We start from the raw sequence: 254,629 nt of genomic DNA, 5'->3' as shown, positions 1-254,629 counted from the left end.
ATTGTATAAAACTGAAATGTTTATTGATTGGTTAAATAAGTCTTTTCATGTGTAACCTTGGGCCATCACCCTTGAAATAAAGGTTCCTTAATTGTTTTTAGCTTGGACATACAGTTCTAGGGGGACAAACCTTTACTACAGGGTTGTCCAGTCTAAGGGCCAGTGTGGCTGCAGGTTTCCATTCCGACAAAGCTGGAGCTCACATGATCAGTCATTTCAAGACTGACCAGTTGATTAAACAAATATGCGGATCTCCTGCTTGTTTGGAATGAAAACCTGTAGCCACACTGACCCTTTGTGGATTGGATTGGACCCCCCTGCTTTAATAGATATCAGATACCTTTACATTCTCTAGTGTTTTATGTTTGTATGGATTCTTGTACCAAAACCAGCCTTAATAACTTTCTACGTAACCATTTTCCTGTTTGTTTTTATCCCTCAGAGTCCAGCAGACTGTTTTTGTTACTGTGTAAATTAATGTATGTGAATGAGCTCTGTTCTGATTGGCTTTCCTGTATTGTGCTTCATTTAAAAAGCAATCCAGGCTGAAACACTCCTTGTGACTTCAGTGTTAGTGGGTGGGGCTAAACTGCTATAGGCTGAATACATGGATATTTGTATATGTGTTGGTTTGTGTGACATCACAACATAAGTAATCTTAAATTGGGCTATTTTCAGCAGATTACATGACATGTATGGACTGTGGAGTGAACAGTGTATTATGAAACTTTTAACCGTGTTTACCTGCATCATCTTTTATTTAACAAAAACTGAAGAATGATGTGACTCCTTTGAATGACCGTCCATTGAAAGGTTCTTTAGGGAACCTGAAGTGATTCTTTTATGGCCTCACTACAGAAACCCCTTTTTGTACCTTTATTTTTAAGAGTGTTTAAAGACTCAGGCCTGGATTTACATGTTTGTCTTTTTTCACTCTCAGAGCTTTGGGGAAAAATGCGTTTAGGCAGCATGCCTATCTTCCACTTAAGACCGGTGCTGTTGCGTGCAGAGAACATTTAGAGTACATAGAACAGCTCTGGTGGTGTAGTATGAAGACTTTAATCTACAAAGCAAAAATGTTTGATAAAGCCTGACACGTTTGTGTGATAACTGCAAACGGTGTATTGCACTGCAATTAACATGCTCTGTCATTAGCATACTGGATGTTTGCTAATGTTGGGGAAATTAGTCAAATGAAGCTAGCAAGAAGGCTTACTATCATGATCATACACTGTTTTTTCTTTTTAAACGAACAGTATTTGGATATCCCAAAGGGGACACACCATTACATACATAGAACTAGGGCTGAAAGATTAATCGTTTTTATATTGAAATCGCAATTTGAAAGAGTGCAATTCTCAAATCGCAAGAGCTGCAATTCTTATTATAGTCTTACAGTCTATCATCAATGTTGATACGATATAAGTTTTAAGTGAGGAAATTTTACCTAATGCCATGGAGCTTGTGAACTGCTGTGACATCACAACCACATATAACTGGCAGGCTGGTGCGCTGTGTTAACAGTTCAAGGCTCAAGCTAGAAAAAAATATACGCTGGTCTTCTTAGCCAAAAAAAGTCCTAAACCTCAATTTATACCTCCATTATAAACAATTGCAATTTAAATTGTAATCACACTATTGGTCAGAAAAATCGCAATTAGATATTTTGCCAAAATCGTTCAGCCTTACATAGAACATACTATTATATTATGTTATTTCTGTAAAGCATCACTCTCACTAGGATCCTGAGCTTTTTTGTCTGTAATAATTTCAAATTAGCAACAAAAGCTTGCATTTTCCTTGTGTGAACTCCCATGTGTTTCTGATGCACTCTGTTATTTTGTTTTGGACCTGGCCCTGTACAGATGGTCTGAGTAAAGGTCAGTAATGGTATCTGTGCTTAGTATTGGCTGATGAGGTGATTCTCAGTATTCAGAACCGATATAAGCTGTGAAAGCTTTTCCCCCCCCGCTCACACTCCGAATGCATGGGAGGTTTTAGAGATGAGTGCAGCTGGAAGGATGTCAGTCTTTGGAGAATGATTCAGCACTGCAGCAGGCTGTAGGTGTATGTGTGTCAGTCTCTCTCTCACTCAGCTGGGTGTACTGCACTTCTGTCATGCGATTTGTTTTCTCTGTTTGGTGGAATGTACCTGCAACCCAGGAGAACAATAACCCCTCTGTTGTTCCCGCTGAGTGCCTTCCACACGCCGCTTTTCAAACAGACCTAAACTTTCCTTCCCTTTGTTTTCGTTCTGCATATCTCTGCTGTGACGCACTGGCAGCAGCTCATCCCACTGTGGACTACCAGGATCCAGGGCTGGAGCCTCTACCCAAAAAAAAACGGCAACATATTGTAGATAAACTCATGGTAATACACACATCAATACAGTGATGCCTGTGTCCATATTTATAAATTGACTTTCACACGTGGCACTGATGTAAAACCGATACCACATTCAAATCTGAAACTGTGATGTTTATAACCCTCAGTAGGGGCAAAGTAGTCAAGGTTTTTCTCTTTATTTATTATTATTTGTTTAAAGCCTGCATTGGAGATGATGTTGCATTCTGGTCCCTTCAGTCCATTTCAGAGAAGCTGAGAAGACAGAGTGAATTAATTTATTATGTACTTTTAAGTGCTTAAATGAAGTGAGTATCCCTTATTAACTGTTAAGGCGTATATATCTTAGTTTGTGCACTCAGGCTAATGTCACTTAAACAGATGTTTTTTGTTAGCGGTGGTAGTAGTAGTGAGTTATTTGCTTGTAGCCGGCTGCGCTTAGTGCTTAGCCTTTAGTGCTTCAGTAATGTGTTTGTCACTGCTTTGGGTTGCAGTGCTGTTAAATGCTAAGCAGATGATATTATGATGATGTATTTAATCTTGACCCTGTGCTCTGAGTAGCATCTCAGAGAGACCCATGCCTATAACATAGCCCTTAGAATTGCTCTCTACATTGTTTACGTATTTATAAATATTTGAAATATATTTTTTAAATATATTTTAAAACATTAAGATAAACATAATTTTAAAAATTATTAGTCCTAACCTTGTTTGTTTATTTAAAACATTTTGAGGCAAAAATTGACCAAATTGTTTGGACAGTTGATGTTGAGTCATATTGTATCATGTCATGACACTTGTATTTTAATAGATAGTGTATTGTGAAATTGCTGCCAGTCTGACTCTTCAGTCTGTTTGACTTCAAGGCTGAGATGGACTTGCATAACATTAGCATGCTATCAACAATGCAGTGAGCCATATCAGCATAATAAAGGCTGCCCAGTTGGTTACCGCAGCCTATAGTGTAAAAGCTGCTCAAATAAAACAAGCTACTTGGCTCCTGAAGCCAGTTAATTGCCCAACATTAGCCTCAATGTTGTGGTTTAAGCACTCAAAGATGATCAATCCATAATTTCACACCACAGGCACTAATCTGATTTTCAGTATCGCTTTTTGGCTGATACCAGTAGTAAACGTTTTAGATACTGGAAGAAAAAAGAACAAATCTGATCCAGTTATGTAACAAGTCTAGCCTGAAATGTTATAGAATCGCTTGTAGTGCAACAGAAAACAAAGCATGTAATAGACTGCATTATGTGGCGTGCCATAAAAATGTAACAGTCATTTTGCACATTGTTGCACTGCAAGTTAGACGAGTTTGCCTGAAGAAAAAAGCTAGGAATTTTTATAAATCATGTTTTTATATATATATATATATATATATATATATATATATATATATATTATATATATATATATGTGTGTATGTGTGTATGTACTGATTGATATCAGTACCAGCCAGTTCTCAAGGTTTCATTGCCGCCATCTCTACGTCACAGCAGAGGCATTTATCGCCTCCTTGTTCTTCACAGAGCACACATTCATATTCTGGAAGTAATTCATACAGCTGTTAATTGCTTTCTAAATTATTAATCAATTCCAATCAGTTGAAAAGGACTGAGAGCGCTGTATAATAGTCCTGTGTGGTTTATGAGTCACCCAAACCCATATGCCTCCGTTTCAGAAAATGTTTGATAGCATCAGCCTGCGTTATCGCGCACACACACTGAGATGTAAACAGTGAGTCACAAACAGCAGACTTAAAATTGCCCCTTTGGAAGTCGTGTTCTGAAAAGTCAGGGAATTATAGATGTGGTTTTATATCCAATGTCTTTGTTCTTCAGTGTCTGATTACACTCATGTATTTTTCAGCATGTGTTTGATATTGCCTGGAGTGGTGTTGTAGTGTGCTTTCCTCTCAGCGTCCATAAGGGGGCAGCGTGAGAGGATACGTCCTGCTGAACAGGATTGCTCTCACATGGCAAGCACTCGCTCTGTGATCTAATGGATTTGGACAGCAAAGCTGTAAGCAGTGGCCTCCGTTCTCGCTGTCTTTCCACTGCCCACAAGAATCTGTGGCATCTCTGGGAAAGTTAGGCCTGCTGAAAATATTTAAGTGCTGTATGTATGGTCACTTAATGGTTTCGCTAACCATTTTCTGGGCTGTTTTTGTTTTCCTTCACTTTACACTATTTGTTCATTGTTCAGATTGTGCGCAAATGTTTGGTGTTTTTGTGCTGTGTGCTGTTATCAGATGTTTTCATTTTGCTTATTGACAAAGGCATTGGACTGGAACAGAGATGTTTTCATTTCAGACACGTTGATGATTGTTTGAAGAATAGCCCCAATCCCTCTGTCAGACATTAGTGTTTTACTCAGACTGACTTGGGCTTTTTTTTAACATTGAAATGAGTGCTGTGCATTGTTTGCTTAGATAGAGAACCTGTCCGAATGAGTGCTGTGACTATATGGAGAATGTGTGACTGAGCAAAGTAGCACCTGAGGAAGTACAGTACTGTGCAAAAGTCTAAGACCACCTTTCAATCGAAAGTGATATTTTTACACACCTTCAAAATTCAGTCTATGAAGTTGCATCTTCTGCTTATCACGATCCGAGTAATCCCGCACACATTAAGGGATGTTGAGGTCTGGACTATGGGGTGGTCAGTCAGTTGTTCTGGAAACAGAAGCAGCTTCTTTGTTTGTTTTCTGTCTCATTTTCTCAGTAGCGGCTTCTTGACAGCTACACATCCTTTTTGAGTTGAGTGTAGCTTGATTTTCTCCCATTTGTAAAAGAATAAAGCTTTAAGTATCATTTATCTGGTGGTGACAGTTTTGGTGGTCTACCAGCACAGTTGTTAAGTTTTTTGGAAATTCCTGTTTTTATTTTTCTTTGACTTTCCCCTTCCGTGCGCAAGTGAGTTATCTTAAATCAAATCTCCGGAAAAATCAAATGTACTTAATAGCAGTGTTGACTGGAACTGCTATAAATAAAGGGTGTTCCCTGACTTTCACAGCACTTTGTGTGTGCGCATGTGTCTAACTGTCTGTCTTTAGGGAGCGAGGGAGGAAGGGCTGCTTGCCCTGATGGGCCATTTACAGCTAGCAAACAAAGAGAAAATTCAAGACGGTCCACACAGGAGCTTCACAGCTTCTTTTAATGACCCGCAGTGAGCTCATGCGTGTGTGAATTCGGGCGGGCGCTGCTGTTTATTTTTCACCAGTAACCACTCATTTGGGTCCGTGCACGAGTTTGTGTATGAGGGCTGAAAAATAGTGGCCGTTTACCACTTGTCTCTCAACAAGCTCTCTGCTGTGTTATTACACGAAAGAAAGGCACAGTCTTCCCCTTCACTTGCTGTGATCTAATTTGTTTGCCAGGTGACAGCCACACATCTGGAATGGCCGGTGCTTACGCTGCTTTTTCCTGATGCCGTGGTTTTAGCATTTAACTGCCGCTTGAGAGATGAATTCTCCTGAGGTTGTATAGCTTGGCGATGCAATAAATAAAGCCAACACATGAGTGTTGCAGGGTTTTGGGGTTTCCTGGGCTTGCCAACTGTGGCTGAATGGCAAAGTAAACAAGCCTAGCTATGCAGGGCCCTGCCTCAGAGTGATCTCTCAATGAAATTGAGCGTTTTGTGTGTTGCATCAAAGAGCGCTTTTTCTCTCCCTCTCTTTCTCTCTGCTGTGTTTATGATGTTAAATAACAGGTTGGTCAGGCAGTTATCTCACAAATGACTGTTTGAAATGGGAGAATTGTAATGTTTGGGTTAGCGCTTGTCTGTTGGGATTGTCTAAGAACACGGCTTATTTTGGAGTCACTGTAATGAGGCTGTGTAGGAAAATGTCTCTTTATTTGAGCCGAGCCAGACCTCGACTTAACAATATGTTTAATTCCGCAGAGGGTGAAGCCAATTAAACTTCCTTTATTTGTCATTGTTCAAGAGGATGAAGCCTGTGCTGTTTATTTTAAGTACTTCTTTCCTTTTTTCCCCCCTTTTTTTGGTCATTTATGCCACAGAACGCCATTTCAGGTGCTTTTACACAGCTGTGCTGTTCTCTCAGTGTCTGGTCATAACCTAGACGTTTCTTTTGACTTGTGTACCCCCTTGACACCCTCTTTTCACTTTGCCCCTTCCTCAATCTCAAAACTTGTACAAGAGGCTCCTGCTAAAAGTGCCAGAATGCTAAAATGGCAGTGGGTAAATTGAAGTCAAGTTTTTCTCGTCAGCTTGTGGAGAGAGCCTGTCAGCAAATGCTGCGCATGTTTGAAGGCAGAGTAAATGTGAGTGGAAGTTGCTTGTGTCTCTTGAAGGGAAACATGAGTGCTGGTTCCTGACGGCAGCATCAGAGTGTGAATATGACCCCTGGCGAAGAGAGGGAGCGAGGAATGAAGCGCTGTGATCATCACCCACCTTTTCTTCTTCCTTTCCGCCAATCCGGACTCCCATTGTTTAGTCTTGCCTTGGAAACGTCTGCTGTGGGCTCTGCACTTTCCTTAAGGCTACACAGAACAAAGTAGGGCTTTTATTTTTTTATATGCAAAGCACACCTTTTCAATAGCCATCTGAGAAGCAGGTTTGAAGCCATTTTTTTCCTTTATACTGTCTTTACTGCTGTATTGTAAGTCTTTAAATAAGGAATAGAGTGCCTTGAATCTTTTTCCACTCTCCTTTTCCTGTGTTTTTTTCCCTCTTTCAGTCAGAATCTCTCTCCTTTCCACTTGTCTGCAGATCCCTGCTGAATGTATTAAATGAAGTTACTAGATATGAGTGCTTAAGGGGCCAGGGCCTCTAAGGCTTGCCAAGGCGCTCACAAGCTTGGCTCACTCATCCATGTCACCTTTTTTCTGTTGTTGTTTCAGCTACTGGCTGACTTATTTGTATTTCAGAGCCTTTTTTTTCATCTGTTGGATGCAATGGGCGCAAACGCAGGGTCTCTATTTAGAGGTAATCGGGCAAAAATAAGCATGACTGCTCACTCTGCTCATTTTAAGTGTTTAATGAGACAAACACAAAACTGATGAGGAGGAATTGATAGCAGAATTAATTGTTCCTTTGCACAAGACGTGAATTCTGGCTCTAGTGCTGCTCCTCTGTTGAGCCTTTGTTTTCACCAGCAGAAATGTTCAATGAAGAAAACAGAAGCACCCCCCTCCCCCCATTTTAATTCTCTCTTTTTGATGTAGCTTGATATCTACCATCTGCTGACAGAATAACTAATCTGTTAGGAGTTATTCTCTCTGTCAGTCATCGTTTTAGTCCACGGCTGCTTCTTTTTACAATGTTAAATGAGACGGCGCTATGATAAACTAGCATAAGCAGAGACTGCGCACCACTTGAGGCATTGTGATGGGGCGCTGAATACATAGCAGAAACTGAATAGAAACAGTCAGCTTCCCAGATACATGCTTAGGCCTGTAGAATGTGGAGTGCTTTGCTTGTAACTGCACCGGTTGTCTCCTTTCATTATCGGTTAATGGTGCCCAACTTGACAGGGCCATGTGATAAATAGAGGAGCTGTGAAATCCTGGAGGTGGAGTTTTCGTCTGCCTGATAATGGGATCTCCTCTGCTTGTGGAAGAGCCATCTGAGCGCAGGAAATGCAAAGTATTCGCCCTTAAAACAATCCCATAAAGAGCTGGGCCTTTTTCCTCCAAACTCCCTACTGGGGTTTTTTTGCCAGGCTGTTCTGAGAACGGCGCTAGTCTCCTCTGAAACACTGCACACTTTTACAGCGTGTTCCAGCCGAAGATTTACAACAGTCATCAGCATAGAACGGGTTTGTTACCCCATGTATTTTGTGGCGTGTCAGTTTGTGGCTGAATTGCGGCCATGTGATGGGTTTTCAGTTCCATTAATGGATGTCACTCACCCCTGAGAAATGTGCCTGTGTGCACATGACATTAAAATGATTTAATATTCATCAGCTCAGTCCTAGTCTTCTTCGCATTGTTTGTGTTTTTTAATTTTTTTTCCTCCCTTCTCTGCTGCGGTTTTGTGCCCACGCCTTCTGCAACTATTCACTTCAGTGCAGTAATTGACCGTCTGCAGCCGTGTCAAACGCGCCGTTGTGTGTTTTCCTCCTGAGCCAGGAGCTAATCTGCTATTGGCAGCCCGGGAGCCATGATTGGTATCTCTTTGAAAAGTGCATTCTCTAAATATCTTCCTCTAGCACAGTGAGAATTTGAACTCCAGTTTGGGCTCAGTGCAAGTACTGCCGGGGAGGCTGAAAAAGGATAGGAATAAATAAGGATGTACTTGAGTAAATGTAATAAATATGCTTGAATGTGCAGCCCAAATGCTTGCTGGGAGGGAGGAGGTTGCCTGCTGTGTGTGTGAGTGGTGCGCATGCACACATGTGAGTGTGTGTTGGGGTGGGGGTTCTGGGCTGAGCTGAGGATTGTCAGGAGAACAGGAGTCACACTGTCTCTGGCTTCCCTGGAGCTGGAGAGCGTTTGCCAGCACTGGGATCGCTAGGGACACCTCCTGCTTTTGAAAACCTGACAGGCTACATGCTTTGCAGCACAATAAAGGGCCCACACCACACCGAACTTGATTCCTATTGATCTCAGCTGCCGCTCCATATATGTGCTTTACGTTGGCCGGTGAGGAGGACAGCCTTTATGCTGCGGGGTTTTGATTTGCATGTTTACTTTTGCCCAGACGAGACAATAGGGCTGTGCGATGTGACTATGTAATTACATTTCTGCCATAAATAATGTCATGATAAGCTCTTATAAGTGTGAATAGAAAATCATGATGCATTTTCTTTACTTCCAAGTGAAGGGAGGATTTCTTAGCTGGCTGAGTGCTTTCGCTCTATGATAGGTGGGGGTGGTGAGAGGAGGAGGTGAGACATATTATTGGTTCATTTTATGTATCCCTGCCTGCTGGAGCATGATGATGTAATCAGAAATCAGAAGACATTTTGAATTACATCTTGATAGATTATGTTAACATTTTATTGTTGGCATATGATTCTTTGTGCTTAATATGCCCAGGGACATGAACTAGCAGGCTAAAAATGGTCAATTTAGATTTCATGTTGACTTTAAAGAACATAGATTAAGTGCATGTTTTGAGAAAGTAGTTTAGACTGGGCTCCTAGTCAGTGTAGCTGTACAAGGTTTCACCCTGTTGTCGAGACATCGGTTGTTCAAATCCCAAAGATACCGGGAGTCCAAGAGACCATGACTGGCTTTGTATATTTGGTAATGCTGCCCAACGTTGAAACACTGGTGGGAAAATGTCTTTATCCCTTTTTTTTCCAACTTACTAAATCTCAGAAAAAAAATATTGATATGTATAAATATCTTCAAATATTGTGATGCTATATTTTTGCCGTGTCCCTACGAGGCACAATACTTCATCCTGATTAATCCTAATTAATTTTGTGGATAATGTGAGTATAAAGACCGTGCAAAAGTATGTACATTAGAAAAAAGACATTTACTGACTTTACAAGACTTACAGTAGACTTAAATAACACCGTTTGTGCGCTTGAATGCCAGTGAATATATAACCCGATGTGATTTAAAATACACACATGTATATTGCACACATGTAATATCAGAAATTAAACCACCCTACATTATTACAGTAGACTGTAAATGCATTAACTTATTTGAAAACGTTTCTGTGCTTAATTGACACTCCGTAGTAAATACCCTCAACAGTGTTATGTCTCTGAAGTATCAGAAGCCGTCCTGTGGCTGAGAGACAAATGTAGTTAACTTGGAGTGGCTCTCACTGAAATGATCCTAATGGGACTGTGTATGTTTAGAAAGTTTTATTATATTAAAATGAACAGAGTTTGGGAAAAACGGAAGCAAGTAGACAGTGTTTCAGTAGTAAAGGCTTAACGATTCAATACAGTATTGAAAATTTGAAAAAAAATTAACATTTGAAGCATTTATGGGAATTTGAAACCGTCACCGATCTTGCTCAGTCTTTTATCAAAACCGGTGTAAGTGATCGAAACTATACATCTACATGCATTCTGTCTAGTTTATGGCTCAGCTACACTGATTAAGATCACTGTTTTGCCCAAAGACGCACTAATTTGAATTGAAATGTATGTATTTTTCTGAACCAAACTAATCTCTATAGTATATAATCAGGGTTCTCTAGAATCAAGACGTTTAAAAACACTTGAAATATCACAAATTGATTTGAATCTTGAAATCAAGAACCACGTCGAACCTTAAACTGTATCGTTTCACCTCCATTTAGCAGCACTCGGTCCGCTCTGAAAGATGACTTAATAGCTGTGTATGAAACGATGAGCGATTAATTAATAAATGTGCCATCACTGGCATCTAAAACCTTCAGATGTAAAATGATCACCCCAAGCCACGTCGTGCTAAGTGAATTTGCAGCCTTTGTTTGGTCTCTCATCATCAGCCCGTTCATTACTGCAGGCTGGAGCACGAGCGCGCAGAATGGCTGGCTTTATTTGGCCGAATTAAACCATTTCCTCGATGGCATGCTTTAAAAAAAATATTCGCCACGTGTTCTGATCATGTGGGCCAGTTTTCTCTTTTTCTGCCTGGGTGATGAACAGGCGTACACACACACACGCACGTCCGCGGTTGCTTTCATATATCCCTTATGGGAGGAGTTGAGCTCGAGCTGCACCGTCTTTGCTTAGCGGTGCACTTTGGAGCTCCGACGGTTTTAACCGATCAATCACGATCCGTTTGGTGCTCCTTTTGTCCCCGCGGTCATTTGAATCCAGTCCATGTTTTGCTTTCAGTCGCTTTTTAGCAGCGTGTATGTGTAGAGGGGGGTGTAATTCTCCTTCACTAGTGTCTGGATAAAGAAAGACTAGGTCAGCCATGTGGATGCGTCTGTTGAACAGCTGAAGGGGGGTTACACACACACACACACACACACACACACACACAGAGAGAGAGAGAGAGAGAACGTGGTGTGTGTGTGCGTGCATATGAAAGAGGGAGTGCGCGAGGAGGGGGGTAAAGCGTGCGCGCGCGTGTGCGTGTGAGAAAAAGGAAGCGGAGAGTGTAAACGGCGAACTCCACTGATTTTTTTTTTTTCTCCTCCTCTCTCTCCTTTCCTACCCTCGAAGTACTGCACTGGCTCCACTTCTCAAACGTTTTCGGACTTACCACACGGCGAGAAGGACTTGAGTGAGCCGTTTGTTTCCACAGAGAACCCCCCCCCCTCTCTTTCCCCTCCTCTTCTCACTGGCGAGTTGAACGTGAATACATTAGCAGAGCGAGGGCGTCTTTTGTTGAAGCAAGTGCCCGTTTCCATCCGTGTGGACGGCGGGTACCGGATGAAGTGATACGGTTTACCGTGTCTTTTTTCTCTCTTGGTGGGATTTCTTTGTTTTGGCCCAGGCCGATAAGTTCGGCGGGGTCATCTGTTAGAAACAGACGAGGATTATACCTTTCCTTCGAGGCAGTGGAGTGGAAGTTAGCCGGGCAGACTGGAGACTGTAGCGGGTGAGTACTACTACTCAGCGACCGCGGATGAAACACAGCGAGTGGGAGGGAAGGTGGAGGGGGGGGGCGGCGGGGGGGCTGGAGACGGAATCCTGGCAGCATAGCTGGAAAGCACGGGGTCCACTTGGAGTGTGCGCTGCAAGCGTTTCACTTTTTTCTCTCTCTCGTTCTTTCTTTCTTTTTTTTTGTTGATCAAGCGAGGCGCGCGTGCTCTTTTAGGAACACTCGATGACTTCTAGCAAGTAGGCTAATGCTTGATGACTTCTAGTAAGTACACTGGAGGTGGGCACGGAGTTTACCCACCGTTAATGGCACATCTGCTCCGGTATCTCTTCTTTGGCTTTTTCTTTCGTCTGTATGAGCTTGTCTGAGCACAAATCGATCAAACAATGGCCCATATTTGTCAAACTTTTTAGAGTAATGATAGTGATCTGGGATCAGCTTATGCTTTTTTTCTATATAACACAATGAAATTCCATGGCCTGATGAGACCTGATCTTAGATCAGTGTTCTTGCTCTGAGATGTGTGATAAATGTGGGCCATTGTGGCTAAAAAGTGAGCCTAATTGATCGTATTGAATGTGGTTTTGTTCACAAGGCTGGTGATTTTTATGTAAACAAAACAGAAAACTCTTACATGATGAGAATAATAGTGATGTAATCAAACAACTTCAAATTAGCACTGTTAGATGTTCCTCCAAAGTATGACTAGACAATATTTCATCACTTCAGACCAATCAGAACAAGTTCTGTGGCTTTATCGTACTAAATTTAGTTACTGGATGTTGAATGGGTTAAGGCACTGTGTTTATAGGGGCAACTCTAAAGATTGAATGAAATTGTACTGGCTCTTCTCTTTCTGCCTTTTAAACTTTGTTTTTGTGAACTGAAAAGTGAATTATGTATGTGTGGAATTTGAAGTGGTGTGCTCTGACATCATCAGAATGTTCACTACAGCTTTTATCTTTGTCCAACCATATCAAATAACAGATTGGGATAAAAAAAACAACTTGCTAATCTCTTAGTCAGTCACAACAGCGTGCCTACAATGAGGATTCGCCCCCCCCCCTTCCCCCATGTGCTGCCCTCCAGAGATTGCAAGTGATGAGTTATAACCGTTTGTTTACTGCAAACCCTAAGAGCGGTGGAGAGAGAGCATTTTTTTTGGTAGACTTGCTTGACCAGTTGGAGGCTGCTGTGGGACAGCCAAGTAAGCTTAACTTCTCTCAGTTGAATAAAGCATGTGAACCATGGCCTGTGATGGCCGGTGTGTGATTAGTCAAGCCCAGAGCAACGTGGGAGTTGTAAAGAACACGAGTGACTGGCTATGAGGTGGGGGAGGGTGGGTGGTGGTTGAAAAGACTTGTCTTAAACAGTATTTATTTCACAGTTGGGCTTATCTGATTTCAGTCTACAAGTCCCATGTGTGAGGGGGAAGTATCTTGTTTTGTTTTTTTTTCTCTGTAATCGCTGTTTTATTGGCCATACTTGATTTTCGTGTGATCTGGACTGCAAAAGGCTACCTTTACACGCCCTAAAAGGGCCGCTCCGCTACTTTGTCCACATCATATGTATTTTGGTGGACTATGATTCAGCGTATGTTAAGGCTACTTATTATTTTTTTTGTTCATGGCACTAAGGTCATAACGTCTAGTCAGAAGGTCTTACAGTGATGTGATTCTGGGTGAGAAAAGGTTGTCTAAACTAAAACTATATCTTAGTAATTATCAGCTATATTGAACATCCCTTGATGTAACTGTTTATGTCTGACAATAGCAGACAGTGAAGGGAAGTCCATTATAGAGGAGCTTTGCAACAGACATTGCACAACAAATAAGCCACAAAATACATCATTGCTTTTATACATTTACATGACCTGCCCTCACCTGATGTGAATGCTAGGATATCATTTGTCACGTGGTTATAAGGTTATTCTTAACAGTCCTCAGCTTCACCTTATATATATTCTGTCTGTCTGTTGTTAACTGGGAAGTGACCTCTAGCTTAATGATTCCTATAGTATTAATTCAATGGAGTAGGAGACCGCTGGTTGGCTAATTCATAGGACAAACACTGCGCATAATGTGTCGGAAATCAAGGCCTTACTCATGCCCAAACGGCCCTCTTCGCCCCATATGGCTCAAAAGTGCATGTTCCTCTTAAATTTGATGACTAAAAGAGATGACGTCAATTGCATTGTCATGTTTCTTCATCTCATGTCGCTTATTTATTTATTTACTTTTTTTTAGATATGTAGATCAGAGACTTGATGGTAGTTGCCTACTTTTGAGGGTGGAAAATGTACAGAGGCGTTTAAAATACTGTAACGCTGGAAGGGCTTCTGTGTGAGCTGTTATCTCACGATCAAGCGCCGAGTTGTACAGAGAAGATTTTCAAACCATGAGTCAGAGAGATATGACTGAAAGATAAGGATTAAGCATTACTAAAAGATGGAATTTGCCATTTTACAGACATCTCGACTTTAGATCGCTAATCTGTAATCATAACAGGCATGTGCGGAGTATCTCTCCTTAATCCCTTAGTTTATAGAATAGAGAGGAAAAACCTTTTATGAACTCTGTTACTCATGCCATGGCTTTGAGGATAGCCTGAGGTAAAAAGTCAAACATTTAGAGAGCAGTCTCCCACAGAGGAACTAAAGGCAAGAGCGAGGAACAGCATGTTTTCATTGTCTTGTATTACCCTCAGAGAAACCTCATTGAGAGGCTGGATAACCTTAAACTCCATAAGCATCGTTTAAGTATTAAAAATACGGTCTACTCTTCTGTTTGATTGAACTCTCCATGTCCAAGCTTGTATCCCCTTTGACCTGCAAGTTGGGTTTAAGTAGAAAGATAAAATGTACCCTTGTTTGACGTGACTACATGAGCAGAACAGCAGCTGGTGCACCATAAATAAGGGGAAAGTGGAGTTCCCAAATGTCCTTCCCACTCACTGATTTTAAGAGGTGACTGTGTGTGAGCGTTTTGGATGTGTGGGTGAGTAGATAAATTGGATGTTTTGTAGGGTATTTCTCTTTTGGCTTTCGAAATGACAGTTCTTTTTGTTTTCTGGTTTCCCAGCTACTATTTTGTAGCTTGAATATGAAACCAAAGGCTGTTCTTTCACTGCTCTTGTTTTCCTTTCTCTTTTTTGAGAACTCTTTCAGTTTCCATGCTATTGCGTTTGAGAATCTCCCCAGAGGTCAACCAGCAGTTTACTCTAACTGAATAATTGAATTAGCAAGTTGCTCTGTTTCTGAAGGAAGTGCTCAATTCTGGTAATGTTGGATGTGTTTACCAAGTGCCTTTGACTGTGACGAGCAGAGAGAACTCTGTGTGAGCGCGTATAAGAATGGTAAATAGATGAATCTGTTGCTAATGATGGGAGTGCTGTATGTTTTTAAAGTTGCCTTTATGATTCGTCTGTGCACTGGAGCTTCAATTGCAGTGCGTGGGTGTATGATTAACTGTGTCATCTCTCTCCCTGAACAACTGTTTGACTGCTTGCCTGAGCGGCGGAGAAAGTCTATTAAATGTTTAATGCTTAAACGCACAGCAACACCCAGCCCAGTGTGTTTCATAGCAGCGGCAGTAAAGTAGGCTTGTTGGTAAGCTCGATTGTAATTACATTATGTATGAAAGGGTGTTTCTTAGAGCTAAATTGGAAATATGCGTTCAGGTGTACCTAGTGTACTCTAAAAGTACATGAGCGTGTATGCTCAAACTACTCAATCTAAAGAAGGACATACACAGCTGTACACTGTTAAAATAAAGGTACTGTGCAGATACATTTCTCATTCATCAAGGTACAAACAATGTAAATGTTTCCTCAAAGGTACAGCAGTGGTTTTAAGGTCCAATTGTGTACCTTAAATAAGTGTTTTTCTTAGAGGAAAAAGTACAAATTTGTATCTTTTCATAATCAGTGTTTTAAAACAACAATCGAATAAAAAGCCTAGAGACGAGACGGGATGTGTGGAGTCAGTATAACGTAGAAAATATCATTTCAATGGATTATGGTACAATTATGTTCCCTGACTAAAGGTACTGAGACGTACCCTTGTAGGTATCACCCCAGTGACAAGAGAGGTACTGCCCAAGTGACAGTTTCGTACCTTTTTTTCTGAGACCTTATGATGTGAGCATGTACTATTTCAGGCTAGATTTGTTACAGGATTTTCTGCTGATGTCAGCCCGATACAGTTTCCAATACCCACTGATACCGGTATGCCATCTGTAATAGGGCTAAACGATTTGGGGAAAATATCTTATTTTACTTAATTTTCTATAAACTATTTCCTATAAATTAAGCTCCAGTTTCCTCCTATTGCCATAAAAGCACACTATTTTATCGAATTTCAGGCTTGAGCAATAAATGCAGACTCTCAGTTCACAAGCTCTGCATTATTAGCTTGAATTTCTCCACTTTAAACATTGAGGAATGTAGGGCATAATCCATCAAATGGTTTTGATAATTGGTTTGCTAATCATTCAGCTTTCATCCATAGTATGTATAACTATTGCCTTTACTGAAGAACTCTTGAAAAGCTCTCTTTTTTGAGAGGGTAGCAGTAAGTCCTGGCCTCCCTCAGCTAACTCTAATTGTCAGAGAAACATATCTTAAGCATTCTGTACATAGGTATGCCTACGTGTGATCCTACCCTTAAGGGCATCAAACAGGCGGTGGCTGGATCAAAGGCAGCGAGCCGGGGCTGACGGAGGGGCTTCTTCATAAAGTGTGTTGTAACGGATCAGTTGGTGCACGGAGGCAGCTGAATGTTTGACAGGGCTTGGGGAGGCATGTTATTTAATCTGCTCGCATGATGGAACTGGCTGCTATCGCGCTCGCCGTCTCTCTCTCTCTCTCTCTCTCCCTCTCTCTCTCTCTCCCCCTGCCTGCCTGCCTGGCTGTGATGGCAGTACATTTCTGATAGAGCTGCTCTCAATGCCAGGGAGCCGGTGGCAGGGCTCAGCCCAGTAATGTTATGCTTAATGAATTAGAGAAAGGGCAGGGGTAATTAATGTCATGTTTGAGCTTCTTGCTCTGCTATTGTGCTGTTGTGGAATGTCTGTGCTCATCACAGTCACAGCTTGGAGTTCAAGTTGTGTTGCAATGTTCAGAGGATTTTAAATCGTTGGGAATATATATAGATAGAAATACTTGTATGGTTTATTTACTACATGCAGCACTCTTGTGAGAAAACCTACACCTTTTGAAAGGGCTGCTTCTGGCATTGTCATTTTCAAAATGGCAAACCACCAAACTTTGGTTTATCTTTGTCCCTGTATGGAGCCTCTCCTTTGTTTACAAGAATGTAGGCTACTTCTTGGCACCTTCCCCATGACAATAGATACAGTAACCACAGACGCATGCTCATTGCCTGGGCGACAGGCAGTCCTGACACAGGTCTGACCACAAAAGAGCCAGACAGGAGACACTTATAAATTCCTCCTGTAGCCCGTACGTCAGGTAGATTGATATTTTAGCTAACAGGGCTGCCTTATTTTCAGGATAATAGGCATGCAGTCTTGCTGGTGTCTCTCTTTTCTTTGTAGTTCAGAATGAGTGTGTTGTGATTGGCATTGAATGTGTGGCGTTAGCCTAAATTGTATTAAGATTTTAAAGCTTAAGCATCTGAAACTGCACTCCTGAATGATCAAGTAGCCTATGTAAATGTATAGATGAAGCAGAGCTCATTGGCAGTAAATGTGAGCCGGTAGGAAATTGGGGTGATTGAAACTGATATTTTTAATAATGCTTGACGCAGCTGAGCCCATGCTCTGGGTCTTTCACACATGGTGAGGAGGGGGCATCTGGACTTGTTAATTCAGGGCATGGTCATAAAGTGAGCTAAGCTTCCGCCTGGCCCTGCTGTTTTCCTGTTTTGTTAAGACCATCACAGGACACGTTTAGGTTAGTTTGGTTTAGTTAGCCAGTGACCTTTATCGACTTGATACAGAGATGAAAAAAAGGCTTTATATGGTTGTTACAAAGCCTTTTTAGAATTGGAGAGGGGAAAAAAACCTGTCTGCTTTTAAGTGCTTTCATGTTGAGTTGAAATATGGGCTCTCTTCACATCTCATAATTTCATTTTAGCTAGCATGTGCCATCCACAACTAGGCTGTGTTTGGAATAAAGTAATTGAGAGCCTGTGTTAGCACATTTGAATCCCTCCCTGGATTCTTAGAGGGTGAACAAAGGGTTCCCTGGCCTCTCCACCTGCAAACCATTTTCAGTTTTAGTGCAAGCCATTAAAAATGGAGGGGGAAAAAAAGTGACAGGTTTGAAACTTTCACAGGCGCTCTGCTGAAATGCGTGTACTTTCGAATCCTGTTTTGGAGAGTAAACATTTAATGTAAGTGTATCACAGCTTTATTTATGCATTAAATCTGCTGTTAGTACTGAATTAAACATAAGCCTGTAAATAATGCAGCGAGCATTCCTCAGTGATTACTGGCCAAGCTGTGAAGAGTGAGTTTGCTAATAATTTGCTCATTGATCTTCTATGTATGCTAACTAGTTGTGGGGGAAGCATTGTCTGCTTAACAGACCTTTCCTGGCAGATGTTAAGGATATTGTTTGATGCAGCTTTCGCTTGGATGCTTTTTGGGTTGTGGGATATCTACAGAACATGTTTTTATTTGTTGTGGTCGAGTGAGCTGCCAATTAGTAGAGGTAGATAACATTTTTTTTTCACCCCTCTGGAATGCTTTGGTGAACAGAGATGACAGCAATTATGATCAGCATCTCTGGAACGTTTTGTCGCTGTAAGAGGTCTCCCACGTAATTATTGCGATGCGGCATTAACTAGTTTTTCCTTTTGATTTCCCAGTTAGGTTGACCCTTGTTTTAACCCGTATGGCTGGGCAGGAATCATAAGGGCTTCTGGCACCTTGGGTTTGATCCACTTCATTTGTCATCTCATCCCTTGGAATAATTACAGGCACGGCAGGCTGCGCCCTGGGGAACATTAAAGCTTATGACCTTTCTGCTCCCTTAAAAGATGGGTTGGAGACAAAGCAGCCCAGAGAGGAAGTTGTTATTAAGAAAATAATGGCTTTGACAAGTTAGGGATTAAATTGTAAACAGGCAGTGAGATGTATCAATACTTGCTGAGATAATTGATTTTTACTGTCTTCTCTGGGCTGTAGTAGCTATCGCTGGCTTTAATTAATGAAATTTGAGGCTGAGGTTAATACCCCTTTGATTCCTCAGGCCTTTGCTGTTAGTTTACTTCTGTCCAATGAGACATGAATTTAACCTCATGCAGGTTCTTTGATTCTGTGCAGCACAAACTGATGCTTCAGATTTGCACAGTAACATTTGGAAATGACAACGTGCGTCTGAAAGGAGTGGAGAAAGATCCTTTTTGTGTCATTGAGAGTACAAAGGAGAGCGTTGGGGCTCGGGGTACCACATATGCAGTTTTAGAATTGGCTCTGTGTTCCTGTGCTTCATCAGAGTGAAGTGGCTTCATCACCACAGAAAAGAAAATCATGCTCTATTGTAGCAATACACTACTACCCCCACTCAAGCTGTCATTTAGCTCCGCAACCCAATTGAGCATTTGCATTTCCACTTGATACGGCACACCCTCGGGCCTAGTGGAGAGCTCCTGTAAGTTTTCTGGCTGTTGAAAGCCAACATTCTTTCTTATCACATTCCAGGCAGCAATGCTTGTGAGTAAAGGTTGCATACATATTACCACTGCGGTTGGGTAACGTTAACTTATGTGTGAGTGTAAGGTCAGGTCGTTTGCATGGTTCACAGTCAAGCTAGTCTTGGTAATCAGTGTGACACATGGCTCTAATCAGTTAAACACAGCTCTATATCTTCCTTTTGGCAGAGACTGAATTACTGTAGGAGGAATTTTTGCAGTGTATTACTGCACTTTATAGGAGTGTTTGGCAGTCTTTGTCAATAGATTGTGCTCAGTTTTGACCGCTGAAGGCCATTGTGTGCTGAACACTGGTGAATAAAACACCAGTTATAAAATGTGACAGTGGAAAAATTTCCAAATAAAAGTTCTCACTCGATTATGTTAGTATTTTTAAGCAAGGCCAGGCAATAAAAAGACTCATCAAATGATAAACCCTTGCACCCTTAGCAAAAAAAGGTTCTATATAGTACCAAAAATGGTTCTGTGGTGTTATATAGAACAGTTTTTCAAGAGATCATTCGCTTTAAAGAACTATATATCTGTCATAGGCAAGAACCAGTTACCCATACAAAGAACCAAGCATTCATGAGGGTTCTTTGAGTGATCTTTTCTATATGTGACCATTGCCTTATTAAAGAACCCTTGAAGAATCACTTAAGGGTGTAGCATGTCAAACAATCCATTTCTGGGATAGTTTATTATAAAATGAAAAAGTGGAAGTATTTAAAGACTTATATTTTGTATTTTTAACAGAATATGTTTAAAATATATATAAAAAACCTTTGTGAAGGTTTTATATATATATATTTTGTATCCATGTAAATGGAGAATCCTGATCTGTTTCTTACTGAAAGAGAGACCGGTAGGAGAATTTAAAATGTGCATTATCATGAGGCTAAACCGCCTCCTAATCATTGCTGATTCACTGAAAGAAATTTATCAGTTTTTTTAATCACATAATTTTGGCAGCCGTGTGATAAACCAGTGGACACGCTATGAAGAAGGTAGGTTTGTTTGAAAAACGTCCATTACTTGTGTATTTGCTGGCAATTTCCTCAAGTGCCCAAGCGAAACAGACTTTTCTCTTTCTTTCCTTACTTTGAATTGTGTACTTGTGGGAAGCCCATTGCTGAGGATCCTGGCTAGTCACTAGCTATTTATTAGATCCCTTTGCTTTGTCTTCTCTAGAGCTAGCAGCCCTTATGAAGGCTTGGTTTTGGTGCTGGAATTCAGCCGGTGCGCTTTGAGCTGCCATTCCACTGGCAGACCATTCCCCTGTTGAGCCCAACGATGTTTTTGTTCTCTGTCCAAGAATACCTGTGAAGTACTGTAGGTCAACCCTAGGAGCTTTTGAAGCACGCAGAGTTCACTGGAGTTGCATTCACACCCAACAGGAGCCACCCACAAGGCTGAGGCATGAAATCTTTTTATCATTCTCCACTTTAAGAAGGCAGATTTGCAGAGAGCCAGCTCGCTCACTCGCACAAGCAGCGGCAACAGCGGCGCTGCTCAAATTCTTGTTTGATTAAGGATCATTTCCTTATTTGCCAAATGCAAATCTGTTTTGCTTTCAGACTGAGCCATTCTAGGCTTGGGGGGTGGCGGGGGGTGGAATAGGCATTTTTCACAAATAAAGGAAGCATTGCTTTTGGAGATATGTATAACATCTCTGTCATGCCCCAACGCCCTATTTTTTTCTTAGATATATTCACTATACTTGGAGTCATCTCACATTAGAGCAACCACATCCTTCCTCATCCCCTTGGTATATAATAGAAGTGATTTCTCCTCTTGATAAGTCTTGAAATAGGCTTTCCTTTGGGAGTGTTGTGAGGGGAGCCAGCTCCAGTTCTGGCTTGCGCTGATTAAAGGAACACTTGTAGATAATCCGTTTGAAACGTGTGTCTGTTTCATGGGGGTGGGGGGGGTGGGGGGGGGACTGGGCAGGAGAGATTTGGATTGGTAAATGCTTATCACCTCGGTATGAGCCGCCACTCTGCAGGGATAAATATTTAATGACGGGGAAGCTGAAATAGAGCCGTAACAGACCACTGGTGAGAAATGGAGCTGCTATTTATATGCCGCTCTATTCCTTAAAGTAATGGAATGGTGATTGAGCCCAAGGTTATTAGTGCACATGAGATTAGCTGTTGACTCCTGCATGGCTTTAGTTTGCGTTGCGCTGCTCTTGTGCCTGCACATTTGGGAGTGAAATGCCTTCTCAATTCACACTTGTGTAACACGCAAACTGTATTGACAAACCCTTGCGAAATGGTGACGTTTACATTGTTGACAGTTTCCACTTGAACAAGCCAGATTGCATGCTAGTAATCTTTGTCTGAAACAGTCAGAACTGCTTATCGTGATGCAGCCTTTGTGTTGTATCCGAGAAGAGTGAACGTATAATCTGCATTTCTCACCGTTGGCTGGGCTAGTGTTGCCGACTATTGTTGTTAGCAACGCTAATGGTTGCTAATGCTCATGCTTGCTGGCATCTGTTCTTACTTAGCTTACATTGGAGTCAAGTCTCGTGTTTTTGTTTCAAACTCCTGCCATTGGCCCTCAGGGACCTATAGTAGCCATAGATAGCTGTTAAATGTTATGAACTAAAGTCATCGTAGTTTGCTCAGTGATTGAGTAATAATGTTTGCTGGAGTGCTGTAGAAGGCCACAGTGTCAGTATGTGCATTACTTCACCGAGTCAGTCCAATGTCATTGCGACTTGAGTGGCACCCTTTTACACAGTTCCTGGCTCAGGCTCATAGTATGAGACTACTCTAACTCTCCAGCCAAGTTGAAAATGGGGCCTTCTTGTGTTCCCTCATGCACTCAATTGCTGTTTAGACTCTCAACGATTTTGGCCATTTCGGTGTAAGCGGACAGGTTCCAAACGCCGTGCACTCTGTCTGCTGAATGAACACAATGGATTACATTGTGGACAGAATGTTTCCATTGTGGAGATGCAGCTCTTGCAGGCACTTCCGAACGGCCGGATTGGATTACCAGCTCTTTGTGGCCAATTCAGATGAGTGCTGAGATCAATGGAGCTCTTAGCTCAAATCTAATTTGTTTGCGACTAAGTTGGTAATGCAGATCAGAGATTATTTCTGCATAAAACAAAATGAATGACATCGCTGGTGTCCCATTTATTTTTGGCTGTCCGGATTCCCATAGACGTTAATTACTGTGATTTCATATTCATTATTGAATTTTTGATTGCTGTTGAAGCACAGTTGGGTGTGCGATGTGACTGATGAGGAATATGTGGACTGATAATCTTCTTGCTGCGTTTCTAATTATGTTATTCTACTGTGGTATATAGACAAGCATTCCGTGTTGGATCACCTGAGATGAGTTTGCTGCGTAGTGACAGGGGAGAGAGGGACTCTGCCATGTGGCCCAGCTGTGTCGTGCACTGTCCTTGCCTTTGGGTCCCTGATGATGGTAATGCGGTAGTGCAGAGGACTTGACATTCCTCTCTGAGCACATTCAGGCCCTTGGAAATGCTGTGTGGTCAGGACTTTGAAAAGATGGCAAGATATGCATGCATGACAGGAGATGTGGTTTAGGGCACTCATTATAGATTTATATAAGTAATCAAGTAATTTACTGATTATTTTGGCAATTAATCAGAGTTTTTAGAAAAAAAACACTTAAGTGAACAGTGATATATGCCGAAGTCTGCCAGAAGACTTTACTGGAAAAATAAGTCTAATATAAAGTACAATTTTTAGTATATGATTGATTTCACACTAGAAGTGATATGGCGCTTGTGGAAACCTTTCACTGCTCTGTGAAACTTGCTGTTTTACTCTGGAAACTCACTTGTGTCATGCTGACTTTTTTTCTGTCCACATTTATATTTTCCAATTATAGCTTAGTTAATATAACCAGCAGATGTCTTTATTCCATTTAGACATTAGATAGTAGGCAACATTATGATCATATGCTATTAGCTATTAATTTTTGAAAGGAGTTTTGATTGGCTAATTCCTCAGATATTTCCCTCACAGGTCTGACAGACTCGAGAACTTTCTTGACATTTGTACTATACAGCAGTGCTGCTGCTAAAACTCAAAATATAGCTGTCTGCTGTTTTCAGTTTGGACTTGCATTGCACAATATAGCATGAATACTGAATCTTGAGCTATTTCTAGTTCAAAACCGATTGCATGCTGTTTGTCGTAAGCATCGAAACAGTGTATTTTTCCATTGTCTCACACAGCTGTATGAAAGGCTACACTAACATAGGAGTATAGTACACACAGTTGTAGATGAAACACAGTTAAGTTAACCTCTTTTTATAATGTTGAAACATGGACATTGCTTGGGTCGCTAAAATAGTTTTACATTTTATTGTGACACTTTGATTTTGTCTTTTTCCACCTCATTAATGCTATAAGAGCTACAGCCTGAGCTGTGAGTTTGTTTTGACTTAAGCTATTTAAAACAAATCTAAGACTAATCTCTCTGTCGCCCCTTAGGAGATCTCTAGTGTAAGATTGCTGGTGCATTAAGTGAGGGCAGTGCTATCCCTGTAAATCTTCAGTACATTTTGTCTTGGGAAGGGCAATGATAACAGAGCACATGCAAACATGAATGATACATTAGGCTTCTAAGGAGGTTATTATTAGCTGGATGCAGGACATGTTATGAATGAGGAATTGTGCAGATATTTTAAAATGTTTCGTTTTAAACAGAGAGCCCTCAGTCATCCTGCTAGCTGTGGCAAGATGTCCTCTTTAAGTTTGTTCCAGAGGACACAGCTCTGGTGAATGGAAGACCCATTTTTTTCAGGGTGATGTATGAAGAGAACTAGAAATCTGTGTAAAGGAACTGCTGAAAGAAAGATGTGGAAAGGTCAGGCCACATTTCACTTCAGCCAGGCTTTTTATTAGCCTAGCCCAGTGTGCACTTTAGCGAAAATACAGTTGCTCAGCAGTCAATGGACTACTCATTTAGATTGACACAAGCGTATACAGTTGGATGAATGTGGCTCTGTGGCAAACATGCTCACGCTGGCTGTTTATAAGCTTAGCCATGCATTCGCAAGCTATTTTAACTTATACCCACACAGACCTGCCCCTGGAGGTTCGCTCCTTGCCACGCTAAGGAAATTCAAAAGCGTGCTCATGAGCATGAAGCCTGTAGATATGGTGCTGCTGAAACACAACTGGAGCAAGATAACATGTTGTCATGGAACACTGTTACAGCATTATGTGTAGAATCAAGTGTTTCCCATGACTGAATACGTTATGCTATCTGCTCTGACTCTTTTTTTTTTTTTTTTTTTGCCCAGTTGGGGCTCAGTTTGGAGATGGCAGATGCTGCCAAAGCTTTTTGCCAAATGGATGACCAAATAAAAAAAAACAACCCTGACTGGCTTTGGGAATTTCCTGTTCACTGATTTGGAAAAAATCCCAATTACATTGTAATAGTATTATTTGCATTTTGACTGTAATGAAGGCCATTTGTGCCTTCTTTTCGCTTAATGCTTAAGCCTTGCTTTAGCTATTTCACAGTGCTCTCTGTCGAAATGGCTTGGATTTAAGTGTAGTTCTCAGTTAGACAAAGCACAGACCTTGCCTGCCTTACCTCCTCCTGCCTGGCTTTGTTGGGAAATGTGTGCCGTTCTCAGAACCTGCTCTCTGCAAATGCGGTGAGGGATGCGAAAGGTAATCTAATATATTACAGTTGTTGTTGTGAAATGATGAAAAATATTCCGCCCTCTGTTTGCTGGAGGCAGGCTGCGCTATCAGTTAGGGATCAAGTCTCCATTTCACACATGAATGGGCCGAGTTAATCTCCTGATCGCTACTGTACAGCGTTTTAAAAACACGCCGTGAACTCGCTGGGCTGCGGCAGCCTTTTGTTCGGAGGCCTCACTCTACTAATGTTTTCTCTAAACAGCTGCTCTCTCACATGAAAATCAGCCTGATAAAAAGGAAAAAAAAAGAAGGAGCGCAGGGGCCGGTGCGGATATGGGTTTTGTAAGTGCGCTCTCTTTCCTGGGCGCGTGCAGGGTGCACTAAAACGCCAGGGCCGGTAATAGTCCCAGTCGATGCATGTTTTATGAGCTGTCCAGGGAGGATAGAGGAGCTTCTGATCCTGCCTTGTTCCAGCAGCAGCATTTTCATTACCCCCAGTCCCTTTCCTCTCCTGTCTGCCTGCTCCCAGGCAAGGAAACAATCTGAAATGATGTTTACAGCGCCGTCTGCTTGGACCCTGCGCCCAGACAGTATGCAGGCAATTCAACGCCATGATCTGATGTATTTTGTCCAGGGCCTTTCAGAGTGGTTTTCTTCGTTTCGGAAGATCATTGTTAAGTAACAGACATTGCAAAAGGCAAAGCAGTGACACAACTGAATTGTGTTGTCCCTGCAGGCTCTCCCCAGTCTATTCCAGGCATTCTTCTAACTCCACATACAGCTACTTGGGGCAGCTGACATCGGAAATAGGACTGTGGTTGGTTCGGGCTCCGAAATTTCATATTTATATTTGAAGCTGTGTGGGCCTTAAATGGCAGAGAAGAGGGAGCGACAAAGAGGGTGTTATCCACGGCAGACTGCGGCCTCCTAAAGCGAGGCAGCCTGTGGTTTGGAGGGAGCAGGAGAGAGGTGGCTTGATCCAGAAACAAAAGCCGCTCCTAATTAGAGGTAATACCATCCTGTGGTATCTAGGGTGGAGGTGCTCTTGGCAGAGCCGTTAGGCGTGTATTTGAATGCGCCGCTTGTTCTCTCGGACCATCTGCTGCCAGTTGCTGGGGTTAAAAAAAAGAGAGAGAGAAAGGAAGAAGCAGCAGCTACCAGATAGCTAAATAATTTAGTCTGAAAATGGTCTGACGCTCTGACCTAATGGCATTGCTTCTGGAAACTCATCATCCTGAAACTCACATCTCATGCTCAGTGTGGTTTTAGGCTAGAGTAAGGTTGTACACTATGACGATTGTGAAAATTACATCACAGTATACTTTGAGTATGTTGCGGGTGTCGTCTGTACTGCCAGGCCACCAAACAACTAAAGGCATAAAAATACAGATTTAGACCATTTAGTGAGCCTGTAAACAAGAACAGTGTGTTTAGTAGCTGCATATTCTACATAGTGACGCATAGCTGATTAGATATCAGCCCATAATGCAATTATCATTTATTTTTACCAGTTGCTTGATTTGTTTCCCCCTCTTGCTCTTGTTTATTTTCACAAACGTATTTCATTCATAGCCTTTTTAAACGTACCAAACATGCAGCTCATGTATTATGAAATTGAGAACGTCTTTGAGCGTTGCATTATTTTAAGGCTTCAGTATGGTAGGACAAATGTACATGCCCGTATGTAAACATTTTAGAAAATGCTGTAATTGGTACTGGATACAACTGGATTGGCAATACATTTAGACATTTTTTGCCAGATTGCCTGCCCCTAGTATGAGAAGAGAGCAACATAGACAGAGTGAAAATGAGGTTAGGGACACAATGTCAGGGCAGGGACTTGTGTCTCCCCTCATGGTGCTGTGGCTTCATGGGCTTAATCAGGGGCTGAGGGTGAGTATGGCAGCTCCTTACAGTCTTTCAGCCTTTCTCAGTGTGTGTCACTCAGTTCCAGCTGCTTATTCTGAACTCCCACCACCCCCACCAGCCTATACTGTCTATGTGGATTTTTTAAAATTATTATTATTTTTTTCTCCTCTAGCAAGTGTGACATTTCAGGCAACTGACAATATAATCTAGCTTATTTTTTATGGGGTCGGGGCAGTCTTCTGACTACTTGTTTTCATTGTGAATGCAAAATACAATGTAGCCGTTCAAGTAAGCTCAGATGTTCAATAGGCAACAAATGCTTGTATTTGAGTTGAACTGATTGTATTGAGAGTCTGGGGATGGGGGGTTGGGGGGAGGGGACGAGGCTTAGTGTGTAATGTTAATATCCCTATCTGTGTCTGGGATGTATTTGGACAGTGACATATGTGTTTATGTGCCATTGATTTAGTATTGATTGAGTGTGCTGGGGTTGAGGGTGAGCTGCACAGGATTCTGCTGCAGCCTCAATGAGCATTATCTAGCAGGAGGAGCCTAACAGCTAGCAGCTAACGACTCCATTTAGCCCCTAAATAGTTCCTCCGCTGGGTTGATACGCATATCACTGTTAAATGCACATCTTCTGTGTGCTTTTAAAATAATTTCCACTCCCAAATTACATTACTGGGAAGAAAAATAGCTCTGTTTGATGTTCCTACAGGCTTGATGAATATGGGGAAGCTTCTCGTTGGTGGGGGGAGGGGAGTTGTGGGGAGATGACTTCAGAAAAAAAAATAATAATCTGCTTCTTTGACAAACTCAATTAAATCACAGATTGATGATTAGCACTTCATACATCCCCCGTGGCCGGCGTTCTCCAGCTGCGCTCTTATTCGCGACGCAGAGGGAGAGGGGAGAGGTCCCCCAGCGTCCAGCCTGTGATAACGCTCTCCAGAACTGGCCGCATTACTAGAAACGAAGGGCATGCAGCTTTTCACCCTGTACCTCTCAGGGGCGCCGTCTCAAACACAGCTCTCTCCTCTACCATACAGACAAACAGGCTAGTCTGAGTGCTCAGTGCGTGTCCGCCACACAAACAGGCGAGTGTGTGCGTGTGTCTCCCTCTCTCAGGTATTACTGTGTGAAATGAAGTTGCTCTCAGCCACGCTGCTGATAATAGACACATGCACTGATGGGAAGCAGGCCCCTAGGGGTATTGTGCATCTTGCAGGGAGTACACACACACTCGCACAAGCACTTACACACTAGAACACTCACGACCTAGCCTTTAGCAACTGGTTTACTGCCTCAGCCGCCGCTGAGATTAGGTTGGTGCACAATTAATAAGACCTTGACTCTACCCTTGAGATTTTTTTTTCTTATAAATCTGAAGCCTTATTTAGTTACATGCTTGTGAGTGATGTGCATGAAATCGATTTTGTAGACATCACTGCAGATGTGCTTGTGATGGGGTCTGTGTTTGAGACTCTATCAGTTGATCTGTCAGTAAGGTCCCATTTCTAGTTTACAGACATAGTGAAAGCAGAGATCAGGCTGCTTCTTTCACATTCCGCTTGTTATGTTGCATAATGTAATGAAAGTTCAATGCTTTTTCAGATACATCAGCATGGCACACGATTCAGAACTCTGGCTTTCAATACGTTTTGTTGTTTATTTCAGTAGGCTAACACTAGGTTGACATTATATTCTGCCTGTAGGCGAATCAGATTGCTTGTGCTAATTTGACTCGCGTAGGCAGATACGTGCCCATTAGCACATCTCACACATACACATAAATACAGGTTTTGTTCAGTAGTATATGTGAAATTATGCTGATGAAACCAGTCAGCGTAAGGTGTCATCCATTTGTTTTAAGCACAATTTGATGTCTGTTTCAAGCACTACATGTGAGCTTTATTGTATGTCCTTGTGCCAATCTTACCTTTGGAACATGCTGAATAAGACGATGTTTTTAATTATATATGTAAATTTTAGTTTATCAAACATTTGCAAAGTTTTGTAATAATAGCGGTTTAGGTGAAAATTAGGATGCACAAGTGGATTTGTCCATTTCTGATCTTAACTGAATCCGACTGTTGCTTGCTCAAATTACACAACCAACACTTATTTATTACTTTATTTTAAGTGGAGTTGCACTTCTGTGATGTTAATAACATGAGCCAGTTCAGTGCAGTTGCACTATATTTGAATGCTACTGCTACGCCTGTATCATGTTCCTGCATAATTGTGTGTGCTTCATTGTACTAAGTAGCCAGTTGCCTCTTACTTTCGATGCACTTTATTTGATTTATTTATTTGATTTATAGGTAACTCATTTTCCATCTAAGCCCTTGTAATACCAGTTTGGACTATTAAAGAGCATAATGCTATATATGTTTCATATTTTCATTTAGCCCATATAGTCAGCTAAAAGGAGGCTACATCTGAATTGGTATTGGCCATGAGAATTCTTGATTGACGCCTCCCTAGAAATCAGTGATGCTGACTAAGCCGAATAATTATCTTTTGGATTTTTAAAACCATTTTTGTCATAGTATTGTTTTAGTATCCAAGTCATAACGATTTGCTGGTGTTGTAGTGTCTTTGCTTATGAATAAGACTTTAGATAAGCTTCAGCTGATCCAGTCATCCACTAAATGTATACTGTAAATAAGGAAAGGCGGTTTACATCCACATCATCGTAGTTTGTGTTATGCTGGTGTGTTTTTGTAGGGGGAGGGTCTGGTGAAGAAAAGCTCAGCACACAACAGTCCCACAGAAAAGCTCTGTGAAGAAGTTAACCCGGTCTTTTGATTCCCAACCTGAAGGCTGAATACATGCATAGAGTGCCTCACACCACAGAATAGGTCTTTTTTTCTGGAGTCATCATACTCTATGGAAATGGACCTTAGTGTTAATGTTTAAAATGCTCACTATGGAGTCCAGACTGTGTTAAAAGGGTTTCCTTTGTACAACGGGCCCTCAGTGGTCTACTACCAAGGCCATATCCAAGTCATTTATAAGTAGCAGTAGAGTAATTGTTGAGAACAGTCAATTGTGGCCATTTAAATGAGAAGGCTGTATTACATCCAGTAGAATTTTTCCTTTTCTCTTTGTCAGATAGGCTTTGTGATCAGATGAATAAGTGCAGTATGTATGTATGTACTAAAACTTGGAGACAGGCTTTCAACACCTGAGCCTTTGGTATGAAATATGGGTTGGGAAAGTGTTCCTTTAAGGAGTGAAGGGTCTCCTCCACCCCTTCTGCTGTATGAGCTGCTCTCTAGACATATGGAATAAGAAGCACAGTGAGTCATAGTGTTGCACAATGGAGGGGGGGGGGGTTAGATTGCCTGCTGGGTGGTAAGTAGTGAAGTGGTGCTATTGTGTTTCTTTTTCCATTGGATCTGAAGGATTGGTGGGGTTGTCTCTTTTTATTCCGGACCTTTTCTTTACTTGTGTAATTGTAGTTTTTCACCCGACGAGGAAAATCAAATTCATTACAGCTCTGTTTTCTGTGGCCATTGTCGTAGGCTATAGAAGGCAAATTGAATATAGACTTTTGTCTGATAAATTTGAGTTAACCATGTTGCAGATAATGCTGTGTTTTGAGGCTAATCTCGCTTTCATAAAATGTAGCCTAATCATATGAGAGTATTTTGCAGGCTTCAATCCTTTCGCAAAGCCTGTCTTAATCCTTGCCAGTCATACTTCTACCGTTTCATAATGCTCTGATTGAAAACTCATTTGTTGCATCTGGGATCACCAAATGATTTGCATACATTATACAGAGCTGTGAAGCCTGCCGATCACCGCCTTTTAACGTGACACAGAAGAGCTCGGCCCGTTCGGGGGAAAAAGGAACGGCTCCAGCCTGCTGCGTCCGTTTTGCTTTGCGGCACAATGGCGATGCGCTTGCTCTCCTCGCCGTGGGTTTGTAAATTTTGCCTCAAAATCACAGACGGAGGCTCCAGTCTGTGGGAGTAATGCGAGAGTGATTTGGGATGAATAAAACATGGTGCTATGAAAGAGTAATGTTGAAAAAGGAGTGTGTTTTGTAATAGAGCCCTGCTGCGTGCCTATTGTGAGGTGATGTGTTAATAGTGAGAGAGCAACTGGGTGGTTAGGAGGCCGAGGAGGTTTAATTTCTCTGCCGCTCTGAAGGAGAAACGTATTTTTATTTAAAACCTCCTGGCTCACACCCCTTGACTTCATTGCAGTAATGGAAATGGTAAAATAGGTGCTGTTGGCTGAGCCCCTGAAGCCTTTTCACTGGCTTTCACAAATGGCTGGTTTTGCTCCCTCCCTCGCTCTCTCTCCCTCTCTTTCTCTCTCTCTCACTCTCTCTCTCTCTCTCACTCTTTCTGTCTCTCTCTATATTCTCCCTCCCTCCCTTTTCCATTAAGACAGCTGGTATCTTTCAAAAGGTCCTGCACCGCTGATTGATGTGTAATGGCTTCAAGCCTCACCTGCCCCTCAGCATGTTATTCATCTGTGAGCTCCATGCAGGGGAGGACTGCTTACTGCGTAATTGGTCCTGGTCAAAATTCAGGCAGCAGATGAACCAGTGCGTGTATTGTCACTGCCATGTGTTAAAAGCAGCCTTGTAGCCATACATATGAACCCGTTTGAGTGACAGCATAAAACGTTTTGGTAGGAAAAAGTCCACGTTTAGCAGTGAATGAGTGCCAGACCCCTGACTTAAAGCGTACTTTAGGGGGGAATCTATTTATAATGAAACAAAGGAAACTGTATGCATGTATTGTTAGTGCTGTCTAGTTGTTCTGTGCACACATGCCGAAGAAGGGCCAGCTGCTCCTACTCAAATCTTTATCTTAACCATAAATAAAACTGCACATGGAAAAACTGGTCTCAGTTTGTGAATAAGAACACACAAAACACCACTGTAGCATTGATAAGATGAATAGAATTATAATAAAAAAAAATCCAAGATAAATTCAGAATAAAGACAACTTGTGTGCGCTGTTAATTATAATTATCTTTATTTACAGAGCACTTTTCATACTGGTGGCAGCTCAGAGTTCTTTACAGACAGGTAATCATGCTTACCAGTTATAGAAGGGATTATTCAGTTATTTAAATTATTAAATTATTATTTTATTAAAATCATATAAGGCATATTATAGGGCATATAAGGCCAACATGGAGTGGTTATTTATTTCTCTTTGCTGTGCTCCCGTTATGAATAGGACTGAAGTTCAACGCTATCATGATACTGACCAAATAACTTCAATACTACAGAGAATCAAAACGTTTATGCCATTCAACATCTAAATTTTAATGTCTAAGCAGTCAGTTTTATCAGTATCTTCAAGCCAATAGGCCTGCATGTTCCAAAATCTAGGTTGGTGATTGGCTGAATTACGTTGCACATGCATGTTATTAATGTTAGCGCTTCTTGATTGGTCTACAGTCTGTTGTGGTCAGTGAATATAACCAGTTCCAGTTCTGATTTAAGCCACATCCACTTTCAGTTTGCAAATTAAAAGAAGTTATTGAAATAATATAGTTCAGGAATCGGTATCGAAGTCACGGTATATGTATTGATATCGATTTCAACTATTTTTAAATGATTCTCATCCCTATGGATGACTGAAACTAATTCTGTTCTCTTTAACATTGTGTCTTCAACATGTGTTAAATGTGTCAAACATGATATGATTTGCAAAAGCCTCAAAGCTGTAATTGTGCTGTTTATACTCTTCTTGGTTGCTTAGTCTATGTCAACAATGAAATGTGGGTCAGCAGTGTATTTCATTTGTATCTCAACTCGAGTGCTTGTTCCTTTTATCTTAAGAAGGTTGTAGTCTCACTTTCAAACTGATGTGTGGGAGGGGGGTGTCTGTGGTTAGCTTTAAGGTGTTTGTGTGCGTGTAGTTGTGTGTTGGCAGCCCAGCGCCCAGCGGTCAGCATGGTAACTCATCATTAGGTGATTAATAGGGCCGTGACGCGGGCGCGCCATAATCAGCCGCTAGTGTTTGTATTGAGGCTGACGAGGAGAGCAGCTGCCCTGTCAGTTGGTGTCTACTCAGAAGATGACAGGCTGCCGTTGACGAGCCGAGTTGTCAACTACGCCACTGTGCCTGCCAAAAGCCATTTCTCTTTCCTTTTTTACCTCCTCTGTAACGCACATCTGATTCTGACAAACAGCCCAATTCTCCACTGCCTCTTCTCCTCTCCTTTCCTCTCCTCTCCGTCTGCCTCCTCGCATTTCTGAATTCACCCTGGCAACATTGTTGGTGGTTGTCAGGTTTTAGCCGCACCAAAGGCTACAATCATCATAGCTTCCAGTTTATCTAAAGAGAACGGAGGGAGAAGCAAAGCCGTTCGAGAGAGGACCTTACCACAGCCAGACCTTCACAGCCATTTCATGCGCTGGTTTATTTTTCTGTTTCAGTTACTTTATTTATTTTTGATGATTGATCTTTATTTTCATCAGGGCTGACTTAAAAGGGCGAAAAGAAGTGGTGAGCATTTCAGTAAGGGTTGTAAAAACAGGATTTGGTCTAAAGCTGTTTTCTGCCTGCAGTTTGCAGCCAGGTTCTCTTCTCCATGCCTGTCTGTTCTGGTTTGCAGTGCTGAGCGCTTCGCTGCACTAGCTCAAGCAACTGGTCTCTGGTTGGGCTGGGTTGGGCTTGGCCCAACCCACACACATCCAAACAAACACTAGCCCTGGATCACACTAAGGTCTCTATTCCAGCTGAGGCCCTGCCTCAAAGCGTTAGCCGGTTTAACGCAATATTGTTATACAGGGCAAAGCAATCCGCCGTTACTTGAATGAGGTGATATTGAGAAGGTCTTTGCGCCTAATATTCTGTAAGATGTTCCGCGGAGGCTGTTTGAAGATGGTGCTGTGGGGAGCTCTCTTTAGGTCACTGTGTGGAAAAACATTTGGCCGCCTCTCACCACTCGACGAAATGAACTGAGGAATGGAGCAGGCAGCTTGAAGTTTGTGTTCTTTTGATATAGCTTTGCTCTGAGCTCTCCTGAGGCCAGGCGCTGCTGCTGCGGAGGAGATTGCCCATTGATGTTCCTTTCTGTGCCGAGCAGCTGCGCTGCTTAGTGCCTCTGATTGATTCAGCTGATTGCATGTATATTAATAAGCCTTTTTTCTAGCAACTGTAGCTTATAAGAGAATTCCTAGTAACAGAGAGGGTGACATTCGTCAACAACGATTCAAAACATAGGATTTTTTTTTTAGTTCCTTCTAAGGCAGGGGTTTCGAGTCTTGAAGTGCAGGGAAGACACTGAAATCTGCATGGCAGGGATACTCCTGCCAATGTATGGTCAGATAACACTGGTCCAGAAACAGCACTCCTGAATGGGGACCTGCTTTCTAATTTCCGTGACTGGGGACTACTGATATAAGGTGATGTCATATCCAATGAAACACTCTCTTAATAGCTTTTGTTTTTTTCTCTTTTGCAGCTCTTCTGAAACACTGGGGTTGTTGGTGTGGCCAAATTTTCCCTGGATTAGCTTGGTAAATTCAGAAGACTGAAGCCCAGGCTCACAGTCTACCTTTCACGGAGGCCAAGCCGTGAGAGGACAGAGGAAGGCACGTGGCGAATCATGACTGCCGACAAAGAGAAGGACAAGGAGAGGGAGAGGGACCGCGACCGGGACAGAGAGCGCGACAAGCGGGAGAAGACTCGCGAGAGCGAGAGCTCGCGGCCCCGGCGCAGCTGCACACTGGAGGGCGGCGCCAAAAACTACGCTGAGAGCGAGCACAGCGAGGATGAGGAGAACGAGGCGGCTGGAGGCGCCACAGCCGAGGAGGCCACCAAGAAGAGCAAGAAGAAACTGCCCAAGAAGAAGTCGCGCTACGAGCGCACGGAGACCGGAGAGATCACCTCCTTCGTCACGGAAGATGACGTCGTTTACAGACCCGGCGGTAAGCACCTTTTAAACTCTGCCATCTTTGGCTGTGATTGGGCTGTTGAACTGTTCTTCTGTTTCACCTCATACATGTGTCTCTGTCCGTTTCCAACCTGAGCCTGACATTCAGCTCTGAGGGACCTTGATGCAGGAGAGAATGTAACAGTGCTCTCAACTTTATTAAGAATTTTCACACTTCATGCTAGACAGCACGTTTCCAGCTAATTACACGCCGGTCTGTTGTCAAGGTAACTTGTTGGCCTGGTAAATGTGTTGCCATTTTGATTTTGAAGGAGGCTGAGTAAATGGTTTGACTTGGCTCAGCGTAGGGCAGGAATGTATTCAATAATATTGTGCTAACATAACTAATATTGCTGCATTAGCATACCGCAAGTGGATCACCCTTGCGTCAGTAGATATCAGTCTTATGACTATCGTTTAGATGAAAAGAAATGTGCTTTTATTGGCTACCAGCGCTGACAGAGTGAATTTAGCAAAAGAGTTTTGATGAAGGCATGAAAGAAATTGCCAAGATAATATTTAGGATGGTTGTGAAAATGTGTTTTTTGTCTCCCCTCTTCCTCCTTTTCAAAGCTTCCTCTGTCTGATGCTTGCAGGAATAGACAGTCATCTCTTTCTAGTGTTTTTTTTCCCTTTGTTTTATTTCTGAAATGTGAAATGGGGTCTATTAGGTCTTTATTAGGCACTGCGATTGAGCCTAAAGCGCAGCGCTAACCTTTTCCCTGCCTGTAAACACGGCCTCTCTCTCACCTGCTGTTTGGAAATTGGTTGTACATGCGACGAAGGGGAAATGTCAACACTCCAGTGGAGGGCTGGGGGTCTGCAGAGCAGCCGCTGTGTCTTCTGCATGCGGGTGTGTGTATGTGTGCGTCCCTAGGCCTAAATCTTCTCTGCCATGTCTTTCATTTATCTAGCAGCAGCGAAAGGTCAAGTAGGAGCGCGCTGGCAGTGCATAGTTATTTAATGTGAAGACACTGAAAATTATAGCCAATGTGTAATTTCAGTCCTTCCCCCGCCTCCACCCTCTCCCCAGTGCTTAAGGGAGTTGTATTACCAGAGAGAAAGAGAGAGAGGTGCGTGCAGAGAACCCCTCCCCCTCCCCTCCAGCATAATATACTCTGAGGCATTATCTGTGCAAGGTCCTTGAAAGTGCTGTCTGCCCTAATGAAGCCTTGTTTCTGACAGTGACCCCACAGCCTGTCTCTTCTGTGTGTTGCTAGACTAAACCAGAGTGGCTGCTTCTCTTCTCTCAGACAGACAGGGCTTTTAAAAATCACTCTGTTCATCCTGCATATTCTTATTGCTAGTGGGTGAATGTAAGAGAGGACATGATGTCATATGTTTGGGAGCAGCGTGCCTGTAACGTTGCAGTGCTTAAAGGCTGCTATTGGTTTTGTCATTTGTAGGGAAACAAGGCAGACCTCGCGAAAATGAAATCCGTCTTGATTTTAATGCAATCTACGGTTAAAGAATTTGCATTAAATTAAATTGAATTGAGTATGCAGCGCAGTCCCCTGTGCACCAGTCTTCCATTTACACTCAATTTCCTGCCCAGGACGATCCTCTCATCTCCGGCAGGCGCCACTTTTAGGACATGATTTTGTGTGTGTGCGTGTTGCTGTAGTAGGTATTTTGCAGTGCAGTGCTGCTGATCTGTATGTGGTCATTTGCTGCAGTGTTATTGCAATCAGATTTGATTCGGGTGGCTTAAGTAGGCACAAAGCCTGTGCTGGATTAAGCTCTGCTAAATGTTAAATCCTTTTATATTCGTCTGGTGACACACAATATGTAAAACTGACCACCCTTGGAGAGGGTATTAAGCAGGCAGAGAGGGGTTTGGAGAAGGGGGGGTGCGGAAAGAGAGAGAGAGAGAAAGAGAGACTGGCAGAGAGACAGAGAGAGCTGAAACACAACATTAATTGCTTTTGTTGCTGGAGAGAGCCTAACAAGCATGCATGACTCTGTGTAGATAATAGGAAACAATATTGAAAGAGTTTCCTGTCTACCCACTCAGGCTTCTCTGTCTTTGCCTTCCAGCATTTTTATGGCAAGCTTAGTGTGCATTGATTAGGTCATCTGAAAACCACCCAGCAGCGTAAGATGCGTGGTGTAGGCCGTCTCAGAGGTTTAACCCTTTAATGCTGAGCCAAAAAAAGCAGCTGTTTCTGCTTTTTGATCTGCTCTTCTCCTTTTAATGATATGATTTCTCAATCAAGATCTTTTCACTGTGATCTGTGCAAAGTGAAAATGAGTAAATTCTTGTTCTCTTTGTGTCTAAACTAGGGATGCATCGATACCGATACTGGTATCAGGTATCGACTTGATACTGTGCACATTTACTCATACTTGTACTCATAAAAACATACCAATACCACCATCCTATACCAGCTGATAACATATGCAAGTTAAGTCTACACTGCTGTGCTAATGATCAAAATGGCTCAAGTTGGCAGTGCTATAGAGTCTGCTCACACAGGGAAGTGCTGCTGACATCGTGGCGTTCAGACACGAAGTCGCTAGTCACCTTATTCTCCCTTGTCAAATTGCCACCAGGAATGCATTGTGTGGTTTTAGCCCATTTATAAACACACAGACACATCACACCTGCTTCCCCCAGTATAGCTGGAGCCTCATAAGCTACCAAAATGGAGGCAGAAAAAAGTTAGGATTTACTACCAGAGTCCGTGTATGTGACTTTAGTCTGTTTGACTGAATTTCTTTTTAACTGTCTTTGTAAAATAGGCTGTAGACAGACTGTATTGTCCTCCCATGTACTTCACCACCTGGTTTTACTTTTGCTGCGCACTTTTTGTAAGTGTGTTTACTCAGTACTGTTGTTCTGATGAAACAGCTTTATTTGAAATTGACCATAGGCCAAATCACTCCTCTTAAGCATTTCCGAACGCATGTTGTTCTCCAAATTTTATTGTTAGTTTCTGGGTAAGTAGAAACCCAGAAGAATCATACATGCTCAGAAGAATGATAGTTGTTGTGGGGAAAAAGTGCACAGATCACAGGTAGGACGCTTCTTGCTAACTTTTGAAATGAGTTAAAGGGGACGAAGCCAAAGTCTGTAAATGAATTGTTCCTTCCACATTATATAAGATGGGGTTAATATCCTCCAGCAGGGAGAGAGAGGGACATGGCGTGAGGGAATATGTGCGAGAGGGAGATGTAGGGGTGCAGGAAACTGTAAGAGCATTTCTATTGTAGGCTGCCTGGGTGGACTTGAGCAGGGTGGGCAGTGGAATCGATCAGCTCTTTGAGTGCTGTTCTTGTGTCCAGGCCCCCTGTAGCTTTGCGGATATTCGCTCCACACAGGCAGCTTATGGATCCAGCCGGCAGATTATACACACATGAGATCAATAGCCTAGGCATATCTCGCCAGACTGTGGCCATCTGCAGTCCTCTTTACAAACCCAGAGCTGCACGAGTGTCCTTGCAGCATGCAAGCAAAAGTGTGTTTCCCCCTGGCCCTTTTCAAAATGGAGAGTTCATCTAGCAGGCTGGGTTCTTTCCATTACCGCTCCCACTCACTGTAATGGAGCTCTGCAGCTTAAAGTGGCGGCAGTTGCCACAGGCTTTGCTGCTGGTGCTGAATGGAGGTGGCTGGGTTCTGGGAGGTGTGTGAGAGCAGCAGGATCTGTGTGTGTGTCGTTTCCTTGTCTCTTGAGAGATGTGCATCCCTTAGAACACCCTCTCTAATATCTTCTGTCTGCTCCCCTGGTAGCCTGTGGGTGTCTGGACAGCTGTCACCTAATTACGCAGCCACCCAAAGCCTGCAGTCCTGTCAGCAGGGCAGGGCCAAACGCCTCAGAGAGCCTCTGGAGCCCAAACCCGTGCACCTCCTCATTGGCTTAATAACGCTGTTTCCTTTGTCCGCTCGCAGTTTTGGCTTTCGCTGGTTGGTTTCTGTTTCGCGTTTGTCAGTGAAAACAGTTGAGAGGGGTTACAGAAACTCTAGACGCAGCCTGCTTGGGGAAATGATGCTTCGGATGCTTCTCTGTGGAGAATGAACGTACTTTGGAGTAGGGATGCACAATACCTTGCTTGCCAGTTCATTGAAAACTGTATTTTCTAAAATTTTCTAAAAGAGTTTAACATTGTATTTAGGCATTATTTGTTTCTGAACCATTCACTCTCCCCCAAGTCGATCAATATTTAGAAACTAAGCAAAAAAAAACTCATTTACATACATCTGCCTATTTAGCCCACAGCAGTTTAGCCCCGCCCATTGTTGTTGAACTTGTGAGGCGTTTTTTAGCCTAGACTGCTTTTTGAATGAGGTTGAATACAGGGCAGCAAGTCAGAAATCAGCAAATATGCAGTCATTTACATATCAATCGTAAAGTCGCAGTGACAAAAGCAGCCTGTGTAATACTAAGGGACAAGGAAAGGGTGGGAAACGTCAATGTAAAAGTGAATTCTGACTTTTTTGGGTGCATAAAACACACAAACATCATAAGTGGACCTCAGGGACAAAATTTCCCTACATTGGGGTCTTTGGGGCACATTTTATACGATCAGAAAAAAGTCCTATTTCTCAAATGAGGTTCTGTTCCTTCTCTATTCACAGAAAGGTGTTTGAGAGAAGGAAGGGAGAAAAAAAGACTGAGTTTAGACTCATCTATTATTCACTGAGGCGAGACTGAGAGCTGTTGGCCACCTGTGTGAGTCATGGGGAGGTAGACGGTGCCTCCCTGCAGCTCTGCTGGAAGACTGCTCAGCAGTGTTAGCTCACATAGCTACACTGCCTTTTTCCATCCATATCTGCTGCCTTACACACCCACTGCTGTCGGTCCTGAGAACTGAGAAAACGAACATGAAATACATGACTACCATTGAGTAGACCTTGACACCTGTTTATGGCCAGGAATAGCTGTTTATGTTTGCAGCAGTGCTTTAGGCTTGTTTGAAAACCCAGATATCTTTTTTTTAGTTTCCCTAGTATTGGACATCAAGTCAAAACCCCTTTACATTAGTATTTGTTAGTATTCACATTGAATTAGGGATCATTGCTGCTGTTCATAGGTCTAGTATTGCTTTCCTAACATTCCTTTGGATGAAGTGTTTGTAATGTGACAAACTCGTTTTTTTTTACACTCTTTCTCATGAAATTCAAATACAGGCCACAGGAATCTGTACCAGGCTGATAGCTGAAAATAAAAAAGGCTGATCTATTTAGAAAAATCCCCCAGTGTGGCTTGGAATGACAGGGAGCTCGGAGAGGACTTTTGTGAAACTGAACCACCTGCCGATTACAAATTAGAAAGCCGCTTCGTGCTAAAGTCTACTCCACACGTCAAAAGGACTTCTATTCTTGCTCAGGAAGAGTCAGCTGTTCCAGGCTGCTATTAGGAGGGCAGATCTTGTGAATTTTCTAGAAAGTATCTAGAGGAATTTCTTTTCCCCAGCTGTGAGTAATATGCACGGTGGTGTGAGGGTGAAAATGTGGGCTCCAGTAGAGTATGAGTGTTACCGAGTGGTTATGCAGGGGCGAAGCCTGGTTGAATTGATGCGAAAGGGGCCGAACGAGTGTGAGAACACTTTACGGAGAGCAGTGAATTGGAGTGTGTGTGTGTGTGTGTGTGTGTGCACTTGTTGGAGTGGGTTTCCAAAGGCCATGGCTGCATGAGCAGCAGGCCAGAGGACACGAGCGGTGGTGTAAATTGGATGCACCAGGTTGGGCCAGGGCGCTCCTTTTTTCCTCCTTTTTCTGACACAGGGCTCTGGTGGCGGCCAGAGTGAGACACACTTCCCTGCAGGAAATGACACGAGCGGTGCAGGCCGGCAGTTTGCTGCTTGTCGGTCATGTGGGAGTTGAGGAGTGTGAAAACGACCCCCTCTGACACACACACGGTCCATTATTGCATCCCTCCCGCTCCTTTAATTTGAAGAGCAGCAGACTGCAGGTCCAACACCACTGCTGCCTGCCAAGCCAACACTGACAACACAGGTGCTTTATGTTACCGTACGCTCCAACAGAAGTACCGGGACAGTTTTAGCGCTTTTCCACTGTGCGGTATGAGAAGCACAAGCTAGCAAGTCTGACTCCACATTTTTGTGGATCACCAAGGATGTTTTTAGGGCAGAGCAATGAACCGTTTTTATATTGGAATCACAATTTTTAAAGAGTGCAGTTTTCATTAGATATTTTTAATTGTCCTGAATTATTCACGATAGTTTTAAAAATTAAGTGCGGAAATTTAACCTAATAACAGTAAGTTTGTTAACTGGCTGTGTGTTTACATTACAAGCCTTATTTAGCTTCCTCCAGTATCCAACATGGCTGCCTGTAGCTAACACTGTAAATGTCTATATATTCTGTACCTTTCAGTGGCTTCTCCTCATACAGAAATGTGATTTGAGCAGTTCTTTTTGTTGTTGCTGTAACTCCTGAAATTGATTGGAGAATTGATGATTAATGAGGTTCTGTCTGTCTATCAGTCAGTCTGTCTTACTCACTTCTGATTTTTTTGCTCTGAAAACAAACAACCCAAATGTCCCTTGTAGTATGGACACACCTCTGCCCCAAAAGAACTTACACACGCACATTTTCCAAATCAGTAACATCACATACATGCTTTACATGAGTCATGAGCAACTTTTCATAAACACCTGGTTCTTTCCAGCTTTGTATGGGTTGACCTAATACCCAGTAAATCAGCCAGTTTTCAGTCATTCCTCCACTGTATTCAGTCACTTTTGCTGTCCTCCAGCCTGAACTCAGGGAGTGGGCAGAATTACAGTATTTATTTTTATCTTGTTATTACGTCACGTTAATTGCTAGGTAGCCTAAGTTTGAACTTGGTGTGAGCTGTCCTGATAATCAGGCATAACCAATATATGTAAAGCTTATGGTTGTTGATATTTTCATCTGTAGGAAGATCACCACAGCCTTTTCACATCTTTTCATTTTGAATCTTTTTAGGTCATGTTTTTGTGAGTCATGTCGTGTTTTTTTGCACCAAATTTTGCAGAGTAGTATAAATAAGAGTATTGATAAGCAGCATTGGTATGACAAATGCGTATTTCATTGCAAATATTTCATAATTATATCTGGTTAATTGGGTTTAGACCAGCTCAGTGTGCGTACATTGAATTCAAATCAATGTGCTCCTAGTTCATAGTATTTTTTAAATGTGTCATTATTGGTTCTTCTTTGTTTGTTCCACCTCAAATGTCCGAGAAGCGAAATGTCCTGATTGTATATCATGACTGATCGTAAACTCTCCTGGACACACTGCTGATAGGTGATGAGTTATATGCATAAGCGCAATGATGTGTGGTTGGGGGGCAGGGAGAAGTCATGAATTGCGTCATAGTTTTGTCTTGAGCCCATTTGTCTTAGCTAAGGATACATTTTGTGAGTGGACACCAAAGCGCTTTTCTAAGTCGCTCTGTCTCTAAATTTTGTAAATATAATGTCAGTTAATTCCTGTCTGACCATTTATCACAATATGATCTTGGATATGCATGCAATGTAGGACTATATATCAAAGTGGATCAAATCTAATTCCAAAAGATTCTTTAAGATTCTCCTGATAAAATCAGATCTGTGTCACATTTGGGCAAAAAAAAAACTGGATTTGTGCCACTTCAAGCATGTAATACACACACAGCCTAAACATGAAGCTCATGCGTTACCATCCGCGCTCTCCCTGTTGATTAAACAGTGTACGTGAAACATGAATGTGCCACCCTGTGCTCTCATTTATGTACGCGTGTTGCTACTTTCCATCAGCAACGCCTCATAAAGGAGAGAGAGAGGTGATATTAGCCAAGCAAAGACCCCCCCCCTCCCCCCAAAACCATTCTGCACTGAATTAACACAGCAAGTCGTTTGATATGGAGAGCAAAGAAAGGGGTTTTGACACACACTCACTTTTTATTGGTAAAGGTGTGTTTTAAATTAGCCATGCTTCTCAGGCTGAGCAGAATGGCTTAGTGAACAGTGAGACATAGCAGAGGAGGAGCACCCCTTTCCCTTCCCTCATGCATATGCATGCCACTAAGTGAGGAGTGAAAAGGCATTAAGAAATAATAGCTGCAAACAGATCATGTTTAAGCTTTTTGTGTGTGTTTTTTTACGTTATTGCACATGCGTCCGTGTGTGGGTGAAGGGCTGTTTCTCCAGCTCAATAAATCTCAATCTAAGGATGAGGCCAGGCTGCTCCAGCAAAGTGGTCGATAATGGCTCTGTGGTGTTTGCAGAGCCCCCCCCCTTCTCGTCAGACCGCCTAGAGAGGCAGAGGTGGAACCTGTAGCCTGGGGGTGGCTTTGGGAAGTCTGCAAAAGCCTTGGAACAGCTCACATCCCCTCACTGCAGCCCCTCCCCCCTGCAGCCCCCTGCCTCCCTTTCCCTCCTCGCTCCTGCTCTGTAAAAGCACAAAATGGCTGGAACGCTGCTGAACAGATTGGAGTCTTGTAGGGCTGCTCTCGAAGAGCCCGGCGCAAATTAGAACCGCAGCTCCACGTTGAATGAGCTGCCGTCGCTATTGTAGCAGATTAAGAGAGAATGCATTTGATGAGGGCACTTTGAATTGACCAGTGACTATGTTTGTGAAAGCCTTAATGAAAAAAATCGTTTTATTCTTTTGATATTTCAGAAATTAGACATTGTCACGATTCGTTAATCAACATTGTTTTCTGTGTTTTGTTGCATCAAGTGGAAGCAGCAGCTGCCTTTTACAGTGTATGATCATTTCTTAATGAACAAACCTATTAAATGATCAAAAATATTTTTCTTTTTTCCATACGTTTCTGGCTTTGTAGAAAGCTGGATACTAGATTCATCTCACTGAGCCATTTCCTTGGCTTAATCTACTCCCTCTGTACATTAGTTTGTGTTTTTGCGCATGTCTGTCAGCATGCGCCTCTTGGCTTTTCAGTGGGTACAGAATCCATCCCCTCTAAATGAATCAACCGGCTGGGTTAAGGGTCCCTAAGCTGCAATTCTCTGAGGTAAATCCCCCTTGACGTGGCCTGGGACTTTCTAAGACATGTCATCTCATCTTCAGATTTGTCTCTTTTGTTCTCCAGTTCTCCCGCCTCTCTCTCCCCTCCCCCTCTTATCTCCCCCTTCCTGTGTGACGAAGGCTGTGTGGGCCCCCGCAGGTCAGCTGAAGCGGCGCTGAAGATTTTCATTTATGTTCTCTTGTAAATGAGAGGTTCAGTCCAGTTGCAGCAGGAGCGGAGAAGCCGCAGCTTAGATGTCAGTCATATCTCCCACCCTGCTGACAACCATTAAACCCCCAGAATGTAACGTTCAGCCTAGGAATGGTAACAGGCCCACCCTGCCACATACGCCACCCCCTCCGAATGGCCTGTGTGCATTCTTTGAAGCTAAAGCTGGACGATTATATCCTCTATACCATAATCGGTGTCAGATAATATTGCTTTTTAACTTCAGTGTCATTTGCTGGGTGCTCCAGATAGTTTCATCAGTTCAAAATACATACACAAGTAGATCAGTTGTAAGTTTCCTTTGTGGAAATAGCTTTGTCTGTTTACAGTATTGTAAAAGATTGTCTGTGGTGTAATTGTGCTGAGAAGCAGAACAGAATTCAGGAAGCATGGGTTTATTACTTTAGTAATGCAATTTTATGTTATTGGTATCCGATACCCTGATACTGATAAGTATTGTGATAAAGTAGGGTTGGACCATGTGACAAAAAATTTATCATCACAATACTTTAGTGTATTTTCATGATACATGACATGATGCAATACTTTGTTTTTCTAGGTTTGATAAGTTAGAGGAGGCAAAAGGAACCAGTACTGCTACATTAAAAAAAAATACTAACAAAAGCTATGGATGTGATAAATTTTATTCAACATTTCACATACTAAACTGCACTAAATCAAATTAAACAGGCCTAATTATGCTGTCTTTTTAACGAAGCATGGAATTAGTCAGTGTTCTGTAGATAATGACAGTATTCCCAATACGCTCAGAAAAGCACACAGTGTTGTAATTTAACAAAATAGCATTAAATATCGTCATTTTACCCACCTCTGTATTGAAGTTTATCTGTACCGAACAATATTTGCAAACCCCTATACAAATGTCATACTGTGTGCCAGGCCTGCTAAGTATATTCATTCTGTCTGCTGCATTGAACAGATAAATGCGCCAAGATCAATAACAGCACAGACAAAAACAAATAAATTAAAGATGATGTGCACACATAAGCGTAGAGAGCGGTGAAATGGAACCTCTGTCCTTTTGATAGCGATAGCTTTTAGCCTCCCTAGCCCATGCTATGCTACTTCACCTCTGGAATACTGAAGTGTTTGGGTAAACACCACCTCCATGCAGGCTTAGTGCTTCAGAGAGGTCTCCTGGTAGCTGTACTCGAACGAGTTGTTTTGGAGCTCTCGTTCACGGCTCTGTGTGTGTGTATATATGCCAGAGTGTGTATCTGCTACGCTCCAGGGGCTGTGCAGTCAGATGTGGCCATGGCTGCTGGGTAAAGGTTGATCTCAATCCCGCCACTGATACACACTCTGCCTGACCCCCTTCGCAAGCATTAGTTATAGATTGAAGGAGCTGTTGACAAGATAGTGGAGACACTCTCACCTTGATACCCGGTAATATATCACTCTTCTCATTATGCATGCTTTATGAATCAAGAGTTGTGCACGCAGTGTTTCCTGATTCAATAAAGATATGATCGCAGTGGGGCGGCGAACTGTGCTGCGACTCAGATGCAGAACAGCCCCTCCTCTTCATGTTTCATTAACTTGACATTGTTATCCATTAGGATTAGCGAGCCGCTGTTACTACTTGTCACAGTATGGTGATGGTGTGGTACTCAGTCAAGCTGTTACTGTAATGTAAATCTCAGCTGGAATTTACTTACATTCCTAATTTGGTTTTGGAAAGTGCTTCTTTAGCCTTATTGGAGATGAGTTTGTTTTACCTGGGGCGGTACTGTAGTAATAGCTCTGTTTAAACTGACCTAGAATAGTAAAACCTGCTACTACATAGCCTAGCTGTGTTATTGATATTGAGAATCTTTATACCATATAAATCGGTCACAGAGTATTTCTTACTAAAACTAGCTAAATCCACATCCAGTAGAGCGTTTTTCATAGTTCAGGATGTCATGATTACTTGAAACCATCTATAATTTTTTTTTTCTAGGTCATCATTTTTTCAGTAGTGTATTTTGGAACTGTTGAAATGCTATGGACAGTTAATTGCTTAGTTAAATGTGGATTTTGGTCTTTTTTGTTGAACAAAACTCTTTTTACTCATCAGTTAACCATCAAAACAAATACTACATTACTCGAAACTATACATTTTTGGGGCCCAGTTATCATGGTCCTAACATAACACCACAGCATAACAATTTAGTGTTAATATTATTCATTATTGGGCTGTATGGCGTCTCTACTTTGGCAGATTTTTATTGCTTTAGTCAGCTAGTTTTGAACGAGAGAAAGAGGAGGGGGAAAGAAGTCTTGCTGTGCCGTTGGCAGCGTTGCACCCATTCGCCCCTCATTCAGGGAGGTCTGGGTCCACTGACATGTTAGTCGACAAACACTGGAACAAGCAACCCCCTCCTCCCTTCCCCTTCTGAGATTAGACTACTGCACCCCCCCCCAAACACACACACACCAGAATCCCACTCCTCTTGCTAACACAATCCCCACACACCCTCGGCTTCAAGTGCCGCCGAAGGGGAACTAGTTAAAACACGCCTAGGTAACATAAATAGTGGAGTGTGGTGCCAGTCTGTAATAGATTTGCAGTGTGTGAAATAGCAGGGTAACGTAATGAGAGTGTTTTGAATGGAGCTGCGGAGGAGCCATAGCCTGGCTGGCACCTCATGGTCTCAGAGAGACAGAGAGAATGCAGCACCTCTTTTTCTTAGACTGCAGGCTGCTTTATGTCCTCAGCACATTTGAACTATCAAAGCTGTCTTGTCTTCAAGTCGTAGACTGGCTCTTCTGTGTAAATAAGATGTTTATCTACACTCCCTCTTTCAAACACAGTGCTCTTTTTTCCTCTTTTCCCTCCCCTAATAATTTTTATGACTGAGGTGTTGCTCAATTCGATTCTTTTTACGCGTTTACAGGGGAGAAAAAAAAGGGAGTCAACAATCATCTTATCCTCTACACTTCTACGAATGTTTGGCAGATTGACCGCAAAGGAAGGAAGTGTGTGTATGTGGGTGAGGATGTGTGTGTGTGTGCAAGAGAGCACTGTTGCTGTCTGTTTTCGGTGCTGTGGCGCGTGAATGTTTTTGTTAAGGAGATGAGGGTTCATGACCTCGCCATACCACCAGTCACATTCGATTTAAGCACACAGGCGCTGTGTGTTCTGCCCGGGCAGAGAGCAGCCGGCCTTGCCGTCGGACGATCAAGCTTATGTAATTTGGCAGCGTTGGAAAATTAGAGGGGTCGAGGGTGTAATGCTGGTCAACTGTTAAGCAGTTAAGGGACCCAGTGGACCAAGGTTGCATTGTCTTTTGTGTGCGTGTCTCTCTCTCTCTTTCTCTGTCTCTCTCTCTCTCTCTCTCTCTCTCTCTCTCTGTGTCTCTCTCTCTCTGTCCCCAGGCTGTGTCTGCATTATTACACAAGCGCCCCCCCATTGGTGCATAATTGTATTGGAACAATACTGGCCTTCTCTCTTGGACTCCCTTGATGTTTGTTCTGGAGAGGGCAGCCTTGTCCTGCTCCCGAAAGCCCTTTAATCCTATTACTCACATTCCACTTCAAATTTACAAAGTGAAACATATTTTAAGGAGTTTTTAACTTTTTGGAAAAATGAAGTAATGGAGACTATGGGCTGTTAGAATCGTGTCAGGTTGTTCTCACAGCTGGCACGATATTTACCCCAGTTGATTTTTTTTTTTCTCGTGATCTTTTTAATATTAGTTGTTGACTTTCTCGTAAATCTGGTCTTTGTTTGGTTTGAGTGCTTCTGTTTAATGTTTAGACTCATTTCTTTATTCAAAACTGTCATATCTCTCATTCTTGTCTTGTGCAGCCTAGAGGAGAGTGGGCTTCTCCTTGGTTCCTCCCGGTGTTCCTTCCTCTTGATCCTAGGGAGTTTTGTCTACCACTTCTTTTTTGTGATTAGGGCTCTGGACCAGATTTCTGTGAAGCTGATATGTGACTAATCCATTGTTAGAAGTACCATGCAGAGGGCTAGACCAACTAATTGCCTTTCACGTTTTGGTCACTGAAAATGCAGAGATTGAGGCCCAAGTGGCCGCTTCCTAATTTGCATTTTTTTTTCCATTCTTAAAAAATTTGGTCAGACACAGAATAAATTTCATCAAATCAGATTTTGTCAGAATTCATTAATTGTAGCCACCATGACAGCTAATGTGATGGTGTGGTGTCTGTGGTGGTTCCCCTCTGTCAAGCTGGTCTGCCTGGTGTCATAGATGCTGTTCCATTGGCTGAAGTTTGCTAATATTATTATATGAAATAAGGTCTTAAATAAAATAGTGTTAGACCAAAAGGTCATCACTGCAGACCCTAAAGACAACCTAGATCAGATGGCATCAGGGTGGACCAGCTCATTATGGGGGACCACCATCATCACACCTGGGCAAACAAATAAATTTGAATTGAATTTTGGAGATGATGTAGCTAACATCCTGCTCTCTCTCTCTCTCTCTCTCTCTCTCTCTCTCTCTCTCTCTCTCTCTCTCTCTCTCTCTCTCTCTCTCTCTGTGTCTTCTCTCTCTTCCCCACAGATTGTGTGTACATAGAGAGCCGGCGGCCCAACACGCCCTACTTCATCTGTAGCATTCAGGACTTTAAACTGGTGAGTGGAGGTGTCCTTTCCTTTCTTTTGGCTGGCTTGAGTGTCGTTCTTTCTCTCTTTACCCTCCTTATCTCTCTCTCTCTCTCTCTCTCTCTCTCTCTCTCTCTCTCTCTCTCTGCCATTGTTTTTACTCAAGTTGTACGAAAGCTACATCAAACGCCTTTTGATGTGGATTGTGAAGTGATTGCTTGCATCCGTATGTTTTGCAAGAGATGGCAAGTTGCTCTCTACAGTACTCAAGAGAAGCAATCAGTTTCGATGCCTCGGATTGGATTTAGAAACCTGATACGTATTTTCATGCCTGCTTTGGATTTTATCCTTGTAATAGGGCCAGAGGAAGGCTGATTTTTAACAACCAATTTCATAGTTTAATGTTATCCATTATTTGTAATTTATTTCAGATGAACTGCGTCATTATCTGTTTAGAAAGTTGGCTCTGCATTTTTAGGCCTCAGTTTTTTTTGTTTCGTGTTGTTGAAAGAAATCTAGACTGCAGTATGACCAGTAAACCAGATTTGTGAGCATAATTAGTCAGGGAGGAAAAAATGCACGTTTGGGATTTACGTCTAATTTCAGTCACTTAGTTACTTTTTTTGTGTGTGTGTGTTTTTTTTATTTTTTTAATTATTATTATAAAGGACTATCTGACAGCCTGTCTATATACACATTTAGAGCTCTGTAGCAATTATAAGTGGCAAAGCCTCCTTCAACTTCCAGAGAATGTTTACACTGCAGCTCCAGTGTAGGTTTCCCCAGCCTTAATTGATCAATTAAAGAAAAAAAACTGCATGCAGAAGCAAATCTTGTGCTGCACTCGTTTCAGGTTGTAACCCATTCTCCTCAAATGGGCTTTGCTGACACGTTTTATGTAGATTGTTAATCAGCTGCTTTAAAAGCCTGAATCTTCAAAGGGCATGTTGAGTGGAAAGCAAAACCTCCTCAGATTCAATCTGGTTTATTAGGGCAATGAAATTCCTGATTTATTTTTCCCTGCTACCACAGTCAGGTTCCCTGTTCTTTTTTTTTTTTAAGCCCTCCCTCTTGGCTCTCGGCTCAAAGCTGCGTAAAACTCAGCGCTAGATTTGATTAGCACTTTTCTGAGATAACGCAGTGTCACAAGCAAATAAGCACATTAGGGCTGTTCTGATGGTTCGGTGTGCGCAGCAGGACTCCTTTTGCCTTGGGGTCCTGGCTGGCCTGCTGGTCCTGTAGAGTGGCGAGGGGGGCCCCGGGAGACGTTGTTAATGGCACACAACAACTAAGGTGATGATGGAGGGCAGGGTGGAGGAGCGTGAAGGAGCTGTGGTGGGGGCTGAGAGGCAGGCTGATGAGGGAGGAAGGGAGGGAGGGAGAGACAGAGAGAGAGCACGAGGGACTGGGCATCAACCTCTAATCGGATTGGCAGGAAGAGTTGCTGAGGCCGGCAGGAATCTGCTCTTGCCAGTAATAATGTATAGTGTGTTTTGTGGTATCTTCACCTTGATTAAGTGCAGATCAAGAGGTCTTTGTCCAATGGTGGTGAATGTCAGGACAGAAAACAGGAGATCTATTAAAGCCACTCTTTTTCTCTGTGTCTCTTTCTCCCTTTTCCCCCACCACCACCAGCTCTCCTCCTTCATATATCGGCGTGTAATTAATGGAGGCCCATCTGCATTGTTGTCTGAGAAGCGAATTGGAGCTGTGCCTGCACTGTGCAGTCTGGCCCATTAAATGCACTGCCAGCACTTTCCCAGCTTTATGGAAATCTTTATGAACATCAGACTCTTCTCTGGAGGTGATGTGCACTGCCATTAGGCCAGTGGTCTCCCATCTTATCTGCAGACGGCTGGAGTGATAGCAGGTTCTCATCCCAACCTAGCAGGACAGCAGCTGATCAGTTGAAGACTTTGATAGGTCCATGCTTCACCTAGAAATGTGTTCTTTCATAGCCAAGTTGGAAAAACTTTACAGGATATTGAAAAAAACAAAGAATTCAGGTCAGAGTTTAGCTTCTCTACATAATGTAACATGTCCAGTTTGAAATGCTGTGCTACTGAATGGAGCTAATTAAAACCAGGCAGGGTATAAACAGTACACTTGCCACCATGCTAGCTTTAGCTTGATCTCATGAGAAAACTACACCTGACAGATCCCAACAGCATGACTTTTTTTTTTTTTCCAAATCCAAGAGAATTTTATATTAATAACGCACTCTATATTTCCATAGTTTGAGGAAAACTGAATTGTGTGCCGCAGTTTCTCGTTAGGTTGAAAGGAGTTTTTGTCAGTGTTCAATAAAGCTTGTCAAATCTCTCAAGAGCTACTGTGAGAGACGCCTGTGTGGGTGGAGCATGGACTAAACAACTGAAATAAGCTGTGCTCCTTCTTTGTTTAAATTAATACCTTCAGCCACACCATTCCTCTGCAGATCAGATCGTACACCCTTGTATAAGGTCAAGCTGAAACCTGTGTAGTGGCGATGAAGCCACCGCTGCCATTGGTAGCGCTTCAGCAGCATAGCCACTGATCTTTGACCCCAAGCTGTCTCACTATCCACTTAATTGGGACGTGAGCCTATGTCCACAGAAAAAGCCAGAGAGTCGATCCTTTTCTTTTTCGCTCACTCTGTCCCTCTCAGTACGCTTTTAGCACTTAATTGATTCACGTCCAGGAGCATCTGAGCTCTTTTTAAGCTGGAGAAGGCTGTAACGGAGAACGAGGACATCGGCATGTTCCAGTGCTGCAGATTTACACAGCATTCTTTCCTCTCTACTATTAACATGGATTCATTATATGGGTAACGATTACAGCTCCCCAGGGCCTGCTTTCTTCTCCCATATTAGCCACCCATCACACTCTGCATCAGCAGTAATATTTATGCCTTTTTAAATGCAGAAGCTTCAGTTTTATGTTGTCAGAGTTATAGAGCATCATCTTTAATGGTCAGGCTTGGTGGCTTGCATTGAGGAAAGAGCACTGCTTTGCTTGTATCTAAACAGCAGTCAACATCAATATGGCTCTCTCGGCCAGTCAGTAGGTCCTAACATCACCTAACGGCGTTTATCTAATGACCTGGGAATCCTATTAGCGGTGTGGAAAAAAGCTAGACGCTGCCATCAATCTCCTTATATAGGGGGACGAGACCCATCTCGTGCTTTGTGTGTGGGCTTTACTGGTAGGGGTGTTACTGTGTACATTATTAATATTCATTTGTTTTATGATAGTTTGTGCTGAGATTCGAATGCAGTTCAAATTTATGCTGTAAAAATATTTGATACATTTGATCAGACATAATTATGTAAATTGGAATGATTTCCACTGTTGCAGTGTCAAAAAAGGCAACTGTGAAAGCTGAAAAACTCCCCAAAACATTTTAAACAACTTGTCTTCTGAGAACATTATTTGTATGTGTTATATTTTCAACTATGGTCTTGATTTGGAAATAAGCAGAATGGATGCTGAATTGTTTTTTATACTTCTGCATCAAAAATGCCATATATATATATATATATATAACTCCACAAGACTTACTGTGTCATGAAATTTGAATGTTGTCACTCCTCATGTATCAATAGAAAATGCTGGACTGGATATCAGAGGGCAAAAAAAGAGAGTGAATCAGATCTTATCCTGAAATAAATCTAGCTCAGTGTACAGTACTGGGCAAAAGTCTTCTGAGACCACCCTTCATTTACTTAATTTCCAGTTAAAATGACCATTTAGTACAAGTGATTTTTCTGGGACAAGGGGTAAAAAAACAGATTTTTTCAGTATTTAGTGTGTCCACTCTTCAACTTTTATTACAGGTTTCATTCTTACTGGAAGACCTTTCTCAGTTTTTCAAAGATTTTGGTAGTGACACCTCCAAATAGCAGGCTTGGAAGTTGGTTGCATTTTCTACTTGTCAAAATCCAAGTAATTCTAGTCACAAATTAGAATTAAAATCAGTCCATAAATCATACTCCACACCTCAAAAGTCCAGTTTCGCTGATCTAGTGCACACTTCTTCTGTTTTTTTTTTCCCATCCTTTCCAATTAAAAAAATTGCTAATTTTGAAGCTTGATTGTTTTAAAGGTTATATTGTGTATAGGTATTGGCTAATACTCAAGGTTTCAATATCTGTATTAGGAAAGAAAAGTACACCTATAGTTGTAGTTACACCTATATTTACTAGCGTCAATAGCTTGTTCCTATGTTAAACACTCACACTCCTTCCTGTCTTTCACTTAGTCTGAGGCTGGACATTAATTGGCACGCTTTTCACTCAGCAGCTTCTTGCCTTTGCAATTGTATTCATATTACGTATGAGCCACCGTGCAGTCTGATTATGCTGGGAGACAGATAGACAAAGACAGGTTTCTCCTCCCTCTGTACACAGCACACACTCCGTGTGTGTGTGTGTGTGTGTGTGTGTGTGCGCCACAGCGATTAAGGCACAGATGACAGAGCTGCACTCAGCTTGTGTAAACAGCTCTGTGGTACAGACAGAATAAAGGAGATTACAGAGGAAAAATGGGGTGGAAAAAATTTGAGGTGCTGTTATGTGCCCCTTTCTAGTGTGAGCTCACACACACACACACACACACACACACACTCACTGGTGCTCTCGGTGTAAGTAGATAACCTGAGGAGGGGCCAGTTTAGCTGTGAATCATTCGGCCCCTGCCCCTGCTGTGTTTGCACACTGTGGCTGGGTTATGTTAAATCTGGGCAATGTTAACAGATCTTTCCTTTTCACTCTCTCTCGCTCTCTCTCTCCTGCAATCTGTCTCTCTCTATATCACTCTCACTCTCCTCAGTGTCTCTTGCCTTCTCTTTCCCTTTCCTTTCTTGCTCTCTTCTTCTTTTTTCTCTCCATTACCTCTCTCTTTACTGTCTTACATTTCCCCCTTCTTTTTTCTCCTGCCTTTATTTTCCTCTTCTTTTTTTTCTTTCTTTCTCCCTTCATCTTCCATTCTACTCCTCTCATCCCCCTTTTTTAACTGTCTCTCTGCCCACTTATCCTCTCTCTCTCTCTCTCCCCCTCCATTGTACTGTCCTCCTCTCTCTTCCTTTATTCTCCATTCCTTTCTTTTTCTTTTTCTTTCTTTCTTTCTTTTTTCTGTCTTTCTCCATATACCATTTTACCCTCTCTTTCTCTTACTCTGTCTTCTCTGTCTTGTTTCTCTCTCTCTCTCCCTCCCTCCCCATCATTCTCTTTTCTGTCATTATACTCACTCTCTCTCTCTCTCTCTCTCTCTCTCTCTCTCTCTCTCTCTCTCTCTCTCTCTCTCTCTCTCTCTCTGACATAGTGGTCTGTTATGTTAAAGTCTGATATCCTCAGTCTCCTGTTTGGTGAACTCCTCTGAGAGGCTGCTGATGTGCTGATTCTGAGGGCAGTGACGCTCTGTATTTACTCCTCTGCCCTCACCTCATTAGTGCAGAGTCTTAGTGACATGCAGTATTAATGTGATGAGATCGGCGCGCTGTTTTAGCTGTTCACTCTTTGTGAGGCTCTGTGGTTACACAGCTGTTAGGTTCTGCATGCTGTGCAGCATTATCTTGAACTTTAGAGTCTCTATGTGACACTCTGACACTCGATAGGCTCCGAGCAGAACCCTCAGCTTCACCCTCATCACTGTCAGACCAGAGAGAGAGAGGCAGGCCGATCACTCAGCAGGGTTCAGGCACAAAGGCACTACAGCACCCAATCAATCATCAGCAGCACCTTCACACAGACACCTTCTCTTCTCCATCCACTGCATCCATCTCTTCTCTTTTCTCTCACCCCTTTTTTCTTTCCTCGTCCTCCATTTTTCTCTTTAATCCCTCTCTTCTTGCTCTGCTTTCTTTCTTTTTCTTTCTCCTCCCATCCCCAGTTTGAACTGTCTCTCACACATCTGTCTCTCTCCATTTCCTCTTTCTTTACTGTCTTACATTTTCCCCTTCTTTTTTCTCCTGCCTTTATTCTCCTCTTTTTTCTGTCTTTCTCGCTTTATCTTCCATTTTACTCCTCTCATCCCTCTTTTTTTAACTGTCTCTCTGCCCCCTCCTTACCCTCGCTCTCCCTCCTTCCATTGTGCTCATTGTGCTGTCTTTCTCTTTCTTTTCCTCCTTTATTCTCCACTTCTTTCTTTCTTTTTCTCTTTCTTTCTTTCTTTTTCTTTCTTTCTTTCTTTCTTCTTTCTCCATATACCATTTTACCCTCTCTTTCTCTTACTCTCTGTCTTCTCCGTCTTGTTTCTGTCTCTCTCTCCCTCCCCGTCATTCTCTTTTCTCTGTCTTCCATTTTAGCTTCTCTCTCTCTCTCACCCCCAATCTCTCTCTCCCTCTCACTCTCACCCCCCAGTCTCTCTCTCTCTCTCTCTCTCTCTCTCTCTCTCTCTCTCATCCCCCCAATCTCTCTCTCACACACACTCTCTCTCTCTCTCTCTCTCTCTCTCTCTCTCTCTCTCTCTCTCTCTCTCTCTCACACGTTCCTCTAATTTGGGCTGTCTGTATATGCCTGATGACTGACACTGTTGTTGTCGATGTGCGTGTGCGTATTTGTGTGCACCCCCTCCCCCAGCCCCGTGGCTAAACTAATTTGCCGATATTGGCCAGCTCAGCTGCTGCGTGGCACAGCCTCTAATGGAGTGATTGCTGCTTTTCCTCTGGGGGGGGTTGCTGCCGGGGGGAAAAAACACCCTGGTCTTCGTGGTATTTCTGTGCTTATGGGCATTTAATTAGATGCGATGTACAATACAATTATCTGCAAGGATTCACGATTTTTATTGAAGCGTGGCGCTAGAGGTGGGGGAGGGGTGTATGTTATTGTTGCAGATAAACTCTTAGTAAATCGTTTTTATTTAAATGTCTCTCAGTCTCACTGTTTACGTAACTGCAGCATTATGAGTGTTTTCTGCTGCTAAAGGTTAGTGGGGTTCATCTTGTCTTTCCTCTCTGTGTTTGGTAATGGAGCTAAGCCGAACGCAGTCAGCTTAATGATTCACTGGAAACAATAGCTCAGCGCAGTGGATGGCAAGGACACAAGAATCTGAGCTGGCCTCGTACTGACCCTAGCTCCAGCCAAACAGTAATTAACACAGCATATTGATTATTGTTAGTGAGGATATCGTAGGTGATTTAAAAAAAACATTCCGGGAGCTTTCCTAGAGGCACTAACGTACTGAGATCCTGCATGCATGAGATGCAAATGCACTCCAGTGCAATTCTCTCCTGATGGTTTTGGTGCTTATCTCAGAGCTCTGAAAAAAAGCTAATGATTCAAAGCCTTAATTAAAAAGCTTTCATAAAAATGCAAATATATGTGCATAAATGCGCCAATGAAACAAAAGTGATACATTGGTTTATGTCGAATGGTGTGTGTGTCACTCCCTAAAACACACACATGCACATTGTAATCATGCTTCACTCCAGCATGCTTTGCCTGTCGTCGTCGTTGTTGTTGATGGGCACACAGCTTTGTGTATCAGCGTTAATGATAATTCCCTCCATGCTGCAGAAAAACGATGCTAAAAGCATGCGCCTCCCCACTGTCATCTTTCCCAGTTTACATAAACAGGGAAAAAATAATCAAAGGCTCTATGATGTCTTCAGTCATGGCCGAGTGAAATAACGAGCATTAAAACGTTATTGAATAGCCAGTGTCTCTATTAAACCCCGTCTGTGGCTGTGATTCAATCCTCATTCACCCTGGCCTGACTGGCATGTGGGCTGAGTGGTCATCAATCCACTGGCCACTGTCTTGCTCTCTCTTGCTCTTGCTTTCTGTGTCTTTCTTGTTCCTTCTTTTTTTTTGCTCTCTTTCATTCTGCCTGTCTGTCTGTCTCGCCTCTTATCTCTTTCTTTTCCTTTCTCTGTCTTCCTTCTCTCTTTTACTTTTGTATGTGTGTGTATGTATGTGTGTCTGTGTGTGTGTGTGTCTGTGTGTGTCTGTGTCTGTGTGTGTCTGTGTGTGTCTGTGTGTGTCTGTGTCCAACTCCTCCAACCAAAACCAATTAAACACAACTTGTTGTTTTTTTTTGGCTGAATAAGCAGTTGGAAAGTGTTTGAAAGTACTGGCAATATTTTTGATATACTCAAAGCATATTGTGACATTGTGATGTAATTTATTTTCAGTGAGCAGCACCATCAGTCGCACTTCTTGTTAATATTTATTGAGCACAGCGCGAGCCTCTGCCACCTTTACAACAGGGCCCCAGCTTACAGTCATTAAGGACTGTGTGGACAGGAGAGGTTTCATATATTCTCTCTCTCTCTCTCTCTCTCTCTCTCTCTCTCTCTCTCTCTCTCCCCCTCTCCCTTCCACCCCCCCTCATCCCCTTCCCCTTATTCCTCTGGCCACTCAGCCTGTGGAAATGAGCCTGCAGATTTGCATGTATAAATATGTAAAGATGCATTGCTCACCAGCGGTTCCTAGGTGCGCTGTGCAGTTATTGTGTGCTGCTTTGGTCGTGCTGAAAGACTGCCTGCAGTGGCAAACTAGGCAGGCAGCTGGAGTGCTTGTGTTAGACCTGTGCGTGTGTGTGCGTGTGTGTGTGTGTGTGTGTGAGGGAGAGAGAGGCAGAGATTGAAGTACACCTGCTTGACCTCTGTCTGCAAGGTAGCCTGTTTGAAAACACAGCAGGAATACTAACTTTCCATAGAATAAACTTAGTGCTTACCCCTGAGAGGGATCACTGTAGGAGGAGACTGTGGTACTCAAGCAGTCTGAAATGACATGCAACGCTAAATTAAACAACCGAAGTACAAAAGCTCAGCCTTCTAAACTGCCGTCATGGGCATTCTGTGGGTTAGTTCTTAAATGATAATATAGGTAGCCAGTATTGACTCCTTAGAGGACGTTGTTTCGCTATGAATTAGGTTTTCATTGAATTAGCTTCTTAGGAAGGCTCTTTCTGGTTATTTATTGCTACAGTTTATTTGTTAAAATCTGACTCCAAAGCCCTTTAAGCGCTGGTTTCAGTGTTGAGAGTAAATCTGCTGTGAAATGCGGACTTAATGACCGCTTTTATTAATGTACACTTGAAATTCCACTGAAGGAAGCATTAATGCCGCTGGTGGTAATGACATTAGGTGCTTAGCAGTGTGCAGTCCGCCCAGCTCCTGCAGCAGCTGCTTCGGAGCGGGCATTTTTCCAAAGCCGAGAGGAGAGCGGGGATTGTATCAGTTTGCCTCTCGGTGCATTTTTAAAGACATACATTTCCCCCAGAGTGCTAGGCTGCGTCTCCGAAGGGGAGGCATTTAGATTTGATTGTACACATGGGTACGACAATGAATAAGTAAAGCAGGCCAAATCACAAGGCTGAAATAGCAGTGTAGTCTGATAAAAATCAGGTCTGTAATACAGCACAATCAAACATAAATCAAGAGTGCTTGTTTGTTTGTTTGCCTCGGATTACGCCTCCTCCTCCTTTCTTTTCCTCCCACAGCTCTGTTGTAGTCAGTTGGATAAATGCTGTTACATGAAGCCGCTGTATGGCTGGGGGACGGCACAAAACAAGGGGGATAGGGGGCCAGAAGTGGAGAAGAACAAGGAGCCGAATCAAAATGGAGGTGTGTGAGGTCAGCGGCAGGGTAGGGGAGTGCTGGCTGGTGATTACATTGCCAGATGGAACAGGGCTGGTGGCGCTGGGGGCTGTAAGGCTGGAGATAACATTTTCATAAGACTCCTGAAAGCACAATCAATAGCGGCTCCTTGACGGCGAGACTAAATTATTAAACAGAGCCGTTCTCGCTGCGTTTTCATTATCCTGGCTTTACCTTCCTGGCCCCTTTCGCTTGTGGCGACCCAGATATTTGTCAGGTGTGTTTTTTTTGTTGTTTTTTTTTTTTCTGTGCATTAACTAGGAAGTCATTTGGTGCTGTGTTAATTTCAGCCCCTTGTCTTGGGCCGCTGGATCGTGAAGCAGTGCCACGGTGGCAGTTTTTGGCACATCACAGGCAAATTGCCTCCTCTGATGTCTTCACTTGCATCTGAAGCAGAGAACAGTGAGCCGTGGCATTCAACTTGACTGTTTCATCTTTAAAAGGAAAGGCAGACTTCTCTCTTTTTGTCTGCTTTGATGTCGGCAGGCAAAAATACAGTCATGTAACAGATACACCCAGGAAGGTAATATTTACTCTTTTATTGCCAGACTGTAATAAAAAAAAAGCCATCAGCCTGCCATCATCTCCAGTATTTTAATTACAACCGCTAAGTTACCTCATCACAATAAAATGGCGGTGGGCTCTAACAAAGCCTCTAAATCAAATGGAAAGGGACGCCGATTTGAATTTGCAGCTGCTAGCGTTTGTGTTCTGTTTGTTCTCTCAACTCGTTTGTTCTTGTTAACTAAAAATGTTCCCCCATGCCATCACCCGCTCTTGTTTCCGAGTAATTCAGTACGCAGTCATTAGCAGGATTCCTCGTGTTATGTTGGCGCAGCCTGTACTATTTATTGAACCCGTCTGTCTTCTTCTTCTTCTTCTTCTTTTCAAAACGCATTGGCTTGGCCCAGCTTGTGTGTAATTGGATCCTCCTCTCCTGACACTGACTAGCAGTCCTTACTCCCCTCCCGGAGTCATGACACCTTACACAGCTTCTTTTTCATCTGTCTCTTTTTCTCCCTTTTGCCGGAGAGTCTCGCTGCTGCTTCTCACTCGGCCAGTGTAATTTCCAGCTTGTCCAAAGTGTGACATGCCAATAAAAAAAAGAGAGAGAGGGAGTTGTGGAAGTGGAGATTTACAGTTGTATAGCGTTCACACGCCTACGTTAGGCAGCTTTCTCCATTAAAGAACACATGTTGCAAATTAGCTCCCCTGGATCCCCCCAAAGCTGTGAGGGGGGCTGTCCGGTCACAAGAGAAGAGATGTAAAGCAGTTTAAAAATGTGAGAGTGAGTTCCACAGCTCTGTAGTGCTGGGTGATATACCAGTATTGGTATTGTTCAACAATGTGAAAATGAACATTAAAGCACTTCTAAGACTCCCTTTGGTGTGATTTTAACAGAACCAGAACAGAACATAACCAGCCAAGCAGAACAAACTGTCAGGTTTGTAAGACTTGTTTTTGCATTGTGTAGCAGTTCTCGTGGATTCATTAATCTTATTAGTTTACACTTAAATATCATCTGATATCAGCTTACCGAGTAGGGGTGTCGATGATTGTTTGATTAAAGCCAGACTGCCACAAACGCTCTGCTGTAAATACACTTAAACATATGCGTCTTAAAGCTCTGTGCAGTGACACAGACACCAGGTGGGTCAGTCACAGTCAGGGGCAGGTCTCAGAACAAGGTGCGCTGATTAGGAGTTCTGGTCAGCAAGCAGCAAACACCACACCATATAAACTCAAACCACCATGTTTCTTTAGCCAAAGATGTTTTACTTCAAAAGTCCTCTTCTAGCTTAGCAATTACGGACAAACTGTTCAACTGATGCTATTGGTAAAAAAAAACAATTCCAATTTGAAAAGGAATAAGCCTGCTAAAGGAACGAAGCGTGGCGCTAAAAACAGTGGTGTTCAGGGTCGTAGCATTTACGTTCGTTTTAATTTCGGCCGGTTTAAGATGTCTTTTACTTTTTGGTCATATAATCATGAACATGTAGTCTTAGCACTGCAGTTTAAATTTGGGTCCAACCGATTATCAGCCTGACCAATAATCAAAGCCGATAGTCAGCATTTTTCTAAATATTGGAATCTGTGTATGAGCTTGCTTCCTTGCCGATGAAAGCACTTTTTGTTGTGTATGCACATATCTGACGCAATAATGTTTTAAAAAAAACACACTGCTGTAGTCTGACCCAGTGTACATGTTAATTCAGTCTTGGTTTGTTTACTTTATGCACAGATATGTCTGTTCTACCTATCAGTACTGCCTTCCATGGTCCAAACAGGAAAAGCTTTTTAATCTCTCATTGCATTAATACAGAATTTAGTTATTGTGTGTCCTCTTAAGTGTGCTTACTAGAATTTTACAGTGACTTTTAATGTGACTTAGTCAGTCAGATTTGAGAACTGTAACTACCTGTTTTATAACTGACATTTTTATCAGCCGCATCCAGGATTTTAGGCTTGCATCTCAACGATTTGTTGCTGACTAATGACAGTTGGTTATCGGTCAAAAGAATTACTGAAAAATGTAGAAAATATTGTCATTTTCAGTTTTATCACCGTTGCCTAGCTCTTTGTGCTGCTCTTCAGTCACACTTTTTTTTTTTTATTTTTTTTTAACTCATTCCCCTCCTTTCTCTCTGCAGGCTATATTTCCTTTTGATAACCGAGATGGTTGCTTATGATTTATTAGTGGCCGTTGGGCGCGTTGGGACGAATGGCTGCGCTTGCACTCCACCTGACATTTTGTTTTATGGATGGTTGATTTAAGCATCTTTTTTATGCTGTTGTTTTACCTATAGGTCTGTAGTCGCAGATTTCAGGCGTATTCCGGCGTGACGTGGTGCTGGGCGTGCTGGGAGGGAGCGGGTAGGGTCTATGTGTGAGCGTGGCTGCTGCTGACTGGAGCGCGCTCTGTTTGGCTGCCTGTCAGAGCGGATGGATGGCAGTGCTGGGGGGAGCTGCAGTGGTGTCAGCCTCGAATCACAGTGGATTTAAAGAGGGCACAGTGCAGGGCTGCAGAGTTAAAGCAGTGAAGGCACCCCCACGCAGTCAGCTCTCATTATGCAGCAGTACTAAAGTGGAAGAGGCTGCGCTCCTGACCCCACTGTTCTCTTTACCCCAGTGATCATTCTGCTTTAACTCTCAACTTAAAGAAGATTTATTGGCCGGACCATATTAACTTTGTGCTGCCAAAGCGTTAAAGTCTGCTTATCATTCATCACTGAGTAATATATGTCCACACATACAAATATTCATGAATATTTAATTTTATACATTTCTGATGGTTGACAATGTTTACCTATACTATTGTTTTTTTTTTTGGTTAAAATGACTTCTTCCTGCTCATTTCAGCTCAAAGCTTTATTGCCATGTTAGTGTTGCCAAAAGGTTTAAATCTGTTTATCGTACATCAGACTCTTAATCACACATTCACACCCACACACTTACGTACGTGCATTCATTTTACATGTTTTATATACAAACAGTATCATTTTTGACTACATATTTATCTCTGTATTGGAACTTTGTTGAAATGACACTGCTGTTTATGCTCAATGTGTCTCAGAGAAACATTGAAATTGCTTGACCATATTAAGTTACTGTTGCCTTTAAATCTCTTTGTAATACGTTAGTTTAAGTGGTCAGTACGTACACATTTGCACCCATACAAAGGTAGTTAAATATTGTTTGTATATGTTTAAATGTGTGCATATGCATATATAGCTCAACTCAAAGCTTTATTAATTTATGTTTAAATCTTGTTTATTATACATTGGTCTATTATCAGTAAATGACCAGTCTTTCGTTTAATTTCTAGACAAAACAGCCACACGTCAAGCACACATCATTCATTTTTCAGCATTAGGAAAAATTATTCCGTATTTAGTTCGTCCACCCTTCGCCTTCTGCAGGGGTATTTTCTCCAAAGTTTGGTCTTAGAAGTTGTAGAAATAATCCTAATTACAAATGTAAACCCATCACCTTACTCCACATCTCAGCTGTCCACTTTTGGTGTTCTGGCGCAAATGTTCTGAAGTTTGTAACTTTATACATTATATTAGAAATCCGTGCTATAACTGGTCCTCTATTACTGATGTGCTTCATTTAAGCTGTGGCTTTGACAAATTTAGTGTTCCAGCCAAGGGAGCATCATGCCCATCTCTTAACAATATTTTCAGCTCTCTTTTCCATGCGAAACCGTAAATCAGCCAAGAAATGCTGTCCTTATGCCAGAGGGAGGAGCCCATTTCTTCCCAAAGATCACTGAGGTGACCCTACTGATTTTTGACATGCTGCTGAATTGATCCATTCATTGACTGTTAACTTTCGTAAACTGTGCCACGTTGCGCTGCAGATGTACCCACAGCGATTGAAAGACGCGTCCATCACATGAAGAGAGGCCATGGCAATTTTGATTTCTTACGTCCTGCTTGAACGCGGCCTTTGTCGGTGCTGTATGGGAGCATTCAGCTGGGTTTTTGTGCCGCGAGCCCCATTCTGCACTGAGACACCCTTTGTAAGGCCAGGCGTCGAGAAAGCGGTCCCACAGTATTACTGAGCACGCTAATCTTAATTGATTTCTCTAAACCTACTTTTTAGAGCACCGTTAGCCGTGTTTTCATGCAAATCCAGTTGTTTGAGGAAATTAATTCACAAATCAATTACGGGCTGGTTCCAGCAGAAGGGAGTGGAGGCGCAGTATAGGGATTCTTATCAAGGACAGAATGTTTTATTTATTTTCCACTTCTCCCTCCGCTCACGCACGCACTCTTTCTCTCTCTCTCTCTCTCTCTCTCTTTTTCTTTTTCTTTTTCTATCTCTCTCTCTCCCTCCACTCAGCTCAGAATTCATAAACACAGTTAGCCTGTGCAGCCGTGAGCCGTGGCTAGATTCATCAGCGCCCCATAAAGAACAATGTGAGGGGCGATGGAGTGCTCGAGTGCCAAGACGCTAACCTTGGGCTATTGAACATAACATCCCATTTATAGATTGCAGTAATGCCCCGGCCATTTGTGGGGGAATAACTCTTTATAGCTATAAGATAAAGTAATGAGAGGGTAGAACAGATCATTTTCTGCACTCACTATCATATAGAGTGTTTTCAATTTCTTCTTTTTTTCCTGTGTTTCTTTCTTTGAGAAGGCTCTGGAGCTGCCCGGTGCCTTTGATAAATCGGTAGCTGTAGGCACGCTCGGAGTGTAGGTGATGCGCTCCATTTATAATCTCCTTCATGCAGTGGACACACATGTCCAGGACTGACGAAAGGAGACACTTCTGCCTTCCACTGCAGGTCAAATAGACTGATTTAATGTGCGGCTCTGCCTGGAAGGTGAAATGGAGTCTGTCTTGCAACGTGTGTGTGTGTATGTGAGAGCATGTGTGTGTAGCTGAGACTGATTGAGACCCCAGTGTGTCTGTCAGCGTGACACGATTGCTCTCTGCCTTCTGCGGTGCCACTCAGAAATATTTGCACTACACACAGCCGTGGCACTCGCGACTGGTGTTGAATACAGAGTGGTAAGAGTACCGTGGGTGAAGGAGAGCCTTCAAGGCCTCTTTGGCCTGCTCCGATGCCTTCCAGTCACGTAGCAGGTGGTTGCATGTCAGGAAATGCCAGCCACAATATCAATTCTAGATGAGATTTGGATATGAGTAGGTTGAAGGGAACTGATGGAAAGTGCAGGTGAATAAGGTGCGTTTGAGAGATACAGGTACAAGATATTGGCGACAAAATATTATTTGCCAATAAATGGGAAAATGGAATTATCATCATTGGTCTGATCTTTGGATTACAGATGATAATTGTAACTGATAACTAATGCATGTGTGGTCACAAGTACTGGACATTCCTCTTCTTTCCAAGCTCAGTCAAATGGATAGCAAAGTGGCAACCACCAACAACACACATAGAGAATAGGGGGTTCAGTTCTCCAGCCATCCACTCCTTTAGCAGTCCTTTGATGACTGTTATGGCTGCATTGTAAGTTGCTTCAGAGAAAACTAACTGCCAAGTATGTGAATGTTTTTGTAAAACATTATAAATTTTTTGTCACTGTCATATCGTTTAGCTATGTCACAGTCTAACGGTGCCAAATGTAGCCTCTTAGCAAGAATACAAGTCTGGCTAGGGCTGAACAATTTGAAGAAAATATCTTTTTGCGATTTTTCTGATCATTGCTGTTATTCAGCCTTTTCCCCACCCTAAAAAGTCTACATTCCCACCCGTATTCGATCAGTAGTTTCTCATGGTTGTCCCCAGACGTTCTTTTTACGAGATCACGTCTGGCCCAACGAGGCTAGCTGTGTCATAGCTATGTATAATTAATCAGTGATCCACCTGTAGGCTTTTAACCTGGTTTATATACATAGCACTTCATATACTAAAAACAGTGTTAACTTGTATTAAAAAAGTAAAAACACCTCATTATGTTATCAGCCCAGAAATTCTATGTCAGGGGTGTGTGTGTGTGTGTGTGTGTGTGTGTGTGTGTGTGTGTGTGCGCTCTGAGAGATGCTGACTGAAGGAGACTCTCATTAATAGTGCATTGATGGGGATGAGTAGGCTGACTGCTGGAGATGGAGGCGCAGAGAGCCGGGCCTGACTGAGTGCCCTTCATCAGGTGACATCGCCATGGTGATTTATCCCTCCCTCTCTATGGAGATGAGCCGCAGCCTTACCGTACTCGGAGACACAGAGGTAGAGAGGGAGAGTGAGACAGCTGGGAAACCCACTGGAAGGAATTCTAATGAATTCCGACATGATTGATTTCTCTCAGAGCCTTAAGTGAGACAGGCAGAGTCTCCTTTATTTTTTTCCTTCGGTTATGAAGAGATGCAGTCATGCAGATAAGATAAATGTCGTGCTGTGTTATCTTTTGAGGGTGTGTGTGTGTGTGTGTGTGTGTGTGTGTGTGTGTGTGTGTGTGTGTTGATGCGTGTGGTTTGATAACACAGCCAGGTATTAGCTTATAATATGACATCACTGATTTTGATAGCACATCCCTTTAAACACTTTCCTCTATATTTGACTTTATATTTCCTCTGCATTTCAAATATAGAATGTAGGTATTCTAAAAAAAATGGCTTTGTAATATTCATATTAAGGCCAATTGATATAAACATTGTTAATGATTCCAGTACCGATGTTAAAGAACTAATTATTCTGATAACCAACAGATCGACCTATGTAATCTAAAATGATGAATAGTTTTAGTATCATTGTCAGTTGTCAGTTTTAAATGGTCAAGTATTATAGTCACTTATCACATACCACATTCTATAAGCTCAAATAACCAACAGAAAGTCTTATAGTTATTTTTGAGCTTTGTTTGCCAGCACTGATAAATCCGTAGGACTTCAATATTGACCAATTCTATTGGACCGCCAATGTCAGGCTCTAGTCCCCTGTAGACCACAGTATCTAAACTAGCTGACATTGGAAACCTGTGTGGGCTTGTGTATGTGTCTACCCCCACCAAAGCAAAGGTGAAGCACATGGCAGTGTATAAAGGCCAATTGATTATGACGAGCATGCGTAGCAGCAGGGCAGGCCGATGGCTGAGTGTTTGAAGAGCAGGGGCTCCGGCCGGCTGCTCAGAAGCCAGGGAACCCTCGCTGAGATGTTCTGAGCAGTGGGCCAATTTAGTATTTAAAAGGTGAGCTCTCTTTTTAGCGATGCGGGAAGTTGAAAGGGCGTGTGGCCGTGGCCCTTCTCTCCTGCGTGAGCACGGAGGGGCTGGCTGCTACAGCTGCTTGCCCACTGTAATTAGGTGTGAACTGTTTTGCTGCCGCAAATGGCATTTAAATGCCAAACGGTGGCCGGAGCAGGCGTAATATCGTTTTTTTATTATATTATTTTATTTATTTATTTATTTTTAAAAACATCTCCTAGCTCGCTTCCATGGGTGAATGGATGGAAGGGTTTCAGTGCAGTCTTAAAAATAAAGTTACCAGAATCTCTCTTTATAGCAATACCATAGAACAAGGGTGTCCGATCTTATCCACAAAGGGCTGGTGTGGCTGCATGTTTTCATTTAAAACAAGCTGGAGCACACCTGATTCCACTTGTTGAATTAGTTGATTTCAGTCTTCAAACTGCTGATCAGGTGGTGATCTGCTTTGCTGGAATGAAAACCTGCAGCCACACCAGCTCTTTGTGGGTAGGATTGGACACCCCTGCAATAAGAACCACCTTTGGTTCACTAAAGAACATTTTGATGGATTTTTTAGATTTTCAACCTATTCTCTACTTGCTGCATCTGTAGTGTATGGTCAGCTACTACAGACAGTTTTGATGAAAACTTGACTCAAAACGTGCCCACTGGCTTCTATTATGAGTATGTTGAAATTACCATGCACTGTAAATATGCCAGGTTGAAAAATGGTGGAGTATTCTTTTAAAGAACCTCCATTAAAAGGTTCTTTAGGGAACAAAGCTGATTCTTCTAGGGCATTGTTAAAAGAACCCTTTTAGTGTCTTTATTTTTGAGAACGTATGTATGAAGCTCTGTGGAAGGGAGAAGCTACGGAGTTGAGTGGAAATGCTAGGTGCTTCTGGCTCACTAATGATCAGGGCCCATGCACACTCCATAACAATCAGAGAATCCAGCAATCAACCCGCTCTTGCCGGCAAGCCATCAGTGGAGAGCAGCCCTCACAGCAGCCCATGTTGAGAGGCAGAGAAAACCCCCCAGCCACCCTCGAAATGAAGCACAGCACAGCTTTAATTAGTGAGCAGCAAGACGTTCATATGGGAACACGAGGAGTAATGGTGTTCCAGCCAGCGTATTGGCAGATCCGTGGGTTTGTTCAGTGTATAGAGGTAGAGGCAGGCTGGTACTGTAATGCCTGTTAGATTAAGCCTCGCTGCGGAGTGGCTGTGTGCAGGATTAGAAAGAGGCAAGAATAATAGAGAGATGACAAGTGACAGCAACTAGAGGTGGCGCTAGATCTCTTAGTTTATTAAATAGTTTAAAAAAAAAAGTCTCTATTGTCTCTGCTCCTCTGACACGTTCTGAGACGGATCTGGCTCTTCGCTGGTTTGTGAAGTGCGTTGCTGGCTGAATGAGAGTGCAGTTTAAAAACCGAGAGGGGGCAGACGGAGGGAGCGGATGTGCCTGTGGAGCATTAAAATGTGTCTGGAGCGAGACTGTGAAGTTTCCACTCTCTCGTTATCGGGGTAATGAGAGGGCCCTGTGAGAATGGCCTCGGGACGGACAGCTGCACGGCTGCCTGTGTGTGTGTTTCTGTGTGTGGGGTACAAGAAAGAAAGGAACACCATGAGTATGCAACCTCTTACCCATCAGTCTGTTTTTCTCGCTTTAAAGTTGAACAGTGTGGCAAAAAGAGTGATACCTGAAGGCACTGATTGCTTTTAACAGGCTTTTATTTTTACACCGAATTATTTTTTATGACACACACAGTTGTTCATTGTCCTAGAGGTATTGTAGTCTTGCGGGCCCAGACATGATACTGCAAAGAAAATACACTTCTGGGGAAAACTTGTTACACTTTAGGTGCCGAATTGCACCACGAACGGGGAAACGTGCCCTCTAAAGCCTGCCCCCAAATTCCTTTAGAAGTCTTTATTTTTACTGCAGGTCATGTGTTCTCTGCACAATCAACATACATTTACATGTTTAACTGAAGTTTTTTGTTGTGGGTGGGGAGTTGTAGACATCCACGGGCTGGTTGTCAATTTTGATGAGCGCACCATCGCACCCTACTTTGAGCTCCACCTTCACAAGGTGTTGGATTGGTTTAGAAATTTCACACTGTTTATCACTCTGATAAGGCTATGTTCCTACCCGCATTTAGCCCAGAATTTCTCATGGTTGTCCCCAAATGTCTGGCTCTGTGAAACTAAAAGCAATGAAAAGATGTGTATAGAGATGTTTGTGCCAGACAGGCTGGTTTGAGTGTTTCTGTAACTGCTGAGAGAGGTCGACAGAGAATGGCCAGACTTGTTCAAGCTGACAGCAAGGCTACAGTAACTCAGATATCCACTCTGCACAACTGTGGTGAGCAGAAAAGCATCTGATCTACAACTATGGGTGTAACAGTATGTGTGTTTGCCCTGAACCATCACAGTACGGACATTATAGTTTGGTTCGTGCTGTCGTACAGAGAATACACAGTATGTGCAAAGATTGTTTGACTACACAATCTCAGCTGAAGTTCAACTATCACAGCACATATTAGTTAACGTTAGTGACTTTCCCTGTCGAGAGGAAATTGCACACACTTTAGGCTGTACCAATTAAAGTTACCTCAGGGGAGACTATACGACGCTAGGTGGAACAAACTGTAACTTGCGCTACAAATTACAGATTATTGCGCTTATTCTTCACAATAAACTGAAAGAAACCTTCCCCTATGCATTTGGGTGTTTATGTTGATTTTGTCCCATTGTGCCAAACCACGGAGTGAACCGATTCGCGACTGTGTGTCGTTACACCTCTAGCTATAACAGCTTCTGTCAGCCAAGAACAGAAAGCTGAGGCTGCAGTGGACTCAGTGGGCTCACCGAAACTAAACAGTTAAAGACTAGAAAAACATAGTCCGGTCTGACCAATTTTGATTTCTGCAGAGGCACACAAATTGTAGGGTCGGAATTTGGCACCAACAGCATGAATCATTGAACCCAACCTGTCTTATGTCAGCCGTCCAGGCTGGTGGAGGTGGTGTAATGGTGTGGGGAATGTTTTCTTGGCACACTTTGGGCCAGTTAATACTTATCAATCATCACTTGAATGCCACAGTCTATTAGAGTATTGTTGCTGACCATGTGCATCCCTTCATGGCCATAGTTTTCCTACTTTCAGCATGATAATGCACCATGTCACAAAGCTAATGTTATCTCAGGCTGGCTTCATGAACACAATGAAGGCAATGAGTTCAGTGTTCTTTAGTGGTCTTCCCAGTTACCGGTTTGGAATCCAGTAGAACACCTTTGGGATGTGGTAGAACGGGAGATTCATAGCACGAAAGTGCACCTAAAAAATCTGCAGGAATTACATGATGCAGTCGTGTCAACATGGACCAGAACCTTTGTTTCCAACAATCAATCCCATGAACAGTTGAGGCTGTTTCGAGAACAAAGGGAGGTCCTACCCGGTATTATTAGTGTTCCATGTGTGTAATAAAATGCTTGGTGATATGTACACACACACACACACACACACACACTCCAGACAACATATCGTGATGTAGTTTATCACAATAAAGATTGAATAATGTCACTGCCTATTGCCCACCCCTGCTTCTCTCTTTCCTGCTTTGGCTGCAGCATTCTGTGTCTGGATACGCCCATTGGGGTGCATGCCCACCTAGAGGTGTGAGCAGCATGTAATTGTCCGTACAAGGGCTGCATGTGTGTGTGTGTCGTAGGCTGATCAGTGCTGTAGGGTTTCAGCCAGAAGAGGATCCGCGATCAATATTGCAGCAGTGGGCTGGAAAACGTCCTCCATGCATGTTCTGTGTGCGGAGGAGGAGGGGGGGGAGGGCAACGGTGGAGAGGAAGAAAAACAAATGCAGGGAGGAGCTGCAAATGGAGCTAAATCTCAGCTGGATTGCAAACAAACAGTGCGTGTCAATCAGGTGGAGGAATGCTCCTTGCATAGCATTTCGTCTCTTCCTTCGTGCCCTGGCTGCTCAGAGCTGTCCGTCAGCTAGATGCATGCCCATTGACTGTTGTGCTGGAAGTGGGCTGGGTTAGGTAAAAGAATGACAAGTGATTTACTGACTGCTATGCTAATGATGCTCAGCATTACAGAACAGAGTTCCATCAATAACCACACCCCACTCGCAGCCCACATGCTTGATTGCACACTTGCAAGCTTGCACACACACACACACACACTACATACAGTTAATAACGCACACTTAGCTGTCATTACCGCTTAGTATCCTCCTTCATCTCGATGTTCTCTTTTTTTCCATCACTCTTTTGCCTTCATCCTGTATAGAGAATAGTATTTTGGGCCTTTTTAACGTGATGTTAGCTTAGTCGCGGAGCCAAATGTGCTAGCTTGCCAATAGTGATATCAGTTTACCCTGCTTGTAGAAACACAATGAAGATATGAAAACGGCTGATGTCTCTGCTCCCCTCCCCAGCCATATGCTAACACTTTTGTAGGAAATTTGAAGTTGGAAAAAAATCTTTAATTCTTTGTATGATGTAGGGCCGATGTGGAAAATTTTCTGATCAATACTGTTTTTTTAAGAGATTAAAAATTCAGATAACTAATAATATTGGCTGACAGAATTTTTTTTCCCCTGATTTTAATTTTATACTAATTGGTTAACCAAAGCTTTACTGATTGTCAAAGTGAAGAGTGCTGAACAGAAAACAGAGCTAATATGATTCAGTTGAAAGCTGAAAAAGTATCAAGTCGAAATATTTCCATGTGTCGATTCATACGAGTTGAGTCTAAAGTAGTTAATAGAACATTTTAGTTTCGTCTCGTTATCAGTCACAGGCTTTACGCTGTACAAATGTAAATCCCTGCCAAGTTCGACACAGCTTCAGATAAGCCATTCATTACAGAAAAACCTTCAGTCTGAAGCACGACACGTTATTAATGCAGAACTTAAAAGAAAACGGCAAAACAACTTGAAATAGTTGGTTGGTATGGAGTCTATATAGCTTGTATCCTAGCTAGCGTAATAGCTGATCCAGCTGAAGTTTTAGCAGATTGTAAAGGAATATGGTCTTAAAACTAGATTAGCTGGCAAATTGCTATTCAAACTACATGTTAGCCAACGTTTTCAGGTTTTTGCTTTTTTCCTTTAAACACTGCTTCATTCATCACCGCTGTAATAAACCGCTTGCTATTTGAAGCCATATCAAACATGACGCTGCTGTGAGCTGCAGGAGGACACCAGTGTAGTAATGACTGTGCATGACTGTAGCAAAACTGACATGCAAAACCACATGTAGAGTTGAAAAAGAGAGGGTGTATTAATTTCCAGCATTAAGGTTGGCATCCTAATTTAATCAATTTTGTTCAGGTTTTTTCCCTTGTGCTGAAATTTGACTGATACTGATCTTGTATATCGATTCTTGTATGTCAGCCTGGCTTTTATGTGATTGTCAGGATCTTGCTTTTTGTGTACATGTACCCTGTAGCTCATTACATCTAATTAGATTGACCTCACTTTATTTGGCAGGCCTCTGAAGGCACTCTATAAAAAGGAGGTGGCTGGTGGAGAGTAGTGCGTGTCACCTTGGGGAGGATGGACGGCCTGTGCAGTGTTGGATAGTGTGTGTGTGTGGGGTGCGGTTGGTGTAATATGACTGAAAGATAGCTTGCTGGGAGTAAACCACATCTAGAGAGTCAGCCATGACCTCTGACACCTGACCAGTGTGTCTTCGTCACATCTCCTCCTTCTCTCCTTCACATGCTTTCCCCTCTCATCCCTGACACTTAGCTGAGACCGCTAAATCTACTGTTGGCAGCTGAAGCCTCAGATTCACCCCTCAGCTTCGCTCCCTGGCCTGTTAATGGCTCACAGCACCCTGTATGAATGTCTTTCATTAGTATATACTAGGGGTGGGCAATAATACGATGTTTTATCATTATCATGGTAAATTATATCACAATATGCTTTTCTGAGCATATCCTGGATATCGTCAGTACTTAGCACTGACTAACTACCTTTCATTACAAATTGAGCATGATTAGGCCAGTTTCATCGTATTTAGTGCAGTGCAGTTTGTAAAACATTGAATAAATATTATTTTAGTTGAAGGTTGTTATTATTATTATTATTATTATTATTATAGTATTTTTATATGTCACACTACAGGGTTCTATTTTGTCAGTTTTAACTTATTAAATTTCAGAAAAAAATATAACATGGTACATATCATGTGTCATGAAAATGTCTTAAAGTATCTTGATATAATACTTTTGCCGAATCGTCCACCCTCCTCTTTTTTCTTTTTTCTGCATTTTTCCTTTTTCATTTTTTCGTTCACTCTCTTTCTCTGTCTCTCCTTTCTGTCTTTTCTTTTTAATTCTCTTTCATCTACTTCATTCATCTCTTTTAATTTTGGTTTTCTTTTTCTGTTCTGTCTTTCATTATCTCGTTCGTTCTTGCTGTCTTATTCTTTCTCATTCTTTCATTGGGCTCTCTCTTCTTTTTCTTTCTCCTTTTTTCTTTACTCCCTGTGTTCTCTATTTGTTTTTTTTTCCTCTGTGATTTCCACACCATACACTCTTATTAAGTACTACACATACAGCATTGCTTTAGATTCTGCTTCTGTGGTTCTGTGACACATCTTGTCTGCAGCAGTGTGTGTGTGTGTGTGTTTGTCAGAGACTGTGTCTGTGAGAGTGAGTGTTATGTCAGTGATAAATCCTCTCAGCTCTGTGTACTGACTATGGATTCAGAGGGTGGGGCTTAGCTTGGCATAATGCTCACGGGTCAGTATGCTGTCACTGTCTGACTATACACACACACACACACAGTGAAAGATGTCAACCTTTTTTTTCCTTCTATTCTTTTCATTTCTTCTCATGCTGCTGTTGGCTGCCAGGTTGTGCATGGCACTGTCACACAGAGTTTCTTTCTTTCACTCTCTCCAGCGCTCCTTCCTCTCTCTCAGTTCACTTGTTGTATTTTTTGAGTGCTGGCGCTTCATAAATATTCCCATCAGCTGTGCTTCCAGGAGAGTAAGCTGAGGAGACAGCGCGACCACTAAACAAACAGACTCGCACGCAAGTTTGTTTTTACACAATGTCACAACATGCATATGTTTTGCATAGATCTCATATATAGTGTATACAATACTGTGCAAATGTCACACCGGTCTTCACTTATTTCATTTTCAGTCAATTGGCCATTAAGTACAGGTTATTGATTTTTCAGGAGATATTTCTGAGGAAACATATCCCACTTGCATAAGGAAAGATAAAGTCAAAGGAAAATAAATGGAGGGGGAAAAAAAGCCAGAAAGGGAGTTCCTAACAACTGCCAAAACTCTCAACGTCAGATAAACAGATTTAAGCTTTCATCTTTGAGAGAGAGAAGAAAATCAAGCTCCACTTTTGCTTCAGATCTGAAAAACATCCACAGGTGTTTTGGTCTATCCCTTCACGGTGAGAAGACGCCTCAGTGCTGTGGTTCTGAAAGGATGTGTATCTGTCAAAGAGCTGTTACTGAGAAAAATCATTGAATGTATTTAGGATTATTTGGATGGTGAGAAGCAGAAATGCAGCAAACTTCTAAGACTGAACTGAAGGTGTGAAAAATATCCCTGCCGATTCCTTTTTAGAAAACTGTAAACAAGTCTCTGTTCTGCACAGAAGTAGTGCAACTTCTTTTAGTAGTATGTAAGTGTAAGCAGTAAGAATTGTTAAGCCTAAACTTAAACTTGACCTTAACCTCAGTGACCAAACAGAACTGGTTTTGCCCTTTCAGTGTAAAAAGAAAACACAGCATCTTCTGTTCAAAAAATAATAAACTTCACAAAGTCAGGCTCATTTGATATGTTGGCCCTTTTTTCCTCTGGTTTTCTTACAAAATCCTAAAAATGTATGAAAACACACACACTTATATGCGCAAACACATTTGCACCCACATAAAGCCAAGAGCTGTTTCTCAATTACCTCCCTCTCTCAGCCTACTGTGAACTGGCCACACACTCAGCGTATACTCCCTCACTCGCTGCCTCCCTTTCGTGTGTTTCTCTCTTTCTGTTGCTCGCTCACACCCCCACACTCACCCCCCAGTGAAAGGTGAGCGCTGTAATCAGCCCAATCAAATAATCATGATGCGAGTGAGTCACCACAGCAATTAGAGCTTGAGCAGGAAAAAGCGCCAACAACAAAGCCCATTGTCCCGGGCCTGCCTCCCCCGAGCAGCTCAGGGAGGGGTGGGGGGCTATGGAAGGAAGGGCAGCTGGGGGGGGGTTAGTGAGGGGAGGGGGCTTGTTTTGGCAGCAGTAGCTGATACCTCCAAGCCGTTTTCATGCAACAGCTTAGTTCACACTTGACCGAATCCACTGATCGATTAGCTAAGGCTTAACCAAGAATTCTTATTTCCTACCTTCTGTTACCGCAGACACAACACCAGTGACACTGGGTCATTCAGAAAGGCTTGACTTGTAACCAACCTCTGTGCTTTCAGCCAGCAAATCTAGATTCTGCTATACATCTGTTTTGCTTGTACTTCATTTCTGTTTATCACCGACTATTTATCACAGACACCAACACAGAAGTCTTGATTTCTTACCAAACCTTCATGTTTTTGTTTTATTGTTGCTTCTCCATTTAGATTTCCCACAAGCCTACCCTGTACCCCTTACACCATATACAGCCCCCCCCCCTCCCTTGAGTTGTACATGCGTGTAGAGTTTTCTTTATTATTTATGTAAAATAAGTTTCAGTAAAAATTAAATTGTTAAGGCTTCCAAGTGACCCTATCAGCAGTAGATCACGAGTTTGATCCCTGGTGATGCTACAGCCACCCATGGCCTGGAGTCCAAGAGAGCACAGTTGGCCTTGCTCTCTCTGGGTAGGCAGGATGGCCTTTCCTCTCCCCCATCAGCGCAGGTGTCTGTTAGCTGATGTAACCGCACTGGCGGTTAGCATTCGCCCTCCAAGCGTGTTCAGCTGTCCAATGACGTAACCTTAGCAGCAGCTCAAAAAGGCGGCTGGCTTCACATTTTTAGTTCCTCTCTCTTTGCTGTAGCCATAATTAAAAGCCGTACTGCCTCTGTTGTTTCCTACAGCGTACTGCAGTCTGTCAGTATGGCTGCATGTATCAGATGAACACTGTGCAGTGTTATATGATGTCTTATTGTAAGGTTATGGCAGTACATATCTGTCAGCTTATTTATTTATTTGTTTATTTTTGATAAGCTTTGACTGATAACTAATATGGCAACCCTACTTAACCTGGCCATCACTTCATTGGCCATGAGTCTTAGCTAGGCTCCACTCCAGTCTATCAGGCTGGACTTTTAAGCAGACTCTCACTCTTACACTTACCAAATCTACATTCTGATTTATTGACCCTTAATTTCAGCTGTGTTTAGGTTTATCATTGGCTCCATCTCCATTTTCCTTTCCAAGTTCTTTGTGTTTGCGTGACTGTTTTACCTTCCTCCCCAGTCCCTGAGCTGACTCAGTCATCAGACATCAGCACTGATTCCCTCCGCTCCCATCCAGGAAGTGGTGAGAAACGAGCTGGGATTCGGAGCGTATCAGAGACGTCTCGTGACTGCTCTGCGCCCCCCAGCACTCCAGAAGTGATCCGGCTGGTCTGCTTCGCCTGTGTTTTGAGTTGTTTCACATTTTTGCTCGCCCATCCAGCGAGCCACATGCGTGTAGTCCCTGACCCCACCGGCTGTCTGAGGAGGCTGTGTGTTATGGAGTAACTGAACACCACTGAGTTGACCTCTAGGGTCACAAACATGGAATCGGTGCTTAAAAACGTCCCCTGAGCTGCTCTAAAGCCCAGCGCTCCAGTACAGAAAGCTGTGCCGTCAGCAGCTGTGAAAGGGTCCCAAAGAGTGAGTCTGAAGATGACGGAAATGTGAGTTGCGAAGAATGGGGCATAGAATTGACCTGTCCGTGCTTCACCCATCAATTTAAGTTTTTCGCTGCAGCTGCTGGAAACTCAATGCGATGTAGAGACTGCAAACAAGGGCTGCCCAAAGTGTGGCCTTTGAGAATGTTTGATTTGGTCCACCACAGAGACAACCTAACTCCCTCTTCTCACCCAGTGAGAGAATAAACGTTTTATACTATATACAAATTATTAAATTGTTATTTAAAAAAAAAAAGAAATCAAATATTTTAGTCACAAAGTATTTTGTAATAGTTTAAAGCTTGATTTTAAGCCTAGCTACCATCTCTATTTGCATACAGTTTTGTCTTTTTGGCCCCAAGCCCACCACAAACATTACACTTTGGCTCCCCAAGACAAAATGTTTGGGCAGCCCTGCTGCACACACACTCTTAGACTAATTTAAATTATTTAATAGATACTTTGAAAAGAACAGAGTTCAGGGCTACAGTTTCTAATTAGTTTTAATGGGATTTTTGACAACATTCTGTAAAGCTTGTCCAAAGCTTGCAACAGTTGCTTAGAATAAACACGTATGTGGGTGAAGCATGGATAAGTCAGTGGGTACTGCAGCAGCCGTTATGATCTACAGCTGAATTAGCATGCTGAATGCTTACTTACTGTAGTCTGTGGGTGTGTGTATCTGTGTCTATGTGTGCTTGCACGTTTTGGTAAGTGTAGAGGATGTGGAGCCCCTGCAGTGTGAGGCTCTCTGATGTCTGTGCTGTGTTGATGGTCTCATTGAGAAACAGATCTATTGCTGCTTCTCTTAGCATTACCCAACAGCAGAGGAAGTGCACACTGCCTCTGCTAGGAGAGCTGAGAGAGAGAGAAAGAGAGAATGCTGCTGGAGAGTGATAAGAAGTCCATTTTTAGCCTTCTCTAGAAACAATGTGGGTATCTCTTTATCAGCCTGTCCACCTTTTATCTCCGTTTTCGCTCCCACTTGTATATTTTCACAGCGCTGACATAATGACTTCTCATTTAGAAATCACTGAAATAATATTTATACATGATTATTGTTTGACTTATCAAGTATCTATAACGCAGAATCCACACAATAGCACTGTAGCCTAGCATCAGTGTCATTGTTAAGAAAAACATTGTTGCGTCTGCATTGCAACACAATAACAAGCCGCTTTAAATATTAACATTGTCCCTCAGCCCGTCGTTGCCTGGAGACTCCTGTCAATCATCTCTCCTCCGACACCCCCCCCCTTTTATTTTCCAGCCTTCAGCGTTTCAGTCATTAGCTGTTAAGTGTTTGAGCGCTCGGCGGGGGGGCTGCCTGAAAAGAGGAAGGAGGAGGAGAGAGGGAGAGGTGGGGAAAGAAAGAGAGATGGAGGGAGAAAGGAAGAGCTGGTTGAAAGGGGGAGGTGTGTAAGAGCCCACTCACACCTGCTGTTTGGAGCAACCAAACACACCACAGCAGGCATCAGAGCACCGTCTCCTCATCTCCAACATCACCCTGGCCATCCCGCTGGAGGAAACAGCAGAGGCAGAGAGAGAGTGATTATGTGAAGTGCGCCGGCTCTTAAACGTTTGAAGTGTTGCTGTGGCGTCGCATACGATTAGAGTGGCAGGTCTAATAGCCGCAGCCATAGCAGGCATGTCTTAATTAGTATTATTTTCACAGCACAAGGCAGTGCGCTCCGCTGCCAGAAGGACGGGAATGTGCGGTAACACCTAGGATTGCGAGTAATGATTATCTCTGTAATCGATTAATCCATCGACTTGTATTTGGTTAACTAATCAAACCGTTAAGCCTTCTGTGGTTTCCTCTGCTTTTGTCATTGTATAGTTCTGTCTTTGCTATAAGCGCTTTCTTCTTCAATGGTGCAGAAAGACAGTAGATGCCATATCACCCCTTGTGTTTTCTGTGGTGTATTGCAGTCTGTTGGAAAGACTATTTCATGAACATTGCTGAGCAAAGATCTGGAACTACAAGCCAGCTTTGTACGACCCACAAATCACTTTCTCTTTTTCTGCATTTTGATTTTATCTTTAATGCTGTTGCATATTTTTTAATGGTTCCTAGAACATGAATGTACATGAATGTTTTCACTTCACTGTAGGCCTGAGAAATAGGAAACATTAATATGGGAGCTGTGGCCACTGCTGATGCTGAATATTTTTCATGTGCATAACTGCTGATGCTGATACATTCATAAAATGTAGATAATGGTTCTACATCTGCCTGGATTAGCATTACAAAGAAATGTAACCTTTGTTTCTGTGGTGTTAGGGGTGTAGTCAAACGAATAAAATGCAAACATTTTAGAACAGTAACCCAGTGTCACCTAAACCTTAAGCTGTTCTGGAGTACTGTGTGTGTATGTGTGTGTATGCAGTCGTAATTGTCCAAAAAAAACTTTTTTCTGCAACGTTTGATGTGTAAAACTTTCATGATGAATGGACCAATTTTTTTCCAAGTGCTCCAGAGTTACTTGGAAGAAATCTCTTTACATTACCTCACTTGAAAAGTAAAGAATGTTTTTTACCTTCAGTAAAGTCACCGTTTTCTTTAGACTGCTACTATATATACATTTTATATATATATATATATATATATATATATATATATATATATATATATATATATATATATATATATATATATACACACACACACACACACACACACACACACACACACACACACACACACACACACACACAGCTGTTGTCGGAAGAAAACCTTGTGTCTCCAAAATGACAACTTTATAGGAAAAGGACAAAAAGTCTACTTTACTTTTAATGTAAGTCAATGAATCCAGACTTTTTTCGAAGTAATTTTGGGTCATTTCTGTTGGTCCATTCGTCATGACATTTACACAAAATATACAGGACCACGGGTACTTTCAAATTGTCAAAAACTGAAAAACGTCAAAAATGGAGATTATTTTTCTTCCGACAACAGTGATATATATCTCTTCATCTTCTAAAGACATTGTAACTGGGCAACAAGCCATTACAAACTGTTTGTCTCTAACAAACAAACCTGGTTGCAATACATATGCAATCTGGAAATGCACATGCGCTAGCTAGCCATTGACAGCAAATGATATGCCCGTCACAAAATATCGTTTTTGAGACCTTATAGAACAGTTGATGAAAATTAAATGACTAGTTAAATTTCACATTTCTTTCTGCAATTATTCTGCCAGCGTCATTTGGAGAAGACCATGTGCCGCTTAGGTAATTTGTGTCTGAGAGCTCTGTAGCGTAAAATGCTTTTGTCTTAAGTAAAAGATCTGTTGATTCTCCCTTCCCATAATCAGCGTCGTTGACGGCTAATCAAGTTTGAGGACTATTCATTGCAGATCCATTGACATCAGATCTGCATCTCTCGCTCGTACATGCCACAAGAGGTTGGAAGGTGCCAAGAGATTCAATTTGGCGCGTGTTTGTGGCATGGCCGGGCTCTGTGTTTGTGTGTGTGTTGTATCCTGGTTTTGTTACACTGCAAATCTCTCACTTTGAACTGCCTAATGCTCATCAAATCCAATATAGAGTGGGGCTGACAGATGGGCAGACTGTGTTCAAAGTGAGTGGAGATTTAATATCTAAATAGCAGAGGCACAGAGAGATCGAGAGAGAGAGAGAGAGAGGCGCCCTGTGTTGAGCAGCATAAAGGTCCTGACTGTGCCGCCATCACAGCTGTGACTCTCCCCCTCCTCCTCCTCTCTTTCTCCTCCCCTCCTCTCTCCATTTGTTCTTGTTGACGGGCGGAGGAGGAGTAATCTGTACACAGGCTCTTGCAGGGAGGAAACATGTCATCAACACTTGTTTACCATTATTAGTTTGAGCCTGCTAGAGGTAGGGCAGTGCGATTGCTCTCCTGCACAGAGCAGTCAGAGCTAAGTAAGGACAGAAAAGCATGCTGATAATTAAGTGTGCAAACAACATCCAGCTTTCGTTTCTAAGGTCAAGATTCAGCTTGATTTTTGAGATTCTTCTGTACTGTACAAAAGACAGACCACCCTTTCACTTATTTAATTTAGTCAAAACAGCTATTAATGCCACAAGAGGTTGGAATGAAGCAAGAGTGGAGCTTGATTTTCTCCTCTCTCTCAAAGATGAAAGCTTTAAGTTCTGTTTATCTGATTGGGACAGTTTTAATGGTCCCTCAGTTCCTGTGTGATTGTTAGGAGCTTTATTCTTATACCTCTTTTAAAAGCTTTTGAACTCCCAGTATTTTTTTTTACTTTATTTTCCTTTGACTTCCTGGTTCAGGGGTCGGCGATGTGGCTCCGGACCTGCATGCAGCTCTTTTACTGCTGTTGCAGCTCCACAGCAGAATTAGATTTTTAGGTAAAAATAAAAAAATTATCCTCCTTTGCAGTAAAATAAAGCTCTACTGATTTGTTCTAACACAGTTTTAATAATAAGCAGTCTTAAACACTGGAGTTAATGTAGCCCATATCTGCTAATTCACCCTTTAACCCGGAAGATCGGCGCGCAGACTGCTAGTCATCAACAACAGTCTCGCCTAGCTAGTAGCTAACAAAAAGGCAAAGAGAAAGATATAAGACGAACATCGATAATTTGGAAACAAATGGACTTACTTGCATTTATAAGAACTCAGCTGGTTTCCTGATACGTTTAATCTGCAATGAGAAACTGTCAAACACTAAAAAGTTGCGAAGCTGTAGTCAGTTTCTTGTTCCCCGGGTATTTGTTCTCCCGTTCCACCTTAAATGGTGCAGCAGTTGCATTCTGCCTCATAAAAAGTTAAACATTGACAGACATTTTACAGTTTTTTTTATTGAAAGGACTAAATGGCTCTTCTTAACATTTGAGTTGCCGACCCCTGTCCCAGTTCTTTATTCAAATGTATTATTGTATCTAATTTCTGCAGGAGTACGTATTACTTGTTCCTATTGGCTGTTTTGACTGGAAATTCCATAATTGTTGGTGGTCTCTGGCTTTTGCACGTTACTGTATGTATTAAATACATCTTGACTCTGTAGAGCGCAGATCATATGCTAAACAGATTGCATACAAATTTTATTCCAAGCCAAAAGATTGCAAAGTAGCATGTCCTTATGCAAAGTAGTGACCTTATAAAGCTGTACAAGTGATCTGTAAACAATGGACAGTTGGATAGGATGCACCCCTGGTTTTGATCATTGACTGCTTTCCATGACAAATATGGCAAATACGAGGGGCATATAAAGGTATTAACATTTCATACATAACACTGCAGCTCTGAGTGCTTCACTGTATATTCAAATAAAAGCATTAAAACAGTGTATGACAAATAAAATGAGTGTACTGTTTGGGTGCTGTAGTGTTGGACTCTTTTGCGTTTAGTGCTGACTTTTTATGGTGTTGCTTCACCGCGTTTGTTTATTTCAGACTTTCCCAGCACACTTGGTTGTAAACGCACCTGTATATGAATGTGTGTGTGTGTGTCTTTTTTTTTTTTTCACCCCGCTCCTTTGCAGAACAGAGCTGTTAGAAGAGAGTGTGGGAATGTTTTTCCTCTCTCACACGCACACCCACACTTACACACATGCAGCTGGGTGATGCATTGTGCACTAGGGCGCACATGGAAGAGCTTTATTCTGCTGTGTGTCACACAGTGTCTGGTGTATATCTGCGAGTCAGTCAGCGAGCGTTGGGAGGAAGCGGAGTCTAAGCCACATCCATCATGTGTAAGAGTCTTCCTGCCTGCTCACTCCTCACTAATCATATCATGTTTGGAGAGCAGATTAGCTCATAGATCTGTCCTCCTGATGCCACCAGTACAACGTGTTCTGTTCGGAGGCCGTTGGATTCACATTCACATGTTTGGTTTAATACCTTGTCAGGACATGTTGTCATACATTATGTCCCATTTGTATTGCATACATGCAAGTGCCAATACAGATTGTACAAGCCTAACTCGTAACTTTAACCTCAGTAATCATAAACAAATGGTCTCTTTAAAAAATAAAAAATCACAGTCAGAAGTATCCTGTTGATCCTGTCCTTGTAGGTTAGCCCTGTTTTTTTAATTTGCTTTTCCTACAGATTCAGGGGAAATGTACAAAATGTATGTTAAGTTGAACAATTGTATATTGAAAGTTCCAAAATTTTTACTACACACTTCTAAACCCTAAGAAAAACTAACGGTTTGCATTGTAGTACATGTAGGTACTGAATAATAAGCCTTAATATATTATAAGCTTGGTTTTTTTAAGGGATTAATGCTTTTTCAGTACTACGGTGGGGTAGGGATGTTTTTCATGCACACACCTGTCGATGCCGATATGTAAAGAGTTAGCTTTGTTATTTAATATAATAATATTTATTTCTGTAGGGTTACGAATGCAGTAAAATGCAGTAACTAGCCAAACATCTGCTTTTCTGCCTTTCTAGAGTACGCTAAATATATCAAATATCTTTTTGAAGCAGTTATCTGCTGATACCAGTAAGATTGTTATCATTGTGCATCCGTACAGTGTGGTAAACAGTTCAGTAGTCCAGCTTTCAGTACTTTAGATTCTTTCTTTAAATAGGTTAACACTATGCATTCTGCCTAAAAGTGTGTCAGATTGCACATACTAATGTGAAGTGAATGTGAAGTGTATCTAAAGCTTAGAGATTAATAGTTTAATTCAGAAACATCTTATGTTCCTAGAAACGTAACCAGTTTTCTGTTTGTTTGAAATACAGTGGTGTCTTGTCTTTGTCTCATCACTAAACTTTCTTTAGAACACGTTGAATGAGGCAGTGTTTAAATGAATTAGGTACTTATTTAATTCATGCAACGATTCAGGTAGGTTTGTGTTGATGAAGGAGGTTGATTTACAAAACCGGAGAATTTATGTATAACAAATTCCGGGCAGTGACAATTGTAAGTTTTTGCCGGGTGTCCTTTTGGTATCAAGTATTTTAATGCTACACTTGGTACTGTTATCACAGTCAAACTTCTAGTATCGTGACAACCTTCTCCACAAGAACAAGCTGCATTGTCTTCTCAGGTTCAGTTCACGACTGAGTGCCCGTGACCCTGTGTTTCAGCCTTTCAGATTCTTTGCATGCTTTCACTGCAACATGATGAGGGCCAAGCATGTGCTCTGCTTTACTGCTGGCCTTTACAAGCCTTTCCAGTCCTTCCCCAGCCGCCACCTCCTTCAGGAAGTGGGAGATCCTGGCTTGTTCCGGCAGCCGCACTCAGCCCCTCTCTGAAACCAGAGCCTCAGAGCGCTTTGGAGTTTGGATCCGGGCTGCGAAAGAGAACCAGAAATGTAAACGCTCTGAAAATAAACCCATATTTCCTGTTAATGCTCACTGGCAGGGTCTGGTTTTGCTTAGCCGAGGGCTGACAGTGTGTGTATATGGTGAGCGAGAGGGAGAGAGAGAGGGGCCCTCCTGTTAATGTGGGAGTCACGTGACCATGCCGAGTGGTCCACGCTAACAGATGAGACCTGCCAGAGGAGGTGCTGCTGCTGCGGCGGCGGCCATGTTTAATGATTACACTAAACAGACAGCAGCACTGGCTGTGTGAAATGTCAGCCAGCACTCAGCCAGCAGCCAGGCAGGGTCAGTGTCAGTCACAGCCAGGGCGAGACTGGGCTTTTACAAAGATGAATAGGGCAAGCAGTTTACATTTTGGTTCTTGATGCTAAGGACAGAAATGATTCCTGCCTGTTTCTCATTATCTTACATATAGTCAGTGTTCCTCTCATTACAGCCATGCCTGCGTTTTCTGCTGTCTGTTCTTGTCGGAGCAAGCTGCAAGCTGTTACTCAGCAGCACATTTAAACGTGATTTCCTTTAATTCACACATCACCAATTAATTGCCCTCGCACCTCTTTGCTCAAGAATGCGATGTGTGCCACAGTTGCGGTTGTTGTTGTTATTATTAGAGCGAGAGCTCCCTGGTGGAGCTCCAGCTGCTGACGTATTGTTTTCACTAGCTGGGAGGCTACAGTCTGCACAGTGTCCTCAAACCACTTACTTGGAGCATTCATGCCTTCACCTCATATTTTTGGGCTAGAACATATTAAAGCTGCAGTGGTAGGTTAACAAAGTTGGCAACATTGAATATGGGCTAAAAATGTCAATTTTTAATCGACAGTCATCTCCTTCCAAAAAAGCTCTCCTTTTCATGTGTAATGTTCATATAATACATGAGGTATTACAAATATTGCACTGCACTACATGAAATGTTGAGGCAGTAAAGTCTCACAAGCCAGGCTTCTACCTGTCGTCAAAGTGCCTGGTGCATTTTGTCACTCAACATGGCCAAGATCCACTTGGTTGTTTTACTGACGTGCAGAATAACTAATCACAGACCGCTGTTTTAGGGGCAGGTGATTCTTCAAAACGGGGCTGCAGCCATAAAATCCCACGCTCAACAAATGTGTCGGCAAACTCAAGTATCAGAAATCAGCGCAGTCCTGATAGCTGTGGGCAGCTTAACGTGCAATAGATATCAGACTCTCAGTGGGTGGAGCATCTGAACCTGAGACTAAGGGCAATATGTCTTCTCTTGTTTTACTGCATCATAGAAGAAATAGTCACTTGTCACACAGATGGAACTTTGAATGATGGTAGAAAAGACAGTCAAAATGACAGTTTCTGTCATGGACTGTATTGCAGCCCTTATAAATTGCACTGGAATGCACAAACCTTTCATTCTGTTTCTCATAGACTGGTATTTTGTTTAATGGGTGGAGAGCACATGGGTGTCGTTGTGTGTAGGCAGCTCTGCCCTGTAAAAGCACCCTCTGCTCGGCTGGCCCTGCAGCCCTGCGTTCCCAGCCTGGCCTGTAAAAGCCCGGCTTTGCAGCTGTGCCTGGCCCAGCCTCCAGAGAGCACTAACCTCTCCTGCACTCTCACTGGACTTAGCTTGGCTGTTCTGTAATTACTGCTCACTCTTCTTCCCCTGCTCCCTCTCCCTCCCTCTCTTCCTCCCCCATGTGCTCATACTGTCCTCCTCTTCACCCTTTCCTTTGCTACTGTGTTGCTCCCTTTCTCTCTTTCCTTCCTTCCTTACCATTAGGCTTTGTAGTATGGTGAGGTGACATGATGGTTATAGTAATACATTTTATAGTGGTATGTGCTTTCTGAGCTTATCACGGGTATCGTCAGCATTTCTAGAACACTGGCTATTTGCATTCTTCCCAAAAACAAAAGAGATTTAGAGCAGCTGAGAGGATAAACATCCCATGTCAACTTAAAAGTAGACTTAAAAACTGATATATTAGTTCCCCAAGTACCTTAAATATTTTTTAAAGGTACACTCTAGTAACGTTCCCAGGCAAAAAGGCTGTTAGTGCTTTCATATTGTACATTATTTAATATAAAATGCAATATGGTACATTTGTTTCCTAAGGAAATGTACTGAAGACATGCCCTCGAGAGTAGCACCCCAGTGATAGCAGTTATTTAGTGTCGGCTCATTTTTAACCACTATCACTATATAAATCAATCACTGCATTAAACATGGACAAGCCTTCTTTTATTGTTGGATGCCCTTTGGTTTTTCTTGTGCAAGTACTTAAACTCATTCAGAGTGCAGTATTGATCAGTAAACACTTATTATTGATATCTTTAGGCAGAGTAATGATAAAGCGTGACTGATTCCTATTCGTGTTTTCTTGCTCAAAATGGTATTTTGACAAACAGAATACAAATTTCAGATTTTGAATCGTGTGTTTTCATTTCAGCTGCAACGTTGAGAAATTGTTATTTAAGATGCAGAAGTAGACAAAACGGCAGAAGTAGCCACTTGTATATTGTAAAAGTGCCTTCAAGAATTGCAGCGGTTCATTTTTGCAATATCGCTCACCCCTGGTCGTGTGTGTGTGTGTGGGAGTAAAAAGAGAGGGGAGGGCAGATGGGATAAGTGTGTGAGATTGGGTTGAGGGGGATTATTCTTCTCTGGCACCACTGTGTGACTCCCAGGTTTGAAGCTCAATGCTCAGACAAAGAGGGCAGCACGGCCATTAGAGTGAGGGAGTGAATGTGCAGGAGGGTTGGAGGGGGTGCAACCTGTGTCCCTGTGCCCAAAACCCCTTCAACTCCTCTTAGGAATGCCTCCACTCTGTAACACCCCACCCTCCCAGCCCCCCCAGGCACCACCAGGGCTCAAACGCCTGCCATTGTGCCCTTGCCGAATGTATGAAGCTCAGATTTATTTCCTGCAGTGAATGGGGCTACTGAGGCAGATTTGGGCGCAGACTGGTCTGGCTGCGTCCTGTAAAAGTGGCTAAAAAGGCTCCTTTTTAGCGGAGGCCAAGACCAAACCTTGGGTTTGTAAGGTAGCCTTAAATCAGCTCTGCATGCTCGGCGGAGAGTGTGTTGACGAGGGTGCAGAGAGCCCACTGCGCCGGGAGAAAGAGCCGCAGCAGCTCGTGCAGTTTGGAATGTCACTAATCAATTCAGCTTTGTAATTGTAATGGGCTGCTCGCTGCTGCTTCCATTCTCCTTCCTGTCTGGCTGAGAGTGCTTATCTTGATAATTTGATTCTGCACAGTGATCTGCTCTGTGTGCAACATGAAAGCATAATTAGGGTTTAATAATGAAACAGTCATTTCCAGTGGAAGACGGGCTAAAAGAAAGGTCACAGGTTTCAGCTTCGTTTAGTTTCGTGTGGTGTGCGTGTGGTTTTTTTTTTTTGCTCTGCACATGTTTGCATATTGTTACTGTTGTATCAACTTATGACTCCTTTTTTTCCCTAAAATTCTTGGTCATAGCACACACTGGGCTGAAAATGTAAAAAAACAAAAAAAAAGGTGGCAGTAATTGAAGAGTTTCATTCTAAAATGCTGTTTATCCATTTGTGACATTTTTGCATCGAATGAGTTTTTGATAAACACATTTTTATTTCTCTAATAAACGTGGTATTAATCATAACGTAGCATTGATATTTCTTGTATGTGTAAAGCCCACCCTCAACAACAGATATCAATGAGGAAAATCTTCTTGATAGAGGTTTATAATGCATTTTGCAACAAAGCCCTTCAAATGAGAAGTTTACATGAAGAAACTTACTAAAATTAGTATGTAGACTACAGCATATACCCATGAAATCCAACATTCTTTACAACAGGGAACGATGCGTCATCCAAAGCAATGAAAGATATTTTTTTTGTTATGCTTTGCACTTTGGCTGTCATTTGTGTGTGTATGGTTTGGTTTTTTTTTAATCTTTTCGAAAGCTTGGTAGAGATGCTGTTAGCATGCTAGGGGGAAGCTTTCTTTTCTGCTTGTGTTCTTGTGTTTTCTGTGTATGAAGTCTTCTTTTGCTATCAAACCTATAGTGGAGAGGTTTTTGGGTGTTGTTCCTCCTGTTCATATTTCACACGAAAATTGATTACAAATCGCTGTGAAATTGTTCCACATGGCTAATATTTTTACTCTTTATCTGCTGCTGCTCAGACTGTTTGAATGCATTTGTGATGATCGGTGCAGCAGTTGTTAAGTGTTAGATTTTGACGCTTCACTGTAGGTCTGTTTTATCCTTATATTCAGTCAAAATAGCCTTTTTTGACCATTTTCAATAGATGAAATTTCAGTGCATCCTTTGGTTTCCGTTATTTATTTTACATGGATCATTTCCTCACAAATTCTAAATTACTTGGAATAAAATCTCCTACACAGTAATCCTATCTGCGATACAAGATTGTGTTACGACAGCATTCGTACCTGTATTAACCAGCACAATCGCGACTTTAGTTCCTCAGCTTGTTATGATACTCTGCCTGTAACTGAAAGAGGAAGAGCCTCCTTTTGCTATAAACCTGGGCTTTATCAGTGCTGAAATATCTCTGAACTGGGCTAGGCTGTTCACGAGAAAGCTCAACCCTAAGTTCCTGCGAGCACTGGGTGTCTCCATATCTGCAATGTAACAAGCCCTGGCAGCACCTTTGATCACACAAAGAAATGGCCCAGACTAATAGAGAGCAGGCTTTAATCTCGTCTGAATGGGCTGTTTCACCCTCACAAATAGGAATTAAAAACATGGCACTGTAGCTCTTTCCTGACTCTACTTCCTTTAAACAGTTTTTTTTTTCCACCAGTTTATTGCATTTTTTTCAGTAGTTTGAAAGCCGCTTTAGCTTCCACTAAAAAAGCCTAGCTGTGTCCGCTGTGTTATCTTGTATACATAGGTTATTTGAGCTAAATACAGTGTTGCACAGGACTTTGTAGCTTTTCTGCTCAGCGCAGGCCCAGGTGGTGGAAATATACTGTTACACACACGCAGTTTAACACTCCTTCCACTGAACCCCATGAAAGGTAGCAGAGGCCTTAGAATTTCTCAACAATGAGCTCACTCTGCTCTCTGCTGTGGCTACAGCGGACGCAAACCCGCCTGTGCTGAGTGAGGCGGCCTGAAAGAAAAAAGAAAACAGGCTTTTGGCTCTCTGATCCACCCAGGATGTTTTTTCCAGTAGGCTGGCACGATGGCACGCTCAGCTTTTTGCGGCCGATGTGGTAATCTATAGTCACGTTAAAGATGGCTGTGATTTCTGGCCGCTGCTCCGGAGGCCCCCGTCGCCCGCCTTCTGCTGAGCTGCGGCTTCTTTAATGTTCTATTAAACCGTTTGAATGGTCAGTTGGGTTTGTGTGAAGGGATAATAAATATTTCATGTCAGGGAATAAAAACAGTGTTTTTACCCTTTTCTTCCCTCATCCTGGCTCTTGCTTGGAAAGCATATCGCCTCTGGGAGGTCTCTGTGACTCAGTGCTGCCACTTGCTGGTGCGTTCGGGGAACTTCAGGGGGTGGCACTGCGTGCAGTCCCTCAAACGGACAGCGGGTGGCGGGGTTCAAAGTGCAGCAGAGAGAAAAGGAAGCTGTGTGTGACGTGCTTGGCCGGATAGAGCTGGATTTATTCTTTACAGATGTGTGTCTGGAGTTGTATTTAGGAGTTAATCTGTCATACACTTGGAATGGCGAGTGCATTTCAGCCTTAAAGCACCTCCCTTCTCAGTGCCCAGATTTCTTTCCTCCTCATCTCCTCGTCCAAAAACACAAATGTCTTTCTGTTTACTTTATTAAAGAATTAAATGCTTTCAATCCCTTTTTAATTGACTTGGTTCCATTCAGGGCTCTTGGCACAGAATAAGAGAATCATAAAGGCACATGCAGCACAGGCCTGCGTTTGCCAAGTGGCCAATTTGTGACGCTGTTAACAAACAAATTAACAAAAAAAACAAAAAAAAGATGCTTACTTTTTTCCCCTCCTCCTTTTCTTTTTTCTAGAGTAAACGGGACCATCTGTTAATGAGTGTGAAATGGTACTACCGCCAGTCCGAGGTACCTGACTCTGTCTACCAGCACCTAGTACAGGACCGCAACAATGAGAACGGTATGTATTCGTGTTTTTCTTTTTTCCTGTGCAGATAACCTAATGCATGTAAAACATGAACTAAGTGCCAGAGCAAATAACTCGTAAAATGTGAACTAAGTGCCACGCTCTACCGTTTTATTTCGCCATGCCAAGCGATGTGTAAGACATCCAGGTGAATGGCATCTCAAATAATAGAGGAGGCGTTCGCAAAAACGCTTCTCCGCCCTTGTTTCCCTGGTAACGCTCCTTCAAACAAGACAGCGGGACTGTGAAGTGCAAATAACTTTGAGCATCCTGTGCCTTGCGATCTCCTGGTCACCTGGCACATCAGCCGCGAATCTGGAGCTGGTGCCTACAACAAGCAGTAATAACAGACTCGGGGTTCTGCCTGGCTCTGCGTTGGGGCGGCTTTTGATTTGCAGCACGCTCTAATAAAACAGCCAGGCGTTCCGCGTTCCTGCCAGCCTGGCAGACACAGACTCTCCTCCCTCTGCGGTTTTCAGTCTGACGTGGCAGCCATTGCCACTTGAAGATATCACTGCAGGTTAACAAACACTCACCAAGTACAGTCATTATGGATTTGCGCCTGCAAACACTGTTTTTCGATGTAGCCTTTTCAGGAAGAAATTATAACATTTCCAGAGGAAATGTAATAAGCCTTTTGTCTGATGGCTGTTCAAGCCTTGTATTAGACTCAGGCATTGATCTCTTTATTGGAGTATATGTCACAGTGCAGCAGCTCCAGCTGCATTTCTGCTCCTATATCCACTGATGTTTATGGGAATCACAGGCGTCATTTAAAACCCCATTTTTCTTGTTATAATATGCTGTCTGTGCTTTACATAGTGTATGGAAGCTAACCAGCCTTTCTTTCATGCATAATCTAGTGCGATTAGTTCAGCCTCATGTTACCTGTGTGTTTTATGCTTATAGAAGAGTGTGTCTGCTTAGATCATTATTCTGTGTTAGTCCTGTACTCCTGACATGCACACTATTTTCTAGTTCCAGACTATGATTCTGTAAACGTTCTGTAGAATCAAGGCTTCATGTTCTTGTCAAAGTCATGCTGAATTATGTGAGGTGTTCATAGGTGACCTTACTGCTGTGTGGTCTGGGGATTGGCCTATATATTTTATCTTTTTTTTTTTTCAAGAATTGAAATCAACATTTTAAGATTTTATTCTTGCTTTTTGTTCTTGCTGATAAAAAGACATTTACATGATGAATGTGCATTTGTTTGCAACAAATAATATTGCAGACACAGGGAAACAGAGTGAAGACTTAAACCAATTATCATTGCAAAAGACATAATAGTAATAATAAAGAGAAACATTAGATATAAATGCTACAGGTGCTTATTGCACTTCATATCTTGAATCAGAGCCAGAGTCTTGTGATCTTAAATTTGTTTGTGTTTGATAATTGGGATTCTATGTGTGTAATTACAAATTTTCCATTTGGACTGTTTTTAAAGAGCTATGTACATGTTTATTTTTAGCTATTTAAAGTTAAAAAAAAGTTTTCCCAGTATTTCAGTTGTCTCGTTTAGCTTTAATTGTAAATTGTATATTTCAGTAAGATGTTTATTTAATTGCATTTTTCATTTTGTTATTTTAAGGAGAGCTGAATATTATTTTTATGTTTTAAGTTTCCTTTTAAATTTCTCCTGTATTCTTTCCTAACATTTCATGTGTTTTTAAGCTCTAAATTGAAATGTTTTTATTGTTAGCATTTCATTGAACACTTCCATTAATGTTTGTTTGTGTGTAAGATTTGTCTTTATGCAAATTGCCACACTTTAAACTTCAAATTTATGACAAATGAATATCAGCCCCATCTATTGATTATCAGCTTCGTTGTTTGGAGCAATCGTTATCTGTATCGGCCCTGAAAAACACATTGATCAACCATAAATATAATCAGCTTGAAACATCAAAGGCTTAATTTAATTAAATTTTTTATAAACATTTTTCAGAGTTAAATGCTGAGACAGTGTAATGGTTTTTGTTTGCTTTCAGACTAAAAAACCTTTTTGCAGCAATACATTTATTTGAGTGACTTTTCTGTTTGTCTTTCCTTTTCTTTCTGGTCTTGATTGCAGTATCTGAAAATATTAATGAGCACTGGTTTGACTCTCTCTGATGCGCTCTTTCTTTCTGTCTCTGTAGACTCTGGTCGGGAGCTAGTCATTACTGACCCTGTGGTAAAAAGCAGAGAGCTCTTCATCTCGGACTATGTGGACACCTACCATACTGCGGCCCTCAGGTAATGCACCTGCTGAATAATTACGCCCGGTGATGAGTCATGTCTGCTTTTGCCTGTAGCAGTGCAGTCATGCTTAGTAGTGCCTAGAGCATTTCAATTAATAAAATTGGATTGGAGTCTTTCAGTGTACTTTTTAAAAAAAAAAATGATTAAGCATGCAAACCATAGCTGAAAGCTATCACGCTTTCCTTCTCCATGGTGAAGAAAAGCAGAACAGGCATGCTTCTTTTTGGTATTTCAAACAAAAAATGCTCTTGATTTCCCATATTTGATTCATTTTTCCCCTGCTTTCTTTCCCCTACACTCTTCCTTTCCACTCCCTTAACTCGAACCATCTGGAGGCAGTATAGAGAAGCACACACAAAGCCACAGCTCTGAACCACTGATTTCAGGGCAAATTAGCTGCAACTTCTGCTGCACAGAGGGCCCTTTGATTTGACTTATTACAGGGCTTTCGATAAACTCCATGAATTCCGGGAGCATGGTGTAATGCCTGCTTTGAGCCCATCGTTCCTTTCATCTTCTGAGAAAGGTATTGTGTCTACACTGGGCGCCCAAAACCACAGCAATGCCTATTATTTTGATAGGCCCAGACTGGAAACATAAAGCACAGAATGTGAGCCGATGTCAAGATGCGGTTTGTAGGAGACGCTTGCTCTGGTTAGCTCTTCAAAGCACGCGTGTGTGGGTGGGCGGGTCCTGTGTGGTATCTGTTGCCACTTGTTCAACTGTCAGGATGAAAAGATTCAAAGGTACAGTGTCTATAACAATGGCTGTGAATGGGGAGCACTCTGTTCCTCAGTCGCTGCAGCTTAGCCTGCCACAAACACAGGGAAGGATGTTTGTTCAGCGCTGAGTGATCACTCATAGTTTGTCCGCCCAAATGTGATTGCTTCAAGGCATGCTTAATGTAGTAACAGTGATGTGTGTACGTTTAGATGACTAATTTGTGTTTGCCTGTTTTTGTTTTGCAGGGGGAAATGCAACATAGCCCACTTCTCTGACATTTTCGCTGCCAGGGAGTTCAAACCACGAATCGACTCCTTTTTCTACATTTTAGGATATAACCCAGAGACTAGGTAAGCCAGAGCTGTCCGATCATATGCCGTTATGAGCGCTGATGTGCCTCTATGACTGCGTGTACTGTTTTGTATTGGATTCATAATTAGGAATTAGTGATATCTAAGCAGGTTTCACACAGCCCACTCTGTCATAGTTATGCTCAAACTGCAAAATAAGCACTGTTAATTTTTCCACTTTGCTTTTGATAGCAAATGGTTGGATTTGCTCAGTTTTATATTGAATCCTAAAGCAGTTTGTGACGTTTGTGGTATGATGTGTTGAAAAGAGGCCTGTGTGGTGCTTTTATTCTTGTTATAATGATAATACACTTCTAAAGAGTACAAATAATAAAGCTATTCGCATTCTATAAATTAGTAGCATGGACGGTCTGTTTCATACCTTCTATTTGAACTACACTGGGTGCAATTAACATTGCCTGTCAATCCATTAAAAGCTCCCTGTTGTCTCACTTTCCTGCTGAAGATTAAATTGGCTTTCTGTAGAGTTTTTGGCCAATAAATTCTGTAACTGAAAAATGTATTGCAGCTTCCATGGAATCCAACACATTAAACTGTCACAGTTTAAATTATGGCTGGTTACTGTTTAAATATTAGCTAAACAAGGCAGGATAACTGGTTCACTTCACATGAAGGATGCAAAGGAAAGCTCTCTTTTCTGGCTTAACAGCATGTGTTTGTGACTGTTCAGTGTTGTAACACGCTAGAGAAACTGGTCTTTAAGCATTTTCATAATAAAACAGTAGTAGCGAACCTTCAGTAATGTAGAGCGTAATAAACTACCAGCTCTTGGATTAAGCTTCAATAAATGTTGCTTCACTCAGTGATAATACAGATGGTTTTTGTTTTATAGATTGGTTGTGGGCTGTCGTCATTGCAAATTTTAGCATATTTACTCTATTTTCCATAGTTCTTTTATTAAGTGAATGTTCTGTAATGGTGTGAACACTAACAGTGATGTTACAGGTTTACTTACATCTTTAGTTGTCAATGAATGATCAGTTTCTTTTTGAGTTTTGTGCCTAGCTTTGTGTTTAGCATTTGATTTATGGGCTTTCACTGATGGTTGGTGGTGGGGGGATGTCAAAACAAAGTCAAGTTAATCTTGTCAAGAGTGAAAGGGATTGTGATGGTTTGAGTTTTTAACAGAATGGCTTACAAACTATGTCTTTAAGAAGTGGACTGTGTAATCTTATCATTCTAAAATTAGTACGGTGCACCCGCGAAAACCTGACATTTTGTTGTTGTGCTTGAGGTTCATGCATTAATGCATCTGTTTAATCTCTGAGTACTTGAGAAGCAATAAGCTGTGCTTGTTGAGCTTAATTGCTTTGTAATGTCTTATTTGTGATAGAGGCTGTAATCTACTCATTGATTGTTGACTGTGATAAGGAGCAAAGACCTTCAGACTTGGAGGTTTCTTACCTTCTTTATTATTAAATCAATGTGACATAAGTATCCAAACACTGACATAATCCTGTTGGTATTGTGGTTTACAGTTGACTAAATTAAACATGCTTTTGACGGTCAATTGCATTCAGTATTAACTAGTTTAAATGTTTGTAAGACTTCGTTAAGGGGTTTTGATTGCTTAGCTTAGATCCTCAGACATGCCCCAGCATGAAAAAAAGTTGAAAATGCGCTGTTTAAATGCTGCTGCTGCAACACCTCTAGCAAAATCGTAAAATAAGTTAGAACGTAATAATGCATGACTCCTCCTCCTACATAGCAATTTGCCTCTTATTTCTAATATTGCACTTTGATTTCAGTAGGCGACTCAATTTTGTGAAATGCCAGTTATGTTAACCCTCAGTGCACAGTGTAAGCTTTAGGTATTTATCTCTCTCTCTCCCTCTCTCTCTCTCTCTCTCTCTCTCTCTCTCTCTCTCTCTCTCTCTCTCTCTCTCTCTCACACACTCACACACTCACTCACACACACTCACACACACACACTCAATGCGCTTCTAGTTCTATTACTCATGTTTCATTTCAAGTTTATTTAAATAGTTTTTGTTTATTTTAAAAGCAGCTTCTGTGTGAATTTTTAAGTTATGCTTTCATTTAACGATTAAAGTTTCAGAGACTATCAAACAATATATTATCACGTTTGGGTAGAATACTTCGAAAAGGTAGTAATGGCTGAGTACTGAATACACTCTCCTAAAGGCATTCAGTAATGTATTCTTTTACACGAGTAAAACAGTAACATTCAGAATACATTTAGAATTAATGTACAGTATATATTGGTGAGGCAGATGAGATTTTTTTTTAACTCAATACATATTGTTCCTCGCTATTACTGGTTGATAGTTTTCTTCATGTAATTATTCTGTTATGTTTTATGAAAAATTCCTTATCATTTAAAGAAACAAATCCTTTTTTTCCTCTCTCCCCACCTGCTTCAGTTTACTGCTGCTCCCACTATCCCTGAGCAGAAGTCCAGTACATCATCAATGCTAAACTTATCACTTGCACAATGTCCACTATTGGGAAGTTTATTAGTTTGATATTCCTTTAAAAGAGCTCAGTAACACTGAGGTTAATAACTAGCTTATCCCATTGATTTATCAGTCTACTCAGGCTTTAGCAGAAACGTCAGTGCTTGTAAAGAGGTTGTTAATTGAGGTCCTCTTTTGAATTCATCTAACAAGCATGTTTAATGCATGTTGTGCACTGATTCTAAAATTGTTAATAAACACGCATTGACCTTTTTTTGAATGTTCATTGTTTTTAAATTATTTAGTCGATAAGTATTTTAAGTGTTCTTCTAAAATGTAAAAAGTAGCTGTTCTGAATGCTGCCTTTATAAAATGTAACTTGTATTCCATCACATCCCTACGCTGTGTATTATGTATTGATTAAGCTTATAATTCATACTCTTGCGGTTATTTTTTTATTTTTTATTTTATTTGCTGAACTAATTGCACTAGCTGATAGTCAGTTATTTTCCAGGTAGGCCAAATAGTTGTGATCGTTACTGTTGAGCACTGATATTAATAATTATAATTATTGGTGAGAAAATGTTCAGGGACCCAGTAAAAATTGATTAAAAGTTTGCCAAATATGTTAAATAACTTGGTGACACAAAAAATGTGAAATTACTTTCAAGTATTATTTCCTAAAAACACTGAGTAAAAACATCGAGCAAACACTGCTTTATAAAGATATGGAGCATCAGCAATATATCAACAAACTTTCATTCACGCTTCTGAAATGCTGCTCTTGTAGTTCTGAAGCTTGAAGTGAGGATTAAAATTCCTTTGCCTGAGTTCTGCAAGGAAAGATTAGCTTTTGTTGTGTCTGTATTTTTTTTATGTGCAGTTGCAGCTGTGTGTCAGCATAAGTGTGTTCTTCTATTCTTTGTTTGTCAACTCTGGCTTAGTAGAGTGTCTTGTTGAACCTGTATGGTACCGTCATGATGTACATGTGTAATATATGCATGGCATTTGAGGGCACTGGAAGTGAAAACTCAAAGCATACTCATTTTAACAGATTTAGCTTACTTTCAGTGAGATAAAAAGCAGCATGGAGAGCTCTGCAGTTCTTGTGTTAATGTCCATGCTTATGCGTCTGAGGGTGTTTCCACATTCTTTTCCATTTTAGATTAAGGAATCTCAGTTCTGTCAAAATAAACATTAAAGGAAAAAGCTGCAAATGACCTCAGTGCCTTTAGTGCTCACCATGTAAGAGATGGTAAGGGGGACTAGGATCTCTTTCTGGTCCTCTTTAGCAGTGGTGAGATCTCAGATCACTTGTTGTTCACATAGATTTTTATACTCCAACAGGGTAAAGCTGAATTGTGCATAGTGTTGATTATGTTCACTGTACAGCAGATCTGATTGGCTGAGCCACTTTTGAGCACATGGTTAAATATTCCAGTAGCACAAAGCTGTTATAAACCATTAAATAGTTTATTTATGAAATCATTTTTAACCTTAACTTTTTTTCAACATTGTATTTAATATAATGTATAGAGCGTTTAACTCGCTTAGTTGTTGTAAACTCACCACAGATGGCACTGATCTGATAACCTGTACCTCTGTTGGGCTGATATGACTATAAATTGCTGGATCAGGTACTGGAGGGGAAAAAGAACAAACCTTGTCTGAAATATTACAGAATTGCTTGCAGTGCAACATAATGTAAAGCATTAGTCTGTGTTTTTTATATAAACAGGACTGCGCACCTGAGACATTTATATTACAAAAGCTGTGGTCAGTAAGCATTTATTTGCTCCAAAAAACAGTATTAGATTAAATACATAACATTAATACAACAAGTGTGTCAGTGTGTTCTTTGAACCATTTCCAACCTGTCCTCATGGACGGCCAGTATTATTTATAGCTATCGTTGAACACCTGGTTTGGCTTGATCGGTGTTCTGGCGATGACTGCAGGCATCAGAGTGAGATCTGGATCCAAACTTTGTTCAAGCAAAAAAAAAAAAAACACTTATTGTCTGGAAAAATGCTTTTAAACTGTTTGTTTAGGTGCCTCAGACTTCTTGCACAGTATATGTCTTCCTTTTTTTCTTTTTTTTTCCTATAAATTAGTTGAGATGTGGCATCATAATAGAACCATTTCATATGCATCTAATTTGAAGGAATCTGAAGAAAGGAAAAGCTTTGTGTCCAGAATGATGCACAGAGCTGTAGGTTAAGGATGAAATTCTAAAAAAAATTACATAATTAATATCCATAATGCCTCGTGTTTGAAACATGGTGGTCAAATCTCAGGTAGTGATGACTATAAACAAAAATTACAGTATTATTTACTGTAAGTAATGTCTTGGCTGTTAATGCTAGTGTGTGTATATATTTATATAGGAAAGAGTTGACCTGAATTATGGCCAGTTCACCCCAGATGCGTTTCTGGAGCATTTTTTATTAGTCGTATGTCTGAGACGACAGATACACTTCCATTGTAATTGTTTTTTTTTTTGTTGATGTGCAGAGCCTTTTTTATGGGCCTGTGAGTGAAGAGACCCAGTCAAATTACACACTTCCACTTCTTATAGTATTCCAAACTAGATTTATAGTAATAATTTACTAAAATTTCATGATCTTATTGGCCGAGTAGCCTAGTGATCAAGCAGCTCCTACGATGTCCTACCAGTGTGACTGATAGGCAGGTAATATGATGAGGCTTCTATCGAACAGTGACATGAACGTAAATAAAAACTTTATCACATAAATTGGACTAGCTTTTACGGCAAGTTTTGAAATTGCTATAAAACTATTCAAATTGGAAAAAAGAGCTGATATACCCACCTGAAGTGTTCACACAACAGAGTTCGAGACATTTGGACACACGGACGCTTGCACTTTACATTGGCTAAGCTTATGTGATGCTGACGTGCCATCTGGCGAGAATTCTGTGTCATATGTCATTTGTGTAGGGTTTGTTTATGTTGGCCAAGTATTCCTTCCTGAAAAATAGTAGTGTTTGAGCATTGTACTTTATTATAATATTTCAGTGAAGGGCTTCAGTTAAAAACAGTTAATTTTGAAGCTTAGTAGTTTTTAAAGGGAAAAGGTCTAATCTGTATCAGTATCAGTAGATGAAGCTAAAGGTTTCATTATTACAGTATTAAGTATAGAAAAGAAAACGTGGTATTGTGCCATCTCTGAAAGTCGGTGTGCTTTATTGTCTTGCTTGTGGGCAAAATACGTACATTTGCAAAAACTGTGGTGATGTATGTGTGGTTTGTTTGTGCATTGTGAAAAATGTTGAATGTGGAGGTGAAGCCTCGGGTTACCGAGCTGCCAGGGTTTGTGCATCACTGTAACTGGTCTGTGAATGTGGAAGATGTTCAGTGAGAGGCGGGTTCACAAAGCTGCCGTTGATGTTTGTGCATCACTCTGTCCGTGATGGTCTAATAATAAGGCTCGTGAGTAGCTTTAAACCCGTGAGGAGGGGGAAGGGGGGAGAGGGGCGACGGGCTGAAAGCGGGGTTGCTCAGTGCTCGCTGCCCGGTCGTGTGTGTGGATCCCCCCTTTACGGCGCCCCACCGACCCCCTCCCCTCCCCTCTTCCTCTCTCCCTCCCCCCTCTGTGTGGCTGAGCCGCGCGGAGCGGGGATGGAGCGCGGCTGCAGCGCGCGTGCCTGCCTCTGCCTGCGCGCGGGGTCGCGGCACATGCTCAGTGCTGCGCGGCGGAACGGGAACTCCGCGCGCCGTGCGCGAGCCTGAGGTCACGGCACAGGCTCAGTGCTCAGCCTCCATTTTGAGCTGCCTGCAAAAAAGAAAAAGAGGGGAAAAAAAAAACACACACATACACACACAGGTGGGAGAAGGAGGAGAGCTCCTCTGCTCCAGAAGCCAGAAGCCCCATGTCAGACATGGACGACCTGTTCAGCCCGCGGAGGTAATGTGAGCTTCACCTGTTAACACGGTAACCGGTAACGGAGACGTTAGCTCGTCGGTTTTGCACCGCAGTGTTGTAGTTGTGCGTTTTAGCTCTACCGTGAAGGGCTGAGGCGGGTTCGGTTGTTGTCGCTGTCCGGTTTCTCGGTGTGGTGCTGTCACGTCAAAACGGCTAAGCTAGCATTTGATGTGCTTTGTAACGCTAAGCTAACGCCTCGCAGCAGCCCGTTCACTGTTTGCGCTTATTCATCTGTCTGAATGACGTTTTATTCTTCAGTCAGGGCTGTTCTGTTATCCGACGCCTCGTCAAGTACCGCTACTTTTCCTCCTGATGCTGAGACCGAGGCTGCTAATCCGCCAGCTTCTTCCTCGAATTTTACGTTCCACCTTAAATGCTGCAGCAGTTACATTCTGGCGCCTGAAGCCGCTGGAACGCAACTGACTCACAGCTTAAGGTGGAACGGGGAATTCGAAGGAGACGCCAGCTCCAGCCTGGTCTTCCCCCCAGCCTGTAGTTGTTTTGGAAACTGTAGAAGCCAGAGCTGGTCGCGACTCCATTTTGCAGTGCCTGCGTGTTTACAGTGGAGCTGACATGGCGCAGGAGGCTGTGTCCACAGACATACTTAGGGAGTAAAGCGCCGGGTTTGCTCCTCTTTTGCTTTAGTAAATAAAGTTGGGACGTTCGCCGCGTTTCTCTGTGTTATGACAGTGTAACAGGCATGCGAGGATTGGACGGTATTGATGGAGGGGGCGGGGTCATCCTTGATTGCAGCGCTCGTGCTTGAGTTACATTATGTACAATGCATGGCTTGTTTTCGTCTGTTCATCATGGGCTGAGAACTGGGCTGTGTGAATGAATGTACAAGAAAAACAGAACTCCTGCTCTATTTTCATATGTTTTGGGTTTAATTAAAGAACATGCTGTAGTTTAGGAGGATTAATGTTTGTCTGTAGTGTGTGTGTGAGTAAATAGTGTCATTTTCCTTATTGTTTTAGCTGCCATTGTTTTTATAGGGATGCACCAACATGAGAATTATTAGCATATAAGCATTTATAGACTGTAGAAACCAGGACTACATGGACCTGGATTAACATTATGGTGAAATTACACTCATTTCTAGAGGATTACAAATGCAGTAAAATGCCCAGATTTTTTGCATAGTAGTCCAGCAACGTAAATGTTCTAGTACAGTAAATAAGTCATTAGATGTCTGATCCTGATTTATTTTTGTTATTTTCTGCTGATACTGATTTAATTCTTATCATCCTTAGTGTTTTTGCAGTTGAAATCGCTTATATTTGCTTATGCAGTGACGTGAGCCGTACTTGTGTAAATGTATTAATGCATAGTTGTTTTCTTATCGACTTTCTTATCTGAGAAATACCACTTGGGCAAGTTTTTGCACATGTTGCAGTTTCTGAGACGTTTGTCGAGACAGCACAGTAATGGACTGAATGATAATGACGTTAATTAACATAAGATGAGAGATCAGGGTTTGTCCTGAGTGTAGAGAGCTAGGCATGTTGTACATAATGTCATGATCTTAATACCTGACCTCAGACTAGGCCTGAATTTATAGTTGAACAGTGTATAGTTATGCTAATTTAACGATTAATAGTCTCTTATATTTTCTCTGTAAAATAGAATTGACACGCTGAAATATACAAGTTCTTAAGTGTTGTGGCAATTTGAGGACGATACATTGAAAAGAACATGAAGTAATTCAGACTTATGCATGTACAGTTGTGGTTGTTTGTCAGTAGACTCTGTGTAGCCCATGTTATAGCCCAAGTTTCTTTATAACAGGAAATAAGATGGTTCGGCAGGTTACACATTTGCCACATTGTCAAAACTGGGATAAGGTGACCTAATTTTAAGATTATTCTGCTGAAATACACAAAGTGCATCAATACAGTTTTCTCTGCTGAATGAATCATCAACTCTCAGTTTCCTTGTGTGCCTATTGGAGCATATCTGTTAAAAGTAATAGCCACGTCCCAGTTTTGTAATGTAATATGTCTACTTGCACAAAAAAAATATTTTTTTTTCCCCTTAATAATTGAAAATGGTCCCTTCCAAAGTACTCAGGGCACTTTTGGTGTAGGATTGTAAAGGTATGTTATCACAGCAGCCAACTGTGGTATACGGCTATTCATGGGGCTTGACTGTTTTACTGCTGTGATTATTTTCGTCCTGGCTGTTGAATTAAATGCAATCCTATAGCCTGTTAGCTAGTCTTATTTTTGTGCTAAGGTACTTGGAACAGTCGATTGCTATTTCAACTGAATGTTGTGAATTTATCTTCTACAGCCCAACATGGCTGCCTGTAGATCACTTTGCCCTGCTCCAGTGTTCAGTGCTACTTAACTTAGACTTGCCAACGGTGCCAAAGCAGCAGAACATTCGGGAACTTTGCTGTGTGCTCGCCTGTCTCAAAATCCTTCTTTACGGCTCAAATAAAAGCTTTCACTTTAACCTTACTGTGAAAATCTGGTTTTGAACGAGGAGTCAATCTCTCTTGCCTCGCTTTTTATTTTCATTGGAGCTGTGTCTCATTTTAAGAGCAGGGTGACTCCACAGAATAAGATTTAGACTCTCAAAACTTGGAACAACTAATCCTCTGACTAATCTTGCAGTTGAGAGCAGCGTTTGTGAGCACTGTGGGTTCTGTCTGTGCCGTGCATCTGCCTGCCATATTTGTTTCCGTGTGGAATTTCCTCTGTTGACAGTGCTTATGTTTTTTGTCAGAATTTAGTGACCAGGGCTGCAGGCAGAGGGAGTGTTTATTAAATGTACCCTGAAGGAGGGCTGCGATTTGAGGACCTGAACGGCTACCAGAGGCCCTAACCCCCCACCCCCCCCTTCACCGCTTTCCAGCCAGGTTCAGGCCGACAGCCCGGTGATGGAGCGCGTGCTGCTCTGGACGCAAATCATAGTGACAGTTTCTGGGCCCACTGCGCGCCCGGCTATATGAAAATCGGCGCCGTTGCCGTGGCAACGGAGAGGGAAAGGCTTTTCAAAGGGAACATCTTGTCATTTTCTTTAATCCACTGCAGCTGGAGATCGGAACACTATTATTAAATTGTAGTTGCCATGGTTACTGGGGGGTTTGTATCAGCAGCCATTTCAGGGTTTCTCTCCCCTCATATCATCAGGCCTTTTGGGGGCTGTTGTACTGTACCTCTGCATGAACAATGAGACACATCATCCCTGCTTCTCGCCGCCTTTGTCCCTTTGTTTAGCTCTGCTGGTTTTCGAATATATTGTCCCCACACTGTGCCCATTATATTTAACCATGTTAATGTGCACTTCTGGAACAGCTGTTCATTTAAATATGGCCATCATCTGATGGTCATTTTCCAGTATTTTTCTCTATTCATGAACATCAGGCTTTGCGCTGTAAGTAATAAGGCTTAGTTGGAAGCATCCTACATGTGATTATTCTCTTGTCCTGCTAGCATTATCACTTGCACTGCTGATATTAAGGATGACAGAAAAATGGAAATGTATCTGTTGATTTGTGTCTGCATACCTAAACTGAATTTTAAATGCACTGAGCATTTTGTTTTCATTGTTGCCTGAAAAATTATTTCTTTTTTTCTTTTCTAGGCGGTTAAACAGCACACAAGGGGAGATTCGAGTAGGACCCAGTCACCAGGTATGTTCCTTTGCACTGTTTGAATATTAAACATGCTACCTGAAACTCTGCTTACCCACTGGCGACATGATACATGCAGATAATACTAGCTGTGTACGGGTGCTGGGCTGGAATACTTAACATGAGCATTGCTAACTTAAAGCCTTACTTGACTGACAAGCATGGGCTTAACAAATGTTGCTGGTAATGCCATGTTATACATTACTATCCTCGGCATCCTTGCACTCAGAAATAAAGACTAAAATAAAGCTGTTTTTGCAGGGTTAATGGGGTTTCTTCTGCAGTGAAATGAAATTCATGTACTTTCTGTATGTGAGTAGGCCTGCAATTGAAAAGGGTTTGACAGCCGCACACGCTTGGCGATGTTTAGTGGAAATTAAATGTGGTTGCAGTGGTTTGAAATTGAAAGTGTGAGCAAAAATGGCAGACGATGAAAAAGACTGAATATCACCCGCAATTACTGTCATATCCTCCATAGTGCATTTCCTTCCAAACATACATCAGAGTGTTCTCATGTGGAATGATTACAGCGGCAGGTCCTCCGTTCAGGACAGCTTTAAAAGACTTCAAATGGACTATGTGATATTAAAGTACTAGAGAGAAGGCTGAGGCTGACTAGTGGTCCATGGAATCGGAGCAAGCCATTTAACAGCAGTAATTTAAGACATCCTTTAATCACTAAATGAGATCATGCAAGCAGTAATTGCAGTGTAAATTTTGTATTGAAAAATTATTTGTGTCGCTGTTCTGTTGAGATCACAGTTCCGTATTCAGATATTTTTAGGTCCCAGATATTTTGCCAAACGTCTCATGAAGACATATCTAATAGACAATGCTTTTTAAAAGAACAGGGCTGGATGTAGGAGCCATTTGAAGCTACAGCTTCCTTAGTAACACCATAATAAGCCTTGCAGGATTGCCATTATCACTTACATTCATCAGCATTGCTATTTGCTTACAAATATGACATTTTTGGACATTACAGAATTGTAAACATAAACAAATGTGAACATAAGTATGTGCTTCACAGTGCACAGTAGGAAAGGGTGCTTGTTATGAAATAACAGTGACTGTCTGCTTGCAATGCAGTGTCTTACTGGAAAGTCTACTATGGAATGGATAACAACTATAGCAATGACTGATCATGCCCTTACTGGATGTGCAGGAGTTTTATCTTCTAAAATTGTATTTTTGTCAATATGCGAAAAACAAGGATGCCTAAAAAAAGATCATGCCTGCCTTACATTATAATTACGCACAAATGTTAAATCACATGGGACATTTCAGTCAGTTCCTGTCTCTACAGACAGAGGAGGTTTGATAGGTTTGCTGTACTGTAAATTATTCTAGCTGGGGTTTTGTAAAATTAATCAGCACTGACTGTTTGCTGTTTCCAGTGGTTGTGCAGTTGGTCTGCCACATGCTGTATATGAAACAGATTTAGAAATGTGATATTTAGCAGTAGCTGCTTGCGCTGCTTGTCGTGTGACAGCCACTCTCTTTCTAAACAGGCCAAGCTCCCGGAGCTGCAGCCCTTTCCCTCTCCTGGAGGCCAGCCTGTGACTGAGAATGAAGAGCTGGTCTGGATGCCCGGGGTCAATGACTGTGACCTGCTTATGTACCTGCGGGCAGCCAGGTGAGCTGCTATGGTCCTGCTGTCACCAGAGACTTTGTTATATTAAACAAACCACCTAAAAATACTTTTACTAAACTTAACAACAGCTTTTTTACCTTTCTATACTAACTTGCTGCTGTGTAATCTGATCAACTGAAATGCATTAGTTTTGTGGTATACTTGTCATATGGAGCTGTTAGTGTATCTTTACTGACTCTTTGTATATCTGTGTAGGAGCATGGCAGCATTTGCAGGGATGTGTGATGGAGGGTCAACAGAGGATGGGTGCCTTGCTGCCTCACGTGACGACACTACACTCAATGCATTAAACACTGTAAGTTAACTGTTTCAGTTGCATTCAAAATCGTCTCAGCTTTATTGAATACTTACAAAATTGACTCGGAATTAGTAATTGGTGGTGTAGCATTTAACGAGTATTATCCCAGCATTCTGTGTAATTCACTTATGAAAATAATCAGCGTTCTGAGCAACACAAATAAATATTAAAATGACAAGCTCTCCTGCTGTATAAGCTCCACACATTAGCATTCCTCTTCCTCACTCCTGCAAAGCAGAGATGGATTTATTGCTAATTGCATTTAGCCCATTGGTTGCAATAAAAAATAGCTCAGAGCCCAGGATTTCTAATATAACAGCCCAAACACAACAGAGCATTGGCATTGCTATCACCATAAATTTAACCCAGTGTCAGCATTATTCTACAGTTTTATGAGGTATAAAAACATAACTCTATTAGTATGTCAGTGAAATGGCCAGGGTAGGTATTGCAGCTCAGTCTGAGCACGCTCTCTCAAGTGTTTTATGTAGATGACAAATGCATTCCAGTCTGCTCTGCTCAACAAGTTTCAGTCTCCAGTTCAAATGTTGCTCCTTAAAAAGTGCTGCTTATGCTGAACATTTCAGTGTCCTTATTTTCACTGTAATGTCTGGAAAGAGAAAACAGCACATTTGACTGTGTCAACAGTTATTTCGGCTGTATGTACAACAGCTATATAAAACAGCTGTTTCACTGATTAGGGTATGATGAGGTTTTCCTATGAAACGGTTAAAAAATAATGAACTTATTTGGCATATTACCATATATTGTACTACACATATTTGCTATTATTTTGGTCTGTTTTCAGTTTCTGATAATTTAATATTGATGGCTATGCACTGTGAACATTTTTAACAATCTGTTGAGCTTCTGAAGCACACATTTAACAAAAGTGCCAGAATTACGAAAAAAAAATCATTTTAATTTGCAATGTCAAAGTTTCCTATTACCATGGCAGTGTTAGCTGTGGTGGGGAAAAAATAACACATGCTCACTGTAGCAAATGTAGTTGGTAAAGGCCCCCTGTTTGCTGATTAGCACTTCAGTTCCCACAGTGACATTTGTTTTAGTGTAAAGCTACACTGAGTAATATGGTTTCTGAGCTCTGTTGGTCTATGAACCGTTCTCTGTCAGCAAGTTTAATTTCTCTGTTCCAGAATAAGTTCCAATAATTACTTCTAGGCTACAATCCCTGTCTCATCAGCAGTTTAATGTTGTACTAAATTAGTCATACCACATTTTTTAGCGTGATTCAGATGTTTGTCATAATTTGTCCATGGAAAATCTTTCCAGAAAGCCCAAAGGAAACAATTAAGTCAACCCAGTTAGCCCCACTTAGAAAAAGTGTAAAATGTACATGTGAATATTCAGATGGCTGGTTTTGTAAGGATGAGACCAAAGACATCAAAAGGATGTATTTTCTCTGATTTTTTTCATGTGAAAGAGTTTAAGGACATGAGGCTATGAGAACCGTGTGTCTGAGCAGAAGTCATTACTTATATTGATGCAAACAAAAAATAATAATCTTTATTTATATAACACTTTCCATGCCAGTGGCAGCTCAGAGTGTGTTACAGACAGGTGATAAAGCATAACAGTAATACAAGAAATTATGAGTACTAATTTAAAATCATATAGGAAAGTGACAAATACGTTTTTAGAAGTGTGGACTGAGCTTGACTTCTAATAAAAGGTAGAATTGAGTTCCACAGTTTCGAAGAAGATAACTGAAAGAGGCCTCTCCACATTTTCTGTATTTTACAGTAGGTGTTTGTAGAAGGCCAGTATCTGTAGATCTAAGATCATGTGCTGGAACATAAACAGACAAGACATTCAGTGATGTAAGTCAGAGCTTTAAGGTTATTTAGAGCCTTAAAAACTAGTAGCAGAACTTTAAAATCTATCCTGAAAGACACAGGTAGCCAGTGCAGCTCTTTCAAAACGGGAGTGATATGTGTTACTGACTCTTTTTTGTTTTTGTTAGGATCCGTGCTGCTGTGCTTTGCACGAGTTGTAGAGGAGGTATTGTTGTCTTAGGAAGCCCAGTAACAAGAACATTACTTATTAACTCTGCTTGTAATGAATGCATGAACAAGATTCTCTTTGTCACTCTGAGATAGACAAGGCCGAACTTTAGCAATATTTCTCAAATGCTAAAAAGCTATTTTGACTAGTGACTGCATTTACATTTGGGATAAAGCGGAGCTCAGAGTCTAAGATTACACCCAGGTTTTGTACTTCAGAAATTTGGTTTAGTATATAAAGCTAAATAACCAAGCTTCTCCTAAAGCAGCTTTCTCTGAGTTTTAGTACCAAGGTTCAGTATTTTAGTTTTTTCATGGTTTAGTTATAGAAAATTTTGTAAAACGTTTCCTAATGGCATCACGTAGAGGTAACGTGTACAAAGAGAAAAGCAAGGGTCCTAAAACCGAACCTTGTGAGACTCCACAAGAAATGTTATTTTTTTTGATGAATGATTTCAATTTTTTTTTTTGATGAATGATTTCCCAGTGAAACAAAGAACTGTGTACTAACTAAATATAATTTAAACCATTCTAAAACTGTGCCTGAGAGGCGACCCAGTATTCAGGAATGGGGGATTAGAATCTTGTGATCAACAGTATAAAAAGCTGAACTAAGATCCAATAAGACCAGAATAGAAGGATTTTGTGCATCAGCACTGAGCCTGAGGTCATTAACACAAACCAGTGCTGGCTCAGTACTGTGGTTAGAAGCAAAACCTTTCAACTTCTCAAATAACTTATTTAATATTATATACACATTTAATTGTTTGAAACTTATTCTAAGACTCTGCTTAAAAGGAAGGTTAGAAATTGGTATTAAAATATTTAATAAGGAAAGATCCATGATCCATCTGGAAAAGCACCTGTTGACAGAACAGTTTACAGTAGTTAAAATATCACTTTGAACATAATCAAAAACCGTCCTAAGGAGAGAGATATAAACAGGTTCAGGATCACATGTGGATAAACTTAATTTGTTTATAACAGTTGTAAGCTCCTGATAATTGATAACAGGGAAAGATGTCATGACTGATCATCAGTAAAAGGTGGCTTATCAGGACGGTTATAGGAGCTTGTTTTAGTCGGCTGAGCTATGATCTGTCTTATCAAGTCTATTTTAATTTTATAAAATGACTGCTAGGCACTCATTCAAGGCAAAGCTTACTGAGGGGGAAAAACTCTCACTCATGAACACTTTGACCAGTTCCTGCAAAACTTTTTTATATTTTAACATTATCATTTATGCGCCTGTGAGACCTCTCAATTTTTTTTAATAGGGGGGCTGATAACAGGGAAATGACTCACAACAATCAAGAGTACAGTCAAGTTCATATTTTACGTTTTGTATTTTTGTGCTGGCCATTAAAAAGGTTACTAAGGACAACTCAGCACTGGTATGCACGCCTACACTCTTCTAGCTATTTTAATCTCTAATGAGGTTGGCCACTGGGGGGCATTGCTTATGTTCTAGAGGAACATTTGTAAATTCTAGAAGAAATCACTTTGAACTAGTCAACCTGAGCTGTTAAATGTAATGTGGTGTGAAGGTTTTATGTAAGCCTGCAGATAGATATAGCTCATGGTCCAAACACTTTGACTGGGTGTTTGTGTTCAGGTTGTTCTGAAATTAAACCATAAAAAAATACCTTCTGACTGAGGAAACAGATTTGCCTATACACACATGCTCTGGAAACACCTGGTGTCAACTGATTAACGTGGGCACTCTTATGAAGCAAAAACATGTTGCTAAAGTAGCAATGTATTTAGACCAGAGCTGCTGTTCTGCTCTGTACCTCTGTCAACTTGTAGCCTTTGAGCCTGGATATCACAGCTCTTCATTGTATTTTTGTGGATATTCATATTGTAGTAAGTATTAAAATTGGCACATAATACAGTTCTAGTTGTAACACATTACAGTAAACTGTCTGTGCACACTAGTATGAAATGGGAAAAGCCTGGCAACAAGCATTAGTAGATAGAAATGGTGTTGACATAAGTTACTGAAGTAGTTTACCATATTTTGGCATATAAACATGACTGTATAGATAAAATAAATGAATCCAAATATTATGTAGCTTAATTACAACTCAGCCAATTCAAACTGTCCACTCTTGTCCAAAATAAAAATCAGACTTAAAAGTTTTAAACTTCCCGGTTTTAGTTATTCTGTCTGTTGTAGGCCTTATTAGGGTGGCCTGAAATAAACTAGTAAAGGCTGCCTTTTAGACATGGTAACCAGTCATTGCACTTTGACCATGAGATTTTTTTCTTTTTTTTTTTCAGAGCAACATTAAAGATCTTTTTGAATGTCTCTCCCTTTCTTTTTCTTTCTTTCTTTCTTTCTTTCTTTCTATCTATAATTTTTCTTTTTAAATAATTATGCTGACTTTCCATGGCTGAGCTGTGCTGATGGAAAAAGGGCAATTCGCCCTGGCCAATTAGGCATCCACTAGCAGAGAGGCACAGTGAAATGAAATGTCCCTGGTAGGCTTCATGCCTAATTGTAGATAAAGATGAATTGTAGAAAATCCCTCTCCTATTTCTCACATTTGCTCGTCTTCTCCAAAGTCCACCATAAACTGTTGGATGCTTGGAACATGGGTATGCCTTGGGAAAGACTCATGCGCTGAGGGCTATTGAAATAAGCTCACAAATCAACACCGAGGAGCAGCAATTGTGATGAGATGTAAGGTGTCGGAGAGACCGAGAGGGGTATAATTCATGGCTTCATTAAGCTACAGTGGACTGTAACAACCAAGCTTTTGCTGCAAGCTGAATTTATTGGGCTGCCCTGCTTTCCCAGCCAAAGAGCCCATTGGATGAGCTAAAGGAAAGTATGCTAGCAGCAGCCTGCCTTTATAGAACAGCTGAGTATATGCTAATACTACCCTCATGAGCCCCACAGTGCATGGTGGCGATTTCCTCCTAGCTTCCCAAACAAAAGCGAACACAGCGAGAAAGCATGAGCGAGCGAACTTGAAATGCAATAAACCTGGCATTTCCATTTGGACTGAGGAGAGGAGAATGGAGAATTAATGCTGTCGGCAGTTCACCGTTTCTTGACCTTTTCCCCCTCATTCGCAATTCCAATGTGTATTCGCAAAGCACGCTCGGCCTGATACCTGCTTGCCTTTGACAGGCTGCTTTGTTTCAGCTTTGCATGTAATGATCGTTGATATTGACTTTGTATTGCGTGTTTGCCAAAGCAATGATCTGATTCTGCCCTGAAGACAGCCTCTCATGTGAATTTACATGCTGTGGCAGGAAAAGCTAACTTATGAGTTTGTGTTACACTGATGGTAGGTGTAATGGATAATAATTCAAGAATATGTGTGTATAAAACTTTTTATAAATTGAAATTTATTTTGACTATTATTTTCCTAGAATATTTTGGGAATTAAAGATTTCTGTAATGTTTCTGTATTTTTTTGTGTGTAAATACTCCCAGTCTTGGTCATGAATACATGGTGTGGATGGTTTCCTAGTGGCAGTTTATTTCAGGTTGTTTGAGTTGAGTCTCTCTGCTGCCCCACTCTGCTCCTGCGTGGCAGTGGTCTGCTCAATACTTAATGGCTTTCACATTTTCAGTCCAGCTGTCCAAACTCCACAGCTCTGACACGATTATAGGAAGCCAATCATACAGACTTCCCACACTTTTAGCCTACAGTACAAAAGGTTCAGCGAGATAAACTCAACAAAGAAGATAAACGGAGCATATTTTAAAAAGCTTGTGTAGTTTATTGCTTCGAATAAAATGTGTTGACCTAGTCCCAACCCTCCTCTGTTTCCTGCAGCTACACGAGAGCAGCTACGATGCAGGGAAGGCCCTGCAGCGGTTGGTGAAGAAGCCTGTGCCCAAGCTGATTGAGAAGTGCTGGTCCGAGGACGAAGTGGTAAGAGAAGAGTTAACTTTGCTCTTTAAAAAGATAAGAGAGTGGGAGTTGTATTGCCTGCGGTTTGTAGTCCACTGAAAACACTCACTGGGTGAAGTCCTCCAGAGCAGGGCAGCTGCATCCTGTTTATGGCCTGTTGAATAAATCTTCACTGTGAAAGGGGGAGAAAAGAGTGAGGAGAGAGTGTTCAGAGCCTAAACACTGCGCCTGGGCCTGCTGTGTTCGCTCATGTTAGAGTTGAGCATTTGTGTCATCTGTTAAAAATACTCAACTTGTAATATTTGATTTAAAGTTGATTTACATTGTGCTTTAGGACTGCATTGCCTACTGTTGAACCTGAGTATGAACAATTGTGGCAGATTTACCTTAATGGTTGTTATCAGATGGGAGGTAAGCTGTTTTTACAAGGGTGTTAATGGTTTCTTAATTATTTGAGGCTTTATTTTTAAACAGCTTCCAGGCCTGTGTTTTTAAAAGTTCTCTAACATGTGGGGTTGAGTCCACACCCAGTGTTACTGACTCATTCCATTTATAAAGAAAGGCCTAAAATACCCTCACTCTTCCCTCACTCGTTCCTGCTGCTTCTGAAAGCACAAGTCAGCGCATCTCGTAAAAATGCTACTTTCCGTCTACAACCTGGAAAGTACCTAAAATGTCCATTGTCAAAAAGTGGAGAAAGTAGTTGCAAGCTGCCTGAGATCTGGAGCTTATTTATGACAAGTTCAGTATTTCATGCCATAATGAGTCTCAGCTAAAGGCTCAGAGAGTTGGGGAAAATATCTAATTACAGTTTTTCTGAAAAGCATTGTGACTGTGATTTAAATTGTGATTATTTTCTAAGCTCTGGTGGTCACTTGCATAAAATACCTTAAGAGAATTTTGACCTTTGTTTTGCTTTTACCGTAAGTGAGCTGTGGTAAGTAAAAAAAAAATTCATTATTGTAAATTAAGCTTTAGATTCCAAGTGTAAAGGGGAACATTCAGCCATTCAGAGTGGTTTGGTGTGAAAGGCTCTATTCTAGTGAAACTTGTCGAGTCAGAGTTGTCCACAGTGGTGGTGATAGGAAGCAGATGTTTGAATTTAATGCCTCTAAGAGCTACATTATATGGTGCCTGATGTCTGAGACATTGTTTTATGATAGTTTTGTGGTAAAGTTTTGGCTTAAAATGCATTTGAATCTATTTATTCTAATCCATTTATGGCAGAGAGATACATGCAGGGCGTTGTAAGGCAAAATAGTCCCCAAAGACAACTTCGTTTTTAAGATTTATGACTATTTCACCGTTATCAACATTACATGTAAAAACTCAGAAGACACAGATAGGTTCACAGGTGGTGTGGTTAGTAAATAAAATGGCTATATTTGTGTTGTAGACGTTGTGACCCGTGGTTCCTATCAGCACCACTGTAAAGAAATCAGTCAGCAAGTTTCTCTACAGTGAAGCATTTCACATCAAACCACTCTGAATGACTCTGTTTACATCTCAACCTCTGAAATGGTGGAATTCCCCTTTAAGTCTCAGCACTTCTATGTAAATTTACAGCTTTATGTTTATTCCATAAGCTTTTTACTTAAGACAGATACATATGATGTTTTATGTTAGTGGCCACAAACCTGATTGCCAGACTATTTGTTTTTCAGGCTTTTTGAATGTGAATGTAGTTTGCCAAATGGCCAGTTAGTTGTGGTTGTGTTGTCATGTGGATGTTACTTGGATGTTTGGTCTCTTCTGATTGGTCTACTTTGGTCTACATCTGCATGCAGTTTTGAGTTACTAGGTAAAATTATCCCCATTAAAAATGTTGACTCTTGCGAGTTGAAAATGGCACTCTTTCAGATTACGATGTCGATATAAAATGATTAATCTGGCAGCTCTAGCTGAAGGAGAACTTTTAAGCTTGGTGATTAACCATGATGGAGTCATTTGAATAAAGTCAAGGCCAGAGGCAGAACTGCTGTTAATTGAAACGGATTAAATCTTGCGTCGTTTCCCAAACTCATTATTTATGGGGTATACTTACGCATGCTAGCTAAGGGCAGACTCCAGTGCTGCCTGTGTATGCAAGCAGGTATCACCAGAAGAGCTTGCGATAAGTCTCTTTAGAAAAGTGCTATCTTAGATAATGGCTATCGACTTTGTCAATACTCTCAATAATTCTTCTATCCTCTCCAGAGGCAATGTGGAAAAATGTGTGTAATATTAATGATGCCAGCAAGCCCATTAAAAAGGATCAATTACTTTGCGTTGTTATTTATTGATTGAGAACTGGGTGTTGTGAGAGTGTGGTAAACAGTATTTTGAATGTATATAGTGTGGAGTTCGTGTGAAGTGAAGTGTGTAACAGTCTGTCTCAGATGAATAATAGAGGGGCCGGATAAATAGTGTATGAGAGGCGGCCTCGATTACATCTCTGTTGGTCCTTTTTTTTTTTTCATGCATGCGTATGTGCGTTCATACTGCTGGAGGGAGTTGGAGGCTGGAGCCATGTTCCCCCCTACCCGGTCTGTCTGTGAGGCAGCCAGGCCACTGCCGCAAAGCCAAGGACACCACTCCCACTGATCTGATTTCAAGTTGTGCCTTTGCAGCTTCGCAGCCTGGAGGGACAGGTGTAAATGTACCCCTGACCTTGGCGCTCATACCAGCTCTGCCTGCTGCTCCTCATTTATTTATCATCATCCCCTGCTTTCTCTTCTCTCTCTAGCTCTCTCTCATGCTTGCTCCCTGTCTCGCTTGCTCTCTCTCTCTCTGCTGGTTCAGCCCTCAGGAACAGGGCCTCATTATTCCTGCTCTTTTTCCACCGGTCCTTTTTGAAATGTGAATAAAAGTGACAGTGACTGCCTCTGAAATGACAGAATCATCCCCTCTTCAGGGTCACTTGTCACCCCTCTCTCCCTTCACCGCTCCACCCCCCTCAGTGCCTCTCTCCTGCTCCACTGCCTGCAGCTGTTAACATGGGGGGAGAGCGAGCTGTGGCCATTTCTTTAAGCTCTATATCTTTTCTGTGCAACCACTGAGCTGATTTGTATTCTGCTGCAAGTAGAGTATAGCATAATGCGTAATGATATCTATTAAAGGACCCATATCGCAGAAAACAAGTTGTCCTTACTTTTTTAAAATATAGATTTGATGTAGTTTGTAAACATTGTTAAAGCTTCCAAATGTGCCATTCACACCAACAAAAATAGCCTGTTTCGAATTCACTGGTTTTGTGATGTCACTCAAACAAATGCATCTACATATATTATTGGTGGGATAAAGAATTCAGTCTTAGATGCCAGAATTTAGACGTATCGAGATGCATCAAGAATTGCACCTCGGCACCCTGAATCCAAACTGTATCGAATTGAGGAGCCAAGAGATTCCTTGCCTTAACTTATAACAAAAAAATATTAGTTTTCTTCACCAGTCTCTTTACCTCCTTCTTCCATCACTTCAGTCCTCTAATGTCTGCACATGTCCTAGAGATGTTTAGCTTTGTTTGAGCCATTATTTACTCAAGCAAACACAGCGGAATTTTTTAGAGGAAGTGTTGGAGCTGGCATGGCGGAGCAGCAGGTCCGCCTTTTTTGTGCTTGGTCTGATATATAAGCAGGGCGAGGGCTGCTATCTGCTCCACAGCCCTGCTTTGTATTATCACAGGGCTTGTCACGCAGTGATGAATGATGGCGTGAAGCCTCAGATAGCGTAAGTGCCCTGCAAGGCGGCAGGCAGCCAGTGCAGCACCGGCAGCATTGCAGCCCCCCAGTGGCCAGAGCAAGGGCCTACACATCCTGCCCACCCAAACTCCACCCCCCAGTGTCAGAAAAATAATGTTTTATGAAAGTAGCGCAAGTAAGTGAGGGGGCCATAGAGCAGAGAGAGTTGGTGTGTTTAAATATATGCTAGCACAAAAGTAGGCTCAGAACGCTTTCCTCTGAACTGTGAAAGTGCCCACCCACTCAGCCTGAAGTTAATTTACTGTTTTATTAACATACATTTTCTCCCTCTCCCTTGGCTACCTTAAAGCAGGGCTTTGTGTACAGTGTGTAATCACCAGTCTCGATAGTCAGATTTAAAGGGTTTTTAATAGCAATCTGAGTGTAGCAGGCAGGAAAGGGCGTGCTACGGAGTTTCCTGTCACCTTTGCTTTTACGGAGCGCACAGAGGAAGCTGGTTTTGCTGAGTTGTTGCATATTTATAGCCTGAGCGCAAGTGTGTGCAGTATAGCTGAGCCTCCTTGTCAGTTTGAGTTAGAAGCATTCCCCTGCATATTCTCTCATTAATCTGAATATTTGAGTAGGCCCGGTGATTGCTTGTTTTTTCTGTTGTGGTTTTCTTATTATATAAGGTTCAAGTAGACAGGATGTGGGCTGTCTTACATTTGCTTCTGCGGTTGTTTTGTGTGTGAGAGTGTCATCGTTGCCTGTCACTGCTTTCGCGTCAGTTCATGTTTGTGTGATACTGTCAACTACTAAATTTATACTCCGGTCTTTCCTCCGCAGTGTAGTAGGTCAGCCTTAGCAAAAGGTCAAGTAGACTGATTTCACAAGCCTGCTGTGAATTTATGCCTGTGTTAGATGGAACTGAGTGTAGCGGCGCGCCTGATACTTACACAGCCGTTTCTTTGAAAGCTCCAGCTGTCGTGTGTTTGAAGTGCGCTGTTATGCATGACATCATCTTTTTGTAAACAATTGTATGATCTTAACCAGTTTTTCAGCCTCCAAAAATTATTGTTTAAGTAGGAAGTATGCTCGAATCACAATGGCCTCTTCAGTTCTTTCCATGGTCTCCTCTTCTTTTTTCTTTTTTCCTTTTTTTTTTCTTTTTTTTCTTTTTTTTCTTTTTTTTTTTTTACAATAGTGTACTGTTGAGTTGGGAGAGAAAGGGAAGGGAGTGTGAAGCAGAAAGCAGGGAAAAGAGCCAGCTCTCTGGAACAATTTCTGACAGAAAGAAGCCTGTTGTTTCAGCAGAGTGCGCGCCTGGCGATTTGGTAACCCTCTCCCCCTCTCCCCCTCCTCCCTTCCTCCCTCTAGCGCTCCCCCCTCTCAACCCCGCCTCCCCTCTGCCCGGTCGCCTAGCAACCCAGGACTGGAGCAATCGTGGCAGGGCCAGAGCGATTCAGAGAGCAGATTGGTGGATGATTTATTAGCTGGGCTCAGAGAGCAGCGAGCCCAGGCAGCTGAAATGGAGCCTTAAAGTGGAGCCGACATGCAGAGCGCAGAGCACGAGAGAGAGAGAGAGAGTGATAGAGCAAGTAGAGCACGTAGCCTCCCGCCTGTAGCGCAGACAGGCAAGCAGTGTAAATATTACAGTAGGGGAAACATAATTAGGGTGACACAGTCAGGGCAGCAACACACGCAGCTCTGGCAGGTGTAATTGATTTTTGGCCCACCGGTCGGGATCCTAGACCCTAGATAATGATGGCAGGCTCAGATCCCCCTCCCCGGTGCCGACGTGTGTTAATGTGTTAAACAACATTCTGAGGGACGGACCTGTGACCCTCCGCCGCTGCTTTAGGGCCTAATTACCAGACGGGAACATCAGATCCACAAACCTAGATAAGCAGTTTGTCCTGCTCTGAATGGTCAGGGCACAGGAGCAAGGTACCAGGGGGACCACCATAGTGACACACATACAGGACCGCCCCAGCAGTTTATTACTGCTGATTCGTCTTTATATCCGATACCTGTTTTGACTGCTTTGTAATTACAGGAACTACTATCCTATATGACATAGCAAAAAAGCTAAAAAAATGTTCGTGTAATTTATCAACACGTTACTCTTAGTTCTCATGCCTTTTATACAAACAAGGTGCTACATTTCAGATTTCAGAATATAAAATAAATCAAAATCACTGGTCGTGTTCACTGCTCCACCTACTGGTTAATCCGCCACACCTCCTGCCACATGAAAGTACATGAAATGTTAAGTTTCAGTAAGTCCTCTTTTTTGTAGTGGAGTCAGAGCTTGGTGATCTGTTTCTTCTCTTATAAAAGCCCAAGCAAGGAAAAAGCAGATTTGATAGAGCTTGTATTTTTAATTTGCTGGATTAGAGTTTTCATTATCTTGAAGAGATGCAATTTACTGTAAGTTTTAAGAGCACTTTCAAGAGAAAATCTTGTAAAGAGTGCCATTTGGAACAAAAAATGCCCCCTCCACTCTCTGCCACAGATTGTTCTTTTAAAAGCCATGTGTAAACACTTCCCTGGTTACATAACCAGCACAGACTGTACGCACTGAAGGGAAGAGAAACTCCATGTCTGGTTTTACTAGTAGCTTGTCTCCTTTTACCCATGGCCAAGACCTTTCTCCTCACACAGCTCTCAGCCTTTTTCCTCTCTCGGGCTGTCTGGTATGGAAGCTTGTGCCTTAAATGCTCTGAATACATTTAATGAAACTATGCGGTCACCTTCTGTAGAGGCTCCTCCAGAAGAGTTGGTGTACTAATGAGAAGGGCAGACTTGGAGGTGTTATATGTAACTGTGTGGTTAACACACACAGAGACACACACACAGAGGCAGCCCTAGCGGGCTGAATGCGTTCAGAGCATGCTTGAGTGACAGAGGTGCCACGAGCCACCATGCAGCGCAGAACTCCACTCCAGGTTTTCCACACTGCTGCGGACCAGAGGCTCTCTAGCAGAAAGATCACATGTAAAGCCTTCCCCTTTGTAGTGGAGGAGCAGAGAGTGACAAGCTATTTCTTGCTTGTAAAAAAGCGTCGCACCTTTGGAGACTTTGTGGATTTGCACCTCAAATTTTCCTCTACCTGCGAGTGGACCTAGTGTTTTGGACCGTGTTCGGAGTGGACTTCCCTGGGTTTTTGGTGGAGTTACTTGGTGGCAGCCGTTGGCTGAGATTACTGTGGAGCGGAGCTCGCCTCTGGAACAAGAAAGTAAATCTGCTGGTTGTCTGGTTCGTTGGTTATGAATGTTTTCTGCCTCCGCTTTTTATGGCTCATAGTCTGGGGCTCTTAAAGGAGTAGAAATGCATTTAAACCGCTGTGAATACTGTTTTGTTTTTCTCAAGTCTTTGTATATACAGTAACTGCAGTTCATTAGCTAGCTGTTTTAGTTCCACCAGTTAGTTATTTTCCATGAAGTCGACGTTTCATAAGCATGCTTGTTTGTGTGGTATTTTAAGATTTATGTGCTTGCCTGTATAAATGTACGCATGATGCTCTAGTTGGGTTCCCTGGTAGTTACTTTATGTAAGCGAACGTTTTGTAATTCTTGCACTTTTCACAGGAATTAAGCTCCTGTTTGAAGTGTAAGCATGAGAAATGCTCGATCAGGAGAGTCATGTTGTGATTCTCCGTAACTTATTGAAGTTCAGTTTCTGCTTTGAACTTCAGCTTCATATGGCTCCACTATGCAGTTTGTGCAGTTGAACTCGATTATAGATGAAACTGCGTTCAGGTTTGCACTTTATTGTGGATTAATCTCAGCTCTGGCTCCTGGTTTTGTGGTGATTTCTTCCTATTTTCTGACAGTAGCGTGGCCATGCTAACATTCAGCACTGAAACCAGAGACAGCAGAGGTATCTAGATGGCTATCAAAACATTTTCTTCCCCTTTTTTTCTGCAGCTTTAAAGCACCCAGGGTTTAAAAGAGCTTCGTGTTCTTGTGGTGAGATTTTGTAACTGATGAAAAATTGTGATTTAAATCTCTTTTTTGTGTGCTTTTTCAAAACAGAAGCGGTTCATAAAAGGGCTGAGGCAATATGGCAAGAACTTCTTCAGGATTCGGAAAGAGCTGCTACCAAACAAGGAAACGGTAAGTCATGTTCTCTCCATTGTAAGTGTTTTTCCTTCTCAGTCCTGGGCATAAAAGAAGCCCCCCCCCCTCCAATTCTTTTTTTTTCTATGCATATCTAGAGAACGAACACTTTGTGAAAGTACATCTTAACAGTGTGCATGCTCAACCTGGGGCAGTGTAAGAGATGATAGACACAAGTAGCTCACAGATGGACATGGTGCATGAATATTAGATTTAACAGTAAGCATATTAGGCTCTTGGATAGCTTCCCGAGGACACTGAGCACACTGTTTTAAACCAAAACAAAACGCAGATTGTTTATGCAGTGCTTTTGAAGGAAGCTCTCTCTATCCCTGTGCCTCGTAACTGACAGCATTAAATATGTAATACTGTACTTTTTTTTTATTAACTTCCTCTTTTTTGTTGTTGTCTCTATGAAGTTACCCTCACAGTTTCAGTGACATAGAGAAGAGTGACATATTAAGGAAATACTTAAAATTATTAAAATAATCCCAAGTTCACAAAAAAGGCTTTCTCATCATACTTCAGATTTTTATGTCAACTTTGTATTTTATGCCTGTCTCATAGACGTTTAGTATATTATTAGTGCACCACCATAATATGGCATTAAAATATTTTTATATTTTGCATGTTGCTAACAGCTGTCTGTAGTCATTGTTCCCTCACACTTATTTCCAGAAGAAGTCATATAGCGTTTGCTGATCTTTCCAACTCGCACTGTATTTTTTTCTTGCCGAAGTTGCACTGTTTAATGTTTTATCACCCACACCCCAGAAAAATATGGCACAAATGTAGAGAGCACAACACAATGCACAAAGCCTTTAATTTACCAGAGATTACAGTAGATCTAGACATAGCATTATTTAACCTGAGGAATGTGAGTGCAGTGTTTTGACTGACAGCATAATCAGCATTAACCCCACTGATCTATATCATAGCATACTGTTTTTTGCATGTTATTCTAACTGACGCACTAAGACAGACACACAATCCTATAATCTCAAGTTTGATATACTGCTTTGGTAAATTTAAGCTGTTGTGGTACAAGCAAAGATTTAATTTGAATTTCTTTTTAATTGTTGTGAATATAGTCAGTTCTTTGTTACAGTCATTCATTAAGATCACAGAAATAGTACATGTACAGTCTTGTAATCTGCTTTTTAGGTCACTTTCAGTAGCCACTGACATCATGTAGAGTTCAAAAGAAAAATACAGTTTTTATTAGCCCTGTGGCATAGTTTGAGAGAAATCCATATTGGCTGTGACTTAAACAGTGTTTGTCATTTAAAGGTCAGCTGTTAGCATTGTCGGTCTTAGTATCTTGTTGGATCTATTGTAACTCAAGCGACGACTAAAAGCTCACTTACAAAATGCCCCGTAGTCTATTGATTGAGCAGGAAGATTAGTCATTAAAGAAAATCCTGGGAAAAAAGGAGGCAGTGCTGAGGCTTGTCTCCTACATCATATTGTTACCTTGTTTAGTCTCCTGGTTGACATACAATTCCTCTGTGAAATAATAATACAAAAAAAGTTCTTATGTTAATCATCAGTGAACAGCTGTCTGACCTCTTGCATGAACTCGCTGGGTCAAATTCAGCGCAAATAAAGATTAACCAAGTGAATGTTTACACAACCAAATATGTGTTTGACTAGAGTAGCAGTTCACCTTCATGATCAGATTCATTACTCATTACTCCTGTGTTTACTCACTGTATGTGGCAGAAAGAAAGAGATTGTCCAATGAATAAAGACTCTGATAATCCTACATTTAGTTTTTATCAGAAAGTCATTAAGCAAATATGTGGCGTTGACATTAGTATTGTAAATGGCCAAAGTGTGTCTAAACGACATATTGTTAGTGCACTGACAAGGTGTACAAAAACAAAAATAATACCTATTAATAATGTCTGTCTAATCTATTTATTACAATACATTTAAAAAAAAATCATACTGCAGTTACCTCTTGTCATTGTTAATGTTGTTGTTGTTCAACTTGTTTCCCCCACAACTGAATAACTGAAAATGAATGAACTAGTCTGTAATAATATGTAGAAGAGAATAAGATGAGCGTAAGAATAATGGAGTGTGAGAGAGAGATGGTGTCACAGGAGTCTTATTGAAGTAGAGGGTCGCGAGGTTAGTTCAATACAGACACTAAGGAAAAAGGCTGTGTTCTCTTGAAGCTAAAAAGCCCTTCTTTGCTTAAGCTCGAACTTGCTTTGGTGCCGAAAGCCAGTCCTCTGTGTGAGTGCCAGTCAATACCCTGAGGAAAGCTCGATTTATTTTCTCAATAGTCTTTCTCTGTCTTCTTCACTTGCTTTTCTCTACTCTCCCTACTCTTGCCCATCTTTCCCAGCTGTTTCTATGCAGTGCCTTTGGTGAAACAGCTCGTCTCTGTCGGTCCCGGTTTCCTGGGCCACAGTCTCGTATGACTGTTGTGTTAACTTACTGAGGAGCTTGTTAAAGTCTTGGGCCTACAGCCAGGGCTATAGAGGGCGATGCGGTGCAGTTTGTCTGTGTCTGCCTCTCCCCTCAGCTCTTATTAGCTGAGTTTCTCATAAACAACCAGTGCCAAGGGTAAGCACCCACCGCTGTGCAAACACACCAGGCCTGACTAGCTCTCAGGAATGCTTTATATGAAGGCAAATAAAAGGGGAAGCTGGGGAAGTGGGTGTGTCGCCTGACCGTCTCTGCTCTTTTCACTGCCACCATTTCCTCCACTTGAAAGACAACGTCATGGAATAATTTGTGTACTGGCACTAGAAATGTTCCTAAACATCCCTAGCATGCTTAGTCTACAGATAGCAGATAATTTCTTTTGCCTTTTTTTCCTGTCCCTTGAGGTCTTGCAGGGAATAGACGCGCTCTCAGCCACTGCATTACTCAACTTTCACTCAGCTTGTATTGATTTAGCTCTGGACGATATTACCACACATCGGCTTTTGATTAGGGAATGACACCACAGTGTGTCTTATCACATTTGTTGAATTACTCTTTTAAAGTTGCTTATTAATAATAAGGCCAACTTTGAGTTTGAAGTTAATGCTGAATCACTAGCCTGTATTCCCTGCTGCATCAGACATTGAAGGTGGGTACATTGCTCCTGGTGAAAATCTATAGTAGACACATTTTTACGTTTTGGTGCTTTTTGCCTGAAGCTGTCTACTCAAACCTCCTCAAGCCATAGCCCCGCTTTTGATTGTGCTTAGATACCCGCTGTTAAGGAGAAAGAGTGCGGCATAATTGGTTCAGTCAAATCCGAGGTTGTTAAGGTACACCTGCAGGAAGAAAGAGAGAGAAAGGCTGAGATAGGAGTCAAAAGCAGGGTTTTTTGTTTGTTTTTTTGGGTCCTGGTCAGAAAACCAGACATGGCATAGAGCAGATCCAGCTATGTGTCAGTGTTGGATGCTGGTGTTTCAGGGAGCATCCAGCCGCATGAGCAGGCAGCTCTTGCCCTCAAGCTCTGTAATTTTCAAGATGGGCAAGATGATAGAAGTGTTTTTTGCTCAACCTTGTAGCAGATGTTTGCCCTGGTGCGATCTGTACACATGTCAGATTGAATTCATTGTTGCGTCGTCACCCCTGCAGCCAGGGCCCTGGAGAAGCGCGTGATTATGGGTACTAGGGGTTGGGCACTAATTAAAATGGCTAAAACTGGAGGCCTGCTCAGTTAGCAGCAGCTGTATGGTACTTGACAGAATAGCTTGCTTGTTTTGGTAGTTCATGTCGTTGTTTATGGAAACATTGAAAATGTGATTAGTCTGAGGATCTTTGGCCATTTTTATGGTTTTGAATTTTATTCGATGGGATGAAAACCCGTCCTTTCCTGTGAGGATTTTAAAGAACAAATACATGACATACAGTACTGAGGGTCCTATTACAGTTCTTCTTTTGTATCTTCCGTGTATATCTCTTGTTTTTTTAATGTGGTTTTGTGAACATAGCTGTGGTTGTTCAAGTTGATCTTTGGGATTAGAGTGATCAACCCCCACCGAAAAGTCGTGCTGTAGCCGTGTATTTGCCTCTATTGGCAAAACCGCTTACAGCAGGGAAACACAACTGCTGATTCTTGTGCTTGTGCATCTTTGACCTGTGAAAGCAGAGCTTATTCATTCTTTTCCAACAGAAACCGGCGGCACAGCAGGGATTCGCTGTCTATTTAACATCCTTTCACTCCCTGCTCCACCGGCCAAGGCCACTGTAGCGCTCATTTTTCTCTCGCCTTTGCTTGGTTTAACCACAAAGGTGGGTGTCCATATTTCAATGGAACCAGTTTTCACAGTGTAGTACCGAGTTTTGCTTTGTCGACCTTGGGGCAAGGTTAGAGTAATACATGCCCTGCCTGCAGATGTCTGCTCTCATTGTAAATTTTCATAGCTTTTTATAAACTGCTTAACACATCGATTCTATTTGCATCAATTCTCACCAGTATTTTTTTCCTTCTCCTGACTCTAAACGATTAAGACAAAAGCTTAGGCTTTTTAAATAAAGAGAGAGGATGAAATATGAAAGTAAGTTCAAATAAAGGGAGCAGCTGATGGGTTAATTTGCTCTCAAACTGCTCAATTTGAATAACAGTTTAAATTTACAGTATATACAGTAAGATGTTCCATAGAGGCTGTCTTGCGGCAGATGAAGGTACAGTCTAACTTTGAGCCAGAATCTGTAGTTCAGTATGCCGGTGTATCTGGCAGTGTAAGAGTGCAAGTCGGGATTTCTTTTTGGCTGATTCTGCCATTAAGGCTAGAATTACATTCCGGCCTCTGCCCCCTCCTCCCTCTCCTACCCTTCTTTTCCATGGGCACACTTTGCCCTGCATAGAAGGGACGGGATAGCACAGTTCAGACTCATGGATGTTTACAACTGCAGATCAACTGCTTGCACCCAGTGACCACATGTTCTTTTAGCCTCAAACACATTTGGCTTAACTGAGCGTACACTCCGGAGACATTTTCTCTGTGCAAGGTTGATTGTCCATTGTTATCTTCCATTTTCTCTTTCTCACTCCCTTTGGTGCTCTCCCCCTCACTGCCCTCCCCTTGCATTCTCTCTTGCTCTCCTTGCCTTGCGTTTGCCAGCTACAGCCTTAACCGTTTGGCGCCCTGTCAAAGCAGGGGCCTTTTGTGGCTTCATCACAAATCTGCCAGGAAAAACAGAAACCATCTGTTCAAGCCTGGGCCTGAGCACGGATGAGTGTATAAATACAGGAGTTTAGCCTTCACGCCCGTACTGCACACATACACACATACACACACATGACTAGAGGGTCCAGCAAATGGCCCAATTCCCCCTAACCCTCCACCAGAGCGGTTTCTAAATCACAATGAAAAAGGCATGATCTATTGGAAATTGCACTTCACACATACGCACACAACTGTGCACTCGCACACACCCACATGGCTGCACATCAACACTTTCTTGAGGCGAAAACAGGATGGGGAAAAAAAAAAATCTCTTAGAGCAGTGATAGGAGGTAAGCCCCTTCCTTGTCAGATAATCCACCCCCCAAGAAATATCCTGCAGATGGAAGCATTCTGAAAAGTCCTATAATTCCAAGCTTATGTTGTCAGTATCTCTTGCTCACCAGCATACACAGTTTTTTATTGCTGAACACTGCATGAGGAAATGGAAAAAATGCTACAGATACAATTGCCTTTGCATATTTACCAGTTTTCATGTTTTATTGGGGTTTGTGTTTACTGTGATTTTGTGTAAAGGAATTTTAAGCACTTGCTTAATAATAATGTTTATTATTGCTACTGTTTGCGTACATATTTTGACCAACTAGTCCATCAGTCCACGTTTATTTGATATAGATTAATTCATACTGAGGTTGCATTCCTTATCCCATCACAGAAGAGCAGCAAGTGTTTTAATAATTGATGTATCTGGCTACTGCTTTTTTCCTTTCTTTAAATTGTTATATATTGATTTAAACACATTTTTGACTCCATTGAGTTTTACTATCTCAATCAACCTTTACTTGAAAAAAGTTACATGTGCCAAAATATAAAGAATATTAAATATAAAAAGATCAGTGCCACAGAATACCAAGATAAAACTTTTAGATGTCACCAGAATGTTTAAATTAGATTTAAACAGTAGATTTTGAGTAATTATAAAATTATAAAGCTGTAAAGTCTTAAATTTTGCAGTGGTCATTTTTGCCACTGTTTTTTGACAGTTACACAAACGAATGGAACAAATAACTACAAACTGTTTCAGGTGGTCATGCACCACTGTTAAACAGTCTTCCTAGAAGACTTCTGTGGAAAGTGAAAGGTCGTACCGTGTGTCGCTTTCAGGGATGTAGCCTATACCATCTTTCAAATGTAATCAAATAACCCACTCATTAAATTATGTTGTTAGCTATGCAGGCAACATAACTAAAGAAATGACTTCCTAAGATTGTCATTGTTGTCGCAGCCCTGCTTACAAGTAAAACAAAGATAATAAATCAGATAAATAAGCATCCGTTTGACAGAGCAATCATAACTAAATAGGTATGCTGCCCTAATGTAGGTTAACAAAAATGTGTAAACATTCCATTAAAAAAGATGGACGCTCAGTTGGTTAAATATAAAAATAGGGTCACATTTTGCACATCAGAGCCAAAAGAGAGCAAAAAAAAATCAAAGACAGCAGGCATGATATCCTCAAGCATACTTCAAAATGTCTCCATGTACCATGAGAAAGTATGACATTTTGATGCTCATGAAAGTTGGAGGTGGGTTAGAAAAATCTGTTTCGCTCTCAACAAACCTTTTCTGGCACGCAGACAGGTTGGCTTTGTAATTCTTTCTGTCAATCTGTCTCTTTGACACTAACTCACAATGTGAACCCAGCTTCAGAGGGCTCACTGCAAACAGGAACTCGTGGGAGACATTTCCTCCCTCAGGTGTCATCTTTTATTTCACTTCACGGTAGGACATCTCCCTTTATAAAAGACTAATAACTTTCTCTTTTGCTCCTCCTACGTTTCGGTGCTGTGCCAGGAGAAATGTTTTATTTTTCTATCTATGCCGAACAAATCGGGATGGGGGCTTGTGGAAATGAATGGGCAACGGCAAAGAGGAAGAAAGATGAGAGGAGTAGAACTGGGGACTGCGGCTTAGCACAGCCTCTCCACGCTTCCACTCAAATCATATTTCCTCTCCCATCTCCACTCCCAGGCTTGAAAGGGGATTTTCTATAGGTCTCCATCGTGCAGTTATCACCAAAGGAAATTTGTCATCACCACAGATGATCCCCTCAAAACATTTCATCAGCCTGTTCAGTCTCATCCCCACTCCTCCATATATTGCCCGAGCAAGATCGTATTAAACACAGCGTTTTTAGTGTGCTTTTGAATGTCTGCTCTCTCCAGACTCTGTCACTTGTTTTGATAGCCTGCAAACTAAATTACTTTCAAATGACCACAGCGATTCCTTTCATACCAGAACATTCCTCATGTTATTGAACTGAACTTTGGAGAATTTTTCCAACATCTTTCAGAGTCAATGATTTAGGATCATAAAATGCTCGGTTAGTAAATGGCTAACATGATTTAGAGCTAAAATGACCTTTCTCCATCTTCTTTCATATTAAGTCTGGGCTTCAAGGCTCAAAGACCACAGCAGAAAGAGGCGGGGGGTAAGGAGAGGGAGAGCAGGGGTATGGTGCTGTGAACAGTCATTATGCTGTGAAGAAAGCCTGCTCTCTGTCCCGCCGAACAGTTTTGATCTGCACATTTCAATTAGATTTCACATCAGGACGCCTGCCATCTCTTGGCCCGCACCTGCGCCCTGTTTGGCCCGCCAAAGCCGACACACGCTCACGCCCCTCACCGTCACACAGCCCATTATTCTTCCCCATATCATATCAGACTGAAATTACCCAGAAGAGTGCCACTAATTGCATATTGTAAAGGTTTATCATGGAGTGTTAACATTAACCCGTTTTCATAGGCAGTGGAAACCGCACTGTCGCAGTAGCCACTTTGCACTGCGTTGTTTTTAAAGTGTGGTGAGAAGCTGAGGTGGGTGGAAATCTCAAAGTCAAAGAAGAGGATTTGTCGCACTTATGTTTCTCATTTGGCTAACGTCTAAACCACCCACAAGTAATTGATGTAATTGTGATAATTGATATTTCGCCTACTCGTGTCCTCCAGAGCGCTCAGGGAGGGGGTTGTGCGGACCGTTCCAGTGGTGGTGTGTCAATACAGAAGCATGAGGAAACATTTGCAGAAAACAGATGTGCTCCAAGGATATTCTCTAGCGACCAGCGGCAAAAAGCCCTAGAAGAGATTTTCTCTTGCGCCTCCGTTCTTACAACATAAGAACTTCACTTACTGTATGAGAACAATGTTTATCGGAGTCTAAGAAAGTCTGACCATTTCTATATTATTGTTAAACACAGCTAGACCTTGTAAATTCTTACATGCTGGTTCTTCTGTCATATTAAAAGATTAAAGATGATTTTATTTTAATGCACAAATGCCTTCACATTGAGTGCTACATAAAACCCTCCCATTTAGTCAGATACATTTTTGTAGCTGATTAAAAGCAGCCAAAGTCCTTAAGAAGCTGTTATATCCATGTGACTGAGCTCTGGTGTTTATTCATGACAGATATGGCAGCCTGTGTACTGTTTAAACTTCATCTGATAACAGTCCCTCCCTGTGTCAACCTGCTGCCGTTGTTGCTCATTTCTGTCTGAAATTGTTGTTGCAGTTTTTTACACTTCTGGTTTATCAGTCCATTTGCATCTTGTAATTCTTGCATACATCGCAGTTTGATTGTTTTACATTGTGTTACACTGATTAATCAAGTAATGCAGTGAAGTCGTTGCTGTAGCAGTTTAAAATATATGCAACAGATTTGTCTGGTTAAAGCATGAAATTAAATGAGGCTCTAGGATGATCCAGAGAAACTTGCATGTTTTTCCACTGCCTGCCAAAAGTAGTCTAAGTGTTAGCCGCAAAACTGCTAAAGTGTTGGTGAGAGCAGAATTTTAATGACCAATTTATGTCAAGAAGAACAGTCGAAGCTAAGAGTGAAAGCGATCAATACACATTAAAGACAAGCAAACCCAATTCAGGCTGACTTTAACAGACCCAGTCATACCCAATGGCTGACCTCCCCCATTAATCCTCTAAACATTAAAACATGTTAAAAGCTCCACAATTGGCATGCAACAGACTGCATGTCCTGAAATGAATAACCAGAAAGAGGATGAATGGTTATGGTTCTGTAGAATGTGTCTGTGGGAGATGAAGGAATTGCGAAAGGTAGAGAGGACCAATGCGAGGAACCGCCACAGGGAAACAATATAATTGCTCCTACTGCCAGATGACAGTTTTGGAGTATGTGTATTATTTTGAGTGTGGCCGGAAAGCACCAGTTAATTTGTGCAAGCTGCCTCAGCAAAGCATCTTCTGATCCATGATTGCATGTGTTAATGTTTCAGTAGGGTATTGATTTCCTGGCTGGCTTTTGTGTGCTGGATTTATACACCCTGCTCCCTGGCAAGCGCACCCTGAATGTTTGATTAAAGTTCAATTGACTCTTCCAGCGAAGGGGCTCGGAGCCGTTTCACTCCCTATTTGTAGCGCCAAAGCTCTCCCCGACATGTTCTTTTGTTCCCATTCAAGCGCCTGCCACCCAGGCAGCCACCAATGTACTGATCCTAATATCCCAGCATTCAGCAAGCTTCACTGCCTAATCCTGGGACAGACACGGCCGCAGCACAACAAGCTGGCTCGCTGCAAAACCCGGCATGGAGTGTCCCTCCCAGGCTCTGTGCTATTTCTTGCTTGCTAGCTGACCTCAGCACTGCACCTTTTTTGTCAGCCACCCTTTGAAAATAAGCTGCTGTTTGTGTGCTCTTATCAGTTTGACATTTGAGGGCTTAGTACAAACAATGGAGGAGCAAAAATGCAGCTAAGAGCCTTGTTTGTTTTGGACCAGTGGATCAGCACAAATCTGTTAACTCCTGATTTGTAACAGCAGTTCAGCAGCGGGTCATTGTTTGATAAGATAAAGAATGTAAAAACATTAACTGATTAAGAAATGTTAAATTATGTGTGGGAAAAAAAACTCCTTAGACTTACGACCATGTTTCTTGCTTCTCTGCCTTCAGGGAGAATTGATCACTTTTTACTATTACTGGAAGAAAACCCCAGAGGCTGCTAGCTCCCGAGCTCACCGCAGACACCGCAGGCAACCAGTCTTCCGCCGGATCAAGACCCGCACCGCCTCCACACCGGTCAACACTCCCTCCCGCCCTCCTTCCAGCGAGTTTTGTAAGTGCACTCGCCCTCTTTCGCCTACTGACAGAGCAAATTCTGCCATAGCCAAGCAGGATGTTTCTGTATCACCCTGGACTACTGCAGCTTTTTAGAACACAGATTGTATGAAGTAAACATGAAAAACCTCCCCTCTGATAATAAGCAGTAACAGGGGGAGAAGTCTGTTTGTATGCACTGTACACTTGTGTTTAAAGACCTGCTGATATTGTATTAATTAGTGCAGCGGTGATTGTGCCAAGGTGTTTAGCCGAGATGTCATTGTACAGTTGTTAACTCTGCCTCTCTCCTCCAGTGGACCTAAGCTCAGCCAGTGAGGATGACTTTGACAGTGAGGACAGCGAACAGGAGCTGAAGGGCTACGCCTGCCGCCACTGCTTCACCACCAGTAAGGCTACTGTGTTCACTGTGCTGTACTTCCATTTCCAGTCACTGCATTGCTGCATTCTGATCAGGCCAAGCCTGTAATCTTGCCCCATTTCTGTGTCGTCATTCTCTTCAGCCGTTATGAATGTGCTTTATTTACACAGTAAATAAACACTGTTTGCATTATAGTCACTTTTCCCCTCTTTGCTAAACAACTATTCAACTGACTTCAGTGAAATATGAGCTTTCCACTGTCAGCAGTTAGTCAGTCCCCAGGTGTAGTGATCACAGTATTAGGCTTTGGTACTAACACACAGAGACAGGTGGAGGCCGTACAACAGTGCTAGCATCATAGGCGCGTCAGGCCCATAATAATCCCCACAGCAGGCCTGTAATTACTCTCCGTTTGAGGGAGCCGTGCTACTCACCCACTCGCTCCACTGCCAGATGGACCTCAGAGGATGTCACTGCTAATTTCATCCAACCTGACAGTTACTCATTTGTTCTTTGCCTCATTAAACCCTCTGACTTGTTGGGTGCAGTTGGCACTTGCAGAGATCCCATATGGCGCAGTCTACGAGCGCCACCCGTTAATGTGGCACGGCAAGGCCAAGTGCACATGCACTGATGTCACAGTGTTTGATGTTGTGATGTGAGTCAGGGGCCAGGATAGTCTTCCCCTGTCACTGTCCTTGCACAGTCAGGGAAAGTAGAGCTCATCTTAAGCTGGAAATGTGTTTGCAGCCTCCAAGGACTGGCACCACGGGGGCCGTGAGAATATCCTGCTGTGCACCGACTGCCGCATCCATTTCAAGAAGTACGGTGAACTGCCCCCCATCGAGAAGCCTGTGGACCCGCCGCCGTTCATGTTCAAACCTGTCAAAGAGGAAGAGGATGGACTCGGCGGGAAGCATAGCATGAGGACTCGACGGAACCGTGGGCCGGTGAGTCTGCATCAAAAGGCTTTGATCTCAAGTTCACTACTGTAAATGCCCTTCCTTCCCTTTCTTTAATAATTCTAACACATGTTTTTCAGTCTGTGGATACTGAAATAGGAGGTGTTTTATTACTCCATTTTGTTTGGTGCAGATGTCGACGCTACGAAGTGGCCGGAAGAAGCAGACAGCCAGCCCAGATGGCAGAGCCTCACCAACCAATGAGGACCTGCGGTCAAGTGGCCGTACCTCCCCCAGTGCAGCCAGCACCTCCAGCACTGACAGCAAGACTGACTCAATGAAGAAACCCAGCAAGGTATGGCTGCGTTGCTCTTACCGTTTCAATTACAGCACACTGTACCACCCACACTGCATTAGCTCAATGTCTGCTTTAGCCTGTGTGTCACTGGAGCCTACGTTTGTCTTCTGTTACAACAGAAAATAAAAGAGGAGGCGCCATCGCCTATGAAGAGTGCCAAACGCCAGCGAGAGAAAGGATCCTCAGACACAGAGGAGCCAGAGAGGGCCAGCGCTAAGAAGTCAAAGACTCAAGTATGATTCCCTTACCTGTGTCCCTGTATCCCTAACCTTTACCAGTTGTAGACAAAGTGTATCAGTTACAGAGTCACTTGACTCTGCTAACCACACTTTAGGACACCTTTTACCAGTTTCATGAAGTCTCACTCTCATTTTGAATTAGCACCAGCTTATATAATTCGAAAGTCAACAACTTGCTATATTCAGCCTCTCTGGAGCTATGACATATGTCAAGCAGTAGCACTTTGTGCCACCCTGTGAGTGTGCACTGTTTTCTGACTAGAGGTTAATGCTGTGGAACAGACCATGGTGCTGTTTAACTGGTGCAGAGTAATCACTCGCTCAGAGGTCATCACCAGCAGTAGGGCTGTGGCTAAGTTTATTAACTCACTCTTCCCTTGTCTCTCAGGAACTGAGTCGACCTGACTCACCTTCGGAATGTGAGGGAGAGGGCGAGGGCGAGAGCTCAGATGGCCGCAGCGTAAACGATGAGGGCAGCAGCGACCCTAAGGACATTGACCAGGACAACCGCAGCTCCTCTCCCAGCATCCCCAGCCCGCGCGACAACGAGAGCGACTCAGACTCATCTGCGCAGCAGCAGGTCCTTCAGGGCCAGCATCCTCCTGTTATCCAGTGCCAGACGGGTGCACTGCCCCCAGCAGCCTCTTCTTCCACAGCCACAGCAACCACACCACCAACGTCAGGGGCCTCAGCGCTTCCCTCACAGGTGTCTCCGTCCATCCCCCCCACCTCCATGCCTCCTCAGCAGATACCTCCAGCAGGCCCGCTCTCTCATATCCAGTCTGGAGCGGCACTGCACCCTCAGAGGCTGCCCTCTCCTCACTCACCAATGCAGGGTATGCCTCAGCCCCCAGCGCCCCCCCAGACTGGCCCTCAGCCTCTGCAGCCTCCACTACATGGCCCAATGCCTCCCATGGGCCACCCTCTGCAGACGGGGCCCCATATGCCTCATCCTCATCCCTTACCTCCACAACCTTTCCCTCACGCTCAGTCTCAGGTCCCTCCGTCTCCCTTATCGGGCCAGGCACAAGCCTCATCCATGTCCCAGCAACAGCAGCCTCACACTCCTCCATCACAATCACAACAGTCCTCCTCACAGAGCAGTGGGCAGCCCCCTCGAGAGCAGCCCCTTCCCCCTGCACCCATGTCCATGCCCCACATCAAACCTCCACCCACAACCCCCATCCCACAGATGCAAAACCCTCAATCACACAAGCACCCCCCACACCTCTCTGCGCCTCCATTCCCACAGATGCCTTCCAACTTGCCCCCGCCTCCTGCCTTGAAACCCCTCAGCTCCCTGTCTACACACCACCCACCCTCAGCCCACCCACCTCCACTGCAGCCCATGCCGCAGCAGCTGCAGCCTCCGCCTGCACAGCCTCCAGTACTCACCCAGTCCCAAAACTTGCCTGCCGTAAGCAGCCATGCACCTCCTCCAGCTCCACCTCTGCCCCCCTCTGCCACCTCCTCGCACTCAGCTTCTTCTCAGCCAAACCTTCCCTCCTCATCCCTACATCCCAGGCAGCTCAGCCTCTATCCCGCCCTCCTCCGTTCCATCCTCTGCAGCGGGCCCCCTGGCTGGACTGCAGCAACCCCCCTCCTCCATCTCTATGCCCCTGCCTGCCTCAGTCAGCGCGCCCTGCCCAGGACCCTCCACTGTGCCGCCTGTGCAAATTAAAGAGGAACCTCTGGATGAAGCCGAGGAACCAGAGAGTCCCCCACCTCCACAGAGGAGTCCCTCACCAGAGCCCACCATCGTCAACACACCTAGCCACGCCAGCCAGTCCGCACGGTATGACATAGATTCTCACCTTCTACTCCCGAAGTTTAGACAAACAGAGAATCTGCAAGACTTTCTCTGAAGAGTTACTTTCCTGCAGAGTTTAATTCCAGCCTGCGTCCAATAAGCTGATACTTTAATACAGCTGGTCCAGCAGATGCGACAAATTGTGGTTGGAACAAGGCTTAGCAGGAAGGTAGCTCTCCAGGACCAGGGTTGGAGACACTGATGTAGCTGGTTATGCAGTACAATGTATTTCAATGCGTTTACATTAAAAAGCCACATTGAGAATGTCAGTTGCAGACTAAAATTTTAAGGTCCCATTTCTGAGCCTGTGTTAGCCTTGCTTTCAGCTCATAGCCACTCTGCAGTCATCAAGGCCAGGACAGGCCTGAGATTAATGACTGCATCATTAGAGTGAAAGGCTCCATCAGAACACGAATAGGTCTTGTTAGTTCTGTTGTGGAGCCGTCTCCTAAGTGCTGCAAACACACTGCCAGTGAATAGCAATGAGGCTACTAATGCACCCTGGGTGCAGCTCATTATGTTCCAGGCAGTGAAGAGACTGATTGAGTGGCTTTACCATAGAATAATGAGCTGATGTGCCAGAGGTTATTTATTTGTCATGAAGTAATTGCATCGCTTTTCAAATGGCCACAGAACCTCCACTGGGAAACATGACTTGCAGACTAGTTTACTTTTTCACTTAATGATCGTCATGCTAAATAAACCATAAGTATTTGCTCAGCGAAGTGATTTTTGATCATAGTTGTACTTGTTGACAGAATTTTTAGGTCAAGTCTAAGGTCTGCCCTCCTGCTGTTTCAGGTTCTACAAGTATTTGGACAGAGGCTACAACACGTGTGCAAGAACGGACTTCTACTTTACTCCACTGCCATCGTCCAAGCTGGCCAAGAAACGAGAGGAGGCGCTGGAGAAAGCGAAAAGAGAAGCTGAGCAGAGAGCACGGGAAGAGAAAGAGAAGGAGAGGGAACGTGAGAAGGAGAGGGAAAGGGAACGAGAACGGGAGAAGGAGGCAGAGAGAGCTGCTGTAGGTTTCGTTTTACAGATCTTTAGATATTTATGTACATTTGAACATGCCATTTTGCTTTGCAATTTACTTACATTGTGACGTAACTAACCAGAATCTCATCTGGATTTTACAGAAGGCTTCCAGTTCTTCTCATGAGAGTCGGATGGGAGACCCTCAGATGGCAGGACCGGCTCACATGCGGCCACCCTTCGACCCCCCTCCCACCACCATCGCTGCTGTGCCACCTTACATTGGGCCAGACACACCTGCCCTGCGCACACTCAGCGAGTATGCCCGGCCCCATGTTATGTCTCCCACCAACCGCAACCACCCGTTCTTCATGTCCCTCAACCCCACAGACCCCCTGCTGGCCTACCACATGCCTGGGCTGTACAACGCAGACCCTGGAATGCGCGAGCGTGAGCTGCGAGAACGAGAGATGCGTGAGAGGGAGATCCGTGAGAGGGAGCTGAGGGAGAGAATGAAGCCTGGCTTTGAGGTTAAACCCCCAGAGCTGGATAGCCTGCACCCCTCCACAAACCCCATGGAGCACTTTGCCCGACATGGGCCCATCGGTTTGCCGCCCATGGCTGGCCACCCTTTTGCTTCCTTCCATCCGGGCCTGAACCCACTGGAGAGGGAGCGTCTGGCGCTGGCTGGGCCCCAGCTGCGGCCAGAGATGACTTACCCAGAGCGCCTGGCAGCTGAGAGACTACATGCTGAAAGGATGGCCTCAGTGGCCAGCGACCCCATTGCCAGACTGCAAATGTTCAACGTGACACCACATCATCACCAGCACTCGCACATTCACTCTCACCTCCATCTACATCAGCAAGACCCACTGCACCAAGGTGAGGGAAAACCTCTGATTATACTACACCTCACCAGCCACTATATATAATATGTTGTATAATAAATTACGTAAAATATTACTTTTGATAGAATACATTTTGTGTAGTTATGTAGTTCACATGTGAGCTGAATAATATGCATGCTACAGCACGCATGGTGTATATTCTAATGTGATTAAGCTTGTGTTTAAATGTGAGTGGTAAGCATGCATTTGTATCTGTGTACTGTTATAATGCCTTTGTACCCTGACAAAAAGCTGCTGACATGGAGAAGGTGGTGGTGAATGTCTTGTGTGTCCCCCAGGTTCTGGGGCACACCCGCTAGTTGACCCACTGGCTGCAGGACCACACCTGGCCCGCTTTCCCTACCCACCTGGAGCCATCCCCAACCCTCTGCTCGGACAGCCTCCACACGAACACGAGATGCTCCGGCACCCTGTGTTTGGTACGTATCAAAGCATCCACTTAGTACAATTTCATTTACTCCTAATTTTTTCAGTTACAATGGCACAAATCCAGATAGTCTGTATTACGCAAACTTAACTAATAACGTATCTCTGCTTCTGTTGATATTGTAGGTACTCCATACCCTAGAGATTTGCCAGCAGGGTTGCCGCCTCCCATGTCAGCAGCACATCAGCTGCAGGCTATGCATGCACAGTCCGCAGAGCTGCAAAGACTGGCCATGGAGCAGCAGTGGCTTCACGGACACCACCACATGCACGGGGGCCCTCTGCCTGGACAGGAGGACTACTACAGGTCAGTCAGCCACACGTCATAACAGCTCTTACACAGCAAACTTTTGATGTACTATGATGAACAAAGTAGTTACATTTATAGATAAATGGTGTCATTATTATAATTTATTATTATTTTATTCATTATTATTAACCATAAACCTGTAATGGTTTTAGTGTAGCAGCAGTTTACGAAATGCGTATATCTGCTTATTGATCCTGACAACTGAGGACTGTAATGCATTTGTTTGACTCGTGCTGTTCTCTGTTCGTCCTACAGCCGGTTGAAGAAGGAGAGCGATAAGCAGCTGTGATCATTGGAGGGATGTGACATCGCAGAGGTCTGCAGGACACAGGAGGTCGCCCCAGAACAGTCACGGAAAGGAACTTGTGTGTCCTTGGAATATTTTTAGTTTGCAGAAGAACAGAAAAGTGACAAGGATTGTCTGAAGACCTTTTTTCTGTTGTCAGCTTTCTTTTCTATTATGGACATTTTTATTTTCTAAAGACATTGACTTCATTTTTGGTATATAGCGTTCAAGTAGTGACAACGTCCTCAAGACTGATTGTGACTTTCCTGCATGAACATCCTCTGAGAAGCTTCCCTGACGTTTTTGTAGGTGCTAGAATACCAGACACTTTGTCACTGTGCTTATTCAAAAAAGAGGAAGAGAACAGTTGGGCCATTATATCTGAAAAGTGCTATCTTAAATTCAATGTTTATTTTAATACATTGTAGGAGGTTTTCATAATTTTAAGAAAAGCTGCAGCATGGCGTTTTTTTGAGTCTGTAAATAGTATATATATATACATATTATTATTATTATTATTATTATAATTATTATTATTAGGTGTGGATTCCTAACCGAGTTGTTAGACCTCCGATATAATAGTTCTGAAGCATCATCCCTTGTTTCAGAGGGGACGAGATGGCATTATTTGAGCAGGTAGTCGTATCAGGTGGTTTGCGGTCCATAAAACAGGGTCGCTGGGAGAATGGTACCAGATTTTTATCCACACACACTTAAGGTTAATGCTCAAGTTGAGCTGCTTTTTGTCCTTTAGACTGTCAGCAACAAACAGACATACAAAAAAGTCCATTCATGATGTCATGACCATCTTCATTTCCTTTTACGGTTAGATTTAGAATGAGTTTTTGTTATGAGACACATGAAGGTAAGAGTAATGGCTCAAAGTTTGTGCGCGAGGGCTTACACCCAGATCCTTCTGAAAAGCCAAAATTGCACTGAATAACTTGGAAAAGATGAAATGTTGAACTCTAATTGGTTTTAAGTGAACTGACAGTGTGAATGAGAGCATTTTAACATATTTTTGTCTTGATTCTGTGTACCAAAGCAAAGAAGCTGAAGTTCATAATCTTTTATAAACGTGAATTGGGTTCAGATCTTTACGCGCAGCTTTGTGAAAGAATTTAAACAAAACTGATCCTGGTTGATAAAGGCTGGATATGGCCAGAGTTTTCCTCAGTCTCCAAGAATGCTTTTAAGGATTTTTTAAGTCACTAGGTGCTAATGGAAAAAGATGGCACTGCAGTCTAGCCCACCTCCACTACTCGAGTCACTTTTCCTCCAGTGTGCGAGGCTCCTTAGTCATTCTCACTGTGATAACTCGAAAGACATGGTTTTCAGCAGACAATGGATAAAGAGCTTTGAACAAGAGTTTGCGTATTCCTGTGTGCATGTTTGCAGTAGTGGAGATGAACATGTTACCACTGCAGCTTCTCTCTGCATTCCTGACACCCCATGATGCATGGCCTCCCTGGTCTCTCTGTCCCTGTCATGACGAGGCTGAGCGACAGCCATTGTGGACTGTTACGTGCAGTATTGGCTGTTTTTATGTCACACCAGTTTGAACCACCCACAATCCATCATGGCCATTTTTACATCTTTAAAGAATTCATTTTATGTCCATGAATACTGTCACTGCTGCAAGGTGGTTCGGTTTTCTGTTTTAATTTGAATAATACTTGATGAACAGTACTGTTTCAGATGATACCAGTTTTTCTTTTTTTATATAAAAAAGTAAATCCACATTCTTTTAAAGCTTGCACAAAAACCCATTTTGAAAGTACAAACCCAAACTCAATCATCAGCCCTTTTTTTTTAGTTGGACTCTACCATCTACCTGTCTCTGTCTGTATGATGTATACAATGTTCTGATTTTGTTTTCAGCATTTCCTCCTTTTTGTCCCCTTTTTTGTGTCTTAAACCTTTGATGTTGAGTGTTGTCAATGGTTTAGCTTCTTGTTTCAAAGCGGCAATAGCAGAATGTAAATTCTGACTGCTAAGATTTATATATACTGGTATCTTGAAGCTTATTGTATATATTAGTAGTCGCCATGGGATGACACAATGTAAACAAAAAGTAGAAATAATTAAAACGAAATTGTGAGTCCTGTGTTCTCCCCATTTGAGTATTTTGTAATTTTTTTGAAAAATTTGTGGAATTAAAATAAAACTAAGTTACACCACAAGGATACTTGATTTCTAGTTAATATCACTTTGTTATATGACATGGCAAAAGTAAATGTTCATGCTGACAAAATGTCTGTGTGTGTGTCTATAATTAGATTTGTTGTTTTCAATACTTTGAAATAATTGTTACTTTGTGCCAGCTAGTTTAAATCTCACTCTCCATTTGGTCAGAGTGGCTTTGGGTCAGAGAAATGGGTTCATCAGAAAATGCATCTTGTGTCTGGGCTCTTTATATTAAGATGATCCCTGTGCATCTTTGTCTTTTTTCCACTTCAGTAAGAGCTTCCTGGATATATCTAGGACTCGTTCTATGTGTAAAAATGCACCAACTCAAGATGGCATTGAAGGGAATTCCACTGACGTTTGCTACGTTTATATGCATAATTAAATCTTTAAGATGTGAACAAAGGTCTTCTGTGAAATGCTCCGAACGCCAGTGAAACGTTCGAAGTACCCAAGTCATAATCGGAACAGTGAACAGGAACTGCATATCCAAAGCCCCTCAATTCTCCCTCACTGAAAGTTATTTCACAAAATGGTTATGAATGTTATCTTGTCCCTGAGACATTTTCAGTGGTTTTGAAATAAAGTTTTAGCCTAAAATGTCTTTTTTTAAAAATCCATTAATGGTAAATGGGTACATGCAGGGCGTTGTGGACATTGTGAGGTACAGTAGTCCTCGAAGAATTTTTTATTTTTTTTCCCCCAGATTCACAACTCTGAATTTTCCATTTACTATTGTCAACATTACATATAAAAACTCAGAACTCTAATGCAGGTTCATTTGATTGTTTTGGATAGCAAACAAAATAAACTGGCTCCTGTCACCACCACTGTAAAGAAATCAATAAGTTTCTCCACAATGAAGCATTTCACATCAAACCTCTCTGAATGACTGTTGACATCTCAACCACTGAATAATGCAGACATTTTGGAAAAAATGGTGGAATTCCCCTTTAAGTCTCGGCACTTTTATTTAAACTTACAGCTTTGTTTATTCCATTAGCATTTTACTTAAGACAAATGTTTTATGTGAGTCGTCGCTAACCTGTTTTTGACCAAGAAGACCAGAATATTGCTTGAGTTGTTTCTCCTTTCACTGATATCTGCAGAAATGTTGAAAAAATGATGGAAATTCACTTTCAACGTCAATTTCAGTAGAAAGTAGAAATATTTTAACTCCACATTATTCTTGTAATCCTAAGAAGTAACTAATTTTTCTCATCAGAGTAGGTAGCCTATTTTTGCGGGGTGGTCAGATGGGTACTTATTGTATAAATACGTTCATAGGTTTAAATAAAGAAACAGCCAGTGGACAGCGGATGTTCAAATAGCTCTCAAATGGCTACAGAAATGACTCAGTAAACCTGAATAGCACACATTTATGCTGCTTCTGTGTGCACTGGAAGCGCACAGTCCTGAACAAAAAGAGTTTATCTCCATCTTTGACAGCTCCAGAAGAGAGAGTGATTCACAGGGTCGGAGAGCTCAGCCTGCCACTGAGTCACAACGTGGAAGGGCTTATCAGCGCTCATAGGGCCACACTCTGAGTGCCACTGCAGCGGGATGTGAGTGCAAGGCTGGTGGCTTCATTATCGTGTTTGGAGGCCGTCAGATGGCAGCGCCGTGGTGGCTCAGCTTGTTCGGGGCGACGGCTGTCAGTTTGAGAGGGGGACAGGAGGCTGTCGGGTTTATCAAGCCCTTGCCCTCCGCATGATCCTCTGAGGCACAGTTTGAAATGGGTTTTTAGGATGTAGAGCACCAGTCAGAGACAAAGACTGGAAACCAATGGGATACAGTCCCACTATAAGCTGTAACACACTGCTGCTAGTAGTTTGTTACATTTTTGAGGCCTATTACATTTTGAACTTCAGCTGAGTTTATCCTCAGTATAGCTGATGAAGGCACAGGCTGACCTACAAACTACACCTATTGTTCAACTGTATTCATGTAGTATACTATATATTGCGATTCTGTTTAAATAACATTTACCTTCTCAATGAAACAAAAATGAGTAGTTGGCCATTTGCATGATGATGATGCATTTTTTAAATTCTGCTCATCCAACTCTTATTAAATGGTTGCATATAGCACCAAAAAAGGTTCTGCTATTGTTACAAGCTCAAATCACAGCAATAGAAAAACGCTTTTTGGTTCTATATAGAACCATCTACAGCACATTCTCCATCCCTTTCACAATGCAAAGAACCCTTTAATCATGTAAAAGGTTCTTTGAGTGTTCATGGTTCTATAAAGAACCATTTTCCTTACCCTTGAAGAGCCATCTTCTTGAAGAGTGTATAGAAATTAATAAAAGCTCTTTCAGTTTGGTTTTTTATCCATTTAAGTATTTTAGAATCTTTAAAAGGCCATGTATAAATTCCGCATCAAAATAACATATAGATTACTTGATTAATATAATCGGCGGTGTCAGGTTTACTGTGCTGCAGGTTAGAATATTTAAACTACGCAACCATCGGCAGAAAACCAGGAACTGCTATCTTTAAAGATGGATTAATGGCGATGCATGCGGAGCAGATACCTTCGACCCCCCCCCTCAGATGACACTGCATTGTTTCTTTGATGGATATTATCACATAGGCTCAAGAATACTTTAAATTGTCAATAGTGTTTGTCGCTGCATCCACAAATAAAAGTTAAAAGTGCACTATACACAGTGGAAATCATATCAATATCATCCAGAAACACTGCCAACTTCTCTGGGCTTGAGCTCATCTGAACTGCAGCGGAACTCAACTTTACGGATTATTTATGGAAATAATGGCCAAAGTATGACATCTATGAAAACTAACTGAACAGTAGCTGTTTTTTTACTTTAACATCATATCTAATTTCTAGATTTAGGGACTCTGTAGTCCCTGAACCCCAGTGTGATTTGAATACCACTGGAAGCAAACCTCCAACAAGTTAAACCACAACATGAGGAGGAATTATAAAAAAACTGAAGTTTGAGAGGAGGACCATACCTGAAGCTCCTCCTACTTCCTATTTAACATCCCTGTAATTCTACCGTCTCTACCATCTGTTTCCTGTGATGATGTTTTTGCACCCCGTTGTTCTTTGAGAATCCAGCCCTCTACACTCTCAGCAAAAAGGGTTCCCAAAAGTGTTTCTTGGTCTTGTAACAATAGTGGAATTCTATATAGAACCATCTACAGCACATTCTCCACCAATCTGATGAAACCTATCATGGTGCAAAGAACCCTTTAATCATCTAAAATGTTCTTTGAGTCTTCATGGTTCTATATAGAACCATTTCCTTGACTAAAGAACCCTTGAAGAATCATCTTTTTTAAGAGTGTGCTCTAGAGCAGAAGCTGCCCAGAACTCCAGCCTAAGTTATCAGAGTTCTCTTCCCTCCTACAATCAGTCTCTTCTCGTACTACGATTGTCTGCTGAAGCTGTGGTCCAAATTCAGCCTTTCCTTAAAACATTAAACAGTGCAAACGTTTATGTGAGAAATATGTTATTCTAGCTTAGCAAGGTCGTAGCCATTACAGTGGTCAGCCCCTCTGGTGTAGATATTCTGTGTCTCTCTGAAGTGATCTAGGACCAAAAACACTTACAGGAGCTGGTCAGACACAGTTTGAGGACTCAGTCAGAGCTTATTGACCTGAGGCTCTGTATTGAGTGAAAAAACTATAGCCAGCTACAGTCACTATTGACCTGCAGAGGCCCTGGTCAGAATTATTTGTCTTGCTGTGTACTTTGCTAACAGGCATTTCACCCAAACAGTTTGCCAGATGACCAAGTCGTTCTTGTGACAGACTGTTCTGAGCATTAAACTGTGCTCAGTGATGGCAGTAAATATAAAATACAGCACAGCTTTTACTGGCCAAATGTATTTTATACGGTTCTGTTTTATGTACAGCATGTGTTCAGTGTCCAGCATGGCATTTGTTAGTCCACCTTTAGCTGACTAAATTAATGACTTAATATTTTTTTCATTGTTGTTTTAGGTTTTTAACATAATACCATGAAAAATGCCCCCTCTAAACTATTTCCTATTGCTTACCATTAGTGTGATAAAGGCAGCTGCGCTATTATGTCCTTTCCTCTTCGATGTGACATCTTCATTTTTTATGTCATACTGTTTTCATTGTGCTTTATGAGGTAGTGAATGTGCTGGCTGTACAAACACATCGGCTCAGTAGGGACAGGAGAAAAAATGTAACATCTAGATAGTTCTGGAGCAAAATGTACTTTGGGTCTAGAATATAAACGTTACCAATTTTGGGTCTTTTTTTCAGTCTGCTCTTTATTTATTACTCTTCGCATGAAAGGCTGCTCATATATGTGTGTATAAGCCGAGAGAGGGGGTGCGCAGCAGGAGGCTAAATGTTTGATGTATGGGACTGCAAAAAGGTTGAGAACCACTGGTGTACATCATACTATGATCAAAAGAAGCTCTCGAAAAGCTCCGAGGCTCCGCTGAACTGCTAGCAAAAACATTTAGTCCAAATGGAGAAATTCTGAGAGAGCAGTGAATCTATCCAGGAAGAGACATCTTGCCAAAGCCTTTAAGTGCAGGCTGTAAAACTGATGAAGATCCCTAAACACATGTAGGAATATGGAGGTCTTTGCAGGTGTTCTTAACCTCCATCATCTGAGAGGTACCGGGCAAATGTGGGATCTATGTCGCAGCTGCAAGTCCCGAAATCACCCATCACGAAGAAGAACATGAATATTTTAACCTCGCCCGAACGCACCTGCATGACCCTCAAGACTTCTGATAATGTTGCGCAGATAAATTAGTAAAGAGAATGGAGCTTTTTAAGCTGGTGAAAATGCTGCTGTCGCTGACGAATCCAAACACTGCATTCCACAGAGAGAACCTCAGAAACAAGGTGGTGGTAGAGATGGATAGCTTAGCATCATAGATTCTACTCTATAGGAGGCCACCTACCCTTTAGTTGAAGTGCAGCTGAAGTATATGATGACTCAACATGAGATGGCTGAAGAACATTCAGCCAGGAGAAGTGAATGAAAAATGTGTTTCTGATGATACACGCACTCAATAATCCGATAATAATTCCGCCGTTATCTGATTATTCAAATGGTCATGTAAACAGCATACTCTTATTTCTTAGATCAGAGTAAGGTCTAGAAATATGATTAAGAAATCTGATAAACAGAGATGGATTTCAGCTCAGTAATCAGATTTCTCAGTGCATATGAACTCTTACTCTGATTTCTTTCGTATTTCTTAGTCTGCGCATGTGCAAAACATGTGGCGGTACCGGAAATAAGCAGGCAGTGCTGCCATGAGACGCAGCAAAACACTTTTGAAGCGACGCTGAAACCAACTAAATGCTTGACAAAATGAAGATTTAAATATTCTTCATCTTCTGGATGATGTATTTTCATACATTCAGGTAAAGTCATCATAGAATCAACTATGAGTTCTCTTTCATACCAGAGAGTGCTTGAGGAAAATGTGAGACCATCTGTAAAAAAACTGAAGCTGAAGAAGTGGACCTTCCAACAGGATAATGATCCCAAACATACAAGTAAATCCACCAAGGAATGGCAGAAAAGGAAGAAATAGAGGGTTGTGGAACAACCTAGTCAAAACCCAGATCTGAATCCCACTGAAATGCTGTGGGGGGATTTAAAACAGGTAGTACATGCAAGAAGCCTCTCAAACATTGCTCACCTGAAAGAATTTCAGTACTTACTTTTACAACAGAAAAAATGACCTCTCAGTTATTTTTTTTAAATAAATGATTGCAAAGTCAAATATCCAGTTTTTTGTGCTATCACATAATCTTTGTCTATACATTCTTTTTGACGGAAGATCAAATACTGACGGGTCCACATATGTCAAAAAAAGAGAAACATTTCATGGGCTACTTGCATCTTCACATGACTGTGGGAAAAAATACCATCTCTGTGGCTGCCAATGGCTCTGTAAACAGAAGAAAAAAAAAAAAGTGGACCACCCAACATCCAACCAATCAGGAAATGGAGGGGTATTTACATGCCTGTCATTCATGTTGCACACTGGCAGCTGGCAGCTGTATAGCTAGTGAGTCAGCAACAAACCTGAGATCTGCTGGTTGTTTCTTCTAAGAAATAATAGCAGAGAAAATGAGGCCCAAATTGCAATTTCCTCCACTAGATATAAAAGCTTACACTGAAAAGAAAAACAAAGGAAGTGCTATGAAAAAAAACAATATGGCTGATCTGGACAAAAGATGAAGGTAAACATTGCTATGGCTTTTCAGTACTGGGAAGAGCTATGGGGGCTGAAGGACATAAATTGTGATGCTGACCTTGCTGTATATCTGCTAGACAGGTAATTATTCTGCACATCTGAAGCTAACAATGTAGGCTGTGGGCAAGATATTCCTTCCAACAAGATAACACCAGTATTCAGGCATTCTAGGCTAAGTACCCTCTTGGTTGGTGTGTATAATAACTGTATTTTATTTCGCCTTGGCCGTTCTGCAAGATCCACTTCAGGCTTAGCCTCGCCCTGAGAACAGAGCTTGTGGGAATCGCTTTGGTTCCATGCAATTGGCCACCCCCTCTAGTGCAGTACTGACCACCTGTGGTTCTCCTCAGTAACTCCAACCTGTCACACATCAACACAGTGCTGGAAATCCCACCAATCAAATGCTGATAATCTCTTTAAGAAAGTGCCACATGGTATAATGTGGTCATTTTAAACAAAACCAACCAATGTCGGCCAGAAGAGTTACTAATAAATACACTGTGTTATCATTATTGTAAAAATGCTGGACTGGAACTCTTAGTATATATATATATATATATTTATATATATATATATATATATATATATATATATATATATATATATATATATATACACTAACTAAACACCATATAGTGACTGTGTAATGAGTGACACCATGGCTTTGCATGGCTGGGGTTTAAATCCACATTTACATATTAATGTTAAGGATTTTGGCTGCCTTCAGAAAATTCAACACTTCAGCTGTTTTTTATCTGAAATATGATTACACTGTCTCTCTTGATAAGACAGATCGAGTCCCTGTCCCACAAAATGTCTATGCATGGGCCTGATAAAGGGATAGCAGGTCACTGCTTAATTAGGGAATTATGGAGCACAACCCAACATCAGGGGCGTAGCCAGAACCTCCTCTATGGAATGCCAGGTTAGACCCAGTGGTTTTATTAGTGTGGCAAACTGTTAGGGAAAAAAGGTGTAAAGTATTTTTGAGATAATAATATTTGGTTGGGTAACAACCTGAACTACTATAACAGAAACTCATAGTCAGCACTGGACTGGTCTCTGATTAAATCTAGTCTGCATCATTAAACATGCATGTACTCAGCTATAAATGGTATTTAACTAACATGATAAAAGATAGACGTTACTATCCTCTTAGTAGTTACTCATTTTTGACATCTTACCTTTATATAGCACACTTTTTATGTAGCTCACAGAGCAGCACTGCTGAATGTACTAGGCAAATGATTTGTGTGGTCATGATCAACTGAAGATTAACAAAATAATAGTGTTATTAATTGGCTAACACCTTTTTTTTGACTAAAAGTATTTTTATCCTGTTTTCCATTATATGTTGCATTTTGTTCCCTGTACTATTTCTGTTCTCTGCTGAACATTGTTGAAATTTTCAGTTACAGTAATGTTACAGTAATCCACATAGATAATAATGTGTAATACACTGAAATACACTGAGGTAGAGATTTAGGTGGTTTTAAACGTTTTCCTACTGTAGAAAGTCGTAAGCAAAACAAAAAGAGTAATCATAATATTTGAGCAGCATTCACTCACCTATGAAGTCCGCTGACTATTATTATAGTGCAATGTCAGATCATAACTGATTGCTAACTGCCCTGATGGCAGATTGTCACCATAAAATCATTAACACAAAGTAGCAGAACTTTTCTATGATGTGGCTTCACTAATGATAGCTGGCTCTCTCACTTTGTTTAACTAGGGTGGCCATGCTTCACAGGAGGGTGGCACTAGTCACCTTTGACCAGGTTACGTCCCTGCCTAACTAAGGGTAAAGATAATATAGCACCGCTTTGAAGCACATAGCAAAGTAAAAAAAAAGTGAAAAAGTTAGAGAACTACATATGTGTCAAACACACACACACTTTTTCTGAAACAGCTTATCCTCCTGGGTCGTGGGGGGTGCTGGAGCCTATTCCAGTGGTCATTGGTCGGAAGGCAAGATAGACCCAGTACAGGTCGCCAGTCCTTCACAGCGCAGACAGACAGACAGACAGACACATACATTCACTCACACATTCACACCTAGGGGCAGTTTAGCATGTCCAATTAGCCCGACTGCATGTCTTCGGACTGTGGGAGGAAACCAGAGTCCATTCTAGATAAGAGTTCTAGCTGCAAGAACAGTAGACCAGAAAATGCACCATGAACATCCAATAGCTTTCTTTACAGAAAATAGCTTTCTAGGAAAAAACTTTATTGGTACATCTCATTTACATATATGGTTACTTAAAGAACCATCCATCTTCAGAGAACCAAAATTTAATATATATGTCTCCATATATACATACATATATATCTATATATATATTACATATTTAGGTCGGAAAGCTTATTCAAGAGTTTGGGGCACTCCATCCGTTTCATATTAGCATATTCACAATCATGTAGTCAGCTGTTGTATGTAACACGTGAAAAAATATGTACAGAGACAGATAATGCAGATAAAATGTAAGTTTGAAATGCATCACATGTAATTAATATTGCTCTCTTACAGTCATATGAGTAATATGAATACGATTATTATGAAGTGCGTAACCTGTAATGTGTTACACGACTTCATAACAGGAAAAAGTAGTCACATTACTGTAACACATACTCTGTACTGCGTTACCCACAACACCAGCTACAAGTAGACCCAGTAGATCTGAAAATTTTGGTAAGCATCTCTATTTTCATGCAACAAAATGAGTCAAACAATCAGGGTTAGTGACAACCAAAGTTGGGGTCCCACCGATCATACATTAGAATGAAAAAGAACAAACCCTTACTTTGTATTGATCAGAATGTAATAATAAATGTACGCCATAAACAGTAATTAACTAAATGCAGATAAAGCACACACTGAAACCTTAAATAATGTTCATCCAAATAAATAAATATGCAAATAAAATACAATGTGTTTCAGTGCCGTGATGACGTCTTCATAAAATAATTTTCTACAAATTGACACAAGTGATAATGGGGGAAAAAAAGACTCACAAGGTCCTAAGCTACAACCACTTATAGCAAGAAATGGCTTAAAGAATAATAAATTCATAAGAACGTATAAATAGTGAATGTATATCTTTAATTTATATGATGAAGTAAATAGTGATGAGGCTGGTAAAGTTCTTTTACTGTCATCACTAAAACTACTCGCTTACTGTGACATGAAATGATGGAGCATGTGGGCCTAAAAGTCAAAGTAACAAAGCAACTATCTCGTCATCTTTGACTTCTCTGGCCTTCACCGGGGCCTGAAGATAGGAATCACAGCACAGCATTGCAATCGTGCTTGGAGTGTCCACATCTGCGTCAAGCAGACAATGACGCGATCTGCCAGTACTTTTGGAAATGCAGCTATTTCTCCTCATAGCTTTTTCAGAGCGAAGCCAGCAGCCAGGTTAGCCCTCAGCGCTGTGAGCTTATATCGTGACATCTGTTCTTGACAGCCATCTTGAAGCAAATAGAAACACCTCCACACAGTAATATTTTCTATCTGTCTTCCCCTCCTCCCTCTATCTGTGTCTCGGTCTGCCTGTCTCTCAATCTCTCTCTGGGTGAGAGCAGGCATGGTTGAAGTGGCTTGGTGCTCTCCAGTGGGCCGAGTGTGCAGTCAGTCAGTGTTATTAGACAGCTGTTGTTGTGTGTCCCGTTGTGTGTTGGGCGATGTGAGTGCGAACAGGAGGGCTGCTCTCGGCCTCTAATGATATCCCACTCTCGCATTCCTGTCATAGCAGATCACTATTCCCTCGTCTGCTCCGTGAGACCAGAGAGATGTGCGTTTGGCCAGCCTTGCACATTCCTCACCCGCTGCACACCAGCAAACCCCCCCCCATCTTTATCTCACTCTCTCTCTTTCTCTCCAGGCCCATCTCTCTCTGTTTTCTCGGCTGGATTACATTGTTGTCCTCTGAGATATGTGAAATCTCCATTTTACACTTACTCCCTTTGGCAGCCGTCCAGGCTGTAAATCATTTGGTTTGTGATGCTTTCTTTAACGACATAAGCCTCTTTGGGCCGGCTATCACAAATCTGCGCTCATTGCGAAAGGTGATGACTTCATTTCTACCAACGCTAAAATGGCAACGTCCCCATGGTTTATATCACACTATTACACCAGGAAGAGTCCATTCTAGCTGCAGAGTTCTAGCTGCAAGAACCAGTAGACCAGAAAATGCACTCTGAACATCCAATAGTTTTGGTCACAGCCTTTGTTTCATTCTTTCTAAACGATGGAAAACCTTTCAGAAGCTGCAATGAACTCTGAGAATCACTGTAAGTACATCCTCATAAAGAAATGGTTTCTGGCTCGGATGTACAGATCTGGGAAAAACTTTTTCTGGTAAACTTTATCTGGTTCTTCAAGGGTTGTTTAGAAAAAGGAATGGTTCTATATAGAACCATTGGTTCTTCGCACAGTGAAATGGTTCTTCACACTGTGTTGAACACGGTTCTATATAGCACCAAAAAGCGTTCTTGCTACGATGTCAACCATTTTCAAAAAGCTACCGTACAAAACCATATACAACACATTCTCCATCGGTCTGATAAGAACATTTCACCAGGCAAAGAACCCAGTGGTGGACAGTAACAAAGTAAATGTAATTCGTTTCTGTACTTAAGTAGTTTTTTCGTGTATCTGTACTTTACTGAAGTACCAATCAGGGTACAGCGCGCACTTTGCTTTGAGCTTGTTTTGACCTGTTGGACATACTGACCCAGTGCAAGCACACGGTTCAACGTCAGTGCAGCAGCGTTAAATTCTGGGAGTGTCTATTCAACAGAAATGATGAAACCTAACTTTGTGTAAATAGACCACAGTATAGAAATATGTACACATATGCAGTTGTGACTGGCATGTATCTTTTTTCTGAATTTATACAAACACTTTCATTTTATAGTAAATTTGTTTTGGCTAGTTTATGTTTATGAACAGAGACCTACAGATGCAATATAGTAAAGGAAAACACATTTGTGAACCTGAGTTTAAAGCAAGTTTTATTAAACTTATACTTGTAACTAAGTTGCATTACATTAATTAGTCTTTTAGTACTTTTACTTTAGATACTAAGTACATTTGAAGGCAAATACTTTTGTACTTTTACTCAAGTGGAGGTCTAAAGGGAGGAACTTCTACTTTTACTAGAGTAATATTTTACCTTGGGTATCTTAAATTTAACTCAAGTATATGATTTGTGTACTTCGTCCACCACTGAAAGAACCATTTAAGCATAAAATGGTTCTATATGGAACTCATGGTTCTAAATAAAACCATTCCCTTTACTAAACAACCCATGAAGAACCATCTTTTTTAGGAATTTACAGGGCCTTAATATCATGTGGAGATTCTTAAAACTTAAAAAAAGTTATTTACAGCATCACATTTTAAAGGTTCTTCAGAGAACCAAAAGGAGTTGTCCTGTGTTTTTTTTTGTCAAAGACAATGTAAACAAAATGTATTAAGGTGATTATTGTAAGACATCAAAAGCTGAAACACTGTAGAAGAACAATAATGCTTGCACACATTTGAAAGATCTGTAAAAATAAATTTAAAAAAATTTACTGAATGCTTTTATTCTAGGCGTGCAGCTAAGGGGGAGCACTTGGAAGCCAGCCACCCATAAATCTCATGATTTCTGACTGTTAAAAAAATCTCCAATGCCAAGGACAATATTTCAAAATGTAAACATCGTTTTGCTCATCACAGGTATTCTGTGTGCTATCATCATGTCAACGTTCGCATGGCTGCATACAACCACTGGTTATGCAAAAATGCAATGAAAGACTTCTTTTTTTATGTAAAGACACTTTTTTATACATGTAGACACAACTTTAGCTTGTTCAAGAGTTGCTAGAGCACTTTCTACCAAACAGGAGACAGAATATTCCAGAGAAACACCATCCATGTGCTCACCAGGAGTCGGAAATGAATTGATCGCACTTGTGATGTTTCCCGCGATTATAATAACGAGTGAACAATTTTCTAACAATTTAGCTACAGTGAAGTGGGCTAGTTGGTGGTGGTCAGCCTCACTATGTCTCTGGGATGCAATATAGCTAGAGCTGAGCTTGAATCAATAGTCCGGCAAAACAAATTTACACATTCATCTTACTCTTAAGTGCCATCCATCAGTCAAAACATGTTTGGTGTCTGAAGTTCGCCTCTTTAGTTTTGCACTGGAGCTAAAAGACTAATATAGCTAACATGACAATGGAAAACTCTGATTTTAACACACTGCAGAATGTGTAAAGTTAAGCTGCTCACCAGAAAAAAAATTTTGCAGCACTGCAGTCGATCAGTTTCAGACTTGATGTGGAAGATACACGTGTGAGTATTCTTTTTAAACATTTTGGACACAGTGTGAATAAGCCATAAAATAAGCTACATCCTCCTCAAAACATCTGCACTGTTAGATCATTTCAAGTTGTTTCTGACTCTGTATAACATAATAATTACAACAGCAGCCATCCTGAAGCCTGCATTTGTCTGTAATTTCGTAGTTGTTTTGATGTGGTTTTTGACACTGTCTGAAATATTATTGTTTATGAAAAGGGACAAAATACAAAATTCAGCTCTTACTGCTGATGCAACATACTCTTGTCCATTTCTACAGATAATGGTATGTTAGCCAAGCTGTCACTTCAAATGAACAAAGGTTTCTTACACATTCTTACAGATGAATGTTACATTTTTGAGGCCCTCTGTTCAGATGTTGGCCTGTTGTCGCCCTGTGAGCCTGGGGTGAGACTGTGCAGGGAGTCGATGTTCTCCTGAGGCCTGAAGACAGAAAGCACCTTGACCTTGTGTGTAATGAGTGTCCTGTGATAGATAGCCATGCCAGCTCGCTCACTCGCCTTTCTGTGGGGCTGTCCGATTTCCCAGACGCAGATAGATTGGTCTTTGTTTTTCCTCGCACCTTCACCGCCCAATTAATCTTCCCTGAGTCCATCCTCCAGGCTGCCTCTAGCCAGGCAGACACCGCCTGGGCCGGCAGGTGATAAACTCACACACGCCAGGGGTAAATGCACCGCAGCCTGCCCGAATATCACCACCTCAGAGAGCTGCTGAAAGGAGATGTGTAAATGCATAGCCACTGGGGCCTCTTTCACCTTGGATTCTATAAAAGAGTATATTATTTATCCCTGCATGTCTAGGTGCGATTCATCTCAGTGTAAAATATTTCCAAGCTGAGCTTCAACCAGCAGTCGGCTTCTGCATGAAAAGCTTAATGCTGTATGTTGATTTGTTGACCTGCTAACTGTTTATTTTACAGCTCCCAAGACAACAGGCCACATTCCAGGACTTGAGGTATGATATTCAGCCTAAGGCAGTATAACAAGGGGTTCATCCAAACTTCAACAATGCCAAAGCTGACATTACCCATTTGCACACAGTGTGTGAAAGATTTGGTTACAAGTACTGTTTTCCTGGGATGGGATCTGTTCTTGGCTCATAATGGAATGAAATGAGTGGCCTACCAACACAATTGCAGCAGTGTTGTACGGTAGAGTGTATCATTTTAATGGTGATATCTTGAAGCTTGTCAAAGTGACCACATTTTCTTGCTATTCATTGTCAGTACTGCTGATTTCGATTCATCAATAACTGTCTCCAACTCACTGTAGTTTATATTGGTTGGTAAAGCGTAGTGTGTAACACTGCTCTCCTCAACACAGCAGACTGGGGATCAATTCCCTGTCCAAGCAAACACACCATGCTACACCTAGAAGAGTCCTTGAGCAAGACTTGAGCAAGACCAACACTACATTCGCTTATCTCTGTAACATGATTAAATTCTAAGTCACTCTGAATAAGAGCAAATGTCAAAGTAAACTTTGAATCTGTAGCCCCTGAAAAATCATGCAGGCCTTTCTCAAAGCCAACAATCCAGTCTTCTTTTAATTTTGATCTTAATCTTCTGTGTACAGTGTCTTTGGGTATGTTAGGCACTTATAATTAAAATTATACTATTATTATTATTATTATTATTATTATCCTCTATAGATAACACACTGCATATTTTAATGCACAATTACTGTTTATGTGCTGAATTTAACATTGAATGTGGAAATTTTCAGACAATGTATATATATAAGTGTGCTCTCTGTAGAGAATATTAACTTATTTTCACTCAGAAAACCCACATAGCATGTAATCTGACCAACTGTGTTCAAAGATTTTGCATACGACTGTATGTACTGATTTTCATTAGTCATACCAGTGGCATAACTAGGATCTAATATGTAAATTTGTAGAAAATATGTAAATTTGTATTTACATATTTTTTTTACATAATTTCTAAATACCAGCTACTCTTTACTCTGTAAGCATCAATGGACCAATAGAAAATGACCTAGGATACAGTGTACATTAACTTACATTGAAATGTAAGAAGGTTTTTTTCTTCTCCTGTAAAATTACTTCTTGGAGACACACGGTTTTGTTCTGACAGTGACAATACACAGTTAGGCCCAATCCCATTTCACCCCTTGTGCCTACCACTTAGCCATTACCCCTCCATGTTGTTTGTTCAGGGGTGTCCCGAGTTTGTTGAGATAGAGGGGTAGGGTGAAGTGTTATGGCTACAAGGCCCTCCAAACAGAAGTTTTTCAGAGACACACTCCAAACGGAGTGTTATTACCTGAAGAAATGGTAACATGGCTGCACAAGTGACCAAAGAAACCTACAAATGTGAGTATTTCTGCTCAAAAATTATGATAACCATTGTATTATCTTAGTTTAATGTTGTTTCAATGTATTATGGTCCTTTTCTATATAACACGCATAAGAAATCGCTAGCAGTATGCTGATGTCTCGGTAGCTAGCTAGATTTTCCATCCACCTTAAATGGTGCAGCAGTTACATTCTGGCGCCTCAGGCATCAGAAATGGTTTAAGGTGGAATGGGAAAATTTGAACAAAAAGCTGGCGAATAGCTGACTTCAGCTTCATATCACCAAAGGGGTGGGCGATAATAAATAATTATCACATCCCCCCTCTCTAAAGACATATGATGCCCTAAATTTAACTAAAGCCCAGCTTTACCCTCCTCTGCTATCACTGCAGACTGGCAGGGTCGCCTACAGAGCACCGCTGGTAGCCTGTTAATGAAGTAATCTGATTTGATTTGAGGATTGTCCCATTTTGTAGGGAAAGATTTTGACCACTACCCCTTGTAACTCAGTTCCAAGGGGCAAGATGACACTCAAAGACAAGGGGTGGGGGTAAAAAATAAGAAATGGGACTGGGCCTCAGTCTCTTGTCACTAACTGTATTTTGTTCATGCTCTGATGGTTTTACTATTTGTTCACTCCATCCTGGTTCATCTTTCATGAATACTAACAATCAACTGGTTTGAAAGTTTTTATGCATTCATTATGGAACAGAAGTGCATACAGTCTGGTTTGACTGGCACATTTTTACACTACACTGAGGTGTTTCAATAATTGCTGATAGTTTTTAACATGCAAAGATGCCAAAACCTCACCTGCAGCTCTGCCCTGGATAAACCTAAGGATGTATGTATTCATGAAATGCTCGCAGTCATCTTGCTTTCTTGCCCAATAACCAACCCAATTCACATGCCTTCAGCTTGTAATCTCACTCCTCCAGAAATATTAGTCATGTATGACACAGTTTCACAATACCTTAAGACTTTACATGATCTCTACTTCGAGGCAGTATTCCGGTCTAATTACTACACTCCGGGATTACAAGTGGCAACATGGCAGTAATCAGATGCTGCTCTAAATCCCTGAGATGAGGGGCTTTTCACAGGCTCAGCGTAGCGGATCTGTCGAGCACTCTGCACAGAAAGCCCCCCGAAGATGCATGAGTCCAATCTCAACAGCCTGCTGTGTGGAGAGCGATGAGGCCAGAGAGGAAACGTCTGTTTTTAATATGGAGAGCCTGCTCTGCTTCCATTACAGTCTGCTGAGGGAAAGCAGGCTCTGAATGAGCTGATATGGATCTGGAATGCAATTTGGCTCTGCTTGCCTACCATGTTCTTCTAGAGTAGCTCTATGAAAGGTGGGGTAAAGATCACAGCGCACACTAATCTGGTTAAACCAGTGAGCTGCCTAAAACGCTCAATATTAAACACAACCTTAAACACAAGCAATGTTAAAATGGACGGGACAAAATGGCTGATCAAGATGCTGAGATCAGGAATATATTATTTGATTTTATAAACTGCTTTTAATTTAATGCATTTACTTATGTGAAGTTTTGAACAACTGGTGTCCACATTGAGCTCTGCAAAAACAGAGTTTCTGTCAGTGTGCAGCTAGCCTAACAGTTAACATCTCTACCTTTTATGTGTATCAACATTACGTGATTATTTTTCTACTCCACAAAGCATCCACATGTACCGCTGAGCCAAAACATTAAGACCACCTGACTAATATGCTGTTGGTTGTCCTCGTGCTGCCAAACCAACTCTGGACTCTACAAAACCTCTGAAGGTGCACTGTGGTATCTGGCACCCAGATGTTAGCAGCAGATCCCTCTACTGGCTTGTCTCCTTGCATCCTGGTGCCATCACTTACCCAGGTGAACACACGTACCCAGCTGTCCACGTTATGTAAAACAAAAAAGGACAAGGTGACCTTCTTCCATTGCTCCAAAGTCCACTTCTGTGCCCATGGTATGTGCTTTCAACTGTGGACAGGGGTTGGCAAGGGCACTGTGACCAGTCTGCAGCTATGCAGCCCAATACACAGTAGGGTGCAATGCACTGTGTGTTGTCAAACTTTTCTCTCGTAACCATAATTAAAATTAAGCTACCACTTTAAAAGAAGACTACCTTTATTAAGAATCATGAACGGTTCAAAGTGAGTTTGTTAATGGTTATTAATTAGGTCATAAAGGCCTTAAAATCAATGATAAGCAGTTACAACACATAAATAAAAGGACAGCAGTGACCTGTTGTTTGCCTAATAGTGAACCCTCATTGATTTCTACTTTTAAACCTCAGATTTTGATGTTTACTGATCTTACTTTGTCTTGTTCATCAGTCAGCATTAAACTCATCAGCTTCATCACATATTCATATTAATGTTATCACAGCTCACTTTTGCCTTTTTTATTAATGTGTTACACTGCTTATTAATGATTTTTAGAGTGCTTATGACCTAACTAATAACCATTAACAAATTAATTTTAAACCACTGATAAGTGCTTTATAAGGGTAGCCTCATCCTAAAGTGTTACCAAAGTTTAAGAGATTTATGCCAAAGCAGCTCTTCTGTTGGTTCAGACCAGGAACGATATTCTTCGTTGCTGTCGTGCATTAGTAAGCCTTGGGTGCCCAACGTCCTCTTGCAGGTTTGTGATTTGTCCCTCTTTGGACCACTATAGGTAAGTACTCACCACTGCTGACTCACCCTGTAAGCCTTGATGTTTAGGAGAGGCTCCAACTCAGTCATGGTTGTCAAAGCAGCTCAGGTCTTCATGTCTGCCCATTTCTCCCACATCTATGAGAACTGATGGTCCACTTACAGTCTAATATATCCCAGACCTTGAAATGCAACAAAAAGATAATCAACGTTATTTGCATCATCTGAGAAGTCCTAATATTCCGGCTCATTGGTGTATGTAATTCCTGTTAGTAATATATTTTTTTGTGTTTTAATGTTGACATCTACAGCATTAGACATCATGTGAATATGATGATCAGTGTACTTTGTTTACTGAGTTTTATGTATGAAATCTGCATTTATGCAGTGCGAGTACTGTATGTAGGCTACAGCCTTCCAATGTTGCTCCCCTATCTATCAGACCGAATTGCACCTGTGATGGTTTGTATGTTCTACAAACCATTGTTCAATAGAAGAGACATGAAAGAATTGAATTTGCACTTGAATTTGTACAGCAATTCAATTGTCACTAGGAAGAAATTAAATTAAACATGAAATAATTAGATAACAGTTCAAAATGTAATTTCTAAAATGGTTAGTTCCGGCCTAAAATCTGATTGCCTAAGCTGTATTTAAAGATTTTGTAAAATACTTCATATACATCTATGACCATTTCACAAAAGTTTTGTTAACAATACGCCATTATGCTGATCGCAGTGTACTCATAGACAATGTGTATATGATGTTATTGGCACAAAACAGTACTAAATATACCCTGTGTAAGAACTTATTTCCTTAACAACTAGAAACAGGCTAGCAGGCCCTTCTATTAATATTCCATGTAAAGGCCATAACACACTGAACATGATGTGAATAAACAAAACAAAAATACAAAATATTCTGACAGGATTTTCTGTATCAAAACTATATACACCAGAACTGACCGTTTTTTTAGGGAATTAGGCTGTATTTAATCTGCAAAACAAACAAACAAACAAACAAACAAACAGGCAGCATATATTCAAGTGCAAAAATGACAACCTTTGCTCCTCACAAAACTGACCAACAGTAAAACAAGGAAGGCAAATTTCCACTTTGGAAAATTAAAAGAAGTGCTGAGAGTTTCCCCATAGCTGGAACTTTGAGGCATTTCACAAATACTCATGTCTGTAAACCACATTTAACTGGATTTAGAGATGTTAAAACCGTCTGTGACTGAGAAGAAATGTGTAAAAAGTTTGGGGACACAACCGAGTGGTCAGCTTGGTTGTTGCCATGCCAACAGCAAAAACAACAGAGATTGTTGAGTGAGTTTGTGTCACCTGCAAAAGTTCTCAAAAATCAGACAGACACCAAATTAAAAAATGTTGCAAAATCACTAATGGTGTGCAATTTATTATTAGTTATACTCATGTTCAAATAATTTATCATTATTTATTATATATTTATTATAAATAATCATACCTGGTACATAAATGCCTGCAAAACTGCAGCATGCATTGTAAACATTGTAAAACCAAATGTGTGGCAGTGTTAGCTAACATAGGCACATAGAGGCACTGGTGGAAATTAGCAATATAATTGCAGTGGTAACTATGTGGTGAAGGCTTCTGCATTAAACACTGCTATGTTAGGAAACAGTCATGATTTTATGACAAACACGTCACTGCAGCATACAACGACGGTGACTGAGTTTGTTGATGGATAAAATTACCATAAAGCTTTCTTACCTTAAACCTTCTTACTTAATAAAACTGTAAAATTGCAAGGCGATTCAGAATCTTCTCTAAACATTCCTTCCTCCATCAGGCAAAGAAAAAACTCCTCACAACAAACCTGCGGCGAGAGCAGTAAATTAGTCAGAATTATCAGACTAAGAAATGGTGGGAACCTGTTATTGAGGAACGTATAATGCCTGACATGAGCTGTCCTGATCATCTGGACCGTTTCGCCGAAACGTCGTTCAACTTTGAAAACATAGCCAAACGGGCCGCTATGTTTGAGATTGACCATGCCTTATAGTCTGATGAAGGACGCCAAGAGTGGCCTTCTCAGTTGGCGTAGTTCCAACGCTTGTGTAACACACCTGTGTTCAAAGCACCACCGTTTCCATTTAAACATTTTGCTACGTTTTGTCGGGGCTGAACGCAGCCCAGGTGAATCGTTTAGTCCCTCAACTTTAAAGCAAACAGTTTCCATGTTGAATAAGGAGGAGATTTTAGTGACAAAAGCTACCCCTCCCGATGAGCTAATGCTAAAGCTAACACTGTAAATAGAGCTTGTCTTTTATACAGGGTCTTTCAGCTGGCTTTAATTGATGAATATAAACAATTTTAACATTTAGCTTTAATAATGGCCTACATTCATATTTTGTCAGTTATTAAATGCGTGTCTCATGCACAGATAAGATTTAGGTTTACGGTAAATATGCATTTTTCGTAAGGGGGACATTTTCTCTCATTTCCTCTATATGCAAAGTGTATCAAATACATTTGAAAAAAAAAAAATTAACCATGTTTTTCTATTTGATTTTTCATAATAGTAAAATTTGCTTCTTCCATTCCCCAGGGTATATTTTGGTTTTTCCATCTGAATTTACATGACCAAATCGTAAGGCAAATTATTCAGTAACTGCATGAAATAAATTTTTATTTTATTTTATTTATTTATGTATTTAATTTGTAAAAGCTTCCCTCAAATTAACAGAACGTGTGTTTTGTGATCATACACATATCGCTATATGCTTACAATTTACTGTTGAAAGCCAAAAATCTTACACGCTCTTTGTATTTTTTTTATAAAAATAATTTTTACAGAGTAGATCACTGAAGAGACGCCATCTAGGATCCAGTTTATAGCTCGGATTTGTGGAAAATGGGTCGACTTTCAGTAGAAACAAAAATTGTGGGTTCAGCTTCTTTTATTTTAAGGGTTTAAAATTACATCACCCATCTATTTGACTGGAAAGAAGACAGTTACAGCTCTCATATGACACCAACCTTTTGAATGCAGCTTATGAAATATGAAAGTTATGAAGAATATGACGTAGTGCGTTTTGGACCCACCGGTGGTCTCAAGGAGTTAAAAAGGTTAAAACGAATCAATAGAAGCCACGAATTCTGCTAATGAGAACTGGATTTTGCCATGTTAATGCATTTTTGTTTACCTGTCAGATTTTACTAGCATTAAAAACACTTCACTTGTTCAAACTGAATTCTTGTTATCAAGAAACTCTCGATTAAAAGCCAAAAAACGGCTTGCCATATGGCCCTTCTTCCCCCTCAGAAAAGGGACTTAAGTTACCTCACTTCCCCTCATTACTTCCGTTAGGAAAAAGCCCCGTCTTGATTTGTGGCTGCGACTCTGCTCAGCCAGCTTTCTGGAAAAGAGCGAGAAGCCCGCTCGGCGCTGTTAGTCTCACTAACGCGTGTTTCTCACTGTATCGTGCGTGTGCAGAGTGGAAGGAGGAGAAGCGATTAGGGATTTGCTTTTCTTTGGACTGGAAACAGGCCCCGGGGTTAGCAACAGAATTGCTCATTTCACCACCTTCTCCCCTCCCCTCCGTTCGGAGCTGAGTGTGGCACCCCCTGGGGGGAGCTGTGAGGAGTACATGATGGAGAAAACACTGATCCCTCCCGGTTAGCTCGCGTCTCTGGTGGCTTCCCGTTTAATGCTCTTAACGGCTGTTGAGGAAAGGAAACTGGCACGCGGCTCTGTCTGCGCAAACACAACCGTTTCTCAGCGCGAGCCCTGCTGTACCTGACACAGTGGCCGCTTGCTTTTGAGGAAGCTATCGCGAGGAGAGGCTCAATGGGAGCTGTTTCTTTTCATGTCTGTTGAAAGAACTGTGGTGAAAGAGACGCCTTGTTTATCTATATTGCTCCTCTGAACTGCATTATTTACAGTATAGTCCACTGAAAACAATGGAGGCATTGAAAATTGGGTAGGGGCGCCCTCTAGTGGACAAAAACGGAACCAGACAGTGGGACATGGCGTTGAATAGGTTTTTATTGTTGCTTGTGGTTCCTTACAGCAGTGGTTAGTTGTATAATTAGCAGTTTTCTACATTTTTTTTAAAGATTTTGATATCTCAGAGTCTGCATAATTCAGACTCTGAGATGTAAACAAAGTCTTTTAGACTGGTTTGATATTGTAGAGAAGCTTACTGATTTTTTAACGCTGGTGCTGATAGGAACCAGAGGTTGCAAGGTCTACAACACAAAGCCTTTTTATTCACAATCCACGTTTTTGCCTTTCAGGGCCCTGCCTGTACCACTATGAATGGAAAATAGTTGAAGCAAAACCATGAAGCAAAACAGTTCATGTAATAACTGTTGGTAAAAAAGCTTTATAGGCACTTAAGCACATTATCTGAAACCATTAATATTGGCAACAAATGCTTTTCTAGTAGTAAAAACACCACGAGGAAAGATGCAAATGAACAGAAACACAGTAAAAAAGAGTCATAAAGTCATTAAAAAAGATGCAAATAAACAGAAACACTGTTAAAAGTAGAGTCATACAGCCATTAAATGCTTTGAACACCTGGTTCCTGTCACCACCACTGAGAACAACTCTGAGTCAGTGTCTTTCTCTGGAACGGCACACTTCACATCTGACCACTCTGACTCACTTCCCCTTTAATTTCTACATATTATATCAGAATCAGTGATCATGGTCACTAGAATGGCACTTTAGTGTGATATCAATGTTGTAGCAAATTTAAACTGGTGCATTTATTAGACACATTATCTTCACTTTTGGCTTTAGGCTACAGTTTCACTCCGTGTCCTCAACAGTGACCTGCCTTTTTCCGCCAGGCTTTGCTTGCTGTTCATCTGAACGGCAGCGCTGTGTAAACTGTGTTCAACAAATAATATCCAACACGCTCAAACATGGTCAGGTTTTTGAAGCAGGTGTGTCAATATTGAATAAAGAGGCAGCCTCCTGCTTCATGTAAAGCAAACAAATGGAATTTGCATGCATCATTTAAAAAAGACAAAATGAATTCAAGAACCTGCGGCCTTTAAATTTCCCTCTCTAAGCTGTTTCATCTGCTATTCTGGAGCAGTTTGGGACCGGCAGAAATGAAAATGAAAACAACCATTTACATAATAGCATTTTCTCTCTCTTATTCACTAACACAAGCAGCTGTTGTAAACACGTTAAGCCATTAGAGCTACATTAGCGGCCTGCAGTGGACAGTGGAGTGGATGTAAATGAGGGACACTGCTCTTCACCAGTGAGTTAAAAGCTGGGCGTGTAAACACTGATAATGGCTTCTGTGCTTGAGTAAACCTTTAGCAAACTGGCTGGTGATGTGTGCGTGTGTGCTCTGTGGTTCAGCTCTATTATGCAGTGCTCAGCAGCTCTCCGTGTGTGGGAGGTTAAGCAGCTAGTCCTCCATTTTGAGTGAGCTGCTCTTGGTTTTGAGTAACCACAGTAAGAGAAGGGCTGTGGGGTTACTGGGTGTCAGCCTGTAGCTTTCACTTTATGTGGATGTGCGTGATTCTCACACCAGTTGAGCATTAGTGTCAGATCTTGCGCTGCAGCACTCCATAGAGCTGCGTGAGGTTTTCTGGCAGAGTCTCTAACATTAGCATCCTTAAGTGGAATGAACAACACTGATTTAGGCCAAGCTTGCCTGTAAAGCTGAAATCACAGTACTGTGGTATGTACACCACTTTTTGTAAAGAGATACACTATTGTTCCATAGTTATAAGCACCTAACTAAGCGCATTATTGAAAACTGTTTATCTTGGCAATAAATGCATTTGTACCTATAATAAACACCGTGTTATTATAAAATAAATGCAAATAAACTGTAACACTGCAAAAAGTAACAAGATTTGTTTTCAAAAACACGTAGGTTTCCAGAAGTCCTCTAGATACCCCGCAATAATGCTTAGGTTTTCTTAAAATCAATCTGCAGGAAACTTAACACAATGAAGTATTCATTAGCCAAACCAGGTATTGGATGACATCCACAAACAATACTAGGCTTCCTCAATAAGAGGTTTGGAAACTGTTAATGTCAGTGACATACACCATATGGACAAAAGTATTGGGACACCTACACATTATAGGCATTAATATGGAGTTGGTCCCCCTTTTGCAGCTACAAAAGCTTCCACTCTTCTGGGAAGCTTTCTTCAAGATTTTGGAGTGAGTCTGTGGGAATTTTTGTCCTTTCATCCAGAAGAGCATTTGTGAGGTCAGACACTGATGTTGGACGAGGGGGCCTGGCTCGCAATCTCCATTCTCATTTACCCCAAACGTGTTTGATGGGGTTGAGGTCAGGGCTCTGTGAGGGCCAGTCAAGTTCTTCCACAACAAACTCACCCAGTCATGCCTTCATGGACCTTGCTTTGTGCACTGGGGCTCAGTCATGCTGGAACAGAAAAGGGTCTTCCCTAAACTGATCCCACAAAGTTGGAAGCACACAACTGTCCACAATGTCTTGGTCTGCTGAAGCATTAAGATTTCCCTTCACTGGTACTAAGGGTCCTAGGCCAACCCTTGAAAAACAACCCCGTAGCATCATCCCTCCTCCACCAAACTTTACAGTTGGCACAATGCAGTCAGGCAGGTAATGTTCTCCTGGCATTCACCAAATCCTATACGTGTCCACCAGACTGCCAGATAGAGAAGCGTGATTCATCACTCCACAGAATATGTTTCCACTGCTCCAGAATCCAGTGGCGATGTGCTTCACAAGGGCAGATCTAGCAGGACAGAAATTTCACAAACTGACCAGTGGCAGAGGTGGTATCCTGGTGGTATCCAGTGCCATGTTTAAAGTCACTGAGCTCATTAGTACGACCCATTCTACTGCCAGTGTTTGTCTATAGAGACTGCAAGGCTATGCGCTTAATTTTAACCACCTGTTAGCATTGAGTGTGGTAAAACACCTGAACTCAATTATTACGAGGGGTGTCCCAATACCTTTGTCTGTACAGTGTATGTAAAATCACTTTATTATATGTGTTTATTGTAGTATTCGATTTTTTTCTGAGCAAATAAATGCTTATATGGCTGCCCAGATAAAGTCTATGATAGTCTAAAGATAATGTTTTTCTCAGGTGTCTATAATTTTTGCATTTTCTGAACTTTGCTAACAAGCTGGAACAGATAAAATGCACCTGCAAAGTAATACAGCATTTAAAATATAATTAAAAAAATAATTAGCAGGAATAACAACGCATTTTAGCTTTTGCTAAGTAATTTTAAGTATATTCACATCTCTACTACAAATTACGATGCAGACTTGGTTTCCACCACATACTGATCACGAACAATTCAAGGGCCGAAATAGGGCTTGTTTTCAGGCTGAGTAAAATTATGCAGACTAGCTCAACTCAAACTCACACACGCAGCATTGCATTCATGCAAAAGATCTTTTCGAAAATCTGAGCAGTTTCATCTTCTCTGTTTCTTATTCTTATTTATTATTTCTAATAAGAGTAATAATAATAATAATGTACTACACTGAGATAACCGATGTAGCAAGCTAGTACTAAAATGAAAATAGGTGAAAGCTACACCAATTACTACATCATTTAAGGTGGAACAGGAAATAAGAACAAGAAGCTAACTTCAGCTTCATCTGATCTCTGTCCACTGTACAAGACTCAATTATAATCAGCAAACCAGGGCTGTACTGTTTGAGGTGGCGGTTGCTGGTTTACTTACCCCATAGGTTAGGTGATTGTAAATTAACCCTTGTGTGGTGTTCAGGTCTGTGGGACCCATTTTCAATGTTTACCAAAATAAAAAATGATTGTGTGTGTGTGTGTGTGTGCGTGTGTGTGAGGGTGGACAACATGGACAGGCTGCTGACTGGCTACAGCTGCTAAAGGAGAACCCTACACTGGCCACTTGTGATATTTTAAACATCTGGTATTTTTTCACATAAATTGTTATGGCTGTATGGTCAACAAGAGGGTGATTAAAATAATATAGATGTGAATTCTGTGATTCTTTGACTTATTTCTGGTACAAAAACAATCTTTTATTATTTTTTATTATTCAGTCATTTATCCTCCTTTCGTTTTACTTATTTTCTTTCGATTTTGATTTATTAACTTTTACATTTTAGTTATTATTTAATTGTCGTTTTATATTTTCCACTGTTTTTTGTTTTTTTATTACTAATGTTTTTTTTTTATACTTACCTGATTAGAGTCATTTTTATTATTACATTTACTTTTATTATTTGATATGTTATTACACATTATCAGTTCCCTTTTCCTGTATCAACTCACCAATGCTGTAACTAAGGGTCGCCCTCAATGTTCTCAGAGGTTAAATAAAGGTTGATTGACTGATTGACTTTGGAAATGGGTGCTTTTCTACTTTCTACTTGAACTACATATCATGCTATCACGCTATCATGATTGTTTTATTCAGCATTTGCAAAAATATACTATTCAATAAGAAACAGGAATGGAAAAAAATCTAGCAATAAGTATGATAATCACATAATGTGCTGACATCAGTCAGCTTCTTGTTACTGTGCAGTTTATGCACTATGTAGTAGTTTATGCAGGGTACTATCATCCTGTATACACTTATTGTTGTATACAGGATGTCTGAAATCTTTATATGAAACATGCTATTAATCAGTGTTAAAATACTCCAAAAAACACATTATAATATAATTCATGAAACTGATAACATACGGTCAAATTACCCACCTCTACTTCACAGCCAGTGGACTGTGGGTGGGTGTTTGTGTGTGGTTTAGTCCAGGCTTGTGTGTGTTTCTGGGTTATTTCCCTGGCTAGCTGATTTGATTTGATATTGAAAGGCGTGTGTGCTTGTGCCTGTGTGTGTAGAGTGCCTGGGGTAGGATATGGCTGTAATGAGAGATCGGAGCAGCCCGGCTCTGTAAAAGTGCTCGTGATATGTCTCCTCAGCACACTTAATGAGGCCTGGGCTCCGATCCCCAGGCTAAACCGGCTCTCTGCAAAACCTGGAGAGGAAGAACAGCCTGCTCTGCCTTCTACTCCAGCACGCTTATTAAAGCCACTCATCCAGCAGCTCTGTGGGGGCTCCACCTGCGCAGGGGTGCTGCGATTTCAGCTCTTTTAATGCTGTAGATATGGGCGATGTGTTCAAGAGAGCCTCGGTTGAGTTTTTCAGTCGGATTTGTCATTGATGGCTTTGTTAAACTGTGCTTATGGCTTTCCAGTTCAGTGAGATATATCTCCGTGGAACCTATGCATTAACAAGTATGATATGCATGGATTTATTGTTGTAAACATTGTGTGTTTAAAAAAGAAAGAAATCTCATTTTTATTCTGGATCAGTTGCATCTTAAAGAGAGCATATCCTGTGTTTTTCTAGCATATTGTACGTTTATTTCCTAGAAGTAGAATTGTGATTGATAGCAGTTTATTTATAGCCTGTTTATTTATATGTGAAGATTTCATGTAACATATTATGAATGCTTTAAAGTTCATAATGATTTAAAGAATAATTTGCACAAGTTTCTGTAGAAATGTGTAAGAATTGTGTTAATAGTTCCTTAAAAACTAAATAGTTTTTTATGCTGTACAACCTTTTTTGTATCAACATGCTGCTTGGTCTGAAAAAAGCTATACACTGTTAGAAATAAAGGTTCTGTACAGGTACATTTTTGGTTCCTCAAGGTACAAACAGTGTAAATGTCCCCTCAAAGGTAAACAGTGGTTTTGAGGTCCAACTGTGTACCTTAAAGTTTTTCCCAGTGTAAAAGTTCATATTTGTACTTTTTCATAATCTAATGTTTTAAAACAGAATGATAAAGTAAAAAACCTGGAGACGAGACGGGGTGTGTGGAGTCAATACAACTTAGAAAATATAATGTCAATGGATTATGGTACAGTTATGCTCCCTGACTAAAGGTACTGAGATGTACCCTTGAGGGTACCACTCCAGTGACAAGAGGGGCACAGGTTTGTACTTTTTTTTCTGAGTGTAGGAAGGTGATTGTTTATGTCTGTAAACATCCAGTAGGGGGAGCTTAAGCTGGTTTTACTCGTCGATAAAACACCACACTTTAGTTTCACTTCTTTCATTCCTTTTTCAGGAGTACAGCACAGGTTTTAATAAAACATACAAAACCTCCCAAAATAATATCTCAGCTTGCAGAATTTTTTTAATGAAATTCTCTGATTACCCCTGCTAGATGAACCAGCAGCAAAACCAGCATATATTGTGTTTTGGAGGCTGGAATGCTGGTCAACCAGCATAACCATCCTGGGTGATGAGCTGAACAAGCAACAGACTAGCGTAAACCAGCATAAACACAGTTGGCCTGTGTTGTTGTTTTTTTTTCAGCAGTTTAAAGCCTACTGTGACTAGATGCTAGATGATCTGAATGTACATTTGAAAATAGATTATCTAAAACAATTCAAAAGTAGTTTTTGCCCAGAACTAAGTGAATACCATATAAAAACCAAACACTAGGAAGCAAATCTTAGCCACCAGTTACATCCTAATATCTCTATCTCATCTTATATTATTGTAGGAGAAATGCTGCACTGTGTTTCTGTATATCTTTAAAAACATTACAACTAAGTAAGCATGCATGATAATATTAGAAGCCTATTTACAACTTAAAATCACAACATTTGTTCAGCATTACAATTGGACAAATATGCAGCATTAATGCAATGATTAGACAGTCAGATTCCAGATATATCTGTGGCTGAGCAATGAAGGCCTTTCCTGTAAGGTGGACGTTGAGATCAGTGGCCGCTATTTAATAAAACCATTTTTGCAGATGTCAAAATTACAAGTGCTGAAACTTAAACTCAGGTCCCAAAATTAATTTTACAATTATGATTTTTTTTTTGGTATTTTCACACAATATTAAAGCTCTGTTAAGAGATAAAGGGAAAACTAAAGCTGAAATTCAGTTAATATGTTTTATGCAAAGTGACCATATAGAAGTTAATTTAGTTATTTGACTGTATTTTTCATACTTTTATTCACAATCAAATTCACATTTTTTATTGCTTTGTTAAAAATACCAGTAGCCCTATGTGACCAAAAGACTAGATCTAATATGATAATTCAAGTGTTAAAAATGTTTTAGCCATATGCTCTGATCAGTTCGAACAAATTTCTTCAGATTTGTGCTCAGGAAAGCTCACAAAGCATAGAGACCAAATGGAAATTCAAAATTTCAGATAAGAGCATTAATGGATTAATGGGGTGAAATAGATATTTCAGATGAGGAAACATAAAGTGTGCAGAGTATAGGCTGCCTAAGACTGGGTTGGAGAGCACTGCCTAAGATATGATAGCATGTTTTATAGTTAGCTTTTTGTGGCTGTGTTACGGCATCTGTGGTGTTGGAATAGTTCACTTTGAAGCTGTCTTATCAGGTGACTTTGGGAAGGTTCATTTGCAGTCACAGATGAAAAGTGAGGCCTTGTAGACTTTAATGGACAAAATAAATTTGCATTTTTTTTTTGCAATTTCTTTGATTCTTTACTTTTGCACTGGAGCTACAAGGCCAATCACAAGTACTAAAAGCATATGACCGCTAGTTAGCATTGTGCAACCTTCAAACCATCATACACCTGCCTTTAATCCTGATTGGGTTGTTAAGTAGTCTCATATAGACTTGTTTATATTGTTTATGGCTCTGTATGACAAAAGTACATTGCACAGCTAAAACAGTAGTACAAGCCATATTGAAGCCTAATATTTGCTTGCATTGTCAGTTTTATAGATAACTGATCACATTTGGGGAAACTGTACATTTAATTTTTCAATGAATGGGTGCTTTAAGTTGGATTCAGCCAGCAAGAATGTTATACCAGTGAAAAGGAGACGTCAGTTTAATGTATGGACTTTATTTAATGGGGAAAGCAGTTGGGTGAAGTATCACAAGAATCTGAATCTGTTTTTGTTATCTCACAACAGGAGGACTAGAGAAATCCATGAATTACACAGGCCTTCATAATGCCTGGAATAAATGATGAGAAAGCATTACATGGCCAAAATCAACTGTTTGTTGCATTTTTAGACATAAAGAACTCACTCACAAATGAACTCATGTACCTAATTAGAAATAGCCGTAAATGCTTTTGCTTCCATAAAATGGCTTAACCATGTAACAAAGAAAATACTCTAAAAGCCAAATGGTGATGCCATTTCAAGTCCAGTGGGCTGAAATACAAACAGTGGTATTACTCACTCAGTCCCACAGAGTAGACGCTAATGTTAGCCTTTAGAAAATCACCCAAACACCAGACCATTATCCTTAAAGCTGTTTAAAGATAAGACCTAAAATGGTTGTTTGAAGACGAACATTTAGTGAAGGTTTCTTTTAACGGCAGATAAACACGGAGTGTTTATATTTTGAGTATATGAGCCAGAGGCTGAGATGACGTGTCCTAAGATTAAATGCCCTCCCAAACTTGCTTTAATCTGAAGAGTATTTATAATATCCACCTACGGCACAGTCTGATTTGTGTAGTAAATGCAGACGGGTGACAAAATAAAGGAAAACCTAACGTCTTAGTAAAGTGTTGGGGCATCACAAGCTGCAGGAACAGCTTCAGAGCACACTGGTATAAATTGTACAAGTCTCTGAAACTGGACTGGAGGGATGGAATACTAATGTTCCAAAACAGTCTTCAAGTTGTGTTTTCTTGGTGGGGAGCGCTGCCTAACAGGTCGGTCCAAAATTCTCATCAGCATAGAAATGTTTCCTTATAGGATAAAAGTGAGTAACTTGTGTTGACTGTACCTTGCAGTGACTCTTCCCTCTAAAATGACAATATGGCAAACTGCCCCCCACAGCATAACAGAGCTACCAACCCCCATAACTGTAGAGGTCAAACATACAGGCCTGTACTGTTCTCTTGGTGCACCCCACACATGCACTCTCCCACCTGTGGTGAGTATGGTGAAGGGTGACTCGTCTGACTATATCACTTTTCTCCACATCTCTATAGATCAGTGTCTGTGCTGATCTCTAAAATTTGTCTTTGTAATGGAGGGGTTATGCACCACAACCCCACCATGATATCCCTCTCTGTGTAGCTGTAGATGGACTGTTCGTGCTCACACAGTCTGATCACATCCTGAATTCACATTCTCAGTCACCTGAGGAACAGTTCCTCTTCTGTTTTTTTCTTACATATCATACTAAAGCATAAGCATCATGGTCATTGAATATACGCTTTCTACCACAATTCCAAAGCCTATTTACCTCTGTTTTTCCTACAGATGTAAATGCAGATTATTTGGTGCAGTTTTGATGCTTTTTGAATTTTACGTTATGTGAAATCAAATGCAGGATCAGCTTGTCAACACTAGATGGAGCTTCAGCAACAGATTAACAAAATACAGTGCAAACAGCTACATTGGGTGTTGTTTTAGCATTCAGCCAACTTTGCTGTACATTTTGCCCACATACAGATAGTACAATATTCTCTTATCACAGCATCTGTTCAGCTCACTGCTTTGGAGTCTGGGCTACGTTCACTTTCTTTAAGGATAAATAAATATAGATCTTACAATAAGGTAACTACTATGAAACTAATATGTAAGTTATGTAGTTATGAAAGTGAGGAACCAGATTGTACGCCCAAATGCAGACCTCTAGGGTTTAAGGGGTTAATGGGGAAAAGTTGGGTGAAATGTTGCAGGATCCAAGTGATATTTGGCATTGACGATGAATCTTTCTGCAAACTTAGCCGACCCCATTGACTTAAACTTGCTCATGACAGAGGCTACTGGGCATGGTGGTACAGTGGGTTGCACTGTGGCCTCACAGCAAGAAGGGCTGGGTTCCATTCCCAGCTTGGGTAACCGGGGTCTTCTCTGTGTGGAGTTTGCATGTTCTCGCTGTGTCTGTGTGGGGTTCCTCTGGGTTCTCTGGTTTCCTCCAACAGTCCAAAGACATGCAGCCAGGCCAACTGGAGACACTACATTACCCCTAGGTGTGAATGTATATGTCTGTGTGTCTGTCCTGTGATGGACAGGTGACCTGTCCAGGGTGTTTCCTGCCTTCCACCCAATGAGTGCAGGGATATGAATGAATGATAAACACAATTTTGAAACTGCAACAGAAAATTCTGCCCCCACCCTTCTTCTAGGGTTCTTTAGTAAAGGCAACAATCACCAACTAAACACTCAACAACTAATTTGTATGCATAAATAGTTCTTTACATAGTAAATTGTTTCTTCATGATGGGGAACCTCTTCTTCTTTATATAACCTTTAAAAATGTTTTTTTAGCATCAAAAAATCTGCTATTGTAACAAGTCGTTAAGCTTTTTCTTGGTACCATATTGAACCCTTTTTGCTATGAGTGCAAACCAGTACACTGGAAAGGGATTCTTTTATCTGGAAAATTTGTCTCTGACTGGATAATACAGTAGAGGTTTCACGTAAGTGTTTACTGAAGGAATTCAGCAGCTGACAAATATATACATGCCGAGTCCAAAATAGATGTGGTATAAGTAACAACACAATACAAAGATCACCCATAGAGATTAGGCTGAAAAATGCTGAAGTGTTCCTTTAAAAGCTGTGTTCTCTGTATTGGCACTCTATGGTCATGAGAGGGCACCATCTTCAAAGCACAGCAGCTGAAACATTTGGTAGGGTATTTCCCTGATGTGTTCAAAGAGAAAGTTTTTCCCCCTCACCTCTCTCTGACTGTGTCCTCATTTGCTCTCTAAACCAACTCAGTGCTGCTTCCTCCTGCAGTTTACACCAGGGCCAGCACAGAGCATCAGATCTTAGTCATGTTAAGATCGATCATCATGATGCTTGTCTTCTTTTACACAGCTTAGAAATGTACATTAGAAGTTTTTCACCACGTCAGGCTGCAGATTACGGCTATGTGTGTATACGCTGCAGTAACTATCCAGGTGGATGCTGCAGTTTTAATGTAAGAGCATTCCTCCAGTTAATCGACATCTGCTGCCAGTTTCTGCATGAATGCATTATAGCTCTGTCCAATATTGCTCAGCTGTCAATAGGTGGTGCTGGTGATACAGGCAGCATCATTCCACCCTTGAACAAAATGTGAATGTGCCTAAACGTGGTGGATGATAGCATCAGTAATAGATATTGGGGTGTAAATGCTGTTCCCATGATATTTAGAATATTTTCAGAATTTAATGGCTTATTTCTGATTGATTTAAATACATAAGGCATATGTATTATCAATTAGTTATAAGGTATTATTTTCTCAGTTACCATTATAAATTGTAGCAGTCTATGATACTGTAAGCTCTACTGTATGCTGTACACCACTGATTCTTAAGATGGTGCTCAGACGATCCACATTTTTGCTCAATTTCACCTTCCAAAACACAGGGAAGGAGCAAAACGTGGTCTGGGAGGCCCTAAGGACTAGTTAGAGAAGCACTGCTGTAGACTACATGTGCACTAGTCAGAACAGTGGGTCTAAAACCAAGGCCCATGAGTTGGTACTTTTTTACATTAGATTGCTAGATAATAACAAAATAGGATTTGATATTTGGGTCAGTAAAATATTACTTGATTTTATTGCAATCTATATTATAAGGAAACAGATTGCTAACACTTTATTCTAATGGTCCACTGTAGATGATTTGTAGATGGTCATCATGCCTTAAACTGATGCTCAACTAAATTTCTATGAAATTCAGCTCTAGCTCCAACATTAAAAAAGTACTCCAGCACTTTTCTGTCTGATCTCTATCTGCTGCGCATCTGACCATTGACTTTTTTAAGTGTTTCAAGTTAACAAGTTTTCTGTTCTTTAACTTCAGTACATAGAAATGTTGAAATCACTGTTCACGGTAATCGATTTACACAACAGATGCAGCAGATAGAAATTAGGTTTAAAAATGCTGTATTCCTTTAACTCCTTAAATGGCCTTGGTGCCAGGTCCAAGCTTGTATTCCTCACTCCTGTAATTACTGAACAAGGAACCTTAGGAATTTATAAGCCTGAAAATTTAAAGCTGCACTGTGTAATTTTTTTTTTGTTAAAATTGAAAGTAGTAGACTTATTGAGTCAAGGGGAAAAAAAGTGCTAAAATATCAGACTTTACAAAAGTCACTCTGTAAAGCCTGTAATAATAATTTAAAAGTCAGAGGTATGGGACCGAATTTTGGACCATTCTTTACGTATTATCATCACACACACAGGCTCAAACACAAGGTCCAAATTAATGTTTAGGTGTCACACGCAAAATTAACATTATACTGACGAAGATTTGACAATAGTAGATAATTCATTATTCAGAACCATTAGCCAACTGTGTCTGCACACAGAGGAATTAGACCTCTGCATTTAACCCATCCGTGCAGTGAAACACCCACATACATGCACACTAGTGAACACACACACACACACACACTAAGGGGCAGTGAGCACACTTGCCCAGAGAGGTGGGCAGCCCAACCCACGGCGCCCGGGGAGCGGTTGGGGGTGGGCGTTGGGTGCCTTGCTCAAGGGCACTTCAGTCACGTACTATCAGCCAAGGGGATCGAACCGGTGACCTTCCGGTCACAGGGCTGGTTCTCTAACCTCCAGCCCATGACTGCCTCCACTTACACTAACACCCTCGGAAAATAAAACGCTCACCAAGTTTTGAGTGAGTTCTCATATGATACTCTTTAAATGTGCTTGCAACAATTAGAGTCATCTGCTTGGGGAAAGGGTTCCAACCATTGTTACAAAATTTCCTTCCATACATTACATGCAATTACACATGTCCACCAGAGAGGGCTCCACATGTCCAAATCTTTAAGGGGTTAACCTCAACCCTAACCGAAGGTTAATCCTTATCATGGTCCAACTCCTAACCCTAATCCTAATGATGTTAATAATGCTTTTCACCAGATAGTTTGTTAAGAAGTTGAGCATTGGTGGGTAACCTAGGGAACCATCAAAATAAAGCCTGATTGATTGAGAATATTATGGAGCCCCGCTGATGACATCCTGTATAAATAAAAATAATGCGTGGTCACGACTTAGTAATGCATGGGAACAAGATAATTAAGTCATGGCCATGACTTAGTAAGGCATGGGAACAAGATCCTAATGAGTGGCCACGACTTAGTAAGGCGTGGGAACGAGATCCTATTGAGTGGCCACGACTTAGTAAGGTGTGGGAACGAGATCCTAATGCATGGCCATGACTTAGTAAGGCATGATTTTGTTCCCACGCCTTACTAAGTTGTGGCCACGACTTAATTATCATTTGACTTGCTAATTCACATAAACATTGCTTGTCACTGTATTTACCATCCAGGAAGCTTTGAAATGTGAAGTATCACATTTTTGTCTTTCCCTTTTGCAGAAAATGTGATCCTACAGGCTGTTAGGGTTTGATGGTTGACGCTGTACAAAGACTGAATTACGGTGTTGTTTTTTAAAAAGCACAAAAAACTATGTTAAACTGAAAAAAGAGTAAAATATGTCTCATTTGAACATTTTAATAAATCTCTCCCAACTCAAAAATTGAGTGGACTGATATGTCTTTGTCTCTAACTCATATACAATACAGGATTTGCATATTTGCAAGAAAGAAAGGGGTTTTATGGAGCGCATCCTCAGACATGATCTAACTATTAAGATGTTAAAATCTTTTTTTAGAATCATTATTAGTGCTACTATTCAACAACCTGTTGCTCAGGTTTGGATGTAACGTGGTGTTCATATAACATAACAGAGTAAATAAGGTAATGTGGCCTCTCATGGTTTGGTCTCGTAGTTGGTTTTAGTTTGGAGGGAGAGTGGAGTAGGGGGTATACAAACTAATTAGACATGTTCAGAAAATGCTCCCAGTCAGTGACCATATCTGTTAATGATCTCATGATTTTCGGAGGTAGGGGGAGGCTGGTTGAAGAGGCTCTGTGTACAAAGCGAGGGAGGAGGATGGAGGAGGGAGAAAAATGAGCGTGTGCGTGGGCAAGGTGGAAAAATGAGGGTTGTAGCAGGGGTGTGGGGGGTGTGATTAGGCTCCTAGAGCTCATCACCTCTCTTTCATGGCCCTGCGCTGCTCCCCTTTCCGCTTGCCTGGCAGTTGTGAGGGCACCCTCTGGATTGCCTCACCGCCAGAGCATGCCGGACCCTGTTATCCACCTATCCATCTGCGCTATTGATTTTTTTCCCCTCCTTTTTTTGAGTTTCATCTTACCCCTTTCTGGGTTGGTGTTTGAGAGCAGAGATAGGGAGCTGGGGGGGAGAAGTGGGGTGGTGGAGGGATGTTGTGCAGTAAGGCAGCTGAGATGTGAGAGTGCTTCCAGGAGGGTAAGGGGAGGGGGGGCTTGCAAGTTCTATTCACCCTAGACTACAGAGATAGGTGCTCTTGAAGTGTGTGTGTATGTGTGTGTATATGTTTTGCTGTTTATGGGGTGCAAGTATCTTTTTTTCCTTATATGATACAAGATAATAAAAATTTTATGATGTATGGACATGCCTTGACCAATTGATAGAAAAAAAAACAGCTTGTTTTGAGAAACTGAAATGCGAAGATTTCCTTTTGCTCACTGAGATTAAAATGATGATTCAGCAAAAATGTACACAGCTGTCCCCTTACCCATAGGCCTCAACCTCAGTAAGCCTTATATTCAGAACTTCCAAACTGTATGCTTTCACTAATACCTGTATAGTATGTTTCTAACATAAAAATCATTAATAACGAACAATTTAAGCTGGTTTGAATTTCTTTACTGCAAAAGACTAACAAAAGTTAGAAACTATCCTTAATGTAGTCAAGACAAAGTCTATTTATAAAGTTTATTTAACGCTTTTTACAACAGGTGTTTTCACAAAGTAGCTTTGCAGAAAAAACCGAGTCCAAGCCCCCATGAGTGTCGCCAATGGTGACAGTGGCAAGGAAAAACTCTTTAAGAGCAAGAGGAAGAAACCTTGAGAGGAACCAAGACTCAAAAGGGGAACCCATCCTCCTCTGGTCCACACCAGATAGCGAACAGCATCAGTATAAAATAATGTATTTAATTTCCAATCAAAACAGCAGTCAAGTACAAGATGTTCATTTTTATGAGGTATTTCTGAGGAGATGCAATATAAAAAAGGTAAAAGTCAAAGGAAAATAATTGAAAAAAGGGAGTTTCCAAAACTGGATATAAAGAAAACAGGCTGACCATGCAAGACCTTTTAGACCACCAAAACTGTCCCTGTCAAATAAACAACTTCAGATCAGAAAAAATCTACAGTCTATCCTTCCACTGTGAGAAGACACTCAACACTATAGATCTGAAAGGATGTGTAGCTGACAAGAAGCCCTCACTCAGAAAAGGAAATAAACAAAAAAGAAGAAAATCGAACAAAGAAGCTGCTGGACAATGGACTGACCTCCCCAGAGTCCAGTTCTCAGCATCACTGAGGGTGTTTGGGATTATTTGGAACGTGAGCAGCAGAAAATGCTTCCAACTTCTAAGAATGAACTTTGGAGGTTGTGGAAAAATATCCCTGCAGATTTCATTGAGAAACTGAAAGCAAGTCTCCTTAAAAGAATGGAAGCTGTAATAAAGGCAAAGTGTGGACACAAAAAATGCTGAAAGAAATATATTATATTTAGTTGTTGAGGGTTTTGTGTCATTTTCTGACAGTGAGAAATTAATAACGTGACTGTGTTATGAAATTAAATAAATCAAGGTGCGTGGTCCTCTGACTTTTTGCGGAAGAGGAGGAAATTGTGTAATTTTGCCTGAATGGTTCCTTATTGTGTTTTTTTTTTATGATCCAAAAAAGCATTTCAACATAATTTAAGCTTAGGTGCAGATATAGTGTTGTTTAGCTACAGTCAGTGGAAATGCCCCACAAAGATAGTTTTACAACAATGTCTGTGTGTGTATTTGAAAACGTGGAAATGTGTGTCTGTTTGCGTGCTGGCCTATACTGTATGTGTGCCTCTCTCTCTCTCTACTCCTTCCCTCTCTTGGGATCACCTCCTCCCTCTCTCCCCACAGAGGCGCCCACACTCCACACGCTCCTGCCGGCACTCCCTCCCCCCACCTTCTCTCTCTCTCGCTCTCTCTCTATCTCTCCCGCCTGCCTGCCGTCTCCTGTCCCGCGGGGCTGAAGCAGCGCTGCCGGCTCGCCCCGTCATTTGCGGAGGTTTGTCTAAGTGAGAAGCAATTAGTGCAGCAAGCCCATTAATGCATGCATGGCGCGGCCGGGCCCTGGCAGGATGGAGGCCACCCCATAGGACCCCGCTCTCTCTCTCTGTCTCTCGCTCTCTCTTTTTGAGCTCTCTCTCTTTTCATCAGCAGGTAAGGAGCTGTGGCGTCGCTGCTGCCGCCCGGGCCACCTCCTGCACTTTGATTCCTATTAATGAGATCATTTCTGCATCTTGTGTTTAAACCACAGTACTTCCAGGAGCAACACCATCATAATGTGTGTGTGTGTGTGTGTGTCACCCAGAAGCCACCCCCCCCATACTCTCTTTTTGTTTTAGTTGTGCTGAGTGGATGGTTTACAGATTTTTTTTCTTAGATGGAGACTACCAAAAAGGCACATGAAGGGTTGAAGGGTTTCCTGCAAGCCCCCACACAGTTTCCATTGCAGATGATTATCAGCAGTGAAGCAGCGAGCATGGAAACGCTGTAGGAGGAGACGGTGCATGGGTGGCTGGAGGGTTCCCTCTGAAACCTGTGGTAGGCCAGGGGTGTTTGTATGCGTGTGGGGGGGTAATTCTCGATTCCTTTTGCCGTTCAATAGTAGTCTGACAAACAAACAAACAAAGAACACCACCAAAAAATGCACAATGGATTCGTATCGTCCGGTTAAAGCCAGCCAGCGCTCCTGCGAGTGTTCTAAGCCTGCAGCTCCTGGGTGGATGGGATGAGGTGTTGGTTAATTAAAGATGGAGTAATGAGAGGCAGTGCTTACAGCAGCTTTAGGAGCTTGATAAGAGGCTAATCCTCTGAAGTAAGGCTGAGATCGACCTGGTCCCTGGTGAGCCCGGCTGCTCCCCCCACCACTCCACCCTCCACTGCCCTCCCGCCCAGCCGGCCGGAAGGAACGGCTCTCTTTTTTAAAGACCAGGATTTGGGCTGACTTAAAAAAAGAAAAGGAAAACAGGGAGCTTTATCAAGTAGGCCTGGGCTGGTGTTGCAGTGAGATTCAAGAGAATTCTGTATGAGTGGTTCAGTATTGTTCTCGGTAGTGTTTGGAAAAGTGCCTCTTGCTGGTACTGTATACTGGGGAGAGCTGGGTTAGTTGGCAAAGTTTTTACTGCTGTGTATCCCAGCCATGCCATAAATTGGGATAACCCACTGAGCGGTAAACAACAGCTGAACATCTTAGACATTTCAATGTCAGAAAATATTTCCTGGAATTACTGTATTCATGGCTAAATTCATGTTGTGCACTTGTGCCAACCAGCCCCAAAATGGGGTTGGTTGGCATGATGTTAAAAAGCTGGAGTAAAGCAGTAATGAGAAATAATCTGAGCTTTAATTGTAAATAAAATCAGAAATAAAAACAGACAGCGGCAACCAAATAATGTTTTTCAATCAATTAAATATTAATTCAACATCAAGAAGCTTTCATTTTATTTTTTTTTGGGCTTGTATTGACAATACGAAAAACAGTAATGAGAAGAAAAATACAACTGTGCCACTTTACCCATTTAAAACTTTTTTTTTCTATTTAGTTAGTTAAATAATGTCTTCTTAACATTTAATACATGTAAAAATAAAAGTAAAATATTTTCTAATTAAAATATATATATATTTAAAACATAAATAGTTTGAATTTAAAGTTATGCTGTTTTTATTTTGAGAAAGACTCACTTATCAAGCGGCCTACAGCTCAGAAATAAGATCAACTTGTTATAAATTTGATGTCAATTTAATTTAGACAAGAATATAGTACAGTACTGCATTAAAGTTAGTTTGATATTTAGTATGTGGGCAGTGTATAAAATTAGTATTAGCCCTAAACCCTCACCTCAACAGATTGTAATGTTCAGAGCTCTTGATAAAATGGATGAATGTTGATCAAGAGAGTCATCACAATACCAATCAGCCCTGTTCTTCTCTCTGGCACCACAGAACACAGAGAGCTTTTATTATTAAGAATCAGAGCTATTAAGCACCATGTCCATCAAGGCCTACAGACTTATTTTTGTTGCTTCAAAATAAAGGTGAGTGAGATGGCAAAACTATATCACCACAATACTTGAAGACATTTTCAAAATACATAATTTTCACAAAGTTTTATTTAATTGCGGATTTCACCAAGAAAAATGTACTGGAAAAGTAAGCCGCATTTAAAACAGGTCATGAAAAACGGTGAGTAGAATGATTTCTTTTATTCAGTGTTTACAAAAATAAACAGTTTAAGAAGGAACAGCAGGAAAATCAAACAAAATAAATTAATAAACTGCTGTAATGGGCTGACATCCAGGAAGCTGTGTGTTACTGTGCAGTGTATGCAGTTACTGTATCCTGCTATTTTTTTATCTTTTTATCATGCACAGTTGTCCAGTGTTCTATATGTACTGATAATGCTGACAATACTTTAAAAAGCATATCGTAATGCAGTGAATTAGAGTAACAGTAACTTATCATCATGCTGCCCACCTTATCCAGCAGTTAAATAATTTGCATGATCATTAATTCATTTCACACTCACTAAGTGACATTCTCTTTGATTATGTAATCTTCTCATACTCGTTCATTTCAGCATCCGTATGATGTTGTTCTCGTCTGTGAAAGCACTCTAAGAGCACTAATGTGGGAACAGCCAGTGTTTAGTAATGGTAACACATGGCAATCTGTTGCCATATGCTTGGCTTTGGAGGATCTATAATTCAGCAGTAGCAGATGTCTGTATGTTAATCATTCATAAGTGTACATTATGTGCCAGTCTTTGTCATAGGGAAGTGTTAGTGTCCCTCTGCTTTAAAGGGCCCATCCTATATTTTTCTTTTCTCCTGAGGTCCACTTCTGATTTTTGTAGTTTTATGTACCAAAAACATACCAATTAATTTTTATATGACTATTTTCTACCCTGTCTATATGTCTAGATTTAGAAGAAGTGTAATTTTTGTTTGTGCTTTTAAGCTTCATATATGTAAATGACCTCTACTCTGATTGGCTGGCCTGCACTGTGGCTCTTTCAAAAAGCAGACCAGGCTGAAACAAACTGTTATAGGATAAATAGGAGTGAATAGTACATTGTAAAACATTAACATTGTTAAAAAACTACAACAAACTTAAAAAACAAAAAAACAAAAACAGAGAAAAGTTTGGTTTTATATGGGCCCTTTAAGCTGTCCTTCCTGATTGTGACCCCAGACTGAGAGGAGTCACAAGCAAAGTCCTTTAGCTCCAATAAATTACCCTCAACTGGCCATGTTCTTTGACTTTGCGGTCTTTTTACTTGCCCTTATTCTTAAACCACAACTTTGACTAAAAGTGCAGAGTTACTGCTTTGAACTCAGTGCTCAGGTTCAGCTGTTAAAACTAATCATAACTTATCTAAAAAGTTTGCTTTGTTGAGTTCCTCAACAGGAATCGACTAGAACGAACTGGAGCAACTGGATAAAGGTTACAGCGTGAAACATTTTGATTGGATGATGAATGAGGCCACCATGAGTGGTGATTGGAGGAGACCGACTGGGTCTGTAATGAGTGGTAATTGGCTGAGAGCTGTGTTGAGGCCCTAGAAGCCTCCGTGCCTTGCTGCGATTTTAAATGCTGCTGTAGCTGAGGCCACAAGGCCTGGCGGGGTATCAGCCGTGTCTCAGCATGGAGATAATGCCACCTCACCGCCTCCCTGCCCTCGCCCCAGCGCCAGCACCAGCGCCAGCTATAAAGCAGCCGCCGCAACCTGACACCTGTGCTGCGGCAGGGATTTAATATTGTCTGCCACACACACAGACACACGCAGACACCCCCACCCCCCACACACACTACCTCACGCGCCAGAGAAACCAGAGATTTTAGTGTAGATCGCCAGCATCTCACGGTAAGGTTATACTGTGCAGGCCTAGACATGTTTGTTGCTGCAAATGTTCGCCTCCAACACGTACGTAGGTGTGAAAAGAGCTACTTATACATGCACACATAATTTGTTAAAGTGTGAAAAGCTTGTCCTTCTTGCAGTAGCCTTCTAATTAGTAAAGGCCATGGGATTTAGTCAGGCCAGATGACGTGCTGAAGAGAACTCCAGGATAATCAGTTTGAGCTCAGTTTAACATGTTTGAGCTTAACTGCAAGGTGGTGACGCTTTAGGAAAATTCTTAATCTTGTATGTTTGAGAATTCTGTTAAGATCTTTTTCCACGTACTACTGAACTAAAGATTACGTACTACTGACTTAAAGATTGTATTCTGGTGGAAAATTTAAGGAACGGTTTGGTGAAAAATTCAACTTGCACAATTTTTCGCTTACCTTCTACATAGTTAAGCCGTCAAGATATGCTTGGTGCTTCCTTAGGTTTAAACTGAAGCTACAAGGCTAACATTGCTAACACAGCTAATAAACACTAGAAATCAATAGACACCCAAATCTTTTCCATAACATCCCCAGAACCACATCCAGCTCCAGGTTGTACAGACTTGTTGATGTAGTTTAGGACACAGTATGACTTACTGTGAATTATAAAAATAAATAAACTGTGTTTATTTATTTATTTATAAACTTCATGGTGTAGCTAAACTCCATTTTAAATGACAGGTGTTGCACCAGATTCTGACTCCTCTACTTATGAACACAAATCACACAGGCAGTGTTCACTGCAGATTACAGATTTCTGTTCTTTTTTATAAAATTACTCTTGAATTTATGAACAGAATACAGTAGTGTCTAGTGATTACACTAGAAACAACAGAAGGGGAGTTGGATTGGATTTTTGCTGAAAGGACAAAATGGCTCCTCTTAATATTCAGGTTGCCGACCCCTGCTTTAGTGCAACACTAAAGAAGCAAACTTTAGACACCAAACATGTCTTAGCTGATGGACCATCTTCGAGGGGCTAATTGTGTAAATCAGATTTTTTTGGCCAAATTATTGCTTTAAGACTCTATTAAGACATGAAGTAAATGAGAAACAGAAGCACATGATGTTATTGTATTGAAGGGGTCTGTAATTGGGTTGTGAAAGTCAAATGGTTATATCTCTCTATCTGTGTGTATTTGTGTGTGTGAGGAGGAGCAGAGACTGTAGTGTTGTCCCAGTGTGTGTGTGTGTGTGTGGAGGCTAACTGAGCCACTGAGGAGAGCAGAGTGGCCGTGCTGCGCAATATTGACAGGTTGAAACCCGGGGGCTCCTGCAGGATATGAACACCGCTGGAGGGGGGTTAGTGCCACGCTTCCTTCCTTTGTGTGTGTGCGTGCGTGTTCTCGAGTGTGCGATAGAGGGAGGACAGAGGCAGGCACTGTTTCTCCATTTAACTTGATGTCTATTATACATTTTGTTTGGCCTCGGCTGTCTGGAGTAGCGTGTTGGAGGGGCTCCAGCGAGGTGGAGGTTGTGTGGTTAGGGGTCAGTCAGAGGGCTCTGAGCGTGTGGGTCAGGTGAGGATGGGCCGTGGTCAGCGGGTCTGTCTGCACTGTTTTCGTGCTCTGATTGGGTCGACCTCTCTGTGACTCCTGCACCGATCAATAGGTCTTCCTTAAATTTTCATTTGTCCCTGCTCTGCCTCATTTAGAACAGGAAAAAGCAAGACAAAAACAGATAGAAATTCTTAGGCCTGAATCTCAGGTTTTCTCTGCTGGACTGGCAGAGATGCATACTGATGCCCTGTCGTTCCAGGAAACATTTCAAATTGTGCATAAACAGGGTAAAATATGACTCACATGTTTCTTTTCTGACAATGTAGTCAAGAACCATTAATAACCAGATGCATTTTATGATGCATCTGATGTGAACCTCAGACTCGTCTCAGGATAGACTGAAAATCCTAAGATCTAATCACTGCTAGTTCCCCAGCCATAAACTCTTTCTAAAATCTCTTCGATATTACTGTATATTCAAAACACTGGTGGGAATATACTCAAGTGGTAAAAATACTTTGAGAAGAAGCTGTTTTTTTTATATTTTTCAACCTATAAAGGAATCCTTTTTAGTTTCATGAAGACTCGTCTAATCTAACTCACCGTGTTCTGTAAATATATAGATGGAAACTCCTGTGTCATCTTTTTATGACTAACTAACTGCGTTATTCAAAGATGAAATGAAAGGTAGAAAATCAGACATGATATAACGTCTCAGTCTTTGACATTTAATCATTTCTTTGGTGTGCTGTCTAAGTACCATGAACCTGTAACTCGGCAAGGCTGTGGAACAGTGGAAAAAAAATTCAGAATTTGTGAAATATTTGGCAAAGTGTGGAAAACTTAAAGTTATGAACCTGAAAGGATGTGTAGCTGTGAAGAAGCTGTTACTAAGAAAAGCAAATAGATAAAAAAGAACATTTGCAAATCAAACAAAGAAGCTGCTGGAGTTCAATGCACTGGCCACTGCAGTGTCCAGAACTCAGCATTGAATGTATTTGGGATTATTTAGATCACGAAAAGCAGAAAATGCAGCCAAGTTCAAAGACTGGAGGAAAAGTATGCCTGCAGCTTTCTTTAAAAAAATTGAAAGCAAGTCTCCTGAAAAGAATGGAAGCTGTAATAATGCCGAAGGCCAGACATACTAGATATTAAAGAAATGAGTTATTATATTTAGTTGTTAAGGCTTCATATTTAATTTTCTGTTAAACATGTTTTCTACTTTTTTCCTGACACTGAAAAATGTTCTTGATGGCTGTTTTAACTGTAAATAAAATGAAAGGTGGTCACTGACTTTTGCACAGTACTGTATACATTGTATAGATATAGTTGAAAGATTCTCATTCTCTTTCATATGTTTACCTTAGATTTAAAACTTTGTTTCTGATCACAGTTAACAATTTATTTTTTATTTTTCATCCTTACACACAAAATACTGACTTGCTTATGTGATTTCTGCACTGTATGATCTGAACAACTGCAAAAAGTACTACTACTACTGTTTTAGCTACCCAATACACTTTTGTCCATTTTTTATTGTACATATCACTGTTGTCGGAAACAAAACCTCATATCTCCAAAATTAAAACTTTACAGGTGAAGGTCTTTACTTTTAATGTAAGTCAAAGGAAACAGATGTTTTTCCAAGCCATATTTGGCCATTTCTTTTGGTTCATTCATCATGAAATTTATACACAGGGCAACAGGCATTTTTAAATTATGTCAAAAACTAAAAAAAAGCCAAAAATGGAGATACAAGGTTTTGTCCCAACAGCAGCGATATAGTGTGTTGTACATTATCAGAAACCAAACAACCAAGTCTGTCTGACATTATTTAGCAACCTAATGCAGTTTTTAAGCAAAAGTGTCATGATTTAGGCTTGTAGTTCACACTATGCTAAACTGATGGCTATAAGCTTCCATTCTTATACTGAGAATGTACTCTTGTACTTCAGACACCAAACATGTGTTGGTTCATTGACCACATTTTGGGTGGAAAATTGTGTAAATCTGACTTTTAACTTAACCATCAATATTAGTGGGCGAAACATTTGTCTATGACATCACCACCTCCATCTAACTTTATTTTTAGAAATGTAGAAATATCACCTCTGCCTCTCGTTTCACTTCAGCTTTGGTTTCTTTGTCAACTTATATGGATATACAACTAAGCTTCAAATTCTCATAATACAATCACCAGTAAGTAGAGGCTTAAGGTCCAGCCTCCATACAGTAGCTCCATAACAATGATGTGGAAAGTCATACTGTGTGGACCTGTAGGCAGGATACAGTTTGTCAGTGGTATGTGTTGCCACTGAGTCATTTGGCTCATTTCAGCCTCTTATGTAGCAGTGATGATGTCTAAAGTGTGGTATTGTAACAGTTGCATGGTTGCATCATGATTTTCCATCTGCAGATGTAGATCTATGGGTGATATGATAAGAAACCCCGTGGTTTGGAGCTGGAGTGGTTCTGGGTGAGGTTCAGGGTGAACGCAATAGCTCCTGACTGATCAAAGCTAAATACAGCACGCGTGGGGGTGTTTAGTGATGCCACCGACGCAGGCAAGCCCTTCTGTGGCCTGCTTGTGTTCTATATCTATACTCATGACATTTTCGCTTTTCGTTCTCATTTCTCCCCCTCATTCTCACTTTTGTTACCCACAAGCCCCAGCCAGTGTGCGTGTGTTTGTGTATGCGCACCCCCACAGGCTTTAGGGTTTCCCTTCAGTGTGTGTGGGTGCAGCTTACATTCGGTGCATACGTTCCACACCCACATTCTTGAGGGTCACACTTTTCCACTTCTTATCGACTTCACGTAAACGATAGGTTGCTTAATGATGACTTATTGCTTTGCAAACCTCAATTCAAAAAAGCTGGGACAGCTGGTGAAATGCTAAAGCTGTGTTTAGTAAATTCTCTTTGACCTGTGTTCAATTGAAAACAAAACATGACATTTCATGTTTTACCTTAGGAACTTCATTGTTTTTTTTTCTTTTTGTAAATATGCCCTCATTCCAAATTTGGTGAAATGTAGCATGTCCCAAAAAAGTTGTGACATGTTTACCACTGTGTTACATCACTTTTCCTTTTAAGAACGCATAATAATCATTTGGGGACTGAAGACACCAAGCAACCTAGTTTTGAATACAATTTTTTGCTGTTCATCCCTTATACAAGTCTTCAGCCATGCAACCATATAGGGCTGTTGTTGTCTTTTTTTTGCTTCATAATCTGCAATTCTTTTGATAAGAAGACAGAACAACAATAATGGTGCCTTCATGGCTTTGCATGTTACCCATGTCATGAACACTATTACACCCCCATACCCTGACAGACCTTGGCTTTTGACCTTTATGCTGGGCATTATCTGGATTTCTTCTTTGGCCCAGAGAACATGACATCTACTATTTCCTTTAACAATGGACTGTGCATCAGCCAATTTTAGTTGAGCCCAGAGAAGTTGGCGGCGTTTTCGGACGTTGTTGACATATGGCTTTAACTGTGCATAGTACTGTTTTACCTTGCATTCATGGATGCAGTGATGAATTGTGTTTATTGACAACAGGTTGTTAAAGAATTCCCTTCACAGAAACATGCTGGTTTAAATGCAGGGATTGAGGGATCAAAGGTCACAGGCCTTCAACTGTGGTTTCCGGCCTTACCCTTTATGCACAGTGATTTCTCCCTGAATCTTCTGATGATATGCACAAGAGAGGAAAAAAACCTTAAATCCCAAACAAATGCTAAATGAGGAACTTTGTTCTTAAACAGTTGGATGTATTTTTTGTCAAAGTGGTGATCCTTGTTCATAAAGGACCAGGACTTTCTTCGGTGCTCCGTTTTGTACCCAAGCACCACCTGTATACGATGTTTTTGAATATTTCACAACATCCTTAATCTTTAATTGTCCCTGTCCCAACTTTGGTGGAATATTTTGCAGAATGAGTGTATGTTTACAAAAACAGTGAAGCTGATAAGGTAAAGCATTAAATATCTCACTATTTTCATTTAAACACAGGTCAAAACGGATTCACAAATCACTGCTCTGTGTATTTATTTGCACTTCACATACAGCATCACCTTTTTTGGAACTGAAGTTTATAGTTTCAACATCAAGCCAATGTGAACACACTGAAAATGTAAAAGAATTACACATGAAAAAGTGCTGAAGAGAGAAAATGTATGTATCAACTTAATGAAGAATAGCTAGTTATTTTGCTAAATAGCTAAGCAGCTAGTTTTGGACTGCTAGTAATGGTAGTTCTGAATCTTAAACATACACATGTAGACGATATTAGAGTGTGAGGTGTGCGTGTGTATGTGTGTGTTTTGCTCTCCTCACCCTTCAGCGTGGTGTTTGACTTGTGAACCGTGGCCCAGGCAGGAAGCGCGTCACGGTGCTAACTGGAACCAGATGTCAGAGGCCGCTGGGGATTCTCACAATGGAACATGCTCGTCAAAGGGAAACTTTCCCCCCTCTCTCTCTCTCTCTCTCTCTCTCTCTCTCTCTCTCAGGCGATATCAAAGCCCCTGCCTGTCTAGATGCTGATTGATCGCTAGGAGCTGAGAGTCACCACCACCGCTGTAGATTCAGCAAGAGAGAGATAAAGGAAGACAGGGTGAAAGAAAGAGAGTGGGAAGTGAAAGTAGCCTACCATAAGTTTGTTGCCTTGGAAACTGCGGCACTTGAAAAAAAAAAGAAGAAGAAGAAAGAGGAGCTCTGTTGGTTGGCTCTGCTCGCTGTTGGGCCACGGGCACTGTGCACCTGATGCGTGATTTTAATTATTGATGCGTTTAATTTGTGGATACACCAGGCGCGAGGCTGGGCGAGAGGAGGGGGATGAATAAATGAATGGATCAATGATGATTTATGATTTTTTGCCCAGCTCCCACATGCACACCTCTGATACCCGTGTACTTTGTGTGTCTCAATTCCCTTCTCTCTCTCTTTTTTTAATGTGTGTACGCTTTCTGGCCTCTCTCTCTCTCTCTCTCTCTCTCTCTCTCTCACTCACTGTCTCTCTCTTTTTCTGAGTCTATGACTGGTCAGGGGATCAGGGGACTGGACTTCTCTGTCTTTGGCCTTGGGCTCAGCGTGGCCCCTGTCCACCCAGCAGCCTAGAACTGGGCACGCTGCCAACCATACACCCAGCCTCAGCGTGTCCGAAGTTGCCAGGCTGCCTTTGAGCTGCCACCTCACTCTCTCTGACGTCTTGTAATACGTTCCCAGAATTAAGGCCACTCCAATCAATTTCCCTTTGCTACAAGGAGAGTCGTACTAGAATATGTGCGAATCTGAATAGTAGCGAGGCTTCGTACAAGGTTAGTGAAGTGTGCTTTGAAATGTATTTGACGTTCTTTTTGACAACTGGTGAATTGACTGCACTTGTAATCAGCCTACATAGTGACGGGAAATGTAACCGTTAGAAGTGTGGGGGTTATTATTGAAATTTGGCTCTACCACTCAAATGTAAGAAATGCATTTAAATGCATATTTATGTGATTAAATACATACTTACATGATGATATATTTACCTTTTCTTTAGTTTCTATGTCAAAATGGACAATGCTTGATAAAAAGCAAGACTGAATGCACAGCAGGTTTTTATCATTAAATTTTCTTCATCTATTTACGAGCACAAATGTGGAACAGGCTGGAATCCACACCTTCAACAGAACAGCTATGGGGGAGAAATGATCCGTCCGTCCACCCGTCCATCCATCCGTCTGTCTATTTAAAATAGCATCATACTTCTATTATCTCTCACAATGATGCCAGCTTTTATTATAGGAGAGTTCCACAGATTTGAGTTCTGCATAATTCTACGGTCGAGATATAAACATCATTCAGAGTTTTTGATATGAAACGATATAAAATGCTGAAGTAGAGGAACTTACTGACTCTGATTTCTTTAGAGTGGTCATGATAGAACCCAGTGGTCGCAGTGTCTACTACTAGGACTGTAACTAGGATGAAAATTTTAAGTGTGGTCATTCCATATTGCAGAAATGTGACCTACTTCACATAGTACGTAAACCACAGTGCCAAAAATATTTACCAGACCAAATGCTAATTTCTGATGTTTTTCACCACATTACCCCATTTGAACATACAATATTCGTTATGTACCTATTACATTTGTTTATTTCCCTTTCATAAACTGTGATTACTCTTCATAAACTGGTTTAAGTCTGGTTAGACTGTTTACATTGGTTCAGTTGGTTATCTATCTATCTATCTATCTATCTATCTATCTATCTATCTATCTATCTATCTATCTATCCATCCATCCATCCATCCATCCATCCATCCATCCATCTATGAAGCCCCTGGTTCCTATCACCACCACTGTAAATGGTTCTGACTCAGTAAGATTCTCTCAAAGGGTGCATTTCATATCAAACCACTCTGAATGACTGTTTACATCATAACCATTTATTATACAGAAATTCTGAAACATCAGTGGAATTATTCTTTAATATTTTGAGATCTCTTTATAAGTATCTTAATGAAACTGGATAAAGGTTTTTATTTAAGCAGCATAATTTGTGTTTATATATGAAAAATGTAATGATGTTTTCTGTGGTCAGTTTGAAGCTATCATGTGTAGCTTGTTGTAGCATTAAGAGCTGTATGAATGTGGTCACTGCTCTATTATCCCTGTGCTTTCCTGCCTCTGCTCCATGCTGCAGGCTGATCTATGGGCAATCCGCTCTATGGAACATACGAACCACCGGTCTGTCCAAATCGATATCTGTCTCCCTACCATGAGCCCTGCTCAACCCCTCAGTGACCCTAACCTCAGTGAGATCTGTGGCCATTATTTGGATTGGTTTCAACAGTCATAACCAGACAGTGACTGCATGTGATTGAGAGTTTGGAATAGAGCTATTCTTCCTAGCTTGCCTAGTCAACCTGTCAATCATAGCGTTCTTGGTTGACCAAAATTCTGTTAGGAAATGAATTGGATTTATTTATTATTTTAACAGGTCAGTTCTAGTAAACACGAAGATTCGGACCAAGGAGCTAGTGAGCCTCCATATGCATAGGTCTGTTTTACTAACTGTAATGTTTATGTACATCAGTCACGCAACACAGAAGGTTACCACAGAGCAAGGCAGGTGTGACATCAAAAGAAATTCTCACTTTGAAATTTGTAAAGATTCGTCATTTTACTTACAACACAACCCTAAAAACATAAGGGTGTTAGACATTGTCATGTAGGCCATGCCTAAAAAGTGTAATCAACTTTCTCAGTAAACCTTCTCAATAATATTCATTTATTTATTTATAGTAGTAGTTTTTTCAGTGGGCAGTATTGCCTTTTGTCCAAAATCAGGCTTTGAACCCGTATTCTATGTAATACCAAAAAAGAAAAAAGATTTTAAGACATGACAATAGCTGAACTCTTATATATTCATACAGTCGTAATATTTGTTACGTAAACAGTTTGACCCTCGGTCAAATCACGTTTTGTTTATTGTCTAAGTGAAAATTAGCTGATCCATCCTTTACAGAGAACACACTTGAATATGACTTTTCACTGCAAATTTTATTACACAGTTTCTATTTATTTGCTGAGTAACGTTGGAAAAAAACATAAAAAATATAAAATGTGTCTTTTGCACTTTTTATGTTTTATTTTTTCCCAAAATGTTCTCTGTAGAGGATGGGTTATTATTTTCACTTAGAAAATCAACAAAACGTGTCATTTGATCAGGGGCGCCCAAACTATATGTCATAACGATGTGCTAGACAGGAGCTAATGTGTGCTTACGTTGGGTGCGCTTTTCCTCCCTGCTCTCGATTTTGAGATAAAGAGGAAGCGATATTCTCAGAGCACAGAAGGGGGGTTTGCTTGTTTAATTTTTGTTGTCATGCAGTAAAATCAGAATTAAAGTGAATACTTTAGTCTGTTGAATGTACGTGTGAGGCTTGTAGTAAACGATGCAGCATGATATGTTCAACTGTATCACACATATTTATATATGTGTGTATATATATATAGAGAGAGAGAGATTTAGACATAATGTTTCTCAATGTAAAATTGCAAAGAACTAAGAGATTTCATCATCTACATTATATAACATCATTAAAAGATTCAGAGAATCTGGAGAACTTTCTACATGCAAGGGACAAAACTGAAACCGAAAAACCAGTATTTTCTTGCTGTAAGAACAAAATCTTGTGTCTCCAAAATAGCAACTTTACCGAAGAAAGCAGTAAAAAAATGAAAAAACTTTTTTATATTTTTTAAATTAAAGTAAAAATGTTTCATTCCAAGTCATTTTTGAGCATTTTTACTGGCCTTTTTGGCACAAGATTTTCACACAGTGTTAAGGACAGCAGGCATTTAAGGTTTTGTCCTGCCATGAATATAAAATCAAAGAAAAGAAGAAAGGGAGACCAAAAAAAGGATCCAGCCATGCTGGTGTTATCTGCAGTGAAGCACCTAATAAAACCCAACTGAAGCTCTCCTCACACCACCTGAGCAGCAGAACAGTGTTCAGTTCATTGTTCAGTGTTGTACCACGTGTGAATGAGAACAAGTCTGCACAGAAGTAAGCTGCTTAAAGGGCCCATATCATGGAAAACTAAATTTTCCTCATTTTAATTGAAATAATTAAATAATGGAGTTTGATGTAGTGTGTAAACATTACAGTTTCAAAGTACACAGTTCACTCCCCAGTTCATAGAGTCCACATATGGAATCGAAACATTTTGGATGGTTTTTGTGATCTCACAAAAACTACTGACAGCAGTTTATATATGTCAGCCTTAGCCTTCTTACACTCTGAATTAGTTTGCAAAAGACGGCTCCAGTATTTGGGTGTGTGAGACATAGTATCTGTTTGAATTGGTTTCCAGCCGTTGCCGAAGTGCACATGGGTCTTATTTGTTTTCACTGATTGGACAGAAGTTTTTTAGGGACACAAGTGCCTTGTTACTTTCATGTTTGCCTCTGCCGTCCTACTTTTTTTTGGCATTTTAATTTGTCCTTATAACATTTGTTATAAGTTATTTTTGTTATTATTGTTATTATTGTTATTCATCTGTCAAGAGTCATATGTTAACCCTCTGGGGTCCGCAAACTCGTCTGTGCATCAATTTCAATATTTCTATTTATGTTTCTCTGTCTTTGCGATAAAACTGCACAGAAATACAGTTCAAACATTTCCTAAATCTGTAGAGTCGCCCTTTCAAGTCCATCTTATTACAAGATCATAAGTGACTCACATCCAGAGTTATGAAGCTGTGAAGAGGGGCTGAAAAACAGACCAACTTCCTCTTACCGTGTGTAATTGGTGGATTTGTGTGTCTGTCTACACTTTGTGTGAAACTGGCCAATGGACACTAGGAAATCACTAAGGACTGACCCAGCATGCCAGAAACCCTTCATTCTTCATTTGGTCGACATCAGAGACACATGCGAAATGGTGTGCAGAGAGTTTACAGCTGCTGAAGTTGCTGCAGCGGTTTTGGAAAGAAGCGACGAAGATAACGGAGCATTTTGATTTCACAACATACGGGTATCATGTTATATGCAAGAGCCTTTAAAGGCGAATTTAATGAGATATGCAATAATCGGGAAGCTGCCTTCAGAACCCAGAGGGTTAACAGTACAGTACAGCACCAATGTGCACTGAGAAAAGCATGTTCTATTGTTGACTTGTGTTGTTTGGTAAAGACCATCGTAAAAATGCACTCACACCAGCAGTGGGTAGCAGACCGAGACCTGCAATGTTTGGAGGACCACGGTTCCATTGTTTGGTGTGTGCCTGAGTACATGTGGAGTGCTCACACATAGCAGAACAGACCGAACTAAAGCAAAAGTTTGGTTGGTTCGCATCAAACAAGGTCTTTAAAGGCACAGTTACAAAAACAGCCTGTTTAATTTTGAGGGATAAGGAGAGGTTGGAACACGGTCATGTAAAATGTGCATATATTTGTGTTCGTTGCTGCTCGTGTGCTCTTTGCTCTGTGTGCGTGTGTTTGTGCACGTGCTTGTGTGATTGTAGCTGCATTTGTATGCATGTATTTTTCAGTGCATTAGTGTTTTTCTGTGCGCATGTGTGTTCAACAGCAATAAGCCCGTAGTGTGGCGCGGTGATTTCGCCACAGGCTCGTGGTGCTAGCTGCTGCTGGCGCTAATTGAACCCTGTTGGTGAGGTAAGGATGGAAGGATAGTGTCCAAGGAAAGAAAGAAAGGAAGGAAGGAAGGAAGGAAGGAAGGAAAAAAAAGCACCGGTGAGGTCGAAGGGACCCCCGGGGGTTTGGGCCCCTGCCTGCCTGCTTTCCTCTGTCTAAATATCTGGCCTGATGCTCCAGGGCTTCCTCTGTCTTATCTGCTGATAATTGGCCACTGCAGCTACACAGCACACTTATGAAATATAGATTGCTGTTAAAAAAAAAAAAGAGATGAAGAAAAAAGAAGTACACCCAAAAGCTTCTCGTGTTCTTGTTTTGGGATTTATTTTGGACTCTGTGCATTGCAAACTCTATTACTACAGCTGTGAAAATCTATCAGCTAATAAATATTTCATCATAATCACCATCATCCTGCACACAGACATAACGTCCTATAAAAGTAAGTCTACTATTAAGCTTCAATACTATTATATAACACCCAGCTACACAAACTGTACTCTGCTGCTGCTAAAGCTACTGAACTACCACACCCGACAAAGCTTTTAATGGTTTGTTTGTGGTATAGAAGCATTAGCACATGTAGCAAAATTCATATTTTGACTCTTTAACAACCAAATAATTCAGGGGATCCAGTGACATTCAGAGGACAAATGTATGTAAAATAAAGTATAAGAGAGTTTGGAACCATTTTGTTTACAACAGGCTGTGATAGAAATGATTTTCAAACAATCCCATTCATTTCTGCTGTAGAGAAGCCAGCTGAGACCAAGAGTGTCTAACATAGGCATGATGTCAACTACAGAATGACGTCACTTCAGTGGTCTTTTGCAATCAGTGGTGACAGCTAGGGGCACAATCGATACTTAAAGACATTTTTACGATCTTACAATTTAGTTTTCTGAGGTTTGATAAGTTGGAACAGAAAAAAAGACCAGCAGTGCCACATTTAAACAAACTAGGAAAGCCTGGTTTCACTGGACTACCATCAGCTGCATGATATCATAGTACTAGTACCACTACTAATACTAACAATAACAATAACATGAAAAAACAATAAAGTAAAAAAGACTAAAGGATTCATTTCATAATTCTGATATGTTATATTCGCTGCTATGTCATTTAATGAATCCAAGAAAAAATGATTTGCTTAGCTTTCAGGCTAGGTTTAAACTAACAGACTTTGAAATTAGCATGAAAACAGTCGCTAAAACGTTCTCTGTTCAAACGTACACTCACACAAATGTCTGCACTTTGCTGCAGTACTACAGAAATTTGTGTAAAGTCAAGCAAATTTGCAAATTTCTCTTAAGAGCATAAAAATACGAGCTTCTCTAGCTGCTAGCATGTAGGCTAATTGCGCTAGCAAAGCTTTTGAGCTAGCTACATTGGTGAACTGTTTACACACTTCTAAAAACATGATCGGCACATTAAAATACTGTTCCAAATTTCCAGTTTGCACTCATAGTGGTCATGTCATAGTGAGTTTATCCTAACAGTGAAAAACTGTTAAATAACACTGCTTAAACTACAAGGTGAGAATCAATAACTCAGCAGGAGAAAGCAAGAAGCTGGCCCAAGTCCTGTCTGGCACAAATACTACCAAAAACTGCAAGTGCCATGACTTACTGATCGTTTGACATACAGCCCTGCACTCAAAATAAACTAATAATGCTCCATTTTATAATAAAACATAGTTTGTTCTTTAATTACTGACAACTATATACTCAGAAAAACACTGTCACATTATGTAATCTAATGTATCACGAGAGCCATAAATATTGTCATATTGCCCACCCTGAGTGACAGCTCTAAACTTTTTATTCAATATCTTCTATGAATTATTCAGTAACTCCCATGAAACCAACATGTGGACTCATGTAAGGACCCATGGTGTTTAAGGGGTTAAATGTACTGGATAAACACTGACTGCTTTAGTAGACACTACTCAGGATTCTTATTCTCTCACTGTTAGCTAAGCATCAGTCTGCACAGGTGTTCCAGCACACTGATAGAGATGTGTGATTGGCGTCCAGCTCCCAGGTGCTGTGCTGGGGTCAGTGTCAAGCTGAAGGGCAGAGAGGGGTCATTGGTGAGACACAGCACTGCTTAAGAGGATTGTAGGCAGGTGGTCCCTAAGCCAATAAACACCACTGAAGGGACAGGCTGTTGGACATGTCCGGTGTACCAGTTAAGATGCAGTATATAGGTGACTGTGAGCGTGTTTACGGTGGTCAGGATCCAGGCTGGTGTCCATCACTGCACTTGTTTTTTTTACTTTTTCTTTTCTCAATTTTCTGTCCGATGCTCATTTTCAAGCCTAGCTGGTCTGTTGAGTTTATTTCAAAGATGTTTTAGATAAAAGAAGTAAAGTAAAGCTTTTTTTAGTGTGAACATCATGTTTTCTGTGCCCTGTTAGGAAAAAAGCACATTTCTTAAAATACATTGTTGCTGTCCAAAGAAAAACAAATATTTCCAAAATGGTAACTTTACAAGAGAGAGCAAAACATTCTTTGCTTTCAATATAAGTTAATGAAAAGAGATTTTATTTCAAGCAATTTTGGAGCGTTTCCTTTGGTCCATTCATCACAAAATTTTCCCACAATATAAAGGGCAGCTGTCGTACTCAAATAATGAATAAAAGTAAAAATAGTAAAAAATAGAAATAAATGTTTTTTATATATATACCATATGAAATATTCCATTTTTACCCTTCATAGGTTCACCAAGATAAGGTGGCACACCAACGTCTCCATGCAACCTCCACTCCGGTTGGTTTCCTCCACTCATTGGTCTGGAATGGTACAATTGTGTTATACAGTGATGTATGAACCTCACAATGGATGCTCTGAATACATTTTCTATGTTTCATTTTCCTCAGACCACCAGGGCTTTGGTCAATATCAATTGCAATGCCTAGCTCTGGACAGACAAATTCATTTCAATTACAATTACCATTGTGGCGACGTTGATTTATGGTGTTGTTTTCTTACCAGCGCCTTCCCACCCCCATTAATCAGTGGGTGCCTGCCCGTATGATCTGCACTTCATCTACCTGCCAAGTGGAATTGCTCCGCCGAGCATTCCTGCGCCATGCCCCCTGCCAGCGGCTGCCGGGCCCGCGGGGAATATTAGTGTCCTTAATTCACACTCCATCTCCCCGCATTTACTCATAGTGCTGCTAACTTGTGGGAGTGCTAACTTGAAGCGTTCCTCTGCTTCCCTTTTAGCTCATTCCGCAGGAGAGATGAACTGATTGTAATTCGGAAAGCTGCGCGTTCCCGTGCACGGTCAAGGGAGGTAGAAAAGCGTCTTATCCTCACATCTGAGAAGTGCTGTCCTCCTGTGCACTTAGATATAAATTAGGTTGTTTGCTGGTGTTCCTCATTCAGGATCTTGTTTGTCATACAGTGTAATAATGTGATGGATCAGCAAAAAAATCTCACTGTTTTCCCTTCCTGACATTGTAGCAGATCAACTACGTCTTTGGAGGCTGAAGTTGGCTTATTTAGTTTTACACTGAAGCTACAGAGCTACTGCATGTCCAAAAGTATCCGGGCATCCCTTCCAAGTAGTTAATTCAGCTACTTTAAGGTGCACCCATTGCTGACACAGGTGTTCAATTGCGCACACAGCTTGTATAATCTCCATAGTAAAGCATTACCAGTAGAAGGGGCCTAAGGTCATGAGCTAAAGTCACTTTTCTCGAGTCTGAGGCCCAATCCCATTTCTTATTTTTACCCCTACCCCTTGTTTTCAAGTGTCACCTTGTCCCTTGGGACTGAGTTACAAGGGGTAGTGGTTGAAATCTTCCTCTATGAAATGGGACCCTCATATAACATGAGCATTACTTCATTAACAGGCTACTAGGGGTCTGTAGTCTGCAGTGATAGCAGAGGAGGGTGAAGTTCAGTAACCTTGCTGCTGGGCTTTAGTTACATTTAGGGCATCATATGCCTTCAAAGAGGGGGGATGTTACAATTATTTATTATTGCCCAATTGGGACACCCTACCAAGGGGTGAAATGGGCGCAAGGGGTGAAATGGGATTGGGCCCATAGGTCCCCATCTAGCCCAACTACATGGGTATAAAGCTCCCCGTTCTCTAGAGTAAAGCACACAGAGCTGAGTTTAGAGATCTCTTCTTTAGCACAGTGATCTCTTATCCATCAGATGCTTTGACAGATTGTTTGCTGAGTTTACAGTGCTCACACAGTCAGCAAGTGATGGAGCACCATCCAGTCCCTTTGGGATAAGTTGGAGTGGCGTTTGTGATCCAGAACTAATCATTCAAGATGCTGTTGTGGCTGAATGCAATCAAATCCTCCAATCCAATAAAAGGGGCAAACTCCCCATTAATACCCTTGAATTTGTAAATGTGGATGAGCTGCTGAACACCAAAAATGACGGTGCCTGTAATATAGACTTTTAATGACAGTATGTTAGTAGTGTGTGACTGTATATTATGTTTTTATTTTTTTATTAATCTTTCAAACAAAATACCAAAATCAGGGTACATGGATAGCCATGATAGACATAATAATATACACAAAGAATAGTACATACATACATACATCACCATCTAAACCGCTTATCCTTCTGGGTCGTGGTGGGGTGCTGGAGCCTATCCCAGCTGTCATTGGGCGGAAGGCAGGGTACACCCTGGACAGGTCGCCAGTCCATCGCAGGGCAGACAGACAGACAGACAGACATACACAGTCACACCTAGGGGCAATTTAGCATGTCCAATCAGCCTGACTGCATGTCTTTGGACTGTGGGAGGAAACCGGAGTACCCGGAGGAAACCCACGCAGACACGGGGAGAACAGGCAAACTCCACACAGAAACGACCCTGGTCGCCCGGCTGGGAATCGAACCCAAGCCATTCTTGCTGTGAGGCGACAGCGCTACCCACTGCGCCACCGTGCCGCCCTACAAAGAATAGTGCAACATGAAAAGAATTTTCAATGTACTATCAAGGCTAATTGAATTTTTTTTATTGTTTTTGGGAGCAGAGGATTAAAACAAAACTAGCTTAACACTAAAACTACCTCAGCAAACAAAAAACATCTGCTAGTTTTAACTGAGATTAGACAACAAAAGAAACCAAAGCAATCAAGCTGAACAAAGTTTTCTTTGAATATTCTGTTGTACATTAAACGGTGCAGCAGTCAGACACCAGAATATAACTGCTGCATCATTTAAGGTGGAACAACAAATTCCAATATGAAGCTGGCGAAAAACAAGTCAACTTCAGCCTTGTGGTGAATGCCGTGCTTGTTCTACCTGCAGAAGCTGTTAAAATCAGTCAAACAGAGAAAGCTGTGTTTTTTTTGTTTCGCTACCATGAGTTCGCCTGGTAAGTTTCTCTAGTAAGACTGGAGTTTAAGCATTGAACCAGGGCTTCTTGATGTGTTGTTTGTTTCCAGCTTATGGAGGCAAACTTGAATACTAACACTTCACTTGCCTTTCGAAATAAAATAAGCCCAGCATAAACACAGTAACAGACGTTTGACGACGTTGCTGCATATCAAATTTATAGCAAGCAATGAATCCAGTCGCATGAAAAGTAACCAACCGTGTAGCTCTGCAGTCAGACGCCTCCCCATGTTTCTTACACTTTGAGTCTTTTGGGTCATATCCAAATCAAAGTCCGAGGCAGTGGTGTTCAAGTCTTTTGCAAGTCTTTGTTGATTTTGTTGAGTCGAGTCTCAAGTCATCAAATTTGTCACTTGAGTCTAAGTCCACACCTCTGAAATGGGGCCTTAGAGAAATATTCCAGAAAGCATGAAATTGCATGGGTTCAATAGGGCAACACCTACTGTTGCACTAGCTAGTAGGTGGGAATTGGCAAATGACGAAATTGGGAGACAATTGGATAAAAATGTGAACAAGCATTGAAAAAACAGTAATAGAAGCCGTCATCTTAATGTAGGTTTATAATTTTATCAGTGTTGACCAGTAGATATAAGAGTCCTTTACTTGTTAGCTACATTAGCCTTGTAGCTTCACTGCAAAACTGAAGAAGAAAACTTTGGACCAAACATGTCTTGGCTAATCAACAACATTTGGGGTAAGAGGAAAATTATTTTTGACCAAACCATCAACTTAACCCCTTTTTATAGTAGCCATGAAATACAATTACTGTTTGTCGTGGTGGTCCCTCAGTTGAACTATACAATAGTTTATCTTTTATGTTGATGCAACATATGGCAACGGAAATGTTAATGAATTTTTGTCTTCATAGGTGAGCAAACAAATCAGCATTCATAAAAGTGGTTTTATTGTGCATCTCGGCACAGTTGTCTTAATGGAGAGGTGTTAACTGTTTTCACAGCAGGGGTTTTTCAATCCCTCTCATTTCAGCCTTTATTGCTCGCTAGCAGCTCAACATTTTACACACACACAGAGCCAAAAGCATCCCAGTTATTCTGATAACAGAGTTATGGAGAAATATTTAATTTGATGTTGTTTATTAAAAGTATCTGGGAAGATTTCCATTCTGCTGGTGGAATAGCCACTATGGGGCCTGTCGAAAGAGGTTAAAGTAACACAGAAAGAAACAAGCTCACACATTTTCCCACAGATGTACTGTCCCACTCGCTCTTTCTATTTTTTTTTTGCTCTCTCACTCTCTTACTTCCCTCTCGAACAAAGACACGCAGACGCTTTCCCCTATTCAGTAACCATGCAATAAACAAGCTCATTACATATTTATAAGGTTTGGCCATTTTGTAGGGCTCATAAAAAGAGGCTGCAATTCAGTTAAAAAGGCCCAGGCCTCTGAGAGCAGCTCGCTAAGTACCTTTCCGTAATTCGCCATTTGGTTAAAATCGGTCTGGGACAAACTGTACCTATTTTGAACTGTCTGGAAACGTTAGGGATGCTGTCTCTTTTCTCGTCAGCTTCCTCCTCTGTATTTCAGGGTGAGTCACAGGTCCAGACATTTTCTAAATCTGTGAGAGGGAGCAGCAGCAGGGAGAGTTTAGCAGAGCCGCCTGGGCCGTGCCGGCACCGCGTCATGTTTACAGTGCTCAGGCTGGTCCCCACGACTTTGGCAGCCGCTGCCGGATCCCGCCGTGCTCTCCCGCTGTGGTCCCGTCTCGAACGTCACGTGTGGAATGGAAACTGCCTACACATTCGCCGGCGCCCCTACGGTTTCGAGAAACGCTTGTGATTCAGGCCTCCAATAAAAACAAGACACTGTGGTCGGGCCTGGACAGACTAAACATCTGTTTGGACAACATTCTGACAGTGTGTTTCTTTGGGTGCTGAAGGAAAGGGACAAGGCTTCTTTCCTTTGCTTTGTAGAGAGATGAAACTGTGTCAGTGTAGTCTGACGGTGCAGACAGCAGACAAAGACAAGTGCCAAGTTTTGACAACACATTAACCCTAACTGTACTGTACTAAGGCTGGATTCAGGTTTGATTCCTCAGACAAAATATTTAGAGGGAAAGTGGTAGCTCACGTCTTAATATACAGCAATTTACGGCTATGGAACTTTGGATATATCTTTAAAAATAAGCTAAATGGGAAATATTAGAAGGAATCCTCCCCTGGAACCTTCAGATGGTAGCTTTGCCAAAATGTCGCTATTTTCCAATATATTGCTTCCTCGTCCGGTTAAATCAACAACATTCTAAAATTGGATTCATCTTTGGACTTGAGACACCTGTATTTTCTGGCTTTGGGTGAAGAACCTACAAAATTTACGCTCTGATCAGGTATAACTCTCCTATATCTGACTTATGAAACATATCAGATCTGTCTAAATCTTGAGCTTTCCCAAACCTCAGGATCTTTCCAAGATCTTTCCCTCCTTCAAGGAACACACCATCACTCTGTGTTTGTGAGTCATCTTGATCGCATTTCCAGTTCCCTGACAGCGGTCTAAATCTGACCACCATGTGGTTTTACTGGACTGGACATTCTCACAAACTCTGAAGAATGCATTTCCAGGCAGGTAGAGCTAAAGATCAGCTTTGCTGAGTGAGAATCAAACTTACTGTACAACTTATTGAAATGCTGTACTCCACTATTCAGACTGTAGCACAATAAACTCTGTCCATAACAGACTCTACCTGTACATTTTTCATACCTGATTGGACCATCAAGTATGATCGGCAGTTTTTTGGTGGTGAGATCTATCAGGCTTGCAAGAGAACAACATACTATCCCAATGTAAGGATTGAGATGTCAAATACATTTTGTTTGTGGAATTTAATCTTAATTTTTTAATACATGATTAAAAGGCTATTCCATTTTTTTATTGTCACTACAAAGTAACTTAATATGCTGCGGTAATTAGGAAATTGGAGTTTTATTTGGTCTCTGGTTTGCGCCGGTTGGGTTCGAGTTTAAACTGAAATTTTGTTGGGCTTTAGTCAAGTTTGAATAAGTTTATATTGTGCTGCAGTCAGGGTTGGTCAGAATTGTGTTGTGCTGCAGTCGGGAACGGATAAAACTTTGTCAAGCAACAGTCAAGTTTGAGCTGTAGTCAACTTCTGACAAAATGTTGTTGGGCTATAGCCAGGCTTTGACAGAAAATTGTTGGGGTGCCATATGGTTTGGACAGAATTTTGTCAGGCTGCAGTTGACTTTGGACAGAATTGCACAAGTGGCATCAGATAGAATTCTTTTCAGGCTACTGTCATGTTTGAGCTAAAGTCAACTTCAGACAGCCTTTTGTTGTCCACAGTTTACTTCAGACAAAATACTGATGGCCCATAGTGAGGCTTGGAAAGAAAATTGTTGGGTTGCGTTAGGGTTTGGACAGAGTGTTGTCGGGCTACATTCTGGTTTGAAGAGAATTTTGTCAGGCTACAGTCAGGTTCAGGCTGCAGTTGGCTTTAGATATAATGTTGTTGTGCTGCAGTGTTGTTTGGACAGAATTTTATCAGGCTGCTGTTGGGTACAGAGAGAATTTTGTCGCAAAGCAGTCAGGGTCAGACAGTATCTTGTGCTACAGTCCAGTTTGGACAAAATTTTGTGGTGCTACAGTCTAGTTTAGACAGATTTCATTGTGCTACACTCAAGTTTGGACAGATTTCATTGTGCTACAGTCTAGTTTGGCCAGATGTTATTGTGCTACAGTCTAGTTTGAAAAGATTTTATTGTGCTACAGTCTAGTTTGGACAGATTTCGTTGTGCTATAGTCTGATTTGGACAGATTTTATTGTGCTACAGTCTAGTTTGGACAGATTTTGTTGTGCTATAGTCTGATTTGGACAGATTTTATAGTGCTACAGTCTACTTTGGATGGATTTCATTGTGCTGCAGTCTAGTTTGGACAGATTTCATTGTGCTACAGTCTGGTTTGGACAAACTTTTGTCTGTGCTACAGTCTAGTTTGGACAGAATTTTATCACGCTACGGTCTGGGTAGTCTGGTTTGGACAGAATTTATTATGATGTAGTCTGGTTTGGACAGAATTTGTTATGATATAGTCTGGTTTGGACAGAATTTGTTATGATATAGTCTGGTTTGGACAGAATTTATTATGATGTAGTCTGGTTTGGATAGAGTTTGGTTAAGATATAGTCTGGTTTGGACAGAATTCCATTGTGCTACAGTCTGGTTCAGATTCAAGACTTGGTGCAGTGGGTTGGCTTGTGTCAAATTTGGACCAAATTTTGTCTGATCCAAATTTCTTAAAGAGCCTTTAAATTGACAGTTCTTTACAGAACTGTTCCTGTTATTTTTGGGTTTTGACCAGGATTTCTGTCTTGATCAAAGCTCCACTTCGCTGATCTCAGTTTTTGACTAAGTTTTCCATTTGGCTTTTGAATTGCACTCACAGAAACACTGCAGCCACCACTCCCACTGAGCGAGGTGAGGTCCAGCGGGCAGCAGGCAGACAGCCAGGCTGTGAAAGCTGGCGTGCCCAGTGCACTCGAGCCTGTATTGGGTTCTCTCCAGATAGAGCAGCTCCTCCGCAGGGCTGGTCAGATGAAAGGCAAAGAGCAGTATCGATCGGCTAGCGGGGGAAGAGTGGCCGGCGGTGAACATGAGGCAGAGATGCTGGAGAATGAGAACGAGATTGGGGGTGAGACTGAGGAGGGGGTTGGGGTGGGACGGGGGTGGTTAAAGCAGGAAGATGGGCTGAGGGGGCTGTCACTGGACCCCTTCCTCTCTCTGCGCTCTATTTCCATCAAGCTGCGAAGCATGCAGCACAGTGTTGCTGATGAGAACTGTCAGAGCGGAGCTGCCCAGCTCAGGGTCAGAGAAACGGCTGACCTTAAGGATGCTCTGCCCACACACACACAATTCTGTCTTTCGCTGGAACAGACACACATGAACTCACAGTCCTGTTTCACATACACAGTACATTACACTCTTAAAAATAAAGGTCCCTAAATGGGTTCTTTGGAGCGATGCCATCGAATAACTGCTTTTGGTTGCCTAAAGGACCTTTTAGTGAACTGTTGTTTACAAACAATATTTTTGTGATATAATATTTTATGAAATGTGCGAGTATTAAGAGTTTTTAAAGGGCCCATAGTCTACATTTTTTTTTATTTTACTTTTTCCTCAATGTCCACTTTTAACGGTCGTGTCTTTGTGTACCAAAAAACAGTCATAAATCATTTTTATATTAAGGTCTCTTTATCTCTTAGAATGAAACAGGCTGTTTCTGTTACTGTGCCTTTAAGACAGATAAATAAAATCTGTTCTGATTGGCTCTGTCTTTTAAAAAGCAGTCTGGGTTAAAACACACCTTGTAACTTCAGTGTGAATGGCAAACTGCTGTAGGCTGAATAGGACTGATAAATGTTAATGCACTGTTTTTCATGACATCAGAAAGACAATAAATTCAAAACAGGCTGTTTATGTAACTTAGTTTCTATGTAAGACTGTACGGCCTGGGAAGTGAATGGTATATCTTCAAACTTCAAGCTCTTTTATTTAAAAAAGCAAGAAAAATTTGTTTATCCATGAAATAAGCCCTACATTATGTGAAGGTTTTATACCGGTTAATTTTTTTTTTCCCAAGAACTGCACATTAAAGCCATTTAGAACCTTCATTTTTAAGTGAACAATTCTCTAAATATAGGCTACAATATGCAATAATGCTGTTCTTGTGAAAGATGTATATTTGGAGACTGCAAGATAATAATATTGGCCAATAATTTACAATCTAATTCAAGCTTATAAAATGTCTGGGTGATGGCAGGCTGGCTTCAGCACTCGCTTTGGTTCAGTAGCGCTGTGGAGTGAGAAGCCCCTTTCTCCGCTTTGGTCCCCTGAGGGAAGGGCCTAGGCATTCTACGGCCTTACTTGTAGACTGTCAACACTCTGGGAGAGCGCCTTGCCCTGCATGCCTTTCTGACTATTTTGAAAGTTTCGTTGTCATAGCTTAATGCCAGCAATGCAGATAACCTACTGGAATTTGGAGGTTTTAATATCCTAGACTTACTTATTGTTTATTTCTAAATTGAACACTTCATAAAAGAAGAAAAGGCATTCTTAACTCTGCATTCGGTAATGGAACTTAAAGAAGCTTAAAAGTAGTGGCATATCTTGCTGTTTTGAGGGGGCAGTGAATCACCAATGCTTCTCATGTTATCAATGCATTATTGCGTCTGGCTCTTGCGTCCGACTCCAAGCCCCACCTTATTTTCTTAGCTCTATAGTAATTGCTTGGTACCTCATGCTATCCGCCACCATCTCAGTCAAGCTTTCAGGTCTTTCAGCTGTGTGGCAGCGTTTCCTATAGTTTGAAACTGAAGCTCAAGATAAGGTCAAAAGATACATGCCTGGGGCAACTTGTAAAAGACACCTGCTAGATACTTCATAAAGGCTAAAACCTGAAACCTCTACTGATATAATACAAAGACACCCATTCACATACATTGTTTATACATTATTTACGTTTTTACCATAATATCATAATGGCATTGATTATAAGTATTTTGCGTGATTATTTTAGGTCTTGCTGCGCTCGCCTTGCCATTGTTTGTGTTTCAGATGGGAGGAAAAGAAGGGCGGTCCAAAATTTTGCACTCTGTCTGACAACAAGCCTCTGGTTAGCTCATGGATGTCATTAGCATGACTGAAAATTCCCTTGAAAAAACTCAGTTAAGCATTTAGATGTGTCACTAGTGCAGAGAAATAAATTTCCTTTTACAAGGAAAAAACTGTTCCCTTGGCCAATGATAGTGTTTTGCTGGCTGCCTTGTTTTGCTTGTGTTGAGGGTGGATTTTAGAGGGGAGTACCCTTATTAGCTGTGCATTTTGCCGCCACCCAGCACCAAATATTTACCCCAGATGTGTAATCTTGTTACCAGATCACATCTGGACCCACAAGACTAGTTATAACATTTCTTGAAAGGTTTGATTATCAATTTTTTTAGGTTCATTGCTCATTAAATGTGCGCACAATATGAAAAATCACCTTGTTTTGAAATTATGTACATAGAAAATAAGTTCTATGTTGTTACAAGGTTTCCTCACGACATTGACTCTCTTTCAATCCTATCCTCAAGTGTACTAATATGATTTTAATGTATGTTCCAATGAGGCATCCTCATAATCTCCATCCTCACGCTGACTGTAACTGAATTGGTTATGTCAGTCTGAGACTAACTGCACTGCTACACCTCAATATCTGCAATAGAAGCAAACCATCTGAGTTGTAGGCCTCATGCTTGTTGACTATGTATTACCTGCATTTCCAAACACCGTCTTCCCCAAAATTCCATCTTCTTTGAAGGTGGTTTAGGGTGCGACGAACCTTCAGCGCCAAAGTGCCCCGAGGGACAGATCGACCTGGGCGGCACGCTAATTGAAACGTGCGGCGACTCATTGACGTCTTGGCTCTTGTTTCAGGGCTATTTCAAACCACAGTACTGATTGCTGGTTTCACATCACACAGAGAAAAATCAATATGGCCGTAGAGATCAGAAATGATTCTTCGCAAGCAAATGCAGGGTAGCTGTTTCCTAAGCTGCTAATGTAGTCTAGCCTACTTAGTGGTTTCAGCTATCGTGCTATACTGTATTATTTTTGCTTTTCTTAGATATTGTAAAAGAATATAGATTTAGTGAGGTGCTCTACACCAGTATAAACTCTTAGATGCAAAAAAAAAAAAGTTTTAGGCCTTATTGACCTTAAAGTCACCAATATATGTAAAAACATTGACAGCTGGTGTCACTGTGCACACAAAACCCAAGTCCCAGAGTTCATTGCAAACGTTTTAAGAAATTGCATTTTATGAGTTTTCTAATAAGTTCAACGGTTATAGAGTTGCTTAATTGTACACAACCTATCTGATTTATTTGCTGTATGTTACTTTAAGTGTAAGTAAGTAAACAGTCCAGTTTCAGTTGAGCTGTTTAATATTTACACAAATGAAACAGACAAAACTACAGAGCCTTGCTGGTGACATTCCATACAAATTAAAATAACGTGTGGCCACGACTTAATAAGGAGTGGGGATGAGATCCTCATGCAAGGCCACGACTTACTAAGGTGTGGGAATGAGATAATTAAGTCGTAGCCACAATTGAGTAAGGCGTGGGAACGAGATCATGCCTTGCTAAGTCGTGGCCACACGTTAGAATCTCATTCCCACACCTTACTAAGTTGTGGCCACGCATTAGAATCTCATTCCCACACCTTACTAAGTTGTGGCCACACATTTGGATCTCATTCCCACGCCTTACTAAGTTGTGGTCATAACTTAATTATCTTGTTCCCACGACTTACTAAGTCGTGGCCACGCATTATATTTATTTATACAGGATGTCACCAGCAGGGCTCCATACAAAACAAACTACCTGAATAGAAATATTCCACATGGGCAAAAGCCTTTCTGAGGCATTTGTTGATATGTTGTCTTATTATACATCCATGAATTGGAGCAGTTTGAAGCTTGAGAGGTTAAAAATCATTAAAAGCTTAAAAATGATCCAAATCATCTATCCTGTCACTCTTTTGACGCAGAGATAACCCAATATTTTCATGCTCCTGTTACTTTTGTTAGACTAAGCTAAAAAAAAAAATAGAACATTGGTGGTAAACATTGCCAGAAACCCGATTGATAACAGACCCTCTTTTCATGTAGATGTAAGGCAGGATTTGCAGATTCCTCTTGGACAATAATGCATACCTTAAAATAGGTGGCATAAACTGGCTAGCTAGCTAACATTAGAGTTCACTGTGATTGTTGGTTGTCATCCATTTGTATCTGTCTATGAATAAATGCTTACTGGGAGAATAGTGGTCCATCTCTGTGACAGCGAGTGATTTATTGCAGCTTTCAGTGGTGAAATATTAGGCTACTTTGTCTTTTGTGATTGCTGCGGCCAACATAAACAGTGCTGTCCAATAGTTCTGTTAATCATGGAAAGATCACGGTTTCATTTGGTCTAGTAGGAACAAGGATTTGTAGACTCCTGCTCATGCAGCGTTTCCTGAAAATCCTGAAATTAATAGGTAGTTTGTTCCCAAGTTACTGCAGTAACAGCTTCTACTCTTGTGGAACGGCTTCACACTAGATGTTGGAACATTGCTGTGAGGATTTGGTTGCATTCAGCCTCAAGAGCATTGGTAGTGAGGTCAGGTACTGATGTCGGATGTTGGATCCCACTCCACCTTATGCCAAACGTATTAGATGGTGCTCTGTCAGTCCAAATGCTTGTAGAGTTTTATACCCCTCCAGCTCTAACTTGGAATCGGGCATGACTCTTGACTCATATGTGATTGGTCCAAATCCTCCATAGTGTGTGCAATCAAGCATCTGATGCATCTTAAAGTAGCTGAATTCATTCATTAGCAGGGACGTCTAAACAGTCTGGTCACAGTGTAAATGAGCTTTCATATAGCACTCCCCCAGCATTAAATATGGGGTTATACAGTCTTGCATTAAAGCCCATGTGATTTTTTTTCTCTCCACCATGTTACTTATTTTAATCAGATTGTCCAATGCATCATTTTCTAATCTCTCTCTGGGTTTTCACCCAGTTGTGGTGAAAATAGTAACAGACAACTTAATGAGCGCTGCCCCACTGGTTATCTCATAGTAGGTCAGCTCGTTTTAACTGTTACTGTAGCCTAAATAAATGGTCTATAAATGCAGTCCTGCGGCAGGCTATACTGTAGGCCTTGGTCTGATAACCCTCGCATATTGTAAACCCTTTGAAAATGGATTGCTGTAGAGATAAGAAATAATTTATATCGCTATCACAGCCTCACACAAACAGAGTTAAAAACGGGTGCCAATAACTCCCACAAGCTCAGAGAAGCCCAATCTTTTACCGCACAAATTATTAACGGCAGGGGTGTGCCCAAGTCTCATATGCAGCTCTGTGGAAATTATGAAAACCATTTAACAGTCAAAACTACACTTTGAAAAGAAAAATCTCCAAGTAGAACTGTTTCTACAGGCCTGTCTGTTCAGGCATGTACACGGTGATCTGTACAAGGTGTCTATAATGTTACTTGTCAAGATTACTGTGTACTATGCTTTTACTCTTACTTACTGTGTTTCTTACCCTAATGGTGGCTCAGATACTACATTGTTTTTTATCTACTAGCAGCCACGGCACAACTTTCTCCACCTACCCGTTTCTTTGTTCTGAATCCCTCATGGTTAAGCTCTTCGCTAAATGAACACTGCCGTAGGAGACCACCTGTCGCCTCTCCCATGGGCCAGCCCTGCCTGAATACTAACCCAAACATTGTATACTATCTTTTCATCAACACAGAGTTGATGAAACATCTATGGGTGTAATGATCGCAGGCTGGGATATTAGAACCTACAGAGCAGAACTCCTAACATCTCAGGCAATTTGCTATTTAACACAGTATCTTATGCAGATTCTTTTAACCCCTTAAAATCTCAGGCTTATTACATACTAAGGCTTATTATACAGTGGCTACAGGGACTTCAAAGCAAACTGGCTGTGCTATTCTTGGGTTATAGAAGTGTGTTATAAAACTTTGGGTCTGTCAGTGGATGCTAGTCATTTAGGGCTTAATATTTTAATATTTCTTTGGTTTTTCTTTTCTCCATAACACTGAGAAATTCAATGAACACTGAAGGAATCAAAAGATATTTCATTTTTAAACCCAGAAATATGCAAGACCTGCAGGCTTCCATTCCTTTCCCTTATGAAAAAGACCTGTAGTCATACTACAGTAATTTCTACAGTAAATTCTGACAATTAGCCTCTTAAACTCCACAGAACTGTTACTGATTCCTCTCTCATGACTCATAGGGCAGTAGTTCAGCAGAAAAATCTCATTCACACAATTTGCATTTACCACAGAAGTAGTCAATCAAGCAAGACGATTAGCTGGAGCTACGAGGCTAATGTTGCTGACAAATACTAGAACTTCCCCAAAACTTTCAGCTCAACCCCCATCCAGGTCTGCATTACGGCTGGACAGACTTGTCGACGTCATTTAGGATGCAGTGTGACTAACTGTGAGCTATAAAAATGAGCAAAACTGTGTAGCTGAATGCTTCACCATGCTGTATTAGACAGCATGGGTGTTGAAGTTTCTACCTGAAGATACATGTTTACAAATAGAACCAAGAGAAATTGCAAATGTAATCTAGTGTCCATACATTTGTGTGATGTCCATGCATGCAAAGATGAATGGGATTCTGTGGAGGCGTTTTGGACAGTGCCTATTTCCCAAAGTGGCTGCCCACAGTGTTCAGCCACACAGTGAAGGTTTGTTCATTCTCATAGCTCATAGTATGTCAGGCTGTGTCCCAAACCACTTTGACGAGTCTGTGCAATCTTAATGAAGACCTGGATGCGGTTTGAGTCTATTGAGAGACGTTTTGGGGATGTATTTATGGAAAGGATTTGGGTGACCATTGACTTCTAGTATTAGCAACATTAGCCTTAGAGCAAAATTTAGACAGCAAACATGTTTTAGCTGATTGACTACATCTGAGGTAAATGTGAGTTTTCGCTAGACCATTTTTAAAAGAATAACTCAGTTTGCGTTGTTTTGTGTGTAATTACTGAATAACAATTGTTAGTATTACATCTCGTAGTTTAAGAGGTTAGGATCGTTTACTAGAGGAGTATAATAGATAATAAGTATTACAGGAATATTATACAGAAGCAAAAATATTATAGATTATTATGTATTTTGCAGCACTATAGACATCGTTATACTTTCTTATAGTGTTACACACCTTTTTGTAAGAGTCACACCTATTATTTAAAAACAACCCAGATTGCATTGTTTTTTTAATATAATTACTGAATTTTAAGCCTTAGCGATGCCCAAATAATAAGTCTGTGAATTCAAGGGGCTGAAATGCAGAGAGCCTACTGTTCCTCAAGAATGATTGTGCTTTTTGTTAAGAATACTGAATCAATATTTTTGCTGCTTTAGGTATAAAATATAGTGCTATATAGAAAAAGCTACTGCAAATATATTTTTCTGTTATTCAAATGAAGGAATGAATTAAATAAGGCTTTTAAAAGCATTGTGACAGCTTAGGCTGGCCCATTTAACAGCAACACTGTGTGTGTGTGTGTGTGTGTGTGTGTGTGTGTGTGTGTGTGTGTGTGTGTCTCTGAGCTGAAAGTGAAAAAAAGTGTTTTGGGAGGACAGAGAGGGGTCAGGTGTCCGGTCTTCGATCGTTTCAGCCGGCGCTGACAGCTCCAGACGCTGCTGGCCTAAACTCAGGATCCTCCTGGGCCGCCTGGCCGCTCGTCCGGCAGAGGAAATAAATCCCATGTGGAAGAGCCGTCGTTCGGGATCACAGACAGCCGCCTGACCCCTAGATCTCCCGAGCGAGGCGGAGGGCGCCGGCCCGACAGCACACACCCCCTCGAGCTGCTGGTTTTAACTTACACAGCAGAGGCTACAGTGCTGGCTCTGAAGGGTCGGGCAAAAACTGATCCCAGTAAAGTCCATTTATAACCAGACCAGCCTGTCACAAACACACTACCTGCTTATGAATGTAGGTACGAGAACATAGATGAGAAATTATTTGTTTGGGGGTCAACAAACATGTATAGAGGGTCTTTGACACTTGGTATATCCCTAGCCTAGTGTAAGCCTTAGTGTCTGTCTATGTATTAGCATACTTTTTTTAGACTAGGGGAGAACTGAAGCCCTTCAGAGCCCCGCTGGTAACATCCTATCTTAAAAATAATGTGTGGCCTCAACTAAAATTTGAGAACAAGATAGTTAGGTCATGGCCACGATTGATAAGGTGTGGGAATGAAATAGTTATTGAGATAAGTTGTGGCAATGACTTAATAAGGCATAGGATTGAGACAGTTAAGTTGTGGCCAAGGTGTGAGGATAAGATAATTAAGGTCTGACCACAAACTATTAAGCATGAAAATGAGATAATTAAGGTGCACCCACAACACAGCAGGCATGGAAATGAGATGAGTTGTGACCATGACTTAGTAAGCTGTGGGAATGAGATAATTAAGGTGTGGCTACAACTAAGAAAGGACAGACAACGGGTTAAGTCATGGCCATGAATCAGTAAGGTGGAGAATAAGATAATTAAGTTGTGGCCACAACTTAATACGGTGTGGAAATAAGATGAGCATGGGAATGAGATAAGTAACTTGTGGCCGTGATTTAGTTAGACAATATGAACAAGATAGTTAAGTTGTGGCTATGGCTTAATAAGGCATAGGATTGAGATAGATAAGTTGTGGCCACAACTTAGTAAAGTGCAAGAATAAGGTAGTTAAGTTCTGGCCACAACCTAGTAAGCATGAGAATGAGATAATCAAGGTGTGGCCACAACTTATTAAACATGGGAACAAGATAAATTAGTTGTGGCTACAACTAAGACAGGTGTGAAAACAAGATAGTTAAGAATTAGTAAGGTGGAGAATGAGATATTTAAGTTGTGGCCACAGCTTAGTATGGTGTGGAAATAAGCATGGAAATGAGATAATTAACTTGTGGCTGTGATTTAGTTAGACATAGGACCAAGATAGCTATGTTGTAGCTATGACTTAACAAAGCATAGGATTGAAATAGATAAGTTGTGGCCACAACCAAGTAAGGTGGGAGAATAAGATAATTAAGGTCTGGCCACAACTGAGTAAGCATGAGAATGAGATAAATAAGGTGCGCTCATGTTTTAGCAGGTGTGAGAATGAGATAGTTAAGTTGCAACTATGACTTAGTCAGCTGTGAGAATGAGATGATTAAAGTGTGGCCACAGCTTATTAAGCATGGGAACAAGATAAATTAGTTGTGGCCACAACTAAGACGTGTGAGAACGAGATAGTTAAGTCATAGCCATTAATTGGTAAGGTGGAGATTGAGATAATTAAGTCGTGGCCACAACTTAGTATAGTGTGGAAATTAAATAAGCATGGAAATGAGATAATTAACTTGTTGCAATGATTTAGTTAGGCATAGGACCGAGATAGTGAAGTTGTGGCCACAACTTAGTAAGGTGTGAGAATGAGATGAAGTTGTTCCTAAGTTGTGGCCAGCATTTAGGTATCTTGTTGCCACGACTTTTCTCATTTCTACGCTTTACTAAGTTGTGGCCACCCATTAGGATCCTGTTCCCACGCATTTACTTGTTCCAGGTACATAACTAATAGAGATCTATTTTTGTGGAAATAATTTGGATTAAATGATGAAAATATTATATGAAACGTTTAAATTAATTCAGTGCTCACTTTTTCCCAATGCTCACTTTTTTAAGTGAGGCAGCGAAACAGACCTAGTCTTGTTTATAATTTGAGTCTTTGTTTATTTGCATATCAGCATTAAACATAGAAGATATCAAACTTTTGCATTGTGAAATTATAACATTTCACAGTGGACTTAATGGCTCCCGCCGTGACTCTGGAGTGTGTGTGTGTGTGTGTGTGTGTGTGTGTGTGTGTGTGTGTGTGTGTGTGTGCGGTGGGGGGAGAGGACGGGACGGAGTGAAAGACGCCGCTTTTTCCCAGCGCGGGTACTTCCATCTATTTTGCTGCTCATGTCTGAAAGGCTGGCTCCAAGCGCTGGGGGTGGGCTCTCGCTCTCTGATGGTTTTCCAGCGAGTATTTGTCAGGTCAGACTGTGCACCGCCCGGCGGTCTCCGCTCCTCTCTCCCCGGGTTATTTATTACCTCTCTCCCCCGGCGGCAGCGCTGCGGCTGCGGGGCCGCTGCCAACAACGGCTCGGAGGGGCGGGGGCCCACTCAAAGGGGGATCTCGAGCATCGTCGCGGCGGGAGAAACTTCATCTGCTCTGCTTCCACGTTAATAGTGTCGCTGTATAAAGTGTTTATGTGAGGTTCTGAGGATGGAACTGAGGTTTGCTTTGCTGTATTGTAACAGTGTTCGGATATTTTTCAGGTTCAATGCGATTTTTCATTTTCAGGTCAAGATTTGATCACAGTTTTGATATTTCATCTGTTAAAAATCTCTATATTCACCTAATTATACACACAGATTGATTTGCTCTTATTTCTAAACAAAAGATTACATTAGCAAATTAGCGATCTTATTAAATAAAACAGTGCAACTGAACTATAAACAACACAAAAATCTCATATCATTGACGCCCAAAGAAAAACAAGCATCTCCAAAATGGTAACTTATAATAAATTCTATAAACTTAAAATAAACTTTTAATGTAAGCCAATGCAAAGAGGTTTTATTCCAAGTCATTTTGTCAGCATTCATCATGAAATCTGCACACAATGTAAAAGGCAGCTCCTGTGTTTAAATGATGCCAAAAAAAAAAAAAAATTGCAAAAATGGAGATGGATTAATTTTTATTTTTTATATAGCATGTGTTCTTTTTTCAGCCCCAACTGACTATAAACGTTAACATGCCACAAAATCACAATGACAGTATGTATTGACCCAATGCTGAATCTGACCCTATGCATTAATTTCTAAATTACTATTTAATTAATTTATCAGTGAACTAATCATTGACAGTGATTTCCATCAAAGACAGCAAATGAGAGACACTCCATAGAGACCTTAATGTGGGCATGTTGTTGATGAAGTGTTAACCCTTTAACCACTTTAAATGGCCAGGGCCCACCGGCAGGCCCAAAGTTTTATTACACACAGGGTAGCTCTGACAGTTTGCACTGAAATCTCTGTAGTTACGGAATAATAATAAGCCTTAGTACGTAATAAGCCTGGGATTTTAATGGGTTAAATGTCCAGGACCTGCCAGTGGGTCCACACTCTCTTCTGTAACTCCTTTAGGGTCACACAGTTTATAAGTGTATATTCAGGTATCTTGGAACACTTTAACACTGCGAAAAACTCCTTTATTTACATTTAAGCCGATGCTCTAGAAATGAGCAAATATACATTTATAGCTTATTAAACACAATAGGAATAATGGCTTTGACATTCAGGACCTACAACATACTACATATGTGTCCCAAATTACCTAACACACTGCTCCTTTACCTGAGCATGAGTATTTACATGTTTGAGTAGCCCTAAAGTATTTATTATTAATAATTTGCTGTCATTGTTCCTCTTAATGTAGAACTGTTTCATCATTAAATCACTCTGACATAACCTTTTCTGTTGGATTTAGTACATTGTATATACATATATTTAAGAATTTCTACTTATTTTATTACTGATTTATATTGCTAATATTTATTTCATTTATTAGTCTTTTTTATTCATTTGTCTGTGTGTTGATGTTTCCCTCCCTATGTTAAAAACAAAGGCGTTACTAGAATAAAGTAAGTAATATTCAAATAACACTTGTGGTTGTGGTCAGTTAAATCTGGTTTATGATTGCTTATGTTTTTAACAGCATATCGTCAAAAACATTTTCTCACATTTTGCATTCTGTTAACAACACAGTAAATCAGTTAAGTTGATCACAAACCTACGAGTTCCTTTTCATTGAAGAAAACATTGCGTGTTAAACCAACACAAAACTAACAATGCAAACTTGCATTAAATTTTGTGGGCTAAACGCTTAATTTTTTACAATGTAAAATGGTATTTGATTTATTAAAGTCTGTTTTTTTTCTGGAAAATATATATTTTCAAGATTGAGATGACACTTTTTTTAAAAATCAGCTAGCCGTTTTTAACAGAGCCAAATAATCTCGTGAGCCTGTTACAGATGGTTCTGGCTGGCAAATGTATGGGAAAGCTATTTACTGTGGTGATAACCTCTCCTAGCAAATACTGAGTGGTGTAAAGTGAAGGTTCCTGCGTGAGGTGGTTGTGGACAGCTAATTATTATTGTCCATTTAGTTGGCTACTGATTTTAATAGCTCTACTTAATAGGTTACAATAGCATAATCTAGCACTGAATTACTTTCCTTAAAAACATTGTCACAATGATTCAGAGTTTGTAGTGGGTTGTTTTGGTTTGCTGTGGCCAATTGTTTTATTTTGTTATGGACAATTGACTACTAGCACAGTTGTTAATGTAACAGAGTAATGGAGAGAAGCTGGAATCCATTATTATATAGGATATAGAGGAAGTACCTTTAGTTAACTTGGTAGAATATTTATTTATTGTAGACTAAATTCATGAAACCTCATAAAGTACATTTTGTATCAGTCACAATTATTATAATTACATGTTCATTAACCTTAGTATGGATGTTGCTTGTTTAAAATAGTTGGAAGATCATGTATTGGCATAGCTGAAGAATTCAAGATCATATCACATTGTGCCATGTTGTTGTACTGTTCATTTCAAGTTCTTTGGAAGATGATGTGTTGGAATATTTTAATGTGTTTGCTTTGGAGAAACACCTGTGACTGTGGAATGTGCATTAGAGTGTAATTCTAGCTAGGGGGGACTTAGTGGGCTTGATTGTCACAGAAGTCATACCTCATGTTAAACCTATAATAAATGACTATTAGGTCTGGATGTGGGTTTTAGATTAAGAGTTTAAATATATTACTAAACACTACATTCCTATAAACTCTTAAACTCTAAAGTTCATTGCTTGTGAATGAGTGAAGATTGAAAAGAATTTTCTAAATCTTATGACTAGAAAAAAGTTTGAAAAGAACATAGGAATGGAAACTGAAGTCTAATTCCCCAATTAAAATGTATTCAAGGTCATTTAATGTAATTCACATTTTTTGTTAAAAATATATAGACTAAATTCATCATGAGAGTGATAACCAACCCCCCCCAAGGCTACTCCCTCCATTGTATCAGAAAATAGTGATGTGACAACCAAGCTTGAGACACTGTGGAACGTGGAAAAGAGCAGAAGTTGATTTGAAGTGTTTTGAGGCTTGAATTGATGTGAATCGTCACTATCCAAAAAAAAACACGTATCGCCCCACAGCAGTGGCCTTTATATTGTATGAAACTTAAGTGATGAATGGACCAATAGAAATGCTTCAATATCATTGAGAAAAAAAACCCTCTTTACATTAACTTACATTAAAAGTTAGAATCAATTTCTCCTTCTTCTGTAAACTTGCTATTTTGGAGGTCCATGGTTTTTATGGACAGTGCCAAAACATTTTTTTGAGTTGAACGAAACCAGTTAAACTGCTTGTTACAGCATACATACATACATCATCTAAACCGCTTATCCTTCTGGGTCGCGGTGGGGTGCTGGAGCCTATCCCAGCTGTCATTGGGCGGAAGGCAGGATACACCCTGGACAGGTCGCCAGTCCATCGCAGGGCAGACAGACAGACAGACATACACAATCACACACTCACACCTAGGGGCAATTTTAGCACGTCCAATCAGCCTGACTGCATGTTTTGTGGACTGTGGGAGGAAACCCACGCAGACACGGGGAGAACAGGCAAACTCCACACAGAAAGGACCCTGGTCGCCCAGCTGGGAATCGAACCCAGGCCATTCTTGCTGTGAGGCAACAGCGCTACCCACTGCGCCACCGTGCTGCCCTTGTTACAGCATGATTTTTTTTTACAATGATTGGGCAAAACATGTTTTACAGCAGTGATGAATCATGACTAAAACACTGTCAAAACATGAGGGAACAACCCACCTCCACAATAATGCTAATTTCTGCTAGCATCCCTATGGGATTCTAGTAGTTTGTTAGCACCAAGCTAACGCAGATTTGCGTAAACATTTTTGACTGTTCTAAATTAAATACAGACATTTTAAGCATCAAAAAGACATTCCATGTTTTGCTTGAAGCTTGTGACAGACAAATCAACATATTTTGCCGCCTTGTCGCAGTTTCACAGTGACTCTTTCATAAGCCGCCTCTAACCTCTAGCGACCCACTGATTAAGATGCCACTTGTATTCACAGTCAGCAATGTATCTAGCACCTCCAGAAAGAGTAGACTGACATTTTTGTCTCACAAAATTGGTAAAAAAAACCCATTGGAAATAAAAAAAACAGAACAGTCTGATTCCAACCTATTAGGACTCTTTTCAAACTGTTGAAGTCCTGATCAATAGGAGAGCTTGCTTAGCTATATCTACCTACACACCAAGGAGAAAAACAATTCCCGATAGGCCATTTTTTGCTGGCCAGTTTAAGAATCTTTAACCCTTTTGTTTCCTGCTAAAACTTAACAATGAAATAAGAGTAGTACTGTAATACTTGCTGAGTTAAAGTACAAACATGATTCTGTTGAATAAAAATGAACTAATAATTATACACATTAATTTTTTAGTACCCCGAAGTCATTAGGCCTTCCCCTTTGTTTTACAGTGTACTTAACCATTAGGCTGTAGGCCTAAATTGCATTATATTAGGGGTGAGGTCAACAATTACATAGGCCATCACTTGCCCAAAGTTGGTCTCTCTGGAAACCAGAGAGAGATCCACCAACAATGATTTAGGCACTGTAGGGCTGTAGAACTGCCAATATTTTTGCCTTTTCTGTGTGTGACATCATGCTGCTTAGCAAGGCACAACAAAAAAGATACAAGCTTTGTGAGTTGTGTATTAGCCTGATTAGTCTGCAGTAGCTAAAATTGGCATAATCCACTTTTCTGTAACAGTGGATTATATAAATAGTCCTGTAAATATGTTTTATTGGCTAATTGAAGTGTATCATCTAATCCATGTCATTGTTTGGATGGAATTCATAGTATTTACAGACAGTACAGGTTGCAACAGGATGTGTTTTGCTTATACCTTGAGTTTACAGCATTGTGAGGTACTCAGGTAAGACTTTATTTTGATTATTTTGACACTTTAACTCATTGTGTTTTTGTAAATTGCTCTTACTTCACCTTCTTATTCACACTGAATACATTTAGACAGATGTTCTAACTCTCGCTACAACAACATATGTAATCTGAAATATTGAGCAAGCACTTGATTTACAGAAAAAAACACGAGAGACTGAGATTAGAGACAGAGATAAAGTCTAGTCTGTCAAAGCAGTTTAGATTTCCTGCAAAACCGACGATGAAATGAAAAGCGAATGTGTTGCTTATACTGAGTGGGTGGCTGGCACTCTCATTACTAAATGCAAGAGCGATAAAGGATGAGAGCGCAGATGTAAACTGTTTTTTTGAGGCGGGCACTGAAAAGTTCAGGGGAACCCTTTCCTGAACCTAGTCTGTGGGATGTGCGCCACTATCATCTGTAAGTTCAGGGGAACCCCTTTTTCGTAAATCTTGCTCTTTGAGTATATGCAGAGGAAACTGTGACTCACTCTCACTCATGATTCTGATGAAGTTGGTAGGCGTGAGTGGGGAGGGGTATCCCCCATAGGGGGATCCTCACACATGGGGTTTCAGGGATCTCCTACAGATATACAATAATCTATCAGAACCTTCTGACCTTTACATTTTTCCAGCCTTCTTTTGATGTGTGTTTGTGGAGGCATTGTTGACTTCCTGAATTTCGCTGAGTCTGATAAGTTCCAGCAAATCAGGATCTCCGAGACTTTTCGATACGCTTGGTTCATTTGAAGCATTGGTGGACAGAAGAGGCAGCAACTGAAGCTAGAACAAGACCCCAAGTCTGAATTTGCTCAAAGAGTAGCCAGTACTGTATGTGTACTGTAAAACAGCTCAGTGATCACAACACAGCTCAACATAAGACACAAAGCCTGAGTAACCCTGACCTTTTATACTGAAACACTGGATATGCAAATAGACTGCAGTTTTTAGTCATATTGTGGTGTATCTGCAAGGATCCCCCGCAGTGCCACAGTCTAATGTTATTGTGGTAAATTAGTATGTTTAGAGGAGAAATTCAGAATAGATTATGGGGCAGTTTTTTATTGGTTGAGGATGAAGTCACTGGCATGTCAACAAACACACACAGGCACATTTTTGAGTAAATAATTTGTATATTTACAACCTACGTTATCATAATGGTATAATAATATGTCATTTCAGAGTAAATTCTGCTGCAATACCAATAATATACTTCAGCTTTGCTGGTTATGAATGTGTCTGGAGGTGGTAGTTGTTATTAGCTCCAGGCATTACATTGCACAAAAGTAACTTCTACTAAAAACCTGTCAGTTTCAATGCAGCTTCAAATAATGAGCCTTTCATTACAGAAAACCCTCCAGTTTGAAGAACACAACTAAACTGTGACACACAGTAAATACAATGTTTAAAAAAAAAAAGAGGCAAAACAACTTAAAATGACCGGTTAGTCTGTATTTTGCATAGCAAATCTGCTAGCTAGCTAGTACAACAGCTACTCCAGCTAAAGTGTTAGCAAATTCTAAGGGAATGTGGTCTGTAATTTACTAAACTTTAAGTTAGATCAGCTGACACCTTCAGCTAGATTAGCTATTCTTTTCCCAACCTTTCTTTGTGTGCTTTGCCTGTTCATTTTGCTACAGTTATTAGTCAAAACTGCAATGGCGTTCTCCTGCGACTTGCAGTAGTGTCAGGTTCAATAGGGGGGTCATTCTACAGAAACGTCCACTTTTCTGTCTATCCATAGGTGTCACTGGTGTTACCTTTATTATGTGTAACACCAATGAGGATTGGTAACACCAGTGACACCTGTGGATGGATAGTGACATTTTTAATGAAGGATGCATTTTATAAAATGGCTGCTACAGAGCATCAAACCACATGTTGTCAATCATGGAATGTCCACTAAAATATGTAAATTTAATCCATTTGTATTCTATTTTTCTTCACAATTACCTGAGAATAAAGTAGGTCACAGTGACTTCAACTAAAAGCTGAAATCAACTGAAATCATGAGCTAAATGAGAACATTTCTGATAACTGAAAAGACACAGTGGACTCACCATGTGCTTTTCTTCTTAGATCCTTAGAATATAGGTAAAAGGAAGACAAGTGATGTCATCAGTGTAATTTTTACTTCAAAATAAGAGATTTTTTGTTACGCAGTAACACCAGTGACACGACTCCTGGGGACAACAACTTTAATTGTATATTTTATAATATTTATTTAGCATTTGTTTTCTTTATGTCATTTAATTCAGTTATTACATAGTCAAGCACAGTTTATTGTAGTTAAAATTGCAGAAAAGCATGTTTTTTACCTCAAAATATGGCCTCACCCTTTACACATGTGAGGAGGAGCACTTCTGTGGTGCTATATATTCTATATAATTGATTTAAAAACCAATATTGCTAAATTCATCCTCAAGAAGGTTCAATTGTTAAAATAACTTATTGTTTTATTCTAAAATATAAATAAATTGTAACCCTAACATGTTTTTCAAGAGTAATGTATCTGTAAATGCTAGGGACACAAAAATGGACGTTTCTGTAGAATGACCCATGGCTTTAAATAACAAGACTTGCTAAAAACTCTGAGCTAGTGGACAGTGCAAAGCACTGCATGGATTAAATGTGGTTAAAAAGGGGGTAAAACAACTTTAAACAGCTGGCTAGCATGTAGTTTGAACAGTGAGTATGCTAACTAGCACAATAGCTAGTTTAGTCAAAGTTTTCAGCTAATCCAGTTGAAGTTTTAGTCAATTCTTAGTGAATGTGATTTATAATTTGCTTAAAGCTCAGCTAGATTGGCTGACAAATAAATTAGCTGTTGTGCTAGCTAACAGCTAGCATACCTGCTATCAAAGCTACATGCTAGCCAAATGTTCCAGGCTGTTTCCTGTTAAAATACTGCATTTACTGCATGTAGTGCTTCATTTTGTCCCTCAGACTGAAGGTTTTCCAATTATTAAAGGCTCGTTATTTGAAGCCGTTACAAACCTGACGCAGCTGCGAGCTGCAGGAGAACAATATCCCCAGTAATGACTGCGCTTGAGCTTAGCAACACTGAGAAACAGAACGAGATTGGCAATGAACAATTCATTCAAACATTTATTTTTTATTTTTTCCCCCATGCAGAAATTTTACGAATCTGAAAGTCTTGAGTCCGAGTCGAGTTATGAGTCAGTCAACATGCAACTCGAGTGCGAATCGAGTCCCCATCTGGGTGGTAGTACAAGCACAACTGTCATTTGTGATAATTCTGTTTATTTATTTATTTATTTTTCAAAAACATTCATGAATGTTTGAATGAATGAATGAATGGCCCATTGAACAATGCCAGCAATTCAAGTTATGACAATTATGTTTTTGTTCATTTTTCCAAAAAATATGTTGTTTCGTCAGCTGGCGTAATGTTTACTTCAACCTAATGCTTTAAGCTGGCAGTGATTTACTAAGTGTTCAGTGTAGCAGACTGCACTGTTGGCCACACCATATCTCCAAAAGTATGTAGACACCTACTCATCCAAGGAATATTGTTGTGAGGATTTGATTGCATTCAGCCACAAGAACATTAGTGGGGTCAGGTACTGATGCTGGCACTTCCATCCCAAAGATACTAGATGGAGTTCCATCACTAAGGAAATGCAGTTCCACTGCTCCACAGCCCAGTGCTGGGGGGCTTTATACCCCTCTAGCTGACACTTGGCATTGGGTTTTGTGACCTTGGGCTCATGTTTGGCCACTCCAGAATGTCCCATTCATTAGCAATGCTTTTCCATGAAGATTATACAAGCTGTGCACCTTAAAGTAGCTGAATTCACTAATTATACACGCTGTCTGGATACTTTTGGACTAAGTTGTAGCTTGTAGCAAACCAGTGCTCGATAGACCAACAGACATGTCACTGCTTGGAAAAGTCTGAAGCTGAAAAAAAATGCTTTTCACTCTGGGAGGCAGAGCTAAACCGAAGCGAGCGCTGCTGAAAAGTAGGCTGTTCCTCAGATGTGCACGGCAGCGACTGGAAATTGTTACGCAAATCCGTCCGTCGCGAGCCCCCTTTGCCTTTCCGCGCTCGCGCTGCCTCCGCTGTTTAAATGGGCCAAGTTAGAGAAGCGGCGGAGAGTGCAAATCTTGTTTGGTCTGAGTCTAACTAAAGCGTGACTTTAACGGTATACACAGGGTTAAAGGAGAAGTGGGGAAAAGCGAGCGTCCCATTAGCTCCAGACGTTCTTGTTGCACGCAAATAGTTAAAATAAGGGACTGAAGGGGGACATTTGTTGTTCTTCAGCCCTGTCAAAAAGTAAGAACTTTTTTAAAGAATTGTCAGAATATATATTTTTTGAACCCTCTTCATTGTGTTGGCTGCGTTACATGGCACGAATATTAGTCTAGGCTATGAACAGACAGCAGCCTTAGCCTCTAAAGTTGAGTGGCTCTGTGCTGATAAGCGCCGTGTCGACTAGAGTGGGCGAGTTGTAGCTTTGAATGAAAGTTGCCAGTTCTCGCTCGGAGGAGACGCCGGCTGAGTGAGCGCAGCAGCGGGAGCCGTCGCGGGGATCCAATGAGCCGTCAGCAATGTCCGCGCCGCCGACGAGATGGCCGGTACTAGCCGCGCGAGTCCGACGGGTCAGAAGGAACGCGCGAGCGGCGCAGTGAGAGCGGACGTCGCCCGCGCGAGCGCTAGCTCTACGTCTAGCTCTAGCTCAAGCTCTAGCTCCAGTTCGGAGGACGCTGCTGCGTGGTGGCGCGCGCGTGAGCGTGCACCCACACCTTCAAGCCCGAGCGCCGCCGCCGACGCCGACAACAACAACAACAACAACAGCGAGGGAGACGAGGACATGCCCGCCGTGAAGAGGGAGCGCGCGGACGGCGACGACATGGCGCTGACCGCCTACCACCGGCAGTCCGGCTACGCGGCGCCTCTGAACGCCGCCGCGCTGCCCGTGGTCACCCCGCACCCGCCGCCGTACGAGCGCGTGCTGGCGCAGCAGCGCGCCTACCTGGGGCTGCACGACGTCGCCGCCGCTCACGCCGCAGCCGCCGCGGCCGCCGCCGCCGCCGCGCTCCACCGGCCGCACACGGACGACCTCATGCTCGAGAGGTTCTCGTCGGTGCCCGACTTCCAGCCGTTCTTCGACAGCGGCGAGCCGTGCATCGAGGTGGAGTGCGGCGAGAACAAGGCGCTGCTCTACATCAGCAAGCTGTGCCAGGGCAGCAAGGGACCCTCCATCAAGTACAGGGGCGAGTGGCTCACCCCCAACGAGTTCCAGTTCGTCAGCGGCAGGGAGACCGCCAAGGACTGGAAGAGGAGCATCAGGCACAAAGGTGAGGCGAACGTCAGCGTGGACGCGCGTAATCTGCCGTAGTTTTGAGCGTTGACTTGGTCACGCTGTTTTGGAGCGATCCACTCAACTCCGCGAGGGCTCGTTCTGTCTCGGTAAAGGCTTTACTCTGCCAGGTCAGTGTGTTTCTGTGTGCCTTCACTGCTCTTTAGGCTTTAACCTGATGTCTGTAGACTTTTAACTAGGACAGTTTCTTCGTATGGCATCAGAAACTCGTCTGTGTTATTCGCTCAGAAAGGGTTACTGGGCACCGGTGCAGCCGCATTGGAGAGTTTTTGCTCAAAGCTGCGTTAAGAGAAAAAGAGAAAAGCACATGCTGCTGCTTTTTTGCCCCATTCACTCTCCGGAGCGCAGAGGCTGAGCACTGTTTTGGGAGGGAGCTGAACTCGGCTGCGTAATTTGGCGACGCTGGTGGAGCTGAACTGGAGTGGGAATGAGGAGCACACTGCGTTGGGTGAGACTGGTTCTGGTTGGCGCTTGGAGAGAGATGTACGCGTGGAAACCAGAGCAAAGGGGCTTGGAAAGTTGGCGTTAAGCGGAGTATAGAGGGGAGTGAGTGTCTTAAGGCACAGCTGCGTGTTTAGAAGCGGCAGGTAGGACTGATTTCATTCGATCTGGACAGGTTGGTCATATCAGTAGTTCCTCGAATCAGTGGAGCAGTGGAGACTCTAAGGTGCTGTTTTGGATAGTAAGTGTGAGTTATGGATGATTTTGTGTGTTTTGTCTGGCTCAGATGTCCTTGGTATTAGACTTTTAATTAGTGTTGTATGGGTCTCTATGCGAAATTCATTGCTTCAGCTGATGGTGGTAACTGGAGTACTAAGCTTTTTAATGGAAATGGGAATTTCTTGAGTTTCTGTTTGGTGCTTTGGGCATAAACGAGCCAGTGAAGGAGACTAGCTTACTAGAAACCAGCTGTCTGTCTTACAGAAGTGCATCTTGCGTTTTTTATTTTCATTTTAATAATAGTTTTAGGACTGTAAGTGTAAACTGTAGTGAGGGTGGGGTGTGAACAGTTTTAAGACAGGCTGATTTTAAAGTAGCTTTGATAAAGCTGGGTTAAAGCTGGGTTAGAGATAAATTGCCCCCTTAATGGACAGCAGTCCAGACAGGGAAGCAGTAATCAGTAACATTCAGTCTGCTTTCCTCAAGATTATTTCTTTATTTATTTATTGCCCTTCATGTAGGCTATACACTTATGTTGGGCTAAGGGCACTTCTATACACACACACACACACACACACACACACATATATATATATATATATATATATATACACTGTTGGACCAAAATCTCCAAAATGGTAATTTTACAGGAGAAGGAAAAAAGTTACTTTACTTTTAATGTAAGTCAATGGAACATTTCTTTTGGTCTATTCATCATAAAATGTTCACACAATATAAATGACAGTAGGTATTTCCAAATTATGTTGAAAACTGAAAAACGACAAAAATGGAGATATGAGGTTTTGGTCCGACAGCAGCTATATATATACAAATAATGGCAAAGGCTGTGTACCCACCTCTGTATTTTAGGAAGTTCAAAAACGCTCTGCTTTTGTGTTTGTCACAGGCAAAAGTCTGAAGACACTTATGTCCAAAGGGATCTTACAGGTGCATCCTCCAATCTGCGACTGCCCTGGGTGTCGAATTTCATCTCCTGTGGTAAGGCTCTACGTCTTTCTGTTGTGCCTTATGACTTGTTCTCATATTATTGTTGTTTTTGTTGAAATAGTTTTGTACTGAATGGTTGTATTGAAACAGCCATTTCAAATTGAGCTTTTAGAATGACCAGAAAGTTGAAAGTTATACAAAAACAGAGGCAAGTGATAACCCACATGTAGGTCTAGCTACCTGTCATCAACGTTGTCAAGGTTACATCCCGAAAAAGTAAATTAGAACTGGGTGCAGGGAAAGGTGGAGCATCTGGAATTGTGGGTTTGGCTTTGCTAAAGTCAGAGTTGCTGTCTAAGTTCAGGATTCTTGCAGTAGAAATCGACTACCTTAAACTTTAGCCTGTTCCACAGTTTCTGCATGAACTCTGTGTTACACAATGGTGGCTTCATGAAAGTGAATTGTGTAGTGAGGCTGAAACGTGTTGCTAATAGGCCTCTAGCAGTCACAGAACCGTTTGTGCCTAAAATAAACTTCAATTTGAACACTTTTTAGTTACTTTGTATGCCTGAATTGTTGTATGATTACATTTGTTAGCAGGTTAGATCAGGGTAGTGCTAATACTCATTTTAATGCTAACTTGCTAACAAGCTAACCAGGAAAATAATGATGTATAATTGAACATTCAGAGGAACCCATTAGAAAACTTTATCATCGTAGAGTCAGTCACCCAAAAGAAGGGCTAGATGTGATGTAACCCTGTTTAGAAATGCACAGTGAGATGAAACTTGAAAAAGAAGAGTTTGAAAAGAAGTTTTCAGTCAGAAAAGTGTCAGCGAAGGACACTTGCTGCTAAGGAACGATCCTCACTCAAAACAACGTTTCTTCACCAATGTTTGTTCAGTTTCCTTCACATGAACGCGCTGTGGTGATTAGACAGGCGCAGATCATATCCTGAAGTTAATCAGTAATGTGAATGGCTAACTTATTGGCTTCAAGGCCACTTCCATATCTCTTTGTTCTCATCTGCTAATATCGCCTAGCTTCTTTAAAAGTTAGCTCAGCCTCTATGTAAGTGGGTGACAGCGCTTTGCATGTAAGGGTTGGTGTGTATGTGTGTGTGTGAAGGAGTGGGTGTGCCTGGACGTGTGGGTGTGGGTGTGTGGGCGACTGCCCGGTTCTAAGGCGGCTGAATCTGTCCACACAGGTGCTGTGTTTTTATCTGAAGTGAGCGCATCTGTCGTCGCCTCTAACGGTTAATCTGGAGGGAAGGGTGTAAGAGGCTTACTGAGCTACTGAGCGTGGCTACTGGTGATTACTGGGTGTGCGGCACGCAAGGCAAAGGCGGTTTAGATAAGCTGGAGGTGTTTGAGTGATACAGGTAAACTTGTGATGAGCGCCACAGCCAGAACTGGAGATAAACACCTATGGCTTAGGTGTGTGGAGCCTGGATATTATCTAAAGGCATTGGTAGCTCATAGATAGTGATTTCAGAAGCGACGCTGAGGAGGCTGTCTGATAATCGCTTTTGTCTGATCAGTCTCTCTCGCGAATGTAAACTTTGATCGAATGCTGCTATGCTAACTAGCCCAAATCAATGGGTGTAAATACTAAAAATCAAGCTAAACTATTTGGGCAGACCTGTTAGATATAGATTAGGCTTAGGAAATAAATTTCTACTTATATGTGAATGCTGTGAAGTGAAACTTTTATTTTAAAACTTAGCCAAGCCTCGGTTACTTTTTAGCTTAAACTCCAACCCTATTGCTGATATGACCAAAGATTCAGAATCTAAAGATAAATGTGCAAAGCAAACCAAATCATACATTCTGAGTCATATTGCTGCTCACGCAAGCATGGGTAACAGTCATAGTTTTAGGCTAAAAAGTAACCAAAGCTAGACCTGGTCTGATTCTCTTCGTTGTATGTTTCCATTGCTTACATGTGAAGTATATGTCATATGACTCAGGATGTTTGATTTAGTGTGTTTTCCATGGGTATCATTAAGTTATGTATCATCATATCATTGTGCCATCAGTGGGGTTAAGTGTTTTCTATAGTCTGTAGGCTGTGCATACTTATAAAGATGTTTTAGAATGTTATTACAAATCTGGAAAAGTTTAAGCCTGGCTTAGACCTGATGTTTGAACTTTGAATAGAGAACGAAGCTTATCATATCCAGATTAAGTACCATGTGTCCTTTTTCACATAGTATAAGGAGAAACTTGTTACATAACAGTTTTCTGCAATAACTTTGAATGTACAGTAATAACTTTAGATGAAAAAATGCTGTCCTTTTATAAATGAGGCATTTGAAAGGTCTTAAAAATAAAGGCTCCTAAAAGCACTTGGGAACCCTCTGGGCCATTTAGGACTTCAGAGAAGGCTTACTGATTTTTGGAAAAATTTGTCTGCAATTTTAATGTTATTTAATAGAGTATCCATAATATGTGTTCAAATGTTGCAGGTATTGTACTAATATGCCTGTTTCATTATTAGGATTTTGCTGTATATGAAAGGGTTAAAATCTTGAAACACACAATAAAAATTGTGCTGTCAGGATTTTTTCTCTGTGGTGTCTAGGTAGATACAGCCAGGTGAGCTAATTACATTGGTTAGGACTTCAGGAGCTGAACGAAAGGCCTAAAGCGTCAGATTAATGATGCCTTAACATGTTGGTGGTAGATGGACAATGACAAAGCGGATAATGCATTGTTTTCAGTGAAGTCTCAATGGAAAATTCAGCCTAGTGGCAACATTTCACAGCCTGCAGTGGTCAGCGGAACATTTTGTAAGAGTTTAATTTTCCCAACTTTTGCCGCCAACCACAGAGAGGAAATAAATCAGATGCTGACTTTTTTGGGAGCTATGGATGCCAAACGTCTCGTTGTTGAATTCCAGACCAAAAAATGAAGGAGTATAGAGCATCGGCTCTTTTTCCACGTTAAATAAACAATGCACACACGTGAATGCAGCACAACAACTAACATAATGACTAACTGACGGTGGAATTATGTGACAGACCCAGTTACGTAACTCACTGAATATGTGTGATAGTCTAACCAGAGTTCAGTTCAGAAGTTTAGATGTTATGAAAGGACTCTTTACTGTAAGACTCACTGCAAAACTGCAACATACAAGGTAAAATATGTGTTAATGTCTGGGAAAAGTTTCAGATAAAACATGATGAAAGGAAATTGAAATAAAGGTTCTTTAAGGAAAACCCTTTTCACCTTTATTGTTAAGACTGTAGTTCCATCTCTCTAAACTCTTATTAGTTATTTTGGTACTGAGTTGTTCATGAGCACAGTGTCTAGGTTATGTGATAACTTGCTTTGCTGGCGGTGGTGTTTGCTGTGTGGAGCTGTGGAAGGCCCCTTAGAGCGTTTGTTCTCCCCTCACCCCTCCTTTTTCCCGTAAGCGTGACGCCGGTTTGTGAGAGGGAGAGGTGTGGACGCGGAGGGCAGGCTGCCGAGCTCGCCTCGCCTGGCTCCACACACACATACACACACACACACATGCACGCACGCTCTCCTTCCCCCTTAAGGGCAAGACACACACACACACAGGCGTTCTCAGTGAGATAACAAGACACTGTCCTGTATACTCTTCTCTCTCTCTCTCTCTCTCTCTCTCTCTCTCTCTCTCTCTCGCTCTTTATTACTCTCTCATAAACACAGACACGTGTCAGATAAAAACATTCATACATGCATAAAGTACCACTTCAGTCATAGGCTTCACATTTTGAAACCTTAACGGCTTCGCTATAATTCTGTCAAACAACTGCACTGCTGATGCTTTAGTTTTTTATTTTTATTTTTGTTGATGTGTTATAAACAATGGTTAATACATTTTTACAACAATATTTTTTGATATCTTGTAAAACAACGTTTTATATAATGCATTGCACTATTAAAATGGACTAATTATGCTCTCTTTGTAATGAAGCAGTGTAAGTACTGACGATACCCACCGTATCCCCAGAAAAACAATACTGTGACATAATTAATCACAACATTGATAAATATCATCATATTGCTCTCCCCTAATTGTGTCTTGTTTCGATGTTTTTTTTTTTCAGTACACTACAAAAAATAGCATCTGAAGATCTGCCTAATGTTAATACAGTCCTGTGCAAAAGTTTGAACCCCCTGATCAGATTATGTGGTTTTTATTTATGGAAATTAGTTATCACATCCTGTACAGAGAAATGTGGTATTTTTCTGCTACATTTAGTACATTTCTGTTTATTTGCTGAGTTTGAGTTTAACATTCTGAAAGAAATAAAACATAAAATATTAAATGTGCTATAACTTTTACACACTTTTATGGTTATATTTTATTATTTTTAATTGGGCAAATAAACAGTAATTGTGCATCAAAACGTACAGATGTGTGTTCTCCTTAGAGAATCTGTAACTTCTTTTCGGTTAGAAAATCAACAAAACATGTAATCTGACCAGGGGTGCCCAAACTGTATGTTAATGTTTCTATTTTCAGGTCATAAGACTGCATTTAATGTTGTAAAGGCACAGTATTTCATAATAATGTGTTAATAATGTGTTAGCTGAGAGCTAATGTGTGCTTATGTGGGGTGTGCTTTTCCCCCCTGATCTTGATATTTAGGTAAAGACAGGTCTGCCCGCATTTTTGGCTACTTGTTTAATTTTTGTTGTACGTCATGCAATATAATTAGTATGAACTGAGCACTGCAGTCTGTTCACTGTAACACCTCACACTATAGCACCTAGCTAAATATTAGAGTGTTTCAGACAATGAATGCTTACAAAAAGATTTTTTGACAGTTGTTAAAGGCCATATTCTACATTTCTCTTAATTTCATTTTTTCAGTGAAGACATTGTGTTTGTAATGTTGGTGATGATGATCTTTTTGGGGTTTATGTATCAAAAACAGCCATAATTCATTGTTACAACTTATTTTATCTCTTATGACTAAACAGGCTGGTTTGGTTCACCCTTCTTCTGATAGGCTGGCCTGTGTTGTGCCTCTTACAGAAAGCTGTCTAGGCTGAAACACTCTTTAGAACTTCAACAAGGATGGGTGGGGCTACTCCTATTGGCTAAAATGGATTTTTCCATGAAATTGATCTTTTAAAATATCCAAATGCACCTTAACACCCACCCAAAGGCTGGATTCAAAGACAACTAAAACAACTGACCTCCTTTAGATTTCTTATGAGGCCCTTAAGGCCCACTCTGTATTTGTTTAGTAGGCCTAAATCCTATGTGTAAGTGAATTTGAAGCCAGGTTGTATTTATCTTCTCAATTATAGATTCATTTTACAGATTGAAGCCTTGACTTTGTGTTTTGTCTCAGCCTATACTGCAGTCAGCATACTGTTGTTTCCTTATTGCTTCACTAGAATGACTCTTGACCTTTTGCCTTTTCTGCTATTTCTTATGAAGTATAACTTAAAGAATCAAAAATGTCAATACTTCTTGGAGTAGTATAGTTCTTAACAGAGATTTGAAACATAACATATGTGCCCTTGTCTGTCTGTTTTGCTACAGTAATGCAGCAATTTCGTTCTCCTGCAGCTCGCAGCAGCATCAAGTTCAACGCGGCTTCAAATAAGGTGCCTTTCATTATAGAAACACTCAGTCTGATGGACAGAATGAAACGGCACACAGTAAATGGCAGGTTTAAAGGATAGAGGGTGGATGATATGGCAGAAATCTAATATCGTGATACAGCACTTTCACAATATTTTTTCAGACATTTGGTCAGTTGGAACTGAGAAAAAAACAACCAGTAGTGCTACATTTTAAAAATGACTATGAATACAAGGACTTTTAGTCAATGTTTAGCATACTGTATTGCACTGAACTCAGTTAACCCCTCAAAATCCCAGGCTTATTACATACTAAGGCTTATTATTCAGTAACTACAGGGACTTCAGTGCAAACTAGCTGCACTACTCTTAGTTTGTAGAAGTGTGTAATTAAACTTTGGGCCTGCTAGTGGGCCGTGACAATTTAAGGAATTATATGGGACTTATTTTGCTCTCTTTATAATGTAACATGCAGTTGGTCTACTACTAATGATACCCACAATATACCCAGAAAACCATATTGTGACATAATTTATCATTATAATGATAAATATCATGATATTGCATCCACACATCCTCTACAGGAGACAAACTAAAGTATGGTATTTTCAGTACTTTTAGTATACAATTTCAGTTTCTAGCACGTTGTTTCTAGCCCTGCTTGGAACAGCATGTAGTGCAGAGGAAAGGTATGCTAGCTAGCACAATAGCTAATTTAGCTAAAGTTGTCAGCCAGTTACCTGAAGTTTCAGTACGTTGCTGATCACATTTCTTAAAAACTTACTAAAACTTAAACTGGGTAAGCTTTTATGCTAGCGAGCATACGTGCTATACAGACTAACCACCTGTTTCAAGTTGCAAACACTGCTTGTAGCTCTTCAGTTCTGTCCTTCAGACTGAAGCTGAAGGGTTTTCTGTACTGAAGGGCTCGCTATTTGCAGTCGTGTTGAAGCTGACAGGTTTTTTAGTAGAGGTTTACTTTGTGCAGTGCAGTGCCTGCAGCTAATAACAAACTAAACTAAAATTCTCTACTAAAGACTCGAGACTAGATTTGGACTCGCACCTCTGAGGCGTGAGACTCGACTCAGACTTATGAAGCGCCTTGTGAACATCTAAAGTTCTTAACGACTAAATCAGATGCTAACACTTTGATGAGATGATAAAGAGCGTTATAGATATTATGAATTTACTACATGGTCTGTACTCAGTATTTGTATTCATATTAGACAAATTAGACTGAAGTCTCTCCTAAAGCTCTTTACAGACTCCATAGTGTTGTTCTGTGTTTGAGTGTGGTCTGAATGAGGCTACACGTGCGGGTCTCTTTAAGAGCCTGAGCCGGCGAGCCTCGCTGGCTGTTGTCTCCCAGGAGAAATGTGCTTCCTCTGCTGTGTTTTTTCAGCGGAACTAGCGGAGGCCGGCAGGAAATTACACTCTCCTCCGGCTCGTAAATATCTCTTCGAATCAGGGCTTCCCCCCCACTGCATCCTGGGTCGAAAAAAAGTTGTCATCCTGGGGGTTAGGGATAAGGTTGACTTGGGGGACGGTTGGGTGGGGGGGGCAGGGGGGTTGTGCATTCAGTGGTTTCTGCATCATTTCATCTAAACAAGGAATTTAGAGTGAATTTTGCATTATTTGTCTAGTTATAAGCGAGCAGTGTAAAGAAACCAATACTGAAGTGATTAAAAATGTGAAATCTACACCTATTATAAATGAGATGTCTAGCAAAAGGGTTAAGATCCATCATACGCTGAGCCGGATATGTTGTGGTGAAATTTACACAATATTTTTTTCTCTTACCTGAAATGTAGTTGATCAGCCAAGACATGCTCGGTCTCTGAGGTTTGTTTGTTTTTGGACTGGAATCCAGTTTAAAGGAGCCATATCCTACTCTTTTTTAAGGTCCACTTATACCATTTGTTTGGTTTTATGTACCAAAAACAGTCATAATTCTTTTATACATGACCATTTTCCAACCCCTCCTTACCCTTTGGAATTAAACAGGCTTTTTTGGTTTTGTTTTAAGACTGTTATATGTGTATTACCTCTATTCGAGCCTGAATTAAGCCTCGTTAAAAGGCAGTCCAGACTGAAATGTGCAGTAACAACACTCCTTATCATTCAGTGTGAATGGGCGGGGCTAAACTTTCAAATTCTGTTTAGGCATACAAAGCTATGGATTCAAAACAGGCTGTTAAAGCAGCTTATTTCCCCGAAGACAGTTGTGTGCAAAAGTTTGTGCACCCCTGGTCAAATTTCATGTTTTTGTTGAGAAAACACACTTCTGCACATTTTAGTGCACAATTACTGTTTATTTGCTGATTTTAACATAGTTAACAAATTTGCCAAATAGTTGCCAAATTTTAACATAGATAATAAAATTGCCATATTTCAGTGTGTTCTCTGTAGAGTGTGTGTTAACTTATTTTCGCTTACAAAATCAACAAAATGTCATTTGAACAGGGGTGTTTAAACTTTTGCACTTCACTGTATGTCCTGTGGAGTAATAACTAGGAAGTAACAACTAAGTCACTAACAAGTAATAGAAGCTTAAGTACACCAAATTACATCTTGGCGATTGCATGACTAAATCATGACATACTTGTTTTAAACTGTGCAGAGTTGTTAAGTAATCGTAAATAAACTTGCTTATGTGGATCCCAAAACTACAAGACATACTGTTATTTATAAAAATGGACAAAAGTACAGTTCAGAGCTAAAGTAAGGAGTAGCAGCTATCTGCTGAATTTTGTCCCTAATTTTGTCCATTTTTTGGTGTAAATTAGATTTTTGGCCTAACTATTCCTGTTCTTCTTCCACATATATACTTCAACTTTTCCCTTTAACTGCCCCATAAAGGCTGTTTATATTCTCTTACATTAAAGTATAATGGCAGTGATATTATGAGTGGTGCGGCAAAAACTCAGCAGCAGTACAGAACGAAGAGTGCAACGAGACGGCTTCATTTCAGCAGTGGAGAATGTGGTATTAGGTGAGCTTCATGGAGGCAGACTGACTCTCGTTTGGCAGAGCAGCGCTGCAGGGCTGGGTACGGGCAGGAATGGCGGCTGACGCCACTCAGTCTCACAACAGCTCCCTCACTGCGGGGGGTTAGAGAAAATGTGTGTGTGTGTGTTTGAGTGTGTGCGCTCCATGTACGTTTGTGTGGCTCTGTTTGTATCCCCCACATGGAGCTGAGGCTATGCTGCTATGGCAACGGCAGGATCCCTCCTCAGGCCGCCAGTGAGCGAGTCTGCCCTGCAGTCTGTTACGTTTGTGAATTAAAGCGTCTCCGAACGCGCTAGGAAAAAAAAACACCACGGCACTCAGCGCTGGATCTAGCCCTTCATTCACCGTTCTGCTTTTTATTACAATAAGGTACAGTATAATGACAGCTATTGTGCGCATACTAAGAAGCACCCATGTGTTATTATAGCAGTATGAACAGTGTAAACTCCAGTAGATGCGCAGATGCTCCCATCAGCTGTACTGCAGCTCAACAGCACACAGTACACTGAGGGCCTGACAGTATGCGATATTGCTAATGCCGGGCCTGTGCTTCAGAAAGTCAAGCTCTGCTTCTTTGATTTTAACCCCTTATACTGCAGGGGTCGTCCACATTTAAGTAAATTCAGTTCATCACTATCACAGTTCCTCACTCCCATAACTGCTTAATGAATACTGAATAGTCTCTATAACATTAATAACTCAATGAATAATGAGCCTGCAGTGTAAACGGTTAATACAAATGCTGCCTGTAAGTCCCCCTCTTTCTTTTTCACTGTCTCTCTGTCTGTGTCCTCTGTCTCTCTCTCACTCTCTCCCTTCCGTTTCTTTCTTGCTCTTTCTTCCTCTCACCCCGTCCTACTCTCTCTCTTTCTCTTTTTCTCTCATCCTCTTTTTTACTCTCTCTGGCTCTTTCTCTCTCTGTTTTCTCTTCCTCACTCTCTATTTCTCTGCCCCCCCCTCTCTTTCTCTCTCTCTTTCTCTCTCTCATTTTCTCTCTCTCTCGCACACACACACACACACACACACACACACACACACACACTTTCTCTCTTCTCCTCTATCCTTCTCTCTCTCTAACTTTCTCTCTCTGACTCTTTCTCTCTCTATGCCCTATCTCTCCCCCTCAACCCCATTCTCTGATCCTTTTTCTGTTTTTCTCTCTCTTTCTCTCTCTCTCTCTTTCTCTCTCACCCCCTCTCTCCCCATTCTCTGACCCTGTCTCTCTTTTTCTCTGTCTTTCTTTCTCTACAGCCTCTCTCTCTCTCTCTCTCCATTCTCTGACCCTTTCTTTCTGTCTTTCTTTCTTTCTCTACACAGCCTCTCTCTCTTTTTCTCTCTCTCTCTCCCCCCCCTCTCCTCCATTCTCTGACCCGTTCCTTCTATTGCTGTCTTTGTTTATCTACAGCCTCTCCTTTCTCTCTCTTCTCTTCTCTCTCTCCTCTCTCTCTCTTCTCTCTCTCTCTCTCTCTCTCTCTCTCTCTCTCTCTCTCTCTCTCTCTCTCTCTCTCTCTCTGGAGGCCGTTGTGGAGTCGTTACCTGTCCATAAAGCTCTCCCGTGGCTGTCTTGGCGGGGCTATCCAAACACAGGCTGAGTGAACGGCTCGCACGCATGGCTGCACTGCCACTGACCTCCCAGCGCGGGGAAGCGCTCCAGTGGGCCGAAACAGGCCGCTCAGCGCGTGGGACAGCGGGGCAGAAGGCGGGGGGGGGGCTGTTCTACAGTGCTCTCTTGTTTTTCTGGAGGCTACATCGAGGCCCAGTTTTATACTGTACTGTAGATTCATTTCAGTTGTAACAAAAGCATGATTTTGTTTTTTTATTATGGGTTTAATACCCTTTTTCATACAAGGTACAGTTATAGGTTAGAAACGCCACCGTTATAGCAGCTGATTAAGACCTTTTCTCAATAACACACTATAAAGTCAGCAAAATGTTGCTCTAGCCACCGCTCATAATTGACTGCCATAGCCAATTATATGTTATGTGCAGGCCAACCTAGTAGAACACAGATATCATGCACTTTTACACAGGAAATGTAGTCAATGTTTGCAAACATGATCACTTCACCCAGAACCAATACAACTATGAATTCTAACATCGTAGAATCGATATGCCAACTTAGAGCCGGCTGTTAGAACTGTGGAGTAAAGTCGTTTGCAATCAGCGTTTTCTTAATACGGCCTGTTTTTTACACTTAAAAGTCACTGTCATTGCCAGAGATAAAAAAGCATATTGCTATTTTAGTTCATTAAATTACTCAGTCCGATTTATTCACAGTGGTGGTGATAGGAATCAGGAGTCACAATGTCTTTCAGAGTCACAATGTATTGTCATTTTATTTACTATCCAGAACTGTTTTTACTATGTGAAAGTACACACGTCTTCTGAGTTTTACATGTAGTGTCATAAACATAAACTAAATGATATTAATGATTAGAAAAGATAATGTAAAATAGTGGTATTTTTTGAGTACTGTTTTGCTGTGCTGTGCCCTGCATTGTGCTGCTCTGCTATCAACTTTAATCAAAATCAGTTAAAATTATCGTAAAACAGTGTCTCAGGCATCATCAACACTTTACTCCACAGTTCTAAGATCTAGAACGGTTCTAAGTTTGCATATTGAGGAAACATATTCATAAACATTTTATTTAAGGACTTTCTGTATAGCTTAGGGACATTAAACTCTTCAGACATCTGGTTCCTGTCCCCATCACTGTGAACAATCCTGACTCGCTAAGATTCTCTTGAATGAAGCATTTCACATCAAACCACTTGGAAACTTTGTTCACAACTTAATGATTGAATTATACAGAAATTTTGAAAAATCGGTGGAATTCCCCTTTAAACAAGTTATGTACACTGTATAAAGTGTGAACACAAAACTTTAAGCATGTGTTACAAATAAAATATATATTTATTATGATTCGGGTTAGAAGAGTTTGAAGTTATCATTGTGCAAACATTTATTATGTTTTTCCATGTTTTTGTTTTTTATTGATTTTGAAACAAGTGAAAAAGTCGGTACAGATTTAAACTTGTCGATACAGATTATAAACTGAATTCAAATATAGTTTTAACAGAACAGTTTACAGCAAAACGACAGCAGTCAACTCTCAAACTGTGAGGGTTACTGCAGTTGGATTTTAAACATTAAAAGTTCATTTGATTGTAACGTGACATTAATGGAAACCAGTAAAAGCGTGTTTGTTGCAGGACAGGGGAGGGAGAGTCCCACAGACAGAACATATAGAGTCTTCTCTCTCTCTCTCTCTTTCTCTCTCTCTCTCTCTCTCTCTCTCATGTTCCAGTAGTTGAATGTAGGTGCAGTAAGAGCCGTCAGCCTGCCACAGTTCTCTTCTCTTTCCTCCTCAATCCCCCCTCCCAGCCCAACACCAAAGCTCGCGCCAAGTCTGCCCGCCATCCCGCCTCCGCACTCACACACACAGCGGCATTACAGCACACACACACACACAGGCGGAGGTTACGGCAGACAGACGCGTGACTCATTAGGCATTCTTCCCCCAGGGAGAACACTGGGGGGTGGGGGGGTTGGAGGGGTGGGGGGTGACGGGGGTGAGGGTGTGCAAGAGTGCCGCAGCTGCAGGAATGTCACGGCTGCTACTGCCATGTGTGTGTGTGTGTGTGTGTGTGTGTGTGTGTGTTTTTGAAAGACAGAGAGAGAGAGGGAGAGAAAGAGAGAGAGGAAGGAGAGAGAGAGACAGGGAGAGAGAGAGAGAGAGAGAGAGAGAGAGGGAGAGAGAGAGAGAGAGAGAGAGAGAGGGACAGAGAGAAAGGGAGAGAGAGAGACATAGAGAGAGGTGGGGGACAGAGAGAGAGAGAGAGAGAGACAGGCAGAGAGAGAGACAGACAGAGAGAGAGAGAGAGACAGGCAGAGAGAGAGACAGACAGAGAGAGAGAGAGAGAAACAGAGACATAGAGAGAGTGAAAGACAGAGAGAGAAAAAATGAAGAGAGACCAAATGAGAGAGAGAAAGAGGGACAGAGAGAGAGCGTCCAGTCTCCCAGCCCTGGGCCAGTGCTCCCTTCAGGAAATACTGCGCTTAGGAAATAAAAGAATCTCCTGGCTTTTCCAGAATTTCCTCATTTGTGAGTTGGAGCAAAATAAAATTCCAAATGTCTGAAGAGAAACTTTTCCCGGTTGGAATGCACTTATTTTTTTCCCAGTTTTTTTCTTTTTCAGTCTGTTAACCCATTAAGGGCAGCACAAAAACACGACTTTTAATCCAATCTTTCCTATTGAACACATGCAGCTGTTGGATTTATTTGATATGTAAAGAATTTCATCTGACAGCCAATTAAACAAAACAGCAAGTGCTTAGTCATCTGAACTGTCCTCTGTGCTGATTTCAGTATTTAGTGTGTCCAGCTTTTGCCTTTATTACAGCTTCCTTCTTTTCAGGAGACTTGCTTTCAGTTTGAAATCTGCAAGGACAGTGTTTCACACCAAAACTTCAGTTTTAGAAGTTGGTTGCATTTTCTGCTTCTTATGATCCAATAATTCCAAATAAAAATCTTTACTCCTCAGACCATTAAACCTTACTCCACATGTCAGCTGTGTAGTTTCAGTGTTTTACTGCAAATTTTCTCCCTTTTTTGTCTGTTTCCTTTTCTCAGTAACAGCTTTTTGACATCCACACGTCCTTTTAGACCCATAGAGCTGAGTTGTGTCCTCACAGTGGAAGGATGGACAGAAACACCTGTGGATATTTTCAGATTTGAATCAAGAGTGGAGCTTGATTTTCTCCTCTCTCTCAAAGATGAAAGCTTCAGGCACTGTTTATCTGATGGGGACAGTGTTGGTGTCTACCAAGTCTTTCAGGTGGTTGTTAGGAGTCCCATTTACTCTGTATGTTTAATTCATTTTTTGGACTCCAGTTTTGGAAACTCCTATATCTTAAATGTACTGCTTATGAACTCCTATAATTTAATGATAATTCAATAATTCTGTATTGTTTTCCATGTATAGTTACTGAATAATAAGCTTTATGACACGGAGATACAAGGAAACCTCTCTGTCTGTCTGTCTGTCTATATAATATATTCCAAGCAGAGCCACAGTATAACTAAAACTCACATCTGGGTATCTGAGTGTGCGTGTTGGTGCGTTTCTTCCTTGATGGGCAGTGTAAATATAGCTCTGCTCACTTCAAGGTAGACGTTTAATGTGGGCGGACGCGTTCATAGAAGTGCTGCTTATTGGAAATTTAGCTCGGTACATTTTCCATCCCTTAGAACCACCTGACCACAGGTACCTGTGTGTGTGTGTGAATGTGTGTGTGTGCGTGTGTGTTTTAGCTATAGCCCAGCATTTGATGTTTTTGTTTTGGAACACCCTACGCTATGAGGAAGTGTTGCCGGAAACAGAGCGCGCCGCCCCCGGTTCTGCGTCAGTCGTGCTGAATAGAAGCTGGGGGCTGGGCTGGGGCTTTCCACCGGGATGAAGCACAAGCTGAGGGGGTGGGGGTGTGGAGGGAGGGAGGGAGGGAGTGGGCGAGGGAGCAGGGAGATGCCTCTGGGGATCTTCTGTGCATTGGCTGTGTGGGCAGTAGAACTTTTTGGTTAACCCTTTTACTTTTGTGGAGCTGTGAAGATTTTCATTCCTTACAGTTCAATACAGTTTTTAAAAGTTGTAGAACAATATAAATTATTAGTAAACGAGCAATCCTAAAACCGTGGTGCATTGTGGTACATTAGTCTGTATTGTATATTAATATTTCTGTGCATTGCTACCACAAAACACGAGTGCCAACCACTGGATTAGGCATCATCCAGTATGCTTGGTTCAGATATTGCTGGTATCTGGAGAGAAAATGTTGGATCAGTGCATCCCTTAATAACGACTCAGTGACTTTGCACTGTTTTCTGTTTACTTACTGTAGTTACTGTAAGAGGCCTTAGCATATGGACAAAGCAGATTAAGGAGTTAACCCCTTGAACTGTAGGCTTATTATTCAGGCATTAATCTAAAGACTTATTATTCAGTTATCACTGTGAAGTATTCAGTCACTACAATGATATGTAATGATATGGAACTGATGTCTAAGTTATGTGAGGAACTAATGAGTAGGCCTACATACAGGCCCTGGGGTTTAGGGGTTAACATTCAAATCTGTCTAAATGTATGGCACACAGTCCCCCACACTTCAAAGTGATTCTGACTTTGAAAATTGAACATGTTGATATTGTCAAAAAAGCAAAAAAAAAACAAAAAACAAAAGAACACATGTATTTGAGGGTGCAATTTCATAGGGAAGATTACAACCACTAACTCAGTTCCAAGAGGCAAGTTGACACTCGAAAACAAGGGGTAGGGGTGACACACTCCTGCGCAGTTTAATGCACAATTACTGCTTGTTTGCATAATATAATATGAAGGATTTATCCTAATGGTATGTCAGTCAAAAACACAAAGAAATATTTTGACTGCCTAAGACTTTGTGCTCTTTTTCATAATCTGTTGAATAATAAGCCTCAGCTGTGTATTTCTTCATCAGTGTGTTGTATTAGGCTAGCCTTGTTAATTCTGATTAGACTTTAACAAGAGCAGAAATGTGGAGCGTTGCATGTCTGTGGGCGTATTCATATACCTATGAGTCGTATACGTTCTCTGAAGATTTTTGTGTTCCTCATTCAGAAAAGTCGGAATTCGTGTCCCTAAACTTCGGCTCCGGCTCCGTGTTCCTCCAGCGCTTTCGCTACACATTTTAGTCTCAGAGAACAGAGGCAAATCTGCTTTCTCTGCAAAAGGAAGAAAGACGCTCGCACTCACACACACACACACACACACGCTCACACACACTCGCACCAAACAAAAAATGTGTAGAACTATGCAGTCTGCTCATCCTCAGGGATGTTTTCATCTTTCTCTCTTTTTTCTCCCCCTTCTTTTAATGTATGCCACTTGAGAGAATCCAGAGGGCCTGCACCTGTTTGCCTCTTGGCTAGTCTCCCCACCCCCCTGCCCCGGCCTGCCACTCACACTGCCGTCCTTGTGGGATGCTGTGTGTGTGTGTGTATTGGCCTCGCGTGTGGAAGTAGGGATAGCTGCAGGGCTCGGCAGAGTTTGACAGAGCTGAGACACAGGCGTGCCTTCCTCTCTTCCTCCCTCACATACACAGCCTTTTCAGTCGCAGTTGAAATTTCAAAGGCACGTCCGTCCATACATTATAACTCCGGACAGTCCCCTCTCTCTTCCTTCCTCTGGACCGCCCCCCCAACTTCACACAGGGATAGATGTGGAGGTGCAGTAATCTGCACTGACCCCTTCAGGTCACATTAAAGGTCACTCAGCTTCACACAGTAAACCCCCAGGGCCACTCTTCTGCTTTATCCCTCCCATCACTTCAGATGTGTGAGGCGAAGAGAGAGAGAGCGGAAGAGATGGAATCAGTATCATCTCTCTCTTTCTCTCTCTCTCGCCCCTCCTCCCTCCCCAAACAGGATCAATAGTCTTCCCCTCTGCCGGCCTAATAGTGACAGGTCCTTTCTAAGTTTCATTGTCTTGAGAGTTTTGTTGACCTTTGTTGTTTCATTGAGAGTTTAAAGTATTGCACGTTTACTGTACATTTCTCTGTATCTTCGGTGTCCGAAGTTTGTTTTTTTAGTTTTGCGCTAAAGCTAATGTAGCTAACAAGTAATGGGAGCTTATCATGGCTGTCGGGACAAAACCTCACATCTCCATTTGAAAACCACAGCTGTTGTTTAGAAATAGTCCAAAATTAGTTAAAAAAATCGTAGTACCCTTTATTGTAGCTTAAGCATGTTTTGTCCTTCTTCTGAAGAGTTACTATTTTGGAGATATGGGCTTTTGTTACCAAAATGTGATGTTACCAAGTAGCATTGTGCAAACTGTATGCCTTAAACAAAAGTATGTGACACTTTGTTAGAAATAAAGGTTCTCTTCAGGTACATTTTTCATTCATGAAGGTACAAACAATGTAAATGCACCCTCAAAGGTACAGAAGTGGTTTTAAGGTTCAATTGTGCACCTTAAATAAGTTTTTCCAGGTGCAAAGTACATATTTGTACCTTTTCATAACCTAATGTTTTAAAACAGAACAATAAAATAAAATCCTGGAGACGAGACGGGGTGTGTGGAGTCAGTACAATTTAGAGAATATAATTTTAATGGATTATGGAACAATTATGTTCTGAGATGTACCCCAGTGACAAGAGGGGTACTGCCCAGTGACAGTTTCATACCTTCATTTTATAGCATAGCTAGAAATAGTAGTAACCACCTGGAAATCTGAATTTTATCTGTAATTTTGTCTGTTTTTATGCTGTAAAAACTGTAAAAAAAGAAAGTAAACATAGTTGACCTAAAAAAATGTTAGTAACCTGCTTGCCTTAAAATTTTGAGTTCATTGAACTTTAAATAATAAGTTAACTAGATGTAACACAGTGTATTGTATAGTTAACTTAATAATAGAAGTTCAGTGAAGTAAATATGTTCGTTATGGTATTGAAGCTAATGGAATTTACCATGATGCTAATGCTAACTTGATTACACCTGATCTATTCATAAAGCTATTTATACATCTGTATTTTGTGAAAAAAATGTAATGAGATATGTGCCTACACTTTGTAAAGTTTCTCCAATCAGGGGCCTCTCAAGTGGTACAACCCTCTAAAAATTGGCTCTATTGTCAAGAGATCGCTAGTTCGATTCTTAGAGATACCACAGCCATCCATGACTGGAAGACCAAGAGAGCATAATTGGTCTCGCTTTTATTTGGATGACCAGCTCTCCTTCTCTGATCACTCAGCATGATGCTAGTCAATGCTAGCTGTTATCTGTCCTAACAGAGTTGGCAATTCACATTCTCCTCCAAGTGAGTTGAGCTGTGCAATGATGTTGCACTAGCAGCAGTTCAGAAAGATGGCTTTTCATGTTTTGAAGGAAGCATGCGCTGGCCTTCACCCTTTTAGCTTATGTGGGGGGGCCTAGCTAAGAGGTGGGAATTGGCTCTGAGTAAATTGTGGAGAAAATTGGGTAAAAATACCAAAAAGCGAAAATCTGTCCAGTATTATTACGGTTGCTTTGAAAGAATGTGTGGTCACATATATAGTTACTTTAGCACTTTATCTTTCAGTTACTTTATCTTTCAGTTATTTTATCTTTCTAAATTTCATTTTTCACTCTTACAGCAGTTCAGAGCACTTTACATTTCCTGTCTCTGTGTCAGTTTTTTTTTGTCCTGGAGAAGCTGTGTATGTTTTGTTGTGTTGAAGTGGGTGTCAGAGCAGGGAAAGCACCAAAATGTGCAGGGCAGGGATACTTCAGAACCACAATTGGCAACCAGTCTTTTATATATTTCCTACTTTGATGGTTTTGAGCCCTTGTGACTGTTTTTGAAGAGTGTGACCTGAGGGCAGAATTTGAAATTGGCTGTTTGCAGGACACTGACCAAAAGCGCGGTGAAAGCACGGCGCTACCCCATACCAGTCGGGGAGCTTTTTTCGGCTTTTGGCTAAACGCAGTGAATGTGAGAATGTGGCGGGTGCCTGGGCCTGTCCTCAGCCTCTTAGCGTGTGTGCGTCTCCTCTGTGCTCCTGCAGAACCGTGGGCGTTTGGCAGAGAAGCGCACCATCCCGCTGCCTCCAACCCGCGTGCCCAAGAAGGAGCTGGCCTCCGTTTTCAGCAGCGACGACAGCGAGGGGAGCGAGAGGGTCAACGGAGACCATGCTGACATCAAGCAAGAGGAGGAGCTCCACTACACTATGATGAGAAAGAGGTAATTATGTGCATTTGTTTGATTTTCTACATTTTTTAGTGTGGGAAACCTAGAGGAAAAACCGGAGTGACGTAATGTTATGACCAACAAAATGGTCCTGATTTGGTGAAGTGCTTTTTTTTTACAAATGTTTTAAAACTGAAAAGGCAAAGGCAGATACATCTTTAGATTTTTGACTGTAACTTGGTGACATTTTACACTATTACCATATGACTTACATGTTCTGATTTAGCAGAATCTCTTTGAAAAGACAATGAAAATGTCACTGCCATCGGAACAAAACCTCCTACTTCCATTTTGGTCATTTGCCCTTTACCCTGTATGTAAATTACATGATGAATGGACTGAAACAAATGGCCCAAAATGACTTGGAAAAAAAATCTGTTTAAATTGACTTACATTAAAAGTAAAGTATGTTTTTTGCTTCTTCTGTAAAGTTACCATTTTTAGATATGAAGTTTTGTTGCAATATACAGAATCAAACAATTTGAATGAATAATCCAAACAATCAGCCATTTTAACAGCTTATAAAAGACAATGGAAGCCTCTGTTGTCTATCTGTACAGGTCTGTTGCCATTTTTCTCAGCTCTATGAGGAAGCATGTTTAGTTTATGCTCTTACTGGTGTCATGTATTGCTATCTAGCTGTATGGAGCTCCATCACACTCCTGACATTTCCCAAGGTGTCGCCAGCCTCATCATCACTGCCATCGAAAAGCATTTGTAGTATTTCACACATAGTATACACATCTTAAGGAAAAATTCGTTGTTTTTAAGGTCAGATGTCAAATGTTTTGAAGTTTTCAAAAGTCACGCTGGAATTTGTGAGCCGTATTTAAAGCTGCTCCCACAGTGTGAGCAGTCACGTCTTCAAAACGAAACCATAGCAGTGTGGGAGGGTCCCTAAAGCTAAACCCCTGCTTCGATTGGGTCTGCTGGATGTTGTATTTAATCTTCTGACTGGCTGCCAAGCGATGACAACAACCTAACTAGAAGAGAGAAAAAATGGCTGCTGAACTTTGATCTGTGTACCCTGCAATCTAATGGGGAGGCAGTATGGCTGATGTTGTGTAGATCAGGCCTGGGATTTTTGTCAGAAAGCTGAGCTTCTCTAGTTTCATAGACAAAATAATTTTTTTTATATCTAATTTGCAAGCTGAAAATGTGCAATTGGCAAATAGCAAGAGCTGCATTTTTTATTATACTTTTGTAAATGACAGACCAAAAATGTAAAGAAATCAGAATTTAAATCACAGTCGCAATATCGGGCAGAAAAATCACAATCAGATATTTTCTTCAAATCGGTCAGCCCTGTTGTGACGTTATTTAAGTTTAAACACAATGTGTTGTGAATGTGCTGACAGCCACTCTTTCAGTCTTAGGTTAGATTTAGGAACAGACATTACAAAATCCATGTTACATATACAGTTGTATGCAAAAGTTGGCACCCCTGGTCAAATGACATTTTTTGTTTATTTTAAGTGAAAATCTGACCATATTAATACACAATTACTGTTTATTTGCTGAGTTGAATATATTGGGAAAAAATAAAGCATAACCTGTGCAAATAAATAGAAATTGTGCTCTAAATTTGCAGAAAATTGTCATATGAAAGTTCCCTGTAGAAGAAGTGAACTTCTTTTCACTTAGAAAATCAACAAAACGTCATTTAGTTGTTCAAACTTTTCCATATGACTATGCAATGCATATAAGTGTCCTGACGTTGTAAAAGCACAAGTGTGTGCATGTGGTCAAAACAAGGAAGGCCAGTCTTTAACCACATCACATGAAGTGGTCACAGTATAGTATAATTATGATATTGTGTTCATATCCTGTGGAAGTGCACCCTCCTCATCATGCTGTGTCTTCCCTCCTGCGACCTCCACTGCTGCTGTACCTGGTGTGAGACTGTGAGATTGCTCAGTGTAGATGAGGCCTCTTAACCACACCTGGCCGGCAGTAAAGGGTCAGCTGGTCCAGCTGGGTCCTGCCCCACCACACATCAGAGCATTGTTAAAGAGGAGTTATAGGCCCCTTTGGCCTCTACCCCTGCAGCCCACACTGTGTGCATACATTCCTTTCCACCCCTCTCACACATACCCAGGAGCTGCATATTGACGCTGTCATAAGAAAACCTCACTGCAGTCTGCCCTTTATAGTATATGTGAATGTCTCAGGATGAATGGACCAATGGAAATGCTGAAAAGCAGAGCTTTTAAGTTTTTTGAAGTCACATTATTACCTTTATTTAACACTTTTCGATTTTAGAATTTAGAATTTAATTTAAAACTGATGAAAAGTTAATGTTGTGTCTACAGTACGTTAAATTTTTTACAATGTATTTGAAATTTCGTCACATTAGAACAAATGGAAAAATGTTAGTAGTCAGAAATTGAATGCAAATGTAATTCACTGTATGACTTACTATGTAATTATTATCTATTTATGCAATTCCAGTTTTAACTCTTGACATTTTCTTCTCCTATAAAGTTACCATTTTGGATATGTGAGGTTTTCTCACAACAGCAATGATATGCACACGCTCTCAGACCTACCCACACAGACTTTAAATAGGTATGAACATGAGCCCGTAGACCAGAGACGGAAACAAACATGTGGACCTCTCACCTCATGTGTGAGGAGTGGCGATGATACGGCTGTAGCAGTGAGACAGCTGCCTCACTCAAACTGCTCTCAGAAGAGCACGTTAGAGTGGGCCGCTGCAGCGTGGATGTTTTTTCAGATGGCTGGTATTAAGCCTGTGTGTTGTTTCACCACTCTTCTGGTCCGTTCGGGACATTGCCGCTCTCCTGTGTTTAAAACTGACGGTAGTAAGGGGAAACAGAGATATACTCTCAAGAAGAGCTAAAGCCAACCTGAAATCAGAACTTTACCTTGTCACTGGTCGTATTGAGCGTGATTCATCAAACCATACCATTTACAAAAAAATGCCTTGTGATTTTTGATTACTGTGCACCAGTGGGTGGGGAAAATAATATTAACCAATATTATCACCACGCCCACCTATCATTGAGCGAAAATTCTCAGCCAACTCAGAAACCTGACACCGCATTTCTCTCAGACATATACGGTACAGAAGGAAAATGTGGTGTGATTTCTGATTCTCATTGACTTTTATAAGAATGGCTCATATGCCAGTGTTTCCCACATAGAGGCTATATTTGGGTGACTCCCCTCTAAATATGCTGAAGGCAGCCCAAGGATATTTCTAATTCTAGCGCAATATGATTTCCATTTTTGTCCCATTTCAGCAATTTCCAAGAAGAAAAAAGATTTTATGATTTTATGACTTAACTAGGGCACACAGTGTCACTGATGCAAAGCATCACTCCTTTTACCTGAGGTCATTTCCAGAACCTAAACCTGAACCTAAACTTTAGCCCATGAGGTGCTTCACAACTGAAAATGCCTTTGATACCCAAATAAGTAAACAAATGCTATGATAATTTGGGTATCCAAATATACTTATCACCCCCCCCCCACCACCTCCCAACGGTGCTCCCACCAGACCTGTGGGAAACACTGTATGCTCAATATTTTATTGCATAATTTTGTCCTTCTGTGCCATCATAATTGACGCATCCATTTAGATGCCACAGTACATTAGCAATAATCACATCGTACCTAGAGTGAAACTGAAGAGTTGCTTCCAGTTGAAACAGGTCTAACTGTGTGACCTTTCTTCTTTATAGGAAATATATAACATTTAAATCAGTGATACGCTCTATTTATGTGTTTTAAAGTGCTCATATCATTGAAACCCAAATTTCCCTTCACTGCCCAAATCAAATATGGACACTAAGCTGCAAAAACAGCCCTGTTTGTTTCTGTGATGTTACAAGAATCAATTTATTTACATATATCCACTTATTCAGCCTACAGAAATTTAGACCTACTCATTCACACTGAAGTTCAGATCTGAGTGCGTTTTAAATGAGGCACAATAGAAGACAGAGCTCATTCATTAAGGCGCCATTTAGTTCTAAGGCATAAAGAAAGGTTGGAAAATGGCCATGTAAAAAGGAATTAGGAACATTTTGGTACATAAAACCACCCCAATGTTATAAATGGATCTCAAGAAAAAAATAAAATACAATGAAATTGCAGGATGTGGGCCTTTTAACAAAAATGGAGTTGAAGGTTGAATGGGATGTTGGCCATTGCTCTGTACAGCTTTTCCAATCTTGCATCAGTTGCTGAGAAAAAATACATTTATGGGCAAAGCATGGTTCATTTATGAATTGCCTTATGCATATTTTTTCAGCCAGTCTTACTCTTTTTATAATTTCCATAACTGTGGAACACGAGTTAGGTTCATATGTTGCAACGCAAAAACATCCACTTTTTGTGAGATTAAAGAATCAGCTCTGCTGCTGAGCTAAAATTCCACATCTAGTATTCATTTAGTATCCGTTATCTCCTCAGCCCCTCTAATCAGGGCGAGGGAAATTAAAGATTTGTGCGCTCATTAAATTTCCATGAGTAGTTTGCTTTCCTTCCTCTTGGACACAGGAGCCGAAGGAAGCCTATTACAGCGTGGTCAGGGCTGCGGTAGTTTAAGAGCCATGGCTAAAACGCTCTGGTTTCCCCGCCGGCGATTTCAGTCTGCCTAAACGCATTACAGGTGATGACCAGCCAGCAGATGTCAGCTGTGGCAGGTGAGTCTAGGGAACGGCGCTTTTGTCAAATCGTCTTATCTCGTATCTTTAAAAACATGCCGGAAGGCCTGGCCTTGAGGTTATGATCTATTATTGAAATCATTCTAATCACTCAAGCTCGGCTTCCTCTGGCTAGCGCTGCCAGTTTTAGGCTGTCCCGGTCTCGGTGATGATGGGTTCTAGTGTAAATTCTCTCTGATTTTAGGTGTATCTTCATTCAGCGTTTGACATGACATGTCAGTAGCGAGCCGGATGGTGCTGGTTGCAGCGTGAGTGCTTTTTGAAGCTGCTGGGGTTAGTTAGCTCTCCAGGAAGACTCTGTCTCTCATTGACAGCTTTGCTCTTGTTGAAAATCTCCTGGAAGTTGTCCAGCGTTTCTGACAGCTGCTTTTTTTAAACACATGATTGTAATTCTACAGGCTTATTTAGTTGTTGTCTGTTTAATACATGATGTATTTGTCAAGTTTTTTAAGGAGCAGTGCTTTGTATTGTTGGGAGGTTTTATTTTACTGTAATAAAGTAGATTTTTTTGCAATAAAGTCCCTGGAGAGTTTAAAGATTGGTCTCATGCTGTAGATATATTACTGAGTGGTCAAGATAAAGTTTAGATGGACTAAAACTAAAGCATACGTCCTCTGCCCAAGCGAGGGGGTCATCTCAGGGTCAGCTCATTTCAACAAACCAAACGAGCTAAGCCTCAATGATAGGCTTTTTGGAAATGGAAACGGTTTCAGATGGAATCTCATACATAGAAGACTAGTGTGAACGACAACCACTGCATGTGACCCTCTGAGCCACGATACCACATCGGTATGTTGCACAGTTTTTTAAGCGTGGAATATGTGAAGGAGACAGTTCTTATCTGCGTCAAGCTAAACTTGCACTGAATGTAAGCTTTATTCTCCTCACTCCCTCGCTACGCCTCCCTTCCCTTAGTGAGTTCCAGCATGCGGTCTGTCTGCGACGCCGAGGACAACACTGGAACAATAATGCATTACGGGGTTCCGTCTAACCTTGTTAAAGAGATCCTCGCCCACCAGCACTTCTTCCGCCAGCGCCTGAGGATGCTAATGAATTTAAAGAACACTTACGACGAATATGGAGGGCTTTTACCCTGTTAAAGGCGGCGGACTGTGAGGAGCCTCGTCTCTCCTCTCGTTCCGGGCCTCCTCACCTCACCCCCCCACCCCCACCCCCCTGCTTCACTCAGATGAGGATCTGACCCAAACAGATAATGGGTTGTTCAATCTATGCAATTCGATTTCCATCGAACAGGGCCTGGGTAAGTGAGTTGTGGAGGGGTCTTAACAAATTGGATTTAGACAATGGGTGAAAAATGGAGAATTCGTTTTTATGTGTGAGTGTATTTACGCCCCATCAACACGCAATTGAGGTTATTGTGGTAGTTGTGTTGGGTGACATTCTACATGGGATTTTATTCATACATCCCTGGCATGCCAGGCCAGCTACTCTGTTTTTGATCTGAAACTGCCTGCTGAAGTAGATTTGGCGCTATTTACCACCTGTCCTAACCAAACTCTTGCGTTCAGGTTTATCCCACCGGAACTGCGCATATTATTGTCAACAAGATGCAGGGTTTCTGGGGCGCAGAGGAAGGGCTTTACAACTTGTCATCTTTAAGAAGACTCCCTATATCTTTTAACCAGCTTAATGTTAATGGCTAGCAGCTTTACAGGCGATTAGCGCTCAGGTCCTCCAGAACAGTATGCGGGGACAGAGAGCTGAGAAAGTTCTCTGAGTCTGCGCATAGACATGGCGCGCTTCGAAAAAAAGAAAAAATGTGTGCCGACGCTCCATAGACTGCTGTCGCTCCACCATCAGATCTTAAGTCTGGAGATACAGTTGTGAGTCGTCCGTGCGTGAAACACCTTTAACGGTTAGTTGTCTATGCTTTGGAAAAGAAGTAGAGAAGTTAGGAAATGCCTCAATGTAAATGCGCTCTGCCAAGTTTGGCTCAGTCACCTACAATGACATCCTGATCACCTGCAGTCACCTTCTGGTCTCAGTCGATCATGCTTAACGTCTTGCCAATCATTTCCTCAAGCCTGCCTATGTCAAGCTTTCCAGTGCACTCTGTCACAAGAGTCTGATTGAGAAGTGCTGACTGGTTGTCTGGGTAATTACTGACTAACCACCATGGATTATATAAGACACTATACCTGGATGGAAGACATATCTCTGAGTCAGAAAAGCTTCTAAAAACAGCTCCCGTCTCACAATGCCTCGGTGCAATTACATTAATTTATAACTGGACCAGCGCAATCTTTTGTGGCAAGCGGGACGGCGGGCCTTCAATGTTTACGTTTGAATTTCATAATGGTTTTTCAGCAGTTACATTATTTCCAGGCAATGGAGCGTAAGTGGATTAGAGCGGTGACAAGGGAGGAGGGAGGTTGACTCCAGCCTCATGGACCCTCCCATTGAGGAAGAGGGAGAGGTAAAGGAAATTAAACAGACCTGTGCTGCACCTGTCTGGGCACACATACCGTCTGTCTTCCCTTTTTGGGTGGCCTCTGTTGCACGGCGCTTTTGAGGAAAAACCTGAGCCTGCCTGCGTTTAGCATCAGAAGGGTTTGGCCAACAAGGCGTGTCGTCGTCTTCTCTGGTGGCTGTCTGGACATGACCATAAGCAGTCAGCCAGCCAGGAAAGGCCAAGCCAGGGGACAATAACCAGTTCAGAACGCAGCGTCTGGCCAGGCTTTTAGAATGCTGGTATGTACCCATGCAAAAGCATTTGTCCTGTTGCATGTTCATCTGCTTTTAGAACTGCTGAGCTAATTGTATACTGTTCTATGCAATATCTGAATGCTGGTACTGGAGTCCACACAGTTTGATTGAAATCTGCTGTAGGCACTTGCCCGCTCTTGGACAGGTACCGCTCATCAAACTGTGAATCGTTCTTTCCGCTGGCTACCTGTGGTGAAACCTCTAGGAAAGCTTACGTGATCCAAGTACAATCAAATGGCCTGTTTATTTGTAAGCAGCCTGTTCTAGAAGGTCACTACAACAGTTAGCGTTTGATCAGAGTCTCTTTGGTGAACCTCCTGCAGTATATTCGCTCCTTACTGTTCCAGGAAGGAATGATCTATCTGTGAAGATTGACCACAGATAATGCGACCATGTGTTCCCTCCAGTCATCTTTGTTTTTTGTCAAGGCATTTCCCTGTGTAATTTTGGAGAATTTAACACTAGACTGCTGGGAAGGGGGAATGGCGCTGTAGGGTTCCTGGAAAGATCTTCCTCTTAGAGCAGTAATTAGTGGCCACAGCTCCTCTGGAACTTTTATAGTGTCCAAGGCTCTACCCAAGGGCCAACTGCGCGCTCACTCATTTACTGCATGGAAAAAGGTAATGGTGCTCTCTTATCTTGCTCCAGCAAACAAGAGATTTGTGTCGCCACATAACGCTGGTGCATATCCACTCTTTAGCCTTTTAGCACCTGTACCCAGACAATTCCATAATTGAAGCTGGAGTTGGTGTGTTAATATTGTAGTCCGTTTCATTTGCCATTAATTAATATAAATGAATGTATTCTTGGTGGAAGCGTTTGTACCCGGCAAGTGTTGTGTGTAAGAAAATTGCACTTGGTCTCAAACCTTGTCTAGCTGTCCAAGTCACTCAGAACAGTGTGGACCTCTAATAGGACTGTATGGATCCATTCTGTGAGATGCTTATTTACACTGTAGATAGCACTTTGATTCCCTTTGCATCAACTTCAACAGGTAATCAATGTCATTAATGTCACACTCACTCAAGGCAAATGTCTTCAAATGGGCATTCTCGCTAAACGTCTCGGAGCACTCAAGATTTTACCTTGCTGTGCATTTTCCTTCATTATCCAACACAGCAAAGCATAGCACAGCTCAACGTGGTGAAATAATATATTTCACTTTTACTTTTTTCTGCAGCGCTGCAGGCTTATCAACCTCCCATCAGCTTTTATACGGTAGGAACAACAGGAAAACCCAAGAGGACGAGCTACGCTCTTTTTATTTATGTATCTATTTCTGTATTTATTTATTACTCCCTTTGCTAACGGAGGCCTGCGATGCGTGCTGCCGCTCCATCTGGATGTGAGCTGCATAACAACAGATTCTTTTGTTTAAAAAGAAAGGAAAAAGGAAGTAGATGCTGCATTTCAAAGCTGACGATTTTCTCTGCTTTTATTTTCCCAAACCTAATATTTGAACTTGAAAATAAGTAGCAGTGTTAATGGATGTGTCACAGTACAGCGTCTCGTCATGTGACTGTCTCTGCATTAATTGTATGGTAAGCGTTTCATTCCAGTTCATAGGCAGGCGGCAGCCTCTCCACACTTTTCTACCTCCTGCAGGGCGCACATATGTGCTCTGGTGCGCATGCGTATCTGTGAGGGATAGATTGTCCAAGGTGTTCTAAAAAACAGTGGACGTCAGAACGTTCAGTCTGAGCTCTCTCTCGGTGACCTCCATGGATGGCGGCGCCAGCACACCCCTTTGCTATCTATCCCAGGACGCTCATGTCTCTCTGTAGGCCCTCCCTTAAAGAAATGGACATGCTAACTTGGCTAGCATGCTAACAATGAATTAAAGGTCTTAGATGTCAGTTAACACCTGATCATAGGTGGCATTGACTTTCATTCTTTGTCAGCAATATAGTTTTTCCACTGAACTACTCCCTTAAATCGCCCCCGGTGCCTGCACTTGTTCTTCTGTGAGCCTTTTGGCCGCATTTCCAGTTGGTCTGAAGGCCTGAGTCGTGCCAACGGTATTTGAATCTTAAGGGCTAGGCTGAGCCAAACAAAGCTCTGCACAGGTGGGCTGCAGGCTTCCCCACATCCAGCCTCAAAGCCCCCCTCCAGGAGCTTGCTTCACCATCCGTCACACGTGAGGCGCAGCTGGGACCGCTCGCAGCTGCATACATGAGTGGTGTGGTGAGGAAATATGAGTGCTACTGGTAACAGTGCTGTTAATGCAAGAAACCATATCTTTTTGGCACCGAAAGACATGATAGACTGCTTTTTGTGGTATTTCAGTTTTCTTTCTCAGTGATTCGATCGGCCTTTATGGCTTTGGGTTGTTTTTCATGGTAACTTAGATGAAGCCACAAATATGTCGTATATCTATCTGGCAAATATTGCAAGAATTCCCACTAAAATTAGCACATTCATCTGTTGCCACATTGGCCTTGATTCTGGATGCAGGAGGGTGGTGAGCAGCACTGGCTGTGTTGCGTCACCAGTTTGACTCTGGCTCTGGAAGTGCCGCCCACTTCCCCCATGCCCCTCCCACTTACTAGGAAATGATTCCTGGCCTTTTGCATTGAACAGATTTCTGTTTTGTTGAGTTTTCTGTTAGCATAATTATCAGTTTAGGTTGGAACTACAGTTGTATGCAAAAGTTTGGGTGCCCCCAGTCCTCTGACATGTTTTTGTTGATTTTCCAGTGAAAATCAGTCCACATTTAATTACTCTTTTATTTGCTGGATTCACATTGGCAAAAAAAAAAAAGACCTGTGCAAAAGTCTTTTTTTTCCAAAACGTTGCACTGAGCAAATAAATAGAAATTGTGCACTCAAAATGCAGATTTGCAGAAAAGTTATGCAAAGTTATACAGAAAAGTACAGAAAAATGTCATAGTTTATTCCCTGTAAAGGATTCATTTAGTTTCACTTAGAAAATCAACAAAATGTGTAATTTGTTGATTTTGCATGGTGTTATTTACACACACCTACATACATCATCTTACTCCAATCAAACACATTTCATAACATGAACTGAAGTTGGATTTAGAATCAGATGGTATGTGTAGTGGGATCCTGGAGACCCTTATGCGCTAACATATCAGACAATTATCAAGCCTGACCTAATTTAGGGCTCTTTAAGAATAGAAAACACAAACTTAGCAAATATGGTCAACAGGTTGAGAATATAAGGACATTCAGAATGATAAATAATATTTAGTTGACACATCACATTTTTGCGTGTCTTCCCTACTTGATTTCTTTAGTGTTTACGAACCACATTTTTAATGTATTGACTGTCAACAGGTTTGCTCGGTTTGAGGTTGAATCACCTGTTGGTCTTCCGCTGCTCCAAACACAGATGGTGAAGGAGTGTCAGCACTGAATTGGTGTGGGCATGTGGCCCAAATATCTGGGTCATTGTGTTGTTGATAGGGATGAGAAGTATCGAGTGGTTTAAGGTGCGATTATGCTGATAGTCTCCTCTGCGCGATAAGCAGCCACTGATGTCCTTAGCGGAGCTGTCAGGTCCAACCTGTGTGCCTCTGCTTGGGATAGCTGACTCAGGCGGCCGGGTGTTAGCTTGAGCCCTGACGCAGATTATGACCTTGGCCGGCAGTCGGGGGAGGCCTCATTAGCGGCCCTCGTTGGGACAGCCCAGGAAAAAGTGTGCTAATTACCTCGCTAACAATGTCCTTGCTCAGTGGGCTTACAGCAGAGCCTCTGCCCGAGGATAATAACCTGCCTGAACTGCCAGGGCGAAGGCTACAGCACGGATCTTCTGGGTGGATTAACGCTCTGCCGAAGGCGGGGGGATATGGGGGCTGAGGAGACTTATGTGGCTAGAGCCGAGTAGCCCTTTAATGTAAAGGTTAAGTGCACACGTCAATCATTTACGAGGCAGAATGTCATCGTTTCACTCACGGTAAACTTGAAAAGTGATCGAAATGCTTAATATTTGAAAAAGACCTGAATAATGCATACATCTGATTGCTGATGCAAAAGTAGACTCATTGATGTTCTCATTTATTTGAAATGTTCTGCTGTTGCTGTATTCTAATGAGTTTTTTCCAGTCAGCGTATTGGGTGAAATCAATGCAGTTGTCACGATGTGTATTGAAAGGCTCGGATTTGTTTTTCCTTCTTCTTTTCCTTCTGAAAATTCTTGCCTCAGCCATCATAGTAATGACCTGAGAGCATGCCAGGCTCAAAACGTTTGTTTTTCTCACTATGGATATTCTGACTGTCGAGACGTCCCTGGTTAATTCATATAAAATCTATAATAATGTAGAATTGTTTAAACAGTGAATAGATTTTTGGTCCACTGGACAACATTCGTAATCAGTTGACAGGTTTAACAGTGGTGCAGTGCACTGAAATACTCTTCTCAGAATTAGTTGTGTGTGTTTTTCATTTTTCACTAGTCCAGAAAAAGTGAAGTGAGGACTAATGAAGGCTACGTTTATTCTATATTCCTAAAGGGCTCATATCATACATTCCTAAGGGTTTTATTTTTTCTTTTATAACCTGTATGTAGTCTTATGTAACAACAGCTATAGTCCTTATATTTTACATGGCCGTTTTCCACACTCTCTGTATTCCTTACAATAAACTGTGTTTAAAATGTCCTGAGCCTTTAAGACTGATATATCATCACTGTCAGAAACCTCATACATTAAAAAGGTAACTTCACAGGAGAAGGAATAAACATTCTTAACTTTCACGTTAAAGGAACAAGATTGTATTTAATGTCTTTTTTTTTTTAATTTTATTTATAATTTTACATTTATAACATAAACAGAAACATTTTGAATACAGTCCCATATCCCACCCCAATCCAACATCCAGACAAAAAAATAAATAAATAAAAAAATAAATAAAAGGAGGGAGAGGATGAAAGAAAAACATAACTAAGGTCCCTTTAACTTGTCTAAAACTTATTCCACATCAAATGAAAATGTCTCTGAGCTTTTTTATCACAGCATCTCAGTCTCTCCATCTGGACAATGTGTGTCATCTCAGACAGCCATCTTTTAAAACAAGGGGCTGAGGATGATTTCCAGTTAAGAAGAATGACCTTTTTGGCAGCGACCATACTGGTCATTAGAACCTGCTGCTGAATTTGGGAAAAATCAACCGTAGACTCAGAATAGCCACAACAACAGTTAAAAAAAAGATATTTTATCAAATCATGTAAGACTGGACAGAACCAAAACTGATGAGCCAAGATCTGCAATCTCACTCCTGTCACAAGTATTTGATGTCATTTTTAACCATTTCTGTTGCTCTGTTTGTCAAAAATTTTGACACTTTTCAAATTATGAAAAAAAGCTAATCAAAATGGAGATTCACGGTTTTGTTTTGACAGCGATGATATGTCCGTTCTGTTTGAGTGCCGTGTATGCTGTCTCAATCGAAAAGCCATCCAGGCTGAAACACTCCTTATAACTTCAGCGTGAGTGGGGGGTAGCTAAACTGCTTTAGACTGAAAAGGTGAATTTTCAGTCATGTGCATTTGAATAGCCCTGGTTAAGTTACATGTTTTATTGATTTTCTAAGTGAGAATGAGTTAGCACACATTTTCTACAGAGAGAACACTTAAATATGACATTCCTCTGAGAGGTGTAGCACACAATTTCTATTTATTTTCCAAGTTTGGAATGTTGGAAAGGCCATGTTCACACAGGCCATGTTTCTTTATTCGTTCAATATGTTATATTCAGCAAAAAAAAAAAACAGTAAATGTGCATTAAAGTATGTGGAAGTGTGTTCTCTGTAGGGGATGCGTTAACTTATTTTCACTTGGAAAATCAACAGAACGTGTATTTTGTCTCAAACCTTTGCATAGGACTGTATGACAAAAAAAACTGAAATAAATGGGCTGTCTTGCTTACTTGCTGTATATGGAACTTTAACAATGCTTACATACTACATCCAACACATATTTTTTTAAAAAAAGTGGAAAATTAGGCCTTCCGTCATAAGGGCCCTTTAATTCATGGTTAAATGTGATAGGAGCCTCCAGCTTATAAAACTTCTGAAGTTCTAGGGAAGTACAGTGATATACAACATATGGTTGTGAGAGTTTTATTGTCCAGTAAATGGTTGTAAGAACATTAATGTAGTTAAATGTGGAGCATTTTGTTTGAAGTGTACTTAGATAAGAGTACCTTTCTCTTTAAAACATCTAAGTAAAGGTCTTGAACAATAATCCAATTCTGGCATTTAATGGCATTTATTATCTTCAAATATTCACCAAAATTTGTTTGCATGTCCTAAATAGCACCTGTTCTGCTTTATGCTAATAAGAGTTTCACTGTTGACAAAAATGAGCACTGCAGTCCAGCACATCATGACCAATAAGACTCTTCTGCCAAGGTTTTAAACTCTAACTGAAAGATGAATTGTCAGGCGGGCTTGG

At 41.3% G+C, this 254,629-nt stretch overlaps 2 protein-coding genes across 9 annotated transcripts in view; both read left to right on the top strand.

Annotated features, from left to right (window-relative positions):
* Window positions 1-11,640: 11,640 nt before the first annotated feature.
* rerea (arginine-glutamic acid dipeptide (RE) repeats a) lies at window positions 11,641-137,237 on the top strand. Its single transcript, XM_036591767.1, is given in 23 exon segments — window positions 11,641-11,815; window positions 34,442-34,907; window positions 48,631-48,701; window positions 89,043-89,148; window positions 91,299-91,395; window positions 92,370-92,474; window positions 102,448-102,496; window positions 104,008-104,132; window positions 104,346-104,445; window positions 110,267-110,365; window positions 118,041-118,121; window positions 128,244-128,406; window positions 128,705-128,797; window positions 129,520-129,719; window positions 129,865-130,026; window positions 130,149-130,262; window positions 130,657-131,763; window positions 131,765-132,063; window positions 132,880-133,102; window positions 133,218-133,935; window positions 134,240-134,380; window positions 134,514-134,694; window positions 134,953-137,237. Coding segments are annotated over 22 exon segments (4,590 nt in total). The 5' UTR covers window positions 11,641-11,815; window positions 34,442-34,585; the 3' UTR covers window positions 134,987-137,237.
* An 82,347-nt stretch (window positions 137,238-219,584) lies between these two features.
* samd11 (sterile alpha motif domain containing 11) overlaps window positions 219,585-254,629 on the top strand; it is an 88,600-nt gene continuing 53,555 nt past the window's right edge. For 2 of the 8 annotated variants that reach the window (XM_036591842.1, XM_036591834.1), the window contains exons 1-3: window positions 220,639-220,818; window positions 222,409-222,500; window positions 240,613-240,788. In XM_036591842.1, the coding sequence (XP_036447735.1) occupies window positions 222,429-222,500; window positions 240,613-240,788 (248 nt within the window). In that variant the 5' untranslated portion in view covers window positions 220,639-220,818; window positions 222,409-222,428. The other 6 variants (XM_036591838.1, XM_036591836.1, XM_036591839.1 and 3 more) reach the window with 6 other exon arrangements.

The sequence above is a fragment of the Colossoma macropomum genome, unplaced genomic scaffold (assembly GCF_904425465.1).
Source record: "Colossoma macropomum unplaced genomic scaffold, Colossoma_macropomum, whole genome shotgun sequence".
In the NCBI taxonomy this organism is placed as follows: domain Eukaryota; kingdom Metazoa; phylum Chordata; class Actinopteri; order Characiformes; family Serrasalmidae; genus Colossoma; species Colossoma macropomum.
Note: the sequence above shows the minus strand (reverse complement) of the source record. Positions and strands in the feature narration are given on the sequence as shown.